At 50.6% G+C, this 244370-nt stretch overlaps 14 protein-coding genes across 30 annotated transcripts; 7 read left to right on the forward strand and 7 right to left on the reverse strand.

Annotated features, from left to right (window-relative positions):
• Positions 1-4871: 4871 nt before the first annotated feature.
• NONO (non-POU domain containing octamer binding) lies at positions 4872-18772 on the reverse strand. 4 transcript variants are annotated; one of them, XM_082289143.1, is made up of 11 exons: positions 18641-18772; positions 18338-18461; positions 15496-15689; positions 14205-14506; positions 12068-12163; positions 10983-11179; positions 10067-10151; positions 8901-9003; positions 7519-7561; positions 7109-7218; positions 4872-5909 (listed from the first exon to the last, which is right to left on the reverse strand). In XM_082289143.1, exons 2-11 carry the CDS (start codon positions 18450-18452, stop codon positions 5772-5774), a joined length of 1383 nt encoding a protein of 460 aa, XP_082145269.1. In that variant the 5' UTR covers positions 18453-18461; positions 18641-18772; the 3' UTR covers positions 4872-5771. The 4 variants fall into 4 exon arrangements, with proteins under 4 accessions (XP_082145269.1, XP_082145268.1, XP_082145267.1 ...); XM_082289142.1 differs by having other exon boundaries at positions 15496-15716; XM_082289141.1 differs by having other exon boundaries at positions 18293-18461.
• Positions 18773-20063: 1291 nt separating this feature from the next.
• Positions 20064-52527, forward strand: ZMYM3 (zinc finger MYM-type containing 3). 2 transcript variants are annotated; one of them, XM_082289257.1, is made up of 23 exons: positions 20064-20108; positions 30100-30999; positions 31675-31718; positions 32115-32187; positions 32976-33267; positions 33700-33877; positions 34237-34449; positions 35048-35198; positions 35737-35852; positions 39135-39221; positions 39559-39709; positions 44712-44770; positions 45320-45488; positions 46070-46185; positions 46340-46514; positions 47080-47226; positions 47979-48082; positions 48484-48652; positions 48774-48925; positions 49376-49490; positions 50390-50644; positions 50730-50847; positions 51260-52527. In XM_082289257.1, exons 2-23 carry the CDS (start codon positions 30114-30116, stop codon positions 51456-51458), a joined length of 3969 nt encoding a protein of 1322 aa, XP_082145383.1. In that variant the 5' UTR covers positions 20064-20108; positions 30100-30113; the 3' UTR covers positions 51459-52527. The 2 variants fall into 2 exon arrangements, with proteins under 2 accessions (XP_082145383.1, XP_082145382.1); XM_082289256.1 differs by lacking the exon at positions 20064-20108 and adding an exon at positions 24699-24870.
• A 647-nt stretch (positions 52528-53174) lies between these two features.
• LOC309577559 (gap junction alpha-3 protein-like) lies at positions 53175-54071 on the reverse strand (the record flags this gene model as incomplete). The annotated part of the gene is made up of 1 exon (XM_082289682.1): positions 53175-54071. One exon carries the CDS (start codon positions 54069-54071, stop codon positions 53175-53177), a length of 897 nt encoding a protein of 298 aa, XP_082145808.1.
• Positions 54072-54982: 911 nt separating this feature from the next.
• Positions 54983-55822, reverse strand: GJB1 (gap junction protein beta 1; the record flags this gene model as incomplete). The annotated part of the gene is made up of 1 exon (XM_082289151.1): positions 54983-55822. One exon carries the CDS (start codon positions 55820-55822, stop codon positions 54983-54985), a length of 840 nt encoding a protein of 279 aa, XP_082145277.1.
• A 7253-nt stretch (positions 55823-63075) lies between these two features.
• Positions 63076-82773, reverse strand: NLGN3 (neuroligin 3; the record flags this gene model as incomplete). 4 transcript variants are annotated; one of them, XM_082289656.1, is made up of 7 exons in its annotated part: positions 63076-63913; positions 64341-65130; positions 69061-69246; positions 70948-71097; positions 73765-73824; positions 81145-81204; positions 82296-82773. In XM_082289656.1, 7 exons carry the CDS (start codon positions 82771-82773, stop codon positions 63076-63078), a joined length of 2562 nt encoding a protein of 853 aa, XP_082145782.1. The 4 variants fall into 4 exon arrangements, with proteins under 4 accessions (XP_082145782.1, XP_082145784.1, XP_082145783.1 ...); XM_082289658.1 differs by lacking the exon at positions 81145-81204 and having other exon boundaries at positions 82296-82623; XM_082289657.1 differs by lacking the exons at positions 73765-73824; positions 81145-81204.
• Positions 82774-105116: 22343 nt separating this feature from the next.
• Positions 105117-141338, reverse strand: MED12 (mediator complex subunit 12). Of its 3 annotated transcripts, none has more exons than XM_082289586.1 (44): positions 141205-141338; positions 140762-140866; positions 139765-139956; positions 137924-138083; positions 137176-137351; positions 136786-136896; positions 135974-136228; positions 133961-134107; positions 133574-133673; positions 131473-131609; positions 130577-130708; positions 130060-130186; positions 129214-129443; positions 128704-128784; positions 127658-127831; positions 127270-127414; positions 126248-126366; positions 125953-126096; positions 125055-125218; positions 124789-124920; positions 122783-123010; positions 122438-122582; positions 122037-122157; positions 121259-121360; positions 120428-120541; positions 119991-120154; positions 117094-117273; positions 116859-116930; positions 116414-116574; positions 116162-116323; positions 115966-116077; positions 115635-115724; positions 115097-115206; positions 114468-114603; positions 114033-114194; positions 113124-113501; positions 112639-112789; positions 112245-112450; positions 111735-111812; positions 111315-111532; positions 110579-110735; positions 107807-107983; positions 107560-107641; positions 105117-105544 (listed from the first exon to the last, which is right to left on the reverse strand). In XM_082289586.1, the coding sequence occupies exons 1-44, from the start codon at positions 141301-141303 to the stop codon at positions 105501-105503; spliced, it is 6480 nt and encodes a 2159-aa protein (XP_082145712.1). In that variant the 5' UTR covers positions 141304-141338; the 3' UTR covers positions 105117-105500. The 3 variants fall into 3 exon arrangements, with proteins under 3 accessions (XP_082145712.1, XP_082145711.1, XP_082145710.1); XM_082289585.1 differs by having other exon boundaries at positions 107807-107980; positions 111735-111815; XM_082289584.1 differs by having other exon boundaries at positions 111735-111815.
• A 1108-nt stretch (positions 141339-142446) lies between these two features.
• IL2RG (interleukin 2 receptor subunit gamma) lies at positions 142447-145661 on the forward strand. Its single transcript, XM_082289355.1, has 8 exons — positions 142447-142577; positions 143417-143507; positions 143748-143932; positions 144060-144202; positions 144308-144470; positions 144904-145012; positions 145084-145168; positions 145270-145661. The coding sequence occupies exons 1-8, from the start codon at positions 142490-142492 to the stop codon at positions 145471-145473; spliced, it is 1068 nt and encodes a 355-aa protein (XP_082145481.1). The 5' UTR covers positions 142447-142489; the 3' UTR covers positions 145474-145661.
• Positions 145662-147478: 1817 nt separating this feature from the next.
• Positions 147479-153753, forward strand: LOC309577347 (sestrin-3-like). 2 transcript variants are annotated; one of them, XM_082289300.1, is made up of 9 exons: positions 147479-147632; positions 150380-150583; positions 150787-150969; positions 151091-151327; positions 151413-151524; positions 151731-151867; positions 152243-152433; positions 152743-152887; positions 153442-153753. In XM_082289300.1, the coding sequence occupies exons 1-9, from the start codon at positions 147567-147569 to the stop codon at positions 153529-153531; spliced, it is 1365 nt and encodes a 454-aa protein (XP_082145426.1). In that variant the 5' UTR covers positions 147479-147566; the 3' UTR covers positions 153532-153753. The 2 variants fall into 2 exon arrangements, with proteins under 2 accessions (XP_082145426.1, XP_082145427.1); XM_082289301.1 differs by having other exon boundaries at positions 151749-151867.
• Positions 153754-158008: 4255 nt separating this feature from the next.
• On the reverse strand, positions 158009-179412 carry FOXO4 (forkhead box O4). Its single transcript, XM_082289455.1, has 3 exons — positions 178956-179412; positions 167497-168729; positions 158009-163316 (listed from the first exon to the last, which is right to left on the reverse strand). The coding sequence occupies exons 1-2, from the start codon at positions 179337-179339 to the stop codon at positions 167515-167517; spliced, it is 1599 nt and encodes a 532-aa protein (XP_082145581.1). The 5' UTR covers positions 179340-179412; the 3' UTR covers positions 158009-163316; positions 167497-167514.
• Positions 179413-179896: 484 nt separating this feature from the next.
• SNX12 (sorting nexin 12) lies at positions 179897-185506 on the forward strand. Of its 2 annotated transcripts, none has more exons than XM_082289457.1 (4): positions 179897-180277; positions 182103-182198; positions 183133-183257; positions 183721-185506. In XM_082289457.1, the coding sequence occupies exons 1-4, from the start codon at positions 180116-180118 to the stop codon at positions 183821-183823; spliced, it is 486 nt and encodes a 161-aa protein (XP_082145583.1). In that variant the 5' UTR covers positions 179897-180115; the 3' UTR covers positions 183824-185506. The 2 variants fall into 2 exon arrangements, with proteins under 2 accessions (XP_082145583.1, XP_082145582.1); XM_082289456.1 differs by lacking the exon at positions 179897-180277 and adding an exon at positions 180375-180593.
• Positions 185507-185707: 201 nt separating this feature from the next.
• On the forward strand, positions 185708-189427 carry LOC309577286 (uncharacterized protein). 5 transcript variants are annotated; one of them, XM_082289181.1, is made up of 8 exons: positions 185708-186311; positions 186388-186552; positions 186892-187023; positions 187335-187436; positions 187960-188060; positions 188697-188769; positions 188987-189058; positions 189239-189427. In XM_082289181.1, exons 1-8 carry the CDS (start codon positions 185732-185734, stop codon positions 189292-189294), a joined length of 1281 nt encoding a protein of 426 aa, XP_082145307.1. In that variant the 5' UTR covers positions 185708-185731; the 3' UTR covers positions 189295-189427. The 5 variants fall into 5 exon arrangements, with proteins under 5 accessions (XP_082145307.1, XP_082145306.1, XP_082145308.1 ...); XM_082289180.1 differs by having other exon boundaries at positions 188987-189427; XM_082289182.1 differs by having other exon boundaries at positions 186388-186507; positions 188987-189427.
• A 2556-nt stretch (positions 189428-191983) lies between these two features.
• SLC7A3 (solute carrier family 7 member 3) lies at positions 191984-198271 on the forward strand (the record flags this gene model as incomplete). Its single annotated transcript, XM_082289179.1, has 12 exons — positions 191984-192040; positions 193571-193979; positions 194140-194298; positions 194385-194559; positions 194661-194773; positions 195633-195855; positions 196033-196172; positions 196252-196354; positions 196638-196849; positions 197494-197660; positions 197923-198031; positions 198138-198271. Exons 2-12 carry the CDS (start codon positions 193610-193612, stop codon positions 198269-198271), a joined length of 1905 nt encoding a protein of 634 aa, XP_082145305.1. The 5' UTR covers positions 191984-192040; positions 193571-193609.
• Positions 198272-207678: 9407 nt separating this feature from the next.
• On the reverse strand, positions 207679-210519 carry LOC309577327 (nuclear cap-binding protein subunit 2). 2 transcript variants are annotated; one of them, XR_014226750.1, is made up of 4 exons: positions 210362-210519; positions 209906-210204; positions 209096-209256; positions 207679-208437 (listed from the first exon to the last, which is right to left on the reverse strand). XR_014226750.1 is itself a non-coding variant. In XM_082289266.1 (4 exons), exons 1-4 carry the CDS (start codon positions 210446-210448, stop codon positions 208339-208341), a joined length of 507 nt encoding a protein of 168 aa, XP_082145392.1. In that variant the 5' UTR covers positions 210449-210519; the 3' UTR covers positions 207679-208338. The 2 variants fall into 2 exon arrangements, 1 of the variants encoding a protein (XP_082145392.1); XM_082289266.1 differs by having other exon boundaries at positions 209096-209234; positions 210023-210204.
• A 221-nt stretch (positions 210520-210740) lies between these two features.
• On the forward strand, positions 210741-237596 carry TEX11 (testis expressed 11; the record flags this gene model as incomplete). Its single annotated transcript, XM_082289719.1, has 29 exons — positions 210741-210771; positions 210869-210981; positions 213037-213121; positions 214295-214374; positions 214932-215012; positions 215095-215214; positions 216147-216227; positions 218446-218531; positions 219855-219912; positions 220683-220778; positions 222213-222294; positions 223988-224066; positions 224737-224888; positions 225600-225685; positions 226599-226736; positions 227013-227115; positions 228170-228294; positions 229059-229144; positions 229275-229328; positions 229766-229806; positions 230406-230492; positions 231541-231653; positions 232215-232331; positions 233194-233266; positions 233630-233779; positions 234802-234910; positions 235823-235943; positions 236307-236471; positions 237497-237596. 29 exons carry the CDS (start codon positions 210741-210743, stop codon positions 237566-237568), a joined length of 2784 nt encoding a protein of 927 aa, XP_082145845.1. The 3' UTR covers positions 237569-237596.
• Between the last annotated feature and the right edge of the window lie 6774 nt (positions 237597-244370).

Raw genomic sequence — 244370 nt, forward strand, 5'->3', positions numbered from 1 at the left:
ATACATTAAGCATGCAAGTATTCAGTGAGTTCCTCCTGCAAAACCCACCTGATGCTTTCATGTTATCTTAGGACAAACTATATTGCCCAGCAGAGATTGTGGAAAGGGAGAGGGAAGGACACACACACAGACTCACACCTGACTATCCTCCCTTGTCATCACACCAGGGATGAAAATTGTTCCCTGGAAGATCATTGTCATCACAGAAGAATACAAAATGTTACTCGGGTCCCCTGTACGCACAAGGGGTTTACTCAGACTCCCTGCTCCCCCTTCTGGGACCCAAGAGTTTTCTTCTACAAACAGGAAACCCTCCTGAGATCAAAGGTTTTACTTAGTTCCTATAAGCATCTAAATCAAATATTTTCTTTGTGCTGTTCCTGTTTGCAGGGACAGCTGTTTCCTGGGTGCTGCCCTGACTTCCAGGAGCACACAGCATCTGGGAACCATTTCTGTTCAGGAACCAGGGTCAATATAAGTCCTTGGCACTATCAGACAGTACAAAGAACAAGTCCTGCAGGCAGAAGATGCCCAGGGAGTCTGCTCAGGAGGTGAGCCCACAGGGTCTGCCATGGCTGATGCAACCCTAATCCTGTCCTATGATGTTTGTTTAACCTACATAATCCCTCTACAAAGCCTGAAGAATTTTCTATCATCCCAAGGGCATGTCCAGGGTTCAGAGTTAGGACGAACTGTTGCCAGATTTCTGGAGTTTATCAGGGAGATGACTCCAGATTATTTCACACGGTACTGCTACTTCACCTCCAGCTCAGTTCTGCCACCCCCACCTTGAGATGCCCCAGCCAGCAGCAACATCTGGCTTTCCCTTGTCAGCTCCTTAGCAAGGAGCCAGCCCTGCTGCAGGGGAGGATGTCTATCACTGTCACACCTCTTTATACCTGGGTCACCTGTGTACAAATGTACATCCACCCAAAAGTTGGGAGGGAAACAGGAGGGCACTGGGGAACTTGTCACACCAGCATGAGCCATGTGGCTTCAAAGCACTGTACTGCCTCAGGACACAACTGACCCAACAGTCCCAAAGGTGGGTAAAAAAATGCTGCTGGCATCCAGAGCCTCTGCTTAGGTGAGAAAGACCACTGGGGACCCAAGACGCTGGGCAGAGGCCTGTGACAGGAGAATTTGCCGTCCTGGGGGCTCAGCAGAGCTATAGTGTTTCAGACCTCCCTGTTCTTTCCACGAGCTGTCAGCAAGGCTGCAGCTGTCACTGTCCCCGTGCCAGTGAGAATATGGAGCTCAGGTTACTCTGCACACCTCAGAGGAAACGCTGAGAGGATGATGTGGCTGGCACACATCGCAGAGATAAACAGCAGGTATCCAGGGGGGGACTGTGGCTGAGGCAACTCTGTACTCTGCACCTGAGAAAGGAACTGAGCTCCCAGCTGCCAATTAAAAATAGAGCCTGTTTGCTTTATGCACACTTAATTTCATATACAACAGAACGAGAAAGGAAGTAGAAAAAACAGAATAAATGATTCTCAAACCTAGCTTAATGTGTTTGCCCTTGAACAATCAGGGTCAGTGTAAAACAGCCCTGCAAGGTCCTGGGGAGAACATGCTGGATACCTCCAGGGAAACAAACCCAGCTCATCCCTGACCCTTCAGCCATTCAGGATGCCCTGTGGAGCTGGGGTAGCAGCAAGGCACTGCATTTCTAAAGCACAGAGTAATTCCTCCATACAAAAGGCTGGTTAGGTGAAGGGAAATCCCTGACAAACACAGTAATGATATGTATGCAGCAGGCAGGATGTTTTATTTATTTGGGAAATAAAATCTTTCTCAGCAGAACATGTGCTAAGCAATTCTACAGCAGTTCTGCCTGGCCACTACTCAGATAACACTGCTAAGGAGTTACATAGCACCTGTCCAAGGGGCCTGAACTGCTTGTACTCAACAGTTCAGAGAACAGGTTTGAAAAAGACCAGAAAAATACCAGAAACTGGAGTATGGGCAATCTTCATCCCTCCAGTCAAGACCATTGTTCTTCTGCAGCTTGGGTTATTACAGGACTATTGCTGCAACACTTCAGTCTCATTGAACAATTACAACTTCAAACTGGAACCAGCTACCCCAGCTGACAACGATTTTCTCCCTGTAGTTCAGACAGTGTCTTGCTCCAGAGATAATTCAGTTTCCTTGGAGCTGAGCTGCTCCTTCAGGAGTTCATTCACTCTGAAAGCACATGCAATATTCCTCATCAAAAAGTGCACTTTAGTTCTCAGTTGGAACCAGTCTGAAGAGAAGAGTTCAGACTACTTCTAAGACTTAGTTGTGTGTCACTAGCTGGCATCCTGAACCAAAATCTGCTGGCTGAAATACCCTGAACTGGCACTGGTGTGGGGTTTTAGCAGCTCTCTCTTCGAGGGTTCTGTTGCCTTAAAGCAAGGTCACTCTGAGCTCAGTTAGAGCAGAGTGACCAAACTGTAGGGAGGGAAAGTGCCCCAAAACCAGCATTGTGCCCAGCTGAGCTCCTTGCTTTCTTACTCTGCTTTTGCTTATGTCTGGCACTAGGTACCCAAGTCACAACCAAGAGAAGAGAGAACGATGGCTCCTTACAGCAAGGCCATAGAAAATCACATCTTCCTTCTTTATGCCCCCAAAGGTAGCTCACTCACTGGACAAGTAGTTTAGTGCATGCCATCACTTGCAGCTTTCTACGATAAATTACAGCTGCTTGTGAGAGGCACTGTGCCAGGAAAACAAAATGAAATGTTTGTCTACTGCTTTGATATGACAAAATTATCTACATACCAGCTGGATTTTTCAGATTTATCTTTGAATCTTCCAAATGCAGTTGCTATTGTTAAAGAGGAAGCTGCATAAAGCACAAGTTATAACTTCTGAAGTCCACAAATGATGGGGGTTTAAGGCTAAGAGCAAAGTGGTAAATTGCTCATCAGTCCTTGGTGTGATATGAACTGATACTGGAGAACTGCATCTTAAACCAGCTGATCAAATATGACAGCAAAAGGCAAGGGTTTCTCTTCAGTAGAGTCGAAATATTTCATCAGTCTGCAATTACATAACAGCCAGCACTCTGGAAAGGGATGCAGAGGGAAGCATTCCCTTCTGCACAGTGGCTGAATCTCAGCACATCACCACAGTCCTGTGAACAGCCCAGCCTCAGGAGCTGCACTCACCACCTGGAACAGGCAGTGCACATACCAACACCAAACCCCAAAGTGCTTCAGCAGAGCAAGGAATTGCTCAGCTGTAAATGCTTCTGCTCTACAGTCAGTCTGTCCTTGACACATGCCTCTGAAAATCTCAGTAAAGGTTTGCTTTACAATTTCCTTACCCAGTTGCAGGTTTTCAGCCTCCTCCTTTAAAGCAAATTAAGAATAGTTACCTCTAGCATTCACACCAGAATTTAGTTTTCTTCCTTTGCTGCCACTGGCTCTTTAATTTAGATATTTAAAATCTTGTTAGATGGGCTTTGAGCAGTGCTAAATTCCTCCTTCCCCATGATTTCACACACCCTTTTCTCCCAGGAAAAGGCAGTAACCAGACCCATCCTTAGCTTATGCTTGCTCAGGATTGAGGCAGCAGCAGGGTGATGGTGAACATCTGAGCTCTGCTGTTTCCCTAGGACAGCAATTCCTCCTTGGACTGCTCACTAACACACAAGCCAGCTGAGCAACACACAGGTGAAGGAGGTAATACACCTGGGTGCAACTTCATGGTTTCTTCTCCTGGTATTTCACACTTCAGAATTAAACAATGTACTTACCCAACAGCTGTGGCACTACTGAGTATCTGCCAGCCTCATTCCAGACACAAGTGGCAAGAAGAGATCCATCCTCTCCAAAGGGCAACAGAAAAGCTGATCAGCAATCTCACTTATTTGAGATTTTGCAATAGCGAGCTGTCCTAGCAAATGAGCCAGGTGAAAACCACCACCAATCTCTTCATAGCTCACAGTCAAGCTGATAACCACCACTAGATACTGTATCACCTCAGCAAACCAGCTGCAGATGCTTTCAAATGTGGAGAACAAATTAAGAAAGAGCATTGGCTGCAGCCTCTCTTCCATACATCTTATCATCCAATTCCAGGTTAATTAAAAGCCATCCAAAGACAGGGTAAACTCCAGAAGTGATTATCTCATCTTCCCCTACTTAAAGAGTACCTACAGAACTAAACCCCAATTTAAGGTTCTTGCTTTGGTAACATTAGGCATCGCAAAATGTTTTCATCTTCCCTATGAATTCACAATTCTTCAAGGCACCTCCTTATGCTTTTAGGCTGTAACACTTTCTCCTCCCTCCCTTTCCCACCTAAATTTATTTCTAAGTGTCCCCCTTTGCGGTCTCAACTCTAGAGACTCAGTGTGAGAACACAAGTCACAGAAGGCTCCTGTCCCTACAGACTCCTTTATGTATTACACCAGATAAAGCATTCCTGTTGCCATCAATGGTCACCAGTGAGCCCTCTCCTTCCTATCCCAGCACAGGAGTTCTGGGAACATCCCAGCCAGAGGCATCAGCAGCACAGAGCAGAGACAGACAACTCTGTACTCTGCACCTGAGACAGGAACTGAGCTCCAGGCTCCCAGCAACACACGGACAAGTTTTGCACCTCGCCTCTCTGCATCCACAACAGACACGTCCCAGGTGTGTCAGCAGCTCCTTTTCTATATTCTAACCTGATGAAGCTGAAGGTCGCATTCCAACACACAAATAAAACTCATTCTGTGAGAAGGAAAACTGTTAGAAAATTCTCAGGGGTTGAACACCCTCTTTACAGAGCTATGCAAGAACAACTTTCATGCCATAACCTGAAGCTTCATTAAATTCAATCCACATGTAGACATTTGTACTAAAGAAACAGAAGAGACAAAACACCAGATAAAAAAGGCTTAAAATCCACTTTAATAATGCATTCCTGTAACATTCCTCAGACAAACTCAAACTTTTTAGTGGGACAATTACAGTTTGTGTTCAAACAGTTTACACTAAATGAAAAATCTTGTAGTACTTCTACACAAAAGACAGGCAAGGTTAGGATTATACAAACATTTGTTTCAGTTAAATCTTCAGCATGAGATACAGTATCTTTATCCAATAGATTGTACTTTACTACCAGTAAAAATAAAAGAGATACAACACGTTATCAAAAAAATCCATCCGAACAAGAACCTCCCAGCCATACAGGCTGCACGACTGTCAACTACTTCAAAGAAACAAATGGTCCAGGTAAAAAGAGTAGCTAACAAGTTAGGAGGAAAAAATAATAATAAAAAAAAAGAATAAGAAACAAACAGAATCTCCCCCAATTCACTACATGACGGATCATTTGGAGCTATATAAATTTACAAAATCATGGGAGCTGCAAAGTACCCAAACGCTGCCCTAGCTCTCCAGAGACTTCCCTATGCTCTTAAGCAAGGTACACTACACTAAAAAAATGCCAAGACATACTGAAATTTTATCTAATTTAGTCTCATGATTTCAGCTACAAATAGGAAACCTGGAATAGTCAAGGCATTAGGGTCCTTGCAAGATTTTACCGTTACTGAACCACGGCAGCCTCCCAGAATCCATTTTTCACTTTGAAATTAGGAATGCACCACATGTAATTTTCTAAAACCTTTACCAGTCAGACTGCACTCCCCTTGTCCTAGAGTGGCTTTACCAAAACAGGCCCTAATTAACTATCTTTAAAATGTCCCCCCTCCCCCCCCAAGTTGAACCCTGTGTGGCCTGCCAAAATTTCTTTCTTTGGGGCATACAGGGGATAGCTTAATCCTGTTAGTATCTGCGACGCTTGTTAGGGCCAAAATCCCCCCCTGGATTTCCTCTGTTGAAGGCAGGCGGGTTCCCTCCCATCGCTCCAAGGCCTTCCATGGCTCCACCCTGGCCGAAGCGGTCTGGAGGTGGTGGTGGAGTCTTGGAATGAGGACAAATGCAGAAGGCACAGGGAGAAAAACAAGGAAGAACAAAGGGCAGTTAAAAGCCATTTGAGTTGATTCAAATTCTACCAGGATTCCACAATTCCAGCTGACCTCACTGCAAGCCTTCACCCCACCAAAAACATCCCCACAGTCCCAAACGTGGACTGACAGGACCATTGCAAACAAAGTCCCTTTCCCCACACAACCTGCAGTCAGACATACTGGGACAGTGTGCACCACCTCACAGACTAGGGCCCTGCTGAGCAGCAGGTGAGCCATCTGAACTCCCTTTTCCACTCCTGGCTTCATCTTCCCCCTTAATTTCTATGTGTAGTGCACATTCCCTTAACATCAGCTGCTTTGCTGTCCCTACCACTTAGGTACAGAAGCTTTTAGACAAATAAAACTGTTCTTTATGACAAAAAAAAATCTGCATCATAGCAGTCATGAGACAGAGCAAGAAGTCTTGAGTAGGAAGGTTTGCAGGAAAACTGTTTATTAGACCAGATCATAAAAAACACTGAAGGAAGATGAACTTTAAGGACAAAATTTACTATGACTGCTGCTCTTTGCTGCTGACTACAAGTGCTGTCACTGTGGGAGGACCAATCCTCTGTATGACAGAGGAATGACAGATGCCACAAAAGCCACAGTCTATTGCAAAGCCCTGCAGTAAACTTCAAAACTAAATCAAAAATAAAAATTTTAAAAAGTTAAATAAATAAGCATAACCTCCGTTTATTCTTTGTCTTGACCTCCTAAGCAAATTAGCTGAACTCATTCTAGCCTATGAGCACAGGAGAGAACTGTTTTCAGAACTGGTGATGAACAGAACACTCCTGAAAGCTTGGCTTTATGCCTGCAAAAATCTACTCACAAAAACCTCAATTTAACAAAGTGCTTCCCATTAGGTCATTTAAAAATAACCATATATTATTGCTAAGATCTTTCTAACAAGCATTTTAGCACTAGCTGTCTTGGAAGTAAATTAAGCAGTTACTAGACTTGGCTCAATCTCCTGAAAATTATCAGCTAGTAATAAGGCAAGATTAATCACTAAAGATTTCAGCAGGAGTGAAGCAACAGGTTTGGGTAGATAAAGAAGCTTCAACTTCACCAGCTAGTGCTTAATACTGGAAACAACATAATCTGCATTTGAAAGGTGTGCACAAAAAGCAGATGGAGATACATTACCATTCCCATGGCTCCATCAGGGATCATAGCTCCAGGACCAGCAGCAGGAGGTGCAGGAGCTGGGACATTGGTACCACCCATAGCTCCTCTATTGTTCATGCCAATGGTACCTGGAAAAGAAAAGTGAGGAATAGTCCTGGCACACACACACAGTGACTGGGGTCTGCCCCATGCAGGGACAGAGTCCCAGTCTTTATTAACCAGCTTTGCACTATGAGGTCAAGACAAACTGATCCTGCTTTACAGCATGTTATGTTTCCTGTCACATGAATACTTCCTCTTACTAGCCTGGGAGATTAGTTTGACTGAGTTTCTAAATAAGAAGCCAATAAAATGAGATCACTGAAAAAAAAAGTGCAGATTTTGTAAGAGAGGAAATGAACATGCACAGGAACAAAGAATACTCTTACCTCCCATACCCATCTGTCCCATTCGCATGTCTGGTGGCTCCCTCTGGAAAGACAGACACTCATTTCAACTGATAATCAGGCTTTAAAAAAAAGGCAATTATACAAATTCAATGAGTTCTGAGGATTTACTACTGAACAATGTGTAGAAAGTAATTCCCAGGATAAATCTCAAAGACAGGAGCGACCTTCACATGATAGCTGCTGAATGAACAGGTCTTATTTAAAATACCTCATTCTAAAAGATTGTTTTTCAGAACTATAATAAAACATCCAGCAGCAAAGCTGCACATGCAGACTTTACCAAAGATACCTTTATGGAAAGAAGTGCTGAGCAGTAGTGACACATTAGATAGAATTAGTTTTGCTACTCCCTCAGCATAGCTAAGAAGCTTTTCCTGTTGAAAGAAATGCAAGCTTACATAAAGACATGGTACTGGGTCACTTGCATTAAAATATCATTTAGTGAGTTCAATTTCTCTTTTATTAACCAAGCATCAGGAACACCTATCACAGATCTCTCTCACTGCAAAACCAGGAGCACCTCCTCAGCTCACTGAGGGCACTACTTTTTTCACAGTGGTAACTGAAGACAGATTTCACTTCATCTGTAGTCTCAGTGCCATTATTTATCATACAAAGGCAGTATTATTTAGAGGAATCAGGATTTCTGCTACACAAGGAGAATATTCCCACACTTGGCTCAGCCATGCTTTTGGCCCTTTTGGTTTGACATATATTTAGCTATTTTGCCTAGGGGCCAGGTTTTCACTAGTAAGCACTAAACACTTGCCCCCCTCAACTGCATCAATGCCATTACACCACCTGAACAGCCCCACAGCTGCCTCCACAATAGAAGGTGGCTGGGACTGGAAACAGATTGCAAGGCATTTCTCTATAGAACCAGAGATATTGTTATTAAAAGGCAGGTTACACTACAAAAAAAAATACTTGACCAACTGACTTTTAAGTACAAGCATACACCGTGCCTGCAGCAATGCCTCAAGTTGGGGTAATTTTATCATGACTAAGACAGACTGCAGGCTAGGGATATAGCCAGTCATATAATCACAACAGGGTTCTGCTGCAGTGCTTCAGGACAGTGTGTGTGTTGCTGTCAGAATAAAACTAGTCAGCATACATTTTCCTGTACAGCAAGACAGCTACAGAGAGTCCTACCTGAAGAGCAGTGGAACAGAACCCGGGGATTTATAGTTTCCAGGCTAAACTGTATTAAGATTGGAGGGAGTCAATAATTTAGGGTAGAATGCACTACTCATGTACAGTCCTCCAACCAAGTTAAAAATCCACAGACAGCTGTGCTGTGGAAGGGAAAAATCTACTGTAAGTGTACAGATGTAATGGAAATGTAGAAGCACTCGTACCGCATCAGCAAAATTCCCTTTAAAGCCTTCCTGCTGGCGTCTCATCATCTCCTCTTGCTGCCTTCTCATTTCCTCTTCACGGCGCCTGCGTTCCTCCTCTTGCCTGTAAAAAAAGGTCCAAGGATAATCAGCACAACATACACCAACCACCTGCATCACTGTGTTGCAGTGCTGCCTCATGGATCTTGATTGGAAACTTTACACTTCAAACTTTCAGTTTTGAGGAGCTCATTGTAGAAAAAAAAAAAAACACGAGACACTTGTGTGCATGTGTCTCATGAGGAGCAGCTGAGGGAGCTGGAGGGGCTCAGCCTGGAGAAAAGGAGGCTCTAGGGGGACCTTATCACTCTCTACAACGCCTGAAAGGAGGGTGGAGCCAGGTGGGAATCAGTCTCTTCTCCCAGGTAACAAGTGACAGGATGAGAGGAAATGGCCTCAAGTTGCACCAGGCAAAGTTTAGATTTGCTATCAGGGAAAATTTCTTCACCAAAAGGGTTACAAAGCATTGGCACAGGCTGCCCAGAAAGTGGTGGAGTCACCATCCCTGGAAGGATTTAAAGGATGTGTAGATGTGGTGCTTAGGGACACGGTGGGCTTGGCAGTGCTAGATCTACAGCTGGACTCACTGATCTTAGAAGTATTTTCCAACCTAAATGATTCTATGTACACAGCAGCTCCCAAATGCATGCTGACTACATGCAATATCAAGCTTCAAGCCTGACAGCTCTCAAGCCCCTTCTATTACACAAATAGTCTGGTAATCCTCCTGGAGCTTCTCAAAATTACCCCAAGACCAGGAACTGGTACAATGGAGAGAAAAATCTCTGAGACTAAGTTACCCCTCAAATGAAAATAGAGATGATGGAATGGGATTTCCCAATCTGCAGCGCTGAAGCCACTAACTCACAGCAGAGATTTTGATTTTTCTATCTGCCTCATTAAAGGAGCTTAAATGAGAGACAAAACTGTGAAGAAGCAAATACTAATCAATGGAAGAAACTCCTAACTCTTCCATCTTAAACCAGCTGTGCCCTATGAACAAGAAGGCCCAAAGTAACAGCCACACTTTAGGTAATAATTAAATTGTCACAATGAACAATTAGGTGCAGTGAAGAGGTGTTTTATTCCACTATGGATTCACAGCATTTCACAACCTGCCCCCTTACCTGAGTTCTAACTGTTTACGTTTTTGTACTTCTTGGTTATGCAATTCCTCCATTCTCCTCAGCTCCTCCTGGCGTCTCATTAAATCTGTGTAAGACAACAGCAAAAAACACAATCAAACTCGTCTCCCATGCCACTGCCTATGAATTCCTGAATGAGAACCTTAACACACAAGAGAAGAAGGCTGGAATAGTGAAAATAGTGGGGGGAAAAAACCAACACAAAACTCAAAAAAAACCCCTTCACCAATACAGTAACATCTCTCCATGTTAGGTCCAACAGGATTCAGTGCCAGGTCCTGCTCCTGGGTCACAACAAGCCCCTGCAGCTCCAGCCTGGGGCAGAGGGGCTGGAAAGTGTCCAGTGGGAAAGGCCCTGGGGGTGCTGGTCAACAGCAGCTGAACATGAGCCAGGTGTGCCCAGGTGGGCAAGAGGCCAGTGGCACCTGGCCTGTCCCAGCCATGGTGTGACCAGCAGCACCAGGACAGTGACCGTCCCCCTGACTGGGTACTGGTGAGGCCACTCCTCAAATCCTGTGTCCAGCTCTGGGCCACTCACAACAAGAAAGACATCGAGGGGCTGGAAAATGTCCAGAGAAGGGAATGGAGCTGGGGAAGAGTCTGGAGCATGTCTGATGGGGAGCAGCTGAGGAGCTGGGGGGGCTCAGCCTGGAGAAAAGGAGGCTCAAGGAGACTTTATTGCTCTCCAAGTACCTTAAAAGAGGTTAATGGTTGGACTTACTGATCTTTTCCACCTAAATGATTCTATGATTCCATTCATTTGCTGCTACCATGCTTGATTACAAGACAAGCAGCCACGATGGCTCACCTTCAGTGGTCTCTAGCCAGTCTACTGAGCCACCCACTCCTGGATGGTGCAGGGCCCTGTTCCCATCCGGTATTTATCTCTGACTGGTACCTTGCCGCATGAGCATCACTTGGTGCTCATGGCGAGCTGCTTCCATTTCCATTTCCAGCTTCTCTCGAGCTTCCTTGATGTTGCGATCTACTTGTTCCTGCTGCTGCTTCTCCATCTCTATCAAAGCCTTCCAACGCATGGCATATTCATATTCAAAGCTGCCAGGCTGCGCAAACCGAGGAGGCTGCTCACGCTCCCTGTCAAACAATGAAGAGCTAGTGAATGCTTCAGGAGAGCAAGGAGGAACCAAGAAAACTCCATTTGTGTGTCAAATGCAATAGCAGGCCCTTTTAACAGTTAGCTGTGCCTGAGACATCAGTTTGTCTGCTCCTCAGGAATCATCTCATTCCTGCATGGAAGCTGTCCTCCTCCATAACAAGCAATGACACTGCTTTCATAAGACACCAAGAGATTCTGGGTAAGGAGATTCAGAAATACCCTTGAAAGCAACAGCCTTTGCTCTTGCTGCACATCTTATGGACAGATGCACTCCAGAAACAAACAATGCCCAAATGTGCATGTTATTTTCACGCTGCACCTGTAGCACAGGACTATTCTTAATTCAGTCACCCACATCCTGAAGCTCTCACCTTCCTTACTTGAAAAATTCATGAGCTCACATGGTTTGCTAATGCCAACTGCTCAGATCACAGGATTCCCACTTACACTGGGAAGCCTTCTAAAACTCTGGTCTTATATCTGGATAGCTCTACAACCTCCTAATGCTAGTCACATAATTCCTTAAGTTTCTATTGTGGGTTCAAGTGTTTCCTACATAGACTTTCTGTAATACTTCCCAGGGAATCTCATATCATCTGTGTTATCTCAAATTGACCTTATTTTTTATTCCAAGAACTGAAATGGACTATACAAAATATGTGAAGGCTACCAGTCTTATCCAGGAGTGTGGATTCAAAATGACTGTTTTCTTTCAGCCAATCATGGCAAGAGAACAGTGAATGGAATTCTCCTTCCAAAGTCAGGCCACATTTACTGAGAAAAGGATGACCTGATGAGCCACCCTTCTAAGACTGAGGCACTAGCCCACAGGCACTCTCATCTCCTGTTGCATGCCAGGCACATACTTGTGATATTGCTGGTTTTTGATGACTAGCTTCTCTGGTAGACCCTCCTCATCATCATACTGATCCATGGGCTCCACAGTGACAGGCCGAGGGAATCTGTAAAGAAAAGGTGAGGTGCTCTCAAGAAAATTCAAGAACATGCTTGCAGTTGTGGAAAGCATGTGTATTAAGTCTGAACTTACACTGCTTTTAGCACTGCTCAAAGAAACTCAGAGCAGCTGCGGATCTCAACCAACGTGAAACCAGAAATCACTTTGAACACTCTTTTTTTCTAGAATAGGAGTGGAACTGTTGATCAAAATCTATGTTTAATCTAAACCAAAATTGTACTGAATTGCAGCTACTGGTTCAAATTAACAGCTTAACTGGAATCTGACATGCTCCAGTAGGATCTACCCAGCACGAAGTCTTGTCTCTAGAGTGGCACAAGTCCATCTGTGCCTTTTTAAGGCCATCTAAAGCAGAGTCACTACACCACTCCTCACTGGAGGCTGCAGGCTGTACCATCCAGTCATACTCTCCTGGTGAGGCCACCATGTGCTACTGTTGCTTGGCAACTGTGCTCTAGGAAGGTCCACTGGGCCCCTGTCTGAATTTCCAGCCCCCAGGGAATCCACTGGTGCAGTTCACAACAGACACTGCAGATGTGTCCTTCTGTCTTCCTGGTTTCTGCTTGCAGAAGAAAGTATTGACCTGGTCTCTGAATCAGCTCTCCACCACAGCACTGACACTGCTCATCCCCAGCACAAAGCAGCACTCCAGCTTCCCGTGAGCTCCTCAGTCCCATGTGCCAGGACTGGGGAAATGAAGAGATGATCCTGTTGTGCCAAGTGGCAATGGGTACCCAGGCTCCAGCAGCAAGGCAGGATATGGAAAGCTAAAATCCCTTTTCTCAGCTGAAGATCCACAATACAGCTTTTTGCTTTGATGTGACATATTCCATTATTAATAATCTTATTTTCTAACATGAACCAATTCAAATGGTTTATCTAACTTTCCTGTCTTGAACTAGGACAAACCAGAACAAGTTTAATCAAAACCAAACCATAACTAGAAAGGAACAACAGACTTATTTGTGGTCCTAGGTACCAGAACCTAATGTACTGACAGCTATAGAGATTGAATGTTAACCTAAGTTATACATTGCTAGTGATTAGTTTTGCATGATCACTTCTAAAAATCTGTTTTCATGGTTCTTTCAGGTACAGACTTCTGAATCAGCAAAAGCTCTCTAGCAGTAATCCTCCTGTAAAGCACTACCCACTATGCTGGTAACCTCAAGGAGTCACAGGGAGAAAAACAGGTGTTAAAAAAGAAATAAGCAAAACCTGCTTTTTGAAACTGAATGTGCTTGTGTACAGCTGTGCCATTACATATCCACAGGAGGTGTGAAGCACAAAACTTAAAAAATTACTTTAAAAATGAGCAATATAGCCCCATTTCAGGAAGTGTTCTAGTCACAAATTCTAGAAGCATAATACAAAATATACAGTAATTTTTTTTCCAAGAGATCAGAAATGGCTCCCTCTTAACAGAGCAACAAACTGCTCCGTGGAATGCAACTGGAATTGGGTATTTGCTTGAGCAAGTTCACATAATTATGAAAGAACATGCTTTTCTGCCTTATTACATTGAAGCACAGGGGAAACAGTTTATAATGCTGAAAACTCTAAACAATCCAATCTATCTGAGCAGCCTCTCCAACAGATCCCATGCCCACAGTGGCATTCCACCCCAGCAACGCATGCTGCCAAGCAGAATCCCATCCCAAGACTCTCCCCTTTAGTGACCCACAGTGTACAATTAAAACACTTGAGCTTCGTTTCAAAACAAGTTATATGGATGGCCTCTGAAACAGGTCCTGCTCTTAAAGGCTGCTTTAATTGACCTAAAGTTGTTTTATGGAGAAAGAGTTTATTTGGAAGTTTTATGCACTTACCCCACTAGCAGCTTCCCAGAAGAAAGTTTTCAGACCTGAGCTTCAGCACAGACTGTCTCTTGTTGGAACAAAGCTAAATAAAGTTCTCCCCAGGCCAATCCCGTACCACCTCATGCCCCATCTGTCCCACTGTGGTGTTAAGAACCAGCCACCCAACCTGCACATGCCAGCAGAGCACCTCTCCCCATCTGCACTTACGTAGTTAGCAGGAAAGACCCATCACTACATCTATCCAGCGCTTTCCTAGCGGCAGGCTTCCCTGAGAACTCCACAATGCCTTTCCCAGAGGATCGTCCTCTGTCATCCACAATAACCACAGCCCTTTCCACCTGGCCAAACACTGAGAAGGCTTCCTCCAGGAGCTCGTTGGACACAAACTGAGGCAGGTTCCTGACTGTCAGTGAGGCGCTGTGGCAGGCAAAGCGCACTCGGAGCTGCTTCCCACGGAGAGGCATGTTGTCCAGTTCCACCTTGGCAATCTCTGCCAGAGTGCGAGTTTCCTGCAGATAAAAACAACCACCATTAAAACTCCCAGTGAGGTACGGAATTAAACACAAGCTTATTTCTCCGTAACATGTACTTCTGAGAGAAATAAATGATTCTCCCACAGCTTGGTAAGAAGTGTGCCAAAAAACCACAGCTATTCCTTATCATCAGTGACTGAACAGGCAGAGCTTGGGGGTGGGGAGGGTGAGAAATATGTAACAAATGCGTAAGTTTAGTCCAACAGCCAGTATGAACAAGGCAAACAAATTGTCATTATCACACATAATTATATTAAGGCTACAAAGCACCTTTTTTTAAAAATTAAATACATTTAAAAAATAATCAAGATTCAATGATTAACCAAGTCTGATAAGGAAATGCTGATGGTATGACAACCTATGAAAGACCTTCTATGCCATTTTCACACCTTTCCACTCATTTAAGTCACTACCAAGCAGTTGCACTACGTGAAAACAGCCCAGACATGGGCGTGGGAACCTCATCCGCTCACCTTGGGGCTCTCAGAAAGGTGGTGCATGACCCACAGAAATCTGAGAACCACTCTATGGTGGTAGCTACCTCCCTTCCACACACACTTCAACGTGACCATCTGAAGATCCCCTACCTCAAGAGCATTATTCACTCCAGGAATACTGCATGACAAACTACGCCCATAGGAATTCTGTACTCCAGAAATGGAGAAGTTCACTTTGTCTATAATAGCATTATATTCCTGTGGGGTTTTTTCTGCTTTCTACCAGCTGATTTCAGAATAAATTCATCAGATCTCTCATAACTCCAGCCACAAGCTGCCTAAATTCACATTTCTTTTCATAACAAGCTCTAGACAAACCATTTGGAAGCTAATCCCATATTCCAGTTACTAAGATTATCAGCAGGTTTAATCAGCAAGACATCTGAACACCTACTACTTTCAATTAGCAGTACTGCTCCAGTGTGAGCCATCACCACAAAAACTCCCCAAAGGTGCCAAGTCACTCACCAGCCTGATAAAACCAAAGCCTTTGTCCTTGTGTATGAAGACTTCCCCTGCCTTGCCATACTTCTCAAACAACTTTCTCATCTCTTCCTCTGTAATATCTGGGGGCAGATTCCCCACAAAGAGGCGGCTTCTTTGGGTGAAGGTCTTTTCACCGGGTTTCCGGAAATTCTTCAGGTCAATAGTCAGGCCTTCATCTGAGGGGAATAAGGTACACAGCTGCTCTACAGTTGGGGGGATAAATTTTATTAGGTTTCATCACAGTGACCACAGAGACACAGGATAATACAGGTAACACCACCCGTTCACCTTGGTTTTAAACCTCTCCAGCCATCTCTCCAGCCACAAGGGGGATTTATTTCAGAATGGCCCCACAGTTTTTTTTTTAAAGAAAACTGAACCTCATTGCTCATTAATACCAGCAAATGACAGTTTAGAACGGGAGAAAACAACACACTGCAGCTTGAAATAACATGAGATATTTCACTCAAACTTTCTGAGAACTGGTCAGGATAACCGGCCCAGAAAAAAATCAACTGTAGTAACAATACAGGATGTTGCTATTACAACACAAAGAATTACAGAAAAGCCATAGTTTAGCCAGAAAACAGATTTTTGCTCAAAAATACTCCAAAACAACTCCAGGTATCTAGAAAAATATGAAAATAAGAGGAAGTTTTGTTCAGACAGATAACATTTCAGATAGCTGTCATTCTATGACATGGGTTTCAGGGTATGGAGTTCTAAGCTGAAGAGAAGGCTGGAATAGTGAAAATAGTGGGGGAAAAAACCAACCCAAAACTCAAAAAAAACCCCCTACCCCAAAAACCAGCCATATAGGTGAAACCTCATAAAAATTACAAGATCAATTACAAAAAAAAAAAAAAGTCTATTCAGTAAATTATCCTAGAAGAGATTTATGAAGTTGGAAAAGCCCAAGGTTAAAATGTTTTCTGAGATATCCAACAGCAATAAACACAAACAGTAACATTCTCAAATCCCCACATGCATATACAATCTTTAACCCTTAATTCAGCAAGAGTCCAGCATGATCCTGAAAGCTCTGTTATGTGCCAGACACAGGGGTGGATTTAGCATCACTTTATCTTCCTGTGCCCCGTTTTTCTTAAACACACATGGAACTTCACCACACAGGACTATAGGGCACAGAAAGCAACTCCTCTGCTTTGCAGAGGACACAAGTCATGGTCACACATATGAAATAAACTGTGAACATAAATGGCTTGATTCCAGCTACAGAGCAGGACACTGAATGAGAAAGACTGTCTATGCAAAGACAATGCATGCAAGACTCTGCAAGGACAACCCCTTTATAAGAGTAAGCACAGCTCCATAGCTAACACTAAATAACCAGACTCAGAGAAGAGAAGAGTACCTAGAGAAGAGTAGTGAGAGTAAGTTATCTACTTCACACAGCAAAAGGAGCAGGAGTGAAATGTTTTGCCTTGTTCACAGCATTACCGTATTTGGGGATCAATTGCAAGGCCTGTGGATACAACAGGAGGTACTTGAATAGAGTTACACTCAGTGGTACGCAGAGTACCACTGTTCTGCCTCAGGAGATCCATGCAAAGGAGTGAGACACAGTCACTCACGACAAGCTGATCCCTGTGGGAATTCCCCAGTACAGCTGTACTGTTATTGTTTTCAACCTGACTGGAAACGACTGCTCTGCCACCCTTGTCTGTTATTGTCTGGGAACTGATAAAGAGCCTGTTCAACTCGACCACCTAATAAAAACATCCAGGACATTTACCAGCCCAGTATCTTTGACACAAAAAAAACCCACTCGGAGGAATCACACAAAGTGCATAGGTGACTTCCATATGTTTTTGTTCTGAACGGCCAAAGTATCCAAACTTAAAAAAAGAATCCACATCTAATAAAACTAAAGCACTTTTTCCCTCCCAAAAATGCTAACGGCGGTGAGACATCGCCGTACTTCTAAACTATCAAGTTAGATCAGTTCGGGCCCCTGAAGCTATTAACGTGTCCCGTCCCAGCTCACAAGCACCCGCTTTGGAGCGCCAGTCCACACAGACCAGGAAAACCCGGAAACCCGCTGAGGCAGAACGGCTTTAATCAACGTCAACTGGCGCTTGAATACTAAGTAAAGCCGGGTTTCTCCTGGTTCCTCATTAATAAAAAATTGAGTCTTAGGAGTGCCTGCACATCGCTGTAATAACGTTCTCACTACAACAATCTTTACCGACAGCAAACTTACTTCTCTAGTAATCTAGTAACTGCTCTTAAGCTTAAGTTTCCAGTTTCCTAAGGAAACCTGCATTGAGAAGCCATCTGTTATGCCCGAAGAAAAAACAGGAACCCGACAATGAAAGACAGACCTTGTTATATTCGCAGCGCTTACAGACACACTGTCAAAAACGCAATGACTTCCAAATTGTAAGTAGTCTTTTCCTAAGATTTTGAGACAAGGAACCTCTATATCACTGCCCAGGTTTTGGAAACTCAAGAAACTTATGAACGCAAAAAACGCAACGAACAAACGCCACGGGAGCCGCGTGTACCTTCCAGCGGACTGAGCAAAACCAAAAGAAAACCCTCAAGTACAACCCAGGCGCAATTAAAACCGTGGTTTCCAACAGGGGGAAGAAGCTGATATAGGAGGAGATGCTGCAGCCTGCTTGAGGACCTAAGGATTTATTGTTTAAACTCGGAAAACCGGGTTCCTTTTGTTCCTGCCGAGACCTGTTGCACCCCGAGGGCCGCAGCTACCCCGAGGTTTCCCGCTGCACCGAAGCGGTCGCTCAGCGCCTACCCAGAGCGGGGCCGGGCGGGCCCCCACGACGGGCCCGGGACTCACTCTGGCTGTTGGCCTGCTGCCCGTTCGCGGGGATGGACGGCGGCGGGTGCTGCTGGTGCTGCTTGCGCGGAGCGTGGTTCTGCTTCTCCATGTTGAACCCCTTGTTGCCCTGCATCTTCCCCACCTAAAAGCAACACGCGCACGGTCGGGAAGCGGCCCGGAGCTCGGTCCCGGGTAGCTCCCGCCGGCCCCGCGTGCAGGGGCGGGGCGGGCCGCGCAGGCCGCGCCGGGCCCCAGCACGGCCCCAGCGGCGATGGAGCGGAGCGGGGCCGAGCCACGACCCTGCCGCCCCCACGGCCTCACCTGGCGGCAACACCGGACCGGGACACGGACACCGGGACAGGCACCGGCCCCGGACACAGACACCGGGACGGAGACGGGCACCGGGACCGCGGCGGCCCTGAGAGGAGAGCGCGCGGCCGGAACTCGCGCACCCTAACACGGTGCCCCTCTCCCTGAGCGCCTATTGGCCGCTCGGCGCCCGCCGCCGCTCCGCTAACTGGGCAAGCCCGCCGTCACTCACAGGGGCCGCCGTGGCGGGGCGGGACTAGCCGGCCGTGCACAGATCCGATTGGCCAACAGAGGGGCTGCGCGCGCTGCCAATCACGGCGGCGGGCACCAAGCTTGGGTGAGAGGCGAGTGGGGGACAAAGGGAGAGCCGCGAGCCGCCCCGCGCGCGCCGCGCAGGCGTGCTGCGGGCGCGCGGGGGCCGCGCGCTTTTAAAGGGCCAGCGGCGGCGCCGAGCGCGTGCCGCCCCGCCGCGCCCCGCGACGTGCGCCCGGGATGGCACCGGGGCAGTCCCGGCGGTGGGTTCTCCACCCCGGCCAGTGAGCACCGCGGCCTGGGCAGCGCTGGGGGCGCCGGTGTGTGCCGCTTTGATCTCCTCCAGGTGTCCTCCAGCCCTGTGCCCGCTCCTTGCCCCGTCCAGCCGCGGGCTCCCCCTCGTCCTCTGGACCCCGCTGCGGACGAGAAGGCGGCTCGGCAGAAAGGTCCCGCCCTGCCCCTGGGAACACACCGGGCGCTCTGGAAGCGCGGCCGTATCCTGCCCCGGGCAGGTTTCGCTTCACCGATTTGCAATGAACCCTCCCGCTTCCCGCCGCCTCACCGGTGCAGGTGCCGCGGCCCCGCGGCCAGCGCGCTCCCCGGGTGCGGGAGCCCCGGGAGGCTCACAGCCCGCGCGGAGCGCCCGCTTTCCCGCAGCTCCGCGGCCCGCTCCCGGCTGTGCCCCCGGGTTCCAGCCCACGCTCAGCCCCGGCACCCCTGTGTGCCCGCAGGCTCGGAAGCCGCCGGTTCCCGGGGGCGGGAGCGATGGAAGAGCCCCCCAGTGGAGCGGGGCGGCCAAGAGCTGGATGCTGCCCCGCTGAGATGGAGGGGGCCCGGGTCCTGCCGGCCCGGGAGCCGCCGGGGATGGGGGTCCAAGCCTGGTGGGGCGGAGCAGCGCCGGGGGCACGGATGGAGGCGGGAAGGGGTAGGGGTGCCGCGGGCGGCAAGGCCGGGTGGGCGCTGTCGTGGCTGGCGAAGGGCACCCCGGGCTATGTGCAGCGCTGCGGGAGCGCAGCCCGGGGCACCGGACGGGGATCCCGGGTGAAAGCGGCGCCGGGAGTGGGGGCCGCCGGCCCAGGCGGTCCCTCCCGGGGGCGGTGCCGCGTCCCGGGCCCCCGCAGAAGCCCCGCCCGGCCGCGCTGTCACTCACCGCCCCGGGGAGACGCTCCAGCTTCGGGGAGGCGGTGGCGGCGCCCGGGCTCGTCCGGGTGGGTCCCCCCGCGTGCAGGTAGAGGTCGTGGCGGCGCGGCCGGGCCGGGCCCCCCAGGACGGCAGCGAGGCCGGGGCCGGGAGAGGCGGCAGCGAGAGGGTTAAAGGGGGGGCGGGGAGCGGGGTGGCGAGCCCATTCCGTGCGATCCGCTCCGTGCTTTGCGGGTGGCCGCGCGGGCACCGGCGGGAACCGGGGCGCCCCGTTCCGGCCCCCGCCCCCCGCCATGCTCCCCCCCCGCACCTCGCCGTGCCCCGCCAGACCGCGGCCGCCGCCCGCCCCCGGCTCCGTGCTGCCCGCCCTCCTGGACCCGCTCCGCCAAGCGGATCCGCCCCAGGTTTTCCAGCCGCCCGACGCGGTCCGGGCTGTCGCGCCGATCCCGCGCTCGAGGCTCCGCTCCGCGTTTCTGCGGCAGCCGCCCGTGAGCGAGTCTCGCGAGCCCAGGCCCCACTGCGGCCAATGGAAGCGCGTCCCTCGCTCCGCGCAGCCAATAAGGAGCCGCCGCCGCCCCCCCGTCGGGTTGCAGCGCGGTGAGGGCTCCGAGCGGCGCCTCCATTTAAAGGGGCCGCGACCCGAATCCGGGTTCTGGGTAGAGCGGGCGGCGCAGCACCGGGAGAGCCAGGTACAAGCGGCGGCGGCCGCGGGCGCGCCCCGGCGGCGTCCCGGGAAGCGCGGATGAGGCCGCGGGGCGGTCGCGGGGCCCCGCGAGGAGGGGGCGGGGCGGGCGCGTGCGGCGCGGGTACCGGGGGTGGGGGGAGGGTGAGCCCCCCGGGGAGTGGGGTGGGGTGGGGGGTGCGCGCGCCTTGCTGGAGGGGGCGTGGCCGGCGCCCCACGAGGGGGCGTGGCCGGTGCCGCTCGCCCCCTCCCCGTGGCGGCCGCTTGGGGGCGCCCTGCGGCGGGTCCCGGCTGGGCGGGGGTGGGGGGGGAGCCCTGTGCGACCCTCGCCTCTTGGGAGCGGGGTGTGGGCTACGGGTCCCCCCGGCATGGATGGGGAGTCCCAGCCTGACCCCCTACCCCGGTGCAGCTCCAGTCCAGTGGAGACTCCAATGCGACCTTCGCTCCGGTGCGGGGGAGGCGGTGGTCTCTGGACTCGTCCAGGTATGGCTGGGGATCGCACTTGCCTGGTCCCCATCCCCGCCTCTGTCCTATGGAGACCCCCATGCGGCCCTCGCTCTGGAGGGGGGTGGTCTCTGGAGTCATCCGGGATGGATGGGGAGCCCCCATCTGACCCCCATCCCCGACCCGGTACAGAGTGCACCCCGTGCCCCCTGCAGTGGGGGGGATGGCCCGTGCGACCCTCGCCCCTTTTGGGGAGCGGTCTGGGCTCTGGGTCCCCCCACTGTGGCTGGGGAGCCCACCAGCCTGACCCCCATTCCCACCCCGCTCCCATAGAGACCCCAGTGAGACCCTTGTCCCCGTTGCGGGAGGTGGTCTCTGGGTTCCCCTGCGATGGATGGGGAGCCCCAGCCTGGCCCCTCTCCCGGGTGTGGGTTGGCATAGGAAGGCACCGTGGGCAGCCCTTGTGGGGGGCGGTGGCTGGATGTGCCTCCCAGCCACATCAGTGCCTGGGCACAGGCTGGGCCCAGGGTTCGTGGCTCCTGGGAGCCCCTGGAGCGCCCAGCCCAGCGGGGCCTGTCCTTGCTGCGGGGCCGTGCTGAGCAGTGGCAGCAAACAGCCCTGGCACCCTCTGCCCCAAAGCTCTGCCCTGGCACATGCCCAGGCTTGGCTCTCCCTGTGTCCCCAGGGGCTCGGCCTTTATGGTATTGTCACCACGTGCAGGGGCAAAGTCTGTGGGGCTCAGCAGCTGCTGCTCTGTGATCTGGCCAGTCCTTCTGACAGCCTTCCCCCTGTGTGGGGGGGGGGTCTGGAGCCTCCTCAGGGCCTGGTGGGTGTATGTATCCCTGGACACCATGTGCTGCTCTTGAGGATCTGGCCCCATGAGAGAAAGGTGCAGCCCCATGGGGCTGAAGCTGCCTTGGGCTGCTGCGGGAGGCCCCACTCTGTGGAAGCCTCCCCATGTGGGCAGTGTAGCTGTGGCCAACAAGGTGTCCTGGGGAGCACCAAGTACCTCCTGTGTGGTTTGTAGAGGTGGAAGCAGGCCTGGCGAGGCAGGGAGCTGGCTGTGGTGTGTGCCTGGCATGGGAAAAGGCCCTGGCAGTCAGATATGCTTGTGTGGGCAGAGGCAGCACTGGATGTGGTCTGTGTCAGGTGATGGTGGAGGATAGGATTTTTGACTGAGTGCTGAGGGATGGTTCCTGGAGTCTCTTTTGATGAGGATGAGAGCTGCTTCATTTGTGCTCTCCTCTTCTCCTGCTGTGCTTCCAGCTATGGCTTTTGTTTTAGGCTATAACTTCTTTCCCTTTCATTGCAGCTGCAATCCCCAAGAAAACTTTTAATCTGCATTTTCTTACCTAACCCTGCCTATCCTGGGATCAAAGCTGGTGATAAGAGCATAGCCCTGTTGTTATTGTGAGCTCAGCCTTATTAAAGTAATATCCACAGTGTACAGAGCTGTAACAACTAACCTGAACCTCACAGCTCTGTGGTGCATATTTGCACAACCTCTTTTCTCTCTGCACCTGCTCACATCCCTCTCTCTGTGAGTGCCTTTTCTTTGGAGGATGACAGTAACAACAGATTCTTCCACATCTTTGGCAGCCAGAGCAAGGGCCCAGGCCGAGCCCATGGCCTCACTTCGGGAGCAAAGCCCCTTGTGTGATATCTTTATGGATGTCTTGTGGTCACTGATGCTGGGGTGTACAACTCTGATGGACACAGACGGAAGCCTTGGTGCAGGAGGGTTATGGTGAAAGCAATCCAATGGAAGTATGGAATAGGCTGCAGCTGTGACAATGCATTTGTTAGCTTAGCAAAGGCAGCACCAGCAGGGTTTCATTGGATTTGTGTTTTAGTCTCAGTATCGTGTTTTGTTAACTTCTTCCTCTGCTGATGGTACACATCAGGAAATGGCAGTGTTTGAAACCATCCTCACCAGTCCTGCTGGTCGTGGGCTCTGGTGGTGTCTCCTGGCCACTTGCTTTGAGTGTGCTCTGCTGGCCCAGCCCTGGGCAGCCCAAAGGGAAAGGAGTTGCTCTCTAGACGGGGTGAGATACTGCTCTGTTCAACACAGCATTACCCAGGGCCAGTTTGAACAGCTGCACGTGAGGTGAGGTCTCCCAGCGCTGAGATCCCTTCCCAGCACTTTGGTGGCAGGCACCTTGCAGAGGGATCTGGGACTGTCAGTGAGGCAGAGGAGACAACTCACATTGTGTTTCCAGTATTTTGGCTCTGCAAGGCCTCTTAAGGAAAATGAGATGTTTTGCCCTCAAAGATACATCCTCTCAGAGACTCTGCCCTTTTGTCTTCTCTCTCTTCGCTGTGCAGTACGGTTTATTCACAGAACCACAGACAGATTTGGGTTGTACGGGACCTCTAGAAGTTTCTGGTCCAACTGACCTCCTGCTTGCAGCAGAGCTGACTTGAGGCCTTGTTCAGGGCTTTGTCCAGTTGGGTTTTGAGGACCTCCAGGGAGTCCGTGGCCTGTTCCCAGACTGCAGCACTCCTCTGGAGAGTCACCTGCTGTCCATGCAGCTGTCCTCTCCATTTGTCTGTAGCTGCTTGTGGGACGTGCCAGAACTTTGTCAGGTGTTCTGATGCCTTCCTGCAGCATTTGGGCAACAGGTAGAGAGATGTGATGACCATCTGTTTTTTACCACTTCCAGGTCTTTTACTTTTTTTAATCATTGTCTTAATATCATTAAGGCACTTTGGATACACACTGCTCAAGCATGCTGTACCACACTTTTTGTTGTGCTTCTGATAGTACTTCCAAAGCTTTTTTACCCACTCACCCCCTTCCCATGTGTTTAACACTATTTTGGCTGTACAAACACCAGGAGAATTTTCTCTTGGACTTGAGTGGAGTTGGTTCTTGAAGCTGAATTGCTCTCAAGATAGCATTGCTGCTAAGGGTGAACTTAGACTTGTTACTCCTTTCTGTGTTGCAAAGCTTTGGCACTTAGTGCTTGGGGAGGATCCTGGTCTTACAAGATGTGGGGGGATCCAAGCTATTTCAAAGTGCTGCCAGGATGGCATTCTGGATGGATGAGGATGCTCCTGTTGGCTGTCTTAGCATTTACTGCTCTGGTTAGCAGCAGATGATGCCGAGATTGAGGAATGTTGTCAGTTATATTTGAAGTGTTGCAGGGAGTCTCCTGGTAAACCTAATTCCAGGCAGTTCTGTGAGATTTCTGAAAATTGTCCTCCTTGCACTTTCTTGAAACTGAGGTGAAGTTTCTGGAATGCAAGCTCAAAATCCAGTTTGGTCATTCCTGCCTTTGAGGAATTTACAGGAGACTCGTGGTTGTGTTTTGCAGCACCAGCTGCTCAGTGCTGAAGGATTTAGGCTTTCTGGGTTCAGGGTGACTGTGATACTCCATTTGAGGCCTGCAGCCCTGAGCTTGGGCTCTCACTGTAGAAAAATCTAGTGGTGATCTCTCCTGGGTTTGGGACTATCAAGAAACAATTGCTGGAGTCTTGATGCTGCTGGTGATGTTCTGGAAAGGCCCTTTTTTGCCCTGTGTACCAGTTCCTGTTTTGTAGACAGTCCCAGTCACACGTGAAGACTGGCCTGAAGGGGATGTGGTGAAAGATGCTGCAGTTTTCACTGATTGAGAACCAATAATACATTTGGAGGTGAGACAACGTTCACCAAACCCTCCCTGCAAAGCACAAGCTGAAGGACTTGACCAGTGGCATCTGCAGGAGCTGTAGCTGACTTGGAGTGAGTCACTGCATGTAAAACCTCAGAATCACAGAGGGCTTACAGATCCCATGGTCAGTTGTATAATCATGTGTTTATGAGCTTGTCTGACTTTGATTTCCAGCTTTTTGCGTCCTTGTGTGCATTTGTCTGTATCTCCAAGGAGTTGTCTGCTGTAGATCTTCTTACCTTGTGTTTTTTTTTGAGATGGGTCATGTCTCCCCATTTCTTTTCAGTGAACAAAGTAAGTTTAGCACTGGAGGGTGTTTTCTAAACCATGGCTGATTCATAAAACAGTGGGATTCTTGTGTCACTCTGTCAGATTTTTTTAATTTGAAACATCTCAACTCTTCCAATAACTGTTATCAAGTGTACCCAAGAATGAGACAGTAATGGTCTAACATGGTCCTGTGTGCAAGTAGCACTGTACTGCATGTCACCAAGTGGGCTTTGTGCTCTTTGGAGACTGAGTTTGCAGCTCAGATAGCTGCCTCTCCAAAAACACTAGTAAGTAACAAAATCCTTTCTGCTCCTTTCTGGAGAATTTTGGCTGGACTGAAACCTGGTCCGTGGCAGTGTGCTTAGTTTACTGGTGATTCTTTGTAAATTCATTTGAGTTGAAATGAGTTAACCAGTATGTAATAAAGGTTTGCAGTGCTTGAATTTAGAAAGCTATCAGCTGCCCAGATAAACTGAGATAAGTCACAGCAGAGAAGTTGGCTTTTGCTGTACTCACCACTCGAAGTATAGTATTGTTAATGAGGATACATTGACTGAAACCATGCTGGTAGGACATGATATTACTTCCTTAATGTTTTATTGATTGGACGCTGTTGTTTTTGTTGAGAAATTCTAGGTTGGGTGTTACTGTTTATTCAAAAATTTGGCACAAAACACTAGAAGCTTCATTCCAGAACTCTGCTCAGGTCTTACAGGCCTTGTAGATGAGAAGCGCCTAAAATGTTGATTTAAGTGTCTTTTGTAGTTACTAGTTAATTATTTTCATATTTCAGATGATCTCTAATAGTGAAGAAGATAATTCTTCAGCCTTCAAAAGTATTGAAAATCTGAATCCACGTCCATGAACAAAAGTCCAGGACAGATACCCAAGCAGTTGGTGTTCCTTTGCTAGAGGAAAGCAGTAACTGCATGGCTGTGGGATTTTTTTGTGGGCTGTAAAGACTTCTGAGATGTTCATTTCATTGGGAGAGAGTAACAGCAGCATTTTTTCTTGCTGTCTGTTTTTAATTAAATGTTTGATGGTATATCCTCATTTCTGTAGGTGGGCCACATATTCCCCTCCTAATGGTTACCTGAGTTACAGCACCACTGATGTCTTTAATAAGCTGGATAAAGTCCCAGGTAGTCAACTTGGATGTGCTGACGTGTCCTGGCAGAGATGTTGCACTTTGAGCTTCCAGATCTGAGAGAAGATCCCACGTTCCCCCTCTTTGGCAGAAAGGGCTGGGCAGGTCTGGTAGCCACAGGCACTGGGTTTGGCAGTCAGTGTCGTGTTCTGTGCCAGTCCAGCACACCTGGGGAGGACCTTCAGCTGTCCCATCACTCCTCTGGAAACGCTTGCACGCTACCTGGGAAGCATTCTGCTGCAGGCTGTTGTGGAAGAGGCTTTGCTCCTTCAATTTGTTCTTTCCAAGAATATATCTGTTACTGAATACTCCAGGGAGTACTTATTCCTAAGTAAGGAGTTTCCAAATGGAGCAGTCGTGTCTGCTGTGAAGTGCGGGATTTCAGCACACCACCTCCTCTTGCTTTGGCCAAGTCATGTTGCAGTGTACTCTTCTTGCTGTCAGTTATGTGGCTGGAAAAGAGGAAGATTTCAAGCAGACCAGTGACCAAACCCTAGTGACTGAGCTGTGCATTTGCTGGTCCTGGAATAAGAGAGGCCATGACTTGTGGTGGATCATTTCAGCATCTGCCAGAAACAATAAGCTATTCTGCTTCTGCTGTAGAAAGTGAGAAAAGACTTTACCAGAGATAAAGTGCATGCTCTGTTTGCAGCTTAACTCACTGTGAAGCTTAGCAGAAGGCCCAGACGAATCTGACTGCCTGGGGCAAACAGAAGTAGAGCTTCTTACCTTGCTGCAGCTGAGCAGCTCTAATTTCTTTAGGTTGAGTTTGATTTCAGAGCAACCCACAGAACTGGAAAATACCATTCTTTCCTGTTTTGAGAGCTGCCTTCCTCATCCTTATCAGCTGGTAGTTGAAAGCCACTATAAAGAATTCATTGTCAGGGACATTCCGTGCTTTCCCACTCAGACTGTTTGTCAGCATCACCTTGGGTCCAGCCTCAACTCTTAACTCCATCAGCTTTTCCACATTCTTCTAAATACATCAAGAGTTGGCGTTCATCTGCTCTGTATCACCTTGGAGCTCTGCTGCAGGGGTTGAAAATAAACAAAAGAAAAATACTTTTGAAAACAAAATGTTAAGACGCAGAACTTAAAACCACTGGAATTTTAGGAGGTCCAAAGTATAAACTGGTTCAAAGTGGGATTAGGCAGATTCACAGAGGATTTGCCCAGTACAGACTCTTAACAGGGACATTGTCAGTGCAGCTCAAGCCAAGTGGTTCTTCAGCAGCTGAGTCCTTGATTGGAGGATGTGCTGAAGAGGAACATCCTGTTAGTTGTGTTTCTTACACTCTCTCACCAGGTATCCATTCTTGGTGTGAATAGGAACAGGATATTTGAGTACATGGTCCTTTTGCAGCAGTCCTTAGCTTTGCACATCCTAAGAAGAGGTTTTGGTTCCTTCAGCAGAACGTGTGAGCTTTTCTGCTGGGAGGATTCAGACAGAGCTGATGAGAGGGGACAGGACCCTCGAGCACAGGGGCTGAGCGCTGTGCTTCCAGTCAGAGCATGCGAGCAAGTGCTCTTACTGCAGCCTTGCCTCTGCAGAAAGGCCTGTCCCAGCCACATCCCAGTAGTTTGGAGTTGCCTTAATCTGCAGAATACTTGTTCTCTCTAGGACTTTTCTGTTGGTCAAGGACGTTGCCATTAAGTCAGAGTTTTGTCTTGCATTGTGATGCCCAAAGTTTGAAAGCAGTGTTAAGGTGTACACTGTTAAACCAGATGCCTTTGGTCCACTTGTAGAGCACATGAGTTGCACAACAAGTTCATAGATTGTTGCTTGCATTATCCTCTGAGAGGGAATGCCCAAATGGATTTCTAATGCTCCAATATTTCCAGGGTCTATTTCTACCAAGCAAAGACTAGGCCAGCTGAAAGTGGCAAATACTTTAGGAGTATCACCTTAGAGGTTTATGGCAGACTTGGTGCAAAGTGTCTGAGGTGATTCTGAGGGGCATGTTACCTCTGTTAAATAAACCTATAAATAAATTTCCTTCTTTATCTGGATGCCTTGAGGTTTTTTTGCTTATTATTGTAGGGTCTGCTGTCTGTCTCTGAATCTGGGTGGGGGATATCTTTGAGCAGGAGACATTGTTCATATTCTGAGCAGCAGGAAAAAAAAACTGTGTTTATCATCTTGGGAGGGTTCTCATCTGCTTCAAATCCTTGGGACCTTTCTTTCAGATGTCTTTGTTTCTATTTCACTTTGTTCTTATTTCTGTCAGCCACACTAAAGCATGTATTAGATCCTGTATTGCTCTGGAATTGGCTTATTCTAAAGTTTTGTCTCATCTTGTAACTAAAGTGAACAGAAACGCCAAAGTCCTGAGGGGTGGAGCTTGCTGAGCATTTCTAAAGATTACATTTGCTTCAGTTTCTGTTTGTGATTGTGGGAACAGTGCTTTATCTGCCACCAGGAAACAGAAAACATTACTGTGTATTTCGATAAAATAAGGAGGCAGTGGCTTTGAAATCCAGTTGTTGGGTATGATTTCCTTAAATTCCTGCTTGAATAAGTTTCAGAAGTTGGGTACATTCTCTGTCCAAGTATGTTCTGTTTACTTCTGAGCAAACCATTTGTGAGTGAGAACTTGGTTGTCCTTTCAGAGGGAAGGATATAAAAAAAGAATTAAGCAGCCATCATCAGTGAAACTATTTCAGGCTTCCTCCTTCACTGATGTATATGAGTTATGCCCACTGTAAGCCCAAATAGACAAGAGTACTGAGTCTTCTCATTCAGAGATTAAAACAGTGCTAAATTTAGAATCTGAATTACTCTGATGGGGAGGGATAGGTTGTTGCCACAGCATTTGATTCTAGTGCCTTTTTTTGTAGTGTCTGCTTAGAGCCTGTTTGGGGACATGATGTTACTTCAAGTCTTACACTGCCTTACCACTTGCAGACTCCAGGTCCTGCTCCCTTTCCCTCTTTGGGTTTGTCAGCCATTATTTCCTTGTGTGGATTTAATTCAGTTTTAGACCACATTACTTGCCTCATCACAAAGTCTTGACCTTTCTGTCTTATGATAATGTCGACCATGAGGAGCTGGGCTGTAACTTTACCTCTGAGGTTGGCTGTCTGCATCACACCTTCCTATTCAAGTGTACTATTTGTGCCCTGCAAAGTCACACTGGTCTTTTTTCCTGACTCTGCACTGCATGCTTGTGTCTACCTTACTACTTGTTCTTCTTATGACTGCTTTTAATGTCAGAGCTTTACCACCTTTCTTCTTGCCACTCTCCAGAACTCCTCCTAGTTCTAACTTAAGCTTTTGTTCGTTCCATGTCTGAATATTAGCCCACGTAGTTATGGGGCTATGCAGTAGCTGTAGTTACACTACAACATTGTTTATATCTGTCTTCTTACAAGATTAATGCATCTTGTCATCCTGTGTCTTGTTAAGACTCAGACTTCAGGGCTTCAAAGGAGTTATTTCTACCTCTGTGTTCAAGAGAAAAAAGGTATTTTAAAAATTAAAGATGTGTTAGCTCCGTAAGAACAGATCAGGAGAAAGGACAGACCAGATTATTTGGATAGGGAAGAAGGCAGGGAGGAAGAGCCTCCTGAATTGGTGCTCAAGTCATTTCTCATACCCCACTGTGTTATTTAGCATAAGCCAGTCTCTTCGCTGTGCTGTGGTGAGGTGTGTGAGGGCTGTAGAGTTCCCAAAGGTCTGTTGTACCGAACTACTGTACACTGCTGCTGACTTTTGTACCCTCACAAGGAGAGGTGGTTGACCTGCTGGTGTCTGGTATCCTGGTTATGGCCTGGCAGCATTCCTGGGCCTTGTTTTACTCCAGCAGTGCTCAGAAGAGTGGGCAGTTCATGTTCTGTGTTAGACTGCTTTTCATTAACTTGCAAGTCTCTCTCTCATTTCCAGTTCCCATCTTCTAAATGGATTCCAGCGAATTTTCAGGATCTTTGGACCCCCTGTCCTTGCCTGACAAACCACTCATTGGTGATCTCCCTGCTGACATGGAGTTTGGTGAAGATCTCCTGGGCTCCCAAACAGCTTCTACCCAGGAAGCTTCAGTTCTTCAACCCCCTGGCTGGGATCAATCCAAGCAAATGACTACAGACGAGGACTTGGACCTTGTAATGAAAGCAGACAGCCTGTCTGAGCTAAATAAATCAAATGACCATGTTCTAGATAAACCTGTTGTATTGGATATGCTGGAGAAACCTGATGTCTTAGATGACTTGGGTAAAACTTCTGACTTGGTGGAACTAGGTAAACCAGAGGCTCTGGATGGGCTGTGTAAGGCACAACCTTCCCAGGGCATGGAACGTGGACCGGCAGACTCCTCTGCCCTGTCTAGAGAAGCCCTTGGTCCAGAAACAGGGAAAGAAGGGGAGGATGCACCAAAAAATTGTTCTGGGGATGTAAAGGAAGATGGTGCTGCTGCTATTCCTGCACTGTCTGGTGACAATGCCCCTGAATCACCCCAACAACCCATCTCTGACTCCAGGAACCTCAGCAGTGCCTCAGCCACGGAAGAAACCACAGCACAGTCCTCGAGTCCCACAATGCCCCCCCCACCCCAACTCAGTCTTAAACAAACAAAAAAGATGAAGTTGAAGGCACCAAGGAAAAGCTCACCTGTGCAGAGGGAAGGGCTGGCAGGGGAGGCAGAGGTGGAACTGAGCCCAGACAACAGAACTGCAGCTTTGCCCCCTGAGCCTGTGGAGGAAAGCCGGGCAGAGGAAGGGGATGCTAATGGGAAGAACTCACTTAAAGAAAACAGTGTACTCAAAGCACAGGAAGCCTTACCACCAACAGGTAAGTTGTTTGCTCAGCAGAACTTGGCTTCCTTTTGCTCAGGAGGTCATCCAGCTACACACTGTTGAAGCTGGAGTCTGCTTTACCCTCCAGCTCATCCTCTGCTGTGGAAATAGCCAGCTCTTCTGATGGTCTAGATTTGGGTAAAGCCTCTTGTGTAAAGGGGCTAATGTTCTGGTGTGCACAAGCTCCAGCTCCGTCTTTCATGGCTTTAACTGATTTTTGGTGCTTGTGGAAGCAAGGAGCTTCCCCAGTAAAGCTGTGGCTGCACATCAGCTTAACTCACACTCTTCATCTCTGGAGTCTTTGCTGGAACTGAAGGTCACCAGCAAGTGTTTCCAAGAGGTGAAGTACCTCTGCCCAGGCTGGCCATCCCCAGGAGGTGCTTAGTCTTGGTCAGAAGCAGTTGGAGGTAACTGCCCACCCAGCCTGCCTCCCCTATGCAGGGAGGTGTCCCCCTTACAGGCTCCTCCCAAGCCGCGTGTTTGGGTCTGCAACTACAGGTGGTGGGTTTAGGAGCCTTCCACCACCAGAACTGTACTTGGTAGCCAGAGCAGGCTGAGGCTTCATGTGCTGACTGACCCAAAGGGTGACTGCGTTTGGAGAACACCTGTGCTGCTCTCTTGGAGAAAAACAAGATGCTAGATGCAAGCTTCTTCTGTGCTTCTGTTCCAGGAGAAAGCCTGTCTGGGAAGGGAAGCGAGCTGCCAGCTGAGAAGGTGAGGATAATGCAGTCAAGTACGTATGGTACAGGAGCATAGAGCGTGGCTGGCTGTTGTCAGACTCTGTGAGGGATACTGGCTGTCTTGTCACCCCTCTGGAAAGGAGTTTGCATGACTCTTGTGACAGAATGATCCCTGTGCACTGCCACTATGCTGTAATGTGGCTGCAGTGTGTCCCTGCTATCCCCAGCTGAAATGTTGTTCTCATAAGTCTACTTCCCTGTCTCCTCTGTCTTGCCAACTCTGATCAGGTATCCATGGAGTTTTATCTGTTTTCAGCCTAGGTATTGGGAAGCCAAATCCCAGAAGTTGGAACTTCACCATAATCTGGGATATTTATGCATGGTTGTCCTAGCTGATAGTTAGCCTAACTATTTTCTGAATGTCTTCTAGGAGCAGAAAAGAAGCGAACGACCTAGAAGATCAGAAACTGCCAGGCCTGAAACTGTGAACTCCTCTGAGAGCAGTGAGTAACTGGGGTTGGCCAATGCCTGTTTTCAGCCAGAGGGAATGGCCCAGCTCCATTGTGGGCAGGTGGTTTATGGTGTGAGTACAGTGGGAACTCTGGAACCTTTGTGCAGACTTCCCTTCTACACAGGACAAGTCCTTTGAGCCCACAAATCCTGGGGTACGTTCCTTGCTTTCTCAGGGCACTTAGGTCAAAGCAGGGAGTGTTGTATTTTTACAGTGGTGTGTGGGCACCAAGCACTAAGTAGCAGGATGAGACTCGGGGGTGTTCCCAGGAAATCCATCTTCCATCTCCTCACCCAGGAGCTTTCTTCCTTTCTCTGTATGACAGCTGGCTGTCTGAAGGAAGGTTGCATCTTGGGGATTTTCCTGGAGAAGTACACAAAGTCTCTGTTCTTTTGAGATATTCCCTGCCATTCTCTAGTATTTGTGTGTTGCTCCTTTATTGCCTGCCTGCGCTAGAATGTGATGATCAGCTTGTTTCCTTTTAGATCTAACAGTTCTTATAGGATAGAAGTTCACACTCTGGGCTTCTGCTCAACCTTGGCATATCATGACTTCCTAGAGAGGAATTGTATTTAAGCCTGGTTTGTTTAAAGACCTCTTGATTCATCTCCCGTTACAACAGAATTTCTTTTAAGGGTCCCTTTATCATTCCACCCAGACAAGAACAAAGTACATAGAGGGACTCTAGAAAGGTGACTCAGAAAATCCCAGCGTGTGTCTCATGGCAGAGTTTCTCACTTCCTAATGAGGGGTTTTTGATCTTCCTCTGCTGCTTTGCAGTTCCGGTCTCTGACGAGGACTCTGATGCAATGGTGGATGATCCCAACGACGAGGATTTCGTTCCTTTCCGTACCCGGCGCTCCACTCGGATGTCCCTGCGCACTCAGATGGCCCAGCGAGCCGCCCGCTCCACCTTCACCAAGATGACGTGTGCCAACTGCCGGACCCCGCTGCAGAAGGGCCAGACTGCCTACCAGCGAAAAGGGCTTCCTCAGCTCTTCTGCTCCAGCTCCTGTCTCACCACCTTCTCAAAAAAACCACCCGGCAAGAAGATATGCACCTTCTGCAAAAAGTGCGTGTTCATTCCCCTTTCCTCTGTGCTCCCATGCTTGTGACCCCACTCACCTGCTCCACAGCACTCCCTGCCAGTCCCCTTCCTATGGCCCTTGTTCACCCACATTACTCCTGCCCACTTCCAGCTGCTGCCCCATGTCTTCTTTCACACACTACCTATCCCATGCTCCCTACACTCCCTTCACATTCATGCTATTCCCTGCCTGTCCCTGGACTTAGTGCCCCATATTCCAGCCTCCCCTCAAAACAACCTCCTGCATGCTCTGTCTTCAGACACCACTCCTCTGGGCCAGGACAGAAGCTGCTGTGAGACAGTTCTTGCCAGCTTTTTGGGACACCAGAAAGTCCTGTGCATTGCAGTGAGCCATCCTGTCTCTCTGTGGCAGGACTCATATGTCCCTGCACTAACCCATCCTCTCCTGATCCCCAGGGAGATCTGGAACACCAAGGACTCTGTGGTTGCCCAGATTGGTTCAGGTGGCTCTTTCCATGAGTTCTGCACCTCTGTCTGCCTTTCCCTCTACGAGGCCCAGCAGCACAGACCAGCACCTCAGTCTGCAGATCCCTCGGACACCAGCCGCTGCAGTGTTTGCCACAAACCTGGCGAGGTAAACAAATCCCTTGTTCTTCCCATGCCCTGGATGAAGTGCTTAGGACCCGCAGCACTTAGTCTTGGTCAAGACCAGGGCATTTTCCTGTGATGTGAGGCCTCAGCCCCTGAGCTGGCTTGGGCTCACTCCCAAGCTTCTCCTTGCCCTGAGGCTCACTGCTTCCTGCCACTCTGCTCTCCTGGTTACTCCGCTGACTTTTGGTGAGGGAGGCCACCCTGAGTCCACACCAGCTTCCAGTATGGCACTTCCCAGAGTTTTAGTGCCTGTTATCCCAAGGGCTGTGCTTGTAGTGATACAGCTGCACTGGAAGGAGGCCCGTGGTGGTTTGGGGAATGACAGCAGTGATGTCTCTGCAGATCCAGCACGAGGTCAGCAATGGGAACATGGTTCACCGCATCTGCAGTGACGCCTGCTTCACCAAGTTCCGGGCCACCAAGGGGCTGAAAACGAACTGCTGTGACAGCTGTGGACTTTATATCTACAACAAGGGCTTGCCCCTGGAGTACCTCTTCCATGAAGGCCAGCAAAAACGCTTTTGCAACTCTGCATGTCTCAACAGTTACAAGAAGGTGTGTGGAGGCTGCTGCCTGGGGTGGCTGGGGCTGGTCTCTGTGGGCATGCAGCAACTTTGTTTGGTGTGGCACAGGGCATTTTATTAAATAGCAGGTGACTTGAATCCCTTTGGTCTATTGCAACAAAGCAGTTAAAAAGATTGCTGTGGGGAAACTTTGAAGCGGGCAAACAGAATTGATTAAATCTGCATGGGGCCCACCATGGACCCAGGCATGGGTCCGAAAGTCAGTGAGCTGATGGTAGAGTGACACTGGTATATGCACTTAGCGTGGACTGGCTTTTGGATGTCTCCCCAAAGCTGGGCTGGATATGTTCCTCTGTCACCTGAGCAGTCTTCACTTAACTGTCTTGGAAGGGATTGCCAAACTCTGTATTCCTGCCAGGCTAGCCTTGAAATGGGAAGTTGAAGTGCCAAAGGCAGCTTTTTTTGCTACCACCAACTAAATCTGCAGACTGTGAGCCTATCCCTGGCACAAGGTGGTCACTGCAGGAGAGCAGTCCTGTGGTGAATACAGCAGTGGTGTGGGATGTGATAGTTGAACCTTGCCAGCTGTGATGGCCTCCTGGAAGCTCTGTTGTGCTCTGTGTTTGCAGAAGAACACTCGGGTCTACCCCTGCATGTGGTGCAAGACGCTGTGCAAGAACTTTGACATGCTGCCCAACGTGGATCGCAGTGGCAAGATGGGCCTGTTCTGCTCCATTTGCTGTACTACCTCCCACAAAGTGAAGCAGTCAGGCTTAGTTGGTAAGAGCACCTGTGTAGAGGGAATCATCACCGCTCCACTCTTAATTCCTTCCTTGGTATTGTTTATTGCTTGTGGATGGGACTGAAAAGAAGGTAAAAGCCTGGGGAAGAGTCCAGTGAGACAAGTGGAAGTGCAGAGGGAGGAACCCTTGCAGCATGTAGACATCTTAATACAGAGGGTAGTGTACATTGCTGTTCTTGAGAATGCAGGGAGCAGTTGTAGTGCTGGGCTGTGCTGGCATTGCCCTTTCCATTACATGGAGTACTGGGGTGTCCAGGAATGGGACAAGTATTGCAGCCTATTTTGTCCAAATTCCTATAGAGCCAGGGTCGCTTCCTTGAACCACTCTGCTCTCCATCTGTTTAACATTTCTGTCCTAGCAGAATCTGGTGCTCTTAGTTTCCTGGTGTTCTTGTCCTTTGCTTTTTGATAATAACTTGACAGACTGAGGATGAGTGAGTAGCTTGCATGCCATCCTCAGAAACCAGTCCCACATCCTGTGCTGCTGCCCTCACCAATTCCTGTCTGTTTCATCAGGTCCCCCTAGACCCTGCAGCTTCTGCAGAAAGAGTTTATCTGAACCCTGCTATTACAACAAGACAGACCGGGTTGTCTACCAGTTCTGCAGCCCCAGCTGCTGGACCAAATTCCAGGTACTGAAATATTCTTCATGATGGGCTGGGCCATGGAGCTCATGCCTCTTTTCACACTTAGCAGAGGCTCCACCTTCCTGGAGCTCCTCAGGGAGGGTTCCTAAGAAAGTCTCTTGAGGAGTTGCAGTGACTGTAATTGCTCAAATCTGTCTTGGCCCTATCTCCCCCATCCTCCATTGGGATAAGGCGGGCTATAATTCACTCCTGTCTATCAGGTTATGCCCAGCAGGAGGGCAGTGCAGAGCTGTGCTGCATGAGTGGTTTGAGATAGAGTGGCCTTATGAGAGCACAAGCAAAAGCACAAGTAAGCCAGCAAAGCACAGTGCACACCTGATAGCTGGGTGGAAAGGGGCAGAGCTGCCCTCTCAGCCAGGTGTCACCGAGAAACATAAGTCTTCCAGGATGTGTTGTCTAAAAATTTACAAGTAACAGGCCTGGATACCTCTTGTTTAATAATCCTCAAAGGCTTGACTGGTGATTTTTAATCTTCTGATGTTAAGTTTCAGTGTATGTGAGATGTCTGTGGTATTCATAGGCAACTTCAAGAATATTAGTTTTGTACAGTTGTCAAAGAACAAAGTAGCAGCCAGGAAGACATGAGAAACTTAGGCCAGGACGTGTCTTGGGCAACTGAGAAAACATAGAGAATCTAGAGGTAAGAGTTAGTTACTAGCAGTTGCAGCATTTTGTTTTGGGATTTGGTTTTTGGGGGGGGGGGGGGTGAGTGGGTGGGGGGCATTTGGTTGGTTGGGGTTTTTTGGTGGGTTTCTTTTTGTTTGTTTGTTTGGGTTTTTTATGAATTCTTGATGTAATCCTTCACTGAGGTCACAAATAGTGTGGGTAGTGTAGCTGTAGAGCTTTTAGAGTTGTAGACTTCATAAGACTAGAATCACAGAACAGTTAGGGTTGAAAGGGACCTTTAGATGTCATCTGGTCCAACCTCCCTTGCAGTGAGCAGGGACATCTTCAACTAGATCAGGTTGCTCAGAGCCCTGTCCAATCTGACCTTGAATATTTCCAGGGTTAGGGCACCTACCACCTCTCTGGGCAACCTGTGCCAGTGTTTCATCATCCTCATTGAAAAAGACTTCTTTATAGCTAATCTAAATATGCTCTCTTTTAAACGAAAACTATTACCCCTTGTCCTGTTGCAGCAGACTGCTAAAATGTGTGTCCCCATCTTGCTTATAAGCCCCCTTTAAGTATTGAAAGGCCACAATAAGGTCTCCCCAGAGCCTTCTGTTCTCCAAGCTGAATAAACCCAACTCTCAGCCTTTCTTGATAGGAGAACTGTTCCAACACTCTGGTCATTTTTGTGGTCCTCCTCTGGACTCACTCCGACAGGTCCTTGTCCTTCCTGTGCTGGGGACCCCAGAGCTGGAGGCAGCACTGCAGGTGGGGTCTCACCAGAGTGGAGCAGAGAGGCAGAATCCCCTCCCTTGGCCCTTGACCAAGCACAACTCAGCTTGGTATCATCTGAAAACTTGTTGAGGGTGCTCTTGATCCGCTGTGTCCTTGATGAAGATGTTAAACAATCCTGGTCCCAGGACAGGCCCCTGAGGGTCACCACTTGTCACTGATCTCCATCTGGACATTGAACCTTTGGCCACTACCTTCTGGATGCAACCATCTAACCAAATTCCTCATCCACCAAACGGTCCAGCCAGCAGCTGTAGTGTTTTTCCAGAAGGATGAAGGAGAGAGAAGGATGTTGTGGGGAACTGTGCCAAAGGCTTTACAAAAGTTCAGAGAGATGACACCCGTAGCTCTTTACTTCTCCACTGATGTGGTCACTGCCTTGAGGAAGACAACTAAGTTGGTCAGACAGGACTTGCCCTGGTGCAACTGTGCTGGCTATGTGGTCACCTCCTGTCCTCCATGTGCCTCAGCACAGCTTCTAGAAGGATCTGTTCCATGATCTTCCTAGGCACAGCAGAGTTCAGTGATTTCCAGGGTCCTCCTTTCTACCCATTTTAGAAATAGTTGCACTGTTTCCCCTTTTCCCATGGGGACTTCATTAATTCACCTAACTTGAATTATTGCCATATAAAATCAGCATTCCAAACATATGAGTAAGCCCATGCATCACGTGGCTTAGGAACTGTCTTGCTGGCAGATCTCAGAACACACTTGTCAAAGAAAAAACACTGAAGAGAATGTTTCAAGATGGCTTGACATCAGTGGGAATCAATATTAAGCCCAAGGACTTCAACATCTTCATCGATCATTTGGCAATAAAGTCAAAGTAAGCATGATGAAATTTAGCAGATGAAACAAAAACTGGTGAAGTATTAGCCCATGCTGCATTCAGGGCAGTCACAGAAAGCAAAGCAATTGGATTGATTGACAAGGCTGGTTCCTCTTAATGTTTGCTTAAACACAGTTTCAGTGCAAGATCCTGTGTCAGCCTTACTCAAGTAGTGTGGGGATGCAAATCCTGGAAAAGTAAGGATTTTGAAAAGGCCGTGGAATTACAGCAGATAAACTATTCAGTATGAGCATCTGAGTTTACAGCCACATGGGGAAGGAATAATTTATTGCAAGTTGAAGCAAGCGAACACAGACTTAATGTTTGAGGGCCAGGGAGGAAAAGAGCTACCTAGAATGATGCACAGATAGGAAGGATGTTCTCCAATGTCCACTTCATTTTCAATGTTGAAGAAAAATTGGAAGTATTCTGACAAAAAACCAGAAATTAAAATTGGGCTTTAAAAATGCTTGTACTGAGGTACTTGCAGAGTGTTGTATCTGAGGTTATCAGAAAGAAAACCAGGAATGACTCTATTAATAAATATATCCTTGTGAATAAGACACCAAATACTAAATGCATTGTGGACAGCACACCAAATGCTGCTTAATCTAGCAGATTAATCTAGCAGAAAATGGGATGAGAGGCTCCTTGAATTCTTAAGTTGTGTTATCTTGAAAATAGAAACCAGACAACTGTGCTTCAAGAACTTTTAGAGAAATCCTCAGAATATGTAGCAGAGCCCCCATCTCTTAAGTTTTCAAATGCAGCGGCGTGGCAGCTTGAAAGCTTGCCTTCCTGAGAAGAGCTGGACCCAGCACACTGGAAGCAAAGTGAAACTGCTCTCAAGAATCAGCTCTCCAGTGTCTTGAGCCATGATGTGATGGACTGACTGAGCCCCCACAGTGGCAGCAGGTCCGAGGGGGCCAGGCAGGCTGCAGGCCATGGAGGAGGTGGCAGTGGTGGCAGTGTGAGGCAGGTGCCTGCTGCCCTCCAACTTCTCTCCCCCCATGAGTTGTCTCTGTCTCCTGCAGCGCACCAGCCCGGAAGGTGGGATCCACCTCAACTGCCATTACTGTCACAATCTTTTCAGCGGGAAGCCGGAGATCCTAGACTGGCAGGTGAGGACTTCTCCTGGGGGGATGTTGAGGTGAAGGCCAACACTGCTGAGAACCTCTGGGGTACTTCTTCTCCCTGCTCTAGGCAGAGCTCCTCCTGTGCCAGTCCTCTGAATGCCTTAGCTGCAGAGATGTGCCTGGAGACCGTGCTGAGTGCTGCACTCCTGATGTTCAGCAGGATGTCAGAAGGGCAGGAGGAGACCACTCCTGCCAAATCCTGTGCCAGGAGAGCTGGGGACTTGACTCAGCCCTGTAGTCTTTCTTCTGCTTCCCTGAGAAGTGTGGGAACTTCCTGCCGGCCTGGCTGACCTGGCTGACCTGGCTGTGGTCTGTTTGGCAGGACAAGGTGTATCAGTTCTGCTGCAAGGACTGCTGTGAGGACTTCAAGCGGCTGCGTGGGGTGGTGTCTCAGTGTGAACACTGCAAACAGGAGAAGCTGCTGCATGAGAAGATCCGTTTCTCCGGAGTGGAGAAGAACTTCTGCAGTGAAGGTACTTGGGGAAGGCATGGGAGAGGCAGAGCCCCCATGCCAGCCCATGCTGGGGGAGGAGAAGAGAGCATGGAGAGGAACAGAGGGGAGATTGTCTTAACCAGGCCCTGGGGCAAGAGCCTTGCCATGCAGTGAAGGGAGGACTGTTGTGGGGATGGCTTGCTGTCCAGCCAGGCCCTAGGGCAAGATCTTTACCGTTCATTGTGTCCTTGGGGAGGGCCTTCTCACAGCTTTTCTCTCTCTGGGGGCTGGGGAGACAGCAGGTGGCAGCTCCGCTCCTCCTGTCATCATGCACTTCTACGCTCTTGCGTCTGGGCTGGCCTGACCTGGCCTTGCCCTGCCTGCTGGGTTCCTGCACACAGGAGGTTGGAGTCAGACTCTTCCTAGAAGCATGGAGGTGAGAGATGGCAAGTCCCCGTGAGGTCCCATCTTATCCCAGCCCCAGGGGCCAGTGCTGGATTGTTCCCTACAGTGTGTTGCGTGTGCTCTGTTGTCTCCGCAGACCTGGATTCTGGTCATGTTTGGGTCAGGGAGGCCCCCAGTTCATCCTGGGAAGGTTTCACTCCTATTGTTTCTCCGCAGGGTGTGTGCTTCTTTACAAACAGGATTTCACCAAGAACCTGGGCCTGTGCTGCATCACCTGCACCTACTGTTCTCAGACCTGCCAGCGGGCGGTCACCGAGCAGCTGGAGGGCAGCACCTGGGACTTCTGTAGTGAAGACTGCAAAAGCAAATACTTGCTCTGGTACTTCAAGGTCAGTATTGGCACTGGCAGCTTGTGCTAAGTGCTGTGGTGGGCACAGCACCCAGATAAGTGGGCATTGCACTGAGGAAGTTCGCACTGCTGGAGTCTGGCTGGCACTGCTGCGGAGAACCTGGCACTGCTGGAGTCCTGCCTGGCAATGACGGGACACTGCTACGGGGAAGCTCACGTAGCTGGAGTCCCCAGCTGATCCTGCCAGACAGAGCACTGCACTGAGGAAGCTCACAGTGCTGGATCCGCGGCCAGTGCTGCTGTGAGAAGTTCGCACCGCTGGAGTCCCTGGCTGGCACTGGCAGGGCACTGCTGTGGGGAAGCTCACAGCACCTTGCGATGTGCACCTTTCACTGGAGAGTTGTGTTGCACTCGGAGGGGGTGTGGTTAGTTACTCGTTGTTTCTCTCCTGCTGATGCGGGCTTTAGGCAGCTCGGTGCCATGCCTGCAAGCGTCAGGGGAAGCTGCTGGAAACCATCCACTGGCGGGGGCAAATCAAACACTTCTGCAACCAGCAGTGTCTGCTGCGATTTTACAATCAACAGAACCAGCCCAACCTGGACACGCAGAAGGGGCCCGAGAGCCTGCTGAACAGTGAGTAGGAAGGAGGGAGGGGACCTGCATAGCTCAGTCTGAGAGACACAGGGAAGACTCAACAGCAGGGGGTGGAAGCTGCCTGCCCGGGACTGGAGGAGACGCTAGGGAACAATCCTGCACTGGCCCTTGGGGGGGAAAGGACGGAGTGGGACCTAATGGGCTTCTCCATCTCTAACATCTATGGTTCTATGACACACAGGGCCCAGACTGGAGGAGCCGGTGCCAGCGTGCTGCCTGTAGCTCACACTCTTAGCGAGGATACTCAGGGATTTAACATCCTCAAGTTGCCAGCGGAGAGCTCGATTTACAGGGTTAGGGGACAGCGTGGTTTGGCATGACAATCCACCTGCAGCCCCACACCACCTCCGAGCTGTGACCTTCTCAGATCTCATAAACTAATCTGGATTGGGCCAGGTCAGTGCTTGGATGGGAAACATTCAAGGACAAAGAAGGGTGCTGCAGGAAGTGGTGCTGGTGATGCTGTAGGTGGGCTCTCCTTCAGCCAGAGCTGAACCTAGAACGGTCTTGAGGGAGCACTGAGCTGCTGGAGGCACTGTGTCTTGCGATGTTAGATTGGAGTCCTACCACTTACCCAAAGTTCACTGCAGCTTTGGGGAGTTGCCAACCCTGTGTCCCAGATAACCCCATTCTGCATCCATGGAGTTCCAGCTGGAGAGGAGATTTTCGCTGCCTGTTGCCCCATTTCCTATCATTAACTTGAGCCAATTCCTTATGGAAGATTGCAAAGTGCTTTGGGATCCCTCAGGATGGAAGGTGCTCGTAGTGACAGTGACAAGACACCGCTTGGCCCTCGGACATCTGCAGTCTCATTCTGCTTGGTCTTTCGTAGGCCACGATCTCCTGGGTGACCTGGGGGATGTAGTTAAAGTGCCTGCAGCTTACGGTGGGACTTGCTTCAGTGCATCAAGCTTCAAGACATACCTGCATTGCAGGTTCAGGGCTTTGCTGCCCTCCCTGGGATTTCATGAGGTGGAAAACCCTGACTAGAGTGTGCCAAGGAGGGGAAACCTGGACAAGGACCTTCGCATAAGAGACCTCATCCTCCATCTCCAGACTCTTGAGTTCCTTACTGTAGTGTGCTGATCATAGGACAGGGGAAGCCCTGGATGTCATTGCTGCTCAGGTTACAAAGCAGAGCTGCTCTGCCAGAAGCAGCAAGTTCTCCCAGCTAGGGGAAGCCCAACCTGCCTTCCAAGAGCCACACTCCACAACAGGCTGTGTGAGGTGCAGTTCAAGTGGCAGTACACTGGAGTGACCTGGATAAGGAACTTCTGGTTTTTGCTGGCTCCGGGGTGCCCATGGGAATTCTGCTTGATGGTTCACAGTGTTCTGCTGCCCAAGGAGGAGGAGGTGTGTGACGTGCTGGTTCCTGTAGCTCACCAAGTGATTCTGCGGCCCTAGCCATGCTGTTCCATTTGTCCTCTGCTTGTCAAGGCATGTCATTTGTGAGAGACGAGTAACACTGCTTTTGGGACACAGGCACAGTGGGCAAGCTCTGCCTGCAGGGGGAAGCATGTTTCACACAGTTTAGCCGTTGTCGCCTTGGAGCCCTGGACCACAAGACTGAGAAGTACATTCTCCACCACCACCAACCACGAGAGCTTCAGGCCTCCTCTGCCACATCCCTGGAAGTCCCCCAGAACTGTGCTGCTTGGTATGTGGGGCATCACCCTTGGTGCCACAGCTGCATCTCTGTGCAACCTGTAAGGACTAAAGGGAGCCAAGGAAAAGCCCTTCATCAGTCATCAGTGCTCATCTGAGCACGAGTTCCAGGCTACCCCAGTAGTTGCTGTGCTGGTGGTACTGGGTCCTCTGTATGCTCTGGCACACCAGGCCCCTGCCGGATGTGGGATAGCTGTGGACATCCTTGCCCCAGGATTGTGGCATACTGCCGAGTTTGCAAAGGAAGGATGCTGGAGCCAGGACCCACTTAAACAGAGAGCTTTCCAGCCCACTGTGCTGTGCAGGGGATTTTGGGAGGAGCAGCTTCTATCTGGTGTCCTGTGGACCTGACAGCTGTGTTGGCAGCTCACAAGGGACTACCTGGATTTCAGGCCCATCTTGGACAGAGCTGCTTATTCTTGCTTATTCTCTTGAAAACAGTGATTGCCTAAAACCATTAATTCCTGTGATCCAGTGGCTGCTACCAGTCTGATGATCCTGAGAGTTCTTGTAGCTGATCATATAAGTAGACGTTCCTTTGCTGGGAACAGTTTGTGTAGTGTGGGATTGAGGAGCTTCTGCTTCAAAACTGTGCCCAAAGACTTCAAGAGGAGCTGGCTCTGCACTGGGCTGTCCAGCTGTAGAGGGTAGAAGTCACAGTTGTGGCAGGCAATGCCTTGACAGCTCCTTGTTGGTGTTGGGATGAGAGTAAAGAGCAAGCTGCAGCTTTTCTGGAAGCTTGGACACATAGCACATGGCAGGAGAATCTTGTTTTCTTTCATCCCAAATCATTGGCCAGTGGGGCAATCATGTTTGCTTTAGATACTTCTGCAGCAGAAATTCTGCTTGTATGCCATAGCTTGTCTTTTCTCATTCAAGCCATTGGTGTTTCCTACCTGGATCTGCTTCCCATCCACTTTGGGTTGTCAGGGTGAGTTCTTGGCCCCTGAGACTATTGCAGATGCTATGGCTGAATGCTCAGCTGCAGACTAGGGATCTTCCTCTGACTGGAATTTATCTGTTGCCCCCTGTGGTGGTCAGCAAATGGAGCCTGTTGGGCCTCAAATTGTGCAAGAATTATCCTGCATTTCCTTGGGTCACAGGAAGTCTTCACAGTGTGAATGTCCCTGTGTTGGACCTTTAGGCATCTGTGTCTTTCCTGAAGGACCTGTCTGTGTACAGGAGTTGTGAATGGACCCGCCACTGCCTTTGGTTGCTGGGACCTGCTGCTGTCCTTGCAGGGCTCTCCTTCGTGCATAGCCCACGGGTAGAAGGCAATTCTTTTTGCCAGCCACGTGGGTAACCAGGGCTCACTGGAGACTGATATGAAGGTGCTCTGTTAGCTCACCAGCCTTTGAGATGGGTGCAGGTTTTCTGCAGAGCACGATCCAAGGCAGGGTGATACTGTCACCGCCTGCGACCAGTGTCTGCCACATGCGCCTCTTACCTGCAGGTGATCCTCTCTTTCCTTAGGGGAATGGACTGCATCCCTAGGGCTGGGGCAAAGCTGTCTCTCTGCTTTCTGGGATATCTCATAACGCTGCTACTAGCTCTGTCACCTTCTTCCTAGGGATCTCGAAGCACTTTGCCAAGATATTTGTTGCAGGGATATGGAGGCACAGGGAGGGGCCATGGCTCGGTACAGCAAGCCAGTAGGCAGAGCTGGGATTAGAGCCCTGGATTCCTCTCTCTACAAGGGGCTGGGATTTCTCCTGACCTGCTGTGATGGGGAAGGGGTGGACTGCAAGGGAGCACAAAATGACATGGGAACAACTTGCTTTTGGAGTTGTAGTGTCTTCTGAGGTGTTAGGGCTAGAGATTGTGGAAACATTAACTGTTCCTGGAGTGGCCAGGAGCAGTTTCTGGGGAGCCTGTCCCTGCTCTCTGGCTGCTTGCACCTCCAGTCCCAGCAGTGGGACATGTTGGCCCAGGAGCTCTTGAACTTAAGAGTTGTTGCTTTCTCTTACAGGTCAGACTTCAGAGCCAAAACCAGCTGTCCCTTCCCCACAGAAGGCAGAAACTAACATGGTAAGACCCATTGGAGGCAGGAGTTTGCAAGACAAAGGGGCTGTCCCCAAGGAGAGGACAGTTCTGCCATTGCTCAGGGAGATTTCATTCTTCTACAACCAGTGCATTTTGAGATGTCTGGGTAGTGGGAGATGAAAAGAACTCCTAGGAAGGCAGCGTCAACATATCTTCTGCAAGGGGGAAGAATAACTGTTCCTCAGGAATCAATGACGAACTCCAGAATAGCCTGACACTGTGGCACTGGCTCTTCTTTGCACAGTGCTTTCCTGTGCCTTGGTATAGTTGCTGTCCCACTGTTCCCCTCTATCCCATGGGACAGGAGCCACCATTGCCAGACTCCTGACACAGCAGAGGCAGCACACAGGCTTGATGCCTGCCAGGCACGTCTTGGCAGTCCTTCATCACAGCCTGACCATGGGAGTGCCTATCTGCTGGGGACTTCCAGGCTCCAGGAAGTGCTTTGGGAGTCATTCTGTCTGTACCTGTAGTAGGGAAGAGATTGTGTTGCCTTAGGTGGACACCAACCTCCTGCTTTCTGCATTTCCCCAGCTGTCAGCAAAGGCCTCCTCAGCCCAAACGTCTCCAGCTGTGCCGCCTCCCGCCCCACCTCTGGTTCCAGCCACCCCTCGGAAAAACAAAGCTGCCATGTGTAAACCACTGATGCAGAACCGGGGTGTCTCCTGCAAGTTTGAAATGAAGTCCAAAGGATGTCAGACAGGTAGGAAAACAAGACTTAACTGTAGGATTGCAGGGGCATTTTGGAAAGGCAAGTGGCACGTCCCTGCTCCAGACTACCTGCGAATCCAGCCTGAAATGCTGCACACAGTGGCTGGGTGTTTGGCACTGTTCTGAGGAGTCTCTGTGCAGTTGTAGGGCACACATGGCAGGGCTGGGGGTAGGGAGCCTGTTTCCATCAGCAGCAAAAGGAGAGATGTAGAGACCTCTGTAGTGTGATCCCACCTCTTGTGGTACAACTCCTGTTCCTCTGGAGATCATTAGCTTGTGTGAGGGCTGTCTGCTAAACAGGTTCCACTCTAGTTCCTGTTGGGCATGTGTGTGTGGTCTGCAGCATATGCAAGGTGACTAGACCTCTTAGCAGGGCTGTGTAAGAGTAGGATTTGTACTTCTGGCTAAGGCAAGCCTCTCTTGTTGCTGGGCTTGACTTTCTGCTATTCCAGCTCTACCCTTGAGTCTGGAAGGGCTGTGGTGCTGAATGGCTGGGGGCATGGCAGCATGCAGCAGGGCTGGGTGGAGGAACTTCTGGGATTAAGGTCACTGATATATTTTTGCTCTTGTCAGAGGCTGACTGGAAGCCCCAGCTGGTCGTGTTGCCAATCCCCGTCCCGATCTTCGTGCCTGTGCCTATGCATATGTACTGCCAGAAAGTACCTGTGCCTTTCTCCATGCCTGTCCCGGTAAGCAACAGCTCCACCTGCTCGTGTTCTCCTACTATCTTGATCCTGCCTTGCTGCACCCTCCCTGCTTCTCTGTTCATGCTCTTCTCCTGCCTCTGCTTTTATGTCAATCTACTGACTGTCAGTTTTCTGCATGGTGTGCTGCTGTCCACAGGTGCCTGTGCCAATGTTCCTGCCCACCACACTGGAGAGCACAGAGAAGATTGTGGAGACCATTGAGGAGCTGAAGGTGAAGATCCCCTCCAATCCCCTAGAGGCTGACATCCTGGCCATGGCTGAGATGATTGCAGAGGCTGAGGAACTGGACAAGGCCTCCTCGGACCTGTGTGGTAGGTTCTGCCATGGCTTGGTCTGGTCCAACAGCTGGGATCAAGGGAGGTTTGCCAGCTCTTGGAGCTAAAACACCTGCCAGGTTTGTGGCTCTTCCAAAGCTTTTGAAAAGGAAGCAGGGAAGAGCAAGTCCTCAACTTCTGCTGAGGAGGTATCAGAAAGGAAGAGCTGCAGCAAGGAGCAGCATCTGCCACTGTCCCTTTTTGGAGTGCCAGTTTTGTGGCACATGTGCAGCTCTCTTAGTTTATTCAGGTGGCTGTTCAGATTCTTCCCTAAAGCAGCTTCTGATTCACAAAACTAGCAGCCCTGGTCTTGCAGGTCTTTTTACTTTACTTTTACTGCATTCCTACAAATCACAGTGATGGGGGTTGTAGCTGGGGAGACAACAACCTTGCAATGTCTTGCTGTCCAGGGAAAGCTGGACAGCCCGGGTGTCGTGAGGCTGCTCTGAGCACAGGGCTGTGCTGCATGCAGGGACCCCAACTTCATTTTTCATCTGTTACAGGGAAAACAGACGTAAGACTTTCCAGAAGGCTGGGTTTATGATGAACTTTTTCATTGCAGATCTGGTGAGTAACCAGAGTGCAGAGGGTCTCCTGGAGGACTGTGATCTGTTTGGACCAGCAAGGGACGATGTGTTGGCTATGGCTGTCAAGATGGCAAATGTCCTCGATGAGCCGGGCCAGGACCTGGAGGCTGACTTCCCTAAGAGTAAGAGCTGGGTGAAGCAGGCATGCAGGACTGCTTGTGCTGAGGGTCCTCCCACTGCCCTCAGCTGTGTGCACTTACCTCTCCATGGCCTCTGACTGACCAGGTGTGACAGTCCTGCAGTGACTGCTTGCAGCAGGGGTGGGGAGACCACCACTTCTGAAGGAGTGTGTGTTTGTCTAGACTAAACTTACCTTTGTGAGCATAAGACCCAGAGAAGAGGGAATGAGAAGCTGATTTTAACAGCACAAAGAGCAGGGCAGCAGCAGTGGTGTGTTTATGAATGATGATTCCACAGGATCCAGCAAGGCGAGAAACCTGGACAAGGCATGGCATCCTGAGAAATGGTAGAATTGCTGAGTGTCCATTAACAGAAGGTGGAAAGAGAGGCAGGGACTGGCAGGAGCACAGCAATGCTGAGGCAGGATGCTAGCAGCAAACAACAGAATTGAGGTGCCTGTGCCAGGCTGTCCACAGTGCTGGCCTAGCACAAGGGAATGAGGAATATTCCTCAGGTTTAAAAAATAAACAAAAAACTGTCAGAGAGGAAAATATGGGTTTCTGGTTATTCTGAGAAAGCTTAGCATTGTCTGCCAGAGCCATATTTCCTTTGTTGGACTGTGGCTAAAAGTTTGTGCCAGGCAGTGGTAGAGGATGTGAAGTGTTCCCTCTTCATTTTGCTGTAAAAATCAGGCCAGCACAGGGGGCAGGATGAGAAATTTCAGCTGAGCTCTTCTGCCTGTGTTTCCTTTCAGACCCTCTAGACATCAACCCCAGTGTGGATTTCCTCTTTGACTGTGGGCTGGTGGGACCAGATGATGTGTCCACAGAGCAAGATCTGCCTCGAGCTGTCCGGAAGGTGAGTTCTCTGTGGGTACTGCCTGCTTAAAGCTCTTGGGCTTTGGAGTGGGAGCTGCCACCTGGGATGTACAAGGTGAAGTGTGCCAGTCTTCTGTGTACTGGGGAGGTTGTGCCCTCTCCCTTCAAGGCACGGTTGGCTTTCAGGCCACTCCTTGAATGAAAATAGTTGCTTGTCACTTCAGAGGAGCTTTGAATGCTACAAGTCATGTGACACCTGGTCTCTTTTCCTGCCTGTGAGCCTCGTAACTAATGAGCCTTGTTGGTTTGGCTGTCAGCAGTAGGGTGCTCTGCTGCCATGGCACTCTGTAGGGAGCTGACAGTCAGCAGGTGTGAGGGGTGGCCAGGACTCCTACATCTGTCCCAGGTAGGTGGCCAGTCTCACAGAACACCTCTCTGCAGGGGCAGAAGCGCCTGGTGCTCTCTGAAAGCTGTTCCCGGGACTCGATGAGCAGCCAGCCCAGCTGTACAGTCCTCAACTACTCGTATGGTGTGAATGCCTGGAAGTCCTGGGTACAGGCCAAGTATGCAGGGGGAGAGACCAGCAAGGCAGAGGAGCTACGCTTTGGCCGTAAGTGCCTTGTCTGGATGCAGTGGAGTGGCAGAAACCTCCCAGAAGCTGGACCTCAGGGTGTTGAGGTGCTCCTGACCTTGTAGGCTGTTGTCTGAGGCTGCTGTGCTTGTCTCTGCAGCCAAGCCCATGAGGATCAAGGAAGACATCTTGGCCTGCTCAGCAGCTGAGCTCAACTACGGCCTGGCCCAGTTTGTCAAGGAGATAACCAGGCCCAATGGGGAGCGCTATGAACCGGACAGCATCTATTACCTCTGCCTTGGCATCCAGCAGGTGAGGGAGGCCTTGCTGCCCTCAATTTGTCTACAGCCAGACTTGGTGGTCAGATCTGGTGAGGGGAGCTTGTACCCTTCATTCTGCCTTCTGGGAACCCAGAGAGGCTGTCTGCACTCCTTCAGTGCCTCAGCCCAGGACAGCCGCCCACCTTGTTTGGTCTTTGTTCCCAAGCCCAGAGGGTAGGGTGGCAACTATTCTCCAGCCTTGCACCCTTCTTGCACATATCTGAGGAGGGCTGGGGGATTTCCCCAAACTCATGTTCTTCTTCAGCACCAAGTCTGCTTTGTCATGCCCCAGGGTTTTCCTTGCAGCTCTCAGAAGTGTCTGCCCAGCAGCTCTGGTGGTGCAAGGAGGGGTACTCTGCATGTGTGCCCTGGGCTCTCTGGGGAGGGTTTGCATTCCAGGTGCTGCTGTGTTTCTCTTGACTGTGTGTTCTGTCCTTTCTAGTACCTGCTCGAGAACAATCGTATGGTGAATATATTTACAGACCTTTACTACCTGACCTTCGTGCAGGAGCTGAACAAGTCCCTGAGTGGCTGGCAACCCACAATCTTACCAAATAGTATGTGTCTTCAGAGTACCTTCAGTCACCAGATATATCCAGTTTGTGCTTGTAGCCTTGGATCCTCTGGCCTGATTGTGCTCCCTGAGCCTCAGCCTTGGCATAGGCAGCGCATTCCTGCTGTGTCTTAAGGTCATACTGACCCAAACCCACTGCAGAGCCAGCGTGGCTTACGCTTGAGCAGCTTCTGTGGCCCACAGTCAGGGTAGCTGGGAGCAGGGCACATGTGTTTTGTATCCTGGGACAATTTGAATCTTTAGAACACTTCACACTGCTGTTTCCACCCTTTGGCAAGGAGGATGCCAAGCCAGGGGGCACACTGGTGGATGTCTTTGTGTTCCCAGCACAGGGATGAGCCCTGCACACTGTGCTAGGCCTTGGCCAAGGTTGCTGTGCTGCTGCCTTGTGAATGGACTAACTTAGAGCTCTGCAGAGGCTTTTCATGATGCTGTGATCTGGGCTGCCTTGCCTGCTGTGTCTTGTTGGTAGTTAGTTCACAGATCCAGCCTCACCTCTGCAGATTGGCTATCCCAGTCAAAGCCATTTGACTCCAGACCTGTGTATCTAGGCAGGAACTGGCCAGATCTCTCCTGCCTGCTGCTTTTCCTTAATTGCTCACTGAGTGTGGTGGAGCACTGACCTGGCATTCACTTTTTGGCCAGTTACAGAGACGAGCAGTTAGGATTGATTTGGGTTCTCGCCTGTGGTTTGGCTGTGATCTGGAGAGGCTCATGGCTGGGCAGAGCTCTAGCTCTGCTGATGGCTCTGTAGAAGTAAGCTTGTGAAAAAAGAGATGCTGTGAAGCATCAGTCTTTTGCAGTGAGCTTTCCTGGGCAGGCTGAAGGGATTACCACGAGGCCACTGCTGATGTGACCTGGTTCTCCCTCTGTGTGTTGCAGACACAGTTTTCTCCCGTGTCGAGGAGGAGCACCTCTGGGAGTGCAAACAGCTGGGTGTTTACTCACCCTTCGTGCTTCTCAACACCCTCATGTTCTTCAACACTAAGTTCTTCGGGCTGCAGACAGCAGAGGAGCACATGCAGCTCTCCTTCACCAACGTGGTGCGCCAGTCCCGCAAGTGCACCACGGCCCGTGGCATGACAAAGGTGGTGAGCATCCGCTACTACGCTCCTGCCAAGCAGAAGAAAAGCCGAGGTGGGTCTGGGGGGAACATCTCTGTTCTTCCCCCTGTGTCCCCCATCAGGATCCAGCCATGATCCAGCTCTCTCCCCCTCTGCAGATGGCGGCTCTGGAAAACGGAAGCGTGAGGAGGAGGTACCGATGCTGGAGCAGCGGGAGAACAGGATGAATCCCCTCCGATGCCCAGTCAAGTTTTATGAGTTTTATCTCTCCAAATGGTGAGGCTTTCTCTGGAGAAGAGGCATGTGCCATTTTGGGGCCACTTCTCAGTTTTGATGGGACCCTGTGGAGTGACTGCTGCTCTCCAGACATTTGTACATGAGCATGCAGTCTTGCCCAGGCTCTGTGCTGCTTGACTAGACCATGTTTGAGAGAATGCTTCTCTCTGGCCTCTTCCACTTCTTACCCTTCTCCAGACTGACAGGAATGTGCAGTAGGAGTCCAGTGCTTGGGTGCTTAGGGGCTTTGGCCTTGAACAAGGAGCTGCAAGCTCAGTTTGTCTCCTTATTCTACTGAATGATGAGAGGCTGTGATGAGCTGTGAGCGCCCCTTGCTAAACCTGACATAAGACCAGGCTGTCTGAGCCCCTGAAGCTGATAACGCAGGTCTCACCCTCCTCTCTCTCCACAGTCCCGAGAGCCTGCGGAACCGCAATGATGTGTTCTACCTGCAGCCCGAGCGGTCGTGCATTGCCGAGTCCCCGCTCTGGTACTCGGTGATTCCCATGGACCGCAGCATGCTGGAGAGCATGCTGAACCGCATCCTGGCCGTCAGGGAGATCTACGAGGAGCACAGTCGGCTCAGCAGCATGGAGGATGACATGGACTAAGGGCGAGGTGCTGCTGGACTGGCTGCTCTCCAGCCCTGGACACCTCCTCTTGCTGCTTCCCATTGCAGGGCGGGGGCTATGCAGCATAGGAGGGGATGGTGCTGCAGCAGTGCTGTCCCTGCATCATTACCAGACTTGGACCTCCCATCCTGCTCGTTTCAGGCATCCCCTACGTACATGGCCCCCACACTCAGCTCTGTCTGCAGTTTTGGCTGCTGGGTGAGCCATCTTCCCCAGGGCCAGTTCCCATGGCACAGGAGTGGCGGAGTCCCTGGGCAGCTCCCCTTGCCCAGCACTGTCTCTCCCCTACCCCCAGCCCTGCGAGTACCCCTCTGTCCTGGTGCCCCAAGGCAGGAGTTGCACAGGACCAGTGCACCATCAGACCAGCGGCCCCTGAAGCTTTTACTTCCCTCTTCCTTTAGCATTCCCTCACAAAGCTGGAGGTATCAAGGCAGGAACAGTAGCTCTGCTGCTGGGGCAGGACTGTCTTTTTGAACCAGTGGCCATGGGCTACAGGCAGCCTGAGAGCTGTTGGGTTAGGGGGAGAGCTCTTGTCTCAGGGTGGGAGAGATTTGGGTTGGTTGCAGGGAGGGGATGGAGCTCATGCCGGAACCTGTGGGCAGAGATCTGGCCTTGCCACAGGGACACCTCCCTTGTGTGCAGCCAGGATGCCTCCCTCTCTTTGGTCAATGTTTCTGAGTCTGCTGAAAACTGATGGAGACGGGTCTGGAGCAGTGCTACCCCTTCTCCCCACTGTTCCCTGTTCTGGTGTAAGGACCCTCCCCTGTGCAAGGTACTGTCAGTGGGAACCTCTACTCCAGCCAGGGGCTTAGGCATTTGCTGGCAGAAGCAGAGAGCCCTGCCTGGCCTCCCCCTCCCTCCCACAGCCACAGGCTGCCAGTGCCCTGCCCCAGGCAAGTCTGGCTCCAGTTGTGCCACTCCCTGCTGCCTCCTGCCCCTTCTCGTGTTCTGGTTGGTTTTCTTGAGCTGTACATGGGTCTCCTGTTGAGCCTGTATATATTGTTCTGGGCCCTGGCCTGGGGCCATCTGTTCTCTGTGTCCATGTGGAGAGTGAGCTGCTCACCAGTCTTGTTGTAGTGATGCCAGGGCGGTAGGACTAACCCTGTGTCTCTGGAAACCATTCATTTCAAATAAAGATGTGGAAAACTTTGGCAGCCCCTGGTTTTTCCCCCTGGGCAGGGTGAGCTTTGTAGAACAGGGCCAGTGGCTGAGTGCTGCTGTGCACCTTGCTCCTGTCCATCCCAGCCTGTGCTCCTGCACTTCTGGCAGGAGCCAGACCTTGCCTGGCCCCTGCTGTGCTGCCAGCTCTGGCATGGGGCGATGGCCCCTGCCCCAGTACCCAGTGGTGCCAGCATGGCATGCCCTGCCTGCCCCTGCCCTGTGCCCTGCCCACAGGGCTGCAGCCCCACCCAACCCAGCAGTGGCCCTGCCCTGGCCATGCAGTGTGGCCGTAGGACGGAGCACTTGGAGAACAATACCCCAGTGCCCGCGAGCAGAGCAGGAGTCAAGTGTGGTGCAGTAAGTGTTTATTTTCTCTCCCTTCCCAGCTCTGCTCTCAGCCCTGTGCTGAGCAGTGTCCCCAGCTCTCATGCTGGCCATGGGGTCCATGCCTTGGGCCTGGCAGAGACTGGAGACTTAACCACCACTGTGACCACCCATGCATTGCCCATCCCTGACCATCCCAGCAGGCCACATTCACACTGCCAGGTCTGCCGTTCGCATGTCCCTGTGGGACCCACCAGCCACCCCTAGCCATGCACCTGCCTTCTTCAGTGGTGCCAGGCCATGGGGGGGTCTGCCAGCAGCCAGGGGGCTGCCACCCCTGGGCAAGGTGACATAGGTGCCGCCGGGCCCTACAGGGCCACCAGGAGTGGTTAGGATGCGGGACTTGGGGCCTGGCCCCCGCCGGCACTTGGTGAGACCCAGGTGGTAGATCTCCACCAGGTTGAGCAGCAGGGACACACAGGCCACCCCCAGCATGAAGAGGATGAAGATGGTCTTCTCAGTGGGCCGGGAGATGTAGCAGTTGACTGTGTTGGGGCAGGGCCAGCGGCTGCAGGTGTAGAGGGGCTTCAGCTGGAACCCATACAAGGCGTACTGGCCCACAATGAAGCCCACTTCCAGGAGAGCCTTGAAGACAATGTTGCAGATGTATGTCCTCAGGATGGCCCCCTGCATGCACACCCGTGCCCTCGTGTCCCCTGCAGGGAGCTGGGGCTGCCTGGGGCGCTGCCGCCTGGCCCCGCTGCCAGCCCGTGCTGCTGCTTGCTGCTGTGCCTTCTCCTCCAGATGCACCAGGTGCAGGATGTGGCCCAGATACACAAGGCTGGGGGTGGAGACAAAGATGATCTGCAGGACCCAGAAGCGGAGGTGGGAGATGGGGAAGGTGCTGTCATAGCAGGCATTTTGGCAGCCAGGCTGCTGCGTGTCACAGGAGAAGCCAGACAGCTCATCACCCCAGACCCGCTCCGCGGCTGCCCCCAGCACCAGGATGCGGAAGACGAAGAGGACGGTGAGCCAGACTTTCCCCACCACTGTGGAATGCTCCTGGGCATTCTCCAGCAGCCGGCCCAGCAGGCTCCAGTCCCCCATGGCATGTGCTGTGGTGCCCTGCAAAACAGCCACCCTCCAGACACAGCCGCCCCACGACCCACCAGAATGCCACCCCACTCCCTGGTTGGGCAGGTGTGCACAGACCAACCCAAGGCTGTCCCTGGAGTGTCCCTGTCCTGTGTCCCAGGGACCCCCTAACCTGTCACAAGGAGGGCAGGGGGAGCAAAGGCCTCCAGCAGAGAGCTGGGAGCACCATGGGGAACAACCGCAGTGGCGATCCGGCATGGGGACCTCTCACCGTAGATGGTGCGTGGGGCAGAGCCCAGTGCTCCTGCGCCGTCTGCTCCTGTCAGTGGGGTGATGGGGGATGCTGCAAGGCCCCTTCCCCGCTGGTCCCCAGCTCCTCTGTGGGGTGTGGACAGGTCTGCCTGGTTCCGTCTGTCCGGTCACCCAACAGCGGGCGTGGGGTTATCGGGGCATGAGGCAGCTGCGTGCCCCATTGGCTTTCATTGTGACTGGCACATGAAACAGCCACTGGGGAAACTTTTTCCCTCTATTTTTGGTCTGGGCACTTTTCTAATTATATTCGGGGCTGCAGGGGCTGGTGCTGGGAGAGTGCAAGCCCTTGGACACTGATCAATGCCACCCAGGGGTCATCAGTCCCTGCTGGCTGCCAGGGCAACACAGCCCCAGCTCAGCCCTGGCACTGCAACCCACCAGGGCTTGGGTGCAGGGGTGGACACCCCACACTGACACCACAGCTCCTGGCATGTCCCGGCTGGAGCAGAAAGGAAGGAGGCAGCACCTGAGAATGGATATTTAATGGCCCGAGCTGCTCTCCTGGCCATCTAGGAGAGCCAGACTGGCACCTGGGGGATGCTATCCTTGGGACAGGGACAGTAATAGGCCCATGGGGCGACTGTGGGGCCAGGGCCCCTGCAGTGGTGGTCCTAGCAGGCAGAACAGCGGTCACCCTTCTCCTGCAGCCCAGAGTTGCGGCGCAGCATGTCCTTGAGGGAACCGTCCTGCTCTGTCAGCAGCTGGTTGATCTCATTCTGCTTGTACTCAGAGGAATGCTTGTGCCCATAGAAGGAGCCCTTCCCCGACGAGGGGTTGGAGTTGTGCTGGCTTCGGCGGGCACAGGCCCGCACCACCAGGTAGATCAGCTCTGCCATGTTGAGGACAATGCAGACACTGGAGGTGACCAGCATGAAGACAGTGAAGATGGTCTTCTCGGTGGGCCGGGAGATGAAGCAGTCGACAGTGTTGGGGCAGGGGTAAGCCTCGCACTTGACCAGCCGCATCATCTGGTAGCCCGGGTAGAGCATGTAGAAGATGTACATGAACACGGCCTCGAAGAGCAGCCTGAAGACCACGCTGCAGACATATGTCCACCACAGCGACCCCGCTATGCGCATCTTGTGCTTCTTAACCTCTTCCATGTGCTTGGCATCCGCATGCCCTGTTAGAACCAGCAGCTTCTTCTCCTGGTGCTGCTGGTAGGCCACGTGCATGGCGACGAGAAGGGCTGGTGTGGTGACGAGGATGAGCTGCAGGGCCCACAGACGGATGTGGGAGATGGGGAAGAAGTGGTCATAGCAGACGCTGTTGCAGCCAGGCTGCTGGGTGTTGCAGGTGAAGGCGGATTTCTCATCCCCCCAGACACTCTCGGCTGCCACCACTAACACCATTATCCGGAAGATGAAGATGACAGAGAGCCAGATGCGCCCGATGGCAGTGGAGTGGCGGTTCACCCCGCTCAGCACCGTGTAGAGGCCGGCCCAGTTCATTGTTTCTCACGTCTGCAGGAGAGAGCGGTGAGAGATGGTGTTAGGAACAAGGACACATGGCTGAGAGCCAGCAGGTCCTGGCTCCTCCAGTGGCAGCAGCCCCAGGAGGGACCTGGAAGCAACTGGGTGGCAGCCCTGGCGGGTGGAGAGCAGGATGGACAGACAGGAGGATGGAGAGACAGGAGGACAGCAGCATGGCTCCTGCTCCTGACATGGCTCAAGGCAGCATTTTGGCCAGAGCAGGTAGGAGCCTGGCTGCCCCAGCAATGCCAGATGCTCCAGTCCTGCCACCCCACACAGGCACAGGGATCCTAACCCACAGTTGCCACAGAGAATGGGGGTGAAGCTCCCACACCTCCGCAGGGACCCCCAGTACCCAGTGCTGACCTCTTCGGCTAGAAACGGACCCAAGGAGCTTCATGGGCTTCACTGCATCAACACCTCCCTTTCTTTGTTCTCCCAAAATCTGCAGGAGCAGGGCCAGGGAGCCCTGAGCTGGGGGGCTCCCCTCGTGCAGCCCTTCACTGCCATCCTCCCAGAGCCATCCTTGCTCGGGGAACACGGGACGAACCCACCCCCAAGCACAGACCCCCGCCCCACCAGAGCCACCCACTGGCACTGAGCAGCCCGGGGAGCTGCTTCCCACCCCCGCATGAGTCTGGGTGGCTGCGACCAGACACCGCCCAGTGTGGAGGGTCCTGGCGACGCGTACCTGCCAGTGAGGAAGGGTCTTCTCAAGCTGCCCCCAGTGGCCCCTCTAAGGTCTCATGCCTCCCGCAGGAGAGCTCTGCTCCGCCTGCCCTCGTCTCTCTCTGCCACTGCCCTGCACTGGAAGTCATATGCTGCTTTATAAACTATTTACATACAATGGGGCCTTTATCGGCCCCTGAACAACACACTTTAGCATTCAGATCTAACGCCCTGACTTCCGCCCACCCTGGCCAAACAAAGTGCCTGTGTGCTGCATTCCCGCTGCTCGGCCCTGCACCCGCTCCCACCTCCCCACCACGCCCCGCACCGGCCACGGCCGCAGCCCCGCCAGCCGCGGAGTGCCCGTGGCTCTGCCCGGCGGGACCCACGCCACAGACATCGCCGTGCCGGACAGGCCAGCCAGGGTGTCTGCAGGTCCCTTCCCCAGGAAGCACGGCCGAGCCCAGCTGCGTGCCCATGCCGCATGGACGGGGCAGGGCACTGGAGCAGGGGTCTGGCACGGAGCACTCGGTGGGCTGCCGTGGGGCCGGGTGGCACTGGGTACCGCTGCTGTGAGTCCTGCCGTGCCCTCAAGGCTCTGGTACCAGCAGCAACGTCTGTGAGGGCACTGGAGCTGCCCCGCGTGTGCCCCGTCCCGTTGGGGACATGGGAGAAAGTCCGGGCGACTGACGCTGGCTGGGGCTACCCTCACGGCGGGGGCAGCGCTTCTCGCCCGAGACGGACTCACTGACGCTGCCCTGCTGCTGGGACATGCTGGTGGGGACAACAATCCCTGTGCTCGCACACCCTCCGTGCCCCTCAGGGCTGGTATCCTAGACACACCGTGCTCCATCCCTGCAGGGATGGCGCCATGTCCCTTGGGTTTTGTCCCCAGCCTCACGTGGGGAGCAGCATATCCAGTAAACCCTACCAGCTGGGCGCCTTTAGGTTGGCAGGGCAATTAATGCCGTCCCAAATTCTACCTCCCCCCCTTAGCCCAAGGTGCGAGCACCCGGAGCTGTGCAAACGGCAGCGGCCAAAGACCGTCCAGGAAAGCTGTGAGGACGCAGCATGTGCCCACACTGTTCCTCTCCCCACTCCCGCCATGAAGGCCAGCACTGCCGGCTCTACTCTCCCTGGCCCATGGCCGAGCCCTGCTGTGGACCCCACTCTGGCCCCCCTGGTGCTCCCCAGCTGAGGGACACGCGGCCACCCCCGCAATGGTGCTGTGCCCTCCAGGTTCTCACCTCAACACCAGGAAAATCAATGCTCTTTGGGATTGCAGCAGTCTCAGCCTCCAACGCAGCACCCTGGACTTTATACTGCCCCGCGGGCACGTCACCCACCCCCTCCCAAACAGCCTTGCTCCTTCCACGACTCGTCAAGTAAACACCGCAGGTGTGTCCACCCTGGCTCACACCCACCCGCATCCCCCACCGCAGCTGAGCATCCCCCGGGGCCAGCCCCGGGGCTACTGCAGCACTGAGGCAGGGCCAGCCCCCTCCCGATGGTCCCCGGGGAGATTTCTGGCCGCCGTGGCCCCACTCCCCTGCTGCGAGCATCCTCCCCGCTGCATTCCCTGCAAGCCAGGCACATGCCCCGTGGCGGAGCCCTGCTCCCCACCTGGGGGATGACTTTGGATACCCTCAGCTCCTGGAGCACATTGATCTGCTGCTGCAGGTTGCCGTCTGGTCCCTGGGGAGCAACCAGTACCCAGATTCAATGTGTAAAAAGTGCAGCCGGGAAAAGGCAAACAGCCTTGTCAACGATTAACTCGGCTGGCCCGCTTCAAGGTCCCGCCGCCCAGCACCCCGTGTGGGACGTGGCGACCCTGCCGCTCATCCTGGGCCCCTGGGCTGGACTGCAGGAGCCCGCGCGCCGTCCCTTGCATGAGGGTGACAGTGGTGTCGCAGGAGGACGGCAGGGTGGCACGGTGGAGCTGTTCAGGGCGGCTAGGGGTGCCCCCGCAGCGGGGCGGGGGGAGGGCGGCGGTGGGCAGTGAGATACCGGCGGTGGCCGGTGGTGCAGGGCGGGCTGGGGCCATCGGGGCCACAGTCTCCGTCTCCGATAAGCCGCCGCCCCCTGAGTCAGCAGCGCTCGGCGGGGAGCGGGAGCGGCGGCAGCGCCCTGGTCCCGCACCCTGGAAGGGTTCTGGGGGTTAGCCGGGGGCAGACTGGGGGACACTACGGGAAAGGGGCTAGTGGGGCCAGGCTGGCGGGATCAGGCTGTGTGGGGGGCACTGGGGGGGATCCCGAGGAGGGCAGACTGGTGGGCACTGGGGTGGGCTAAGTGGGACGAAGCACAAAGGGAGGTTGGCGCGGGGAGAGGGGGCCCTGAGAGCCGGTCTAGGGGTTTCACTGGAGGGCTCTGGGGGCCAGGCGGGGAGTCACTGGGGACTACTGGGAGCCAGGATAGGGGCGACCGGGGGTCGCTGGGAGCCAGGCGAGGGGTCAGTGGGGGTGGTCGCCGGCCGTGGCACCAGGTGGCGCTGCGGGGCCGGGCCGGGGGCGGCGGGGCCGCACCTGCCCGCGGCAGCACCCGGCGGGCTCAGCGTGGGAACGCAGCTAAAACAGAGTAAAAACAGAAAAAAACAAACAGGAAAGAGGAGGAGGAACCCGGGGCGTTGCTGTCCAGCACGGTGCCCGCCCGATGTCTTGGCAGGGAGGTGGTGAGAGGACCAGAGGCCCCGGGGCTGGGCGGGAGGGTGGCAGCCCCTTCGCCTGTTTGCAGTAGGTTGAACTGCAAAAGCCATCGGCCAAGGACAGGCTGTACTCAACAGCCATGGCCGGCGCTGCCTCCAGTACTCAGAAAACTGCTCCGCCCGCCACCACGTGGGCCAGAAGCGGGCTCTTTGTTAATGACGCTAATTGTGAAGTTAATTGGTGTCTGAAGTTGCAGCGAAGAGGTCAAAGATGTGGGCATGTCTAACGCAGATAAGCTGATGAGATGGGCAGGACTGAGCCAGCATCCGGATGGCGGGACTGGGGTGACGCAGATGCTTGGCACCCTGCTGGGGTCAGAGAACTTGCAGCCCAGCAGTCTGTATCGAAACGATGGAGGAAATCAAGCTTGAACCATCACTGAAACATCTCCACTGTCAGGAGGACTGTGGAGAAGGCTTCCAGAGTCCCCTTTCCCCAGCCATCCCGCCCCAGGCAGGGTTGGCCCTGTGAATGCCTCAGCCTCGTCACTGGATGACCACTGCAGTGCAGGGGCCGCTGGGCTTCCAGGCTTGCACTGACAGCAGCACAGGCATCCCTGGATCCCGGCTGCTGTTCTCAGAGAGACAAAACCCTCTGGTCTGAGTCAACTGCCAGGAAGGTCATTGGCAGTGGGTGAGCACAGAAATCCTTTGTGCTGCTGCAGCACAGGGCAGAGGGGGTTGCAGCATAAGACTTAACAGCTTGTCCTGCCTGCCTGTGAGTCTGCTCTCCTGTGTCCTGGGTGCATCAGAGGTGTGGGGAACAGGACCAGGGCACTGTCCCAGTGATGCTACTGTGAAGAGCAGCATCCTTGCCCTCCTGCTGGCTGTGAATCCTCAAGCAGCCAGAGGCCATCCACAGGTCACTCACTCCCTCCCATGCCAGGGACACCTGGCAGTTGAGTTCCCTTATGATTCTCTTTGCCAACAGCCCTAAACGTGTCCCCTGAAGCAGAGGATGTCCCACAGTTGTCACGCAAATGTTAACTGTTCATACCCTCTGGGATATAGTGTCCCTTGAGCTTTGCCAGGTCTCCAAAGAAAAGCTATTGATGGTCAAGGACACCCTGGACAGATGGCCGCCTCAGGAGTTTTGCGAAGGCAGTAGCATAATAGCAGTGGGTTGTCTGTCACCAGCTTGCCTTGGGGTCCTAACTGGGTTGGCCATGCTGGCACATGTGGCAGCATGCAGCTGGGGCTGTGCAAGGATGAGGAGAGGGGACAGAAGGGCAGAGCAAGTCCATAATCTGGGGCAAAAAGGCATCACGCCTTCAAAAGGGCACTAGGCACCCTGTGGGATGCCACAATGGGCAGCAGCAGAGCTTTTAGGGGAGTCCGGCACAAGGTCTGGAGCACAGTGCTGAACAGGATGACATGTGCCCGTGGCACTGGAGCTGCAAAGGTCCCCAGGGAGAGCAGGGCAAAGCCCCGCACTCAGCCTCCTGCACAGCCTGTCCCCCTGTCTGCCCCGGCTCCCCTGGCTCGGGGCCTCGGCCCTGGCTCCAGTGTCTGCACGCTGCCTGGAGGCAATTCAGCCCCCCCACTCCGTGCCTGGTTTCCATGGCAACTCCAGTTGAAATTACATTAAACAGAAATGAAACCAGCAGCTTTTCTGTTTGGCAAGTAGGGGGAGGGGAGCTCATCTGGGAAAGGCTGGGGAAGGGGTTCGAAGTTGGGAGGAAGGGGGCTGTGGGACAGATGAATTCCCACATGGGGTCCCAGCGTTGGGGGCAGCAGCGCTGGAGGGATGTGGGGACACCCCCCACGATGGCACTTGGCGTTGGCAGTCCTGGATGGTATGGTGCCAGCTCACGTGTGCTGCACCGGGGTCCTCCTGCTGCCTCTGTGGGGTGGGTGCCAGGGACATGAGGACCAGCACAGGACACCCCACCCAGCCAGGTAGTCCCCGGGCCCTGCATGCTCCAAGAAGAGGCGAGACACACCGCTATTAAAAATATCACTTCTGTTTTATTTGGAATTTGTTACTCTGCGCGGGTGACAGGGTATAAATACATTCTCCAACGAGCATCCTCACCCTCAGCCCTGCGCGGGGTGGGGGCCGGGGCAGGGTGCAGGGCCGTTGTTGTACTGGCCCCGGGCAGTAGGGCCAGCAGGGCCATCGATGCGCTGGCCCCAGGCAGTAGGGCCAGCCGGCACCGGTGCGTCACGGCCGCCAGCATGGGCAGCGTCTGCCAGCCGGACCGTCTTGCACAGGGACGAGATATGGTGTCCCCAAAAGGACCTGTCCCTTTCTCCTGCCTCCCCAGTCCCCAGGTGCTACTGCTCACCATGGGGGGCTGGGACTGGGGAACCCCACATGGGATCCCCTGCAGCTCCTTCTCCATGCCCGACCACACCAAAGCCACTCAGCCTGAGCCACGTGTGGCTCAGTGGCCACAACAGCCCAGCAGATGCCCCAGCCCCAGCACAGGTGCTCCCAGCCCCACACAGGCTGCATCACCCCAAGAGTCCCTGCCCAGGCGTCTGTTCCAGCTGCATGTCCCGGATGCCGGAGCTGGGGTCACCCCACGATGGGGTAAAGGCCCCAGTGGAAACAACCTAGGAGGCAGAGTTGATGTTGGTGAGCAGCTCACCCTGCTCCTGTCACCCCACTCCTGCCAAAGGCTGCAAACCACTGGCTCTGCTTTCGGGCAACGGCATGGGCAGGGAGGGCACAGCACGGCCCTGGGGCAGTGGTGAAAGGATGTGGGATGCTCCTGGGGGAGCAGGGCAGGGTGGGGAGCATGAGGGGCTGTCCTGGGCTCATGGGAGTGAACAGACAGTGCTTGGAGCAGGTGATGCCCACACAGGGCAGTGGGTGGCACTGGCCAGTGGTGGCAGTGAGGGACCGGGGCGGGGGTGCTCGCAGGCAGGCCATTGGATAGGCTTTTTGGCTGAGATACGTGGGCACGGGTGACAGAGGAGGGAGAATATCAAAAAATACAAAAGAGCGCGGCCCCACAGTGCAGGAGGCACTGCCCTGCCCGGTGCCCACCCACGGCAGGCGGGCGCCACGGGGGGCCGGCACCGTGCGCACACGCTGGCTTCTAACTGGCTTTTTATTTTATATCAAGAACACTTGGTTTTAAAATCTTTACAAAGGACAAAACGCGGCGACTCCGTTAGTGTGTAAAGAACTAAAGATCTGCTTAAAAAACGTCTCTGCAAAGAGAAATGACTGACACAAAAGAGATTCTCTGCAGCGCAAAGAGGGGCAGAGGTGCCAAGTCTCCAGCCCAGGGCCCCACTCCCAGGGTCCCTGAGCCCCGGCACCAGCCCCAGTGCCCGCACCCAGCACAAGGCCAGGTCCCTGGACCCTGCCCATTCCCTCTGCCTATAGCACCAAGGCCTGGGGCCACTTCTCAGCACAGTGAAGGAGCCTCTTCCAGGGCTGCCAAGATGCCTGGGGATGTCTGGGCACTGGCTGAGAGGGATGCCCAGTCCCACTCCTCATCAGTCCCAGGGTGCTCAGTGCGCTCAGCACTGGGGATGTGATCGTCCCACTGGGAGGCACAGCCACGGCACTGGGAGCCCCGTGGCCACTGACAGTGGGGTACCCCTGCCCACCTGCACGGGTGGGTTGTGCAGGGTTACACCGTGTCCCTCCTGCACCCCACTGGCGTCCCGGGGCAACCCACGGGGCCCTGAGGCCAGGAGAGTCAAAGCACTTCTCAAAAGTTAGATAGGAACAAAAGAAAGCGCTGGGGCCACTCCGGGACCCCACAGGTCTCTGGGCTGGGAGCTGCACCGTCCGTGGGCGCTGCCCCTCCGTCCGGGGGCTCTGTGGGCCCCGCCGGTCCCTCTGCCAGTGTCTGCTGCGTGTGTGTGCGTGCGTGCATGCGTGTGCGCCGGCGGCGGGCAGCTATACCCTGGTGGTGGAGTGTGAGTGCGGAAGCCCCGTGCTGTTGAAGCCGGCGGTGAAGGTGTTGTAGGGGTGCAGGGTCTGCAGCCCCACCAGCGAGTTGGGGATCATGGTGATGGTGTTGGGGGTCATAAGCGGGATGTCGTCCGGAGAGCGGCGCAAGGTGAGGGTGTAGTCGGGCAGAGCGGCCAGGCGCAGGGTGTCGTGGGATGGCACAGCTTCGCACTCGTGGTGCCCCTGGCTCACCTGCAAGGAGGGCATCTCCTCATCAGTCGCGTGGGCGATGTCGTTGGAGGCGCCGCGCTGGGGGCTGGGCTGCCGGTGCGTGTCCTGCCGGCGCTTGTCCTTGCGGTAGTAGAGGGCGGCGAAGGCCAGCACGTTGAGGAAGAGGAGCGAGGCGCCCACGGCAATGGTGACGCTCAGTTCAGTGGAGTAGTCGCGGGGGCTCTCGAGCAGCGTGCCTGCCTCTTGCTCTGGGCTCCACTTCTCCTTCCCGTTCTCGCCGTTGTAGGCAGGCGAGATGGCGGGGCGCTTGGTGGTCCAGATCTTGCTGTTGGGCCGGCGGGTGATGTGGGAGTTCTGCGTGGTGTCGGGTGGTGGCACTTTGGTGGTGGTGGAGGTGTAGTGGAACATATCGTGCAGGTTGTACAGGTGAGGAACCAGGTGCTTCCAGAAAGCCACCTTGGTGGCCCGGTAGTGGTCACGTACCCGTGGCTTCAGCCCAATGTGCAGGTACAGCTGGTCACGGGGGTTGTACTTGGACCAGGCCACCTCCTCAAACCGGTTGGCCTTGGTGTGGATGAACTTGGTGTCCTGGGGGACAGGCTTGTTGGGATCCCTGTGAAACACAGGCAGAACAGAACTAGCACTGGGAAAAGCCAAAGAAGCAAAGAGGGAGAGCTGGATGCAGAGATGGAACGTGAGGGGACCTTTGCCAGTGGTGTCACAGGGTGGGCTGGCAAAAGGTCCTGCATGACTGGGTAGCACCTGAACCCTGGCTCAAGTCTCACCCATGATAATCAGGGCCAACCAGCCTCCCCGTCCCTGTGGCTTGGCTGGGTCCTGTCCCAGGGGCCGGCCATGATCTAAGCTTCTTGCTTTGTGGTTGATGCCATGGCCCCAGTGAAGGTGCAGCACATGGACCTCTGGGCACAGGGGTCTGTGTCCCACACCAGGCATGACAACCCCCCCACCACAGCACAGCCCCAGGGAGTACAGCTGCAGTGAGTGCAGACCCCCGAGGCACAGCACCCATCCCCACTCACCCTGTCTTGGCAAAGTTGGTCCAGTAGGTCATCACCACGGCGCTGAGCATGACATCGTTCTTGGAGAAGTTGCAGGGAAAGAGGTCAGTGGGGCCAATCATGGGGATCCCAAACACGTAAGGCACCTCATCCCCGTGGGCTGCATCGGACCATGCAGGCTTCATCAGGCTCTGGCAGTGGTGGTAGAAGGCGTAGAAGTAGGTGGGGGAGCCATAGCGGGCGTGCAGGTCAGCTGTCACCACCGACGGCTCTACCCACTGGTGGTCAGTGAAGAGGGCCACCAGAGTCTTGCGACGTGTCTCGGGGTTGTCCCGGTCGGCCCAGTCCGTGTACATGAACTTGATGGTCTCCCTCAAGGTGTCCTTGCCCTCAGGGTAGCCATACAGGTTGTCTACAAAGTTGGAGACTGAGTAGTCAAAGTCACTGCCTGAGACGCCATCCTCAGGGTCCACCACACCCTCCACGAACTTCAGCCCTTCACCCTGGTTGACCCCCAGCATGATATCATAGTTGAGGAACTCGCCCTGCTCCATCAGGATCTCTGGGTCATCCGGGATCACATCCCCGTCAATGACTGGCCCGAAGGCCACATGGTAGCGAGCTGGCTGGATGTCTTGCTCTACCAGCTCCTTGGCACTCTTCTGCCTCAGGCAGTCCACCATGTCCACGGTGTCCAGCACATTGCAGCCCACCTTGTCAGCCAGCATGCTGGTGTACTTCACCGGCTGGTAGTTCACCGCCCAGCTGGAGAGCGCAGAGCCGCTCTGGATGATGGCTCTCTGGAAGAGACCTGCAATACAGGCAAGGAGTGGAGGAAGCTCTCAGCAGGGTTCCAACATCCCAGTGCTGCAGTGCAGGATGCAGCATGGAGAAGGCATTGATGCTCTTGTACCCCTTCAAGGACCCAGCACTCCAGCTCACACCTGGCCTTGTCCCCGCGCTGTGCTGCCTGCTGAGCCAGGCTCACACAGGGAGCTCAGCTTAGGGCTGCTGTGGGGATGGCAGGGTGACAGCAAGGGGGTGCTCCTGGAAGCAACCAAGGGCTGCTGTGCTCCCTGAGGATCCCATTGCAGGGTATGGCCTAGCATCCCTCTGTCCCGGTGAGGGGAGAAGAGGGGCCATGGTTGCATCACAGCCTGGCCTTGCCAAGCAGCCCGTGCTACGGCAGGCACCCCAAGGATATGTTACCTGAGCCCCTGAGGGGCACACGCTGCCCCTGGCTCAGCACCGTCCTCCAGCCCAGGTTGGCACCTGCTGGAGCAGCCAGGCTGCGGGCTGGCAGCAGTGGGAGGGTTAATGCCTGCTTGGGGACACTTAACCCTGCCGTGTCCCACCCCACCGCTTTGTCAGAGTCCCCCTCAACCCCCTCCCTGCTGCTTCCTGCCCAGCTGGGGCTGCTCAGTGCCAATCCGGCCCTGCAGGAGCACGCTGCCAGATGCACAAAGAGGGCCTTTCTGCCACCAGGAACACAGAGGGAGTGGACTTTCGCCCTGGAAAACGAGGCCACAAAGGCCCTGGCCCAGGCGGAGAAATGCGTGGCTTCGCTCCAGTCCCATGTCAATGGTGCTTGTGCTCAGAATACAAAGGGTGGTGAGGAAGCAGAGCCTCTGGGCCATGAAAGGCAGCCAGTCTGGGGTGCACCCAGGGGTCCCTGCTCTCTGACCAGCCTGCTTTGCGCCCCGAGTGCTGCCTGCACCCCTGCCAGACCTCAGCACTTGCTCGCCTCAAGGGACTGTTCCAGGTGATCCCTGAGTGGTGCTGGCACAGCAGTGTGATGGCCATGGGGCTGCCCCTGGCACCCTGAAATGCAGAGAACCCCTGTGCAACCAAGGCTGTGCCACTCTGCAGGGAGGGAGAGCAGCACCTTCCCGCAACAGAAGTGTTCAGAGGCTCCTGGCTCCCAGCCACCATGTCCATAGCTCTTGTCTGCACGCACAGTCCTCACTCTGCCAAGTACCTGACGTACAGTCCCATGCACTGGGACAAAGAGAAGTCACAAGCTCTGTTTGTCACCTCCCGGTGCCCTAGAAAGCCATACCCAGCCTACAGGCTGGAGACTGGCCATGGGTTTGCTTGCTCTGCACCATCATCCACGTGCCAAGGAGCCAGGATGGGGTTTCCTGACTCCCTGGAGATGCTGTCCCAACGGCAGCTATTGCACCCTGCCAGCAGCATCACTTCCCAGACAGACTCACCAGGCTGGGCTGTGGCCCTGCCCACCACTGCCTGGGGAAGTACTGGGCAGCTGATGTCACTAACAGCTGGGCATGTCCCTGATGGAGCCCCTTTGCCATGCTTCTGCATGGCCACGTCCTGATCCAGGAGGACCCAGGACTCTGTGAGAGCCCAGACTCGTCATGTCCTCCCTCTCCATGCCAGCACCTGACTGAAGCCTGACAAGCATCCCAGGGAGGCATCAGCACCCTGCACTCCACACTGGTCCTCTCCAGCCTGCTGAGGCCCAGGCAAGAAGATGAAGCTCTGCCCTTCCTTCCTGGTCCCTTCCAAGGTGAGGGTCCCAACACACCCTGCCTCCTACAGGACTGGCTGCCACAGCACAGTGGAATCAAGTGGTGGGGCCAGGGCTCTTCCAGAAGGTGGTTGGTCCTGCAGGCTGCCACCAGCTGCTGCCAGCTCCTGATTTCCTCTTTGCTTTGCCCAGTAGCTGAGTCTGGAAATGCTTCTGGGGGTGTCTGGGCCAAGTCCTGCTCAAAGCAGGGTGCTGGGTGCCTTGTCCAACTGAGATCTGGAGGGCCGGCAGCAAAGGGCAGAAGCCCCCATGGAACAGGGGATGGAGCAAATGAAGTTCATGAAGTTTGGCTGGCAGAGACTGCTCCTGCCCTGGTATTGCTGGCTGGGGAAGAGCACTTTGGTCATTGATGAGGAATCCACCTGCCTACAAGGCCTGAGGCTGGCAGGGAGCTATGGATTTCCCAAGCAGCCAGACACAACATGAGCTGTACCAAGCCTCCAGTGTCTGCCTCTTGCAGCACCTGGCAGAGCAGGCACAAATCAGCAGCTTCATTAATAGCTTGTGATCACTAGAAGTTTTATTTTGATGCAATAAAAACAAACCCACCTCATCTGCAGGCTCCAACTTAGCACTGCTCCCACGCCGTGTTCCAGAACCAGCTACCCATCCCTGGGGATATGGGTGCTCTGGCACAGGGAATTTTCTGAGGTCATATTACGGCCATTTGGCTTTATGAGACACTGGCTGAAGCACTGTGCACTCCCCTCCCGCCTCACAGTATTTACAGCCAGCAGCAGCTCCCCTGCCAAAGCAGCGAGGGTGCTGGGCACCCAGCACTGCTGAGATGCAGGGGGGCCACACCAGAGGCACTGGGCCTGGATGGGGCAGCGAAGGATTTGTCATGCAGGTGCAGAGCTTAGTGGCAGAAAGTGTAGCATCACCTGAAAAGTGCTATACTGGCAGGACTATTTTTCATGGCTGAAAAGTCACAAGGAGCAGCCCCTCCAATCCACCCTCAGCCTCTCTCCATGCTGCTCCATTCTGGACCCCTGCAAGGGGCTGGGGCCACCTGGAGAGCCAAGCACACACTCTTGCACTCCTGTGATGGAAAGGAGCACCCTAAGAAGCATTGAGAATGCAATACACATAGTGTTCCCTCCCCAGCCTTTCACACTCAATATAAGCAGAGAAAACACTTTTTCTTTCAGCAGGAGCTTTCAGCCTGTAAAAGACACCCCATCATCAGCCATCAGCCATCAGCCCTGCTGAGGTTCTGGAGGTCTCTGTTCCTGTGTGATTCCCAGGCTGTTGAGCAGGGCAGCAACTCTTCACATCAGCTTCGAGTGCAATTTGCTGTGTGTCTCTGCAGAGACACACAGCAAATTGTGTCTACTGCTCACACATGTCCCTTTCTCCTCAGCATCACACCTGGGGACACAGCACTGGAAGATGGCTCCACCCTCATATAATGCCCATGAGCAGGTCCCTGGCAAGCTGCTCCCCTGGGGACCATATCCACTTCAGGCTTTTCTCCTATAATTTCCTTTAGGAAGTTTATCAAAAACACCTCTAATCTCACAGTTAATTTTTTCCCCCTCAGTACTTGATGTAAATGTATTTGTCAGTGGTTTACATGCATTTGCTCTTATTCCAATACAATCTTTTAGCATAAATAATTACCTTCTTTATTTAGAGTAAACACTCTGCTATATTTACAGATATTAATCATATTACTTCCACCTGTGTTTTGCTAGTTGCAGCACTTCCAGCTCTCCCAGTCTCACAACACAGGGCCCTCCATCCCTCCCAGGCTCAGGTCTGTCTTCCCCTCTATTCCAGTATGAATACCTTTCCTAGCACTGAGATCCTTGTTCCCAGTGCCCTGCATGATGCCCTACACCGCTTCACACGTGCACTTGGAAAACCTGAGCACCAGGGCAGGACACCAAAGGAGGGGTCCCCACCTCTCCCCATGCCAAGGTGCTGGCCCTGGGCTGCAGCCTTGTGCACAGGGAGCACCCACTCCATCCCTGGCTCCCACATGCTCTGCCACTGGCCTCTTTCTGCCCATGATGAGAAGGTTTTGCTTCCCAGTCCTGGTCCAGGCTCTCACCAGTGAGTGATTAGAAAGCAGGCCTGACTTTGTTAGGCTGGGCAGTGGGTCCCAGGTGGGCTCCCTTCCTTGGCTTAGCATCAGCAGGGCGTTTGCTCACAGCTGCAGCATGCTCAGGCACGGCTGACACCTACCTTCAGAGTGGTGGGAGAGGGTGAGCAGGCTGACACAGGAGGCACCGATGCCGGAGCCGAAGACAGTGATCCGCAAGGGATCTCCCCCAAAGAAGGCGATGTTCTCGCTGACCCAGCGCAGCGCCTGGATCTGGTCCAGCAGCCCGTAATTGCCCTTGGCAGCCTGGTCCCCCGTGCTCAGGAACCCTGGGGGCCAAGGGGAGCCCAGTTAGGGATGAGGAAACAGGGAAAGTCCTGATCTCCCACCCCACTTCCCCAGACCTAGGGCAGCTTCTGTGGGACCCTATCCCACCAAGAGACCCCGCTACCAAGAGAGTTTTGTGAGTTCTAAGCTGGAGCAGGGACACCATCGAGCTCCAGCCACCCTCTGCACAGCACAGAGGGGTGAAAGGCTGAGAGAGGAGCTGCAAACATCGGGGAGCCTCTTTGGCCAACAACAAGCAGTGACAGGGTAATTTGCACAAAGCTCTGTCCTACCCATACCACCACCTGTGCTAAGAACAGCTCAAGACATCTCACACAAGCTCCAAGGGAAGCTGAGAAAGCATCAGTGGCTGCAGGCAGGGTGAGTGTGTGCACAGCCAATGCTTTCCATGGACTAGCGTGGACTGGGGGAGGCTCTATAAATGTAAGGAGGTGGGCTGGGCAGAGAGGAACCGACTGCAGCTTAAAATACAAAGGCTTTCAGTGAGGAAGAAGGTGAGAAGTGCTTTCAATAGCACAGGAAACACCCAAGATAAGTTATCACACTTTCGTTTGCTTTGACTTTAAGCAGGAAGCCAAAACCATGGGCCTGAGGTAAAATCCAGGCAGGTAACCCCAGCACACAGGGAGCGGCCCCAGGGCTGTGCTGGCACTTGGAGGTGGTCTGACTGGGTGTGGTGCACCACCTCAATGGAAATGATGAAGGCACCACTTAAGTCTAATGTCATATTGTGACTCATGTGTCTTAACTTGGAACCTATCCATCTTAAAGGCCCGACTTTTAGTATTAAAAGGCCTTGAACAGGTTTATTTTTGTGTAACTATCATCTTCCACAAGAAACTATGGGCTCTGGAGGCCATTAGAGGGATGTGCTGCCCCAGGTACCAGGCGGGAGCCTAGCTGCCAAGGGAGAGCACCATGCTAGGCTGGATGGCTAGGAAGAGAGCCAGCCGGGCCAGCAGCTTGGCTGGAAAGGAGCTTTTCCCAAACCTCTACACCCTTTGTTCTCATGCTGCTAAGGGAAGCAGCAGTGGTGTTCCAAACAAGCCTCCTGTGTCTCAGCCCCTGGGGGTCTCTGCTGCTGCAGGCAGCGGACTGCACTGCCTTTTGACCCTCTGTCCTCATTTTGCCTCTCTAAGTCACCAGTGCTTGTGGAAACAGGACTGCCACCCTTCTCTGCATGGCACCCGACACCCTTCTGTGGTCCCCTCTGCAGACAGCCACGTCGTGGTGGGTCGCTGAGGGGGTCCCAGCAGCACAACTGGCTTGGAGGCAGCCTGTGCCCAGGGAGGGAGAGCTGCCAGGTCCCCAGGACAGCCAGGCAGTATCTGCTGGCACCTCACTGCTCTGAGCCCTCTCAGGAGGAGATGCTGGGTAAACACATTTATTATTCATTTAACCACAAACCAATATTTGCTTTCAGTTGAGCCAGTTTGTGTAAATGAGCCGGGGGGGGCTGGTGCCAGGACCCAGACTAGACTGCGACCGCGTGCTGGGGGCTCTGCCACGTGGCACCCGCTCGGCTGCCAGGGCGGAAGGCAGGGGCAGTGCCCACAGCGCATCCTGCCGGGCCCCACGCCCCCCTCCACCCCCTTTCCGGCTGGTCCAAGTCCGGTCAGACACAAGGGTTGTCCCACTGCCCGGCTGTGCTGACGGCACAGCCCACGGCAGCCAGCTCATACCGAGCACTCCAACGCGGTAGTTCAGGGTGATGACAATCACGTTCCCATAGCTGGCCAGGATGCTGCCGTCTATCATGTTCCCTGTGCCCTCCATGTACGAGCCACCATGGATATACACCATCACCGGCTTGGCCCCGCTGTCCCGGATGTCTGGAAGGAGAGGTGGTTAAACACAGGACCCCACTGATGGCCGCAGCACCCTGCCCGACAGGCAGACCAAGTACAAGGGCAATGCCAGCTGCCAGGACCAGGGAGGGGGCTTAGGAGCCAAAGCCAGAGCTCTCCTGGGGGCCACAGCATGAAACCCCAAAGCCAAACACCACTGAACCAACCCTGCCAGCCCCTCTCCGGGAGGTGGCTATCGCTGCACTGTCCCCACACTGCTGTCCCCTCGGGGGTCTGAGCACGTGAGGGAGGGACGCTGGCTGGACCCCACTGCTCTTCCCCAGAGATGGGCTCTGGCATTGTGTGGGAGCCAGATCAGGTCTGCTGTGGGTGGGAGTTGCAGAGTCCAGCCCCGGGATGCAGCCCCATGTCCTGTCTTTGGCTGGACCCAAGCACTCCGTGAGTCCTGGAAGCTGGCATTGTGGAGGGGGGCAGGGATGGGGGTGTGCAGGACCTAGAAGGTGGGGGGGCCACTGATGTGTGCTCCAGTACCTTACTCTCCCACTCCGCCTTCCCATTCCCCTGGGAAGGCAGAGACCTGCCTGTCTGGATGTAAACCCATGGCACCCCAGTGCCCAGACACAGACATGGTGATGAGCAGACAGTGTATGGACGTGTGCATGTCAGGGAGGTGAGCACGGCATCTGGACGAGGACAGGGCATGAGGCATGGAGTGAGGATGGGGAATGGGACCCCGAGGACCGGGGAGGAAGGACTGTGGGAGCCTAGGGGACAGGGAGCAGCCACGCTCCCTCTCTCGACTTCTCCTGTCCAGGGGACATCCTGCCCCTTCTGCCCCACAGGCTGCTGATCCCTCATGGAACCATGGCCACCCACAAGGGAATAACACCCATACTTGGGCTGCTGGTGCATCTTGCCCGTGTCACACAGACAAGGCAGTTGCACCCATCACGGAGACATCGCCAGGTCCCACATGCCTGCGCTGCCCAGCCCTGTCCTGGGCTGGCGATCCAGCACCGATGGACTTTGTCCTCCCTCGTGCTCACTCACACCCAGCACCTTGCTTGAGTGGGCTGGCTGTGCCTGCTTGGCCTCAGCTGCCCCAGGCAGCTGCTGCTCCCTGCCTGCCTCCCTCAGCAGTGCAGCACAGTCCCCCTCACAGCCCACCGGGGCTGGGGCTCCTGGGGCACAGCCACACCAGTGCCAGTGCCCGACTGGGCTGTTCACGCTCCCTCACACCCACCTAACCCCCGCCCATGTCCACTCCTCCCTGTGGCTTGCCCATCGCAGGGGGCTGTAGACCAGGCTGATGAGTATCTGTGGCCATTCTCACCTCCAGCTGTGGCCCACGGCATGGCTAAAGGTGGCCTCCCATAGAAAAAACCTCTTCCCTCCAGCAGAATGAGGCTATGCCAAACCCAAAACCTGTGCTGGCTCTTTACCTACTGCCAGGATGTAGCCAGACAAATGCACAGACGAGGGGAGCAAAAAGTGCTTGCAGCTCCTCCAGGACAGACATCGCCTGTGTGGCAGAGCTACATCAGGACAATTCTCTCCAGGGCCGCCTGTTTGAAATGTGAGGGGCAGGAACATCAGTGCCTGTGCCTATGTCTTCCCTTCATCCTGCTCCCACTCACTGACATACAAAGGGAACTCCTCTCAGGAGAATGGCAACAATGTACAGAGATGTACCAGGAAATAAACAGCTCCGAATTGCTGCAGCACATTTAGGTGTGTGTGGATTTAGCAGAGTCGAGTCACTTAGGCTGAACGCCAGTTTACGCCCTGGTACAAGAGATCCTGGGGCACAGGTTAGCCGGAGTAAACAACAGGGTTTTAGTACTGCCAAGCACAAAGTTTTTCACCTATTTCCCAGATCTTAAATGCCATCTGCCAGGCCTTGCTCAAGCTGCCCTGGGCCTTCCGCACACCATGAGGTTTTACTGTCCTCAGCACATTAGGGCTGCACCCTGGCCAACCCTTCCTCCTACCTCCTCACCACATCTCTGCAGCCAAACACGCCGACTCCATAACCTGCAGACAAACCACCCTGTTTTACTAAAAATCGCCCGTTCTGCAGCTTGCTTAGCCCTGGCAAGCATCTAGAATCACATCTGCTTGAAAGCCCACTTGCTCTGTCTTGGCTGGTGCTTGCAAGAAAGAGCTCACTTCTCTTGGATGAGGAAGGAGAGAAGTTAACAGAAACCAAGTGAACCCTGCATCTCCTGTGCATGGCAAGATACCCTTTGGATGCCAAGTGTTCAGGCTGCTGGCACAGCCACGGCAGGGCCAGGCAAGGGTGGATGGGGAGGTTGCTGGCTCCCAGATGCATGTCACCAACTCTGAAGGGATGAGGCTGGAGGTGGGATGTGACCGGGCTCAGGGTGAAATGGGCCCAGGTGCCCGAGGGCTTCTCTCCTCCCAAGCTGCCATGCTTCCTCCCTGCCCTCGCTCAAAATGAGCGGGAGCAAACTTCTCCTAAAGCGGAAAAACCCCATGAGCTTTCCCCCCCATCAGGAGGAAGGGAAGGTCCTGGGTGCCCTGCACAGCCGGCCAGCCTGCCCCCCACCCCGCGCAGCTGCCTGGCACGGCAGACAGACACACACAGGGCTCCCTGGGGGTGGCAGCGGATGGCGGGCACACGGAGCTGCTTTGCGTGTCATGCAGTGGCAGCCTCGAGCACAGAAATACCTTCGTCTTCATCACCGTCATTATCCGCTAAGTCCTCGCCCTGTTTCTTAGCGCTGGCTCCTAGGGACCAAACACGAGGAGACAGAACAAAAAGGAAAACAAAAGGAAATAAAAACAAAACAACAACAATAAAAAAAAAAGAAAGAAAAAAAAACACAACAAAAAAAAAAAGAGAATTCAAAAATAGCATGATAGCAGAGACAGTGGGGCCACGGCTGTGCCCCACAGCACTGCTGGCTACTCACACTGCACCTCTCCCAGAGCCAGGGCAGTGTAGGGCACGGGCAGGACTGCCCCAGGAGTTGTGCCAGGATGCCACTTCACCTGGGCCCTTTCCCAGATCCTCCCTGGGGAGGGCTGGGGTGCCAGGGAAGACGCGAGTGGGGCTGTGGCAGCATCAGCGCTGGCGGTGGATGAGTCTCTCAAAGCACTTGCCGATCCTCCTGCATCCCAGCCTGGCCCCCGCCTGCTCACACACCCTCAGCTCCAGGCAAGGCTCCCTCTCCCAGCACCCAGCTGTGAACAGGAGCCCTGCTCCCAGCTCTGCTGCCCCTGGGGACAACTGTCCTCTGCAGAGCTCACACCAAGGGTTACCTTGCATGGCCACTGACCACCAGGCAGGGTCCTGCCCATCACCCCCACATGGTGTGTGGCCCCTTGTTGTGCCTGGCCACAGACCACTGGTGCCACTGCACCAGACCACCACAGCATACAAGGGTCCCTCGTGACAGATGCTGCCCTGAGGTGCCTGGCTCCATCCTGCACCAACTCCCCTCTTACAAGACTAGCTCCACGTTTCACTGAGGATTGCGAAGGCACCAATCAGCTTGACCTGACCAGGTCAAGGCAGAATCCTACACGTGCTGGTTTCTGTGACATCCTGAATGCCTTACAGTTGTTCCGTGTCCCTTCACCAACCTGCAGTGCTGGGGCATGGGCCAGCCCAGCAGCCCCAGCGGGCACTGTGAAATGCTGCTGTGCATAGCTTGCAGTGAGCCTGGCACTTCCTGAACTGCAGCCAGCAGGAGCCAGGAGAGGTGGCCTGTGGGCTGGCAAGGGAGCAGGGGTGTTGAAAAACCTGTGCCAAAACCCCACTCCTGCAAAGGACTGCATGCCAATGTGGACACAAAGGCAAGTGGTGCCTTCCCTGTGCCCTGGAGCTCTGAATTTCAGGGAGAAGCTGAGTGTTCTCATCCCCTTAGAGCTGCAGACCAGTGCCTGCAAGTCCTCTGCCCCCAAATGCCTGCAACAAAAAGCTCCCTAGGTGATGGTGACCTCTGGGGAGACAGCAGCGTTTCCCCCAGGCAGGACTTATCCACACAGTGCCTGCACTGCCCCGTGACTTTCCCCTGAGATGAGGGGCTCTGACACCCTGCCAGGCACCCGGCTGATCCCAGGGCCCATTGCCACACAAGGCCCCCAGCAAAGCTCTCACGAGCAAGGGGCAAGCCTGTGGCTGCATGGAACTACAGGACTAAATGCACAAAACTGGTCAGAAAGACAAAACTGGGGAGCCGTGCTCACTGTCAGTCTGGGAGTGGCATTCTGCAGGTGACACGGGAGGTGGATAACAGAGATGGCAGCATGGAGTGGGACGGGATTGGAATTTAAAAGGAATCTGCCATGGGGGAGGAAGAGATCTGAAATTGCTGTGAGGCAGCTCCATCAGGGTGAGAGGCTTGCAGAATGACCTTAAGCAGCCGTGACCTGCTGGAGAAAGTCTGGAGGAGCAGTAACCAGAAACCTAGAAAAATCCAGCAGGCATGAAAAGTTTGCAGAAGGCTGGGTCACACAAATCCTGGGAGCAGAGGCATGATGGGAGCTACAGCAGCATCCCAACACATGAAAGGCTACTGTGAGGTGGTGAGGTGGAAGAGCAAGTCCCTCTCAGGCAGCCCTGGGGCTACAGGAGGCAGGATGAGAAGAAAAACCTTCCTGGCAGCAAAGCACTCGAAGAGGTGGCTTGGGGAGGTGTTTAAGACCAGGTGGGACATGCTGCCAGAAAGAGGTGAGGTAGAGCTGCTCCCACTCAGGGCAGGAATGGATCAGCAGTCTCCTGTGCCGTCCTGATTTTCTCCAACGCAGGGTTTACCTCCTGACCTACCCCTGCCATGCTCCAGCCCCGCCTCCTCCCCTCCTGCTTCACCACCCAGCCATCCTCTGAGCATCTCACATCATTCTCCTCTTCTCACCCAGCACCGCCCCCATCCCTGTCAACTCTTGCCCCAACACCTCAGCCCCAGCATCCCCCCCTTCCTGCTGCGTCCTTCCCACACTCCCTCCCCAGCCCATCCCGCAGCCACTCAGGCCCTTTGCAGGAGGCTGCAAGCTTGACCTACTGTGTCTTCATTAGGAAGAGCTGAAAGCCCAGAAAGCACTTAAATGATGAAGTACTCATGCAATATTTGCTAACCAGTGCTATGCACCAACCTCTTGGTACTTCTAAGGGATAGGGATTTTTCTCTAATGAAGACCACAGCCAGCAAGCCTTCATCCACACCATGCTTCAGAGTTGGGAAGCTGACCACAGGCAGCTGGAGATCATTTTCCACTGCCAAAGGCCCCGGTGCTGTTAAAACCCTGGGACTGGCCAGGCTGCAGCCTCCAGCCTGGTCTCCTTCAGGGGACAAAATCTCTGTGCAGATGAGAATGGAGGAAACAGCTATGAGAACTTGTCAGGTTGTAAAAAAGGGCAGTGGACAGCATCTCTGGGACCTGAGCAACTGTCTTGGCTGAGCAGGGAGGGATCCAGATGGAGACTGCTTCTGCAGAGCTTAGGGACAGCTGGGACAAGCCTAAAGCAACCTGAGCTTCAGGCACTGCAGAAGAGATGGTAGAAAGCAGCACTTGGGAAGCTAAGCAAAGCAGGAGTGCAGTGATGCAGGCTAGGGGGAAGGGGAACAGCAGTGGCATGTGTGTGTGGCAGATGCAAAGCACAAGCCTCACCCATCAGCAGGAAGGCGCCAGGGTGGTTACGGCCAACACAGACTGTTGTGACCAAGTGGGCTTTTTCCCTCTTGCTGCATTGTTCACCTCCAGCATAACCCACCAACGCCCCACAGCTCATGAGGGCAATCACAGCTTCACTTCCCTCACCCAGTAACACCTTCCACTGGCTACTGCCACGTTCAGGGACACCCAGCCCAGGAGATCTTTCTCTGCACTAACAAAGGTCACCATGCAGAGCCCTGCAGCACCCACTCTCAGGGGTATGGTGATGCCTTAGGTTTTAACTTTCATGTTTTTCAAATCCTGCACTGCCTAGTGTGTAACACTGAAGTTTCTTGTAGCCCTTTAACTTCTGCTCTCTCACGCTTAGACATAACAAAGCCTCTCCAGGCCTGCTCTCCAAGGACACTCAGAACATCCTAGGCCCAGAATGTGTAAACCAAAGCCTCTAAAAGGGGGGCAAGCTTGGGAAAACTGCATCATTAACTGAAGCTTTAATTGGAGAATTAACCCTGATATGCAAATGAACCAAACTTTAAAAAGTGTGAAGAACTCATGACCTGTCGTCCACCTTGGGGTCCATCTTGGCAGTGGCCTCTGGCTCCCCAGGGGTACCTTTGAAGGCCTTTCAAATAAATATCAACATTTATTCCCTTATTCTTGTCTAGTCTCTGTTTTTAGGTGGCTGCTTCAGGCATCAATGGGCTTAAGCCTGTGGATTCACAGCTGGAAAAACTAAAAGGGCTCATGGCTCTTATTCTCCTTACCCATCAAAAACACCCTCCACTAACTCGGGAGGTGAATGTCTGTTGTGCCACTTCACTTTAAGCTGACTGCAAAGTGACATTGTTCGGGCCGATAGGAAGGATGCATACATTCTTATCTAGGCTCTAGGAAGATTTAAGTTCAAGTTTAGTAAAAAAATAAAATCACTTTCCCTGAAACAGGGGCATCCATGCTGGATTTATGCTATCTTAAGTAAACCATACCAACAGCACTGACACCACTGCAAACAGAGATAAAGGAGGGTAAGGAGCCTCAGTCCTTGGAGCCTTCATTCTCAGCATGGTGTGGATAAGAGAAGAGCAGCAGCCTGAGATGACACCTTTACAGATCCAAATGTCTGTTCAGGGTGCCCATAGGCAGCTCCAGCACCCTCTCCTCAGTGCGAGCTCCCTGGGGCACCCACTCCTGCAAAGCAGCCACGATGCTGCAGGGAGCTGGAGCCTCTGATGGCTACATGCACCCAAAGGTCCACCTGCTGCTGGCCACACCATCTCAGCTGCTTCTCTGGGAGTGGCAAGGAACAGGACCAAGACCGGGGCAGCTGTTGAACCTGTTGCTGCACAACCCCACACACAGGGAGAGTCAGATGGGACCCGTGTCTGAGAGCCCTTCCAGACATCAGACCTTGCTCCAGGACTGCAGCACACCTTGGTGCTGCCCTGCCCCTCCCTGTCCTGGAATAATGCAGAGGAGTTATCTCCATCCCTGAGTGGACTCTGTAAAAGCACTGCATCCTCTCACGCTCTGCTGCCTCTGAGAGCACAAACACCGACCCTCACCTTTGCAAATCGCTCCCCGAAGTGGAAGCAGAGCACCAGGGCGGTGGTCTGCCCACAGCCAGCTCTGCAAAGCAGCAGGCTCTGAGGGGGCTGGGAAGAAGCTTCCAGCAAGAGAGCACTGCAGAATTTGTGCAGCTGTAGGGAAGCTTCAGCTGGTACTTGGACAAGTCAGCTTCTTGGAGAGCAGTGGAGAAGACACGCTTTTCCCGCAGAGCTGCCGAAGTGCTTCCTGAGCCCAGGAGCTGCTGGGAGCTCCGGCCACCCTCACACAGCAGAGGAAGATGCTGGCCTGCACATTTGTCTCTGCAATATTGCAGACTCCTCACAGTCCCAGCCAGAGAGATTTGGGCATTTGCTAATGAAAAACCAGGAAGAGCTGCTAAGTGCAGGGCAACCACATTTTTCCCCTCCAAAAATGACATCCACCTCCTCATGCCCTGCAGCAAGGCTTGCCCAGGCTGGTGATGAAGGGAAGGAAAAATCATCCTGGCGTCTATCACAGCCAGAAACAGGCTGGAAGTGTTGGCAGCACAAAGCATGGGGCAGAGCTGCATTTTGCACATAGGTACTGTACTCTCAGTGTGTGTGTCTCAGTGTGTACATGGTCTTTGGGTGGGCAGCACTATTTTTGCAGCTGAGCCTCAGTGTTGTCAGCTCCCCTGGCACCATGCATGGCTAGTTGCTCTCAAAGCACTGCTGCCCTATATTGCTCCCAGAGAAGGGACCAATGTGTAGAGGAGGCTGGCATTTAGAAAATTTCCATATAGGAAATTACTGTGGTTAACTGGGCAGGGAAACAGGGATGTTTTTCTGTCCCAGAGATAAACAAGCACAACTGATAAATGCTCAACACTTCGTCTGCTCTGAAATACACTGAGCTTAGGGGTGGCAGAAGTCATGAAAACTCCAGTAAGGTGGGAGCTGAGGCATTTTTGACCACCAAAATACTGTTCTGTGAGAGGAGAACTTATCACTGCTCGTTTATGGCCTTAGAAATAGTAATCATGATTATTCCAGAATGAATCAATGTTCCAATGTTCAACCTGAGGAAATCAGCACTGCAGGTACATTACCCTCTCCCCAGGCATTACTAACCCAGGATACATGATGAGGGGTGGGGGAGCTTCTGTGTTTCATCACAAGTGACTCAATTAATTCAAGCCAACAGCTACCAGAGGCTGGCCAGAGCTGGAAGGAAGTGCCAGCGTCTGGGTGCTTTAATTCCTGGCATGCCACACCTGGATGTCCAAATGGCTGGGACTGGGGACCTGCTGGTCCATGAGTCAACAGAGCCCAGTGGGGGAAAAGGGAATGCCCCCCACCAGATTCCCTGGGAGGTGACCAGAGGCAACTGCAGATGGGCTGCAAAGAAACCCTGCCTGTGAGCAGAGCCAGTGGGAAGGGAAACCCAGGAGATGAGCACACCCAAGGTGTTTTGTCATGCCTTATATCATCCCCTTCTCCAGCAGTAACCTGGAGCCTGCTTCCCTGGCCCTGGATATAGGGCTGGGGGTGGTGGGGGTCTGCCAGCCCTGGCAGCCGGTAGGAGGGCCGGGAGAGGAAGCGCTTTGAAGTGGCTGGTGATCACTGGCACAGCCGGCTCCGGAGGCAGCGTGCAGAGACTCCCTAATGCGCCAGCCCTTTCAGGGGCAGCCTTGGCACTCAGAGAGATGGCGTGTGAATAGCCAGGACAGCAACAGGAAAAGCAAAGCAAAGAAACCAAACAACAGAACTGGGGGAAACGGCTGGAAGGAAAGCGCTCCCCAAACCTCCAAGCCCAGCTGCACTGGCCCCGCCAAACCCAGGGGTGCAGGGAGACAGAGGCTGGGATGCAGGGACCCTGCTGCTGCAGGACGCCCAGGACAGCAGTCTGTGCAGGCCAGATGCCCTGTACTGAGCCTTTCAGAAGAGCTTGGCTGCCTGACCATCCACACGTTCATCTTTGGGATGCACAGAGCAGCCAGCTCTCCCTGCCTGCAAGGGGGCTGTGTGGAGGGACGGGTGAGGCATTGTGTCTGACATGGGGCTGAGCCAGCTCCCATTTGTACATCTCTACTCCCTTGCCCATGTCACTGGTTGGGAATACAGGATCATTTAGGGGCAATGGGGGAAGGTCAGTGGAGGCAAGGCAAAGCAGAGATGTGTCTGAACTGGAGGTGCTTGGCTGCCCATGGGGCAGGTAGGGCTCAGGGAGGCTGCTGTGCCATAGGCTGGAGACCAAACCCTTACTGGCAGGACTGGCACTGGCATGGGGATGTGGGCACTGGGGAACAGCCTTGGCAGGCACAAGGGTCAGGGCAGAATCTGCAGCATTTACACAGCCAGGAGAGGCTTTATGCTTTTAACCAAGGAGCTCTGGATGCAAAATGATCAGGGATGCAATGGGGGAAAAGCTCAGCCCGGGATGGACTGCAGTCCCCCCTCACACAGCTCCTTCCCTGAGGAGGTCTGTACACCCCCAGTGGGGTAACCCAACCTAAGGGATGGAGGCATTTAAGTGCTACCTGCCATCAGAGGCTACCCCTCATGCCCTGGGACTGGGAGGCTGTCGGTGCCAGTGGGATGAAGGTGGGAGTGCAGGCTCAGCCCAGGAGAAGCTGTTCTGAAAGGCCTGGAGCAACACGAGCATCCTCATGACCTGACCCCAGACCTGTGCTCCCAGCTGGCTGGAGCATCCGTGGGGCTCCTCCCAGTGGGAAGCAGGGGGTGGCAGGGTGGGCTGCTTGGAGGGTCCGCAGTCCGGGTGGCAGCACAGAGAGGTGCCGGAGGAGTGCTGCAGGCCAGGGGCCAGCCAGGCACCCTCTCACTCTCTCACTCTCTCTCTCTTTCCTCTCTGTGCCTCTCTGCCGGTCGGCTTGCTACATACCTCCTTTCCTACATATTTTCTTGTTGGGCTTTCGGGTGCATTCCTTGGAAATCCGTTTTACTGTAAAATGAATAAAAGACTACAAAATAACAGGAGGCTCCACTGATGGGAGTGGGCATGCAATCACAACCACGCTGCTACCCTCCCACCGCCCCCGGGACCGCGGGAGGTGGGGAGGGAGCGTCGCCATGGGAGGAAAACTCTGGGCCAGCCGTGCTGGGCGGGAAGGAAGGCATGATGCATTCCGTGGGCCCCAGAGACAGAGGAGTGGAGCCAGCCAGCCTGGGAGAAGCCACTGGCCCGCCAGGCTGCTCTGCTGTGTGCAGCAGACCCGCTGCGGGTCCCTTCCGGCCCGCTGAAAATCCCTGGGGGCTCCCGTTGCGGTGAGGCTGGGGCGGGCGTGCGGGCAGGCGCTGCCTCCTCTGCCCTCTACTTACAGTTCAGGTGGGATCCCCTACAAAGGAAAAGGTTAGACAAGGAGGCACCCAGCGCCGCTCAGCCTCACCCCAACAGGACCACGCCCCGTGGGCCCCCAGCACCCCAGGCTCATCGCTCTGCCGCTGTCCCACCGGCAGACGGAGGAGCAGCCAAGCGATGTGTCTGCCAGTGCACCCCAACCTCCCATCCGTACCAGGGCCCGGAAAAGGGCTCTGTGGTCCCTTTCTTGCCGGAGCATCTTCCCAGGGAGAGGCAGAGAGTGTTCCTCCCAGCCGCAGCCCACGCCCACAACTAGCGCATGGACCTGGGGAGGGTGGGAAGCAGGGAGGAAGGACGAACTCGAACCAACTCAAGACAGAACCTGGCACTCGGCGCCTGTGGGGAGCACAAATCAGCTTGTCACTCTGTGGATCTGCGGTCAGAGAGTCGGATTCAGATTTAGCAATACAAGAGAGGAACCCGTGACGATGCCATGGAGGTGGAGGGGTGGGACGGGAAGGCGTGGAGGAGCAGGAGCACGCGAGACAGAGATGGGAGCTGAGGGCAAGAGAGCAAGCTGCGTGGCCAGAGAAAGCTTTCCACAAACAGACAGCATGCTGCAGGGTCCACAACCACATGCTTCAAACACAACACCCAGGTGAGACCAACCACTGCTGGGGAGGGGTGGAGTGACCCCCCCTCACTCTCCTGCGGTCACCCCAGTGGGGACTCACCATCCTCCGTGGGGATGTAGATATTGAGGTACAGACAGTCCTCGTTGGGGTCCTGGATGTACGTGGCCACGATATCCAAATTGGAGGTAAACCAGATGGGCAGCATGATCTCAGGAACGGCGTTGTGGATGTTCTGGGGGCAGACTGGTGAGAAGTGGGTAGCGTTCCTGATGCCTGACCAGGATGGTGGTGGCTCAGGGGGCATGAATCTCTTCTCCCCGATGGGGGGAGCGGCATAAGGAACCCCCAGGTACTGGTCCACGGGCCCCAGGATCTCACTGGGCAATGGCACGCGCACCCCTCGTAACTTCCCATAGTGCGTGTTGACAGTGGGCGAGTAGACCTGGCTCTCCATCTGCACAACCATCGAGGCAAAGCTCAGGACCCAGAGGGTGAGACGCAGGTCCCAGCTGGCCACCAGCTCAGGCACTTGGAGAACAGGGGGGAAGAGAGGGCTTCTCCAGAATATCAGCCACATTGTCCGGGAGGAAAAGCACCAACATCCAGGCCTGAAGCTCCTGGGGCGAGGTCTCAGAGCAACCCCATCACACCAAGCCTCCGATTTGCCCACCAGGAACAGACAGAGCAGAAGAGACAGGAGTCAGGAGTGCGCAGCCCAGCCACACCTTCTGCTGGGTGAGTCGGGAGCACGGACGCAGGGAGATGTGGCACCAGCTCCTCACAGCCTCCCAGCTGCCTGCTGCTGCCTGCCTGCCAGTGGCCCAGCCTGGAGGTGACTGCTGATACTGTGGAGAGATGGAGGGAATTAACAGCAGACTTGCTCTGGAAGAGTCGAAGACCTGCAGCGCAGAAGGAGCCAGGATCTCTGGCTGAGCCTCCCACCCATGGGTGCTCATTGGCTCTGCCACCACCCAGGCAGGTGGCTCTGGGAGCAGGCAAAAGCGGGCAGAAGAAGCAGAGCCTGTGCAGACACACAGACTGTCTGCCCATGCCTGCAGAGCCTGTCCCCAGCGCTCAGGGGCTACCCAGAGTATGGGTGTCAAGATAAGCAGACAGCACTATGTCCCTCCCCATCAGGAGCCTGTTGGACACCACTGGTGCCAAGCACAGCCCCTGCACAAGACCCCACTGGCATCTCTCCTCCCCTGGCTGAGCAGGAGCCGCCTGAGTTCCCACACCACGCAGCCTGTGCCCCTTGCCCTGGGCTTCATCACAGCACTGCTCCCCTGTTCGGGTGCCACCACCCCTCATATACCAGCAAACTAGACCCACACGTCCTAGCCAGGCACCCATCTCGCCCACCAACACAGTGCCCATCAGCTTTCCCCCTCCACTGGCCAAAGCAGTGAGACCCCAGGCAGGGCCCGGGCGCTGGGCGGGCAGAAGGGGAACAGCCACAGCGCTTGCGGGCATCTGCCCTCCCTCCCCACCCGCTCCCTGTCCCGGCAAGCTCGGGGAGGCAGAGCTGCGCTCCCACGTCCCCGCCCGGGCTGGCAGCATCAGGAGGAGCAGCTGTGGCAGCCCCCGTGGGCCCGCGGGGAAGGGAGGGCACTGCAGATGGGGACCCGCGGATGTGTGTCAGCGAGCAGAGCTCCTGTGCCAGGGAGCCCTCGCTGGAGGCTGCGTGGATTCTCAGTGCTCTGCCCTTCACCTTCCCGCACCGCCTGTCGCATTTAGGGCTTATGTAAGTGCCCCCCGCCTCGGCTCCCCCCGCCAGCACCGCTGCTCCCGGGGCACCCGGGCACGGGGAGCCGCGGGAGCTGCACCCGCCCGATGCTCCCCTCACCCCGGCCGGGCGAGCGCAGCATCAGCCGCCGGCTGGCTCCGCTCCTCGGCGGGCGGATCTTCAGCCGGGTCCCCGCGAAAAGGCGGTGGTGGCTCAGAGGATGCTCACTCGTCTTGTCTCAGCCACATGTCCTCCCCCTGGGAGAGACGGCAGCGCTGGTGAGGCACCTCCGGTTTGCCCCAGGGCATCCTTACGTGCCCACCCGGTACATCCCTCCCAAGCTCAGAGGGGAGCAGAGTTGCCTTGAAATTATTGGAGCACAAAATAAGGGCTGTATGCAGATGGGAGTTTGCAGCTCTGGTGGAGGTTTAGTTGGGCAGGGATTCCACAAATAGAGAACACCTCATCCAATGAGGAAAATCCGCAGGGAAAAAACCCACCACCACCAAAAAAACCCCGCAAACCCTCCCAGACAGATAAACAGAAACCCACAAAAAAAACCCCACCCAAACAGAACACAACCAAAAATGCCCACAGAAGGTGTCTCAAATCTGTACTGCACATGTGCAGGCAACTCACTGCTGGTCATTAAGGAAATGGGTCCATGCTGTGCCTGCCCTCCTGATATGCCCAAAGAACTTGGCAGGCTCAGAAATCAGGGTAACACAGTAAATAGAAACACTCATCTCAGAAAATCGTGGTACTGCACTTGGCCCACCCAAACCGTGAGGCCTTGCAGGGCTGGGCATGCAGGCACCTCTCCAGAGCCTGCATCCCCATCCAAGGGAATGCAGGTAATGCCAAACAAGGAGGGCAGCACATCTCTGTACATCACTCCACCTCCTCCTGCCCCACCAGGCAGCGACAGAAACACACCAGCGGGAGCACGACACCGTTGCGTTATCCCCCAAACAGATGCCAAAGCCTGAGAAATAAAAGCTGAGTCAAGGGCCAGAAAAACAGCTGAGGCACTCAGAGACCCCAAGCTCAGATCTGCCCACCACTGCTGGAGCTGCCTCTGCAGCACAGTGCCTTGGCTGCCCTGTTCTGCCTGCAGCTCTGGAAGAAAACTATCATTCATCTCATATTCCTTGCCACAATGCTCCTCCTTCAGCAGAGAACTGACCTTTGCCTAACAGCAACGTCCCAGGGGTGCAGTGCTGGCCCGGGAGCCCCCAAAGCTGTATTCCCAAGCAGGATCTCAAAGATGCTTCAGACCCACCACTCTGCCTGACACTGCTGGAAGGCAAACTGCCCAGTGCAAATCTTCTGCTCAGGTTCCTTCAGGTACCGCAGGTTAGGATAAAGCTAATTATTAATGACTGTCATATCTAATTTGTATGGCTGGAAGCTACAGCCAGCTTCCAGTCTTTATGATAGTGCATACAGTGCTCCCTGCAGAGCCATTTCAACCGATCCGTCATCATTTTCTGTCTTCAGGAGCACCACAGCCCTGCCAGCAGTGGTTCACCAGCTGATTTCCCAGCTCCAGAGCTTCCTCATGGCTGCAGCCACATGCTGCCATGGGCACTGCTGCTCCACCAACTCCTCCAGGCAAGCAATTTCATGGCACCAGGCAGTGCCACTACACAGCTGCCCAGCTGGGCTGCACACACCAGTCACAGGGCTGAATTCACAACCCACTTTGCATCCACGGAGCTTCCACACGCCTACTGTAACCATCCTGTCCTGACACAATGAGGAATCTCTTTTCACAAAACACAGCCAAAAAACAGCTTCTTGCTACAGCTCCTCAGAATTACGCTGTGATGATATTCCTCTGGGTTTTTGTTTAATCCTCATCCAGCTCTGAAAAAACATGGGAATCTGAAGACAAAAAACCATAAGCTAAGATAGAATTAAGCACACATTCTTAACTTAAACAAAATGATGCTACAGGACTTAAAACTGTCTCCAATAACGAGTTTTACAAAGCACGAGGCACAGAGGTGAGTTCTGTTAGTGATAGCCAAATATGTCCAGATATGGAGATGCACAGTCAAGGCCCAGCAGCCCTAATGTTACCCTGGAGAGCCACAATGCCTTGACACTCAAATACAGCTCACAGTATTTTAACATTTGTAATTCCACATTTGGTTCCATCATTTTTTAAAGACTCTTTGCCTCCATCTGCCCATGTCCGCACAGCACAGAATAAAGGCACCCAAACAATCTCAGTGACATGCTTCTAAGCCTTCCTATGTTTGGATTTTTTTCAATTACATACCCAAAAAATGACACAAGCCCTATATCTGAAATTCCCTGGGTTTCAAATGCCTGATTTGGGATAATTACAATACCCCTGTAACACATCTTATACCCTCATATTGCTGTTCTGTGCTCTGTGCTTTCTGATGTAACTTCATGTTAACATAACATTTAGGATGGGAATTTAGCCTTAATTTAATGCTGACAGACTGACATAAAAACCCCAGCTTAATCCTTTTCACTGTGGCTTGTTGCATGTGCCTTGCATTGCTGCCTGCTGCCTCAACAGCTCTTAAGCTTCTTGGTCTTTCAAAGCATGAGAAAGAACTGAGAGACCTGAGAAAGGACATTTCGTTCAGGGAAGCAATTCCCTTCACATCCCATGGGAGGTGGGAGCAAAACTTTCCCAGTTTTGCCGCCTACAGCGCTCTCACTCTTCCCTCCAGCAGGGAAGCCAAACGTGTCCCCCAGCAAAGATGGGCTGCTGCCTGCCTGCAGCCCCGCGCCAGGAGCCGTGCCTGCCAACTCGAAATGAAACCGGGCTGGGCTGGGCAGGCACAGCCAAACTGGGAATGCTCAGACAAGCACGCAGTGAGAAACTGGGAGGATAAAGACACCGCAGGCATCCCAGGTCACTCTGCCAGGGCGCTGGTGGGTGAGCAGAGGAAGTGAGGCTGCTAGCTGTTGGGGATGTTATTCATGTGCTTTGGAAAACAAATGCTCTATAGGTATTTCCACGGCCACACTGTCTGCCAGGCGGCTTCCTCCTCAACAAAGAGACTCTCTCCATGGAAACCTGGGCGGGTGGGATCCTCTGGAAGCCTCTCTTGCAGATTCATATTCAGGCATCTCAACACCAGCCAGACAAGCCGGATCCACACCTCCTCTGGCAGACAGCCGAGGAGATGCGAGCAGACAGCCTGCTCTCGTATTGGACCCTTCATCAGGGCCCAGCCTCCTGCCCTGGAGCACCAACCCCAAGCTCATCACACTGATGTTGTGCCTCTATGTCCCATGAGGTTCAGAGCCAGGACAGATGGAGATGTCAAAGCACCCAGCTGGCACAGATGGATGATGGATGATGGATGGATCTCCTTCCAACAGCAAGCAGACAGGATGTCCCATTGCACCCTCCAGCCACTGTGCCTTGTGCAGCTGTGCTCACCATTTGACCCCATTGTACCTTGCTGAGGGCCAGCCCATGCACCTCAGAACAAACACGCACCCAGCAAGCAGCACGAGAAACCCCTGCCTTCTCTTCTCCAGGTGAGCTCCAAACTTTTCCACCAGCCTGTGCTCCAGGAGCTCAGGCTGGTGCTCAGCTCTTAGCAAGCAGCACCTGCTAGACCCATCTTCTCTCCTCCACTGGGCAGTAATCCCAGCTTTCACCCAGCCCCATCCCACCTGGCCTACAACACTGCAGAAACCCCACAGAAAACCCTGGGGAGCACAATTGGACTGATGTGCTTGTGTCCCTGTGTCCCAGCAGCCCCTCAAGAGCGTCCCTATGCCTGCAGGTCTCAGCCCAGGTTACCCATCCATGCCACAGGCAGATGTTTCCTGGTCCCACAGCACTGTGGGGGCATTTCCCAGGTCCATCACAGAGCTGGTGAACAGTGATAGATGGTTCACAGTTACCCTGAAAAGGACATGTAGGGTTTCAGAAAGGTCTGCCCTGCTGCTGCTGCTCTGTGTTCCCATGAATGACCTAAACAACAGAACAGAGTATATTTCAAAATCTGCATGTGACACCCCAGCACTTTAGAGGCCAGGATGGGAATTTGACATGCTCCTGACAGACTGGAAAAAGGGCTGAGAGATGATGGGCAGGACTGTAAGTCACTGGGATGTAAAAAATCGCACAAACAGGCCACAGAAGAAAAGACAGCAGCAGTTCTGCCACAAGGGTCATGAGGGCTACAGGTGAGTACAAGCTGAATGGGAGCCAGCATATCATTGCCACAAAAAAAAGGCAACTACAGGAGGATGTGTGAAAGGTCAGCTTACACATGAAGTAATTACTCTACTCTCAGCTTGTAAAGACACACCAAGTTATTATACTGTTGTCCAGAGAACCAGTTCATGCCCCAAAAGATTTGGACTAACTGAGAGAGGCCATGGGAGACCAGCAAGATCACCAAAAAGCCTTGGAGAAAAGTCTGGAAGATGGGGATTAGTCTAGACAAGACAAGTCACAGGGCACAGTTTTATAACATGCAAAGGCCACTGCAAAAAAAGTTCAGAACACTCTGCCCTTTTGTGCTAGGTAGGAGACACATTCATATAACGAAAGAAAAGTGTACCCCAGGAGAAGTTAAAGCACTCCATGACTATCTGCAAAGGGTGCTACGTGGCAGATGGATGGACCAAGTGACCCCCAGCATCCCTTCCAGCCCAGTCTCTTACACTTCTCATTACACTGGCTGGCAGCTCTGCCCCTGCCCTCATTCATCCAGCATTTGTCACCATCTGGGTATACACATCCACCTTGGCCATGAACCCTCCAGCATTTAGGGTGCAGAGCAGAGCACTTAGGAGGCTTCCCAGTGCCATGGAGCCCAAAACACCTGTTCTCCACTCTGCAGAGGCCTCTCCCAGAGTCCAGCATTCCCCACCTCACGCTCCTCCTGAGGCACATCTGCAGCCCCCCCAATATCAGGCACCACAGCCACTCTAATGGGACAGAAGGAAAACCCCACAAACCTCACCCTCGCTTGCATCAAGTGCAAGATACATCCCTGTGCCTTGCCTTTCCTAGCTCCTATCCACACTACCACCAATATTTAAAGCAAGCTGGATGTCAGAAGCCTATGAGACACTCCACTGAACATCCTTTGCCCTGGGGAGAGGATGAGGGACCACGTGAGAAGTGTCAGTTAAGTTCCTCAACGCTGCAAGAACATATGTGGGACAGAAGCTCTTTGACAACTCCCAGACACATGCCAAGATCCTCGAGAGCTTCCATTCATAACAGAAGAATGTTACTCAAAATCCCTAGAAACAGACAATTTCAAGAGCCACTTCTGCTGTGGTGCCAAAGGCCTCCCTCTGCAATATGGCCTGTCACCATTTGCTCCATGGCCTTTAATGAGTTCTTCATGAAGGAGCCAAGCCCGCCTTGGGAAGGATACCAGGGGCAAAGCAGACCTTTCCTTTGCCCACATTTCAGCCTTTCCAGACATTTTTGGTGTTGAATGCCAGCACACTGTTTTATTCCCGGCTCCAGAAGACACGCTACCCAGCAGGTGATACAACCTGGATCATTTCCAACTCTTGTTTAGCATCAAGAGCTCCAAAAATGCAGGAGGTTTCTCAGTGTCACTGAGCTGTGACTGGTGATGCTGCTAAAGGACAGCCCACGAGCACTCCAGCAGGAACAGCGTTGGGGTCGGCACCCAATAGTGCTGATGCAAGAAGAAGGTGACCACTATAGAGGATCCAAGGACAACTGTGCTTGAAAGCCTGGAGTCTTTTGGAGTGGGCTACATGCTCACCTTGAGTTAGTCCAGATTTTGACTGACCTTCCCACTCACTGCTTCCCGGGAGCCTGGTGGAAAGGCGAGAGAGGGCCACGTGGCACAGCCAGCAGCTGCTGTGTGAGCAGCAGGCTCTGCCAGGACAGGAAGAGGGCAGTGGCAGCAGCCTCTCGGTGGACTGGCGGGTTCCCACACAGCTCAGGGATAGCTGTTGGAAGCAGGCTATTTATTGCCACGCTCTGGATAGAAATAATCTGGATTATCTCACGTTCTGGCTTTCCTGACCCCAGCACGAAGACACAGTGGCAGCTTTTCTCTCCCTTACCTTGCTATTTGCAGTTTCAATGTACAAACACTCGCCTGCAGGGGCAGAGGTTAACGAGAAGCACTGTCCGAGCACAGCTGAACCCACACTCGCTACACGGCAGCGAAGGAAGCGCCTGCCTCAGCCCGGAGGATCTCAGAGCCGGCAACATGTGCATGTGGCACCGCTCTGTCCCGCTCAGGAGGGACGGGCGGAGCCGGGCTGGTTCCCGGAGCCCCGTGTGAGGTCGAGAGCTCCCCGCACCCCGCGGGAGCTGTCCCGTCAGCACCGCCCGCGAACCGCAGCTCCGGGACCGGGGCAGCCCCGAGGCTCCCGACGGCTTCCTGAGGAGAGGGAGGTGCTGAGCTCTTCTCCCTGGGATCCAGCGATAGCGCATGAGGGAACGGTTCAAAGCTGTGCCAGGGGAGGTTTACACTGGGCGTTAGGAAGCCTTTGCTTAGCCAGAGGGTGGTCAAACTCTGGAACAGGCTTCCTACAGAGGTGGTCGATGCTTCAAGCCTGTCAGTGTTTAAGACGCGTTTGGACAACGCCCTTAACCACATGCCTTAATTTTAGGTCAGCCCTGAATGGGCCAGGCAGTTGGACTGGATGATCACTGTAGGTCCCTTCCAACCAAAATTATTCTATTCTATTCTATTTCTATTCTATTCTATTCTATTCTATTCTATTCTATTCTATTCTATTCTATTCTATCCTTCACAAATACATGTTAGAATTACTCCACCTCTGGCTTCGTGCAGGCAGGTGACTGACAATGCAAAAGTGCATCCACAGACCCCTGGAATTTCCAGACGAGTACTCAGGGAGTGAGCTGACAGACAATCTGCTTTCAGCAAGCCCTTGGCACCAGCACAAAGTTCATGCCAAGACAACTTGCTCACTCTCCCACACATCACAAACAAGCACCAGGCACCTACTCCAAGGCAATATAATCTCTCTCAAATCTGTGATCAACACTCCACAGCTAGCAGCCCAAGTGCAAATCTCACCCAGCAAAGAGAGAGCTGGCTCCAGCAGCAGCATTCCCCTCACTTCCTTCTCCAGCTTCAGGAAGCCGCACATTGACATTATTCCACCTGCTCACCACCATCCCCCTCACATCTGCCAGAGCGATGCCTCCTGTGTCCACTCCCAAATAACTGCCCTGGAAACTACCATGGCTAACAGGGACCATTTTTAAGGTTAACATGGATCATTATGACTGAACCGTGTTAGGGAACAATTACACAAACACAAGGCTCTTATCAATAAGCTTCTGAAAGTCCAAGTCCAAACACATTCATATTTCTTACGTTAGCAAAAGCACGTTTGAAGTCCAATAAAGAAAGGAGACTTAGGTGACCCAAAGAGGCTGGCTCAACCACACCCCCATTTCTGAAATGCCTGAAACTAAGAGGCAAGTATGAAACCAAGTTGCTGATGCAATGTCCTTCCCCAAAACTCTCTCATACCTCAGCCTCTCAAGCTCCTTTCTGGGCACCCAGCCATGCAAAGGACATGAAGCTCCTACAACCAATGGGCCATGGGCAATTTGCACAAAGCTCTGTCCTACCCATACCACCACCTGTGCTAAGAACAGCTCGAGACATCTCACACAAGCTCCAAGGGAAGCTGAGAAAGCATCAGTGGCTGCAGGCAGGGTGAGTGTGTGCACAGCCAATGCTTTCCATGGACTAGCGTGGACTGGGGGAGGCTCTATAAATGTAAGGAGGTGGGCTGGGCAGAGAGGAACCGACTGCAGCTTAAAATACATGGACTTCCTGCAAATGTGATTAGGGAGGGTGGGCAACAAAATCCAAGAGTGTTCTGAATGGGAACAGCTACACCCGAAATAAGTTGTCAATGTTTCATTTTTACTGACTCAAAGCAGGAAGCCAAAACCACTTAATCAAGGGTTGAAATCCAGACGGTGGCTTTGGAGCCTCTGGTTTCAGCAGCAGAGCCAGTAAAGGCCTGTTTCTTTTACCGACATCTGCCCCAACCACCTATGTCTGCCTAACATCACTCCACTCTTTATCAGCTCAAAAAGGTTTTGCAGGGCAGAATTGTAAAATAGATCATGGAAGTAATCTGGGCTAAAGGTAATAACATCCAGGACAAAGAACAAAGATGAAGAAAATAGCTGGAGACAAGCAGGAACTAACTTTTGCACAGAAGCTGAAACATGACACAGTAAGTTTTCTTGCGCAGAGATAAGGTTACAAGTTATCTGGCAGTGTATAAGCACCATCTTTTTGCACCACTTGTTACCGCCTTGTCTTGTACCATGAGACCAAGCCAGTGGAGCAAGGTGGCTCTATGGGGAGAGCACATCCCCATGCAAGGGGGGGGGGTGTGGGCCATCCCTTGAGGGTGACAATGCAGGAAGCAGTGTGCTCCCTCAGGATGCAAGAAAGCCCAAGCATTGCAGTCCAGCACCAAATTGTTTCCTCACTGCTGGGTCTTTGCTCAGGAAAGCTGTCCTAGCAGGTGTTTGAGCTCACTGTCCACACCACCTCCACCTTGTTACAATAGTCTCTGCTGCCAGGTGAAACACCAGACAGGCTCTGCACAGACCCAGGGATGCCAGGCTGTGCCACCCCATGCTCCCGAGTTTCCCGCAGCTGGGAGAGCTGCGGGTCCTGTCCTGTGCCAGAGAGATGCCTCAGCTGAACTCCAGCCCATCGCCCTACTGTGTGCCCCAGTCCCCACTGGACTCAAGATGCTGAGCTTTATGTTAGTGCGAGCGGCCCTCACCAAAGACCAGATGTGATTTTCTGACCATATTGCAAATGCCTCTTTGAGCCTAATGGCATCAGCAGCGGCCCGCTGCTCCATGACACTGCAGCTCGCCTGGGGGCACAGTTAGTGCCAGCTCTGCCGTGGCCGGCCTGGGAGATCACGCTCCCCTCCTCACAGCACTGGACTCTTCATCTACAACAGAGGGCTGCTCTCTGCAAAGCAGGGAGTGGGATACCCAGACATGGACTGGGGCCGGAGATGGGGAGCAGTGACCACTGGTAGCAACGCACAGGTAGGGCAGAGCAGGAGTTAGCGCAAGCTGCATTTGCTAACGCTGTCATGCATATTCCCTCTGCTCCCACCGGCAAGCAGGTTTCGCTGGAAACATCAGAAAGATCCAAATGCGGGGGTGGGAAAATGCCATTGTTGCTGGAAGCACCATGGACTCCTCCATCCACACCACCACCCTGCAAGCTGCTGGTGGCAGAGGGCACCGGGTCCCGTTCCCTCCCATCTGCACCGCGCTCCTCGCCCCCACGGGGCAGGGGACACCATCCCAGGGCAGCACCTCCTGGCAGGGCTCCTGCGGGAGCCGGGGCCGCACACCCAGAGCCAACATGACACAGCGTCAAGCAGCCACATCCTGCAGCAGCCACCGCTCCTCCAGGGTGACGTCAGCCTCCGCAAGAGCTGGCAGGCAGGACATGCTGTGCATGCCGGCCGCGCTGCTCCCAGACACCGCCTGGCTCCGGCGCACACTGTGGCCTGTGTCCCTCACCAGCTACGACTGATCTACAAATTGAATTTCACACTTGCACGCTCCAGAATAAGGCACAGGTGCTCGAGAAGCCACCCTCCCCCTCTCCACATCTGCCTTCCCGCTCGCCCCACCCCGCTGCTGAGCGCCGGGATAATGGCTGGCGGCTGTGGAGGAGCTCCTGGGCAAAGCCCCGACAGGTACAGGCGGCATCGGCTCACGGCAGAGCTGCCACGCTCGGGGCGACATCAGGGCGAGGGGAGCCCTGGGACCCTGGCACAAGGGCCACCCACGTGTGCTGCTGGCACGACACAGCGTCCAAACCCGCCCATCTGCAGCTGAATGAGATAAAAGCCCATCCCAGAGTTATTGGTTTCCCCAGAAACTCCACAGGCTTTCCCAGGAATTCTGGAAACGCACAGATTTGGTATGTGCTCCAGTAAGCCACCGAAAGAGTTGGTACAGTTATCACAGCCAGAGAGCACCATTAGCACGGGTTGTGTGCACAGCTGGCAGCCCGGACAGATGTGGTCACCTCAGAAGGACCTCGGACAGCCCAAGTGGATGGTGCAGCCCAAGCCCAGGACAGCCTCTACCCAACCAAGAGGAGCAGCTTCCTTAAGCAGAGGAGCCTGCCCTCAACAAGGCCACCAGGTGCTCACACTGCCAAACCAAAACCAAAGCTGGTGTGACTAAGCAGAAGACCATGGAACCACCCTGGACCGGACAGTCAGCCTGCAGCCACAGCAGCTCCACGAGGTCTTGCTCATGCAGCCAGGGCTCACTAGAGACTGTAGGTCAGGCAAGCCAGCAGCTAGAAAGGAAACCCATTCAAATTTAATCCAAAATGTATTTTCTATTTTCCCTTGTAAATTTATCCTCCCATATTTTCTATCTTCAAGCACAAAAAAGCAGAAAGCCTAAAACCTCTGGCAAAAAAAAATCCTTTAATGTGTTTTACTGCAAATACCACCTCGTGTTAAGAAATAAGCTGGACTGGAGCAAATCAGGCACCCTGGGGATGCCCTGTCTCTCCAGAGGGAGCAGACCAGAACGAAGCAGGACATACAGGCATGCTGCAAGGACCAACAATGCCAAGGAAAGTCAAGTTCAAGTGCCAAGACAGCTCTCATGCTCACTGCTGCTCCTCAGAGGTCCCTGAACACTGCTCTGCCTCAGCAGATGCCCACTTGGAAGCGTCGCTCCTGGCGGACACAGAAGGAGGTTTTTGTTGCAGAGTAGGCAACCAATTGGCTCCTCTCAAAGTCATGAGCATGAAAGTACAGCAGCTCCCTGCCCAAATCTGCAACCTCAGATTCTCATCCAGAGACCCAGTGGCAACAGAGACCGAAAAGACAAGACAGAAACAGAGATTTCTCGAGGCACAGGACAGCTGCTATACAAGGGAGATCGTTGGTTTGTGGTTGCAAGAACAGCCTTGTGCTGGATGGACACTTCCCTCAGTCCTCCAGGAATTCATAAGGATAAAAACCAGCATCCTCTTCATGAGCAACAACCTCACTTGACCTCATCCTGCTGCCTGCCAGCCAAAACCCACTGGGGACCACTGGGTCCCCAGCTCATCCCTGCATCCTCCTCTCCAAGTCCATTTCTCCCACAAGAAGCCAACGGCTCCCAAGCCAAGGCTCACGTTTCCCTGTTGTCCTTGCATGTCTGTGGACTGCTCAGGAGTTGGGGAATAGCCTTTTGGCATCCCACATTTGCCAAGGTAAGGCTGAACTGGACCCTCACTGGTAGCAGGACATGAGTCTTTTCTCATTTGAGGATAAAACCAGGAACAAAACTGACACTGATGTTTCCTGATGTGTGTGAGAACAGGCAGAGACAGGGGATTGGAGGAGGGGGAGATGAAGATCAGATCCCTGGTGATCCCACGGTGCCTATCACATGCAGCAAGTACCAGGGAATTGGGACAGCTCTAAGATGAGACTCCAGCCCTGCTGCCAGCGTGTCCCTGTGCCCAGAGGAAGCAGAGCTGTCAGGGAACACAGCAGGAAGGGATATTGCCGTTCATTTTCAAACCAACTGAATTAGTACCTGATCAGTATACAAAAGCCTGTCAGAGGTCTCCAGCAAAGGGTCCTGTGAAGCCCAGGCTTGGTGCTTAGCACAGGTCTTGTATCTCCCAGCAGGTGCACCTCCATCATGTGGGGAAATCATCCCACACTCTCAGTGAGGAAGCAGGACTGAGCATGTACCTGTCACCCTGTGCCAAGCTAAGTAACACAGCTGGATGGAGATAAACCCATCCTTCCTTACCAGAGCCCAGAGCTCCCTCCTGGCTCCACACTCTCTGGTGGGCAGAACGTTATGAAAATAACAGAGCAGACCAAAAGTCCTCCTTGCTCTGTGTACTTGCAAGCAGTCAGAAGCACAAGCAATTCAGAGCTCAGCAGCTGCCCAAGTCAGAGGTGGATCTCAGTGTGTTTATTGGTTGTGGGGGAACCCTCTTGTCCTTCTTGAAATCATCCCATTTCTCCTGAAACTAAGGCAAGGTTTTGTTGTTCATGACACCTTGTCCTGAGGACTTCTGTGATTTGATAGCACATCTGCAAGAGGCAATGCCCCTCCTCCTGTTTGGCACCTCCTGATAGCTTAATTTGATGTGACCTTGTACTTGTATGAAAATAAACAATGAACAGTTAACCTCTATCACTTCTCTCCTGGCCTCCTGTAGACACATCTTATCCATCTTCTGTTGTTTCTTTCCCAGTCTGAAGAACCCTGCCTTATTTAGCCCTTTTTTTTGCAGAGAGGCCACCAGACCTCTGACCAACTCCGCTGCAACTTCCAGGCATTTGACTCCACAATGATCTCAACACCCACACATCTCTCCTGAGCTCTCCGTGGGCAGCTCTAGAGACAGAGACACAGAGCAACCCCTGTCCCCTTCTCCTCCATCACTGTCCCATGAGTCCTCAAGTTGCTCAGTGGTGCCTGGAGTTATGTGAGGGCAGAGGAAAGACAAGAACACAGTTGGACTCACACACTCACCTTCACAACTCCTTTAGCACTGGGTGCCAGCATCAGAACATGGATGAAGCCACCTCCATGAGGAGTGCCATGCAGACATTCTGGCCACGCTACAGACTTGGGCTTCTTCTCCCACTCCTTTAGAGCAGCACCAAACCACTGCTTGATGAAGGCCAAGCCCCTGCAGCCCCTGATCACCACAAAAGGGCATTCTCAGCAGTCTCCTCCGCAAGCCCATCTCAGAAACCTCCTGACCAAACTTTTCCCAAACATCCTTGTCCTCAGCAGCCCAGGCCCAGACCCAAACAAGGCTCGTGCACCATACAAGCCCTGTAACATGTTCTCTCTGCAACCTTTCCCAAACTTTGCCACCTGTTTTGCTGGCACAGCCAGAGCAACTGGCCACCAGACAAAGTTTCAGCTCTGCTTGCCAGACACCTTACAGGATATGCTCTCACTGAGATGCAGTTTGAAAATAACAGATGTTACTCCACTGTTCTGCATTTTTCAGTGTCAGGAACAAGGCTTCTTTACCAACAATCCTCTGAGCTCCTCGTCAAGGTGGTCTCATCCCAAACAGCGCTCCTCAGCACAAAATCTTGCTCGCAGACAGCCACTGGCACGTGCTGTCCCTCCTGCCAGGCAGACAACATGGCAAAAGGAATATACTGCAAGAGCAGAGTTTCCACACACAAACTTCAAGACTAAGCAGGAACACAGGTTTCATAATGGACTGCAATACCACATGACTACTGAGCCCAGACAAGCCAAACTTCACATAACCTCCCATCCAGGCAAAACTTCCAGGAGCTACACAAACCAGACAGGACCCGGCAGCTGCAGCCAGAAGCACCCATGTCTTTGCACTGCTCCCTCTTCATCCCCCTTTCCTCTCAGTCAGACTCGCTCCAGGGTCTGAATGATGTGGGTTCAAACTGGCAGCTCTGGCAATTGCAGGACCATTTATTCATTCGCCTCACACCCACAGCAGAATCCTGCTGAGGCCAGCAGCACACAGTGCTGGTCACAGCCTGCTCCCTGCCCCCAGCTCCGGGGAGCATCACGGTAGGAGACCACCAGAGCATTCAGTCCCCCATCCAGCACCATCCAGCTCAGCTCAGTCCTCAGACCCAGCTCTCCTCGAGTTCCCTGGTACCAGGATCCAACCTGCCTCCTCCTGCTGACGTACCTTGTGCTGGCTGTGACCACCTCCCCTCAGTGCCGACCCAGGAGCCACAACGCCCTTGGCTGCCTTTCAAAGCACTGTCAGTGGCAGCCAATAACCACAGACCACCAGCAGAGGAATCTCTGTCTGGGATCCCACAGGGAGCCAGCAACTCCCATCCCAGTGGCACTGGGAGTTCTAAGGAGAGAGCCAAGCTGTCCCTGCCCCATCCCTCTGCACTTGGTGCACAGGATGGCAGATACCAGCCTCTCTGTGCTCTGCTCTGAGATTCCACAGGCTCCTCTGCAGCTCCACAACTTGTTGCATACACGCTCCATGTTCCCATCCTCACCACTTCCCACCATCCTTCCACCCTTCTACTGTTACTGAATCCATCCAGCTGCCACTAGTGCAGCATGGACACTTCCACACTGCTCTGTCTGAGGCCATAGTAGCTCCTGGACAGCCAAGAGAGCTTCCTTTCTCCCCTGTCTGCTGCAAAGAAACAGCTTCTAGAAGGAAGGATACAGGAAGATGGCAGCAAATTGCTTGGGAGGCAGCAGACTCGCTGTGGCTGGGGGTGTTTAGGAGCTGGCTGAGCTGATGCTGTTTGGGAATTGTTTAGATGGAGCTCAGAGACTTGACTTCGACATCCCTTTCTTATCAGCTGTCCTAAAATACCTCCTCCTTTAACACAAAGGCCAGTATGGACCTGCCAGAGGATTTTGGCAATCACTGTCTCCTTGCTCTTGCTCACGGACTATATGTGATCCTGATCAAAAGACACCTGGAACAAATCCCTGTCTGTGCTGGATGCGAGCACCCAGAGCAGACCCCACAGAGAGTCAGGACAGACACAGCCACCACATCTGGAGCCTCAGCACAGTGCTCTGCCAATTCTCACGCTGCCTTCTGAAGATTTGGCAGGCTCCTGTCCCTGGGCAGCCTGCTCAGTAGCTCTGCTCATGACTCCCAGGTTCTGGCTGCCCTCACCACCCCAATCTCGAGCACCTTCCCTCCAGCCCTTTGGGACAAAAGCCTCTACACGGGGTCTGGAAAAGAGACAGCCCCAGATGAAAAGTGCAGGGCAACCCCCTTGGCATGGGCTCAACCTTCCTCTCCAACAAGGCTGCCCTAGATGCCCACTGCTGTTGAGTGTGGGCAATCGGAGGCTTCAAGAAGCAGCACCACGCAGACCCTGCCAAGATGGGCACTGCAGCTCCCATTTCCTCAGCACAGCACTGTGCAGGGCCCTCACACCCATGTCCGAGGGCTGCCCTGCACCTTGGCAGCTTCTGCTTGTGCTCTGGAGGTTGAGAGCTGCATGTTTGCAGGTGTCCAACCAAACTCCACATCCCGACTGCACACGTAACCATGGCAACTGCACATGCGAGTGGCAAAGCCTCGAGCCCGGCTAACTGCAAATGCAAATGAAGCAAACACATGAACAGTGCTAAAAGTGTGACCTCTAAATGTCAGCCTTTAACCGTTTTGCAGACACCAGCTCTGGTGGCGGCCGCCTGCAGCCTGCAGAGCAGGAAGAGGTCTGGTTCCAGTGGGGACCTCTGGGTGCCCAGCCCTGCACCAGGCATTGGCATGGGTGCTTGGGTGCACCCCTGGCACAGGCATTTCCCAGAGCTGAGTGACTCCTGCCTTGGCAACCAGCAGCTCCCTCTCTGAAGACACATCCACTCCTTACCCAACTGGCAGATGCTCCCAATTCCACAGAGCACCCTGGTTTGCAGAGGAAGGAAGGTCCCACCAGGCTGACACAAAGCATGGCCAGCACAGGGGCTCATGGGGAGCTGGCCCTGCCATCACCTGGGGCCAAGCCAGCAGCAGCATCAGATGAGGCACTCTCAAAGGATGGAAGGAAAATCCCAGCCTTTCAGGGATGTCATGTCAGAGCCACCTCCCTAAGGGAGGTCTGTGGCCTTGGGAAAGGCTGCCAGTAGAGGCAGAAGGAGGTGTCACCATTTGGGAGAGTGTGGTCCAGGAACTGACTGGCTGGACAAAGGCCTCAGGTCCCTCATCATTCCTACCCCTTGCTGCTGACAGCACTGGCTACAGACAGACCCCAGCACTGACCACCACCCACCACGTCTGTCCTGCTCCATGGCTTCGAGCACGATGAAGTCAAGCTCAGGTGAACGGTGCCAGCTCCAGCCACAGTGCACAGCACTGGGGCCACAACACCTGCACCCACCAGCCCACTCAGGGACGGATGGATAGATGGATGAACGGATATCTGGCCCACTGCCACACTCAGGGATGAGCACAGACAGCTGTCTGACAGCAAGCCTGCCTCCAACTCGGTCCCTGGCCCGAGAGAGAAATAGGGAATGTCCTTTCACTCCAGGAGCCCAGTGGCTAATGTCATTCCTAATGCTATGCCAAGTAAACTGAGCCAAGGGGATCTCCTGCCTGCCCTTGACCCAGGGATGCTCACAACAGCAGCCTCATGCCTGTCAGCACGAGGAACATCCTTGCACCCCAAATAACCCACCTCCCAGGACCTACACCAGTACCCCCAGTACGTACACCACACCACAGACACCCCACAGCCCCGGGGAGGATCCCAATCCCTGGAGTGAGAGCGCTCCAGCCCGGAGAGCCCTTGCTCCCTGCTCTGTGCTGGGTCTGACGGGCCGGGCCGAGCGGGACCGGGCAGCCCGGCGGATGCGGGGCGGGGGCCGGGATGCGGGGCGGGGGCCGGGATGCGGGCCGCGCAGCTGAGGCGGGCGCACAATCCCCCTTTCAGCACGTCGCCATGGCAACCCGCCGGCTCGCCGCGGCCGCTCATCCGGCCCCGTTAACCCTCGCCGTTACCCGCCGCCGCCGCGCTCGGCCCCACCCGTTAACCCCCGCCCCGCCGCGCTCCGCTCCGACGCCCGACTCCGGGACCGCGACCCGAACCGGGACCACCCCCCGCCCCGAGAGCCCCACGGCCGGCGCGGCGGTCACCCCCAGCCTCGCGCCGCGGGGCCGGTCCGGTCCCGTCCGGCCGCCCTCCCCATCACGAGCCGCCGCGGGCCGGGCCGTGCCGGTCCGTGCGGGGCGGGGCGGGGCGGGCGCACTCACCGTCGGGGGCGGCGGCGCGGCTGGGCCATGCCGGTGGCGGCGGCGGCTGCCCCGCGCTCCGCTCAGTCCGGCCCGACCCCGCACCGGGAGCGCGCGGCGCGTGCACGGCGGAGGCGGGCTGGGGAGGGGCCGTCCCGCAGCACCCCTTCGCTGCCGCCGCGCTGCCCGGCACCGCCGCCCGGCACCGGTACCGGGACCGCCCTGACCGGACATCCCACGGCCCCGCCGCTGCTCCGGCCGGGCCCGGTACCGCACGCCCCGGCACCTGCACCGCCCTGGTCGCTGCGCCGAGGGGATGCCGCACCCGCCGAGCGCCGCGCAGTCCGGTACCGCACCCTCCGGGTACCGGCACCAGCCGCACCTGCGCCCCGGTATCCCCCAGGACCCCCAAGCCTGCCCTGCTCAGGGCGCCGGCACTGCCCTGCTATCGGCCCTGGGCGGAGGGGGTCACCCCCACCTTCCCGACCGGGACACCTGCACAGCCTGGGGCACCCCGCACCACCCCAGTAAACGACCTCATCTGTGGGGGCATTCTGGCACGGCCCCGGGCATCCTGCGCTGTCCTGTGCATACAGAATCCTGCCCCACTGCAGCCCGTGTCTGCCCCGGTGACTTTGCATGGGTCCATTTCCACCTTCGCACAGCTCGGGCCGTGCTGCCCCGGCACACCCCACAGCAGCTGGAGAACCCTTCAGCCCCGGCACATCTCCCCACGGCCGGGAGAGCAGTCCCCGCCCCTCGTACTGCTCCGCAGTGCCCAGCAGGTCTAGGGAGGATTCAGCAGGTACTCAGTATGGGGTGCCCCGTCCCAGCCTCAGCCTTGGCGCCCGGCCCAGCCCAGTCCTGCACGCACCGGGCTGCAGGCTCAGCAGCCACAGCCCCGTAGGCTCCCAGCAGCACCGTGCAGCAGACCCAGCACCTCTGTCATTCCCCTTCCCAGCATGGGGGTAGTTTCCCCTCCCACTCATGGCCTCCTGGCAAGAGCCGCCTCTCTTACAGCCTGCCACTGCCCATAGCAATGTTTCAGTCTTGACTGATGGGATTACAGAAATCATTTGAAACAGGGAATGGATTTGGGTCTTGATGGATGTATCTGATTGCTGCCTCCCTCTGCCATTGCCAAGGTAGCATCAGCTGCTATGCCTCCACAGAGCAGGCACCGTTTCCTGTTTAAGATGTTTGCATGGCAGCATCTGAAGGGCAGCAATTTATTTCGAGTCTTCCACACACCCCTGGCACCTGCACTGAATCTGTGAATGCTCAGTGGCAGGGAGATCCCTGCACCCCAGTGTGGGTTGTGCTTCACCTGCTCCAGCGCCTTCCAGCTGCTGCTGCAGAGCAGGTCAGAGCTTTCCTGCTTCTCCTGCCCTGCTACCTCTCCCAGGGACTGCTTATGAGTGGTCAGAAGCTGGACTGATTTTGTTGCTAGCCTGTTATACACAGGGTGTATATAGGGTATACCAATATAGCTCACCCTATTTTTATATATAGATATATATATATAAAATATATATAGGGTGAGCTGCAAGATGCCACCCACTATGCGGTTGAGCAGGCAACATGGTCCAGCACTGCCTGAGATGGATGCACAGCCCTGCCCTGTGCCCAGCAGAGTTCACTGGCTCCGAGAAGCAACTTAAAGGGGGTCCTGGACTGATGCTGTGCTGCCCTGAGGCAGGCAGGGCTTCAGGCATAGCTCCCTGGGTCCCACTGCCCAGCAAAACCAGTCCAGGATGGGGTCATGATGCACGGCTGCAGTGGTGCCTTGTGGCCCACTCCCCACCACGAGCACAGCAGGAGAGTTGGGTACTCACACAGCTGCTCCACGCCCAGCTTCAGCTGCTTGACTGAGCAGTGATCGATTTTCTTGCACAACACCAGCTCTGACAGGGCCTGACAAGCCACCTTTGCCCGGGGTATGGTTCATGGGGACCCTCTAGGCCAGGCTGCTGGGTGCGGTGGGTGTGTAGGGCAGAGGCTGCTTCAGCCCGTCCATCCACCCCAAGGCATCAAGATTTGTTGCAACCTCGGGCTTCTCCTCAGATATTGGGCACAGCCCGTTTGGCATTGCCTTCAGGGAGCCCAGCACCAAACAGGCACGCTCCCACACCACTCCCGGCCTGAACTGGTGGCCGCAGTAGGGCAGCTGTGTGCATTACTCAATGGGCAGTGTGTATTAAAATGCCCCCGGTTGCCTCTGGCTCTGTCATAAGCAGCGTTTAGCCACGGCTCGGAGAAGGAGCAGAAGGGCTGGAAGCTGTCAGACCTGCTTAGAACGGCCGCGGCTCAGCGCTAATGTGCAGCACAGCAGCTGCAAGGCACGCAGCCAGGCCAGGCAGAGCACAGCTCCCCAGACAGCCCTGTGCTGTGAACCAGGTCTTGCACTGGTCCCCACGTTCCCCCAAAAACCTCCCGCAGCCACTAGAAACCTCTGGGCAGACACCGAGGGTTGTGTGGGATCTTGAACACAGTGGCAGCCTTGCGTCTGTCACCACAACAGAGCTGTGGAGTGCTGCTCATCCCACACAGACCGGGCCTGCCAAGCAGCTGACACAGCTGGGGGAAGCCTTTTGCCAGAGGAAGAGCAGGGCCCTGTTGCTGGGCCATGCAATAAAAGGTCCCGTAGCAGCAGGCACCCGGCCACAGGAGGTGACAAGTCATCCCCTTTCTCCCAGGAAGGCAAGGTGGCTCCTGGGGTGCTTTCACCAGATCCCCCATCAGCGCACACAGTAGGAGGCCGGCACCCGGCTCGGTGTTCTCGCACTGCAGCGCTCCCGTCTCGCCACAGCTGCCGTGCCAGGGACACCCCACCGGCCACCACGGCTATGCCGCCTCCGGCCACGCCGCTCCGGCTGCTGCAGAGCCGCCCCCCTCCCACCTCCGGCGCGGCAGCGATGCACAAGGAGCATCCAAGATGCCGCTTGGCGCAGGCTCAGCTGCCTCCCAGGGCCCGCAGAGGAGGGGGCTGTCGGCCATGACCGTACACAGCAGGAAGAGGGGCATGGTGTGGGCAGAGACAGTGCCCAGTGTCGCGGGGCCCTGTCCGCACCCCCGGCAGGAGGAGAGGAACAGAGTCCTCCTGCCGCAGCCACGAGTCCCTTCGAGCAGGGGCCGCCGGACACAGCCCTGGCTAGGAGCAGGGCTTCCACCTGTGGGGTCACCGAGCACGGGCTGCCGGCAAGCACGGCCCCTGGCACAGAGCACCGTGGGGGCAGGAGATGGGGAATGCAACAGCCAGCTCAGGGCTGTGCCCCAGCCTGATCCTCATGGAAGGGGACAAGGAGGGATGCACAGAGGAATCAGCCAGCTGCAGAGATCCGTCCTCACGAACAACTGAGTCCCCTCTCTCAGGCCTGGCCAGCAGCACATGGCAAGAGCCTGGCACAGGTGCCAGGTGTCTGGGGACAATCAGGGTAGAGGACGGTGTAGTGCCAGCAAGCCCCGCAGCTGCCTCAGAGAGCAGCTCCACATGTGCTCCCAGGGAGGAAAGGGCTCAGCTCCAGCTCTTGGGACAGCAGACACAGGCCCATGAACCAGGACAAGGGGCACTGCCTTGGGGCACTGCCATCCCTCACAGCTCCCTGAGCTTGCCTTCATGCTGTGGCCCACCCTCCAGAACTGTTGATCTGCCCTCAGATGAAGATCAGGTGCAGCTCATTGCTGAGTCCTTGTGGCCTCACCCTATCCCACACAGATGGGACAGAAAGGAAGACACTGGTCAAGAAAAGCTACCACAGGGACCACAGGTCGAACTCCTGAGGAAAAACCCAAGGTGCTGGTGGCTTCCAGGTTGAACAGACAGCAGGAGCAGCAAGCACCAAGACCACACCTCATGCCAGCAGGCTGCACTAACCAGGGCAGGAGTTCAGAATGCACATTACCCATGCAGAGAAAGCACCATGGCTGTCAGGAAGGAGCTAACAGAGGAGCTTTGGTGCTTATCAGCCAAACCGTGCTGTGATGAGAAGCAAGAAGCAGCACTGTGAGCGCACTCAGTCTGCAGCTCCTCCTAGACTGCAGAGGGAAGGAGCTTGAGCATCTCTGTAACTGCTGTGGTGGGGAAAGCTGGGTTTGTTAGAGCTCAGAGTTACCCTGCAATAGAAGTGCCTCTGTTTTATACTGGTGTCCTGGTGGAACATACAACAGGACTACCAGTAAAGCTCTTAATCAACATATAAATCCTACAAAGCTTGCACAAACCTTTGCAAGTATGTGAACACCAGCTTATGAAATAAACAGGGAAGAAGAGCTCTCCTTCCCAAACAAAATTGTTTAGCCTTCACAAAAGCCGAAAATGCAGACATTAGTTCTATTGAGGAAGAGATGAAGACCATGTGTGGAGGGTGCTGCTGGGCTGTACTGGGAGGAGTGCTGAGGAGGAAAGGCAGGCTCTGAATACACACTCAGTTTGCAAAGTAAGCTCTCTGTATTCATCCGAGAATGTCTGCAGTATGGAGTTCATCTGGTATAAATAAAGTACAAAATTTTACAATGTCTTAATCATTATTTTAACAAAAATACTAAAAACTGAGTAAAAACTGAAAACAAAGTGGGAAGGGAGACTATCAGCCACAAGGGATCTCCATAAACATTTGTAGAAATTGGATAGTAAAAACACTTTCTCTGTACAATAAAATGCTCCTCCTGGCATCTCCCTGTGAGACAGACAGCAGCAGCACTGGGGGCACAAGGACAGAGGCTGGGGGCTGCCCCAGAGCATGGGTCAGGCTGAAGAGGCTGTATCCATCCACAGTGATGTCTCCCTCCTCAATCAGGCTGAAGTGCCACAGGTCAGTAGCGTCCAAATGGGTTGTTGTTCTGCTGTGTCTGTGTATCTGTTGAGGTCAAGACAGAGTTACACAGTCACAAGGTCTAGTTCAGAAAAGAGATTCCCTTCCCCATGTCACCAGTGCAGTATGAGGAGTGTCACAGGCCATGAGAAGGAAAATAAAACCATTATGGTACTCCCTGTGCTGCAGATCTCCCTGAGCCTTCAGGCAGCAGCACAGCCAGGATCCCATATTCTTTTAGGAAGAGAGAGATAGGTGCCAGTCCTGATCCTGAAATTTCCAGGGAAAATCTCTCCATCCCTCATGGTGGAATTGGAGAACCGTAACAAAGCCCTGAAAGGCGGCAAGTAGCTGGGAGGATGAGTTTATGAATTAATTATTTCTGATTTTGAAAGAAAATCAGCCCTATAAAACAGCACAACTCCTGCAGCCATGCAAGCTGCTGAGCTAGCTAGTGTCGCTCATCCTAAGGCACTTCCAAAAACCGAAGGTTTCAGAGAAAATTTCCCTGGCTTCCTGTCAGTATCTCTGTACCGGCCCAAAGGACTTCCAGATGGCACAAAGGCAGGAAACATGGTAAAGTTACATTCAAGAACCTCATGAACTTCCAAACTGCTGGGACTGATGTTTTGTGATTTACAATGCTCACAGTATATTTGAGTACTGTCTGATACATAAAATTCTGTAGGATTTTTCCTGAAACAACATCAGCATGTGTGACCCTAAGCCACTAAGTAAACAGAGATGAGTGTAACCTGGCTGGCCTGCTGCCTTCTCAACTCTTCTGGACATCAGGGACCCTCTGAAGCCTCCTAAGGCAACCTATCCTGGGCCCAAAACACCCTTGTCCCCCTCCTGCAGGCTGGTCTTGGTTTAATTCCTGCTTTCCACTTCATACCTGACACTACAAATAAGAACTTCAGATGCTTCCAGGGAAAGCTGATGCAAACCCAAGGAGGCAGCATGGAAGCTGAATGCTGACACAAGGCTGCATTGGATCCACACATCTCTTCCAGATACAACAGCTCCATTTGCTCTACAGAAAGGCTACAAAAATATGGCTGTTCTACTATATTCAGATTCTTGTACAAGGTCTTCCTATACTCGAATGTCCCAGCTGAGATTCTTTGGCAGAGACTCATCATTTGTGAATCAGGCTAGTGGGAAGCTTAGCACATTAAAACCTGGTTTGGGGAGGTTTTTGGTCACAAAGACTAAGAATTTTCCATCAGGGAACAAGTAAAAGCACAGTTTCCAAGTCCCCCACTCCACACATTACCACATCTGGCACAGTCTCACACTCAGTGCAAACCAAAAAAAACCCCATATCAACTGTGCTGTCCATTTCTGAGTATTTCCATAGCATTTCTGCCATTTTTACAGCAGAAAAGCCAGTAAGGTGACAGAAGACAATGACAGCAGGCAATTCAGAAGGGAACAGCATAGACTCTGCATTCTGTATTGTGACCCTCCAGCCAGTAATTCAATACAGATTATAGGAATACAGTGCCAGACTGAACAAAATCTATGCTGTTACCCCATCTGTGACGGAAGCCCACAGACCACTACACACAGAGCAAGTGTGCAGCTACACTTCTCAGAGTACCCCTCCTGCCTCCAAGAAGTCTTGTCTGCCTCACAACACAACCACAGTGTCTCTGGGTCATCCACCAAGTGATTGCTCCAGGATTACTGCCTTCCTGTGCCCCTCAGAGGTCACCTGGAGCATAGAAAACACCCCCAGATGATTTTAAAGCTGCACACTGGATCCTTTCAGGAAAGCTGTGTGGCAGTCCCTACAAAGGCTCAGCTCCCTTGTCCCTCTGCAGGCAGCAGGAGGAAGGTCTGGAAGGTTGCTCACAAGCTGGCAAGCACTGCCCTCCCTGCTGCTGTGCCCCCTTGGGCTGGTAGCTCTAAGTCCTGATGCCACCTCCCTGCCAGCATAATTTATGTCCTCAGACAGACAATCTGGCTTGGCCTTGCTTCTCTACACCAGAGTACCTGCAATAGAAAACAGCAGGGAGGAGACTAGAAACAGGATCAAGAACACTCAGGCTTACTGGAAAGCTGCTGTTGAAGCTGTCGAACCAGAGCAGCTGTTTGCTGCTGCTGCTGTGTCTGCTGAAGGCCCTGGCGCTGGAACTGTAAAGAGAGAAACACAGTTACAACCACACCGCCTGCCTGGCAGCCTCAGCATTCACACAGGTCCTGGGAAGCTCAGGCAGGGAGAAAAGGGGGGATGCAGGTGGAGCACTGCTGGATTTGTGCTTGACTATCACATCCCCATGCCTCCAAGGGAACACTCACAATGGGCTGCTGAGGGGGAAGAGCCTGCATCCCCAGCCCCGGGGGCTGGCCCTGCGCCTGTGGCTGAGGCACTGTGGACACCTGGGGCTGCTGCTGGGGCTGGGGCTGCGGTGGCTGGGGCTGCTGCTGCTGCTGTTGCTGCTGCTGTTGTTGCTGCTGCTGCTGTTGCTGCTGCTGCTGTGAAGACAAAAGAGAAGGGACCATCAGGGAACTGTCAGGACAACGCACACAGCACCGGGGCAGGGCAAAGGCTTAAGGAGGAATGATGTTCCATGCAGTAAAACACCCTCGTATGCCATTTTCCTTACAGGTACCTAAATCACTCACATTTCACCAGGATTCCACCCCAGGCTGAGAAATGGCAAGAAATACAGGGACAGCAACAAAGTTTTCTGCAAGATGAGGTATTGACAGATGACAGGAAGAGAACTCTGAGTCTACTGGAAAAAAGGTTGGCTGGTTCATCTCCTGCCTCCTAGTTAAGATCAGCAATAATGAATAATGAGTATTTGCCTGACTCATCCTCAGATTCTTTTCAGAGGTAGCAACAGAGCTCCTATAATCTCCTTACACAATCCACTTCAGGTCAGCTACTCCTACTACTGGAGTTTTCCCTAATCTCTACCCTGAATCTCACATGTTGTGTTTTAAGGCCATTTCTGGTCCTACAGCCTAGGGATAAGAGATAAGGGGTTTTTTTGCTTTCTTTTTAAGATAAAAAATTTGGAGACTTATCTGTCCTGTTGTCTTTGTCTCTCTAATGCAACACACCCAACTATTTCAGACTTTCCTTCTCATTCACGTCCCCCAACTCTTCAATCTATCTTGCTGTCCTTCCCTGCCACTCATGACAGCTGGTGTTATACTTCAATAAAAGGATGTGGATAAAACTGGATTCAGTGCTCAAAACCAAATGTTTACAGAATTAGTTACGCTGAAAAGAATATTCAGTGTGTTGGGAGTCAGAACATACCCAGGAATCTCAAGTTTTTTTTCATTTCTCCTAATTTCCAGACAATTCTCCCATCTGTCAATGCAGTTTTTAACTCCCTAGATCAAAAAAAAAAAAAAAAGAATTCCTAGCAGAAATAAAAAAATACTAATGCTACCATAACAAACTCAACATGGTGATGATAGGTACAGTTCCAATCACTGGCTCAAAAGGACAAGGTTCAAACCTTGAACAGACTCAGAAAACAAACAAAAATACAATCAGGAGAAGGAACAGTATCTTATGAAAGAAGGTTAGAAAAACCTGACCTTTGGAAGCTGCAAGTGCTCCCTGGGAACGTACATTGGGCAAATAACAGTGAGAAAGAACAGCCAGTAAACAGGACACAGTGGACAATAATAATTCATACAAGAACCAGTCATGAACACATTGGATCAAGGATTCAAGACAAAGGAAGTGAGTTTCTAGAACAGCCTTCCAACTTAAACCAGTTTGGTCACAGGTTCCTGACATGGATGCTACGACCCAGGTACACAAGAAAACAGATGACTGACTAGATGAGCCAGGATACCAATTTCATGTCCTACTTTCTTGCAGCAGCTGTCTACCAACCCACATAAAACAAACCAAAAGGCCACCCATCCTTTCCACAAGCCACTGCATCATGAAAGTCAGCTCTAGCACCAGGCACCTGGCATGCTTCTGGTAACACAGCAGGAGTCACACTAATGGAGTATCTGGGGCACTCCACCTTTGTGGGTTTTTTAAGCAACCAAGCAAAGTCAGCTAAAAGCTGAAGGTGTACATGAAGTTACTGAGCTAGGAGAAGTGTTAGCAATTTGTCTGAGGCATGTTCTTCTAAATATGAGTGATGGAAAATGCTAAAAGAAACTTAAAGTGAATAGTCAGGGGGTGCTACTTATCAAAAGGACTAAAAGCTGCTGACCATGCCAGAGGCAGTTCTCTTGTTCAGTGCAAGGCAGCAATTCTCAGATACTGCTGACTGCAGCTCTCTGCAGGAACCACTGTCTCGCTCAGGCCACTCTCTGAACACAAAGACTCAGCACTCTGTGCCATGTAAAGTCTCCCCATATTCCACAGGTTTGCTAGGCCTTGTCGTAAGGTATTGGATTCACCAATTAAACCATCTGTGTTTCTCTGTCAATTCAATACATTTATGTAATTCCTAGAAATGTATCTGTATTTCACGTAATTATTTAATATTCATAAGATCATAATGCAAATCCATGGAATGCTCATGTCTGTTACTTATGTCTTGTGATCTTCTTTGAACCTAGAGCGCTGGGTCTAACAGTTGCCTTTGGAACCGTTTTTCACCATCTGCTGCAAGAAATGGAGTATGTGGACTGATTCACGCCAGATTTTTTGCCATTGGAAACTGCAACCAATACTTATCTTGATCTTGAGAAATGCAGATAAGCCCCTCAAGATGACCTTGAACAACTTTCATGCTCTTTTGAGGACGGGGCTTTTCACTTTGTTTCTAGCTCCTGGCACACCTGTACAACAGCTAACCTTCTGCACAATTTACTGGCTCAGCTGGAGCAGGAAGAGGTGGGACACAGGCCAGAGAACTGAACAGATTTTTAGCTCATGCTGGGTGACTGGCACAAGGCAGTGCAGCAGGAATCTCCATCATAGGAGTGGCCAGCTCTAAGGAAGGGAGAACTGCCTAGCAAAGTACCAGAGACAGCCTCCAACAGAGTGACATCCTTCCTGACACAGAGGGGCACAGGTAAGCAGCACTGGGCAAGCCTCCTCCAGCTGCAGCAGCCTTCCTCCTGTCAGCAACCACTTACCCTCAGCATCTGTTGCTGCTGCTGCTGCCTCAGGTACTGCTGCTGCTGTTGGTCAGGAAGTATCTGGCTGGGTCGGATTCCTGAGGGGACTCCCTGTGGACCCAAATGGTTCATTCCACTCATCATGGGGGTCTGCTGTATTGACTGATGAGGAAACCTGCAAGAGAAAAGGACAAGATCATGGAGTAAAGGATTCACAGGCAAACAGCTTCTTTAATCCAAACACAACTTCTGCCACCAATGAGACAGCTCCCTGCAATCCATGCTGTGTCTGCAGAAAGGTGAGGGACTCAAGGGCATCTCAAGGGTTTAATACAACCTGTTTTTCTAGAAGCCCTAAGTAAGTCATCATCCCACTGCTCTGCATGGCTTTCCTGCTGGATTTATGCCTGCTCAGGAACAATGGAAATCTCAGATTTAGCCCTTTGATGGTGATCTGCTGGCTAGATTTAAAACCAGAACTATGACTTTCTCAGGTAATTTTTCCTCATGCTTTTCTATGCCATCTTTCTCCGGTTGGTAACACAGTTTCCTGCCTACAACTAGCATTTCCAAATTTCATCCTATCTCTCTGTTTCTTCCGTGGACTGAAAGCTGGATAAAGATGTTCCTCTGAGGAAGCAAAGGACAGCACGGAGAATGGGGTTTGCACAGTTTGCTGTTAGAATTGTGTGAGCAGAGCAGGGAAACCCTTAATAAAATACAGCTTATTAACATCCCATAGGGCAGGAGGTACCTCTGTGTGTTGCCCAAGGTGTGCCCATAGCCAGGGGCCTGCTGGTGCACGTAGCCGCTTGGTCTCTGCTGCATCTGTCTAACAGGATCCACTAGAGCAGGATTAGAGCTGGGGTGGGAATTCTGATAGGGCTGACCAGAATAGGTAGGAGGTACCATTGTGCCTGACTGGGAGGGGTGCTGCTGAAGGCCTATGTGGGAGACGTAAGGAGTGTAACCCTGAAATGAAACAAAAAGGTCTTTTTTAGTCATGGGGTGAAAAGGAACACAGAACACAGGACATCAGCCTCCTGTAAATACCGTCACAGGGAAGCTCATCAGGGAGAAGAGCCAAGAGCTTTCAGGGCTCAGCAGCAAGAACAAAGCTGCAGCCCTGTGCTGGAGCCAGATTTTAGCCCTACCTGCAGTCACTGCCACTTACCTGGGAGGGCTGCAGTGCTCCATAAGACGGGGTTGGAGCCATTTGGCGCACGGGCTGCTGGCCCATTATGCCCTGGCCCTGCTGGAAGGCAAGAGAGAAATGCTTTTTCCAACATCTCCAAAGGGCAGGAACACTGCTGCTCTCTTCTCAGCAGCTCCCACTAAATCAGACAAGTGGCTTCACTGCTTAACCTACGATGCTGCTGCACAGCAGGCACACGCTCATGACTTCTGCCTCACCCTGACCTGGGACAAACAGGCCACTAAAAAACCTGCCACCGCCAGCCAGAACATGCCCCTCTCATTCCCCAGTGGCCACCCCATGACAGCCTCCTCCTGTTAGTGACATGGGCCCACAAAGCAGGTGGCACCACAGGAACAGACACAAGAAACAGCATCTTTCTGGAGCAGATACAGAGCTGGGCAGCTCTGGCTAAAAGGGACAGCACTGAACAGCCTGGCCATGCTATACTGTGGAGTCAGCAACAGCAAGAGCACAGCTCTGACTTACCAACTTTGCTTGCAGCTGCTGCCGCAGTATCTGTCCCTGGGACACTGGAGGCTGCTGCCTGTACACTGCTGGCTTGTAGGAGGGGTCAATGCCCATCATGCTCCCCATCCCTGGAGGCAGCACACCACTGTAGGGAGGGCGACTCTGAACCAGTTTTCCCAGTGGCATGCGTACCGGTCTGTAGGATGTATCCAGGCGAGGGCCACCTGCAAGAGGAAGAGGAACAGGCAGACCAGTCACAGGCTACTGCTGCACCTCATAGCTCCACAATGACTGCTCATCACTGTACCTAGACATGACAAGCAAAAGGAGAAAGTGTAGGGACCCGCACAGGGCCATCTCACAGAAAAGGTTCCCAAAGAGCTGTAACATGTTGGCTCTCCTGTGCACCTACCTGCTGGAAGAGGCTGATTCTGGGCATAGAGACCCACTGGTGACTGTCCATATGCCAGCCTCGACATGGTGCTTCCTGACTGGTGGTGCAAGAGATCTGTAGGCATACCAACTCCATATGAAACCCCTCGGCTAGGGCCCAACACAAAGTCCTGTGAAGACAAAGCGATAAGAAAGATCAACGTGCTCTGGGAATTCATGAATGGAGGAAGAGTATTAAAGGGTTGAAAAGCCCACAGGAGGAAGCCAACGATGTTATCTGAGCTGGGCAGACTCCTTTCCTCCCATCAGGGATTAAGAAAATGTTTGCCTTGCCCCAAGCTGAAAGAAAGAGCAGGATAAAGCTCCAGTACTCCCAGCTGAGAGGAAACACATCACATCTTCACCAGAACACCACTCTCAGGCTCCTCAGGAAGACTCTAGGGAGTGTTCTGTGACTAAGAGTGGAGGACATGGGACACCCACAGCTGCTGGACACTCCATTACCTCAGTTTTGCTGGCAGATTGGTTGCGTTTCTTAGTTTTGCTCTGTTTCTTCTTGCGTTCTTCAGTGGAGGCAGCAGGATTGGAGCTTGTTTTATCAGCCTTGGCTGGTTCTGCAGTTTTCTTCTCTGGCTCTAAAGCCACAGGTGTAGGAGGCTCTTCCTCTTCAGGGGGCAGTGGCAAGGGCTCCAGGTAGTAACTGCGGGGCTTGGGTTTCAGGTGTGTGTGATACAGAAGAAGCCTCTGCTGCTCCTCAAACCTGGACACCTTGCGATCCACCCGGACTGTCCCAAACCATCCCCAGGAGAGAGGGGCTGAGTGCTTTAAGCCCTCAAAAAGATCCCAAGGGGAAATCTTCTGCTTTGTAGAGACTTGCAAACCCTTTAAAGCAAAAGAGATAAGAACCTTCAAGTCCCTGTTGTTGCTCCTATGAGGGCACAGGAAACTCTGTGCTTTCTTCAGGCTCTACTCCAGATGTCTCAGTAAACAGACTGAGCCCTTGCTAATGGTCCTTACTCTTCCAGGTGGCAAAGCAGTGATTTCTAAAGGCCTTCATCAACAACTGTCTAGTCTCTTTCATCCCAGTCTCCTCACACTGGCTCTGCCCAGTAACTTATGTGACAGGGATTATGTGTTTCTCTTACACTTCATATAACCATAAATACAACCCCCAAATATAGTTAACATCTCAGGTCACAGCAGCATGCTATCACCAAGCATTAACACCCCAGCGTTGCCCTTTCTGGACATGGTTATGTGCCAGCTTGTCTGCGTGCAGCAGCCACTTAAAGCTCATCAGGGAATGAGGCACTGCATACAGATGCCTCCCAAGCTGTGCAGACTTAAGGCATCAGAGGACAAGGTGACACCTGCACTCAGGAGCTGTGATACAGACAAAAATGCTTCACTTACCTCCTTCTTGAAGATGGAATCAAAACCAGCTATTTTATTGCCTTTAGTGTCAATGAGGGATCCCTGAGGTTCACAGGTGATGACATCTCGGGTCTGCTTGGGAAGTGGCAGTAGCTGTCGCACCTTCTCCAGGCTGTCAGACTGACGGTCCCCCAGCTCTTTCTGTACAAGTGCAACAGAGAGGACTTGAAGACTTTTTCAGGAAAAACCATCCAAAGCCCACCTATGCCTCTTCTGGTATTGGCCTCCATCCCTGCATTACCTCTCACCTTTGCACCCTTCAGTCCTACAGAGTCATAGGGGCCACCCTCACTACTTCAACTAAACAGCAGCAACAGGACAGGTACTGTTCACGAGACACAGGTAAATCTGCATAGCTGGACAACCACAACACAGCACACTCTGGGTCCCCAGACAGAGCCTGGTGTCCCTCACCCTGAGTTTCTTGACAAGATTCATATACGCCCGCTTGTTCTCCTCCATGCTGCCCTGAGAGATGCTGGACATATCAGCAGCCAGGGTGCCGTTGATGAGAACACTCAGCATGTCCAGCACGGTGGTAAAGAGCTCACTGTTGGTCAGAGCAGAAAGGTCAGTCACCTGAAAAGCTGATAAAAAGCCTCTGCCATCATTGCAACACCAAACACTATTAGATTGTCAAGACTTCCGCCCACACTTAGAAGTGTCAGTCTTCAGAATAACCTCCCACACTAATCCTCCTTTTCCTTATACACCACACTTGAGTTTTACTCCCACTTGAGTTAGGTGCAGTATTACAGATTAAGACTGGACTCCTCTGTATCCATTCAGCACCTCTAAAAAGCAGACTCAGCTCTCCCCTGCATATCTCTCTGCATCTGCAAAGCCAAGTTTGTTCTGAATATGGCAGAGTGCACTTGGCTATCAGGACCTAAGTTGTAGCCTGCTATTACTCCGAAGTCTCTTTCAGCTGTCACTTCTGACAGATCATCTAGAGAAACAGCCAGCTCACATGAGAAACAGGGCCATGCTAACAACTGCCTCCCTTGAGAAGTGTATACACCACAAGTCAGCCAGAAAGTTACTTGTTTGACTGCATGTCCACAGTGCCACTGCTGATAATGTCCAGGAGAAGCACGGCCCATTCAGTTGTCTGTTGTGTGCTGCGTTGGACTGTGTCGAACATTCCCCCCACCTGGCAGAGAAAGGGAGTTTAGTCACAAGGACACCAAGAAACACTGAGATTTTGAAGTGAGAAAGGAGCTTAAACCAGAGCTTGAAGGAGCTTATCTCCTACTGAGAGCTGAAGGAGACTGCTGTCAGCAGCCAAACCTCAGATGCAAATAGTAGTGCTGTGGGCTGCAAAATCATTCAAAGGGGAAGGCATATCTACAGAAAAGAGACCAAGTCTTTGGATTTCATCCTGGTGAAACAGAGCAAGGGAGTTTATTTATGCACCCTGTCCCACTCAGGGCTCAAGACCTAGAAGCAGCACAAGTGTCTCTCCTACTTCCTTGCCTCAGGACATATATAGACCCTCTAGTGTGTTCTTGTTCCAAAGGAAAAAAAAGGCAGACAACTCCTCAGCCCAGATGGTTAAGCTCTTTTTCTGCAACTGCTCACCAAATTCAGCCGCAGTTTCAAGGCCTCATGCATCAGCTGCTTGGCTTTGCAGTCATCTTGGTACTGATCTTCTCGCCAATTTGTAACAATCTAAGAAATACAGAAGAAAGGACAGACCTCACCAGCTGTATGCTGAAGCTTGGAGAGAGCAGCTTGTACCACTCACTGTCTGGTGACTCAGAAATGGTCAGCTCAAGCTCCCTATGCCAAACAGGGTACGACAGGCAACATCCTGAGGCCGTGCTCAAGAGCCTGTCTGCTGGAGGGGCGAGTCCCTGAGGAAAGTGAGGGGAGAAGCAAGACACCTACAGGGGAGAAACAAGACCCCTACCTGCTGGACCTGACTGTACAGAGAGGTGAGGAGGCCTTCCCGCTGCTCATCCTGTCCTTTCAAGCATGTCAGCACCAGTGACAGAAACGGCTGCTGGCTCAGGAGGGACATACTGTGAGAGAACAGAGAAGGAGTTATACTGCCAGGCTGGGGGATCAGCACAGCAAGCACTGCCTGCCCTTCCCCCTGGACTCACCTCTTCTGCTTCTGGCGGTCCCGCTCCTTACGGGATGATGACCCTAAATGTTGTCCTTTCTCCAGTTCTTCTCCAGCAGCTTTCAGCACATGGCCCTGCACTGATGTTGGAAGCTTGGCAATCAGAGGGGCCACCAGCCACACTCCAGATCTCTCCAGGGAGCTGTGGCAACACAGGAGAAGAAAATGTTTACAATGCAATTTAAGATTTAGACTTGTCTACAAGGGAGCTGCACGCTGGCTCTACACCTACCTGAGGATGGGTTTGGATTTGTTGCTGGCAGGTGCAGCACTTGTTGAGCTACTGATATTGTTGACTCCATTACCAGTACAGCTAGCAGAGCTGGTCTCTGCTGACTGCTGAAATACCTCAATGGTGGCCTTGGCTATATTTTCTAACAAGGAGTTCATCTCCTGTAGGTAGGGAAGAAAAAGACAGTTAAATCCTTCTGAGAGCACTTACTGCTTGCAGATTTCAACTCAGTACAAAGCCAGTTTGCCAGCTTCCCCATGGCTGCTGCTCTTGGGGTCTCAGACTCATTGCTTTTTTCTCATGCTTGGCTTTCACAGGCCTGACTCCCTCATTGTTTACTTCCTCCCTATCCCCCCTTCTGCCAGGCCACCTCCCCACAACAGCCACAACTCACAAACAGCCACTTCACTCTCCCTTGTATGATCCCCTCTGAGCAGAAACTCACATTGCTTGCTGTCTGTTTAATCATGAGCTGCAGCTCCAGCGAGGACTGCCTCATGGTCCACTGGTCCAAATTCTGTAATGCACACACACACATACTTCATGTAATTCCTTATCTCAGTTCAGACTACACCAACCCACATCCTCAGGTCCAACCATAACGAGTGACACACTCCTCAGAGGGGTGCATTTACATGAGGCAACTACTAGGACACTCCGATTCTGCCAGGAGCCTGCACCTGCAAGATGCGTTTAATTCTCTGTCGCTGAGGATTTTCTCCCTCTTCATTGTCCAGGAGCCGGTGTGGATAACAAATCAGCTGCATCAGCCTCTGGGCTTGTGTGCTGCTCAGGACAGGATCCTGCAAGTCATTGCTGTCTTCACAGAGGGACTTCAGACATCGTTCTCCTACCCACTCCTGCAAGACGAAGGCAGAGTCAGCACAGTCAAACTGATGTCTGATTCCAAGCCAACGCCCCTGCTTTCAGTTTCAGAGAGATGCATGGAACACATCAAAATCATAAAAGCCTTATTAGTATGCAGTTATGCCTGATAATCATTTCTCTTCATGAACTGTACTATCCTGATTCAGCAGGCATCAGGCACAGCACAGCAATCGGAACAGAGGAAACAAACTTTGACAAGTCAGCAGTAATGAAACACAGTAGTTGCTCTTTCTTTTGAGAAAATATTGGTGTGATTTAACAGTACACAGTCACTACCATGTCCAGGCTCCATCAACACTGCCACTTGGGCTCAGAAGATCAGAAGGGATCACTTAAAATTGCTTGATCTATTTCCAGCACAACAAAGCTCTGGAGCTCTCCTAAATTAGGTAACTCAGGGTTGCAGCTAGCACTAAACCAGAACATGTCTTGGGGAAAAGCACACCCCTTAATTCTCGTATAGTCATGGAAAACACACTGCCATACTTAGTAAAAACCAATTACTTTACATCTCAAACTCTGGAAAGGAAAATAACTGACTGGATACAAGCCACATGTCATGAGAAGGCAGACAGAAAACTATTACTGTCAGCCTCTCAATTTCAGTTGATGCTCCCTAAATGTATGATAATAATAAGGGCAGCAGCTTCCAAACATGAGGTAGGTACTTCACTCCATTTACAGTTAACTGGCAGCATTTGTTAGTGCAGAAATTTTTCATATTTAAAATTAGGCAAATTCATTAAATTAAAATCAACAGAGGACTGCTATATAAGCACTTCTGCATCTGCAGAGCAAGCCTGATCAGAGAATTGTTCCACTGAGAAGTGACAACAAAAGAAGAGATGAGGATCCAGTTCATTATGCACAGGTGCTGATGCTAAGCCTAGAAAGCTGGAAAGGCCCTTCAGCAGTGGGCAGCACTCTAAGCACTGAAGCACAAAGACTGCAAAGGTCAAAACTCTAGTTTGAAATCCTCGTGAAACCACAGCCTAGATCGCTATCTTCATTCCAGATGATGTTTACACTTTGCCAATACATGAGATTTAGTGACCTCTCCAATGCCTATTACATTTCCCCTCTTCAGTGTTGCTACATCATCATCATCTCTTGATTATAATCTCTTTCTTGCCTAGGTAATACACATATCCTTGGAAAGACTTCTTTTATCACTTGCTCAGCTTCTTACAAGAACTCAGACATCGTTTCCAATCCACTTTATTGGTATAAACAAGAAAGAAAGATGTGCTAGAGGGAAGGAATGCCATCCAGAGGGACCTGAACAGGTTTAAGAGGTGGCCATTGGAACAGGTTGCCCAGAGAACCTGTGGATGCCCCATTCCTGGGAGTGTTTAAGACCAAGTTGGATGGGGCCCTGAGCAACCTGGTATAGTGAACATGGTCCTGCCCATGACCTTTAAGGCCTTTAACCCTTTAAGGTCCATTCCAACCCAAACCATTCTGAGTCTATGAAGAAACATTTACATTAATTATAATCTGCTCCTTTTCCCCACCCCTTCACAATGAAATCTATTATAAAATACATACCTGAAGCTGAGATTGAGAAATCACAACCTACAATTTAAGGCATTGATAGTGCAAGTTGACTGCTCACAGTGGAGGTGCTAATATTAAATACAGAATTTTATCAGCCCTTTACAGCTGCAGGAAGCCAGTCTGGTGGTAACTCATGGGTATCTACTGGAATGCTCACTCCTACATAAGCAATGCTGCCAACAACTAGTATGAGCTGTGATACCTGGCACTGCTACTCCCTGCTGTGCACAAACACTTTTACTTACTTCAAGTCCTGCCTATATAGACTTTGATCAGCAAGGGAAAATCTACTTCTGTAAATGCTACAGTTAGGTTTCAGTGACATCAAGAATGTTGAATTTATACTTAAAAACAGGTGGTTCCAATTCTTTTTTGGTAAGCTGGTAACATTGCTATGCAATGAGCCAATTAATAAACAATAGCATGAGGACAACACACAGCACTGATGGTCGGTTTACACATTAGTAATGTAAAATACAGGTTTCAGATTGTAACACCACATCTTTCCTGCTGAGAGAATAAACTTATAACCAAGGCTAAGGATACCCTTCAACATCCATTTTCATACAGCATGGTTACATCCACTCCACTCTGCAACCTTGTTAGCCAGGTCAGTGTCAACTTTCCTCAAAGGAAAAGAAATACCAGCGCTGTCAGATTAGGCTAAGCAAAAGGCTTTTGTTGTCATTGTTTTAATTAACTAAACAGAGCAATGCAAAGCCCAGGGATACATTAACAGCCTTAGCTGCAAGAAACACTTAAGCTGCATTCTGAAAGACACCATTTATCATTTCAATAAACTGTCTTTATCGTGCTGATCTTCTCTGCCTTCAGCACACATCTCAGGATACCACTCCCAGCACTCCCCCTCCTTGGACAGGAGCCCTGCACTACTGCCAAAGCAAAGGGAAGGCAGTCCCTGCATACTGCAACACCTAATTCTTGAGTACTGCTTGTCTCTGTGTTTTGCTAACAGTGAGCAATCCTCAGTATTGTCACATGACAGAAACACTGCAGGTTCTTCACTGATCTTTCAAAGAAATACCTGCCAAACCCAACCTGAAGAAAGGCATATGGGATATATATGTCTGAAGAAGGGATAAGGACAAACTTAAAGATGGGACAGACTCACCTGTTGACATATACTCCTCAGTACATATTTGGCATAAATATCCAAGCTAGCTGTTTCTACAGTTACTACCCGACCACCAGCCTTCCTGGTGCCCAGCTCATCATCCATGAGATCATCAACACCTCCAGGGTGGGAAAAGCCAGAACCTTTCAGTTCTGCATCTCCTAAAAGGAAAGCACAAGTGTCACATAATCAACAACTGTAACCACAAAGCCTTACTCAAAAAACGTCTTGAGATTCTGTAAGCTCTCCCTGGGATCAGTAATCTCTCTCTGCAGAAAAGAGACTCAAAGAATGTTTACAGCTACACACAAGCCACATATTCACCAGAACACATCTCCTCTGGCCTTCTGTACAGCCAACACATACAATATAGTGCCTTTCTCCCACTCCCATGAAAAACATGCTTATGGGCTCAGGCTAACACAGGTACACACCCAGAACAAAGACAGCCTTCAGCACTGCAAAGACTGCTCCATCCACAATGCGATTCTGGGAAGCTGCCAGTAAGTGACGGTCACAGGAAGAGCGAATTCCCACAGTGGGTTTGTCTGCAAAGAGGACAAAGGGGAAAGGCAATACTCAGCAAGAGAGAAAGGCACGGGCTCCAGAGCTGCCTGAATTATGTGCCAGCAAGTACCATAAAATTCAGCTCAGAGAATCCCGAGGCCAGTTCCTTTCCTAACTCTAACATGGCGTCCATTTAATTAAGTTTCAAGAAACATAATGTCAATCACATTGTGACAACTGAACCATGAAATCCAAATGGGGTGCAGAGCTTGTGTCATGAACTCCAAGCTCCAGCAGTACCCTAGACCTAGAATACAGACTGGATTTAGAAATCTGAGCTATCAGGATACTGGTGAGAAGCCAAGAACAGAGCTTCCTGGAATGTTTCCATCATCACACAGAAAAGGAGTGCTGTAAAACAGCAGCTTCTGGCACCAAGTTAAGAGGCTATACAAAGCTCAAGACATAAAAGAAGAAGTGATCATTACTCTAATGGTTTAGTGACAGCAAGGCCACCTCTACTGGCTGGTTTCCTGCCTCCAAGAACCTTCTCCCCAATGCCTAGCTACCATGGAGTGACATAAATGGAAGGATACTGCTCTTTGTCCTACGAAGAAAGCAGTGCATCAGGCTTTGCCTGCTTTATTCAAAGCAAGCAGGTTATGATCTCTATCCAAAAGGTCTTGTATCTCTCTTCTTGAGGTGCAGGAGCCTCAGTACTTTCACAATAAAGAAAAGCTCTAGGTTCATTCACTTACTGCCGTCTTGCTGGCATGGGTTCAGCTGTGGAGTCTTAAACAGATGGAGTAAAATCCGGCAGGTCAGACGTGCTCCTGGTTCTGAGTCCTGTTCACTGCAGGCTATGTAAAGAAAACAGACAACTGAGATTTCTTAAGCACCAGGACAGCTGACTCTCAATCCAAAAGCTATTCACAGTGCACTGCCCTGGAGCAGCCAACCAAGAAGCTGCAGCAGCCTTATTGTATTTACAAATATGGAGCATGTGCAGCAATTAACATGCAAGCGAGCAAATCCATCAGTATTATCCCCAGTGACATTCACTGCATTCTGCTTGCTCCATCTTTCCAACTTCAACCTGTCAAGAGTCTGAATGTTGTAATCCCCAGAGCAGAGATAGGAAGGCTGGTGGCAGAGTAAGGCAGTGGCACAGGTGCTGTAAGCCCAGCTGGCTGCTCTAGCCAAAACGCTAAGCTGAACAGTATTATCAGTGGGAGGCATACTGCTGGAGTTCAGAGCTGAGTACAGTGGTCACACAGTGAGGCTGGTAACATCTCTCCATGCTTATTTCAGCTTGCACATAAACTCGAGAGAGCAGGGCAGTGAAAAACCTTAGCATAACCAGTTTTTGGCAGAAATCAAAAGGCCAGAATTTCTCTAAAGCATCATATTTGGTTATTAAGTATAAAAGACGTATTGGAGGCATGTTTCACAGCTATGGGGTTCACCAAGTATCCATTAAGCACGGGCCTTTGGGTCAGAACTGAGTCAGACAGGTTTGTGCAGGGATGCACTTACCAGCATTGAGGAGTGAGGGGATAGCAGCACAGCGAATCAGGTCCTCCAGCAGCAAGCACTGCCGGGCAATGAGAATGGCAACAAAGGTGGCCAAGGAATCATGGAAAGATAAGTCACTGACCTGAAAGAGAGGAGATCAGCCAGTGATCCAAACAGCCTCTACCTCATTCCCTCTGTCAGCAATTCCTATGAGCTGGGGGGCAGAAGGGCCCATAACCCCTGTTCAACGTCCATGGTCTGCCCAGGCTGCAACAAACACCAGCGGCAGCCCCTGGTGTTCAAAGCCTTTTCCCTGCCCTCAGAAGACAAGGCCTCCATCCCTTGTTCACTTTTGCCTTCCCCCAAGGGATCCCTCCACTCCTGCTTCAATTCCTTTTCCCCTTTTGAATGTTTGCACTTGCATCAACATTGCAGAGGAGATCATTGAAGCCACAGGTCCCATTATTGGAGGAACAGCACAAAGCTTTGAGCACACCCAGCCACTCGGCACTTAGAGACTTGCAGTAGCCAGTTAGCTCAGCACACAGGATAGCAATGTCGTTCACCCTGTTAAATAAATAATGAAAAAAGCAGAGGGTCAGCTTTGCTACTCATGCATGCCATCAGGTCAGCGATTTTCTAAGGGACCCCAGCCTTGGCTCTTCCTTCTTCATACCCCAAGACAGCCAAGATACGGCTACTGGCTTCCTTACCCTCACCTAAAGAATTTACTTTCTCAGTAGAACCATGAAAGCTCTGTCTCTCACCTGTCTGGATCGTGGTGTCCCACACACACGTGCATTAGTGCATTACAGACGAAACTGTAGCGGTTGGCTGGGTTCTCATTGAGGCTCTTGCCCAGGTTGGTGTACGTAAAGTTATGTGCAGATGGATTTTCAATAGTGTCAATCATGAACTCTGGTTCCCACAGCATGTTGGAGTCAGATGGCTCAACATTGCAATAGATTGTGTTCTTCACCTTGGAGCAGAAGTCACTAAACAGGACAGAAAAGAGATTAGGAACACAAAACCCTAAGTGGTCACTGAACTCTGGTGAGCAAAGACAAACCCTCTCTGGGCAAGAACATGTTGAAACTCAAGATCACTGTGTACCAATAAAGACATTTGGTTTTTTCTATTTATTCCTTTCTGTGCTTGCATTCTAAGACATGTTAAACATTCCGTTTATTTCCACATCAACCAGAACTTTACAAAATTTCTATCAGTACTCCTCTTCTATGGGGAGGAGATTCAGCTCCTCATAAGTAATTCCAAACCTCTAGTAATTTATCCACTCACCCTCCTTTGGGCCTAAATCTACTACATGCTTTTTGGAGTTTGCTGCCCCAAACCACAAGGCACAGCTGTACCATGACATGAACAGGGGTCTAATGATGCTGTTTGTTCTGTTCTCCATTAGTTTCCAAACAATACTTAATATTTAATTTGCTTTCTGACTGCTACTGTACCCTATAATGACATTTTCAATTATGTATCTGTTACAGCTCAAAGACCCTTTATTCCACCAGTAGAATATATCCACCACCACATAGAATTTAGAAAGGAACAAAGACAATCCTATGTGCATTTTTCTATGTTTAACAACACTGAATTTCATCTGTCTGTTTATCACCTGGTCACCATCAATGGTGACCAATTACTACAAAAACATGCAGCCAACTTCTATTATATGCTAAGTGACAGCTATATGAAAAGTTTTGATATCACCACTCACACTTCTAAGGCATAAAACAGCACAAGAATTAGCAGAGTGCTTTGGAACTCCTCAGTCACTCCTTGTTTCAATCTCTAACTTACTGTTTGCCTGCTAGGGATTATTCCCTTTTATCTGTGGCCACTTACTTAAAAGTTTTGCTGAGCAGCTTTTGGGAATTCAGTTAGACTAGTATCAGGTTTCTCATTTCTGTATGTATGACAACTCCTTCAAAGAACTCCACTATGACAAACTATGACAACAGCAATCCCTCCTGCTCTCAATTCAGTCCAGAGAGAGACTTCCAATGCTCTCTGTAGCTGGGAGTTTGGCCAGCTGATATCAAGACAAAAGCCATTCTCACAGCCCCTCACTGGGGGGTAACACCAAGGCTCAGATGGTCCCACAACACACCTGCACTGGAAACACTAATAGGGAGCAGGGGCTGAGAGAGAAGACAAAGTGAAGCACTGTACTGCAAAACAGGGCTGTCAGGAGAATTACACCTTCACAGGATCAGGTAAGCACAAAGCCTGGGAAATATGTGGACTCCATCTCTGGGTGGCTATGGAAGCTAGTGGAGGGACAGTTCCCAAGATAAGAACTGCAAAGGACAGAAGGTCGCAGCATAAACTAATCCCATGGGACAGAACCTGGGGGCAACATCAGCACAGCAGAACCCAAACAGCCAACAGGAGCAGAAAAAGGAGTGCAAAGTAGCACAGGAACAAACCCAGAACCAAGCAGAGCAGGTTCAGAAACAGCTCAAGGAGTATTAGGGAGCAGAGAACCACCTTTAAGATGAACTGCTCAGTCATCAGTTTAGCAGGAACAAAATTATCTACATCTATCCTGCAGGAGTGGGGTAGGTACAGACCTGTGGAGGTACAGAGGACTACTGAGGTAATTTACCAAAAGATGATGATTTAAGAGTCAAGATTATCCACTGAATCATTGAGAGGCTCTTGAGCAATCCCATCAGACAAGATCAAAAGCAAAGTTTAAGTCAAGGTGCTACAGTGAGCAGTACCCATTGCATCTCAGCTGCATCAGACTCACCTAAATAGCTCCCCAAATTTACTTTTGAGGTGACTGCAGGAGGTATACAGGTCGTAGAGATAGGCCAGGATACAGCGCTCTGCTGAGGAGCCATCCGAGCGGTTCATGCCATGTTTCACCACCCCACACAGACTGCAGAGAGACAAAAGAAGTGAGCTGAACCCTGAGTAGCTGCCTTTTGGGTAGGATATAGATGTCCCTGCCCCTTATGAACCCCCAGAACACACACTGCTTCCTTACACACTGTGAGAGGGAGATGCCCTTACCCTTCGAAGACCTGAGCCATCTGGTCCTGGTTCAGGATAAGGCAGGAGTGGTAGTGCCGCAGCACAGCCACGATGCACAGGCACAAGCTGGTGGTATAGCTGCCAACAAGGTCGGAGGATTTCAACAGCAGTTCTGCCTCCACCACGCTCAGTTCATTCAGCAACTGCACCCAATGACAGAAAAACCCTTCAACAGCCACAGGGGTAAGGTATGGTCAGAAAGGGAGGAGGCACACCAAACCCACAGCCTATAGGACCTGCCAGGAAAGGCACTGCCAGGCACTTTCTGCTTAGGGATGTACCCCAGAACAGTTGGCACAATGTCTCAGGCAGTACAAGGGGCTGTCAGGGCTTGGTATCAGAGGGTGACTGGGACAGGCAGTATCAAGCAGCTTGTTTGGTAGTTCTATCCTGCATAAATCTCACTCTGATATCCTTTCCAGGCTAGGCTTCAAGAGACACCTGGTACAGGCTGAAGAAACAGCAACAGGATTTTAGCAGGATCCAGAAGGCAGCTTGAGCTGCCATGTGCCAAGGATCTTTCCAGGGGAGCAAGTTAGGCAAGGTGCCAGGGACAGACAACCCCCTTCTCATTTAGAACAAGGCCCTGCTGCAACCAGGGACAGATATGCAATGCAAGTCCTTTGGAGACAAGCCCAAATCCTTTGGAAGAATAATCCTGAGAACAGAACATGCAAGACTATCTGCCACACACAACCTATTCCTAACAGCTGCAGCCCAGAAGCATCACAATGACCATATAATCTGACCACCTTCATGACACAGGTCAGAGGGTCACCAGTGATGACCAGAGCAGGCCAACTATCACAGCACAGATCTGCTGCCTCTCAGGTGGACAAATCCCTCCCCAGGAAGCACCAGAGCACACTGCCCTTACCTGGATGGCGAAGTCGATAAGACCACTGATATTGAGTGAATACTCCATCAAGTCAAATATGAACTGCACGTGCTGTACCAGAGGCAGGTGGTATGACATTCCCAAAGCAAAGCTGGTGATCTGTTCCAAGACATTACGAGATACCTGCAAGTGCAAGATAACACACAGTCTATCTCCCCTTTTAGAAGTCCCTCAGCAGGCTCACCTCCTTTTTTCTGTCCAGGAAGCTGCTCTCAGTAACACAAAGGGATACAGTCAGGGCCCAAGAAGGACAGCAGTTTTGAAATTTTCATACCTGAGATGTGACTTGGTGCTGATCAAAGTGAGAAAGGTGCTGGAACTTTGCAAAGATATCTTCAGCTGTTGGGAAGGCTTCTGGCTTGCTTTTTTTCCTCTTCTGGCCTTCCTCCCCACCTACCAAAGTTGAAAATATCAGAAAACAGTATTAGGCTTGATTAAACATCAGCCATCAGCTTCTGACAGTTCCCCAGCAAGATCAGCCCCTGTCATGAAGCATAGGCAAAAGGCCTGAGTCCTAGACCTTAAGTTGATAAGGACTATCTTGAATTGAAAAAAAACCCCAAACATTAAGGAATTCCTAACCTAAGAATGACAGTACGGCTGACATCTAGTTTATCCCAAATGAAAGTACTACTTGGAATATCCTTCTGTTTTGATTTAGAGATATACCTATTCCCTGATGAGAACAGGCATTCTGGACTGGAGATGCTCAGCCACAGAAGTTTCTTTGTCAGAGTACTCCACCTCTTAAAGCATCATCTTTCTACCACATTTTAAGCTGCCTTTCAGGCATCAGACAAAGAAAGAAAAATTGTAGCCAGATTCTCAGCTGTGGGACATCAGAGGCTTTCCGCTGATTTTGACCCAGCTATCCAAATTTCCTATCCTGTGCATTTAGCACGTGCCTGAAGTGTAACAGCATATGTTCAGCAAAGTCTTTGTCAAACATGCATTGGCAAAGTATCTTCTGCTTCTTGTGCAAGGATCTAAATGCAAGAATAAATAAAATAAAATCTGAAAAGCCAAAGTTTTGGCCAGGGTCTCACTCTCAGCCTTGTATGGCTCAATTCTCTTCTGAAGACAAGTTAATTAAACAGACATTGCCAGCAGGAAACCAACTGTCTTACTTGCTGGTTTGTTTGAAAACAGAGCACCACTCCAGACTCATTCTCTAGTACCTCTTACCAGACAGTGTAGATTGTGTAAAATCCTTTCACTGTGAGACTCCAGACAAGGGAGTCAGCCAACTGGAAAGATGCTCTAACTTCAGAAAGGAGTGTCTCAAGCTCTACTAACCTGTCTCTGCAGTGCTCTTTCTGTTTAAGACTTTTAGAATGTCTTTAGTTATTTTCTTGATTGTATGCCGAGCATCATCCCGTTGTTTTCCAACCCCAAAAAGAACTACCAGCCTTTGGTTACACTCATGACTGCATGACTCCTCCTGGGGAACCAAAAGAGACAACTGCATTAGCAACTACAAGGCTGAATGCTTTAATCTTGCTTCACATCTGGATCTCTGAAAGGAAAATAAAACCTTCATCTCAGAAGCTTTGCTGGGAGTAAGCAAGGAGCCATTCAGAAAAGCAGGACTGCTCCTTACTCAGCCACAGCAGGGAGATACAGCAGCCTCATGACCAGTGCACAAGGCAAGCAACAGGGGAGCAGTTAGGAGCAAGTCTCGTACCTGAGGAATAGGGAAGTGTGTTGCATACTGGATGTGCCGAGGCTGGTCATACAGGGATGCTAGCATTCCTTCCACAGACTTATCCTTCAGCAGAGTCTTTGCTTCCTTTTCAGGATCTGGCTTTTCAGGGGAAGGGCTGGCTTTAGATTCACAATGCATTGGTGGAGAAAACATCTGGGGAGACATAAGAACAAGAAAATGTAGTTAGGGACCATGGTCATGCAACAGTAAAGATTGCTGAAGGAATGTACATCTGCTCAGGCTTAAAAAGGAGCAGGAACAGGAAGGGTTGGAAAAACAGCCAGTTCTTAAGGCAATAATCAAGGTAATGTGCTAGGAGACTACTCCTACTTTTGCTTCTGGTCCATGTTGTATATTAAGTTAAACACAACAGGAAATAACACAATAGGAGTAATAAATGCATGGCTTAGATTTTTGGAAACAACCCCTTCCACAGAAGGAGTGAGGATCCTGGGAAAGCATATAGCTTTGCATCACACTTGCCTGACATGTACCTTGAAAGGTCAGAAATGGCTGGATAGATGTAGGTACTCAGGCATTTTTCAAGCACCACAAATTAATTTTACTACTAAGTGCTTTAAAGTGTTCTGTTACCATGAGCTATGGCCACAGATATGAAGAACTGTAAACCTGAAGAAGTACTGAAGGCCACACAGTAGGATGAAAGCAGACTAGTGTCTTCTCCCAGGATCAAGAAAACCTCTCCAACTGGTCACTCCCAATCTGGTGCCATCATGGTCATTCATTTCCCATCCACTTCCAAGCAGCCCACTTCCTACCCTGCCCAAACACTGGGCTGGCAGTAGCCAGAGCACAAGAGGTCCCAGGAATGACTGGGACTCCCTCTACTCTGAATGAACACCAACCTACATAAATAGGTTATAAGGGCCTTTTACAGTGTCAACTGCCTTACAACCCAGCCACTTCCAGCAGATACACAAAAGCAAGGCACATGCTGCTCCTGGGCTCCCTACAACACCCTGACCCTACTTACTGAGTAACAGGTAGGAGATGCTGGAACGTACCGAAAAGTCTGTCTTTTCCATGTCATCAAAGAGCATGCTGGGGTTGTGGTCAATGTCCATGGGCTCTGAAAGACCTGTGTCCTGGGAACAGACAGAGCAGCTTTACATCTCAGTGATGCATCAGGGAACAAGAAAATGTTTGTTGACTACAGCATTGATGTCCATGTTGGACAGCGACAGCAATATGCCACCACACCCATAGTACCTGGCAAGCTGGAGCCTGATACACCTCAAATATCACGGACAGGCCTCACAGAGCACCTCATTATATGCTGCTCTGTTTCAAGCCATGCAAGATTTTCCTATCTATCCTTCTGCAATCTGCAGGTCCTTTCCAGTCACTTAGAACACAACCTTAAATTGAAATGCTAAGGAAAGGTTGGGGGAAGGAAGAGCAGGAAACCGGGGTACATCTTCCAGCAGGTAATAGCAAGGAGGCTGCAAAGCTAGTAAAAACAGGCAAGCACAACACAGAGATGTACAGGAGGGCCATGGTGCTCATGCTCTCACCTCCAGCTTGATGCCACTGCTTCCCTCTGTCTCCTTCCTGTCATGTTCCTCAGCAGGGTCATCAAAGGGTGAGGGAGGGCGAGGCCCATGAGAATCCATGGCAAGATCACCCCGGGAGATGAGCGTGCACATGTAGATGTTGTGGGAGAAGACATCATGTCGGATTAGCTCACAGAACAGCAGCACCAGATTAAAGAACTCCACCTTCTCATTTTCCTTCCCTGGATCAGCTGAAAGGACAATACAGACAGTCAGGGCTATCAGAGCAGTTCTGCACCACTGTAAGCAACACCAGCCACCTAACCTAGGGCAAGAGAAGGCATTTCCTGACATGTCAACACAGTGACTGACACACAGTTCTGAGATTACAGGAGGGACTAAAAGCAGAAAGTCCCGTTTCAAAAATTAGCAATTAAGTCAAAAGCTCTCCAGTGTCACAGCCCAGAGGCACTGGACTTTAGCCTGGAAGTGCTATTCCTGGGTGTACAAACAGCTGCCTGCATCATTCAGACCTGTTACCCTATCACCCTTAATCTGTTTGCAGAACTTCCACTGAGACCCAGAGCTCTGTAAACAGTTAAAAACCTCCCTCTAGTTCTCAGCCTGAAACAATTCCTGATTAAGCTAAACTCATCTATCCTTGGTCAATGCTCTGTTAACAGAAGTGCCTCTGCATAATCTGTCATCTGGCCCTACAAGCTGCTTTTCCTTCCTCTCCAAGGTAAGCTCTGAATTGCAATGAAGCCAGTTAGAGAATTTAGACCAATATCTACACACAAGAGAACTGCAAGTTCGCAAGAGAGGGAAAGATAAAAACTGGGAGACCACAAGTTCTTATTTACATACTTAGCATAGGAGCTTGAGTGTCAAGGAATTGCATAAGGACATCCTGAAAGACAGGAGCGCTGGCTGCTGAGAGAGAGCCTGAGGAGATGGAGCCCTTCTCATCCACGACTTCAGAATCCCCACACCTCTGCAGAAACAGAAAAAGTACCAACTGCTGACACAGAGGAGAAACTTCCTATCCGTAAATCTCAGAAAAATTCTCTTGAAGACTTCTTTTTTTATCTTGCTCTTATAAACAAGCCACCACACAGGTTTCTGTAAGCTACTTCAGTCTCCAAGTATGTCAGCGCTTCCGCACTGCAATCAGCTGTCCTCAAATGTATCCAAGAAATGGGATAGGCACCATCCCACAGGCTCATTTATGACCTACATTGGGTCAGATGGAGCAAATGCCATAATTAGCAGCACCAGTGACAAGAGGCACTGTGCTGATCAGCCTTTGCCTGTCGGTGTAATCTGAATTAGGTAACCTCTGCTCTCCTTTAGTGCTCCCAGCCTTCCAGGAATAAGGACCTACCTCAGCCTCGATCTCTGCTTGACGCTTTTCCAGGAGTTTGGCCACGACCATGGCCCTGTGGCGCCCAGACCGTTTGTAGCTGACAGCCCATTCACACAGCAAGGCCACCACTGCATCATCATCTGGGGAGATCTGGGGGGATATAAGCACTGCAGTGAGAACCTGAGCCAAGCAGAAAAGGGAAGCAGATATAACAGTGGGTCTGCTCCCCATGGAACAGAGCCTGAAGACTACTACGTTCCCCTCCTCCTAACAGGGAGGACAGATGTCAAGCTAGAGCCCTCCTGCTTTGACTCCATTTTGCAACATGAGTTCCACAGCCCCTGACAAATCTCCAGACTGACTCTGCTCCAGAAAATCATCTCTCTTCCAGCAGCACATCTATAGAGTGCTAATCACAGCACTAAGTACAACACAACTTCTCGACACCCTCATGTGAAGTATACAAACAGCCAGTCCTGCAGCTCACTTCCAGGAACCAATGCAGCAGTGGATGCACTGTGGCCCTACACATCATAAATACATCACCTCCCAGGCTAAGAGGAACCTGAACTGTGAGCTCCCAAGAATAAGCAGCCAGCCCAAAATACAACCAGGCTAGTACTGACACAACAAGTCCTTAGCACCAATCTGATATGCAGACTGATATCTTTCATCAGTGAATTCTCTCAAGCTTACACGTATTTGTTGGACTTTCTAGAGCACAGAATCCCCCTTCTCATTTTAGTATTTCCCTAACAAGGCTGCATGAAATCCTTTTCAATGGAGATCATGTCTCTTGGCCAAAGGCCACTACCTAGTCAGCTCTCTGCAGACACAGAACAGTAACAAGTGGGATATAAACAAGAACACAGCCACATCCAAGACCAGGGCCCAGCAGCAAAGTCCCAGAGCACCTCATGACTGTCTTTGGTCGGACCCAGCCCAAATATCCTGTTATACAAGGAATCCAAAGAGTTGCTGAAGTCAGATCTTTCAAAGCTGTGACTGTCCAGAACTTCTAAGGTATGCAAGACACGGCCAATAGTGAAACCTAGAAGAGAACAGAGAAGAGAAATGTGTATTTGGCACCTGGTACAACAGACTCTAGAGCAACACTAGATGTGTTGTCAAGGTCAGCCAAGGTTAGAAAGGCCTACACCTCATATCAAGACCAGTTCCACAAGGAAAAAAAAGATGGGTTGTAGCTGTAGGTGATTCTCTTCTAAGAGGAACAGAGTGTTTGGGCCCTTTATCCAAACGCCAGATGCACCCTTCTCTAAGGGTAAAGTCTGATGCATTCCTGGGGCCCAAGTTATGGACACTGAAATCATGAAACTTCCTAGCCTGGTACAGCCCTCAGACTGTACCAGTTCCTGGTCTCCCACACAGGAGGAGATGAAGTTGCAAGCGTAGTCCAAAGATAATCAAAAGGGACTTCTGGACCTTGGGACCGACCATTAGCAAGGGATTCTGGAACACGGGTTACTTTCTCTTCTATCCTTCCAGTTACAGACAATGACATTGGAAGAAACAGATGGGCCCAGTCTATTAACACATGGCTCCATGGCTGGTGTCACTGCAAAAAATATTGAGGTTTTCTGGCAATGGGAGGGCCTACACAGCACCAGGCACACTGGACTGTTCAGTGTATGAGAAACTGGTTGGACAGTCACAACCAGAGGGTAGTGGTCAAAGCCTCAGAGTCCCAAAGGACATCAGTGATGAGTGGTGACATAGACAAAGATCAAGTGCACCCTCAGCAAGTCTGTAAATGACACCAAGCTGAGTGGCTTGGTTGATACTCCTGAAGGATGGATGACATCCAGAGGGACCTGGACAAGCTTGAGCAGTGACCCATGGGAATCCCACGAGGTTCAACAAGGCCAAGTACAAAGTGCTGCACCCAGGGCAGGGCAACCCCAGTATCAATCCAGGATGGATTGAACAGCTGGAGAGCAGCCCTGCAGAGAAGGACTTGGGGGTGCTGGTGGAGGAGAGGCTGGACATGAGCTGGCAACATGAGCTCACAGCCCAGAAAGCCAAGTGTGTCCTGGGCTGCAGCAAAAGCCCTGTGGGCAGCAGGGGAGGGAGGGGATTCTACCCCTCTGCTCCACTCTGGTGAGACCCCACCTGCAGTGCTGCCTCCAGCTCTGGGGTCCCCAGCACAGGAAGGACATGGACCTGTTGGAGTGAGTCCAGAGGAGGCCATCAAGTTGATTAGAGGGATGCAATGCCTCTCCTAGGAGGAAAGGCTGGAAGAGTTGGGATTGTTCAGCCTGAAGAAAAGGCTCTAGGGTGACCTAACTGTTGCCTTTCACACTAAAGAGGGTTTACAAGAAAGCTTGAGAGAAACTTTGTACAAGGGCAGGATAAAGGGGAATGGCTTAATATTGAAAGAGGATAGACTGAGACTGGATGTTAGGAAGAAATTCTCCCCTCTGAGCGTGGTAAAGCAGTGGGACAGGTTGCCCAGAGAAATTGTGGATGCTCCATTCCTGGAAGTGTTCAAGGCCAGGCTGGATAGGCCCTCAGCAACCAGATCTAGGGGAAGGTGTCCCTGCCCATAGCAGGGAAATTGAGACTACTTCATTTTTAAGGTCCCTTCCAACCCAAACTATCCATGATTCTATGAGAAGTTTCTGTGAGCTCATTGCTTGGGCTCATTGCCCAAGGAAATCTGTACCAGTCAGGCAAGGGTTCACCCATCTTAATATCCTGACCTTCACTGTGGCAAACAGCAGATTTTAGGGGGAAGCATCAGAGCATGGCACATAGACAAGAGTATAGTTCCCTGGTACATATTTCCAGCTTCCAGTAACAGAAACTCCCTCTATAACTGGAGAAATGGATCCTTATAAGATTTTGCACTGGAAAGAAAAAGAGCCATGTCTTACTGCTGACAGTAAATATAAACAGTAGTAAATAGGAAAAAATCAAAAAGAATAGCCAGACAGGGATTTTATCAGAGTAGCACATGGATCAGGGGGAGAGAAACTTTAGCCTACAGCAAGTTACCTGCTGTGGTTTCTTGGCACTTGTCAAATGACCAGCGAACCTCCACAGCCTGGCCACGTTCTTTAATCTGCTGCTCAATTTCACGCAGCTTTGCCCGAACCTAGAAACAATAGACTTGTGTAAACATACAAAAGGATGCCTTAGAAGTCCTGTGAACAAAATTATTAGAAAACAGAGACATTGACAGCAATTCTACTTAAGGTTAGATTTTGCCCATCTTCCAAGGACATGACTGTCTGGCTTATAGCAGAATGAGAGCACTTAATTCCTTGGGAGTGAGACAGCACCTCCAGATCTGCTTATCACACAACATGAAAAGAAAATTCTGAAAGAGCTAACAGCTGTAATCCCAAACCACAAGAGCTCCCTTTTCTGAAGGCTGCTTACCTGCTGTGTAAAGGCTGAATTCCCCCCTGGCATGGGCAAGTTGGATGGGGCTATAGGCAGGTGGTCCAATGGAGAGCCAGTCTTTATCCTGCTATCAGTCAAGGAATAATGCCACACAAGGGCACTCGGGCAACACAAAATTATACTCTGCAACAGATAGAAAAGTCGGTATCACTGAGCAAATTAAGGTCAAAACATTAAGTTACGTGACTTTCTACAGAACTAACCACTACTTCATCCTATTGCCCAAGCATTCATTATCCTGTATACAACATATTTACTATTTGGATGGGGTTTTCTTTGTTCTAAGCTCTGAAAGACCCTTTGGATCATGGTCCAATGCTTCAATGCACAATCCAGCCCTCATGGTCCAGAATCAGTGTTTACATTATTGACTTACAACTCTCATCAGGAGTAAAGTCTGAGAAGAAATAGCAGGTAACAGACCCAAACTAATTATACCATACTGTTTGACAACCACAAGTGTGATTATTATAGTAACAATACCATGCTATATGCATTCTCATTCTTTTATGATCTTGTACACTCACATAAACACAGACAAAACATCACTGAACAACTCCTGTAATATTCCCCTATACCTTCTGGCTCACAAAGCTGCTTTAGACACTCAAACTAAGGAATCTGCTTATCTTGAGAACATTTCAACAAAGGTTAATTATGTGCACTCTTAGAAATGCAGCTGTTTCCACTGAGACATACTAAAGATCAGACCATCATTAACCAACGTTAACTTTTTAAGCAGGTTGTGCTCGAACTCCAAATCAGCCAAACCTCTGCGGTGTATATGCTCATCTGTTTTCTCTAGAGTAAGCTCCTCAAACACAATTTTTACATTAAAGACATGTTTTATCACATAGAAAATAGAAATAAAAACCCTTCAAACTTCAACAGAAAGCAAACAAAGCCAAAGACTTAGTAAGAATGTAAAGGGGTTATTTATAACCCTACATTGCTCTCTAACCCTTGCAGAATGTCCTTACTTCTAGCCAACTGTACTACAGGAATTTTCTTTATATCTTTCTCTTTTTCCCTGAGAGCTGGCTGGCTGCTTCTTGATCCTGTCAGGGCTCCTTCATCTCAAGTTTCTCTCTTGAGCAGCAGGTACCCAAGCTTTGTGCTCTCTTCCTCTCCAACTCCTGCTCCATCCTGCACTGGATGGAACCTTCCTGTCTGGAACCTTCTCTGCTTTAACAAGTCTTTTCTTCCCTGGAAGGAACTATCTCCACTCCTTCTGCATGGACCCACCTGAACTAGTCACTCTCCTCTTGAAGGAGAAAAACACAATCATGAACGAATGCACACACTGAACAGAACTCGCTTATCTTTTTCTGACACAAGGACAGTAAGGACTGAATCCCAGTGTCATAACAGCACCTGTTCTTCAAACATAACATCTATCAATAAGGCTTTGGCAAACTTGCCCTTTTACTGCAATGTAAGGTTTAATCAATCCCACCTATAAAGAATATGAGTTTAGAGTAGTTTTCAAAGCCTGCTGCCATTCCTAAACCACTAAATTCTTCCATAAAATGGGAGGGGCTGTTTCTTGTGTGTGCTGTTCAGTTGTGGGCTTTTTTCTTTTTCTGTGGGAACTTTTTTCCTGATGCGGGAATGTTTGTTTTTAAGAGTGGCCAAAATTACAAAGCACTTTCATTTCTGGCATAATTTCCTTTCCTGGATGACAACCTGCTATGGACATACACAATGGGAAGTAACCCTTTCTTTCCCATCCCTTCTTTTGTAAAGCTTTCCCAGCCATGCAAGGCACCTGTGAGTAGAGCAAAATGCTCTATTCCAGCCCATTTTTCTTATGCAAGTCAGTCAAGGGCACTGCAACAGCACTGATGTCTGACACAAGCTCTGTAACACATCAGCAAGGATGGTTTGATACTTAGGAAGCTGCTGACTCAGACTGTAACAATTTTTCAGTGATGGCACACAGTGTAAATTGTCCCTGTTGACCCCAGAATCACCATCACTTAAACCTACCTGAAGGATGCAGCTGAGCCCATACACCACTGGCCGGTGCTGGGGGCACAGTAACAAGTCACTGAAAGGGCTGGGAGGAGGATTCCCTGCAGCTGGCTGAGGGGTGGGAGTTGAAGGAAGAGCATTCCCTGCCTGGGCAGATAGGATGTGTGGTGGGTGCCCACCAGCACCATCCAGCTGCATAGCAAGCCTGCGGGTGCAGAAGTAGGCCAGACGTCTGGACAGGTATGCAGACTGCACAAACTCTCCAGAGTACTGCAGGGAAGATGGAAGGAGGGGAAAACATCCTTGTCACAAGAAACACAAGAAAAAAACACCAACCTTCTCAAAGTACTACAGTGCGTGACACTGCCTTGAAGAGGCAGTCCTTTTTACAGAGAGCTCCTTAGCATCATGGATCACCCCCTGGCTACTAAGCATCAGAAGAACCCTTGAAATGCTCTCTGGCAATGACTTCACATATAAAAATGTACCCACACCCAGCCTTCCCAGAGCTTCAAAGGTGTGCCTAGAATCTGTTGTAACAGAAAGAAAGAAAAAAGCAGTTTCCAGGTACTGGTGCACAATCAGTAGAACTATCACAGCTGTGACACAGGCAAGGATTATCAAGTCCAGTGCAGGAAAAAAGGGTAAAGGAAATAAAAACCAGAAGAGAGCAGGACTAGAAGGACATCCTTGCAAGAGCTAAGAAGGATGCTCAGAGGGACACTCCTTAGGGTTACTGGTACAAAATAACTCATTAATCACTTAGGCAGTAGGAAGGGGACAGCCAAAGCACTCTTCTAAAGCAAGCGGAGTGCCTTTCTTCTCACCCGCAGCAGCAAAGGAAGGAGCATTTTCAGAAATTCATCTTCTCCTGACCGTATCTTCTCAAAGCACTCGAGGACCCATGTCAGGAATTCATGCCGGTCCAGCATGCCATCCTGCACACAGATAAAAGCAGACCAAATGGACAGAAGTTGAAGTAACCTCCACTTAGATAAGGCAGAGCAGCAGCAGCTTGCTTTCCAACAGTGGAAATAACTCTGGAAGTTTTCACAGTTCTGTGCTACCCTTGTCCTATTACTGAGTTCAAAACTGCATATAGTTCTAGTGGTCTATTCACAGAAAGATGGTATTTTGCAGAAATAAATCCTTTGGCATCCACTCCTCTCACCCTCCTCTGCTATGCACCCACCCAGCAGCCTCTGCCAGTCCCTCACCTGGAACATGAACATAGCCAGTTTCTCATTGTAGTCCCACTGCTTCAAAGCCTGTTCCACCTCTTGGGGCATTGGTCCTGATGGTGAACCACAGCCTTGCCCTGGCAACTGTCTGTAGAACTCTGCAATTTTCTGCAGCTGCTCTGACAGGTACTTGGTGATGATCTGCGTCCATTCTGGAGAAAACAGGTTAGCAGTAAGCACTGTGGCAACCAGGAGCAGGAAAGAACCAGGATGGTGCATAAGTGGAAACCCAAAGAAATGAGAACACAGCCAGGGAACTCTCCTAGACCACAGCAATCTGGAGCAGACCAGGATGCAAAGGATGTAGGATCTAGTAATGCTTAATGAAACTGGAAACACAGACAGGGAGCAACATACCAAAATTCTCTGGGAAATACACATACTCACTTGGAAAGCAGCTAATCTGTCATCACTAAATTGTAAATTTAAAGTCTTTGTATGGTAAGAAAAAAATAGGTTAGGCAGCAAAGGAGCTCAGTAGAACTTAATAGGGAGAAAGAAAAGTAAGGCTCCCAGAAAGTATTTATGGCCACTAAGATTTAATTTTCAGTATACTCTCACAGGTGGGCCTGTTGTTCAGACAGTTACGCATGTCAGAACCCAAGGATTTATCAGCAGGAAACAAGTTTGTATGGATTTCCAGGCTACCTCCTACTAATCAAGAGCAGGCTAAGAAGGAAACATCTGTGATGGACAAACCCAGTGCTTCACACAAAGTGCTTACCAATGAAGGGATCAATGACATGACGCTTTTTCACCTTCGTTTCCGTGATGGCAGCATAATAGGCACAAGTCATTTTGATAAGCCACGCTGCTCTCATTACTGGAACAGTGTATTTTGCCAAATAACCAAAGACTTCTTCCTTCTTGCTAAAGATGGGCACCTGTAACAGAATTGAGAGGGAGAATTGAACCAAGCACTTAGAATAGGAACTGAAGCAGCTAAAGTAGCTATACCTGCTGTAGGCGTGGAGAATGTCAAAAGTGAACAGAGCAACACAGCACCTCTACCTCAAAAAACCTGCTGCCAAAATTCACCCGTGGTCAGAAAGCAACAGTACCAGAGCTGCATTTCAGTATAAACAGACACAAAACAAAGTGAAAGACGACAGAAAATGTAATTACATCACTCTAAATCCACACCCTGAATCCTGCAAACATCTTGGAGGTTATCCTCCAGAGAGCACATAAAGAACTATGAAAGATACAGACTAAGGACTGAGTCAGTAACGAAGTATCTGACATAAAAAGTGAAGACAAGATGTTTCATTTTGTATACAAAACAAGTGGTTACAGAAGTCTCAGAATATCATGAATACCTAACAGGAGACTGTGAGAAACAGAGAACTGAGTACCATAGTAGGAAGGAATTTACTAGCCCAAGATTCAAAATTCAAGAAACAACATAGGAGGAAATAATCAGACTGCAGGACTATAAACCAGGAAGCAATAACACATTGAAGGAAAAGGTACAGCTGTGGGGCTCATTTCCACACAATACTCTGGAGAGCAAAAGTATGTGTGTTTTCACAGAGGAATGAAAAAAAATTCACAAAAACAGGCCCATTTGGCAGGTATCTTCAAATCCCTGAACTACTGACAGTTCATTGACCTGTTATGTTTCCTACATTCTTCCCAATTGAGGCCAATTTCCAAGTGGCCTCAAAGTCAGACCACTTGGCTACTGACAGTCGCTCTTTCACATCTATGTCCATGAAAATTGATGCAGCTCATTGCAAAAAAACAGGGGAAAACCCTGAAAAGTTGAAGCCTTCACCATGACCTCAGGAAACTGACAGCGCAAAGAAGGACTAAGTTTATAAAGAATAAGATTCTGGGAAAATCTGATTACTTTATTTTCCCCCCCAGGAGTGACTCAGACCATTTCGCAACTGGAAGTTATGTTTTTCCACAATGCACACCAGATTCCTGAGTACCTTGTTTGTAGGCCTCCCTTGAGAGAGAGTTATCTCCCTTGCTATCAGGCCTGATAAAATGCCAGAGTAAGACCCTTCTTTCATACCCTACAGAATTCACAGCTATAAGGAAAATACCTACCCCTAGACTCCAGGGCATTAAAATACTGTAGGCCTGGCCAAGACCAAGTGTTAGCACACATACTCTCCTCTGCCAAAAAGCAGGAACACCTCACTGAAACAGAAGTCTGGGAAGTCATTTAGGTGATTATTTTCAGTAATTCTCACTATGACTTTTGAGGACTTGAAAAACCCTCCACAACAGAAATGTCCTAATCTAAACAACAGACCAAATGCAATAGTGGCAGCTCTTCTGAAAAACAAAGGAACTTTAAAATAAATCAGTCATGTCGTACAAGCCAGAAGGCAAAGCTGAACACACCTCCAAAGAATAGACAAGAGACGAGTTCTCTAAGTGTGGATGACTGCAGTCAGGGCACTACAAATCCTACATCCACTCTTCAAGCTGAAAGCTTCACAAGATGTATAGACAAGAAACTTTCCAAACAGTAAAAACCTTCAGAAAACCTCCAGAAACAAACACCGATTAAACTCTCCGCCCTGCCAGGCTGCCTCTCCTGTAACATACCTTCTTAGCAAGGTGAGTGAGGGGCTTAGTTCCAGCCAGATCTGTGAACCAGTTGTTTATGGCACTCTGAGAACGTGCTGTCACCAGCCAAAAGTTATCCTTCTGATTGACTTGGGGTTTCCGTCTCCCTGTGTCAGGCAGGGTGTTGCACCGCAGCTTTTCTGCAATAATACTGCTAAAATTTGAGCTGATCTGGAGGAGAAGAAAAAAAAAAGATTAATTAAATGTCAAAGGTCAAGACCTGTTCAGTGTACTTAAAGTCTCATTTACCTTTCCTACTAGAAATCTCACCAGTATCAACTTTGAAACACAAAGAACTGCCAATAACTCCTTGTTGTACTTGCAGAGATGAATGCTTTTAGATAACTCATACAAAACCAAGCAGGGACTCAAGCTGAGATGGACGCAACTCTTTACAAATACTTGTCAAACCAGACAGAAGGCTCCTCAGACAGAAGTCAGCCAAAGAAAACAAATATACTGTGCTTACTGATTGCCTTCCAACCCAGGTCATTACTAGTTGTTTTGTCAGGAAGTCAACATCTTGATTTCAGACACTGGAAAAATGGAGTTGAAGCCTATTATATAACACCCATTTTAAAACTTCCAGATGTTTCAAGAAATCGTACTTTTCTTTTACCATGGCCATCATGTAACCAAACCAATAAGAAGCTTCCCTCTCCTAGTATGATAGCCCTCTTCTTTAATTGCAGAATATAAGGAGTCCTAGATGCTGGCTTAACGAAGGCTGCAGACACAGACCTGACCCTAAAACGCACTCAGCAAGAGAAGAACCTCCTCTCTCAGAGGTGGGACACAGCTCTAAACGAATGCAGAACTTGGATTCTACAGAAACAGAGGGTCAAGTCTTAAAAACACCCAGAATAAAGGGAAAGATCTAGTTCTCGACACAGGGAAGGAACGAGACCCAGGACTGTCCAGGATCCAGCAGCCTGCCCTGCCAAACCCGCCCCTCGACTGTCGGGACACCTCTCACCTTCGCCGGGTTGAAATTGACATTTTTGGCACTGCCGTGCTCGTCCCCAGAGACCGCCGGCTGGTTATTGAAGCCTTGCTTGACATTCAGCGCAGTCAGCTCATCCTGCGGGGGAAGGACTGTCAGCAGGGCCCGGCACGGCCCCTCCGCTCCCACCGCCGCAGCCTCTGTCCCCGCCGCGGGGGCTGAAGGAGGCGAGGCCCGGCTGCTCCCCCGACCTCCCCCAGCCGCCGCTGCCAGGCACCGCCCAGGGCAGCGCTGGGACACCGCGACCGCGACTCCCCCGGCCCGGCCAGCGCCCCTCAACCTCGGGGGACCCAGCGGGACGGAGCTCCCTAGCCCAGCTCCCGATCCCCGCGCCGCTAACCCGGCGCTTCCTCAGCTCCGATCCCGGCACGGCGGTCTTGCACCCCGGGTTCCCCCAACACGCCCGGCCCCCGCACCTCCTTCTGCTTGGGGTCCTGCGGGTACACGTCGGGCGGGCCGAGGCGCGGGCGCTTGAGCGGGCGGTGCTCGTAGCTGAGGACGCCGAAGGCCGCCATGGCGGGGCGGCCGGGCCACAACAAGGGCCGCCGGGGCCGCCCGCGCCTGCGCGCTGCGCGCTGCGCCGGGGCAGCTGGGCGCCGCCGAAGCCGGTCCGAAGGAGAACGGAGAGTCCCGAGAGTCGCCGGAGAGGCCCGGGTGTTGCCGAAGAGTGCCGAAAATTAACGGAGATACCCGAGCACTGCTGAGGCTGGACCGACGAAAGACGAAGAGCACCGAGCGCAGCCGGAGATATCCGAGAATGGACGGAGAGACTCGAGCGTCCCCGAAGCAGGGACGAGGGAGGACAAAAAGACCTGAGCACCGCAGGAGAGTCCCGAGCAGTGCCGAGAGGGCCCGAGCCCACGCCGAGCGAAGACGGAAAGTGTCGAGAGGGACGGGGCAGCCCGAAAGGCGCGCGCGCGACCCCCGGCGGAGGCACCGCGCCAGTGGCGTGTCCTGTCAGGGTCACGTGACACACCCGCCACTACAGTCGCCCCCAGCCCCGGCTGGACCCCGGCCCCGACACCGGGGCACCCCCGGGACCCCGGCCACCAACACCCCCGCTGCGGCCATCACCGCACCGACACCAGCCCCCGCGGACACCGGCCGTACTGTCACACACACAGAGCCCCGCTGCGACTCTTTCCCTGTAGCCGCTCCCTCCAACTGCCTCAGTGCCTCCCAGTGATGCTCTCAGGGATCCAGGCGGGCTGGGCGTTGGGATCCCCATCCCAGCCATGCTCCTGGGGCAGCCCAGTGGCGGTGATCCCTACAGCACGGCAGTGTGAGCCATGGGAACACGACAGGATGAACTGGGGGGGTCCAAAAGGTGTGAGGTGTGGGACCTGAGCAGGAAGGGTGATGCAGTCCCGGTGGGATGAGCCTTGGGGTGCCAGTGGGATGAGCTGTGGGGTCCCAGTGGGTTAGCTGTGGGATCCCAGTGGGATGAGCCATGGGGTCCCAGTGGGTTAGCTGTGGGATCCCAGTGGGATGAGCCATGGGGCCCCACTGGGATGAGCCACGGGGCCCCACTGGAGCGAGCTGTGGTCCCCGTAAGGTGGCCCATGGGGCAGCACATAGGGTGGGCCCCTGGTTCAGGCAGTGCTGTGGGGCAGGAAGCAGTGTGGGGCAGGAAGCAGTGTGGTGCGGAAGCCAGCAGCCCTGCGTGAGGCTGTTCGCACGCGTCCCTGCTCAGGCCCCCCCATGGCGGTTCCTGGCACCTTCCTCATGCCTCTCCTCCTTCTCCTCTGTGGGCCAGGTCCCTATCCTGCTGCTGCCCAAAGCCATCCAGGTAAGGCGGCACATGGGAAGGCCACGGGCCCCTTTTGCGGGTGGGGGCTGGGGGATGGAGCTCCCCAGTGATGGCGGGCGAGGAGGACAGGATGTGGGGCTGCGTGGGCTGGTGCACTGTTGTGGCACACACCAGGGACCCTGCAACCCCCCGATGTGCCCCAGGACCTGCGGCACCTATATGGGCCCTCGCAGTGGGGCTGCCAGGAGGGTCAGGCTGTACCAGGGAGCCCTACTGGGGGGTGTCCTTGCTGCCACTGAAGTGCTGGAGCATTTCTGACCCCACCAGCCCCCTGGCTACTAGTCCTGCAGCAGTCCTGCCCCATCACTACTGGCAGATCCTCTCGGTCCATGCTATGTGTGGGTGCTGGCCAGCATGGTCAGTGGATTTGTTCCAGCTGCCTTTTCCTTCCTGGTCACCTCGGTAGTGCTGCACACAGGAAGGGGATGGGAGACAGAGGCTTCTCTTTCCAGCTGGCACTCTCATTCCAGCATCTGTTTTCTGAGAAAAAAACCCACTCCTTGGCTGGCTGTCAGTAAAACAACAGCTTTCTGTGGAAATGCAGCCCCTCTGTATCCCCGGACCTCCTGGGCTGGCTGGAAGATGTCCTCCATCTCCATGTGTGGAAACAGCCCTTTGCTCCGTTGTGTTACATTACAACCCGGGAACGCTTGGCTGGGGCTTTCTCCTGCAGTGCTGGCTGATGACTTTGGTTCCTGTGGAGGGAGGCTCATAGGGATATGCAGGGACCTGGCGTGTGCCATGTGTCTCCGGTGCACCCCTGGGCCCTGGCACAGCCACCCACCACTACAATGCCCAGCAGTGTCTGTTGCTTGCAGGGGTGGAGTGTGTCCTCTTCAACGAGGAGTACATGACCTGCAAGTGGGGGACCAGAGAGACACTCAGGGTCAACTACTCCCTCTACTACCGGTAGGTGCCTCTGCCCCATGGCCAGTCCTACAGGAGGATGTCCAGTGGTGGGTCCTTGCACAGGGGGACTACTGCCAGCATTGCTGGTCCTGGCATCAGGCTGCTCCTCCACCCTGAGCCCAGGGTGGGGCTGGCTCTGTCTCCAGGGCAAGCAGGATGGGATGTGCTGGGGACAGGGGTCCCAGTGAGGGCTGGGGCATGCAAGGCTTTGGGGAGTCCTGGTAACCTACTGTGACACAGGTACAAGAACGCATCTGACAAGGTGGAGTGCAAGCATTACCTGCAGGACCATGGTGTCAGGGTCGGCTGCTACTTCAAGCGGAACGAGCTCATCCAGTTCCAGTCTTTCCATGTTTTCATCAATGCCAGCATTGACGGCAAGACCCTGGAGATCCCCAGCAAGCGCATGTTGCTGCAGGACCTGGGTACAGAGGGAACCCCTCTCCTCTGCAGAGCTGTGGGTCCTCAGAGCTGCCCTATCACCTCCCAGCTGGCGACAGGGCCACTGGTACATGGGGCCAGCCTTCACTGGGTGTCACCTGTCCCTTGCAGTGAAACCAGAGGCGCCCGTCAACCTGACCGTCCGCAACATGAGCAACAATCAGCTGCAGCTGACCTGGGCCACCCCGTACCCCAAAGCCAAGTGCCTGGAGCATGCTGTCAAGTACAAGAGCAACAAGGACACCAGCTGGACGGTGAGAGCCCTGGGCACAGCACTCTTGTGGCTGTGCCTGGGGGTGACCTGTGCACCAGCCTCCAAGGTGGTCCCAGCCAGCAGCATGTGGCTCATGTCTCTGCAGGAGCTCTCGGTGAATGGAGATGTCTTCTCCTTGCCCAGCGTGGACTATGAGAAGTACTACACCTTCTACGTGCGCAGCAAGATCAACAAATACTGTGGCAGCACCCAGTTCTGGAGTGAGTGGAGCGCTCCTGTCTTCTGGGGCAGCAAGTCCACCAGCAAGGGTATGTTCTGAGGGCTGCAGTGGGATAGGATGGACTGGAGCATGGCAGGGCTCAGCAGGCAAGGGATGGCCAAGCAAGTAGAGAATGGCCAGAGGCAGCAGCTCAGGTGCAAGACCCATCCAGGCATGTGGGGTGCAGGCAGCAGCATCCTTTGTACTTCTGGAAGCAAAACACACCCCACCAGTGGGACCTGCTGACTTTTGCCAGGGGCTTCTTAGCATTGGATGGCATGGCTGAGCCAGGACAGGGTTACCAGCTAGTTATGGTGATAGGATGTCAGGGGCTGGGGACAGGCCCCTTGTCCATCCTCTGTTCCCAGCTGAGCCCTGCCGTGAGCAATGCCGTGGCCACCCACGAAGGGCCGCCTGCAGGCCCACCCCACTGCTGTGGGGCTGTGCTGCCTAGGGGTCAGTGTCACCCTGGCTTTTTCCAGGCACAGTGGAGGAACAGCTGCACTGGTTCAAGATCCACACGATCTTGGTCCCCATTGCCTCCTGCCTGCTCCTGCTGGTCCTTGTCATCCTCTTGATGCGCATAGAAAGGTGAGTGTGGGGAGCTGATTGGGGGCGGCAGCACTGGGACTCTTCCCCTCTGACACACCTCTCCTGCACAGGGTATGGGTCATCCTGATGCCCCGAATTCCCAACCCCAGCAAGAATTTTGATGAGCTGTTCATCACCCACAATGGCAACTTCCAGGTAAGGTGGTGCAAACAGCCCTGCCCTGGGTTCACCCCTGCTGCGTGGGGTTGGGGCTGGGCTGTGTGGCAGCTCCTCTCACCCTGCTCTGCTCCCTGGAGGAATGGGCTGGAGTCCCCAAAGATGTCGTGGAGAGCTTCAAGCCCAACTACAGTGAGAACATCTGCTATGTGACGGAGCTGCCACCCAAGGACAGCCATGAGCCCCTCTGGGACAGCAGCAACCACACACCACCTCCAATGCCTGGGCCCCCAGCCGCCCCCAGCGAGCACAGCCCCTACCAGAAGAGCTACGGGAGAGTGTGACACACTCCTGCAGCCCGGCACCCCCCTGCTCCACAGCTTTGCTGCCCAAACCTTACCGCTCCACAAGCCCTGCTCCCCGCTCCTGCCATGCCTCTGCCAAATGCCCTGCATCGCCAGTCTTGCTTCCTGCCAAGCCCCCTTCCCTGCTCCAAGGTGCCCACAAGCACACCCAGGGATGTGTCCTGCTGAATGGGCAGCTGCAGCTGAGCAGACAGGGGCCACTGGCCAACTGATGGGGACAGACGGGATAAGGAGTCCCAGGGAGGCAAAGTGTGGAAAAATAATGGAAGATAGGCAAGGAAGATTGCAAACATGCTCAAGTGCCTTGCAGCTGATGTAGAAAAACACATATAACATACTCATCGTTGTTTAGTTTTGTGTGCTCAGTAAGTAGAACTCCTGTGTTTAGATAACACAGGCCTGTGATAGACTTAGTGGCACCTTATTTAACATGCTTGAAATTCCTGCCCTGCTGTGGGAAAGATCAAATCACAGTGGTAAACCACAACTGCACAATTCCTTGATAAACAAGCAAAAACACCAGGTTGGGTGATCCTCTAGGGTGGAACAAGATCCACAGTGCCTGCATCCCTGCTTGTGTGCCTCTGCCTGTGTGCTGCTTGGGGGATCCTCCAGTTGGTGAGGTAATAAAAATAAATTTCCTCTTTGCCTTTCATCCATGGTTTTGTGGTTGTTCCTGTGTCCTGCCTGTGCTGGCTCAGACAGCAAGCCACTGTGTCATCCTGGCAGTTCCCCCAAGGCCTCGCTGCTCCTTTGCCTGTGTCCCCAGTTCCCAGTGGCAATAAAGCTCTGCCCACCAGGGGTTTGCCCAGGCTAGTCCTGCAGGGTCTGGGGAAAGTACCAGTGAAGCCCCAGCTCCTGAACACCTCTGACCTCTCACACATGGTGAGGCAGGGCCCAGCCCCACTGTCCCAGGCTCACAGAGGCAGCATGTTCATCAATCAACATCAAGCACATGGATGAGTCCCCTCCTGGCTGTCTCACAGGGCTCCCTGTGCACTGGGGCCATGTGCTATGACCTCGCTGGGCAGTGGGCTCTGCTCTGGGCTCTCCAACCACTTCTAGAGCCATCTGCAGCCCCAAGCCACTGCTGCTGTCCCTGCAGATGACCAGACCTTTCTGGGCAACACTGACTGCAGCACTCTGCAGCTGCTCTTGAATCCCAGATTCAATTATGTTGGAGAAGACATTGGAGATCATTGAGTCCAACCTCTGTCTGAACACCATGTCAACCAGACCATGGCACTGAGTGACACCTCCAGTCTTTCCTTAAACACCTCCAGGGACAGTGACTCCACCACCTACCTGGACAGTCTAATCCAATGTCTAATCACCCTTTCCGGGAAGAAATTCCTCCTGATGTCCAACCTCAACCTCCCTTGGCAGAGGGACAAAAGACCACACCCTCCCATCCTATCGCTGCTTGCTTGGGAGAAGAGTTGGACCCTCAGCCGGGCCCTGAGACAGCCTGGCCCTCGGACAGCTGGACCGTGAGACAGCTGGGCCCTCGGACAGCTGGGTGCTGGCACAGCCGGGCACTGGCACAGCCAGACCCTGAGACAGCCGGACCCTCGGACAGCCGGGCGCTGGCACAGCCGGGCCCTTGCACAGCCTGGCCCTCGGACAGCCTGGTCCTCGGACAGCCTGGCCCTCAGACAGCCGGGCGCTGGCACAGCCTGGCCCTCGGACAGCCGGGCCCTCGGACAGCCAGGCCCTGAGACAGCCTGGCCTTGGCACAGCCGGGCCCAGGACGCGGATCCCCGGCCCGGATCCCCTCAGCGTCCCGCGGTACCCGGGAGAGGCGGCAGCGCCCCCCAGCGGCGGGGGCACGCCAGGCCCCGCCCCTGCCCGGGGTGGGCGGGGCCTCCTTGCCTGACACCGGTAACTTTCCAGCCCTGCCCACGTGGGACGGCGGCGGCCGCCCCCTGGCGGCGGCGATTGGCGCAGGCGGGCCCGCCCCCCGTGCCTGCCGCGGTGCCGGCTCTGCGCTGCCGGCGGCCGCACCGGGCGGGGGCACCGGCACCGGGCACCGGGACTGCGCTCGGCTTCGCACGGCACGGCACGGGCTCACCATGATCGTGTGTCCCCAGAGCGTGGAGCACCCCCGAGGAAGCCGATGCCAACGGCTACCGGGGCAGGTAGGACCCGCCCCGCCGCCACCACCGGAGCCCGTATCGGAGCACCGGGCTTCGCCCTGCTCGCCGCCACCGGGCCGGCACGGCTGCGGCAGCAGCAGGCCGGGACATTCCCGCTGCCCGCTGGCGGTGCGCGGGGCCGCCGAGGCTGCGCTCTGACGATGTCGCGCCCGGTGGCTTGGTCTTGGTCCTGGTCCTGCTCCCGGTGCTGGTGCCGGTGCCGGTGCGGCGGCGCCGTCCCCGTCCCCTTTGTGCGGGATGCGGGAGGCGCCGTGGCTCCATCACTGCCAATCAAACTTGTTTTTCTCTCTCCGCCTGCACTGCCCGCGCCGCTCACCGGGGGCGCTGCCGCCGCCGCCGCCCGCACAATGGGGCCCCGGGTACCGGCCCCGGGTACCGGCCGCCGGCACCGCCGTAGGGGCCCCTGCCGCGGGCACTCGTACTTCCCCCCTCCTCTCGAAAACCCGGGCACAGGGGCCGGGCGAGAGGTGCCGCCGCGGCACCGTCTCCAGCGAGCGTTACCGGAGGAGCCACCGGTACCGACGGAGCAGCGGTCTCGCCGGGCGAAGGGATGGAGCCCCGGCCGGGCGGGGAGCGCGGCGGGGTCCGCCGGCCCCTCTCCCGCGCATCCCGGCGCTGTTCGGGCTCCTTCAGCCTCCTGCCTTCTTTATGTGCTCACGGCTGCCGGCCAGGAGCACCGGGGCACCGTTTTCCCGGCGGCTCCGCCGGGCGGGGAGGGGGCGAGGTTGGTGGTGGGTACGCAGTCGAGGTGCCTGTTAAGAGTTCAGGGGGCTCGGACACACTAAAATTCCCCTGGGGAGGGAGGCGATGCTCCCACAGCCCGGGAGTGCGAGTGGATGCAGGGGAGGAGGAGAAGGGCTGTGGCCGAGGAGGGTGAGGAAGGTGGCACTGGGGGCAATGCGAGAGGATGGGGAGGCAGAACTGAGGGAATGTGGCAGGTGGTGCCGGTAGGAGACATCCTGGGCTGAGCGGGTGCTTTTGGGAGTGGGCAGGATAGCCTGGCCAGGGGCTGAGAGCCAAGAAGGTGGCTGTTCTGCACCTTCATCCCCCCCCTTCCTTAATCCTCTCCTTCCAAGACATGCCTGCCTGGTTTCTGCTTGGTTGCTTGCTCCATCATCACCTGGACAAGCAGAGTGAGGAGCGCTGGCAGCACCAAAGGCTGAGCCATGGGCTGGTTGCACAGCTCCTTACTGGGGACCACCTTTCCCTGGAGGGAGCGGAAGGGCCGCTGGCTCCTCCACCTCAGCCCACCAGGAGGAGAATACCAGTGGCTCTAGCCCTTTGGGTGTCCTTAGGGCACCTCATTTCCCCAGGCAGAGGGACTTTGTAGGGGGCTTTTGCAGATCACTTCTGTCTTTCATCTTCTCCGGTGGAACAGAGAAGCTGGTGCTTTTCATCTCTTTCCATTTTAATTTGAGTTTTGGGGTTTTGTGGACCTCTTTTACCAGAGGAAGTGAAGAGGACACTCCAAATGTCATCGAGTAAATCTCTTGACACCCGAGCGATGGTGTTTCCACCAGAAGTGCAGGACTGTGGAAAGTAGCCAGAGCTGCTTCCTGCACTGGCTGTGTGGGTGAATCTGCTCTGTGCTGCCACACAGCTCATCCCTGCTCTGTCTCCCCCTCACCCTGGGGTGTTCTGCCATGCATCCTGTGGCTTTAGTGGTTTGCAGAAGTGCTCCTGGTTTTCTGCTATGCCACCATTGTTGCCATGCTCCAGTCACCAGCCTTTGGGTGACTGCACTGGAGAGACAGGTGGAAGGAACAACACAGTGGTGTCAGCAGGGCCAGAATTTCCCAGGAGAGATTTCAGTTCAAGCCTGGGAGAAGAGATGCATCCTTTGTACCCAAGGATGCTGCCTGTGCTCCCACATGTGAGCAGGAGCTGTGACTTTCTGTGTGACAAGGGTTAGCACCTGCTCTACCCATACCTCGGGGTGGGCAGGCTGCAGGTGCAGACCCTGCTGTCGGGTGGGAATTGTGGCAACACGGTTGTTGGAGCACAGCAGCTGCCTGGGCACCTTTCCAACATCCCTGCCCTCTGTTCCCACCACCCTCTTGGGAGGGGCTGGAGCTGTGCTCGACTGGGGCCCTGGTGCAAGGCTGGGGTGGGCATTGCTGGGGGTGTGTGGGCCCCTCTTGCTGAGTTGCCCATCTGTGTTTTCTCCGGTGGGTACACCGAGTAACAGCTGTGCCCTGTGCTGCAGGACCGACTCCCATGCTGCCTGCAACATGTGGGGAGCTCTTCTGTGTGCTCCTGACCACATGGAAGGTACCCAGGACATGGTTTGCCTCTTGGCTTGCCAGGAAAGGAGCCTGGGAGCCCCTCTGCTGTCTCCACAGCTCTCTCCCATCTTGGTACTGGGCAGGAGGGCTTCATGCTGGCGGTAAGGCAGATGGGCTGCTCCATTCTGGAATGTATTTTGTGTCGTGTTTCTCCTGATCCGGCCTTGCACCACTACAAGAAACATCATTCCTAGTTTGCCCTTTGCTTCCTCTCACCACGCAATGCCTCCTCCCAGACAGAGACCAACCTGTGTGTCTTGCTACCTGTCCTCCCGCTACCTGTGGCACTTAGCAGTGCTCTGCCTAATAGCCAAGACTACCCCTGTAGCAGCACCAAGCTGGAAGAGGGGATCTCTGCCCCTTGCAGAGCCCAGGCTTGGCTGGGGCGTACTGCTGCAGTGGGGGCTGTTCCAGGGAGAGCTAAGCAGAGCGTGTGTCTTGCAGGTAGTGAAGATGTCCAACAGCGACCCTGACTGCCCCCAGTTCCTCTTTGTGAAGGTGCTGGCGAGCCGGGGGCGGCTGGAGGCGGTGACCCAGCAGATGGGCTACCACCCACAGTACCTTGACAGCTTCCTCAAGACGCAGCACTACCTGATGCACATGGATGGCCCACTGCCCTTTGACTGCCGGCACTACATCGCCATCATGGTGAGCCCTGCTGGGAGCTGCCAGAGGGGACAGGGGGCTTTGCTCAGCCCTGTGAGGCTCTCCTCAACCTCCAACAGACAGCCTATGCCCCGGGCTTCTCATCAGGGGTCAAAATCATGATGTCCTGGAGGCTGAGTGAGAGGTGGGCGTGGATGCCTGTCCTTCTGGGGCAGGGCATGGATGCTGATGTGCTGCTCTTGCAGGCAGCCGCCCGGCACCAGTGCCGGTACCTGGTGAACCTGCATGTGCTGCAGTTCCTGCGGGCAGGGGGTGACCCCCAGTGGCTGCGCGGCCTCGAATTCATCCCCCCCAAACTCCGCAACCTCAACGAGATCAACAAGATCCTGGCACACCGGCCATGGCTCATCACCAAGGAGCACATTGAGGTACTGGGAAGGGCTATCAGCCAGGGACCAGGATGGCAGTGGGGACAGCAGCATCCACAGGGGCTGCCAGCACCCTGCCCACCTGCCTGTGTCACATTGCTGGTCTGTCCGTGTTCTGCAGAAGCTGCTGAAGATCAGTGAGTGGAGCTGGTCGCTGGCAGAGCTGGTGCATGCTGTCGTCCTCCTGGCACACTGCCATGCGCTCGCCAGCTTTGTCTTCGGCTGTGGCTGTGAGCAGGATGAGGGGCTGGGCGGCCCAGGCTTGCTGAAGCCATTGTCACTTGGGAACCAGTGCTTCTGCGAGGCCACCGCTGGTAACAGCTGCAGCCAGGAGCTGCTGCGCATCAACCGCAAGCGGGTGAGTCCCCCGAGGGTGGGTCTGCAGGGGATGGGGGGGTGTCGCTGGGACCACTGCCCTCACCCCCAAGCCTGTGTCTGTGCAGTCCCTGGACTCCTGCATGGAGCTGGATTCCCTCCGGGAACGCATGCAGCGGATCCATGTGGAGACTGAGGGCAGGGATGAGATGAGGCTGCTGCAGCAGGACCGAGAGGAAGGTGAGGGGCAGAGAGCAGAGGGTGTGCAGGGTGGGAGTTCATATGGCACACCTGGGTGTTTGTTGCTCCTCCATGCCTTACGTTTTCCATGATGTGTGGTTCAGAGGGCCTCATGGAATGCATGCTGGGGCACAGCAAGGGCTGGCTTTTGATGCTTGATGTGGCTGGGAACAGGGCAGCTGAGCACTGCTCTGACCCGTCTGCAGGGCTCTCCCCTTTTGCAGATACTGATGGGGAAGTCACCGGTGCTACCAACCTTGCATGCTACATGCAGGACCCTGACTTTGGCTACCAGGACTTTGCCCGGCGTGACGAGGATCAGACGCAGGTATTCAGAGTCCAGGTAAGGCTCCGGCTCTCTTGGTGGGCAGCGGCCCAAGCTGCTGCCTCTCCACTCCACTCCTCTCCTCTCTCTTCCTCATGGGCAGTAAACAGTTGCAGAGTTGCCCATACAGACTGTTCCTGCCCCACTAGGGTTGGGAAGAGGGAGATGACTTCTGTCCCCAAGGGTTGATGATTTTTTTCACGTGGCCCTCATGGAGGCAAGGGTCAAAATCATTCAAAAGCTGCCTGATAAGGGATGCTGTGGTTTGGGCAAAGCCACCCCCAGAGCATATTCACTGAATTCTGCTGCTTCTTGAGTCACCAGCCCTTCTTCCTGGGAACATGCTCCAAGCTCCTTTTTGCTATTGCAAAATGCTCTTCCTGTGCTCAACAGGATTACTCCTGGGAAGACCATGGCTTCTCACTGGTCAACCGGCTCTACTCTGACATTGGGCATCTCCTGGATGAGAAGTTTAGGATGGTGGATGGTCTGCAAAGCAGTGCCATGGCCAAGCGGCAGGGCTGTGAACCCTCTGTTTTCAAGCGGGGCATCTGGAACTACATCCACTGCATGTTTGGCATTAGGTAAGGAAGCCAACCTCATGGTCCAGGGGAGAAAACTGAGCTGACCCAGGTGGGAGGGAGGGTAGGGGGGCATTCGGTCTGTCATGCAGATGAGCATGGAGAAGGGACAGAGGTGAATCACCTGCCTGGATGTTGGGACAGGCAGGGAAGAAATACTGAGCTGGTCTGGCCAGGGCAGGGGAGCTTTGGGGACAGGGTTTCAGTGCCTGGTGGCTGTTGCCATGTGTCCCCCTGCCCTGTGGCTATGCCATGTCCCAGGCAGACCACAGGCAAGGTGCTGGCTGTGACTCGCCCCTGTGCTTCCCACAGGTACGATGATTATGACTATGCAGAAGTGAATCAGCTCCTGGAGCGAATGCTCAAAGTTTACATTAAAACTGTAACCTGCTACCCAGAGAAGACAAACTCAGAAATGTTTGACAGGTTCTGGAAGCAGTTCAAGCACAGTGAAAAGGTGGGATAGCTGGCCCCTGGCTCTGACTGGCTGCGGTGGAGCTGGGAGTGGGCAGGGGCTGCAATCTGGGGTGCTTTGGGGGGTGTATGGGAGATCTTTGAGCCACCAAACCAGTCTGAGGCAGGTGAAGTGGAATGGAAACTGGCTCTTTGTAAGGAGTTGGGCTTAGTGTGGCATGGGGCTGCCCACTGTGATGAGCCCAAGGGGCACCAGCAGCACAGGCATCTCCAACGTCATTACCCCAGTGGTGAGTGCTTTCTGGTGAACCCTCTGTCGAGCTGTAACTCACAGGAGCGGCTGCTGTGGGTGTCAGGGACTCTGCTGCTGCCAGCCTGGAATGCTGGTGCCAAGTATGCAGGGGACTCCCTGGCACGCAGCTCTGGGAAGCAGCCACAGCCTACAGGACTGGGAGGAGAAGGAAAGGGGAGCTGCCTGAGCTGGAAAAATTGGTGGCATTTTGATGACAAAAGACTCACTTGCCCAGGTGGACAGTTGCTTGCACCGCTGAGCACAGCACACTTCAGCTGCCTGAGCCTCTCTTGCTGTTCCCCCAGGTGCACGTGAACCTGCTGATCCTGGAAGCCCGGATGCAGGCAGAGCTGCTGTACGCGTTGCAGGCCATCACCCAGTACATGATCTCCTAGATGGTGGGAGCTGCGCTGCGGCAGGGCCGGGCAGCCTCCTCTCTCCCTGAACTCGTGCGGGACCTGTCATGCTGGGACCGACAGCGAGGGATTTCTTGATTTAGTTTACTTGACTGTCTTGTTCCTTTTTGTTGGTTCCCCCCCCCCCCCCGCCTTGTGGGGGTCACTGAGTGGCCCTGTTACGTGCAATTACCAAACTGTGAGGCAAGTCCGTGCTGCTGAGATGCTGGAGACTTGAAGATGTCCAAGGAGGACTGCCAAAAACGTGGGGGGAGAGGGAAGTGGGAGGGGATTGGGGCCAGATTAGAGGGATGCTCCTTGCCTGGGTGCTGTGGGAGTCTCAGTGGTGCAGGGAGGGCAGAGGGGAGAACTGGCTTCCTTCCCTGTGCTGCAGTGGCTGCTCTGCTTGCAAAGCCACCCTTGGGCACCTGTCCTCGTCGGGGTGGTGTCTCATTTGGGAACAGTGCAGGCAGCTTGTGGGTGTGTTGCAATGTTCTGAGTTGCAGGGTTAGGCAGCAAGAAGCACTGGCTCCTAGCAAGGGCCCTTCCCCAGTCCAGGACAGCAAGGGGATGCACTTGCTGCCTACGTGTCATGTCATTTAGGTCTACGTGCCAAACCCTTCTGGGATGGACAAGAGATGACCCAGCGAACTCCAAACTGTGAAGCTCTTGCTGGCAGAGCATCCTCATGCTTTGCTTTCTCCGACAGCGGGGTGAGAAGGTCTTTGACAGTGTGCAGGCACTGGAGGTTTCTGCAGGGGACTTTGGCAGTCCTAAGCCCCTCCTCTGCTTCCCATCAGCAGAGGGGCAGGAGGAACAAGGGAGGCTTGTTAATGTGTTTGAGTTAATACGGTTTCTATCTTCTTACCACCATGAGAGGGCTGAGGTCCTGTGCCCAGTCACTTGCTTAACAGCATGGTGGAGGAGCCTGTGGTCAGCACAGGTAAGCTACAGGAAGCTTCTCCTTGAATGTGGGTTGGGGGCACTGCTGGGACTGCCCCATTTCAACAGAGGCAGCCTGTCCACCAGCCTTGCCCTCTGCCTGGGGGGCAGAAACTGCACCATCATTCCCCCCATCTCCCTGGGCTGCTCCCTGCCTGTGCCACAACCCCTGGCTGGAGAAGTACAAGGGCACCAGCACAGGCTCCAGAGAGCAGCCACAAAAGGGGAATGAAGCCACCCGTTGTAAGTGGGAGCCTGAAGCAAGGGCAGCTGTCGAGTCAGCCAGCACACACTGCTTCAGTCGACCTGTTTACTGCGTAAATGTACGGGGAGAAAACCTTGTGTATGGAAGCTACAGAAAAAGCCTATTTTTGCTATAAATATATTATGTTTGACATGGATGTGTGCTTTATTTCTGCCCGATGGTGGGAGTGGGATCCAAACTTGTGTGGCTGCTCTGAAGACAGGACAGCAATGCCTGGCTGACCACAGCTCTGAGATGGCCCAAGTGCCAGGAAACCCATTCTCAGCCACGTTGGGGTCATGCACTGACAGCTCTGGTCCATGGCCAGCTGGCTACACCTATCCTGTTCAGCTCAGCTATGTCCTCCTCCTCTTGCTCAGATGAGCAACTGCTGCAGCACTGTTTGATAGGAAAAGAGGGAAGTTTTTCAAGGGGCTGTGGTGCTCCAGTAAGGAGGAGTGGAGTGTGCCAAAGGAAGGAGCAGGTTAGTACCTGGTCACAGGTGGCCAAGGTGTGGGCGCTGCTTCTGCAGCTGAGGAAGAAGCATTTTGCTCACACTCCTAAACAGCTGCTCATGGAGCAAATCCAGGAACCAGGACCAACTCTTTCCTGATCCATGCTGCTGCTGCTTTCCCTCTGCTGGGGCTAGGCCAGCTTGTACTGGGCCAAGCTGGTGCCTAGGCAGTAAAATGCCAGGACAACTGGTGCTGGGCAGTACCAGCTGAGTCAGTACTGGTGCTGGAACAGTGGCACCAGTGCAAGGACGATTGGTGCTGGGACAGCTGCCACCAGGCTTGGCTAGACAGTGCTGGGACTGACACTGCTATACTATCATTTAGTCCCAGCGAGGGCTGGACAGGGATCAGGCAGCTGGGTGTACTCCTCGCTGTCAGGGGGTAGCACTGGTTAACCATAGCAGCCTCGCTGCCTGCCAGCCAGCTTGCCAGTCTCCCTGCTGTCCCTGCAACAGCAGCTCTGGCCCCTGCAGGGCTGGGATGAGCCACAGCAGCCAGTTCCCCACAGGGCTCACCGCTCCCAAAACCGGCAGCGTGCCTGCAGCGCCGGGCAGCCCAGGGCTGGCTCCCACAGCCTGCTGCCAGCAGCAGCATCCTCACCTCCCACTGCCACCCAGTGCTGGCCAGGAAAGGGACAAGGCAGTGACAGCACAGCTCGGGCTGGGGGTGAGGGGCTGCCTGTCCCAGGTGCTGCGACACTGGCTCCCTTTTACCTCATCTCTACATCTGCACTAAGGGCTGGCCTTGCAGGGACTGGGGCAGCAGCTACACACTCTAGCTCACAGACAAACACCAGCCACGCCAGTAAGATGAAGGGCTCCATGCTCTGTCAACCCTGACTAGAAACAAGCAGAGCTGCTGCCAAGGCCAGGAGAGACTGCAGGCAGTCACACACCGCATGCAACAAGTCTGGCAACTTCAACGCCTGGGTCCCTGTCCTGGTGCCCCTTGCATCCTTCATGTGCTTAGGCGAGGATATTCTTCCCTATTGCTCTGTGGCTGAAGAACTGACAGAACACAGGGTACCTCACCTTTGCAAGAACCTTCCAGGATATCCTGCATGTGGGAGCTGGAATACTGTGACTGTACCGGGGATTACCGAGGAGAGGATGCAGGCACACGCCCAGAGCAGTAACTGAGTTTCTTGCAATGCCTGTAGCAGAAGTGCTGGCAGGTGCAGCCAGGACTGCTTTTGTAACAACTGAGCCATTCCCAAGCTGCATGGTGGGAGGAATGGTGTGTCCTAGCCCATGGACAACACCAAGTCACACTGCAGCAATTGTACTGCCACAGCTCCTACAACCCACCCATTCAAAGTCAGGCCTCTGGCTGGTGCTCCTACCACAGCTGTGAAGGGGAAATAATAGCACACAGGAGCTGAGGAGAGCTCAGAAGGCAGCGTGCACCCACCATCTCCCTGTGCCCCACCCCTCCTTCCTCGCACACCAGCTCCACCACAAAGGACACAAGCAGTAGGGCAGCAGCCTTCCCCACTGCGCGTCCACACATGGGCCCAGTACTGGTGGCACGCAGGTGTTCATCAACCAGCAGGGGTTGGAGGCAAAGCAGGACTGTGGCCAGAAACCCAGCTGAGCAGAAAAACTGTTTTTGTACTGGCTTCGTGTACAGATGCTCTGCAGGCAACTGCTCCATAAGCCAAAGTACTTATGGTGACAACCTGGGAGAGCTATGAGGTCTCCAAGACTGAAAGAAAAGTGCAAACACAGTGCACTGAACCCACAGAACACAGCAGAACTCTTGGTGACTACTGAAGACAGTGTCACATCCATCAAAAGTAACCCTGAGCCAAGGCATTCAGGTCCCATTTTGTTCTCCCTGGCAATACTTAAATGGCACAGGCCAATGCTCAAATAGGTGTAAAAAGTGTTAATGGCTACTGGGCAAATGCATGGTCCCCGCTGTGTGGCAAGTTTTGAACACATCCCCTTTGATCCAATATACTGCAAAATCTTCAGCATTTTATGTCTCCAACAGCACCCATCATTATGTGCCTGCAAGAAGCCCCAAGTACCCAAGGAACAGATGAGAGGCAGACAGCTCCCCTAAGGATGTCCTCCTAATTCCCCATTTTTGTAAATCGGATTAAATCTTGAAGCAGGACCCTTAAGACCCCCTGAGAGCTATTTAGTTATTCACATTAACTGTAGTGAAGAACAGAATTTAAAAACAATATATTGAGTATCCAAGGCTTTGAATGCATATTTCCTGGCTGTACACATATTGTGTAATTTCACAAATTAGTCTTTAGCCCCAGCAGTTAGAACATCCCCAACTTGCCCTCCGTGTGTCTAACCAGGCCAGTGGAATCCATACTCTACACTCCTTCCCTTGTTTTTCTCTGATCTCCTTACCTGCCACCACTGCTGCTGACACAAAAAGATATTTGAATGTAGCTATACAAAACAGAGTCACCTTCGGCACTCAGGTCTAGAAAGGCAAGGAATGAAGGGGCTAAAACAACTCCAGACTAGTCCTGCAGGATTTAAAACTCCCCAGGGTCAGTTTTAGGGCTTGGCACCCCATAGGTCCCCATGCACTGCCAGCAAGTTGTAGCAAGGGGCTCTACACACTGCAGGGCACACCAGAGACTTTGTGGGTGGTCATGCAGCAACCCTTCTGCCTCTGGCCACCTAAGGGGCATTCCACTGGGGGAGTGCCCCAACAGGTGAGGATGGCAGAGGAAAGAAGACAAGGGCAAGGAAAAATAGCTGGCCCTTGCCATGAGAACAGAACAAACTGGATGAGACACAAAGCAGAGGATTACAGGTTTTTATTTTTCAAACATTTCCCCCTAGTCTAGCACAGTCTACAGTCTTGCTAGCACAGATGGTAACAAAGCCTGTAATGGTTCAGAAGTTACACTGCTACAGAGAGCAAACAAAAGCAGAGGTTTATTTTCTAAAAAAAATTTATTGTGAGAAATGGGTGGAAGAGTGCATAGGGCATGTGGTGGAAACTATGTCAGGTAGTGGTGCCTGCCCTGTGTGCAGCAGACATCTGTGCTAGCAATGCAGAAACCTTTCCTGGGATCACACCAGGTGAAGACTCCACTGTGCTGGAAGCACCATTTCACAGAACCACCCCCACTGCCATAGGAAGGCGGCTCCTTTCAGGAGAAGTAACCTATCTTCTATGTAGCCAAACCTCTCAAGACACCCTGGGGAACCCCACACCACCAGTCCCACACTGCCCTTCTGAAAAGCAACCAGGGCTCTGTTTTTGTGTCCCAGAACATCCCCTTCTACCACACATCGTAACACTGCCTCAGCCAAAGAACCTAAGTGCAACACTGGCAGCTCTTACACCTTCAGCTTCTGCTGCCTCTTCTCCCTGCTTTACACCACAGTATTAGGAGTGATTTTGATTCCATCAGATCCTGCTTTCCATCAGCTACAGACACGTCAGGGTGCAGGGAAAGACATAAAGGCTAGTGAAGAGAGGGGATCCCTTTCCTGCAGGCCAAGCAAGTGTGGTGATGGGTTAGCACATACTCCGAGCTTTCACACAGACAGATCTTTCAGGCTTCAGAAGTCACCTCTTGCTTGCTTTTCCCCACATTAATTAGAAAATGTTTTTCATTAGACATGCAACTGAGGGAAGCCCTAAGCTATTCCCTGTTCATGCTCATGTCCCAAAGTTGATTGATTTTCTTTGGGGTTTTTTGTTTGTTGTTTTTTTTTTTTAATAATGGATCCAAACTTTCACATTTTGGTGACAGTCCAGGACACCACTCCCAAGGCACTCCCACCCATGGCACCAGACACAGGTTACTCAATCCTGGAGCAAGCCTAGCCCCAGAGCATTTGAGTGTGGCTATAAATAAGCAACTAAGTAAGAAAATTAACAAATTATCATCTACATAAAAGCTTTCTAGGCATTTCCTTTGGAAAAGCTGATTAGTGCTACTTGCTTCTATTATGACTCTTGTTTATGAATACACCCAAGCTCTGGAATGCTTCATTCCTCTCATCAGGATGATTTGACTGCTGTTTTTAAAGCAGCACAGAGACTACACGTTTTAGACATACCAGCAAGGAAAATTAAGGGCTCCAAGAAGCTTTCAATTTTCCAAGCTCGCACATGAAGCTGGAAGTATATGCTTGGAAGTAAAATATGCTTAAATTATAAAGAAAGTTCAAGCAATTTGCTAAACCCAAGTGTAAATAAAAGCAACAAGTCTGCCTCCTACCAAGATCCATGGGCCTAGTTACCTGAATCCTTTGTGGCCCTGAACTGCATGGTGGCTTCAATGCTGCGTAAGATGTCATTTGATCCTCTGAAGATGGAGAAACTTGTTGCCTGAGCTCAGTGAGGACAAGGAACACAGCATAAAGTAATGCTTCATGCCAAGAGTCCCCTGCCCACTCCCCTCAGGCACTTATCCAGGAGCATCACTCCCCATGTCACTGGCCCCTTCCCGTCTCACCCCACTCACAGCTGCTCTCAAAATCCCAGCCCAATCCTTCAATAGAGCAAAAACTAGCCCGAAGTATGGGGCCCGTGGTGCTAATGCAGCATGAAGAGCCACCAAGACATTATCTGGGCTCCAGCAGCAGCAAGTAGCAAATGCTTTGGGCAAGAATACAGAAAAATGGACAAGTATTGAGCAACCCCCTGCCAGGTACAGCCTTTCCACAAGCAGCAGTTTAGGAACTTTAGAGTCTCCTGTGTCCTATGAGGAAATATCCCAGGCCAAAAAATGTCAAGGTTTATGATAATGAAGTGTCTGTAGAACTCCCAAATTCTCTGCATCCCTGCCCTCTGTGCCCACAATACAAGCCATCCTGCTAAACATACAAAAAAGAAGGTAAGTTGCTTGCTTGAGCCTGCAACATTACATTCATCATTTATTGAGCACTCCACAAGTCTTCCAAACACCATTCTCAGCACTAGTGCACTCTCAAGCTTCTTCAACCACTGACAGCTCCTGCTGTATTAAGGAGACAAAAAGCACCTGCACAGACTACTGCAAGGCAGAAATGTCACTGGCAGGAACCTGGTACAGCAGGACTCCAGCCAGAGGTGCTCCTATCTCCAGTGCTGTCTTCAGAAGTACAGCCTGGGAATATGGAAAAAAAAAAGAGGTATGCACTGTACTCCTTACTCAAAGGACAGGGGCTTTTCTGAGCTCACACTGTAGGGCACTAACCATGATGAGCCCTGGTACTGCACCTCCTTCAGCAGGAACAGGTCAAGGACATGCACCAGCTGAGCTTGTGTCAGATCTCCCTGGGGTGCTACCTGAGTGTTCAGGGCCAGGCTCCCTGCAGACAGAGATCAGGCCAGCTCCCCGGTGCCGTCACAGTTGAGGGACACTTCGTAACAGCCTGAAGGCAGCACTTCTTTCCCACAGACCAACCCAGCCAGAAACAGCTCACCACGGATTTCTGGTCTGAAGCACTGGTTACTAGAAGTGTCTTTTCTATTGCTTTGGGTTCCATTTTCATGGGAAATGAGCCAGAGACTCACATTTAACATGACCACACATACTGGTGTCTTGTCCTTTGATATATGGCTGTGAATCACGGGCAGCCATTCAACTTGCTCTGTACATCATTGGATCAAGTTTCCTTCAGGACCCAAGCTAACAAGGTAGCATATTATGTGCCAAATAACATAAATCTTTCCAGTCTGTTCACTGCAGCTCAGAATGGCTGATTCTTACATGTGGCACGTGCCATCAGGTGTTTGTGGAAAGGGTATCTATCCACTTGTGTAATGAACTAACTCCAGTGAGAATGTTCATCCATGCCTCAAGTCTGCAAACCCCGGGATCCCATTGTAGGAGCCACCTTTTTGTTTGTTACAATGAGGTGTGGCCAGACATGTAGATTCTGGGTAAATCTGAAACATCACTGGGAGGTCTGCCATGAAGGCAGCCTTCAAAGCAAAGGTTATCAAACTATGCAAAGGCTTTGATGGCACAGCATGCTGTAGATAAGACTTTTGAAGACTCCTTGTTAGAGGTAACCAGGCAATCACTCCTGTTCCAATCTGCACTCAAATGAAAATGAAAACAGAGCAGACAAGCTGGTAGAACAGTATGGCTCATTGCACTGCATGATACAAACTTTCTGAACTGAAGCCACCTTCAAAAAGGACTGGAGAGTCTTTCTGCCAGACCAAGCTTACCAGAATACCATGAAAGCACCATGTCTCCCACAGATCCTGCCACTGCAAACACCAGAACAGTGACAGGAACATGCCACTAATGCTCTGAACTTATCTTCTGACCCCTAATTTCTGTCTTGCAAAAATACAGAGACAGAGCAGGATCCCAGGTGGACTTCTGAGGGTGAGCCTACAGGCTTCAAGTTCCCCAGCAGTAGCAGAAACATCAGCAAGAAAACAAAAACCCTCAGAAACCAAAAAAGTGAGCTACCAAATACAACTGATCATGCCCTCCACAAGGGCTACGCAGAGTGTCAGCAGATCTAGCACGATCCAGTCCACACCATCTCCTTCGAAGACCAGGCAATCTGTCCCGTGGATCAGCTGCAGGCCAGCTACTTACGGGATTAGCTGAGAACAGCGCTGTTAATGATTAGCATTCCCTCCATTGTGCTCTTGGCTTGGCAGGAATGCCCAGCCTGAGCAGCTGCGGCTGAATGCCCTGCCAGGCACCTTCCCTCTGCCTCTTCTGGGGAGAGCAGCCATTCCCCAGTTACACTGCAGTGTCCTTCCCACTTTTCCAACAACACTTTCAGCTTCTTGGCCCAAAATGCCTTAGGCCTGCCCCCTCCCACACTGTAGTGTTATCTGGTATGAAGGGGACAGATGCAGCAAATGTGTTTTGTTTCTTTTTATCCAATAATCTCATTTTTCAATTAAAATATATAATATATATTTAAAAAGGTTTAGAAAAGCTTCTATGTAATTTGCACCTACTTTTACATATAGATTACAATAATGTACAACTCTTCCCCACAGTGGTTTGAAACCACAGGGACCTGCCAATTCCTTCCCCTCAATCATATACATCATCAAACATCAAATGTGTTTGTTCCTAATACAGCTCTGAAAAAGAGACTGTCACTGTTGCCTTCTCAGACAGAGAGAGGCGTAATAGGGACACACATTACATTGGCTTCATATTCACTGTAGAAAGTTCCCAGATTAGTAAAAAAATATTTCATCTATAGAAAATGCCCTTCTGAAAAGCAACCAGGGCTCTGTTAAGGCCACACCCAGGCTTTCCATTTTGCTGCTGTAGCAAGACAGATCAAAAACAAACCCAAAACAATGTTTTTATGTCCCAGAAAGCAGCTACTAGCACCTGTGCTTATTTTACAGCAGCCTGGTGTATCAGGAAAGTGCTGAGAACAGCATAGGGACTTCTCAAAACATGCTTCTGATTCAATGGGGCTCAGTTGGCACAGTGAAAAACTCAGTGTCCTCCTGTTCCACCCAGGGGGACAACAGGAAGCCTTCTATACCACAACAACCACCCTTCCCTGCAGAACGATGATGGATGCTCCAGCGATGGGCACACTGAAACCAACCCCTGAAACAGCACACCCTTCTCCCACAGGGCTTCTACCAACAAGCTCCCTCCAATTCCTCTGCCAGTCTGTGGGATACCAAGTGCACATCTGGTGGCTTCATCAGAAAGTCCAACTACTTTGCCCCATGAGGCAAGCCAAGCGAGAGCAGAGCCAGCCCTCCACCAGTCCGAGGCACTGGGAGACTTTCTGCCATAGCAGAGAGAGGACAGCCAGTGAGAGATTCCTCCAGCAAACCCAACTCATCACACGGGAAAACACTATTGCCTGGCACAGAGTCTTCTGGCCGAGGTTTTTACCAGGGCTCCTCTTTGGACATGGGCTTCTCCAGATGGTCCAAGGCAGGGTCAGGTTTGTAGGAAGAGCCATGGCACATAACAGGATTATTATTTTTAAACTCTTCCTGTTGCAGCCAGATGCAGGTTGCCCCTTCTTCCCAGATGGGCAGCCCCTTCTGCCCAAGGCATTATGTGCAGGGAAACTGAATCCAACATGCTCCATTCTCTTCTCTGCTGGGGTGGGAAGTGAAGTCAGAACCCAATGTTCAAAACCTGAAGGACACTAGGAAGAAGAAAAATAGAGTGACTGGTTAGAGCTCAGCTTCAGTGGGAATCCTGGATGCATAGATAAGGAGTTAATTACTACCAATCTGCCCCTACAGAACAAACAGACTACAAGACACCTCAATCAACAGAGTCAAGTGGAGGACGCAATTAATTGCTCAGCTCCAAGCTTCAGAGTACGACTGAGACAGACAGAAAGGTCAGAAGTAAGTATTCCTCCTGTAAGCTGACAGCACCAACAAGGCTCTGCAAGATAAGAAAGTTTAAAGAAGGACTTGGCTAACACCGGAGGCATTGAAGGTAAGCAGCAAGGAAGAGGAAAATTACTCTTCATCTTAAACAACCACAAGTATCAATTGCTAGGGAAAAGACTGAAAATCAGATTTTCAGAGATCACACACAAACTGTTTATGTTCACCCACTTAAAGAAATCCTGTCTCTACCTTCCAACTAATTAAACATTTTTAGATATCTCAATGCCCCAGAAGTCCAAAGATCTCATCTCAGGTCTTCTGCCTCGCCTCAATAAAGCTGTCACAACTCGTTCAAACAAGCCCTGGAATAAGTCTAAGCAGACTTAGGACACTGACATAAAACCACCACTGTAGGTCTATGATCCACTTTTAAAGGCAAAATAGCGAGATAAATGTAGGGCATCCCATCAGCTGCATTCAGTAACAGTGAGCATGAAACAGACTTGTGGAAAGGAAAAAAAAAAAACCCACAAGAGGGAATCAGCCCCAAACAAGACAGAAAGTTAAAACAGAAGCGAGAGCAATAGGCTGCTTTTGGAAATTACAAGTTTATGAGGGTTGTATTTATTTATGTTCTGTCAAACAAAAATCCAATGTTTGGAGCAAAGGGAATTAAATAGAGCAAGAAAAGCACGAATCCAGACCAAACTGGGCAAGGGATAAATAGTTCTCCAGACTCTTAAGCTATAGGGAGTCTAACTGAACAACTAACAATAATTAACTAATATCCACCAAAACAGTGGATGAATTTTACACTCACTGATGAGACACAAACTACAGCACTTTACAAAAAAGGCAATTCTATTTCTATTTCTATGCTGACTGTCTTCCTCTGTGGCTAACAGCTCAGTCTGTGGGTGCTGCATCGCTGCTGGGCAAAGTTTCATGTTTGTTTCAATGGATGATCTCTAATCTTCATGCAAACAAACACAGGCAGGGTTCAAACAGACTCCTGGTGAAGCTGTGGACAAGCTCTTTGGCATTTAACTTGCAAGAAGAGCACAAAATCACGGGAGCTTTGAGCACCATGAGTAACACCAACTATCTCATATCTTCCTAAGTGCTGCAGATAAGACTAAGGACTCTTTCCTGAAGATCTCCTCTTGCCTACAAAGACAAATATTTCCCCAGTTCAATTTTGTTCTGGCTGCTCAAATCAGACTGTGATCACTGTGATTAACTGATAAACAGTTTTTGCTCAGCATTATACCCATAACTGACCCAGAAGGCTGTGAGTTAAGCCCACAGGAACTACTCAGGACAACTTTACGTTAGTGATCACTCAAGAGTAGCTTTTGCCAATGTGAATTTAAGATGGAGAAAAACATAGTAATAGAAAGGATATGAAAGGACAAAGGCCTGCCACACCAGAGCAATATTTAGCTTTCCCTGAACAGTGATTTCCAAACAGGGATCCTAGGAACTCACTGCAGTAAGGAAGAACCTCCACAGTCTTGACCTCCTCACAGACACTGACGTCTGCAGCTCACTTGGTTTTGGAACTCGTTAATTTGAGAAAACATTCTGCTTTCTTTTACCAGGAACACTCCTATTTCTCTCCACAAGTGCCCTGCTCTCCCTTTGCTAGAAACCTGATCCACCTCTCTGTCTTGGCAGCCTTTTGCACAATAGTTGCTCTCCTTTGGGGGAAAAAGCTCCCCCTCATCCCACTCCATGGACTCACACAGGCAAAACAGAAAAGCTTTGCAAAACTCAGAAAAGGCAAACATAATCTAAGGACAGAATAAAAGGCTTGAAGCAAAGCACACTGACAGGGTGTGGCCTCTCCTCCCGGGGCAGCACTGCTGTGACCAGAGCACAGACAGGCACGTGGGACCTACGCTTTCTGCTCAAACACAATAGTGGTTCAGAACTTGTTCCAGATCTCACTCCTTCATGTCCAGCAGATTTCCCAGAAAGTATCACCTCAACTTCATGTGTGGAACAAAGCAAATCCAAGGGTTTTAACATCAGTAGCTCTGTTTGGATTAAGCAATTCACACAGAATATAATGTGGAACAAGAACATAACTGTGCTTTTAAGAACTCGGGTTCTCCCTCTTAAGCACTTGATTATATCCACATCTTCAACAGTACTAGACCCTACCCTTTGATAAATAACTCCTCAGATTCTCTGCTTTACACTCTTAAAAAAATAACCTCTACTTGGTATGCTGTAAACAGAGGTCTTGTCTACCTGGCCCAGGAGTGCAGGACAGCTTGTGCATGTTTTGAAAACACTTCTGTGAAAAATTTCCTCCCTGAAAAGTCCAAAAATATAATGGCCTGCCCTACCATGGCATAAAAACAAAAAAAACCCAAATCCTAATAAATAAACAAAACCCACAACACAAAAGCTCAGAACAATATCCAGTGGAAACACTGCTCAAGAAGCCCCAGCCTCTGTCACTAACTTGCAAAGTCCTAACACAGAAGGAATACCATTGTTTTGTCAACCAAATTTGTCTTTGAAATCAAAACTGAGTTTCTGTATTTCACCTGAAGATATTCAATTTAAGACACTCAGTAATTCAGCAAATGCACAGTTAGCAAACACACATCCCTATAAAAAGCCCCATAAGGAAACAGGAAAGTTTGAATGATCCTCCTCTCCCTACAATAAAGAGATCTGTTAGGTACAGACAGAAGAACACTACCAAGAATTGAAATCCTAAGCAGTGGGATGTGACTTGGAATAAGAGGGACTTGAATTGTGATTAAAATGTCAATATATAGTGGTGCATCAATATGTTCACACGGTTTAAGTAACACCAGCTCACAAGACAGCATTTTACTCTGTCTACACCCAAGACACTTGTCGAGAATGGCTGCACTGACAGGGGTCACTCAGTCCAAACCACCTCCAAGTGACTCAGGTGCCTAGGAAAGAGTATTGAGGTCAGGTAGGTGATAATTTCTGTCCCCATGATTTTGAAGCTCAAAGGCTTCCCACAACTGAAGCAGTATCTGCAATTTGCCCTTACTTCTGCCTGCACAGCTGGACAGTACTAGCAGTTAAATTTGTAACACTAACAAATACCGTATCTACCTCCTAAAAAGGAAATATTCTTGGCAAGGCTTCCACTTTCCAACCAATATCCAGCCTATGCTCCAGTCTGTCCATTTTCCATCAGCTAACTGAGTTCCAAGTGTGAAGCAGGCCTTCAGCTCCAATTCCCTAACTCTTCTACTGCCTCTGGTTTAAGTATTTCAAATCAGGGTGTCACACCCTCAAAAAATAAGATCTTTTTAAGTCTTGTCTTCCTTCCATCTCCATCCTTCTTCCTTCCATCTCCATCCACACTGAAGATTCCTGTTTCCCATTCCAATAATGGGAAGCAATTCAGTAGTTAATGCTGGTGAACCAGGTTACCTGACTTTTCAGCTCTATTCCAGGTTAAGGGCAGGGCAGAAGGTGTGATAAGAGTGACTGTGACCTGCTACACACAGACCAAAGCAGACAGTCATGACATGGACATGCTTTGCTACTACACATACTAGAGAATTCTGCAAGAACAATAATAACCTGGATAGAAACACAGCATGTGCTTGGCTCAGTTCAACCATTCTGTACATATTGGTGGATGTCTTTATTCATGGAATCAGCACATGCTCTCATGTCAGCTGTAGAGCTGTAGGCACTGCCTGATGTCCTGTGATGGAGTCATCTTGGGTGACAGGAGACAGCAAGATTTTCATTCCAGTTGCTGCTATATTTCATAAAGTAGTTGACTACCTGGTAAATGAAATCCACCGACTTTTACACAGCTTTTTCTCCTCCTAAAAGGGAATATGACTCTTCCAAAAGCTTTTTACTAACCTTTCAAAGAGGTTCCTTTAACTGTTGCAGAGTTGGGCACAGGAACCATCCCAGACAGGGCTGTTTCCTCTGTTGAGCTGTAGCATTTTACATAACTACACCTACCTTTTTGTGCTCCTGAAGTTAACTTGGTACCCAGGTATGGTTGGAGGCCTGTGAGGTGCTGGGATAGCTGGGAGTAGGCAGAATAGGTTCAAAATTGAAGTCCAGTCCTCCATCCATGAGTTCACTGTTGATTATGTAATCCATATCACATTCAAGGTTCTCCATATACATGTCAATGTCCAGGTCAGTGGGCAGCCTGTCCTGGTTCAATCCCAAGGGAGCAGGGCTGGCAGATGAAAGGAGCACTGGACTGCCCAGCTGGACTGACTGGGCAGTTGTTGCAGAAACTGGAGCCTTCAAACTGGTGATGCTGGCGGTGTTTTGAGGAGATGTCACTATGGGAAGCGTTGATGGCAAAACACTGGCACCGACTGGTTCTGCCTGCTGCTCTGCAGGCTTTCCTCGTGGATTGCCTGAGCTCATCTTACTCTGGGCAGCTTGTCCACCCAGAAGCAGAAGAGTTCGGCTGCTCATCCTGTTACCAGTCTGTGGGAGAACTGGATCCACCTGAGTCATCATAACATCCCTTGGAGGCGGAGAGCCTGGTGTCAGAAGAGCTTCCAAGGTCTGAGGGGCAGAGAAATGGCTGACAGAACTTTGCAGTGAAATATCAACAGGGTTAAACAGGGAGTTGCCAAAAGTCTGACCAGCTGCATTTGGGCTCTGCAAAGAAAAGCTGGAATCTCTCTGGATCTGACCACTCGAGGCAGATTGCTGGGTAGATAGCACAGATGAGCTGGGAGACATCAAATTTAACCCATCGATGAGCTCAAGCTCCTCAGTCACAGTTGGTGGAACATTGCTGGATGCACTGGAGTACACAAGAGAAGGAAGCAGCTCTTCGTCATGGAGGTCATCCTGCTCTGTCAGGATCGGAGAAAGCCTGGCACTAATGGTGCTTGCATTGGAACTGGTTCGAGGCCGGAAGGTGTTCCACACATCAGAGTCCTCATTGCTTCTTGAGGACGGGCTCCCAGGCCACTTAGGAAATTGGGAGCCAGGACTGTCAGCAGAGGATTCTGGTGCAGACTGGAGAGGAGGCTTCTTCCTGGATGCTTTACCTCTGACTTTTGCAAGTTTGCTGCTGTTGTCCATGGAGGCAGCTCTTCTCCTTGGTGCTTTTCCACTTTTGCCACCCTCAGGATTGAGCATCCACCAAGAGCTCTTCCCTGTGGCTTCATTATGGACTTTAATAAACTTGCTGTGCAGGGACAGGTTATGTCGAATAGAGTTCTGAAAAAAAAAAGAAATAAAACCCACAAAATGTGAGGACCTGACAGTTGACACACCTCCCACCTAGAAACCTCACAAGCTTAAACGCATTCAGACAGTATCCAGAGAAGAAAGTTATAACAAAAACCTGCTATTTCTGTCTGAACATGCTTTGCAGCACTAGCAAGCAGTGCCATGTTTCACTGCAATATCAAGGGTGAAACTACCATGACACCTAGCAGCTTTCAGCTAGCAAAATACTAACACAAAAGAACTTTAAAGATGCTACAAAATCTGCAAAACATTAGGCGTATCACAGAGCAAGTAAGCAAGTTCTCAAATACAACCTGCAATTTCAACACAAGCCTACCTGAATTTGAGCCATTGCTGTTCCCACCCTTTTGTCACCCTCTTTAACCAGCATAAGCCTGGCTAGATTTTTTCATATTTATATGGCCAGTTTTCAGTTAGAGTCAAGCAGGGCATAACAGTGAAGCCAACAGACTGGGTGAAGAGAAATGGCAGAGCGCTTCTATTCAGTGCACCCACTAACATCTCCACCCCAAAACCGGAGAAATGAGGGCACAACTCTGAGGAACAAGAGTCCTAGAATCCTGGAGACTGCCAGGCTCCCTCTGCAAGGAGGCTGTGTGCTTTCCTTGGTGCATGTTCCTGACAGGGTAAGATGTTCACTGGATACTGCACTCCCACACAGCACATGCCAGTTTTAGCCTCTCCCATCTTTCTGCTGGGTCAGACACACGTTCCTTGCCTCTCCCAGCTCCCTCCTTTTGGTTTAGCTTTGCTGAAAACTGCAGGTTAACATGTCTGTACACCATCATCAAACTCAGTTTTCATCCTGCAACTGATAAACTCGCCAGTACTTTAGAATCAGGAAGCAACCATCTCATTGTTTGAACAGATCCTCCATAAACTCCCCTTGAGGCCTATGCATTTATTTGATATCTGCACTTAATTTGTTCAGATGGCTAAATTACAGATTATTAAAAGGTGCTGTGCTGGAAGCACAACAGTGGTCCATGAGCAACATCTTTTTAATATAACCTAGAAGTTATATAACAACTTTCAGCTTTCATGCATACTCTCTTAATTCTGAACAAATTAACTGTGCTTTTATCATCTTTTTCCACCAACTCTCAACACAGTTCTTTCCTGCCTGCTGCTTTCCCTCTCCCCACCCTTTTCCTCTCGGAAAAGCCCTCACCATGCTAATTTTGGCCACCTCACCAAAAGTACTATCCTAGAAAAAAGCAGAGATAAACAATACAGGCAAAGTGGAAAGTTTTCATGGAGAGAGCAGGAGATCTGAGACTCATCCTGGCTTAGCTCTTGTTTTAACCTTTGGCTGTTGAGGATTTGGAGAAGACTGGCTGCTTGCTGCAACCGGCATCAAAGAATACACATGTTCTTAATTGGAGAATGACTGCAGAGCCATAGCCTGATCGAATATGTGTCAGTCAATGCTCTCACACAGTTTTATTATTTGAGCTGTTCACAGTAATAGCTGTACAATACTCCTGCCTGGCATCTTCCCTAAACAAAGCTTTCCTTTCCTTCACGTGTTGAAACAAGTAATTCAGACTGGTGCACTGTCTCCTGCAAGGCTGCTGCTTTTATTTCCAAATAATTCCACCCCTTTTCCCAAGTAAATGTGCATAACTTTGAATGCACATTGCTTCAGCAATAAAACCATTAGATTGTCACTAATTCTTTATTTATTCTCCTGAAAGTAACCTGTGAACTCATTATGGCATCCTGGGTATCATAAGAGACAATCTGAGTAACTAAGTTTTGGCTGAAAAGCAGCTTGAAATAAGACATCTTGGAATAAGACTGGGATTCACATGAGCACAGTGAAGCCTGGTACCTTTTATGAAACAGTCACAAAGTGATTTTACATGTTACTGCTGAACTGACATAATGGCTAAGCTGTAGAAACAGATAATTGCTGTACCACTCCTTCCTTCCTCATCTTCAAACTCTCATCCTTCCGTAACACAAGCATCTGTGACCCTATAAGCCAGTTCAGAGAGCAAACCAAACTGAAAAGCAGCCTTACCCTTCCTTGAAAACTACTTTTCCTGCCTCTTTTATCTCTGCTTTTTGAACTACCTCACTGTGGGGGTCAAGCACTGAAAACTAAACAAGAGAACAGAACGTGTAGTTGGAGGCAGAGGGAAAAAAAGCTGAATAGTTCTTTCAACAGGGTTAACTGTTATCTAAACTGCAATGCCTAAGCTATCGCTTTTGCACCTCTCCTGCAGACTGTGGGAGGCAGCTCACCACTGCACCGCAGTGCCCTGAGCCCTAACTCACCTGCAGGACCAAGCTTGCCACAAGCTGCAGGCTCGAGCCCAGGGTGTCCCAAACTCCAACTGAACCCACGCACCCACCAGCCTGGGTGCTGTGGGACAGCACCAGAATGCACCTGCTAGAGTGGTTCAATACACCTAACACATGGAGGGCACCCTCAAATCTCACTGAGGAAGCCAGGGACAGATGAATTATGCTAAAATAATCACAGACCTGACAGAAGAGGAAATGACAGAGTTCAGTCACCCGGGCAACCCTGACATATTTCCTTTCTCGATGTTAAGCAACCCACACCAGAAACATACAGATGACATTAACTTTTTAGATGCTCAACTTCAGCAGTGTGGGAGGCTCCCAGTTGGTCTAAGCATCTGCAAAACACACAAGATCTTGATTTAGATCTTGACACAAAAATCTGCAACTCTTTGATCATAAAGAAGCATGACCTGAAGGAAGAGGTGCAGGCAGGAATCCTTCAAATCCTTAGGAACATCTTCAACCATTAGGTAGGGGAGGTTATTGCTATTTATTTAGGTCTCTTATAGTGGTACTTATGGCTGCATGTTAAGCATTGCCATAAAAAAATGCCAGCCTGTGTCTGTAAATCCGTCACAGATCAAAGATGATTCCTGCAAACCACATTCAGACAAAACCAGTCTGAAATTAAGGACAGACAGTATGCAAAAAAAATCAAGTTCGGCTAGAGATATTTATTGTACACTGAAGGGTGGACCCTTCCCTAGGTCACAACCACTGTGTGTTCAAACTAGGATATATGGACTAGCCACAGAAGTGTGGCTAGCAGCTTATGCAAACTATTCTCTAAATCTTAGTTACCAGAACATTAAGTCTTCTTCTTTGATAAAATCTCCTAGCCACAGTTAAAAGACAGCAACACTTCTCACCATCAAACCAGGCCTGCCCCTACACCTACATTAGTGCTGCTATGGATCCTGCCCAGTACCAAACAGTGCTTTGGTCTCAGGTCAGGGAATTAGCCACAGGAGCTGGTAGCACAACCAAGCCTTCTGGGCAACTGCCACAGATACCATGGAAAATGCTCAGGTGAAGTAAATACAGAAGACTGAAGGTCAGTGACAACCTTTCCAGGGGCCTATATACCTTTGTAGGTACAGCTGAGGTTACCTACCATAAAACTGAGGTTTACAGGAGCAGAAGGAGGCTCTTGTGCCCTGCCCAGCAGAGCTCATCCATGCACCAGTGGTGCATGGCCTGCCCTAGCAGAGCACTTGGGGCCAAGCACAAGCTATGCTCAGAAAGACAAGACACAGCAGCTATCCTTCCAGGAGACACAGTGGCTTCTTTCCTTTCCTGGCCATTCTCCCAGGAAACATCAAGCTTAAACTACAAACCACAGAGGCATCAGATTTCTTAACAAAAAGTCTTTCTAAAGGATGAGTGACAGAAAAAGAAAAAAAAGAAGAAGAAAATATATGCAATCACTGCAGCTGCCTGTAATACACTCTCACTGCCTTGGAGGCATACAAAGAACTTGCTCTCATCCCAGTGCAGGCCCATGTTCCAGGCCTGTAATTGTGCCGAATTATCATTTACCATGGCATTCTTGGGAGGTTGCAAAGGGAGAGAACGCTCCGCCTGCTGTATTTGTCAGTGCCTGTCTCAGCCACTTGGCTCCAAAGGCTTCAGGAAAACGTCTTCCTTGTAGAGATTTTGCACCAGCAAGTAAACAACTGCTCCAGAGCCAGGGAGTTGAAACACTTCCCCTGCAATCCCCTTCCAGAAGGCACACACGAGCACAGACGTCAAGCTCAGCAGACGGGGATCTCTATCTTAGGAAGAACATTTTCCTTTCTGTAATCTTTCAGTGGGAGGCCAGAAGAAGATGATCACAGCTCTCTAAAAAGCAGGGACTGAGGTGGTTTACAAGACAGGCAGGCATACACAACAAAAGCTGTTCGGGATTAGATAGAGCAAAGAAACTTGTTGGAACAAGTAATACCAGCAGTCCAGGAAAAGCCTTCTCTGAGGACTGCCTGGAAAATTGAGCTGTGCTGCAAGTAATAATCATTCAGCAAAGCAGCTTTCCAGAAAAAAACTAGCAGGGAGCAGGGAAGACAGCAAAATCTTCAGGTAATTTGACTGGCATTGCATGAAGCAGATGAATGTTCACCAAAAGACGAGCTTTCCCTGACTTTTAAGGGGAACAACAACACTCAACAAGGCTTCAAATGAAAAAAACCAAAACAACTCATACTTCATACTTTTTCAGGACATTACAACAAGAAGGGCCTATTAGTGTCACTTTAAGGAGGGCTGAGTGTATGTTGCTCCAACGTGATGGTGGGCCCTCTTCAGAGCTGAGTACGCATCAGTTTTCTTCCACCTAAAATACAGGACACCTGGTGACCCCACATTTGCACTACCGTCCTACTTCTATGCACTGCCACCAGCCTTATTTTCCACACCCAGCACTCTGCCATTCTCCCATCCACAACACCCTGCCATGCCCAGCTGCCTTCCTCCCTCCTCACCTAGGCCAGACTACATGCTGTGGCCAGACCATTTAAGGACTAATGGGATTAAAAGGTAAAATACTCTGTTAAGAGAAAGATGATGGACAACACTCACTTGTGTTTGCCAGGTTTCCATGCTGGACTCCTCAGTATAGCATCTGAACAACCCTCATTCAGCTTCTGTTCATTATTTTCCCCCTGCTTTAAGGAAACTCAGGCTATCAGCAGCTGGGACAGAGAACATCTCCCTGCAGCCAGGACTAAGCACATCACTAATACCACATGAATGCATTTGGGCCACATGAGGTAATGGCAAGAGTCCAGCAGTTTCTACCCACCCTCAGCTACACTGGAATCAAACAGCCAGAACGATCCTCCCTCCCCTTTGCAAGGCAGCAACTTCCAAGAAACCAAAATAAACCAAAACTAACAGAGAGCAGCACCTACAACACCATTAAAGAGTAAGTGGACTTAAATGAAGTACCAGCGATGACAGCAATGACATCACTATTCCAATTCAGTTTAGAACATGTACTTCTTCATTTTTAATGTCAGAAGATTTAATGGGGAATTGTATCCTTTCAGGCATGTGAACTTAGGAAAAAACACTACAGGCTTTCTCAACACAGTCACAGAAAGTAGCATTTCTTCACAGACTGAGGTCAGTGGCTCTGTGCAGCAGAGAAACCCCCCGACTCCACACTGTGCCTCACCTATGCACAAACCTGCACCAGGCTGAAGGTTGGGCAGAATTACACTTTGCTCAGAGCCAAGATGCGGAGCTGAAGTTTTATGTTCCCTTTTGGTTTATGGCATCCATTCAGTTTTGCCTCAGTGAAGGCAAATATTCTGAATATCTTTTCAAATCACTGCAGCCTTTCAGTACCTAAAGGGGGCCTACAAGGAATCAGGAGAGGAACTGTTAACAAGAGCACACAGAGTGATAGGACAAGGGGGCTTCAAACTGAGAGTAGGTTTAGATTGGATGTTAAGAAATTCTTCCCTGTGAGGGTGGTGAGGCCCTGGCACAGGTTGCCCAGAGAAGCTGTGGCTGCCCCACTCTGGAAGTGCTCAAGGCCAGGCTGGATGTGGCTTGAAGCAAACCTGGTCTATTACAAGGCATCCCTGCCCACAGCAGGGAGGTAGAATGAGATGATCTTTAAGGTCTCTTCCAACCCAAACCATTCTGTAATCCTGTATCTTGAAATTATCATTACCAAAAGTCAAAGTAAACCCAGCACTGCCACCAAATGTTCCCATCCAGGTAAAGGGTTTCTTAGTGAAATTAAAGAAAGTTCTCCTAATAGTGATTTGGCCCCTTACCTGTACAAGTTAAGAAGCTAAGGTTTTGACCAATCTGAGTTAAAAAAAAAAACCCTTAAAGGATACAGGGACACTCCAGCGGCTATAAAGAAACAGCTAATGTGCCTATTTTAGGAACTTATCATTGCTTATTTGCAGATCTGACTACAGAAATAAACAATACATTTTTCAACTTTACCAAAATGAGTGTTCACATAATTTTGTATCCACTGAACTGGAATTTATTTGCAAGGCATAAAGACAGCCTGGTAGAATCTACCAGCCACAGCACAGCAGAAATAGTCCAGAGGATGGACAGGCTTGCTTTTGTCTGCTGGCCTATTCTCTTTCACGGAGGAGCTTCAGAGTGCCACAGGATGAGCAGCTGCTCCAACCTGAGGGAGCTCTGCACGTGCTCTGCCAGATCAGGTATCACAGCTCTGCGAGAGGCTGGGGACCTTCAGAGCCAGCACTAAAGCACTGAAAGCCAGTGAAGTGACTCTATGACCGAGCCCTCAGCCAGGGCTCCTGATCCATCTGGTCAACAGTTATTATCAGCTACATGCAATATGCACATAACACAGCTGGAACGGAAGGTTTTTCAGGAAAATGCTGCCCACTCTAACAAAGATTAAGAGCTAGACAAGTTTCCAGATGGATGACACCTTCTGTTTTAGACAAATGGAACACTTGGTAGTTCTTAATTTGCAATACAGCTCCTTGAGCTGTTGCACATATATACAGACATAGGTACATGTATGAGGGTACATATGTTGTGTATGTGTATATCCATGCAAACATTTGAAGTGAATGGGGAGTACCAGGATGCAGAGGTGTGGCATCAGTTTCCCATAACTAACACAATAGTGCAGAATCTTTTGCTCTTTATGTTGCATACATAGGAGACACGTGATTTTTGTTTCAGTGACATACTTTTGGAGGGTGAAAAGGACAGCTTTAGAGTTTATTCTGTTCCTACAAAGGAAATGACAAGAGCTTTGGGGGAATACACAGTTTGTTTCACTAAGAAAGATGAGTCCTTCATATTGTTCCTCACTGTGCCGAATTTGCTCATAGTCATGGATGTAACAACCAGTGCAAACTGCTTCTGCAGGGTTTATCCACTTCTTTACTCAAAACCCTTAACACAAGTAATCTCAAAACCAAAAGGAATTATATCCTGCAGAGCACAAAGGGAAGGATTATGAAGAAGCCCCACAACACAACCCTGCAAGGACACTTCTGCCTTGCAGGCTGGTTAATTCTTAACTTCAGTTGAATTCCTGAAGGGAAAGGAGAGACTGCACACACAGCAAATTTGTCCTTTACAAGGTGCTTGAAGCACTTCAAGAACAGCAGACACCATCTTCCTCGAAAACACAGCTTCTTCCGGAATTCATGGAGGTTACACCCTGGCAGTCTGTAACAGCTGCACTTCCCCCAATTGTACAGTGGAGAAGGACAGCTCTAAATTAATTATGAAACAACAATGAGTTTATGGGGTTTATATTAACTAAAGTAGATTAAGAGTTTTTAAAGACACGTTGCTTTTAATTACTTACTCAAAATACTCTATTAAACTGCACTACATACAAATAGAATGTATTATCAGTTTGGCTCATCTAAATGAGACACAAATGCCAGAACTCTAGAGTTGTACCACCATCTTAACAGGAATGAAAATGCTACAACTACCTTTAACAGCAGCTTCACATTTATTTCCTTCATCCAGAATCATTCACCTCAAAATTGAGAAATCACTGAAGCTAAGACAACTCAAGAAGTTTTTCTTTTATTTTACAGAATAAAAAGAAAAAAAACAAAACATGCAAGCAGAGCTTCATAGCTCTAAAAATAACAAGGAAGAATAAAACAAAAAAACCAGACAAGTCCACTCCTCAAGTGAAGACATGCCTTTTGTTTATCCAGCTTGTCTTAAATATGCACCTATTAATTTTACTTTAAGTCCACAAAAGTCAACTTGAACTGACTTGACCGACTACATCTGTAAAACTGTAAATGTCTGACCTCCCTTCACCCAAGGCATCTGAATGCAAACAGACTAAGGTCAGTAAAACAAACAAAACCTCTTGCAAACCTATGTAACTATGTGTTAATAGAAAGAAAGACTAGAAGTAAGTTCTATGGTCACACATCCTGCCAAGCTCTGCCAACAGGATTTTGAGTGAGAAGGAAAGAAAACATACTGTATTTCTATCATGGTTTTCTGTTTGTTGGTTAAAGTCAAAAGCTTTAAAGTGCCCTAATCATAAGACAGGCTGATTCCCACCACAGTTGTTCTGCCCGCCCTCATCTTTCTTGGCAAGAAGTTTCTTTTTCTTCTCTGTCTAAAGCCAGAATTAGTCTGTTCCCAGGCTGAAAAAACAGAAACAAACTTCACACTAAAAAGTCAATCACAGAAAAGCTACGACAGCATCTGAGCAGGAATCTCTCACTCGCGTGTGTGCCCAAATTCTCACAGTGAACTTCTGGAATTTAAATCTACCTACACGTGTCCCAAAAGTCACACATGATTAAAACACAGTAAAACCGAAGACTGATGGTCCCTTTACACGTGAATGGATGTAACTAAGGAACAGCTGTACTGAATCAGGCCAGAAGTGTACTTATTCCAGCATCCAGTCCAGCAGGACACTTCACTATATTCCACCTTCACCGTGGTATTGGGGGAACATTTTGGAAGCCACACTGAACTTTAATCTGAAGCACTACTACCAGACAGATACACAGACATATTCCTGACAAGAAAATACACCAGTTCTGTCAAATTAACATGACTGCATGCAGGAGCAGTAGGACAAGGAGGGCAGCCCTAGCCTGAGGAAACAAGAATTACCTTCCAGTAAGAACACCAAAACCCAAGTGCTGTCCCAAATCTGAACTTAATAAGCAGGATTCAACCTACACACAGGAGTAACAGAAAATAACCCATATTAGTTAAACTAAATGCACTCTCTAGGAACTGCCAGTGAGTGATAAATGGGAAAGGTTAAAAGTTTTGTATTGATGTCTGCCAGCCTAAGCTGTGACAGCTGCTTCCCTCTCACCATGTCTCTACCCTCTCGAGCAAACGTTTGCACTCACACCACCACGTGGTGTGCCACTTCAGAGAGCTGAGCCAGCTGAAAGCCAACCTACCAGAAACAGACGTTTATTTATTTATTTGTCTGAAATTAACTCTCTGTCCTCACCTACTTCTCAGTCAGACAAGCAGAGAACATGTGGCTGTAGTCACAGTAGCCCCAAACCGTGCTGGCTGAACCTCCTGCAGAACTGCAGCGTGGATGAACTGCTAATAAATACTGCAAACAAGAGTGTAATTCCAGTCTGTAGTGAGAGCAACAGATCACACTCCTTAGAATCCAGTCTCCATGGCATCCACCCTGATACATTAGGACAGGCTGAGGGGCTATTTTGCAAGCCAGCTCTCACATTTCCCTTTCTCTTTGTTGGAGTTCTTTAGACTAAAGGGAATACGAGGTCTCCACATGCAGAGGACTGAAACATCTTGAGCTCTCTTAACGGAGCTCTGCACACACCTCTTTCCAGAGCGAGAGGAGAAGACACGGCTAAGCCTTTAGAGCAGAATACAGCTTTTCCAAACTCCAGCAGAGTACCCCCAGCACTGTCCCGGGACACAGCACCCTTTTCCAAGGGACCCTTTAGAAAGCCAAGCACGCCTGCTGTGACACAGTTATTTATACCGAGCCTTAGCAGAGTCACGTGACAAAGAACTGCGGCCTTGAGATTAAAAACCCTTCAAGCGAGGCTTTATCGTGCACGGCAACTCGGACATAGCCTGTTAGATGACTCTCCCTTCTCTCCTGGAAAAGTTTCTAAACGCAAAGAGCAGCCTCGCAGGACCATGCCATAACCATCACCAGCAGCTGCTCTAGATGCACGCAGCCGAAGCTGGGGCTGGGTCTGAGAAGACCCAGGAGCTCTCAGCAGAGCTAAAGCCCAGGCTCTGCAGCGTGGGTACCACGCGTTGGCACCGCCGCCGTGCCTGCAGACGAGCAGCAGATGAGGACGGAGCGGGGCCGGCCCGGCCCCGGCACACAAGGCCTGTCCGTCCCGCCCCGGCCAGTCACGCACCTTCCAGCCAGCGGAGCTGTTGCTGTCACCCTTGTCCTTGAAGTAGGGGACGGAGCGCACCATCCACTCGTAGATCTGCGCCAGCGTGAGCCGCTTCTCGGGGGCGCTCTCGATAGCCTGGCTGATGAGCTCGGCGTAGGACTGGTTGCCCCAGGCATTGCGCCGGGAGCCGCCCTTCCGCGCTGCCGCGCCGCCCGCCCGCGCCCCCTCGGCCCGGCCGGGCCCCGCCGCCGCGCCGCCTGCGCCCTCCTCCGCCGCGCCAGCCGCGCCGCCCGTCTCCGCCTCGGGCCGCGGCAGCGGCCAGGTGCAGGAGCGCGGGCGGCTCTGCGGCTCAAAGTCAGGGTCGATGTCCGGCGACGCCGCAGCCCCACCCGGCTCCGCCATGGGCACCGCCTCAGCCCCGCCGAGAGTGCCGGGCCCGCCACCCCTTTGTGCGCCCCGGGCCCGCCGCCGCGCCGCTCTGTTTACCACGGAGCAGCGCCACTCCCCGCGCCTGCGCACGCGGGGCACGCCGGGAGAGGTAGTCCCGCCGGGCCGGTAGCGAGCAGCCTGGCACAGCCGTCGGACTACGGTACCCAGCGCCCCCCGCGGCGGAAGGCGGGGCGTGCCCCGCAACGGGGGAGCGTGGCAGGCGGTGCGTTGGTGTGACTACAGCTTCCAGCGGGCACCGCGGCGGCTACGCTTACATAACCCGCCGGGCCCGGTGCGGGCCTAATGCCCCCGCGATGGCAGAGCGATGATGGCGGCATGCTGGTGGCAGCCCCGAGGCTTCTGCGGCTCATCCACCCGCCTCAGAGCGCGCCGCGGCACTCCGGGTCGGGCCGGGAGCGCCGCTCCCTCCGCCATCCCGTCACGGATGGGAGCCCATTTCCGGGACACGCCCTGGCGTAAGGCATGATGGGTCTGCGTCCCGTTCTGTCCGTCAGAGCCGCGGCAACCAGGTTCCGGGGCCTCAGACTCCCCGCGCTGTACAGCGCCCGAGGCTGGCTATACCCCAGACGCTGATTGGCGCACTCCCTGTGCGCGTATCTTGGCCCCTAGCCTCTGTTTCCAGCCGAGCGCCCAGTGCGGCCGCCTCAGCTTCGGGCTCTGCCCCGTCCCGCGGGGGCCCGGCCGGGGCAGCTCAGGCGACGCGGAGCAACGCCGGGAACAAGCCTGCCATGCAGGCTCCGGGGCGGGCCAAGCGAGCCCCGCGGGCTGAATACCCGCTGCGCTTATGCAGGAGTCGGCCGCGCGGCGGCGCTGTCAGAGAGGCAGCTGACCGGCCCCGAACCCTGGATAACTACCGCTTTATGCAGACGCTGCGCGGGCGCCGTGCTGCGGTGCGCGGGTGGGGTGGCGGCCGATGGGCCCCAAACCCTGGATAACTGTCGGTTTATGTAGGCGGCGGGCGAGCGCCGTGCGGCTATGCGCGGGAGGGGAGGGCTGCGGCAGCGGGCGGGGCGGGCCGGGCGGGGCGGCGGCGGCACCACCATGTCGGAGGCGGCGGTGGCGGACACCCGGCGCCTCAACGCGAAGCCGCAGGACCTCACGGACGCGTACGGGCCGCCCAGCAACTTCCTCGAGATCGACATCTTCAACCCACAGACCGTGGGCATGGGCCGCGCCAGATACACTAGCTACGAGCTCCGCATGCGGGTGCGGCCCCCGTCGGGCCTGCGGGGCTGGGCTGCCCGGTGTGCGGGTGTGCGGCCCGGGGAGGGGCGGCAGCGCTCGGGACGCGGTGGCCGAGGGAAGGCGGACGGGTAGGGCCGCGGTGGTGCCGCTGTTCAGCAGCGGGGAGCGGAGGAGGCGAAGCCCCGGGCAGTGCTGGGCTGGGGCGCTCCGGTGCTCAAGGTCAGAGCTGATGGGTTCGCCGGGGCGCTCGGCATCCAGCGGGGGCTGGTGCGGACAGGGACAGGGACGTGCTGCCTCAGCAGGCTCCTGCGGCCGTCCCCTCCCTAGAGCCCCGCTGGGTGGTTGCTGAGCAGGGCATGGCTGCACGTAGCTGGTTATCTCGAGCAGGGGAGAGCTGGGTAGCAGTATCTTGGGACCTGCTCAAACTGCAGGCTGGCTGCTTTACCAAGAGCCCATGACCCAGGAGTGTGCATAGCAGGCTGAGCAGGGTTCTCTTCCCTGGGCCTTAAACGAGCTGAACTGGGAACCCCTTCACAGCTCTGTGTCTGATAGATGGGGAAAGTAAAATTAAGCTTCCCATAAAACAAGCTCCCTTCAGTATGTGTTGTGATGCTGGTTTGACTTGCTTATAGCGTGATTTAACTGCTCAGTCTCCACTGCCTTTCAGAAGAATTGGTGTTTGTTTTTTTCTGCTCCGGTGCTTGGCTCCCATCAGCCTGCAGATGGCAATGGGAACCTCTTAGTCCCACTGAAACCAGCGGAGATGCTCTGAAAGCAGCTGGGTTTATTTCACAGAAAACACCTAAGAAAACAGTTTATTTCATGTAAGAAAACAGTTAATCATGTTGCAGTAATATATGAGTGCTGCCCATCAGAAGGTTTTGCTACTTCAGTTCCAGGAATGATTCAGGCTGTGTTGATGGGGTAAAGGTGAAGTTAATGCAGCTGTCAGTTGTTGGACTCCAGTGGCAGGGGAAAAAGGGGAGGAATTGCTGCACATTTCTCCAGTGACACAAGATGGGCATGAAAAGCCTGTTGGGGTAGGTGATCTGTTTTGGGAGAAACTGTAGATGAGGTCTGGCCTTGAACAGTTGTTGGGGCAAGATTTCCTTTGGTGGTTCTTCAGTGGAGATGCCAGTGTCAGGTCAGATGTTCTTTTGCTCTGCAGGCTGCTGCGAAGCTCTCTTGTAGATCACTTAAAAATGGAGTAAACTTGGGCGGGGGGGGAATCATTCTCCTAACAATCATATTGTCAGCACTGGTTCCCAGTGTGTGCCCCTGGGAAGGGGGCATGTTCCTGAAATAGTCAGTCAAGGGAGAGGGAATGGCTAGCACTGAGTAGAATGGCTTGCTTGGATCTGAAGGGTTTTGGGGTTTGTGCTGTCCTGGATAAGGAAGCTGAGTGTTCCCATCATGCCTCCTTCTCAGGGGGTTTGATTTTCTCATTGCAGCTTCAGGTTTCAGTTACATGTTGAAATATTGTGTGGCTTCCAGAGCAACCTGCAAATGAACTGCTTTGCTTTTTTACAGACAAACCTCCCCATCTTCAAATTGAAGGAGTCATGTGTGAGGAGACGATACAGTGACTTTGAGTGGCTGAAGAATGAGCTGGAACGAGACAGTAAGGTGAGGCCTGGCTCAGACCTCCCTATTCCTTAAGCCAGGACATGGGAACAGTTGCAGGAATAATCTTGAGATGCCCAGAAGTGAGGTTGTGATGGTGGGTGTTGCACCTCAGACACTTAAATCCAGGGGTTAAATTGAGATTCCTTTACTCTGGTTTGGTGCAAGGAGAAATCCCAACCAGATATTCTCAAGAGGTCACAAATGCACAAAAGTTTACTGGAAAAAATAAAGGAAATTAAGGAATTTTGGCCAAGGAGTAAATACACTTACAAAACACTTACTATAACATTAGTTAGAATTAATTTAGTATTAACTTAGCATAAACTTATCTCATTTAACTTAGAAACCTTTAAAACCTTAAGATGCTATGTTACCCAAAAAGTTCCATGAAAAGAGAATTAGAAGGAGAAGAAAGAGAGAGACAGAAAAGGTACAGAAAAACACACATAGAGCTACCAACTCCTCGGGTTCCAGCGTCGGCAAGATGAAAACTCCTGGAGAAGGCAGGGTCCAGACAAGTAGGTCCCTTATGGGGGCTTTCAAGCCCCAGGGCCTTTGTGGCCCTCTAGACTCCCCCCTCCTCCCCCCCAAGTGACTTCTGGTCACTTGGCTACTCAGGGGCTGGGTTAGCACTGCCCATGGGTGTGTGATTGATGAACAGCTCTGCCAGGGCTGGGATGCTGGCTCTGGGTTGGGGGGTGGAGCATTTCACTGTCTCGCCTTCGCAAGACCTGATCTGCCCCTCCCATGAAATACACACAGGCATTTGCCAAGCATCCCAAAATGTTTCGAGACATGCAACTTATCCAGTCTCTGACAGTGGGCACCTTCTGGGGCTCTGTCCATGTGATGGCACTGGAGATGAGCATCAAACAGCAAAGGATATCTGCTTGCAGGTGGCCATTCTGCTCACGGGCTGATTCTGTGCTTTCAGATTGTAGTGCCACCGCTGCCTGGAAAAGCTTTGAAACGACAGCTTCCCTTCCGGGGAGATGAAGGCATCTTTGAGGAGTCTTTCATCGAGGAGCGGAGACAGGGCCTAGAACAGTTTATTAACAAGTAAGCTTGATGTCCTGGCTTTGCTGTTTACTGTGTGCTGCTTCTTTAGCTGTTCCTGGGCTGTGGGTTGACTGTGAGAAAGTCCTGCATCTTGACCTGCTGCTGGCAGGTGCCAGTGCTGGAGGGTGGTGGCTGCAGCCACGTAATGAAACTGGAACTGGAGCAAGTCCTGCCCTGAGTGAGTGGGGGTTGTGCTTTGTGCTCTCTCCTGAGAGTGTAGTAAGTATTAGCAGAACAGCTGTGCTACAGGGACTCACCAACACAGCACTGTTGGTTCAGAGCGTGACATGGAAGGGAACAGCCTGTGCCCAAGCAGCTCTTACTGGTCCTGTTGCAGACTGATGCATGACCTTGGGCTGAGCGCGGTGTGCTGCGCTGGCTGCCTGACTCCCTCCTACAGACATCAGAGGCGTGGGGGTCTTGGAGGCAGCTGTGCTAACCTCCATGTATGATTTTCTTCCAGAATTGCTGGACACCCACTGGCACAGAATGAGCGCTGCTTACATATGTTCCTGCAAGAGGAGACTATTGATAGGAATTACGTCCCAGGGAAAGTGCGCCAGTAGGAGCACCTGGCACTGTCTTCCTCCATTCCACCCTCCCTCCTGCAAAAATGACATTTATTTTTACACTAAATCTGTCTTCTCTGAACCAGCTTTTCCTCTCTTGAACCTCCCAGTTTGTTCAGTATTTTCCTCTTTTTTAACTGGCAGCAGTTTGTTCTACTGGGCTGTGGTCATGGCCTAAAGGTGTGAAGATTTATGCAAGTGAGTGCGTTGTCCCGCGTCTAGGGGCAGATGTGGATAGGTGTGGAGCAGGAACTTGCTAATGGTGTTCTGGTGTAGGAGCTGCCTCTCTCCCTGTACAGGAAGGTATGAGATGACCTTCACTCCCCTGTCTGTGCAGCCCCAAGCATCTCTGCAGGAGACTTTGAAGAATAGCAGTTGTCATGTTGGTCAGTGATTATATCAGGTATTAGAGTTTTAGTAAGGTTTATCCAAACCAGTGAGTAGGTGCCTGGGTGTGTCAGTCTCTCATCCACCCCATTCACCCTGCATGAAACCCCCATTCTTCACTGTCTGGAAGTGCTGAGACCCAACACCTACTCAAACCCCGCTATCAGCCTCCTGCATTACAGACCTGTTTGGTGTATTTGTGCCCCCTCCTTTCTAAGGTGCTGCTGGCAGCTCGAGGGGTTTCCATCCCATGTGCTCTCATGATGCTCTGTGTGGGCCATTTGGCACGTGGAAGATGGGGTAGTCTGGGCTGTAGCCATGTGTGCTGGGATGCATTGGCCCAGAGTTTAAGAAACACCACAGCCTGCCCTGCCATGGGCCATGTGTGCTGGTGTTGCCTGCAGCACCCTGCTCGGCTGAGCCTGGTGACCTTATCTGGGGCCCTGGCTGCTGGGAGGAGCAGACGGTCTGGCTGAGGAGGAGCAAGAGAAAGATGGTGGGAGCAGTTGTAGGATACATCCATGATGGCTGCCACAGGAGGAGTCCAGCAGTGGGGCCCAGATTGAAGCCACCGCTCCAGAAAAGGACAGCAGAAAATGGTCAGTCAGTCTTAGGTTAGACATTTTCTTAAAGAGCAGGAGAAGTAGCAATGGCTCTTTGTGTGTTCTTCCCTGTTCTGCAGTGAGCTGGGCAGTCACTTGAAGTGAGAACGCACGACTGGTCAGGGAAGTGTTCAGAGCTTGAGGGGACAATGAGGCTGTGACTTGCTGCAGCAGAAATGTCCTTTGGAGGCTCCCGCAGCTGCCACAGCTGTGATGAGTGAGGTTGGGCCTCAGTTCGGGGGCTCCTCGGATCAAGGCTGGCTGGTTTATAAGTGTGGTCACTTTGTTGTGGCACAGCCGAGCCTTTCTTGGAGCACGGGCCTGCAGTGGATGCCCTCCTGTTCCTGCCAGACACGTTCCCCGAGGCCTTCCCAACGTCTCCTCTGTTTTCTGGTGAGGAACTGGCACTGCTGGGCGAGAGGTGGCTCTTGGGGGAAAGTCGCTGAAAGCGCGAGGGAACTGCTCCGGGGGCTGGCTCAGCCCGGAAAGGGCCGTGGGGCAGCGTGGAGCCTGGTGCCGGTGGGGGCGGCCGTGGCCTCGGAGGGGCTCGGTCCCCGCCTCCTGCTGCCGCCGGTCGCGCTCGGGGCGGTTCCTTCTTCTGCCCTGCGCGGGGCTGCCATCCATCCAGCTGTCTGCACCCTGTCCAGTGTAACGTCCCGGTGCCGTTCGCATTAAACCACTGTGAAGCCAATTGTCTGCCTGGTTCTGGGGGCTACCGGCACGGGGGAACAGCCGGGAGAGAGGGGGAGGGAGAGCTGCCGGGAGAGAGCGGACACCGGCGGGGCGGGGCGGGGGCCGGGAAAGGACGGACACGAGCGGGGCGGGAGAACGGCCGGAACAGAGCGGGCACCGGCGGGGCGGAGGCAGGCGGGGCTCCCTGGTTTTCCCTGGTTCTCCCCGGCGGTGCCGAGGCGCGATGTGGCGGCCGGAGCCGCAGGCCGGCTCCGGCTCGCCGGGCTGCCCTGACCTGCTGCAGCACGTCCAGGCGCTGCGCTCGCCGCCCTCCCCGCTTTACCTCAGCTTCTTCGAGGAGGAGTGTCGCGCCATCGCCGCCCGCTTGCGCCTCGGGTCGGCCGCGGAGCCCTCGCCGGGCCCGAGGGAGGTCAGCGCGCTGCAGCCCGAGCCCGCCGGACCCGTCACCTCCACGCCGCTGTCCGGCCCGAGCCACGGGCGGGTTCTGGACTTGAGCGCGGGCGACTGCGAGGCCGCTGCTGCTCCTAGCCCGGGCCCGGCCCGAAAGCAGCTCGGGTGCCTCCCGCAGCCCACGGCCACTGGTGGCCCCGGCGGCTGCCCCGCTCGCCCTCCCGTCCAGTCCCGGCGGGCGCGGCGCGGTGCCGGACAGGCCTTCGGCGGCCTCCCCGGCAGTCCTGGCCGCACCCCGGGCCGCGGCCGCTCCCGGCTCGCTCTCCCCCGCGCACGGGCCTCGCTGGGGCTGCAGCTCCCCGCGGCCGGCACGGGGCGCGGCGCCTGGGAAACGCGGCTCCTCCAGCCCCCAGGTAAGCGGGGCCGCTGCGGGGAGCCCGGCGCGGCCACCGCCCGCCCGGCGCTGCAGAACCCTCTCTCTTCCCCCAGGGACCAGGCCGAAGCTGACGTCTCCTGCCAGGACCAGGCTTCAGCATGCCAGCGGGGCTTCGCAGCAGGCACAGCCTTCCAAGCTTCCCACACCCGCCCCCCGGGACAGAGAGCTGAAAAGTAATTCTGCACCTGCCAGTTGCTTCAGGCGAAGCAGGGAAGCGCGTAGGTTAGGGTGCTGCATCTAGAAGGGAGAAGGGGAAGGGCTTGAGCTGCAGCCTGGCTGGGGAGAGAACACGGGGAGTGGGGAGTCCATGGCAGCGGCACAGGTAGGAGCCTAGGAAATAGTCTTATACCCCAAGGGATGTGTTAACACTGACCTCCCCCCAGTGTAGGCTGGCAGCCTGTTGGCTTTGGAGCCTTCACTTCATGGCATTGTGGGGTCACGGGGTACTGGTGCCTGTAGCCCTGGGGCAGGCAGCCTGGCTGAGCCCCGGGCTGCGTAAGGAGGGTGCGATGGAGCTGCTTGGGAATAGCAGCCTCTGTGCTCACTGTCCACTACAGCTGCTGTCAAGGCTGGGAGTCGTAAACAGCCGTCTTCAAGGCTCTCTGCAGCAATTGCTACCGTGGCTTCCCGTTCCTCGCCGCGGCCTCCGGGAAAAGTGGTTTCGTCCAAGCGTTTTTGCCTCAGTAAAGGTGAGCCTTAGCAGAAGCCTCAGAGGCTGCAGAGTCATGAGAGAGGGGAGCTGCTGCCATGGGAAGAACATTCAGGTCTTGGCTGCAGGGTCAAAACTGATCCTGGCAAAAGGACTGAGGGGGGACTGCATGTGCTTGGGTTCAGAGGAGGGGAGGTGAAGGCCTTCCCTCTTTTGCTGGAGAGGCATCCAGCAAAGAGCCTGAACAAATTCTCAAGCTCATTCATAGGAGAGGGAGTGGCCGTGGTCAGTTAGGGAGCTCTCTTAGCAGGAGTTGATGCTCTTTATTTTCCTTTCCTGGGTCTCGCTTAGGATCAACTATGCAGGAGCTGGTGTGCAATAGGACCCAAGAGCTGAAGGAAAATGGTGAGAGCAAAGAAGGGTTGGTTGCAGCTGGAACTGTCTTGGGAACAGGTGAGCAGTATGGAGGTGTAGATTCTTGCCTTGTGTTGGGAGGAGTGTGGAGAAGCATGGGCAGCTGCTTGTTGGGCAGCGCTACTCCCCAGCTGAGCCCTGGTTGACCAGGAGTGCTGAGGGTGCTCCAGCCGGTGCTGCAGGCAGGGGGTGCTGCCTTCCCAGAAACTGCAGCTGGGTAGCCTGCGGTCCTGAGCTCTACAGAGAGAGGGGAAGTGAGGAGGCTGTCCCCACTCTGCTGGGACAGCCCTGTCCTATCCTGCCCGGGGCAGCTGCCTGCCCTCCCTGTGAGAGCAGACTTCTAGCAGGAGGCCAGAGCTGCTGGGAGTGAGGCCACGCAGGAACACTTTCACAAAGCACCCGTACAGGCCAAGCCAGCACCAACTGTTGGGCTGCAAGTGCTGGGAGGCTTTCTGACTCTCTTGGACAGGTTCTGCCCTTCCCTGGTCTGGAGCAGCTCTGAGGCCAGGTTGAAAAGCAGCCGAGGATGGCAGGTTTCTAGTGCTGACACCTCTCTTCACAGGTAAGACTGACCAGACGTGGGTGTGTGCGGAGTCCTCTTTGTCCCATGAGTTGGCCCCTGGCCTGACTTCAGGGTGTGAAGATGCAGTTCCTGCTGAGCAGGTAAGAGCCAGCTGTTTTCTGCCACCATAGAGCACTGTTCAGCCTCTGGCTTGGGCCAGCTATGCCAGAGGTGGGAGATGATCAGACCTGGAGCTGCCAGTTTCCTGGCTGGCACCTGAGCTGTTTTAGCCTTTCCCTGGGGTTTATACAAGACCATGTGCATTTTTTTCATGGCTTTACCACCTCTCCATGCTCAGGGGACTGCAAGCTTCTGTCCAGTTAGATTTTCTAAGGGCCTTTTGAAACATGCGAACCTTCTGTGGCTTGCATCGTCACTTTTATATGTCCTGACATGTAGGACATAGCCCCAGGATGGAGTGAGCAGAGCCTGCAGCAAGATGAAGCTCCAAGTTAGGAAATCTTCTACCTGAAAAATAAACTTGTGCAGTTTTCGGGCTCTTCACTCTGTGGCTGCAGCCAGCCAAAGGCATTCTTGTTTCCCATGGGTGCTGGCAGATGCTTGCTACAGTGGCTCCTTCACCAAGCACTGCTGCTGTGATGGATGTGCCCTGGCAGTGGCCCCCAGGGTGCTGGGCTTGGAGTGTTGCATGGGCTGCAGTGCTCTTCCAAAGGATGGGCTGTGCTGCAGTGGGGGTGACCAATCCCTGCATCACACTTACACCCTGCTCTTTCCAGTCTGCAGGTGATCCGCTGTCCCGGGAACTGGAGCATGTGAAGAAAGAGCTGGCGCGAGTGAAGGGTGAGCTTGGTACGTGGAGCTGGCTGTTCTGAGGACTGCAGGACACCTGCAATCCAGGTGACATTCCCTGTGCTTGTACCTGGAGCCCAGGGCCTGCAGCTCCATGGGAATGGGGCTGGCTTCTTGTTTAGGGGGTAGAGCAGGATATCAGCTGCTGCCCTGGAGAGTCTGGGGGTGAGGTATTTAGGATGGGCTGAGCACGCACCTTCTTGCCTCCTATCTGCAGCTGACAAGACTGCCCAGTGTGAAGCCTATCAGCAGACAATCTTCTCCTTGCAGGCTCAGCTCAGAGCAGCAGGTATGTTCCCTCACTGTGGTGAGCCCTCACCTCTGAGCAGGCTGCAGGGAGGCTCCAGTGATCCCTTGCTGCTATAACTGAGGGCTGCCAGGTGGAAGGGATACAGCTCATGGCATTTCCCAGGGGTCAGGTGCTGAGTGCCAGAAGCACTACTGCTTTGATGTTGCTGTTGCTTCCTAGGAATCTGTCTGAAAGATGGAGCAGTGTTCGATAGTGGTGACCTGGGGAGAGACTGACAGCTGAGACATGGGGACAGACAACAGCCATTGTCCAGCTGCATGAGCCTCTGGGCCAGTGATATATGTGGAGCTCTTGAATGAATTAATTTTCTAACTCCTTGTATTTAAAATAAAAGTGTCTTTTGCAGTGGTGCTTGCTGTCTGCTTGAGTAGAGGTAGTGCCCAGTGCTGCCCACTGATCTCCAAAGTACTGGGCAATCAGGGCAGGTCTGTTCTTGGCTGTGGCTGGTTTTGCTCAGCCAGAGACTTGAGGTCTCTTACAAGGAGGAGCTGGGTGCTGGTGGATGGATGAACAGTGTGGCTCTGGGGAAGCATTTCTGGTGCTTCCAGGTGGGATGCTTGGATGTGAGGTGGTGATGGGCAGCTGTAGAGACAGGTTTCTTCCTTAGACCACCTTCACACTGGATGTGGGAAAAGGCAATGCTGGCTGATGGCACATTAGGCTTCTGTAGCCTTTGGCTATTAATGACTGTTTTAATATTGGTGACTGGGGGCAGGTGGTGGGGAAGCAGCACTTGGGACTCAGTCCCTCACTGTTCCTGCATGCTGGCGCTGGGAGCCCTGCTGCACTGCCTTCTCTCTGCGGTAGGTTGATGCAGGCACCTTCTTCCACTGCCTTGTGTCTGGGTGAGGCACTGGAGAGTCCTGCTGTTTGGTGCTGGCAGTGCCCTGAGGTTGGGCTGGGAAGGCTGGCCTGTTTTTGCTCCTCTGTTATTTCTGGGTGGTGTTCCTGACTGCCTTGGAATGCACATTCACAGGCAGCCCACACCCGTTCCTGGGGCAGCTGCCCTAGACTGTGTGCTGGGGTGGCTGCACAGGGAAGCTCTGTGCCCTGCTTTGCACTTGGTTGCTGGGGCAGCTCCAGTGCCAGCACAATCCACAGCAGAGAGCCCTAACATGGTCTGTGAGGGCTTCCCTGTACATGCATGGTGAAGGTAACTACTTGGTGCAGGTACTAAGGGAACTGGCTAGAAAAGGTGCCCTGCTAGATTTATTATTTGTAAACAGGCACTCGTGGGTGAAGCTGGACTCGATGGTCTTTATGGGTCCCTTCCAATCTGAAGTAGTGCTTCAGTTGTGGAAGGTGGTGGGGGCATCCAAGGACTGATGTGGATCTGTTTCTTCAGGGCTTCTGGCCCCCTTTATGGGCAGGAGCCATCTCCTACCCTCCTTTGATGCTGGCTACATGTGCCTTGCCACTGTTTGCCTTCCTGCCGCTCTTGTTGGGACGTGCACTTGGCTCATTCTGTGCCTCAGCCTGCTCCCAGCCCTTGGCCTGTGCTGCTGGATCAGGGCCCTGAAAGGGAGTGGAGAGCACTAAGACTGGGAGGTGAGGATGGGACACTGGGAAGACACATATGGAGCTGCATGTGAGGTCAGGGAGCTGGAGACATGTTCTGGTGTCCTGGTGCTGCTCTCTTTGGGACACTGCTTCCCAACGCCTGATGTTGCAAGGAGGTTTCTGGTAATAGGCAAATCATGTCATATGCCCCCTCACTGTTTTGGGTACCCTGTATCTGCTTATCTGGGACAGGGTGACCCTGCTGTGCCTGTGGTGCTGCCTACCCTGTCCGAGAACACCCTTGGCAATGGTGCTGCCCAGCTGGCTCCTTGCCTTACAGCTGACAGCCCTGGAAGGAGAGGGAAGTTGAGTAGTAACAGCCATGCTGCCTGCCGCCTGCATCCTGACCTTACATCTTCGTGGGGTCAGGGTAGGGGCGTTGCATAACCGCAGTTCGCCGATTCTGGGAAGCGGGGGCAGAGCCTTCGTCACTGCCTGTTAGAAGCATGAGTTGGTGTTTCTGTCACCGAATCTCCCCAGCGTGTGCCCCCCCTCCGGGGGGGGTAGCTGCCTAGCGCTCCTACCTGCTGTGCTCCCCTCCGCTCCGCAGGCAACCCGAAAGCCTTTTGCCTCGATGGTGGCGCCAGAGCAGGGTGTTGCCAGTGATGCCGGCGAGGGGCTGGCTCACCTCGCTGTGCGCTGCCACTTTGAATGGGCCCTCACGACACGCGAGCACTGGATTGCATCAGGCGCGGCCTGCTCAGACACGGGTGCCAGCCTGCGTGCTGGAGACGAGGGTGCTGGCCCCCGCCTCTCTCCTGGCTGCCGAACGGCTCTCTCAAGACTGGCGTTTCCCATGACTTAGGGCTGCCTGTTGCTCCCAGAACTGAGGAGGCTGTAGCGGAGCACACGCAGGTGAGGACAGAGTCGCCCTACACGCCCCGGTCTGAGCTCTGCTCGCAGCGCCCGCAGCAGGGCTGGCCTCACCTCCTCGCCTCGCTCGCAAGCCGGGGCGGGGCAAGGCCGGGACAGGCTCTGTCCCCATGGCGCATCTGGACTCGGGGGACCCTCAGCCACCCCCTCCGTGGCCTTTCCCGAGGGAGCAAGGTGTTTTGCCGTGTCTCGGAGTTGCCACTCGCAGCAGCCGCAATCCCGGCTGGCCCCGGTGCCACTGGTTACTCGAATTTACCTTTTCTAAGAACAGCGGCGGAACCCGGCATTGGTGCGGCTGGGAGAGGGCGGGCTCCCTACTCGTCATTTCGCGCTCGTCTGTTCCCGCTCTCCCGCCCCTGGCCGGGGGCGGTTCTAGATGGGGAGAACGTATATTTCCGCCTCCTATACGCAGTACTCCATCGCCGCGCGAGTCCCTCTCCACGCTCTCGGCGGCGGCGGCGGCGAACAGAACTGAGTTCACCTGAAGGGAGTCGCACCGGAGCCAGCCGAGCCCTACCGAGACTGCTGGTGAGTGGTGGTGGGCGCTGCCGCCGGACCGGCAGGGTTTGGCGCAACCGGTGGCGCGGTTGCATCAGCTGCCTCTCGCCAGCACGTGGCCGCGGCTCCCCGCTCGGCTTGTGCCATAACCCAGGGCACCGCCGCACTCCCCGGCGGGACGGCGCCTGGCTGGCGCTCCTCGGGACCGGAGATGCCCCCGCGGGGGCTGGGGTGGAGGTCCCGAGCTAACGGCGTCCGGCGCCTACCCCGGGTCACGGCGGGATCCGATGGCTGCCGGGTTGCCGTGGGCACTGGCGTGGGGCGGGAGAGTCCAGCTGCCGCCAGGCACGCTGCTTCTAGTATTCCGCTGGGGAGCCGGAGTCGGGTACTGGAAATCCTTGGAACAATTGAGCAGCGCAGCTAGGCTCGTCCAGGTAGTCGTTGAGGGGGGGTGCAAGTGCTGGGGGCTTGTTCCCTTGAAACCTGGCCCAGAGGCTGCCTGGACTGGGACCACTCCTTGGGGCCAAGGCCGAATGTGACACGTGCTAGCTCGAGAGGAGGTTTATCAAGAAGCAGGATGGTTTGTTGGTTATGGGAAAGCAGCCGGGTTCGTGGCTGCCACTGTGATCCTGATAATCCTGCTTTATGGAAAAGAGTCACAAAGTTATCCTTGTGTATTTATGCTGATCTATGTAGTGTGGTGTGCTGTCCTGGGCACGTGGAATGGAGTGTGCTGCCTTTCCCAATGAAGGGAGAAGCCAGCAGGGAGAGGACACTGGTGGGTGGGTGCTTCAGGGCAGAGGTGCCAGCCACCGCCATGGGCATTGGGAGCCCCTTTCCTTGCTGCTCCTCTGTGCTAGATGCCTGCTTCACAGGTTGCTCATCTTCAGAGCTTTTTGGGGAATAGGTGGCTGCTGTGAGCAAATGGATTAGGGATGTCACACATTCAGGGTGATTACAGTCTGCAGAGCTTGCAGATTGCTCAGCAAGCACTGTTAGCAGGCAAAGGGTTTGCACCAGGGGTCCGTGCCGTGGTGTTTGTCTGGTTATGCATCCCTATAGAGAAGGTGGTGCAGATACTGAAAGCAAAACAGGACTCTGCATCCAGTGAGTCAGCCTGCTGCAATCCTGTGCCCCAGTGCTGCTGTGCATACCCATGTGTCATGCTGGAGGGATGTGCATAGCAGTCAAGTTTGGGCTGAAGGGGTTCCAAATTGCCAAGCCTGGGAAACAGTGGGCAAGCTCTGGGACATGCCTATGGGCTCCATGGTTGAGACCACAAAGGGCTTGAGCAATGACCATTTCCCACCATGGACCGACTGGGTTCATCCCTGGCTCACTGTCCTGGTGCAGAGGCTGTGCAGGCAGGGTATGTGCAGCCCCACAGTGCCTTGGAGGGTGCCACAACTGCGGTCTCTGGCCAACCGGTGTGGCAGGGGTGTGGTGCCGATGGGTGAGCTGGGAGCAGCCTCCTGTGGGCATCATTGCCTGCATTTCCCCTTGCAGTGTCAGTCCTGCTGCCTGAAGGACACTGAGCTTCACATTTCTCTTCTCTTGCAGGGCTTTTGGCCATCTGAGCTTCACCAAGGAGAGGGCAAGATGTTGGGGGAAAAAATGACCAGTTTTGGGAAGAAGCTGATCCGCCGGCGCATGGTGGACCTGAGCTCCAATGACACACATTTTGCTCGCTGCCTCACCACATTGGACCTTGTATCTCTTGGTGTGGGCAGCACGCTAGGGGCTGGTGTGTATGTGCTGGCCGGGGAGGTAGCCAAGGAGATGGCTGGTCCCTCAATCATCCTCTGCTTCCTGGTGGCTGCTTTCTCATCAGTACTGGCTGGACTCTGCTATGCAGAGTTTGGGGCCCGTGTCCCCAAGGCCGGCTCTGCCTACCTCTACAGCTACGTTACTGTTGGTGAGATCTGGGCTTTTATAGCCGGGTGGAACCTCATTCTCTCCTATGTCATAGGTACGAGGCCAGGCAGCATGGGGGGTTTCTGGGGGCAGCGTGCAGTGCTGTGGGGGCAGGGTGTGGCATGGGATCAGCAGGGAGGTGGGCGCTCAGGTGTGGGTGGCTGGTGCCAGTCTGCCCTGGGCTTGGACTAATGCACAGATCTGCCATCGACCAGGTACGGCCAGTGTGGCTCGAGCCTGGAGTGCAGCATTTGACAACATCATTGGCAACCACATCTCCACCTTCTTCGCCAACAAGACCACAATGCACCTGCCAGGAGTGCTGGCTGAGCGTCCAGACTTCTTTGCTGTAATCCTGATTTTGCTGCTTACTTGTGAGTGTGCAGGAGGGGCTCTATGGTACCATGGGTGATAGCATGGGAGCCTGATGGGTCCCCACTCACCTGTGTTGTCCCCACAGTATTGCTGGCCTTTGGTGTCAGCGAATCTGCCCTCGTGAACAAAATCTTCACGGCGGTGAACCTGTTGGTGCTGAGCTTTGTCATCATTGCTGGCTTCATCAAGGGAGACATCAAGAACTGGCAGCTTTCAGAGAACTGTGTCAACTGCTCGCAGTCAGACTCACCAGATGACATGTAAGTAGAGCAACAGTGCCAGGCCAGGGTCTGGCAGAGGGCAGGCATAGGCCTTGCTGTCCCTGCACCCTATGGCAACTGCTCTCCTCCCTTTTTTCCAGGAAAAAAGCTTTTGGCTCTGGTGGGTTTTTCCCCTTTGGACTGGAAGGGACCCTGACTGGTGCTGCCACCTGTTTCTATGCCTTCGTGGGCTTTGACTGCATTGCCACCACAGGTACTGCCTTGGGTGAGGGTGGTGTGGGCATCTCCCCTGCACAGCCAGCAGCCGGCTGGGAGCTGATGGGGAGGATGCTTCGTGGTGTGGGAAAACAGCTGTTCTCACCTCTCCTGGGAGGTTTCCCTGTGGAGTCTGTGTCTTCCGCTGGGCCAGACAAAAGGGCTCAGAGCCTGCCCTGCTGCAGGAGAAGTGGCTCATTATACCAGCATGGTGGGAGCAGGGCTGCACCCTGCCTGTGCAGGCAGCTCCCGGAGCAGCAGGGAGCCTTTTGACTGCTGAGTCGAGGCTGTGACAGTGGGAATTGCTGGTGCCTCCTAGTTATTTCCCAGCCTCAAGCAGCCTTTTTCTAAATGACTGAGTTCATGCAAAACTGCTGCTTCCTGGAGCACAGGCAGTTCTCTGAATTTCCTCTCATTACCCCAGAAATCTACTTAGTGGGTGGCTGGTACAGGCTGTTCTGCCTGACCTCCCTGCCTTGGCCACCCTGCCCCCAGGGGCTGCCCAGCAGCTTCCTCCTTTCCTGCTGCCAAGCCCCTTGCTGGGAGCGTGGTGCAGCACACCTTTGCAAAACCGAGGTGCACAGAGGACCTCCATTCAACAAGCTCTGTAGGGAGAGGGAGCTGCCAGTCGGGGGGAAGGGCTGGCATGGCAAGAGGGGCTGTAAGCCCAGGCAGCTTCATCCCTTCTGCCGGTGCAGCAGCATGGCCAGGAACCCCTCCACTCCCAACAGCCCCTGTTTGCTGCTCCCCAGTCCTGTGCTGCCATGGAAAGTCCCTACTCTGGCTCATCCCCTGGGGGTACTTGCCCTATGCTGTGTGGTGGAGTGGGGCACATGTGGCTTCTTGTGTCTGCACAGGGGAGGAAGCCAGGAACCCACAGCGCTCGATCCCCATTGGCATCATTGCGTCCCTCTTCATCTGCTTTGTGTTTTATTGCGGGGTCTCTGCATCCCTGACTCTCATGGTGCCCTACTTCCTCCTGGACAAGAACAGCCCTCTGCCTGAGGCCTTCAAGGCGGTAGGCTGGGAGCCCGCCCGCTACGCCGTTGCTGTTGGGTCACTCTGTGCCCTCTCCACCAGGTAGGACTGGCTCTATTGCTGGCACTGCTTGGCACAGCACAGGGACCAGCAGCATTCATCCCGGCTGGGCTGGGGATTTGCTCTCTCCAGCTGCTATCCTGCTCCTGGCACAGAGCCGGTCCCTTCCCCTTCTGGGTGGTAGATGTGGACAGCTTGCCTAATCTCTCTCCATGGCAGCTTGCTGGGCTCCATGTTTCCCATGCCCCGAGTGATCCATGCCATGGCAGAGGACGGGCTGCTCTTCAGGTTCCTCTCCCAGATCCACGGTCGCACAAAGACCCCTCTGATAGCCACCATCATCTCAGGGTTCTTTGCAGGTAAAGTTCCTGGCCACTTCCTCACACCCAGCCCTATGGTGGTGTGGAGCTGTGCTCATGCTGTGTGTCCTCATTGCAGCGGTGTTGGCCTTCCTGCTTGACCTGAAGGACCTGGTGGACCTCATGTCGATCGGCACACTGCTGGCCTACTCCCTGGTGGCGGTGTGCGTGCTCATCCTCCGGTAGGTGACTCCTCGTGTTTGGTGGTGACCAGGGTGGATGTTCCTTGTGTCGTCCTGGGGGCTTGTAGCCACAGCTTTTTTCCGGGGGCATGCAGCCTGGGGAAGTGTCAAGCCCTCAAGATGGAGGCTGCTGACCAGAGCCTGTGTGTGTCTCTGGGCATATCTTTGGAGCGGCTGTCGTGGGGTCGCTGCTGGAGCAGCAGGGATATGAGGGTGCTGCCCACTGTTCCCTTGGGCTAGGAAGTTCCTTGGGCTCTGCTGCAAGCTTGTCTTACCTGCTCAGGTACCAGCCCAGACAGCCGAACTCCCCGCAGGCCATGGAAATGCTGGAGCTGAATGGGAACGAGGAGGAGAGAGTGACCATGAACCCGACCATCACTGCTGCCAGTGCCCAGCACAAAGAGACGTTTTCCCTGGCGATGCTGTTCAACCCACCTGGGGATGCCCCCACTGTGCTCTCAGGGCGCATTGTTTATTTCTGTGTGGCGGTCATTGGTGAGTGAGAGGGAACTGGTGGCTGAGGTCCACTCCTGCCAGGGGCTGGAGTGTTTTGGCACATCTCTGCAGAGCTGGGAAGGGATGGAGAGAATGCCAGGCAGAGGAGAGGAGCCAGGCAGCACAGGTTGCCAGCCGCTGTTGGCAGTGCCAGCAGGCTCTGAATCCTGAACAGGGTGCCAGGTGCGGGGTACAGCTGTGGTTTGGGGTGCACAGACGTTGTTGGAGGACATGGGTGCTGAGCCAGGGATGTGCAGGTGGCCATGGGAGATCCCTGTGATAAGCCTGACCCATGCTGGCCACCAGCAAGGGCAGTACCCAGCCCCTTGAGAGTGCTTGGGCTCGGCCAGCGAGGTTTGATCTGTCTATCAATGGCTCCGTTGTACAGCCAGAATGGGGTGGCTCAGCCATGGTCTGGGTAAGTGTCAGAGCTGGGTCCAAGCCCAGCCATGTGCAGGCTCCCTGTAGCTTGCTGGTCTGGGAAGTGCCTCCAGCAAAGCACTTTCTGGAGGCTTTGGGATGGCTGTTAGAGACAGCTGGACCCAACCAAGAGGAGTGGGTGCCTCAGCCCAGCTGTTGGTGAGGCTCAGGACCCCAGGGAGGCCATGTGCTGTGCAGCCCCCTGACTACCTCCTCTCTTGCAGCCGCACTGATCACAGTCATCTGCGTGGTCCTGACCCTCAGTATGGCCGCGCTGAAGGATGCCAACGTGGGCTGTGTTATGGCTCTGGTGCTGCTCCTCGTGGCTCTGCTCATTCTCACCATCATCATTTGGAGGCAGCCGCAGAGCAACGCCCGGTTAAACTTCAAAGTGAGTGCAGCCCCCTGCATCTTGGTGATGGACTCCGTCAGGACCTGGGCATTGCAGGGTGTGCCAGGGCTTGCTGCCAGGCAGTCACCAGGAAAGCCCAGGGCCCTGAAACCTGTCTCTCTGAGGTGCAATCCCCAGTGTGGAAGTGCCCGGGTGCTCTGGGCTGTGGCAGGGAGGTGGTCCCTCCGCTGGCTGGTAGCATCCTCGAGCCCAGCCTAGTTCCTCAAGGCACAGCTGACACAGCACTTCTTGTCCCTTGCAGGTACCTTTCCTACCACTCCTGCCAATCTTCAGCATCTTTATTAACATCCTGCTGATGGTACAGCTGAGTGCCGGCACCTGGGCGCGGTTTGCCGTCTGTACGGTTGGGGGTAGGTGTCATGCAGTGGGGAGTGCAGTGCCCACAGGTCTCTCCTGGGGGTCTGTTAGTGCTGACAGCCCAGCATTGCACATTTCATTATGGAAACTGTCCTGCAGGTTTTGTTATTTACTTCACCTACGGGATTTGGAACAGTGTGGAAGGGAAAAACGCAGAAGGAGCCTGTGCCGCAGTAGAAAAGCCTCTGCAGCAGCCTGGACTGGACCTCAGCCCTGGGGCTGCTGCAGTCTGAGGGGCTGAGCACCAGCACTCCATGGACCTCTTTGCCACTTCTGTTCAAGATCATGATCCACAGAGTACATGCATCCCCTCTCCTGTAGAGACTGAGTCCCACAGTGAAGTACTAAGGCCTGAACAACAGGCCCTGAGCCAAAGCTGACCTAGGATGAACATTGCGACCAAATGTATGTTTCTACTCATTAACGAGGTATTGTTATATATGTCTATTTATTGGCAAAACGTGTTCACCTTTCCATATCTAGAAACAGGATAAGGCCACATCTGGCCTAATTAGGAGGGTGTAGGATCAAGGACAACTCCCTTGGATCTTCCTTGAGCCCTGGCCAGGCTTTGGGAGAAGTCTAGCAGGAAAATGAAATTAGAAATTATGTCAGCTTGTTTGTTGAGCAGTGTAAAAACTGGGCCCCTGTCAGAGCAAAGTGGGGGAGCCTCGTGGCTGCAAAGGGGGAGGCACTGCAGGAGTTCCCAGTTCCAGGCGTGGTTCTCCAGTCCTTGGCTGGGACAGCTTCCCCCCACAGCTGATGCCTCTCGCACTTGGATGATTTATTTTATTGGGTAAGTGGTGATGTATCTTTCTTAATCACTGTGGGCATTCTCTCCTAGTAATGATTAGCATTGCTCAGCTTATCCCTTTGTAACTCTTTGCTAATGGTTAGGTGCATTGCTTAGCTTATCCTTTCGTGATTTTTTGCAGTTTTACATCATAGTAAATGCCACTGTTCCTTAAGTTGGTGTCTGTGTCTCTGACCCTACCCACCAGCAAAACAAAATTGGCATTATCAGCTGGGTCAGAACAAACTGTTGCTTTTTAAATCTAAATGTAAGAAATCAGTCCTGTCCAAAATTCCCAGATGAGAAGACCTTCCTTATAGTTCACTGGCCCTCAAGTGGGCTAAGGTTGGAGGACCATGTGAGCAATGGGGAAGTCAATTAAAAGAAGCTGAACTGCTGGATGTATTGAAATGCATCCAAAAATCACATACTGAGAAAGGAAAAGAACTTGTGGGTTTGGGAAGGCCAGGATGGATTTTGTTAACAGTATTTCACACAAAACACCAACAAAAGGAGCAGTTGTTGAAATGCACTAACATGGTGACAGATGTGAGAGTTGCAGAATCAAATTGTAATGCTAAAGTGCCAAAATAAGCCGCTTGCTGATAAGTTGGACAGTTACCAGACTGTAGCCGAGAAGGCTGCAGTTAGAGTAGCTGAGTATAAGGAAAGGAGGGGGGCAAGCAAATCACAAGGAAATGCATGGAGTGATTGCAGAGGCAGGTGGATCCCAATAAATGGAATGGAGATAGTTGGGATTCTGTGGATTCTGATGAGATTGGTTCCCCAGATGAATTTGTAGATGTGAGACCAGCATGGAGATGAAAGGTGGAATTAGATGCTAATGGTCAGCAGGTCAGGAGGGATACTCATAAAAGATTATACTCAGCATGAAGTAAATGAAATATTTGAACAGTTTAAGCAAAGATATGGGGAACCCCTCTTCGATGGTGTGCTTGCATGACCAGGGAGCATCAGGGATAACCCTAGACTCAGGGGGCTCTAAGCAGCTTTTAGTTTTGAGCTTGGATTCTTTTGTGCAGGATCCATTTCGGAATAAAATTCACGAGAGTAAATACCCTACAGAAAAGGATTGGCCAGGATCTGAAAGTCAGAGGTAAACTTTGCGATATTGTGTACCATGAGGTGCACGAGAACCTCTTGGGATTTTTTTATTTGTAGATAACGTTACTGAAAATGTAAGTAGTCACTCCAATACTTGTGCCTGTAACTTTATTACAATAATAGGATTTTAGTTATTTATTTTTAGTTTATATTTTTTAAATGAAGTTTTTTACCTCCTGTTACATCCTGTCAATTTTTGGAATCTAACTCTACCCTGATTCAAGACTTGCAGCCTACTCCCATTGCTATGAACTGGTAAAGGAGCTGTTACAGCACACAGACCTGAGGCACTTGCTGAAGCAAGCATAAGAGAATGGACAAAAGACTTTGATTGTCCATCATGGCATGGCAGAAATACATCGTGTGATGGAGCAGGCAAAGAAAGGCAGAGGACACTGATGGTGGGACAGTCTCTCTGGATGGGTGCCTACAGCTACCAGAATTCTCAACCAAGTGCTTCACCCTGTTGTCATTTTATTGATGCTAATCCTTTTGATTTTTGTTCTAATAATTGCATTGTATGTTAAGGTGTGGGTGATTATGAAACAATTAGCTTACCAACTACCTCCACTGATAGTAGACAATCCATGTGGTGCCAAAGCATGAAATATTCTCAAGCTCTATTTGGATATTGTGAAGCTTGAGTGACTATAGTCACAGGGTGTATTATGTGGGAAGATGACTGGGAACTCTGTGGACAGGGAACTGGGGGGTACAGTTAGAGGAAACTGAGGAGTTATAACAGTATGGAAATTATAGGGTATGTATTAATTACACTGTTCCTTAAGTTGGTGTCTGTGTCTCTGACCCTACCCACTGGCAAAACAGGACTACAGAGCTGGCTTCCCTTCCCCTCACATGGAAGTCCCCTGGCTGGATGGGAACACTGGTGGCCCAGGGTTGATCTCTGCCCTCCTCCAGTCCTGCAGAGGTGCAGTGACACCAGCACAGCCCTCCCACCATGAAAGTTGCTTTTCCTGTGCACAGGAGGCCCCAAGTGATGGTGCAGCTGTACTCCTTCCATCTGTCATGTGGCTGTGTTCACCACCTCCTCCCTGCTTTCCAGGTGTCAGACAGGTACATGGCAGCCATGGCTGGAGCTCTGCAGGAGGGCTCAGTATGACTTGTTCTGGTACTCGTGGCACTGCCAGCAGACTGGTGCTGCCCTGACCATGCTGTTTGGTGTAAACATCTTGCTCAAGTGTCTCTGAGATGTCCTCAGTGTTGCTATACTTGTGTCCAACCTCATCTGCCTTTCTATAATTTTAAAGCCAGTTTTTAAATCTATTAAATTAAAGGGTTTTTAAGTGCTTTTTTCTATTGGTCTTGCTGCATCTTGTGTTAATGCCCTGTGGTCATGGGCCCCAGGGCAGGGTCCTACAGGCCACTGGGCTGGGTGCCAGGCTGGTGCCAGTGCAGAGCTGCTTGGTCCCAGCCAGCTGTGCTGGGTGACATCCCTGCCCAAAACGTGCCAGATGGAGCCACCAGTCCTCGTGTGTCCCCTGGGACAGTGAGCCTGTGAGCCAGGAGCTGACACAGTGCTTCAAACCAGCTCCAGCCAGTGCTGCTGGTACCTGGGGGCCAGGATAAGCAGTCTGTCATGGTCCTGCCTTGCAGGCCCTGTGTTGGGAGGGATTGTGTCACTAGATGCCAGAGCAGTGGATACAGTAAAGGAAATGATGATAACTTGGAAATGATACCTCCTGGAGGGGCCAGCAATGGTCTGCAGAGGATGCCTGACCAGAAGCTGAGCTGCATCCCTGTGAGAAGATGATGATTGTCCAGATTTTGGTCTGGTCTAAATCAGACTTGACATTATCATCCAAAATAAACTAATTTAAGGCAGATGGGCCCTGCTTGGTTTTGGCATCTCACTGTTTATTGGCCGTGGTGCAGGGTCACTGCACAGTCAGCAGCGAGGGACCCTCACCATCAGCTCTGCTTGGCCCCTGGGCTGGAGCTTTGAGCCCTTCCCCTGGGTTGTGCCTGCAGTGAAAGGGGCTGTGGCTCCTGCTCTGGCCCCAGTCCAGGCACTGACTGGCCCAGTGTCCTGGGCTAGGGTGCCCTGCCAGAGCCTCAGGCTCCAGCCCCTGGGCACAGGTGACTCCTCAGGTGCTCCCAGCCCTCCTAGTTGTGCTGGTGCCTCTGTGTACCATGCTGGTTACACCACCCCACTGTGTGGGAATGTTCTGGCCAGGGGCAGTGTGTGGGTCCCTGCTGAGCCCTGAGCCTGCAGTTGTCCCCGTACACCCAGTTTTGAGTGCTGTTACCCAAGGCTCGGGGGCAATGGGCTTGTGAAACAGCTGCAGCTGTTTTCCCCTGGCTTGGCATTGCTGCTTTGTTTGTGCCTGTGTCCTCCATACGCGTGTGCACATCCATGCCCATGTCTGTTTGTGGATCTGTTTGTGCCCGTGGGCACATCCGTGCCTGGTTACAGGCCATCCCACTGAGCTCTGCCATCCCATCCCAGGCATCCATTGGGACTGGCAGAGCTCTGGACGTGGAGTAGGGTTCTGGAAGCTCTGGACAGCTCCCACCATGGCAGCTCAGCAGGGAAAGCAGCTGTCTGGCAGCCAGCAGTCCATGGTCATGTGGTGGGTTGGGGAGTCAGTACCACACAGCCGTGGGCGCAGCAGCCCTGTTTGCCCCCAGGGCCTGGGCCAGGCATCCTGCCCTTGGCTGCCAGCCTGTGGAGGCTGCCCCAGCTCTGCACACCCACTCTGGGGGGTCCTTGCCTCCCTCTCCATGCAGGCTAGCAGGGCTGCCAGGGATGGCACCACATCTTCTGCTGGGCAGCACCTCTGCCTTTCCCAGGCCGTGCTGGTGTCACTGCACATCTTAGCACATCAGTTGGTGGGTGAACAACACCCAGCCAGAGCCTCAGTGTGTGTTGTCTACACAAACCATCTGCTCCCAGTGCTGAATCCGATAGCAGCCCAGGGCTCCATCCTGCAGAGAGGGGCTGGGAGAGAAGCGTGTTCCTGGTGAAGCCTGTCAGGTGCTGGGGGCTGTAGGGTGGGCTTCCCCTCCTGTACCAGTTTGGAAGGGGCCATTTGTGGTTTGAGAAAATCAGCAAAAAGCAGAGCTTGGCTTTGCTGTTGGGAGGCCTGTGATAACCCACCCTTGCAGGAAAGGAAGCATCCAGCCCCAACACAGCTGCGTGAGGTTTGCCCTGACAGTTGGGGCATTTCCTCCCAAGGCTTGATTTGTGATTTCCTTGTTGCTATTCCCCCCTGGATTGAAAGAGGAGCTGGAAGGTGAGCAGGCAGGTGGTTGGGATGGCATTACAGTGGAGGCCTGGCTGTGGCCACTGGCTGGTGACAGTGTGCTCTGGGGTCATGCCAGGGAGGCAGTGCTGGTGGTTTGGGGTGTTGAGAGTGCGGAGAGTGGGTGGCTCTCAGCCTCCCTCCCCATCTGGCTCCACCACATCCCGTGGCATTCATAACTTCATATCCAGCTGCTTTTGCGGGACATGGGGCTTCCCTGATGGAGCCTTTGGAGCACCTCTCTGGGCACCAGCTCCTTGCCACCTCTAGGGGGGCTGCCAAGAGGCCATGAGTGTGGCCATGCAGGCTGGGGGCAGGATGGAGATGGGGGGCTGTGCTGCTGAGCCTTTGGAGGGAGAGCTGCAGCTGCAGAGCCTGCCCCTGCACTGTTCCCTGGCCAGAACAGGCCCTGGCAAGGGGAGATGTAGCAGCAGATTAAATTTTGATCTGCTTGGAAATTAAAATCGGCTGGCAAGTCTGCTCTGCTCTGTAACACCAAATACTTCAATGTGAGGAGTTAATGTGCCACCTTCTTCCCTGTAAAACCAGTGAGCACCATCAGATCCCCTTTCTTGCTGGTGGAGCAGAGCTGTGTTGGCTGCTGAGTGGGACATATCCATCTGCAGGGCCTGAGTCTTGGAATCTAGGGAATCGACTCCAGGCAGATGGAGTCACTGGTGTAACAGAGCGAACTGATACCAGCTCCTGATATTTCTGCAGCAGCACTGGGTTGTGCTGTAAGCCCCCACAGTCCAGAAGAGCTCCAGAAGATCAAAGCTGGTGATGAGTGAGATTCTTATCACTCCTTACTCACCTGGCTCCAGGCAGGCCCCAACCCTTCTGTTCTCTGTGGTGAGCTTAAACACATATGACCCAGGAGCTGTGAGGAGCCTGTGTGCATCCAGTAATCCTCTTGGCCCTGAGCTGTGGCAGGCAGCCAAGCTCTCTAATCACACAGGCTTAATGTTCGCCTCACTTTGCCTTTGCAGGTCTGGCATGATGACTTGCTGCCAGGTGGTTGCTCTTCTCTTGCTCTCCTGTCTTCCTAGTGCTGCAGCTACTGCTCTGGTTCCCGCTCTTTTCCCCCAATCCACACTGCAAGTAGCCAAAGTATCTCCTGTACCAGTCTGTCCTGGAGCTGACAACATGGTGTGATGATGCCTGCACCCCGTAGGATGTCACCCTGGTGCCTCAGAGGAGTACCTCTCCGATGAGACAGTTGTATCCCAATGGCACCCACACCCTCACTATGGTGGAAGCAAGCCTGTGAGTGAGTGGAGAGGAGATGGCAGAGGCAGCACAGGCAGTGCAAGTGGCACATTTATGGTGCAGACGGGTAGTTTTCCATCAGTGTGGCTACCTTCTGGCGAACTACCCCTTCTCTGTCACCATCAGGATGTCCACAGGCTGCACAGGTGTGCTGGTTTCCCTAATTCATACACAACAGATTTCTTTGCTAATCATAGTTTATGGCTGTTACACCCCCCTGTCCTCCTTAAGCTTTCCCATTTTCCTGCTGTGTTTACCCAGGCAGTGATTCCATTTCTAATTCATATTCTCCACATAGGATCTCACACTGATGGACCTTTGCAAGGCTGGACGGATGACTGGTTGTATTTTTCATTCTTAAGGTGATGTCCTGTTCCATTTCACTGCCTCTCAGGGGCAGCCTGCATCACAGGCTGGTCAATGCTGTCATTGCATAAACCCACTGAAGAATAAACATGCAGTTCCTTCCAGACCTGTGACAGTTGTCCGGGCACAGCAACCTGACTTGCAAAACAAACAGGTAGGAGACATTTTGACAAACTAAATCTAACACCCCTCCTACCTCAGTTATCAAGACTTCGGGGTACTGTGAATGTTAAACTAATTTATCTGCCTGGTCTGCAGATGGGTGTGCAACCGTTTCTATCATCCTGGATGAGATCATGCATTAAAAATCATGACACATTACTGGGCAGGGAGCAGCTGCTATTGTTTACATAATACAAACCACATTTACAGACAGAATTTAACTTGTTCAATGGAATTACCCGTCCCAGCTGAGAGGTTCTTGGGGACAGATCAAAAAGTGTTTACATCTCTTATGGTCTCTTGTTTGGACTTAAGAACAGGCTAGCATGTGCCAGCCGTGCTCTTCTTAAAATAGGAACAAACAAAAGGAAGGGAATACTTGGCTCCTTCCTCTCTGAAGTGGCCACCGAGCATTTGTTATGTTTTATAGGCTACTCCAGTTGTGGGACAGGTGACAGGACAGGGAAAGTTCTCCTAGAACTGCTGATGTGAAACCAAAGGACTGGTCTGATTCAGAGCAGCTGTATGCTTCATGAGCAACTTGTTTCTGACATCAGCCATGAGGTACTGCATAGCAGGAGAGGAAAAGCCAGCATCAAGACAGAAGTGCAGAGAAACATGGTGAGACTTGTGCACCCTCCTAGTGCCCATCTCTGTGTTTGCAAGTGACAGCAGCTTTAAGACACCAACAGATGTGTCCCCCCCCTCCGGTTCGTGTCATAGAGAAAGTGGCTCTGACACACAAACTCCAATTGGTGTGGCACTCACTGTTGGAGTGAGCTGACCTTGGCTGGATACCAGGTGCCCACCAAGCCACTCATGTCACTCTCCTCTTCAGGGGTATCCCTACTATAGCAGGGTGCTTGGAACTAGCTGGTCTTTAAGGTCTCTTCCAACCCAACCACTCTGTGATTCTGTGATTCGTCCAGGTTACTCAATGGTGAAGGTTCACAAGCTAACAATAACCTGGAAAATGCACTTTCTGCAAAGCCTAGGAAAGCTAGTGTCTCCTTCTAGTTAGCTGATGGAGATATAGTTGGTATCTTAATCACATCCATAGGCACATGTTGACATCCATCTTATTTTGTCCCCAAGAACTGAATAGCTGTTGGGCTTCCCTATCTTCCTGCTGACTTTGGGCCCTGTTATCCCAGCATCGGAGCAGCCAGTCAGGATTCCACATACCTGTAATCTTTCCACGTCTCTAAATTCTGATGAGGTCAGACTGGGTGGTTTCCGCTTCTTGTCTGAATTCCCTCACTCCTTCCTGCATTTTCTTTTCTGAAGGACCAGCTTCTTGATTGAACCCTTCTTCTCCCTCCTCCCTTAATAATTGATGATATAGACCCACTGACTTCCATGTCCACTGGGTTGTTTTCACACCTGGGGCAATTGTAGTTGTTGTTTGGGTTCTATCTCTACTATCCCCCCATATGGAGTTTGTCCCCAGTTTCAGTCAAGTTATTCTCAGAGGTGGCTTGGGTCCCTGACTTAACTACAGCTCTCTGGCAGCCCTGAATTGTGGCTCAGCAGGCACATGCCAAGCCCCAGTACAGTGCCAGAAGCTGCTGGTTTTCACTGGGGTAGGCACCCTCTGTCAGTTGGCACGTCTGTTTGCCAGCGTTACTTGCCTGTTCAGGTGTAGACCCAGGCCATGGGAGGTGATAACCAGCCCAGGCACTTGCCCAAATCCTTCCACATACTCTGCCACCCACGGACCAGCCGCCTCAGGGCACATTTCAGTACTGACTCGCCCAAAAATTGTCTTCTCTTACACCAGGATGACACCAGATTACAAAGACCCCATAATATGCCAACAGTGTTAATTAGCAGTATTAAACAGCTCACGTAAGAGTGAGCAGGAACAATAAAGCCACCCACACCAGGTGGGAGTGGGAAATGAGACCCTCTTCACCAGGCAGCTCCCCCAGCAGAGCAAGGCCAGCAGCGCCTGGGCAAAGCACAGAGCCGTGGTTTGTACCAGCATGTTCCCAAAGCCCAGCAAAGAGCAAAGCAATGCAGCCAACAAACTCTGACCTGACAGGAGCTGCCTGCTTAGTAACTACTATGGCTAAAGCACACTTAGCACAGAACTGCCACTGTCTCACACCCCACGCTGGGCACCGAACAGGACTGTGGTGGGCTGACCCTGCCTGGACACAGGTACCCACCAAGCTGCTCTCTCACTCCCCTCCTCAGTGGGAGGGGCCAGGCAGAAAGGAAGATGGGAACGGAATGTGTGGGCCAAGATAAAGACAGTTTAATAAAGCAAAAGCAAGGCTGCATGCGGAAGCAAAGGAAAACTAAATATTTATTCTCTACTTCCGACCACCAGGAGATGCCCGGCCACCTCCTGGGAAGCAGGACTTCAGTACACGGAGCAGCTGCTCCAGAAGACAGATGTTATAATAAGGAATGCCCCCCATCTCCTTTCTCTTAGCTATTTTTGCTGAGCAGATGCCATATGGTCTGGAATATCCCAAGATCTTGTCCCCGCCCCAGCCTGCTGGTGAGGTGGGATCGTTAGAGACAGCCTTGAAGCTGTGGGAACATTGTTCAGCAATAGCCAAAACACTGGTGTGTTATCAACACCTTCCTAGCTACCAATACAAAACACAGCTCTATGAGGGCTGCTAGGGGTAAAATTAGTTTCATCTCAGCCAGACCCAACACAACTGTTTATTTAAAAAAATTAACAGAAACTTTTAAGAAAATCACACCGAACAGCGAGGATCTGAAAAGCCAGGCAGCACTGGGGGCATCATAAAGAGAAATGCTCTGCAGGCCCTGACTAACCCAAGGGCTAGATGTGCAGACAAGCACCTCCAAGTGGATGGTAAGACCTTATCCACTTCTCTCATTCAAACAGTGATACCGTTTATTAAGCAAGTGAGGTTAGAAATCTCTTGTGTATCCCCACTAGGTGCCCAGGCACCTGGAGGGCTCCAGTGGTGGTAAGCCTTTAAAAAAAGTTCCATTTGAAAGCAACCACGGCTGCAGTTGCAGCTTGGAGGAAGCCACCTGCTTAAGTGCAACAAGAACAGTGTGTCATAGCATAAGGTGTGTGTGACATGCTGCATTTCCTCTTGCCCAGAATCCTACAGAGCTGTCCATTTTTTTTCCCTTGTTGCCCTGTATCAGCACAGAACATCCTCTCTAGCTCAGAAAGAAGGGAGAATGAACACATGTATATCCACAGTCTAAGGAGGGTCACCTTCTGCTGGAACTTGGATCTCACTCCATACTCCGATCCCAAATGCGAGAACAGGGCTAGCTCTGGAAGGACAGAGCCCTCTACGAGCTAGGACCCATGAGGCAATTAATAGATTGCAGGCTGGTGATTTGCCTTCTGCATCTGAATGATCTTGCCAAAGCCACCTCTTCCCACATCGTAGTCTGTCCGGTATTCATCTCGCACCTGGGGCACAACAACAACACACGTATTAGTAGCACGCACTGCCTGTCTCCTCCTAGACTTCAGAGTCATCATCTCCTCCTTGTTCAGTTGGTGGGGAACTCAAATTCAGATTAGATGCACTTCAACTTGTTTGAGATCTCTTCAATTAATCCACCAAAAAGGTGGTAATGGTGGTGAAAATGACAAGTAAGAATATATCTGATGGTTGAAATTTTTTCAGGTAATAAGCAAAGAAGACCCCAAAATATTTTCATTTAGCTTTTCAGTCCATCTTTCTGAATTGCCAAGCTTGGCCTCCAGAACATTTTATCCCATTCAAACATCATCTTTGCCCTTGGGGAAACTGCTGTGTTATGAGTTGGCCTGGCAGCTACACTGTTTCCCTCTACTCAAATTCTGGATCATTTCAAGGGTACTAGCTTGGATTAGAGAACATTCTGCTTGCATTGCAGGAAATTTGGAGTCCTAGACAGAAATGGCTTTAAGTTCTATTTCCATCTTTTAACACCAGGTATCAATTACTGATACAACCTGGGAGTGACTAAACTTCATTATCGGGTCTTTACAGCCTGCACATTGTTCTCCATGAGACAAAACCAGCAAATAAGCAGAGAGTCTTACAGGATCAAATTCAGGGATGAACTGGCATTGCCTTTACCTGTCCTCCAGTCTTTCCTCTCCCATACTGTCGCCCCTCCTTAAACCCTGCATCCCAGTCCGTGCGGATGATGCGGTCGTCCAGGCGCGTGCCGTTGATAAACCGCATGGCGTGCTCAGCATCTGCTCTCGTGTAGTACCTGAGGCACTCTGTAAGGACAACTAAGCGTGCTGTTTAGCTGGGTACAGGGGAAAAAAAAAGGGGAACTATTGTATTTGGGAAGCAGAACTCCCCCCCCCCCCCCGCCTTCCAGCCTTTTCTACTCTTCCCGTTCTTCCCTATGGGATCAAAAACTGCACTCGTGTAAATCCAAGCTAAAACCAGCTAATGATCAGAAAGGATTCTGTACTTTAATGTTAGTACCTGCACAGACAAGATAATGGAACAAAGACATTAAAACCTTGCTAAGGGCAAGAAATCAGTAATATGCCTTTCTGTACTATGTAAAACTTGACTGAAATAGAACAAAAGGAACAGGCTTCACAGGAGAGCTTTGCACAGACAGCTCCTGGCACAACCTGTATGAGCGTGTATCCTCTGCTTAAAAATGCCCCCATAGCTTATCCTGCTACTTCCTCCAGGTGTGCAGTTGATGTGAGAAAGTAAACATGTGCTCTGGACATGGAAGACATCAGGCTGATGACTGTAACAGTTCTCATTTTGGCCCTAAAATCATTAAAGAAATTAATGAATTAAAGCTCTCTGCCATGTCCAGAAAGTACAGCTCTGGTGGCACTTGTCACATGTGGCACCACTGTACAACCAGTCTCAGGATGTGGAGAAGAAGGTGCAAGGGTGGACGGGATGTACCTGGTAGGAAGCACTTGGCTATCACCTTTCCAGCAGCAGTACAGATACATTTGCTGTGCAGAAGAACTAAAGGTGCCAACCACACGCGTGCTGACAGAAGGGAACCAGAAAGGATACTCTACAAAGCAGAAGCCACAGGGGGTTTTCTTGATCTTGTCCAGACCCATGACAATCCTCTTGACATCTCCGCACTTGGAGAAGAGCTCCTGGATCTGCTCCTCGGTGGTGTAGAAGGACAGATTCCCGACATACAGCGTGGAGGAAATCTTCAGGGATTTCTCCTGCAGCTGCCTGCTACCCTGCGAGCACAGAGGCGCACGGCCCGGGGTCAGCGCGTTCTCCGTCCCGCTCCCACCGCTCCGTGCCCTCCCGCTGCCCGGCTCCTCGCACGGCCTTGCCCCGGCCTCAGCCCTCCCCGCCCCGGCCGGGCCTCGCCACCCGCCGCGCGGGGCGCACCCGGAAGTGCTGGTCCCGGTACTGGCTGATCTCGCAGTACGAGTCGCTGTTGAGCCCGCTCAGCGTGGTGTGCAGCAGCCCCGACATCGCGCCCGCCCGGGCCCCGCTCCCGGGCCCCGCTGCCGGGATCCTTCCAGAAGCGCCGCGCACCGGACGCGGCGACCGGCGCCTGAGGACCGCCGCTCCGCCGCGCCGCGCGATTGGCCGAGCCGGCTGTCACTCGGGGCGAGGGGCGGGGCGGGACCGCCGGGCAGCCAATCGGCGGCGCGGGAGCCCGCCGGGAGCGCCGGGTCGGGGCAGGGTGCGCGGCGCGCACGCGCAGTGCGGAGGTGCTGCTCCCGCGGTTCCGCGCCCTTCGCGGAGCTCCCTGTGAGGGGCCATGGCGGGGCCGCGGGTGGCGGCCGTGGAAGGTGCCGCGGGCCGCGGGCTCTCCGTTCCCGATAAGCGCTGCCGGTGGCGGCTGTTGTTGGGCTCTGTGTCACGGCCCGTTGTCCTCCTGTCTTACAGCGCTGGTGCGGGAGCTGTTGAGGGAAGAGGCGGCGTCCCGCATTGCCGCCCTCACCGAGGAGCTGTTCCAGGCGGCGGAGGGCATCTCTGAAGAGGATGGGACGGCGGCGGAGGGAGAGCCCCCCGCTCCCAGCCCGTCTGAAGAAATGGGGGGTGCATGTGCTTCATACACCACAGCCCTGGCCCAGGTTGGTGCTGCAGCTCCGTAAATACCAGCTGCTGCTGCTTCCCATCCTTTGCGGTGAAGCACGTGTAGCACTACTGAAACGTTAAAGAAAACAGTTCCTTTCTTCGTCGTTTACCCCAATAGAGTGAAAGTCCAAAATAAAGTGGGAAATGGTGTTCTTAAAAGTCAGTGCGAAATGATGATCGTGAATGTAAATGTGTGTCACTGACTGCTCTTCATGAGACCCCACCTGGATACTGTGTCCAGATCCGGGGCCATCAACATCAGAAGGATGCAGACTTGCTGGAGGAAGCCGTGAAGGTGATTTAAGGGCAGGAGCACCTTTCCTGGCAAAGACAGACTGAGTTCAGCCAGAAGACAAAGCTCTGGGGAGACCTTCTAGTGCCTAAAGGAGTTCTGAGAGAGCTGGAGAGGGACTTAGGACAAGGGCGTGAAGTGACAGGGCAAGGGAAAATGGCTTCACATTGAAAGGAGGTTGATTTAGATTAGATATTGGTAAGACTGTAAGGGTGGGGACACACTGACACATGTTGCCCAGAGAAGCTGTGGCTGCCCCATCCCTGGAAGTATTCAAGGCCAGGTTGGATGTGGATTGGAGCAGCCTGGGATAGCAGAAAGGTATTCATGCCCGTGGCAGGGGGTTGGAACTGGGTGGTCTTTAAGGTCACTTCCAACCCAAACCATTCTATGATAATAATGAGAAAAGTTACTGGTGATGTTAAGGTATTTATTATTTCAAATTACTAGTAGTATCTAGGTGTAATTTCAAGTAAAAATGGAAATAGAGAGCACTGATGCATTAAGAGTTTGGTACTGGATCAGAGGAGCGGTCCTTCTCATCCTATCTGTGGATTCCATAGTGACAGCAGATACCTGAGGAAGAAAACAAGCAAGCATGTAATTTTAACTGCCTGGTAAACCCAGTATGCAATATTATGTTGGAAGTACTCATTTTCAGTCCTTATAAAAGTTAATCAGGTGGTTGTTTATAATGTTTGTTTTTTCCTTCTGTTTATTTCTCCTAGAGGAGTACTTAGAAAGTAGTAAACATCTACTTTAAAAGTCCTTTTTCAAAAAGAAATCTGGTGAGTAATACATGAATCTGAAATAAGAAAAAAGACCAGCTGAGATATTGTTCAACTTTTTCCTCCAAAATTATATTTTCAAGAGACATTTAATTAGCAGTTATCAGCTAAGGCACACTGATTTTGGAAGTCCTAAATTTGCAACAAGGAGAAAGATAGGTTAGCAAGTGTCATAACAGAAAGTGTGATTAGTACAGTATGTAAAGAAATACAAGAGCATAAAAGTGCTATCCTTCAGTTCTTCCTGAATCAGTTGGGCTAAACTATTTTTGAAGAAAGGAGAAAACATTAATTTGTAATCTGGCCACTTCAGTAAGAGAGGCTATGAACTCTCTCCTAGATAGGCAAGAGTGTATTTGTAGGCAAGATCTATCATGGAAAGTGGAATAAAGTGATGGAAAATGCAGCCCCTCAGGGTGGGTTGCTAAAGCAGCTTATTGCCTTTATGTAGTGCCTTATCTTTTTAACAAGAGTATATAGTCAGTAGCCTTTGTTCTTTGTTTGCTAATATCAGAAGTTTCCCAGTGCAGGTATTTAAAGCAATTAAGCTACTTAGTGTTCTTTTTGATGTGCAAAAGAGGTGAAGCCTTACTACAGGTACATTCTCAAATGTGGTAAGATTCTTTTCCAGCCCCTTCAGATTTTAGCTGAAGAAATGCCACGTGGTCCATTCAGAGTGCCTGTTTTCAGGTCACTCTCCAACATGTCCCTGTGGGATCTTGTGAGAATTTTATGGAAAACTCACACCTTTGACTCTGGTGTAAAAGGGAGTTGCATAAAGATCAGAAGGGGCCCTTCCTGTGAAACACGTGAAAGATGCTTCTTTTTCCAGTAGTAAATTTCAATGGGATCCACATCCAGGACAAAATTAAACAGAATTGAATTCTCCTCTTCAGGTTGAAGAGAGTGCAGTCAGCTTGTGGAACTGGACTGTGACCAAACACACGGGTGCTGTTATTGGTGATGAGCAAAGAGCCAAACGTACGTATGTTCTGTACCTTCCTAAATGTGTTCCTTGTGCTGTAGCATGGGAATCAAACACTCTCTGCTGACAGGTACATAACTAGTGCTGTAGATTTGTTTGGATCTTTGCAGGTAATGGGTAGAAAGAGAAGAATGTACAGCAGGGCTTGTATAAACAGTTCAAGAAGAAGCATCCTGGTGTAACAGTTATCTTGTGACACAGAATCGGTGTAGGCATTCTTATCACTCCTCCTTTTCATGCCAGAACATCAGTAAAGAGGTGATGTCACCAAAGGAGTTGTAATTTGCCTTCTGATACTGTGCTTCTAACCTAAAAATGTGTGGAAATAACATAGATGTAAATTTTAGAGTGTTGGCCACTTAATTTATATCAAGTGAGATAGTTACATTAGAAAAACAATCTCATCCATGTTTACATACAGAAACATTCGAAGTCCTCTTTTTACTGACATGCTTTAACCAGGTGCACAGCTGGTGGGTTCTCTTGGGCCAGGAGGAGGGCTGGGAGAAAGCAGAAGTGGTCTTTTCCCTCAGTGTGTTCTTTCTGTGGTTCTGTGGGATTGCAGTGTCAGGCCTACATTCCTGTCTTGAGGGATTGTAGTCAAAATTATGCATCATCTGCATCATATAAATTATATCAGGTAAAGGGAAAAGGGTAAGTTGACACAAAATAGAGTGTGATGTTCTCAGATCATAGCTGAAGGGCCAGGGAGAGGCTGTTTTAAATACATTAAGTGGTGTCTTTTCCATCCCTGATGTCTAAGGAAGGCCTGAAAATATTTTTGCTTTTTACTTTGAAACTGTAAAGATTATTAAACTTCATTTCCTTATTTTGCTGAAGGCTATTTTGGGGCTCTCAAGACATGTTACTGTTAGCACCTGCAATGTAATTAAGTCTTTGAATAATATGTATTTTACTTAAACTCTCTCTAAATTGTTTAATAGGTATTTTAATGAGAATATATTACTTTTTTTCTTACTGCCTGAAAAGCAATTTAAAGCATCTTGGCTAAAATTCAGATTGCTTTAACTCCTGAAGCTTTCAGATTTTTCTCTTGTGATTTAAAATGCTGAACAGTCTTTCAGATATGGCAGGGCCTGACTTTCTTAAAGAAAAAAAAAGAAGTAGAGAAAAGGAAACTTCTGAATGCCTGCACTGTTCTTTTGCAGTACGGTTTGTTGCCTGCAGACTGATTTGCCTTTGTGAAGGCAGCGATCCTCCGGAGGGAACTATACGAAGACAGATTTTGGTAAGGCTAATTTTGGGTGAGTAATGAAATGCAGTTGATCCCCCAGGGAAGTCTTCAAATCTTATTACATTTTCTTTGGAAAGGGAGTAAAATACGTGTCTAGTTCTGGATAGCTGGTGATTTGGCAGGAGTATTGCTGACTCTCTCTTCTCATCACTTAAGGAAAGATAAGACTGATGATCCCATTTTTTCCCTTTTAAGAAAAAATACATGATGAAGTGGGACCTGTATTTTACAGGGATACCTTGCTGAGCCATTGGAGTTAGGAATGTCTAGACAGTGTGGTCAGCATCACATCTTCTCATAGGGTAAAATAGGAGCAGCACATTCATTTATTTCAGAATCTTATAATACTGTCTAGTAGGCCACCATAAGTCTTATGCTGCATCTGAGTGTTCAGGGCTTCATTCAGAAGTGAGAGTTGCTGGTCAGAAATTGCAGAGCTGAAATACCCTTGTACTGTGTTAGATAAGTGCAACAATGAGATGAGATCTTATGTTGCCTTTCTTGAAAGTGACTGTATTTTCACAAAAGATTTACCCCGTTTCCTCCTTCAGATGTCTATGAAAACTGGGAAAGGATGGATAGATATTGGAAAAGCTGGTCTTGCAGATGGTTTTCTAGAGAATGCCATGAATGTAAGCTGTTTTCCAGTTTTGATTTATTACATACACATCTATTTGTAAGTTCCATGGGTGATGCCTGCACTTTGTTTTCCAGAGTGTAGAAAAGCTGTATGCAAAGTTACGGAAGGGCAGCGAGGGTGAAGCAGATATTCAAGTGCACAGAGCTGATGTGGAGAAGAGCCTTTTCAAAGTACTCTCTTACCAAGCTGAATCTGTATGTGTTCTCAGTTTTCCTTATAAGTCACTAGGGGTATAGAGGGAAACTCTGACCCAGTTGTTAGATACCGGAATGCTTGGCATTGAGGACTTGCTGAGGGATAGGTTTCCTTCACTTAGATGTAAGATAGCAGATCTCGTGTTTGCATTCAGCGTTGCAATCATTTAATGATTTTTAATTTCCCTCATTTATCACCGTCATTTTTGCAGTGGTGTTTATATCTTCTAGTTCAGATTTGTTGCTTTATGATTTGGCTAGCATGGCTGTTTATAAAATAAACAGCTTCCTGTATGAATCATAAATGGGTCAGTTCCAACAGTGTCCTGTGCTTTACTGGAGACCAAGACAAATAACTGTGATTTAAAGTATGTAATTTAGAAATTCTAAGTTTTCAGAGGAATTGTTTTGCCTGACTGAAGTGTCTGAGAACTCTTATCAATCCTACAGAGTATTATGGACATAGGAGTTCAAATACAAAGAATGTAATTTCCTGCATTTGTTGATCACACAGCTGACCTCAGTATCTAGAGGGGAACTGTTATCTCCAAAATTCTCAGGAGCTACTCTAAACAGGACAAAGCAATGGCCAATATTTTTTAATTTGATCGTGGAGACAAAAGGAGAGGTGGTATAAATTTTGCTGAAATGTTGTATCGTCTTAACATGTGAATAATCTTGTCCCACATCTCTGGCCTTTGCACACTACCTGAGGACTGCAGTGATTTTCTGGATGTCTTTATCATCTGGCAATATGTAGAAATATACAGAATTATTTTAGCACTGTAAGGGCAGATCTCTAATCCCAAACCTAGCTTTATTGCATGTGAAAAACCCGAGTCCTGTTCTATTTTAAAGAGTCAGGTTTCTAGTGAATTTTAAAGACTGATTGCACACTAACAGTTTGTTGGCATGCTCTGCTGCTTCCTCAGGCAGTTGCTCAAGGGGATTTTCAGAAAGCAGTGATGTGCATGCAGCGCTGCAAAGATATGCTGATGAATTTGCCAAAAGAAGTAAGTGAAATCATCCCTTCTTTATCATTGCAAACTTTGAGAACCTACTTTCCTCTTTGTATATTAAGAGATTACATATGCCATATGAAATTTTGAAAAGTACTCTGAACTGAAGATCTCTTCTGTGGTTGGTTGCCTCTTTGAGATCTTGTTGCTAAAAATTTTGCATGGAAACAGCAGAGTTTTTTTTCAAAGTGCACTCTTTTCTTGTTTCTCTTAGATTAGCATTTGAAATAGAACGATAAACTCTTCCTAAACAATGAGAAGACAACTCATCAAGCAAGGCAAAAAGATTTCGAAATTGAATATATCACCTACTCTCTAGAGATCCAGCTGCATTTTACATCTTGATCTTGTATATTGCATCTTGTACCCATGTGAACATTTGGGGATGGTTGGGACGAGATAAGAGCTGAGTTACAAAGTTTTTGATATGCAAGTCTAAGACTACCTTCAGTACTAATCTTCATGGAACTGTAGAGCTATGAGTGGAGGCTTACCATTGCACTAAATGGTGGTTTTTGTAGTTCTTATGTTGCAGAGAAAACAAACTATCATATGCAGATTAGCTTTTTGTTTGCAGAGATAAAAGTCTGTTATTTTTATATCAGAATAAACTTCCCAACATTTATTTTCATTTGCTTACGTGTTTTCCCAGTATTTAGGAAACATTTTGGTCCTTTCTCTCTGGTACAGGTAATAAAATTCAAAGGGGCAGATGCAAATTCTGAAAGGAAAATATGGGAAATATGATTGGAGTTTATTTAGGTTTTTAACCAATTAAACTCCCAACTGATTTTACATTGCTTTTTGTGATCTGCAGGCCTTGTTCAAGTGCATTTGAGTGACTAAGTTAGTTGCAGGGGTCTAGCTTTGATTTGAATCATAAGAGCAGAGCTTTTTGAAAATGTTCACTGGGATCTTTGCATTCCTGTTCCTCATTTAATTCTAAATTAATTTCATTCTTTCTGTTTGAACTCCTTCATTAAATAATATTAAACTGCTTGTGATGAAAGCTCTTCACAAACCAGGAGCACTGATGCAGACAAGGTAAAGGCTTCTGGTCATGAGAGAGTGATACAATTTACTTCTGATTTAAAGAGTGGCATTTAAAAAACAAGGAAAAAGGAAAGAGCTACTGATTGCTGAGTGAATTCAAGACTTTTGGACTGCTGGGTATCTCTCAATCCTAAACTCTTCCAGGCTCCCATTGTACCAAAGAGTCCCTGGAGAGTATCACAAGGAGATTGTTGTGTTGTGTGATACCAGAAATCAGCTGGAGAGGATTGTAGGTCATTGATAGTCTATGGACTAGTGCTCACAACAGGAAACTTTCTCTTCTGGAAAGAAAACCTTCACAAATGAACCTGTGAAAAATAAGGCTTCACATCTGAGAGTGATCTTTTTTGTGTTTGTGCATATACCTAGTCTGTGCTTTTGCCTCTGGATTGCAAAAAAACCCCAAAACAACTGAAGCAAGACGTGCTGCCTTTCTCATTTTTGTCTGAGAATTTGGAATCTGCAGTCAATTGCCAAAAGCATCATTTATATTTGGGAAAAAAAGATACTGCAGAGGCAAAATGGATGTAAATATTGGCAGCCTGCTAGCATATAAAATGACTTTTTTGTCTCTTCTTTGGATGGCATATGACAGCTGCAAACCATTTCAAAAGAAAGGCAAGTTGTTATGAGCAGATGTTGTCAGGGCTGGCTGATAAAGCTCTGAATAACCAAGCATTCAAAAGCAGTTTCCTCCTAAAACTTGTAATCCTTTTTTAACCCCAAAGAGACATGCTGTGAAGAAGCCTATCATGGAACAGGTAGAGTCCTCTTCACTTAATTATGTAAAACTTCTTTGTTACTTAAAAAAAAAGAGGTTATAGTATTACAGTTTTTCCTCTCAATTTTTAATTTTTATTGTATAATTTACACAGTTCTAGTGCTTTCAGTGTGATTTATTGAGGAACTCTGTGTTCCTCCTGTGTTTCAAGAATCCTGCTGTTTTTTGTGTCCTGGACTGGTTAATGATACTTCCCTTTTCCACTGAATTAATGATTCAGTTTTAGTCATCTTCAGTATCCCCTTGCAAAAGGCCAGGAGTGATAACAGTGGGTATATCTTGAAAGCAAAATGCATTTTAAGGAATCTGAGACTGGAGTGCTACAGATCTAATGATGTTTTACAAGAACATTATAGAAGCAGGAATCTTTTATTGCAGACCTGTTACCTGTCAATCCTCTGTTACAATTTTGGAGTGGAAACGTATGAATGGAAGAGGTATGAGCAGAGCTCCTTCTGGCTCAGGTAATGTGCAAAAACCAAATAAAACAACCCCCTTCTTTTGAGATACAAAAATGTGTTTGAAGGAGAGGGGGGAGCAAGGGAAAGTAGAGGCCTCATTAAAAATGTGAGAATACAAGATTTTAGCTGAACCAAATTAGCTGAGCAGATACTTTTTGATGGTTGTACACTATTGCCTAAAATCTGTGTCTCTTTCCCACATGTATTTTCGTGCCATTAGAATGAAAGTCACCTTCCAATGGTTCTTGCCAATTCTCTCCCTAGCACTTCCTCCAAAGAGATTAGTTTTCTGAAGAGTTCTTGACTGATGAAAGGCACAAACATCAAGGTGAAAAAGGAATGGTTAGAGACTGTTTGGGTAGGATCCAAATAACTATTGTGGTACTATTAAGGGTGAGAAAATGTAGACTATGAGGAAGAGTATCCTCATGCCATGGTCATGGCCTCAGTGCAGAAAATTTGTGTTTATGTCTTCTTGTTCTTTTAAATAATTAGAAGAAAATGAAGGGCAACAGATCAAATTCAAAATCATTATGATCATATATGTTGTCAAAGAGGATTTGTAGAAATGCTTAGGATTAGTTACAGATGGTGCTTTGTTGATTATTTTATATTTTATTATTGTGGAAAATGAAATACCGAGCCCTGATGACAGAATTTTAGGGGGAAATAAAGCTTTGCAAAGTGCAAATAATAATCTGGAGAAAGAGTGTGGCTCCATCTAGTGGGGTAAGATTTCCCTGGTCTAAGAATATATTAGCTTAGAAAACAAGAGCCCAGTTACTGTTTTTCTTTTTAACAGTTCTTCATTCACAGCATTTGTAATCAAATCTGGTTTTGTGGAATTATCACTGTGTTTTCTCCTGGGTAGTTCTTTGTTCTGCCATTTAACTTTTAGAAGAAGAATGGGGAATCACAAGTTCCAGGTTCTGTCTCTGCTATTGATGTGCTGTGATCTAGAGAACAGTCATGTATAGATTTTGTGTATTACTGTATTATATGTCAGGTGAGATTGGAAACACTTGCTTCTTCAAAATCTCTATAGTTAAAATTGATAAAACCTAATGAAATGTTTGGATAGAAGATGTTACAGGATGTACTGCAACAGGTTGAAGAAAGGGATTGAGTACAATTTTTAATGTAAGGGCAGAAAGAAACCAAAACTTTCTGTTCTCTAGTAAAAGTGACTACTGAGATTAGTTTGTGTGATTTATGCGGTTTCTAACTGCTTAGGAAGTGGGAAAGGATAGGAACTTTGCATGTATCAGAATACTAAATTTATCTCTGTCATCCTGTTTAATTCTAACTTTCATTTATCACTGATAGCCAGAGTTATGACATTGGGAAGATGGACATGAAATATTCTGTTGGCAAAGAAATGCAGGTAAGAAATAGAGAAATTTCTATTTACAAATTGGAGGATTTTGTTGAACTGACTCCAGTGTATTATCAGCCTCTTCTGTGCAACCCTGCCCTGTGATGTCTTGGTCTCCTTTTCAGTAGTCTGCTATGAAGTTTGGCAGAGTTTCAAGTTCAGTTGTTATGAGCATCAGTCACTGATGAGCGCCTATAAATCACATTTGATTCTACTATTTCACAGAAATCAAAGTGTAGAAAGTAAGGCTGAAGTAGATCCTGAAAGGCCATCTCTTCTTTCATTCCCCTTCTCTTTGAATACATGATCAGCTACAGCTGTGTCATTTCTGATAGATGTTTCTCTGTCTCATTCAGAAGTCTGTTTATTCTTTTAATTCCAACTGCGGATATGAAGATTTTAATCTCTTCCTCTTTATGTAAATAATTTATATATTTGAAGTCCATCATCATGTTGGTCTTTGTCCTGTTTTTTTTGTTCGTTTTCCTCTGTGAAGTGTTTACCTCCTGTTATTTCAATTTCTTCTTTCATTTTTTTTCCCAGTTATCTGATTTTCCTTGCTACCCTTCTGCTTTTCTCTGAATTCTAGTAGATTTGTGTCCTGTGTGTACTGCATTGCTTCGAGCCTGGATATGTTTCAGAAATGAGCAATCACTTTATATGTCTGATACCAGGCAGGCATTTTTTTGACTCAAAGAGCTTTTATTTTTCAGGACCTTAGAATTTAAGTCTTTTGTGCTCATCTGTATGTTCATTTGTGGCTATTTTTTTGTTTCCAGGCTAAAGTGCTGCGATTGTTAGCCACGACCTATTTTGAGTGGGATTGCAGTCTGTACCTGGACAAGGCATTGAAAGCCATAAGCTTGGCAAATCAGGTAGTAATTTTTGCTCTATTTATAGATTGCAATAGATGAAACTCAAGCATTTATTGACATAATAATATGGATCACATTAATCACTGGTGTGTTACCCCTGACAACCGATTGAGGTGCGTGTGCTTTATGTTTTCATGCTCCTAAGGATGTTTTGGTGTTCCCAGCTTTTTTTTTTTTTTTGTGTAGAAAAATACTCTTTTGCTTGTAGAAGTAGAGTTGTCCTCCTGCGTGCTATCTGTGAGTAGTAAGGTCCTTTGATGATGGTGTGACTAAAATTTCTCTGACATGTGAGTTGATACAGGCAGGCAGCTGGGACAACCACAAACCCACAGCTAAAACACAAAGAGTAAAATTATTTCCATTACCTCATTATCTGGGGGATCCCCAAAGCAACACCCGGGCAGAGGCACGTGAGCAGACCTAAAGAATGAGGTGTATAAACATACCAACCACCCTGAAGGAAGTTCATATACCTCTAAGCAGTCATTACAGAGAGGTCTCTTGATCCTGCACCATCTGTTTCCCATACAAAGACTTGAATTAATTTTGTTGTTCTGTCTTTTCCGGTTAGTGTGGAGTAAATGAAATCTGAAAAATTCCTATTTCTCTTCGGTTGATCATTTAAAAAAATCCATTTTCTGTTTTGTATAAAACAAGTTTTAAGTATAAAATTTTGTTTTAAATGGAAGCTGAAATTCAGTTTCTGCATGCTGCCTGAATTTACAGACAGATCATGATGCATATGCTCATGAGCTCAGGATAAAAGGCAGTGTATAGTCATGCAAATGATGTGCTACTACAGTATCTAAGCCTTTTGTCCTCTTTGTTGTTTACTTTTGCAAAGCTTTTTGAGGCAGAAAGTGTTTTTATCATAATTTTTGATAATGCACATTTTGATATTGTGTGAGGTTATGGAAACCCAGAAGAAAATGTTTATTCTAGAACCTGAAATATGCACTTAGTGAGAGCTTTAGTATACAGTCTTCATTATTTACAATTGCTCCCACTGTTGTTGCCCCCTAAATTTCTTTTTATAAACTACTTTGAATCTGCTCATATTAATTTTAGATTAATCCAGCCAATTCACACATAGAAAAGCAGGAAATGTTTCTATCATTCAGTAATGTTCAGCTTCTATTTAAAAGTATCAAAAATGGGCCACAGCAAAATGAGAATTTTACATCTTTTGCTTTCATTATCCTTGTGGTCCTTTGGCAGTGTAAGAACAAATAATAAAGATACACATTGCATTTGGGAAGAAATTATTGCATAAGTTGCCTACCACTTGTTTCAGTCATTAAAATGGAACTGAAGATTACGGTGGGGAATATGTGATTTCTTAATATTTGTTTGTATTATGAATGTGCTGCACTCTCACAGGATCTGTGTTCTACAAAGAGCTGTCCAGCTAATGTATTGCTATTCATTGTGCAGGAGAATTTGCATCCAGCAGGGTTTTTCTTGAAAGTTAAAATCCTTCTTAAAAGTGGAGCATCAGATGAAGATATCAACTCAGGTATCACAGCTCTCTCTAGGTTTCATAGTGAGGTCATATTACTCCATATCCAAGGAGACTGCCTGTGTTGTACATAGAAAAACAATCATTTCTTGTGTTTTTGGCAGAATCTGCATTAACTAAATGTCATTTTAGTTTTGAAGTGTGAGACATTGTACTCAGTGTTCATAGAGGAGTTATCCAGATGCTAATTTAAATAGCCTTGCTGCAAATAGGGTAGGGGGAAGACTCTGAAGGCTGTTTAGAATGAAGACAGTGAAAATACAGCAGTGTAAAGCTACAGTTTATTTAGACATATGCATTAGGTTACTCAGTGAAGGTGCATTGACTCTTACACAGCCAGCACAGAACAAAGGCTGGTGAAGCATTGCTGTTCTCTGTGTGGGATTTTGCAGATTTTGACTGACAGATATCACGTGCTGATCAGTGTGTTGTTATAAAGCTGTATTACAAGATAATAAATAAACTCTTTTCTCCTTATTCCTCACATTTATCACTTAAACAGAACTGATTCTGCTATGAAATGAGAGGATAAGAAAGTTTTTGGGGAGACTTTAACAGAGAAAGGATAATGAATGTGTCAGAGAAATTGATTTTCATAAATAATGAAATCTTAAGGAAGAGAGGCTTTGTACTCTTTGTGGGTGGAAAGCATCAGATGTGTAATGAATAATTCGAGAAATGTAGGATGTGATGAGGAATTTCTTGCAGAGGGCTGAGTGATTTGAATGCTGCCAGACTAGCAGAAATGGTAACTCCACATTGCTCCTGGGGAATTTCAGCCAGATTTCAAGCAGCCAGTTATTTGAAACTTACAGTTTCAAATAAACATACAGTAGCTGACTTGTGTTCTGCAGTTTGAATTGTGAAACCATAGAGTTGCCTATCAAAACACACTCAGCTATTATTTAATAACACTAAGCCTCCAGTCAGTTTTTCAAGCAAGTGTACTAATGAATGGATGTATCTTTTCTTGTATGGCTGGCAGAAAAGTGTTGTGTCCATGAACTGCAATTCTCTGTCTTTGGAGTGAAGATTCCTGCTAAGTTTTAAGCGTTTCACTAAAATCTTATGTTGTGCACTTTTATCAGCTGCCTTAGAAATGCTTCTTTTAACAACTGTTACAGTCTTGTCCCTGTGTATTCCTTCTCTGATCTCATGCAAGCTACAAATGTATCTATGTTGTTATTAACAGTTCAGCACAAAGTAACAATTTAAAAACTTTATCTGAGTGGTATAAAACTGATACCTGCTTATCACCCACAGCTGATGCTGAGGGCGTTATGCTGAAGTAGTTCCCATTGCAATATGATACCTCACACAGCCTGAGCACCAACCTCGGTGTTAGGTTGTTCCTGTTGGATAAGGATGAGACATTTTGATAGAAGGCAGCTTGAGGCAAAAGATTGTTCTACTAATGCCTATGCTGTTCCTGTTTAAAGAGGCAGAGGACTAGAATTCCAGGGCTATCAGTATGTCACCTTTCTGTAGTACTGCATTAGCTGTACAGTGAAAGGAAAGTCAAAACACAATAGACATTCTTCCTTTTGTTGTAGATCTATTATATGGCAGCTGGTATTTTTTTTCAGTTTTGTTTCTGTCTTTCAAAGAAGCTGTAAGAGATAAGTGGTAAATTGAGCAATTAAGTGTCTAAGTTGATTATATAATCTCAAGTGCTTTGTGTTCTGTCTAGCTCTTGCAGAATTCATGCACCTTGAGATGTCTTTAGACTTCTGTTTGAATACTGCCAAGCTGCTGCTGGAGCATGGAAGGTATGAAAGCATCACTAAGTGGGGTAAACACAATTTTGTTCTTTGCTTTATAAGCAAAGAACATCTATTATACAATGATACTTTATTTCAAATAAAAGCTCACGGAGGTGAGGTAAATGGTTTTGAGAGGGAGCCTGTCTTCTATAGCAAGGAGATACTGATTATGGCAGCAACAGAACAGGGTGTGAAATAAGTGTAGTGGCAATATGCAGTGCTATAGCCCTACTTTGGAGTGATTATGATTCCTTATGTAGTTTTAATATATGTCTGGAATCATCAGACTGACATCTTTCTTTTAACCAACCATCAGAATGACTTCGGAGTCCTAGAATCATTCTTGGGAAAAACAGTAGAAGAATAACAAGTTACTGCAAAATAAATTGAGGCATGACATTTTGCCCTGTTAAGTGCTCTGTCATGATTATATATGTATATGCTTGTATCTTGAAGCAAATGTGAAGAATAAACTCTTATGAATACAGTGGAACAAGCATGTGGTAAGAGGAAGCTGCCATTGAATAGATGAACTGTAACAAATTCATACCTTGATTCGTTCTGTCGGTGTGATTGAATGACAAACATGCTGTATGGTGTGAATATGTTAATCTCTAGAATGGAAAATTAACAGCTCTTCTGGTGCAGCCTCTTAAAAACGCATCTCTGTGAATAGGGAATCAGTTGGTTTTGATTTTCTGAAATCTGTTCCTGAACGATTTGAATCTTCACCTGACCTTGGAAAAATTACCCTGCTCCACATCGAGTTCCTGTTGAAGAATAAGAGGGAGCTGCTCGCTAAGCAAAAGATTGAAGAAGTTATTATAGGTCTGTATCCATCTTTTACTGCTGTTTACTGAAAGCTGGATGTAGCTGGCTAAGGTCTTGCATTCTAATTTTCACTTTTTTTGCTTATTCTCATATTTCTTTCTCTGTGTCTGTTTTCCATTATGTTTCTTTTACTTGGCAACTCTCAACTTCCATATTGAATGACAGTCATGATCAAGCTCAGGGTTAAATTCATTTGCTAGAGCAATTCCTCCTTCTTAGTGTAGACTGTGTGTGACTGATACATGTGGGATTAGAAACATTAACCAGGAGTTCTGTGTAATGTTAATGCTTTGTCCATCCAGCCCAATTTATTTTTCTTTGTCAGTATAAGACAGGTTGCATATCCTTGTTGGAGCAGCTGGATAACAATTTGTTTTTCAGGTCTGTTGGACCTGTAGCACTTGCAGTACTTTTTGACTATCAGATCTGCTGTAAAACAAATCCTATTTCATGTTGCATCTAGCTAGGAGCAAGAGCTACATTTACATTGTTCAGGCATGAAAATATTTTTCTCTTACCCGCTGGGTTTTTTTGGGTTTTGGTTGGTTGATTGGTTGGCTTGTTTTTTTTTTCCATAAACAGGATATGAAACTCTGGCTCCTAGCTGAAGCTATTGCTGTGTCCCTGTTTTTTGTTGCAGGCTATGGGATAGTTCTTAGATGCTTCTCAGTGTGCTTTGTAAAGTGATGATTTGCAGTATCTTTTCAGGTCATTATACTGGGAAACAGCTGCTGCCTGAAGCCTTGAATCAGCTGCACATCATCTTGTGGGACAGAGCTGCCAAACGTTATGAGGTTTGGGACCAAATAGTAGTGTTCTCATTTATGTCAGTGAAAATGAAAATCTTTTCCTGACCTCTTTGATATGTCTATTTTTGGTTAGAGTGCAAACTGTTACTAAGAGCCTTGTTCCAGCTGGCACTAGTTTTATTTTCATCCATCTGGGTGCTGTTTTCAGTTATAAAATCCAGTTTCAGGTAGCCTCATCTTAAGGCTTGTGCATGGGAACAGTTAATGCCAGAATTCCTGTTCCAGCTGGTGCCTACATGGCTATGGGGCCTGAAGAGATTCATCCAAGAGTACTCAAAGAACTGGCAGGTGTGAGGCCTCTGAATGATTTTTGAATGATCTTGGGAATCTGGAGAGGTCCCAGTTGGCTGCAAGCTGGCAAAAGTTATCCCAATTTTCAAGAAGGGCAAGAAGGATAACCCTGGAAACTACAGGCCTGTCAGTCTCACTTCAGTGCCTGGTAAAATTATGGAGCTTATTCTGGGAGTTATTGAAAAACACCTGAAGGACAATGCAGTCCTTGGTCAGAGCCAGCACTAGTCCATGAGGGGGAAGTCCTGCTTGTCAAACTTGATTTCCTTTTGGGACAAGGTCACCCACCTCATTGATCAGCTGAAGCCAGTTGATGTCACCTCTTTGGATTTCAGTTCAGCTTTGCATACTGTCTCTCAAAGTGTCCTGGGTAAATTAGAGGGCTGGGCACTTACCAACTGTATGAAATCTAACAAAGGCAAGTGCTGGATTCTGCACCTGGCACAACCTGAAGGTTACACTGGAATATACTTGACTATCTAAATCTTTCATTTGCTGTGCTGTGACCTTTTTGAGAAAAAAAAAAAAATTGGGAAGACATAGGCAGTTTAATCATCCAAATATGGTCATGTTTTTGGGGGTTTTGTTTTGTTTTTATATTTTCTAGGAGAAAAGCTATTCTGAAGCCCTTCACTGGTACAATTATTCAGTCAGCTTTTATACACCTGGGCAGATAGATCAGAACTTGGCTAAGCTGCAGAGGAACATGGCTTCTTGCTATCTTCATCTGAAACAACTTGACAAGGTATATTTAATGCATATATAGACATACTTATGTATTTATTTGCATTGCTTTTATTTTTGAGGAATTTGCTCTTTCATTTCTGGTCAGCCTTTGGTGCTGTCTTCTGGTCTCACCACTTTTGTTTCAAGGGCAGACGTTGCCCTGTCAAACATCTTGAGTTATTCTATAAGTAACCATTAACATTTTGTGTATCTTTTTATCTCTCTTCTATTGCAAATTATATACTAATTTCAAGGTGATGTTTTACTGATTTCCTTTAATCTCTTCTGTGAATAGGCTAAAGAGGCAGTTAAACAAGCAGAGAGGTGTGATCCAAACAGCATCTTTACTAAATTCAGTGTCTATAAGATTGCAGTGGTGGAGAACGATACTGATAAAGGTAGAACTTGAAAGTTAAAGGGTCCACTACAAGGAGCAGAAGTGCCAAATATATTAAAAAATACTAAGCAGCTTTGGACTGTTCATCTTGGGAAAGACACAGTAGAGGGTAGCTAGAAAAAGGGTCTCTAAAGTCATTGAAAATGTCAGGCTGTAGATTTAAGTTGTGAAAGTGGGATTTTTTTTTTTGCACACAGTATATAATATGCTGAGTCCATTGCTGTATTTGATTTTGTTTGGGTGGAGCCTGTGGCTGAGGAGGATAATCTTCCCTTGGGCAGAAGCTGTAGTAGCATCCCAGGGTGAGAATCACTCTATGCTTTTTTGTATGCATATACAATATGAACCTTAAGGGAACCATTATTGCTGCTCTTAATTTCTCTGGACAAATGGAGCCTGAAGTTACCAAAAAATGCATGAATTATTGAGATGACTTAGAGAATGTTGTATCTTTGTAGCCTCTTTCTTCTTTATAATGAGTTCTGCTGTTTCATATTTTAATGAGGATCTTAGCTCAAGTAATGAAAATTGAGAAATACAGTCTATAGTTACTTAGAATACAGAGTAATGTGCAGAGCTTATTTTCCAATGAGTTCTTTGCCATTTAATTATTCTCAATACAACTTTTATTGACAGCATAATTTGCTCACATAATATAGAGTGGGAAACACAGCACAGTGTGAACATAAAAGCAGTGCCACCCTTAGCATAAGCCAAGATGTGGGAGCTTGGAATGATGCCCAGACAATGTATTAGAGAAAGTATTCTGTCTTTGGTAACAAACAGTTACTTAGCAGAACAAAATTAAGGATGTGAGATGAGCATCATTTGTATGGCATCTTTGTTTCCTTAGATTAGTAGCCTGGAAAGCATTTTGGCACCTCCCTAGGCAGAAATGCATATCTGGGGAGAAGTGCTGGTATTGTCAGGTTTTCTTGTCTTGGCTTTTCATTAAAAAAACCCTTACAACCTTTCATAAATCATTGAAACAGTAGAATTTTCCACCTTCCAATTGCTTCTATAAAAATGTTGTTTTTTCCCTCTGTCTCTTTCAGCTGTGGAAGCTGTTATTGAAATGGGGAAGCTAGCAGAAAAGCCATCAGAACATGAAGGCAAGCTGGGAGTGGATAAAAATACAGGCAGCAACCTCTTGAGTTTAGCTGCCCAAATTGCTTTAGAGGTAGAGCAGATAATGTTGTCTTTACTTTCCTTTATTGATATAAGTAGGACAGCTGTAACATCTTTAACCTAGCCTAGTTTTAATGTTTCTCTGTATTTCATGGATTTCTTAGTATTTCATGCTTCCACAACAAAGGTCTTGCTCAAATGTGTTGGGTAATGGAAAGTAGAAATTAATTTCATGTAGAAATAAGCAGTATCTTTTAAAATTTTGACAGGAAAATAAAGATTTCTGAGTTATGAATGTTGGCATCTGGATATTACATTGTGTATTTCTGTAAAATTCTCCTTAGCAAAAAGTTACGTCTTCTTCTGCCTCTGGGATTTGATCTTTGGTGTGAGAGGGGGAACCTGTGTATAAAATACACATAAATCAATGATGAAAGTCCTTTGTCCCTCTTGCTTGCCTCTTGGTTGGTGGCCTGAGCGATGTCTGAACTGGCTGATTGCATTTCAGGCTATTAGGGCTTTGTTCCTAGCCCTGTGAGGCATGAAAGCCTTACCAACCTGTACTAGTCCTGCTCTTACCACAGGCTCTTTGTGCAGGGAATCATATGATCTCTCCTTAGAGCTTTCTCTGCACTCTCAGGCAATTCTGTGCGTAGTCCTTTGTTCATTTTCCTGCTACTAGACTGCACAGACTTGGAATATGTGGTTGCTTTGGGGTTTGTTTTTGTTTGGGTTTTTGTTGTTGTTTTGGTTTGGGGTTTTTTGTGGTAACTGAGGTAGTGCAGTATATACAAAACATGTTTTAATTCTTTTCAGAATGACCAACAAATTGTGGCTATCAAGGCTTTGGAGTATTTGTCTGAACATTTACAAGACTGCCGACAACTGTTTGCAGCCCTAAAGTAAGAATTCAATATAATTATAAGAACAAGCATAAAGAAGAAAAGTGGGATTCTTTCAGGAAAATTAGGGCAAAGTACACCATTGAAAAAAAAATCTTGTTTCTTCATTGCTTATTTTTCTCATATTTAGATGTTTGGTCCGTCTGATGTTGTCAAAAGTCATGGCAGAAAATGCAGAGAAAAGGTGGGTCTGCTTGAAAAACCATTTTCTCATGGTGGATATGTTGTTCAAATTGTGTCATGTTTTCTTTCTGGGCTTTTTTTCTTGCAGAGTAATCAAGAGATTATTTTTTATGCTAGTAAAAGTCCACCCAGATGACTTCCTAGCTTGACCTAATGGCATCACATAGGAACATGTTTTCGACTTGTATAAAATTTTCTTTAAATATTTGTTCTTTGCCTTCTTCTTTTATTAATGCATATACCTGTTAGGTATTTTTAATAGAGGTTGTGAGTGAAGCAGTCTCTGTAACTTTGACTCTTGTGGGATATCTCTGAGAAGTTCTGAGTGAGAAGAGTGGATCTATCCGTAACTGGGAAAATATATTCCAACATAAATAATGCGTTCTGTTGAAAAAAAATTAATCAATTTTCTAAAACTAAATTTTTTCTCCATTCTAGAGATGAAGATATCAACTCAATACTGACTTACTTGAACTTGGGTATGTTTTTATTTTATTTGCATTTTCTGGAGTTCTTCTGTACGTGAACATTTTATGATATGATTAGATCCATACCAATGAAATATTTAGACTCCTTATTTCAGTCCAGGCTCTCAAATTCCCAGTGAAATCAATGAAAGCAAAAGCTGGAGAGTCAATAGTATTGTGAAGTTGGATCTCAGTGCTACAGGTCTTTGCTATCAAAAACTTGCAGTACTGCTGAAGTAGAATAGATTTAAGAGTAGAATTAAATCAATAAAAGATTCCTAGAAGGAAGGCCTCAAACTTGTAATTAAATTTAAACCCCCTTCTTGTGAAATTAAGTAAAACTCCTATGCTTTAAACTTCAGTGTCAGTAAACTTAGAAGAGGCAGTACTTGTTGGCATCTTCTCTAAAATGCTGTTTGAGAGCACCTTTTGTTGTTTTTTATAGGGCTTTCTCCTGAAGAATATTAGATTTAAGTTGTGAGAATAAGTCTTCATCAGGAATTACATGGGACTTTTGGAAACATCTGTTTTGTGGTGTAGGGATTAGACTTGGAAATGTTTTTATTCTGCTGTGAAAGTGGTACTTTTGTATTGAATTATGTTTTCTGCAGCTCACAAGAAACTTGCTGAGTCTTTCACAGAAGAAGAATTTACAGGGGACATGAGGATCCTTGAAGCTCACTGGTTTAGGAAAGTTGGTAGGTTACACTCTCAAAATCTAAACTGAATCTCCTCTGTCTTTTTTAGTCCTTTTAAATCAGCAGCCCTGGAGTTTGCCTTGAACTACAGACTGTGAAATCTAAACAGCAAATATTATCACAGATAAAGTGGTTTCTAGTGGGAAATGCAGCTCCCATGGGGCTGCCCTAAGCATTCTGCATAGTGTTGTCTCTGGATCCTCATTTTGTAGTCTTTGTTACACTGTTTTGCTAAAGGATTAGTTCATTTGCTGTCTATAAATAAAAATATATGCGTAGGGTAACAGGTTGAACCAATTTTTCAGATTCATGCTTCTGTCAGAGCATACAGGAGAGAAACAGGTGCAGTCAATATCAGAAGACATCTGCTTTTGCACACATCCTCACAGTGTAACCGTGCTCCAGTAAAGAGTAGCAAGGGAGGGGGAGGAGAAGCAGCAGAGGTCAAATACAGTGACATGAGAATGAATGGATTCATGACCTTTCAAAGGCAGCATTCTCACTCACAGGATAAACAATTCAGAGATTACAAAAACATGTCCTATAGAATAAATTAATGTGAAAGTTGCTGTAGAATCTAAACATTTAATTGGGTCAAGCTCTCATACATAAATAATTTATTTGCCTTTAGATGCTCATCCATTTAGCACTCAGAATTGTGTGCTTAATTGCCACTTACTTGACCTTTCTGGGGTAAAATGAAGAATGGTTCAAGATGTTGTAGGGTTTTTTTTTCCTTTTTCTATTTTGTTTGTCTTGGGAATACTGTTCAACACTTCCACTCATATTCTAGCTTTGTTAACTAATATAAGAAAATGCTTGTCCCAGCTCATGCTTTTGAGGGCAGGGTGTGTGCTAGAAAGGGTTCTTGTTTGTGATGAAATCATCAAGGCAAAATTTGAAAGCATGAATAAGCTATTTTAATAAATCACTAGGAACAGTATTTCTTGCTGTTGTTAAATGAGCTGTTGATGACATTGATTCAGAAATAGAATTGTGGAACGTGAACTGCTTATTGCTAGAGATTAGATGGGCACACATATAGCAGTGCAGATTTTTATTCTATTCTCTGTCTTTATGTCTTCGTTAGCTTGGAACTTAGCTGTACAGTTCAAGGACAGCCCTGAAAAGATGAGGGATTTTTTTGTACTGTCTTTCAAGGTATTTACTCTTGCAAACAGTGTGTCTAATTGAGGAATATTTTCATCTGTCTAGTTCTTTTAGAAGTCACATCCATGGTTTGGGTATCTCCATGGAGACATGCTTGTATGCTCTGAAGATGGAGCATTTTTGTCACAAGGAGATTGACTTGTAAAACAAAATGTGTGCATTATTGTCATACTTTACATTCTGTTTCTTAAGGATGTAATAAACTTAAGACTTCAACGAGAAGTTTCTAAAATAAATGGATTCTGATGTTTGGAAACTGTATCATTAATAAAAACATGTTAAGTACTTGAGTCCTAATCTTTATGCAGAACTTCTACCAACACTGTCAGTTTTGTATATGTTTGTAGAGAGCGGGCTCCAACTCAGCTTTACACTTTATATTTAAACGATCCTTTTGCGTAATTGTACAAGTAAAATTACAATATGAATATATATACTACTCATGACTGGTTCCTGCAAGTGTCATAGAGGAGGGTCAGCAATTATCTGTTCACAAGCAAATTGCATGATATGGGTGAAATTCTCATTACTTTTTCCTATTTTTGGTGTCAGTTGTCCCAGTTTTGTCCCTCTGACAAAGCTGTTCTGATTGCTCAGAAGACATGCCTGTTAATGGCAGCTGCAGTTGATCTGGAAATGGGGAGACAACAAGCAACACCTTCAGAACAGGTAAGGCAAAGCCTGTTAACTATTTCTGAATGTACCAGTGTGGCATTTTCTTCCTTTTGATTTTGAAGTCTTAGCTTTTTTACTCAGAATGGGATATTGGGAGTGTAAGCAAGGGAATATTTCATAGTTACTTAGAATTGATGCACCTTTCCAGAAAATTGTAAATGTTGGATTTCTGTAAATTAAGTTCTGTTGACTTCAGTGTATTTGAATGGGTTTGTATCAGCAAAGGGTCATGGCAATATCTTCTCTTAGAGGAATTTCAATCTACAATAGATATGTTGTAAGGAGTCTGCTGCTAAATGTGGGTTAGTCAGAAAGACAATTACTGCTGTTGCTGAAAGTAGTTACCACTGTGGTTGTGATAAAGCTCACCATTTTTTTTTTGTTTGTTTTTATGCATATATCTATTTATGGTGGGGGGGGAGGAAGAGGGCATTGTGCTTACTGTGGTAAGAAGATTAAGGAAAACACACAGTGGTTGTGAAGGAACTACAGAAGTCTGGTATAGAGCGATTGTAGAAAATTCTGTGGAGGGCAATGCACAGCAATTTGTGTTGTGGCATTAAGTGGTTTGTCAGTCTCAATAGCACTATTTTGTGCTTGGGAGCTAAAACAGTTATGTCCCATAGGAACATGGATGGTTCTTTCTGGGCCAATGAAATGTTCAGTGGGAAGTGGCTTTGTCTGCGATGTGGAGGTCTTTGGAAAAGAGAAAAAAAAACCCCAAAACCCACTAACTGATATAGGTGATTTACTAACTGGGCTGATTCTTAATTTTTTTTATAGTTAGTTCTGACATAATTATTCCTTTTGCTTTTAAAACTATGACCAAAATAACTTACTTAATTCTGTTAAATAGACGGAGCTTTTTAGTCAGGCCCTTCAACGTCTTCAGACATGCAAGGAGATATGGAAGGTTCTGAAATTAACAGGTAAGCTACAAAGTGTGTGTTTTCAGCACATGTAACTCTTAGTCACAATATTAATGAAAAATACAGAGCATGTGGAATTGCTGTCTCAGATGGAGATTATTGGAGCAGATAGATGTTATGATAAAAGCTGAGGTGTTAAGTGACTGTTAGCCTGGCAGATTCACGGTTCACTTTTTTGGTAGGATATAGGTAGAAAAATTCCATTAGGTATTCCTTGAATGGCAAATTCACTTGCTCTACTGTTAAGTCTGAGTGCCTTGATGGTTTTCCTGCCTCTTGGAAGCAAAATTTATACCTTATAGTACACCCTGTGGCTTTGAGAAAATTCATCATTATGTACAGGTGATCCTGTCTCTTTTGTAGGAGATTTTGCTAAAGACCCAACAGACACATTGTTGCTGCTTTATGAATTTGAAGCAAGATCCAAACTGAATGATCCAACACTTCACAATCTTATGGAATTGGTTTGGGAGCAACCACAAATAGAGATCAAGACACTTGAAATCATTGCATGTAAGGACTTTATAGATCTTCCAAGTCACATGCAAAAAAAAAGCTTTCATTTCTCTTTCCTGTTCTTTTGAGGTGACTAGGATTATCATGTATTGTACAACATGCAGAAAATGGATCTAACCATATATATTTTGTCCTGGAGCAAAGATGCTTAGGATCTCAGCAACATTAGAAAAGCTGTGTTTTGAAATACCAGATGACATAGATGATGAACCAGAAAATTGCCATATCCTTCCATTTCTAGATCCTGAGACACTCATGTATCTTGTGAGTCTGGAAAGGATTTTTCAGATAAACTTTTACAAGCTCCAGACTGGCAAAGGCCAGAGAATGACCCTCACTGATTCATGCCCCAGTGCAGAAGTTTTGGGCTGTGGACTTTGGATAGATACTTTCAGTATATTTAAGCCACTAAGATAACGTTAAGTTTCAACTTAAAGTTTGTATAGTCAGTTTGTAAATAGCACTTCTCTACACTGTGCCATATTTTCATCACAAAGTCCTAGCCATGAAAATATGCTTGAGAATCTAGAGCAGGATCCAAGAAAGATGAGGAGCATTTAGAATTACCGAGTCTTTGGAGGGTGTCCTGTAGGATTGCATAAACACCTTCTGTTCTCCTTGCCCTGAGGGAATATGCTCCAGTGCCTGGAGACACCATTCTGAAATCCTGCTCCTGCATAAGGTTTCCATCTGGATTTTCGTGTTCAAGGGGAGAAACAAAACTCTTTAGACAGGGCCCCCCACCACAATATTTTTGTATTACTGCACTGGAGATAAACAGCAGTGAATTATGAAGCTTTCTGTGCTTCTGCCTCATCCTCGTTGATGATGTGCTTGGTAAGAAAAAGGGAGAGAAGCACTAGCTTGTAACCAACCCAGGCATTAAGCAAATCTCTTTTCAGTTGTTTTTCACAAGGGATCTGGCAACATGCTGTAGTTTATTTTAGTGACCTATGAGATTGAAGTCTGACTTCAGTAATTTATCTTTTTATTCTTCTCTATTTTCTTTTACTTTGAAGCATTAGCAATGGAATCTCCAGCGCGGTATCCTGTACTGTGTAAGAAAGCTCTCAAGAGTGCACTAAACCTTCACAGAAAGCAGGCTGTCATTGATGCTGTGAAATTTAGGTTAGTATTATCACGTAGCTTTGCCATGAGCCTGTGACTGGAAAGGCTGACAGGGAATAAAGCCTGCAATTTGAAAAAAAAAAGTGGATTTTAGTTTAAATTCAAGGTTCCACTTCTTGCTGGCCAACCAATGTACTTGTCTAATAATAGATATTTTAACTGCAGTTTGTTTACTTGGCTTATTTTCTGGCACAGCCTTGTTTCCAATAAATTAATCAATTGAGGAAGGAAAATGAAAATTGGATCCAGAAGAGGTCTCTGGTTGTTTCTTGTGAGGAAGGTGTTCATTTCAAATTGTTGCTCTGCAGTAGTGAGCTGGATATTTCCAAGACAATGAGGAGAAATTAAGGGTTGAGAAGAAAGCCATGAGCTGTAAGGTAGTGATCCAATGCCATAGTACATACATGATTTATTTAGCATATTTATGTGTTACTTATCCTTTCCAAGTTCCTTGAAGTAAGCACTTGGCAAAGGCAACTGTTGATATTGCCTTTCTCACTTCACACTGAGAAGGAGCTGTTTTCAGAATCCTGTATTTGCTACTGATTTTCTGAGGATGCTGCCTACGTAGCTCTTGTTGGTGAAGTTAGAAAAGGTACTTTTTTCTTGCTGTCATGTGTAGCACCCTAGGAAATACTGTGGTTTTCCTTCTGTGTTACTGTAGAGACCAGCAATGAAGATAATTAAGTACTAATTGCTCTTGGCTCTGTTTTTGCATAGTTTGTATGAATAAGATCTGATATATGAAAATACATGTTTCTGCTACAGGAATATGAGTGTAGTAAGCACCAAGGAAGACATGTCTGTCTGACAATCATAGAGGCATAACTCAGTGTGCTCCTGATACTAAAAACCAACTGTTTGTGCATGTGGTATTTAATGTTTCCTCTTTTGCTCTCTTTCAATCCTCAGTAAATGCTTACACAGTTTGATTAACATTTCTTTGCCAACTGGATTAACAGACCTGGATACCTGTGTGCTGCAGGAGGTGTGGGATTACTTTGAAGATGCTCTGAGTGTAGTCAGCAGCACAGTAAGTTGAACAGGAAACCAAAAGACTGGGAGATGATCCTGAGCACATTTGAAAAAAATTCTCATTAGACTGAGAATCATTAGTAAAATGAACATTTCATAGTGTTATATGTGGAGCTGCTAAGACTTCTTCAATAAAAGATACACTGAAATGACCTCCAGAGAAATGTCTCTTGGATAATTAGGACTGTATTACAAATTTCCTTGGATTTTGTAAGGGCTTTTTCTCCCTTTGCTTAGGAGGAAAAAACCCAACAGTTTTCCCACACTAAAACTAAACTCTAAAACACTCTTGACTTGTCAGTTTTAAAGTGAAGATTCTATTTTCTGATGAACTGCTGCTGCTGCTTGTTTGCTACCTCAGGATGCTTACCCAGAGATGGAAATCCTTTGGTTGATGACAAGAGCCTGGAATACAGGAATATTTCAGTACACTGTTGGTAAATACAAGGAAGCTGAGCAGTGGTGTGGATTGGGAATGCGTTTCCTCAATCACTTAGGATCTCTGAAGAAAAGCTATGAAGGCCATGTAAGTGTACACAGGGGGATACGAGGATATGGGATTGGATGTCTGCCCTGAATTTGAGGTGTGGATCTGGGTGAAGAAACCACAGCTGATGATTTTTAGAGTTTCAGGAGAATCGTGGTACCTAAATATTTTGGGGGGAGCCTGATACTAAAAGATTTTTTCAAAGTGAGGCCAGAAAAGTTTTGATAGCCAATAAAAAGAATAATGTAGCATTCTTTTACTGGAAGGATGATGCAAATGGGTGACTGGAAATAAACTTCTGACTGTTTGTGGCCACGGGAGAGCCCTGGATCTTTGCCCACTTTAACTAAAGCCAAGGTGCTGTACCAGTTTACTTAAATCAGCTGTTACATGAATACTTCCAGGCTTGGTTTCTAGTATAATCTAATGTCTTACAAACAGGGTTTAAGATGGTGTGAAGAAAATCACTAAAGCTCACCTTATCAGGTGTAGCTTAGCCACTTCCTATGAGGGAGAAATTTCCAGGCTAGTACCTTTGTAGGTGACACTTTGCAATGGCACTTTTTCTTACTCTGTCACAAGCTTCTTTCTGCAGCTTTTGGCTGCTGTTCCTCTCTAGATTGCAACCCAGTGCAGTGTGGCTGGTGTCACCATTCATTCTCTTGTGCACAAGCTGAGCAATCAAGGGCTTGGCTGTAACTCTTACACCATTGAAAATCCATCAGTTAAGACAATAAGTGCTGACAATAAGAAGTCTCTTCCACCCTCAATTCCCAGTGTCTGTGATTTGGTGAATAGGTTTATGTATGGATATAAGACTCAGATATAAACTATGCTTTATAACTGTGTAAATAAAACTGCTTATGTTAGGTTGCACCGATCTGTTTTTTTCTAAACCATGGTATTTAAACCTGGGCCAAAAATCTTTACATCAGTCTGAAATTTTAGGTTTAGAAGCTGGTGGTAGTCTCCCACCTATTCCCTTGGTTCTGTTCTCTTTCACTTAGTTAAATGATACATTTTTATCCATCCTTGTTGACAACTATGGTGCTCGTATTCTCCAGATGGTTGGCCTCTATAGTGAGGTTCTGGACAAGCTGGACAGAGCAAAAGGATTTATTCCAAATGAAGAATAATGACAGCCACAACTACAAAAAAGGAAAGCACCCTCTCTTGGAAATGTTCTGCTGAATGAGAGGCTGTTAGCTCTGGGAAGGCACAGGGTCATGGGAGCAGTGGAAAAGAAACCAGGATCTCCTTCTTGTTCGCAAAGAGGTTATGTACTTTTTAGGAAGTGTTTGTTCAATAAATGTAATTGTTTTCCTCTAGGGAATAATTTTCATTCTCTGGAGCTATTTAACAGTTAGAAATAAATATTTAACTTTTTCATGAGATGCCTCTGCTGTTGTGTAACAGGTTGGTTTAAATATCTGATTTTAGTAGTAAATGGCAGTGAGCACGATAAAAGTCTTTAAAAAGTATTCTATCTCTTCTGGTTGTCATAGCTGCCTTGCTGCATAAATATTTATCAGATTGTTTAGTTTCCAGTCCATTTCAGTGTGGACAAGAATTCAGAGCTGTTCTCTGGTTTCACAGTCAGTTGGAATAGAAAAATCAGCACTGCTGAGCTCAGGGAAGAAGCTGCAGCTGTCACTGGTGGTGCTGTGAGGGCTGCACTCCTCCCTTCCAGCTCACTGAACCCTGGGCCAGGCAGGTGCTCAGCAGGTCAGCCTGACCACGTGTCTGGGACTTGGCTATGGGAAACCTGGGACTGAGCCAGTGAGGAATCCTGTCTGTGTGAGTGTGGGGTGTGCAGAGAGCCAAATGAGGACCCCCCTGGGTCACTGGAGCTGCCACTGCAAAGGGGCTTTGGTCCCAGCAGTGACAGTCTGGGGTGCTGCACGTGTGACCCTGGGAGGGGCATCTGAAGGGTGACACAGGGGTGTTCCTTAACAGGAGGATGGCTCTGTTTAGTGTAAATTCTCTATTTAATGGTGAACTTAAATCAGTTCACCAGATGTAGCTGGAGTCTCTGTGAGACACTTCTTTCAGATCTCTAATGCACAATGTGCTGCATGTTTCACTAAGAAGTACCTTTGAATCCATAAAAATCCAGGTCTCAAATGCCACAGAAAATTCATCTGGAGTCACAGTTTTGGAGATCCATGCTGCATCACAGCAGTGGGGGACTGTGAACGAAGCCACAAACTCAAAGGTATCCATCCTGCCTGCAGCATCTCCTTGGAGCCTGCAGGGCTGGCTTTAATTATTGCTCAGTTCTGACTTGCACACACACATAAACAGGTAAAGGTGTCACACTGCACCTGATGAGAAAGGTCACGTTTGCCCAGCAAATGCAAGGAGATAATTACATACAGCCATAGAAGGCTGCAAGCACTGAATGTGGGTTTGCCTACAGCTAGAATGGTTTGAATTTTTTCCTTGGAGATACTAATTTTGATTTCTTTTATGTTACAGACAGCACTGAAGAGCCCAGATCAGATAAGTTACAGACTCTGCTTATAGTACTCATCTCTTCCTGCACATTTTTACACAGTACATTTTATTCCAGGCTTAGTATTTACCAAAGAGTTTAAGTAGAGCAAGAATTCCTCTCCTAGTTGAATCAGACTATAATTAACTGTGTTTCCAGTGGCCATTCCCAGTAGGTAGTTTGTGGGCAGTCAGACCTTTGCAGGTGTTTGCTGGTGCAGATGCAGGCTGGTTCAGGTTATTTTACTAGGCTAAATGCTGCTTTACAGTTCAGTAGCCCATCGAGGGTGTCTGTGGTTTATAAATCTTTTTAAACCAGCAGCAGCTTCTGTAAAAAAAAAAAAAAATAGTGCTGTGCATTCCTCCCCCAGTCTTACCTTTTCATTGATCCCTGTTTTTTTTCAGCTCAGAGATCTTGTGTGCTCATCCCTGTGAGCACAGATGGCTCCAGAGGGTGGTATTGCAGCAGTAGTTTCCTATTTACACATCATTGTGGATGCTCCAGGGTGTGCTGGACACTGGTTCTGTACTGCAGAGTCCTCCCTGCTTCTGAGAACATGAATGGATCCTCTAGGGCAGCAAGTCACAAATTTGCCTCCTTTCTCCAGCCTGTGCTTTATGCCCTTTTTTTACCCCCTAATCTGATAACTTCTTGACCGTTTGGGGAGGAGCAACAGAGCAGAGGCAGAAGGGAATTGCAGTGTGAACTGGAGGATGGGTCCAGGGAGAGGGTGATTCTAAACCAACCATCTGGGATTGATGGGATTGTGGCTGCAGGGAGCCTGCCCTGGGAAAAACATCCTTGCTGAGAAGAGTCCTGGAATGGGCAGAGGAGATACCAGCTCAGCTGCTGTGCCCCGGAGCCCCTTCTACCCCCTCTCACCCAGAGGCACCTGCAGCAGGAGCAGGGCCTCTCCAGCAGCTTTCCACTGAGGGTGCCTCTCCCACCAGACAGTGTGGGAAGAGCTGTGCTCCCACTGTTGTGGCTGCATTGAGCATTTGGGAGAGGCAGGAAAAAAAGAGGGGCCAGCCTGGCCACTAACACTTAGAAGTGGCCACAGTAATCAGAAATCAAGGTAATTGGAAGAGGGCTGAAGCTCATTAGAGGCTTGGGCAGAAGCTTTTGTCAAGTAGTGCACTGGAACGAGGGAGGAAATACCACAGCCACCCCTGTGCTGAGTCAAGTGTGGCCCCAATCAGGTATTGCAAGTCCCATAAGTGCATCCATGTGCTTGTACCATTCAGAGATGCTGCACTGACTGACCCAAACAATGTGTAATGTTTTTCCTTAGGGTTAAAACCCCTAAAAGTAAACAAATGACCCTCATTTTGGAGGCAAGGGATATAAATAAACACTGAAGGTCAAGGTGTACCCAGGGATTCTTGAAGAGACACTTTTGACCTGGTGATGACTTTACCTGCTTCACAGTAGATGCTTCAGTGCCATGAATCCTGCTGTGACAGCCTGAGAAAGGCAGAGAACAGCAGTTCTGGAAAACTGTGCTGCCAAGCATCATTAGCAACAATGGGCGTATCTAAGACAGCTCCATCAACGGGGAGAAAATTTTGGATGAAATTATAATTGCATTTCTTTAAAGCCCCTCTTCCAGTAGCCTCACAGATTCTGTGCTCCTCTGCTTTGCTAAGACAGTTAATTACCCAGAGCTGCAGACAGAAGCACAGACATGTTTCTCTGTAGCACAAGCAGCTTACAGCCTGATTTTCTAGAAGCGTCTTAGGGCAGATTAGTTTCATTCCTGTTGCAGGTAGCTGTAGCAGGACATCTCGGCAGAGAAAACCAGCACCTGCATTTCACAGTTAGACAGGACCATTATCAGGACAATGCTCCGCTCTTATTTGGGCCAGGACTTTGCTCATGTCCTGCTTGGCAGAGCAACTTGTCCTTAGCCAGGAAAATGGGCTGTTACAGCTTTAGCAGAGCAAGTTCCTTCTTCATGCCACCATCGTTCTCTTCACATGCTGGTTTCTCTTCCAGAGGTTGTTCCGCCTTACAGGCATGACAGGGTTTATTTGAGAACTTAACCCCGTGTTCCTCTCCTCCCTGGAACCTGAATGTTTCCCTGCCCCAGCAGATCCGATGCCACACGAGCTCAGGACACATTTTGGTGACTGTTTCTGTGCTGCTTCATCACTCCAAATCTGTCATTATGCAAGCAGTTTGATTTTTGAGTGGTAATTCTAGCATCAGATCTGCTTAGCAACTGCTTAGTCTTCTGGTGTTTTGTGGACAACCACTACCACCAACAGGCTGTTGATCTGATCAGTTAAAGGAGTTCCTAAATGGTTTTTAATTTGTCCAGTGAGCTTCACAAACTGAGCAGTCAGAAAACTGTATGTCCATGCTCAGTTGGTACAACATCCTTGTTCCCCTGAAGTCTCAATTTGCTTCTTTTCTGTGCAGTTTGAAAGTAAAAAGAAATTTAGTATTTAAAAACCTGTCAGCTCAGCTAAATGACAAAGCAGATTCAGGCACAGAAGTACTGTGACACTCCTTTAACCACATTTTCTTCCAGGGAATACTCCTTTTCAGGAGTAGTAAAAATTATACTAGTTGTCTTTACAACTTCTCTCTGATATTTAAACTGCATGTTAAAACCATAAAAAGAAGCTCTATATTAGCTGGACTATGTATTTTCTTTGCTGTCTTTATGTCCAATACAAGAACAATTATGTAGCAGCACACAAACCCTATTATTTGTAAAGCAACCTCCCCACACTTCAAGTCATGATCCAAAATACATTTATGGTGTCGTGTCATCAGGCCAGACTTAACCTGGGTTAAAACAAACCAACCAAAAGCACTTTTCAGTGGTTGAATTACAGCTCTAAATAAGCCCACTTCCTTTCTTTTATTTTCTCTTTTATTTTCAATTTTTTTTTTAGATTTCCTTTTTCCACTAGGCAAGCTCTCAGGCACCACCTTTTATACCAAAAAAGGCAATTTTTTCCCCCCAAACCACTGTCAACATTTCAATTTGCCATAGAGAGACCACATCAAGAGTTGCCAAGATCAGCACCAAAAAAACCAGATCTGGTACACAATGAAGGACTCTACAAGAAGGTCTCAAAGACAAGAGTTCTTTGCAACTCTCTTGTTTATTAAAAATATATGTCTCCTTGGAAGAAACACTGTTAACCAACTACTGTTGTCATGATCGATTCGATACTGTCAGCTATGCCATGGAGTACATCATCTTTTTCTCCACGTGACTTGATAAAGGGAGACAGGCTATTAGGAAAAAACAGAAAAAAGAAAAAAAAAAAAAGACAAAAAAAGATAGGAATGTGTGACTAGCACCTTAAGGACTTTTGTTTCACTTACTCCACTTCTTCAGGGACCGACATTTATAGCAGCTGGAGCAGGACCAGCGGGGCAGGGGGCTGGATGCCCGACAGGAATCCATTGCCAAAGTTCTGTGTGCTCCTTTAGGGTCGGTCCCACTGAGAGCAGAATCCTTCTGCCCTCCACCGTGCTCAGGGCTGCAGTGCTCTGTCCTGGCCCTAGAAGCTGCTCGGTCCCTGCAGGGCTCCTTGGGACGCAGGACGGGCAAAGGAGGCTTCTCCCCAGGCAGCACACGGACAGTCCTACAGCAGCTCTGGCTCACCCTGACAGCCGTGGCCTGTGTGCTGGGCACTGACTGATGCACTGAGAACCATCACCCTGGGGAGAGGGGACCACAGCTCGTCCCTGCCAAACAGGGGGAGGAGAAGACTTACCTGCTCGTGCTTGGATAGTGCCCTCCTGTGCTGTGGCTGTGTGGCACTGTCTGAGGAACAGCATTCACCAGCTCTTTGTAAGGTGGGAGCACTCGTACCTGAACTCTGGGTACCCAGCACGCACTCCTCAAAGGCCACATGAGTGTCCCCCAGCTCCACACAAGGGTCTGTTCCCACACTGGAGCCCCACTCAAGCACAGAAGCCAGTGTCCTCAAAGACAGACATGTCTCAGCTTAGGGCCAAGTGTCTCGGTGCCAACAGCTGCCTCCCTTGAAAAATGCCAGTGCCCAGTGCATGGGGCAGCTCTGCAGCCCCTGCCCCACAGCCTGCGAGCTGGGGCACCACTTCAGGGCTCTGGGGTGGCCTTGAGAGAGGCAGCAGAGCTTCAGCAACAGGATTCACACAGAGATGTCAGAGACAGAGCCAGGCAAGGTGGCCACGCTGTCCCCTGCTCCTGTGGCTCCTGGAGCGACAGGCGAGGTCCTGCTGTGCTGAGGGATGGCCCTGCCCCTGGGAGAGCCAGCCCTGGCACCCACACACAGCAGAGCCGGGAATTCGGCACGGAGCAGGGAAGAGAGGAAGTTTTTCAATTCTGTTACTGATCTGGAAAATGTGAGTGTCCATCCAAGGCACAGCTGGGGGCTTTTCCTGCCAGTGGCCAATGCAGAAGGGAATGCCAGTGTGCTGCCACAAGCCAGAATGGGTCATTCCACCTGCACCCAGAGGTGCAGGGCCAGTCCAACATCCCAGGTTTTTCACAGCAACGCAGGACAGTGAGTACATTTGTTCCATGTGGCCAGTAAAATATTTCTTAACTAAACACCACAGATCTAGATTCTATTTACAATAGAGCCAGCTTAAAAAATAAGTTAAAAAACTGGTTTTTATACCCATTCAGTTCATCATTAACAAGAGAAAAATGGAATAATAATAATAATAATAATAATAACTATAATTAAAAAAGCCAACACAACAACACAATATGGTTTTGGTTTAAAATCAGCTTAAAAAAATAGAACCAAAAGGAAACCTCTCATGCAAACACATAAGGTGGTGTGTAAAACAATGTGCAATTTAATATGTAGTATCATCCATTCTCTTGCTCGCAGCCTCCTGCTCAGTCTCTGTCTCCCAGCCTCTCTCAGGCCAGCTGCTGCTCCTTGCTCTGGTCCCTCCTGCAGGGGCAGTACCAGTCTCTGCCCTGTCTCAGACCCAGGGTGGCTGCAGGGAACTGGCCTGGACGGGAGAAGTTTCCAAAGCACCTGGTACCGTTTTGAGCTCTTCCTGCCCAAGTGGACTCCCTACGCCGAGTGGTTGGGACAGAGGAACTGAGAGAACCTTGCAATAATACAATACCTTTTCAGAGAGGTCCCTCAGATTTCCTAGTCCACATACATATATATATATATAATATATATATAATATCTCTCTCTATATTATATATAAATTACATATACAGATAAATAAAATGCTTTCTGCTGCCCACCTGTCGCACTGTTCAGAGCTGCTAGACAGTCACACTTGGAAAAATGCCCCTGGAGCTCTGATACCAGCTCAAGTGTTCAGAGTCCATTGTTTCACTTGTTTTTCTTACATTAGTCCTTAGCTGCCTCCTCCCATCTTGATTCTTTGTTTAGTTAATAATAATAATAATATAATAATAATAATAATAATAATAAAAAAACGACCTTGAATGGGTTCTCATC

Source organism: Coloeus monedula (genome assembly GCF_965178545.1).
Source record: "Coloeus monedula genome assembly, chromosome: 12".
Lineage (NCBI taxonomy): Eukaryota > Metazoa > Chordata > Aves > Passeriformes > Corvidae > Coloeus > Coloeus monedula.

What these genes read in the sequence shown, in the direction of transcription:
- NONO (XM_082289140.1), bottom strand. Translation starts at nt 18,452, where the DNA reads ATGCAGGGCAACAAGGGGTTCAACATGGAGAAGCAGAACCACGCTCCG. An exon ending in GCTTTGGTTTTATCAGGCTG is followed by an intron (nt 14,507 to 15,495) that starts GTGAGTGACTTG and finishes TTTTATCTGCAG; the next exon opens with GAAACTCGCACTCTGGCAGA. An exon ending in CTGATGGAGCCATGGGAATG is followed by an intron (nt 5,910 to 7,108) that starts GTAATGTATCTC and finishes CCTCATTCCAAG; the next exon opens with ACTCCACCACCACCTCCAGA.
- ZMYM3 (XM_082289257.1), top strand. Translation starts at nt 30,114, where the DNA reads ATGGATTCCAGCGAATTTTCAGGATCTTTGGACCCCCTGTCCTTGCCT. An exon ending in AGAGGAGCTACGCTTTGGCC is followed by an intron (nt 48,653 to 48,773) that starts GTAAGTGCCTTG and finishes TTGTCTCTGCAG; the next exon opens with CCAAGCCCATGAGGATCAAG. An exon ending in CAAGCAGAAGAAAAGCCGAG is followed by an intron (nt 50,645 to 50,729) that starts GTGGGTCTGGGG and finishes CCCCCTCTGCAG; the next exon opens with ATGGCGGCTCTGGAAAACGG.
- MED12 (XM_082289584.1), bottom strand. Translation starts at nt 141,303, where the DNA reads ATGGCGGCCTTCGGCGTCCTCAGCTACGAGCACCGCCCGCTCAAGCGC. An exon ending in ATTCAGCCTTTACACAGCAG is followed by an intron (nt 133,674 to 133,960) that starts GTAAGCAGCCTT and finishes TATTGTTTCTAG; the next exon opens with GTTCGGGCAAAGCTGCGTGA. An exon ending in GAATTAAACGCATCTTGCAG is followed by an intron (nt 116,931 to 117,093) that starts GTGCAGGCTCCT and finishes TGTGCATTACAG; the next exon opens with AATTTGGACCAGTGGACCAT.
- IL2RG (XM_082289355.1), top strand. Translation starts at nt 142,490, where the DNA reads ATGGCGGTTCCTGGCACCTTCCTCATGCCTCTCCTCCTTCTCCTCTGT. An exon ending in CATGTTGCTGCAGGACCTGG is followed by an intron (nt 143,933 to 144,059) that starts GTACAGAGGGAA and finishes TGTCCCTTGCAG; the next exon opens with TGAAACCAGAGGCGCCCGTC. An exon ending in ACAAGGACACCAGCTGGACG is followed by an intron (nt 144,203 to 144,307) that starts GTGAGAGCCCTG and finishes ATGTCTCTGCAG; the next exon opens with GAGCTCTCGGTGAATGGAGA.
- LOC309577347 (XM_082289300.1), top strand. Translation starts at nt 147,567, where the DNA reads ATGATCGTGTGTCCCCAGAGCGTGGAGCACCCCCGAGGAAGCCGATGC. An exon ending in GCCAACGGCTACCGGGGCAG is followed by an intron (nt 147,633 to 150,379) that starts GTAGGACCCGCC and finishes TGTGTCTTGCAG; the next exon opens with GTAGTGAAGATGTCCAACAG. An exon ending in GGCACTACATCGCCATCATG is followed by an intron (nt 150,584 to 150,786) that starts GTGAGCCCTGCT and finishes CTGCTCTTGCAG; the next exon opens with GCAGCCGCCCGGCACCAGTG.
- FOXO4 (XM_082289455.1), bottom strand. Translation starts at nt 179,339, where the DNA reads ATGGCGGAGCCGGGTGGGGCTGCGGCGTCGCCGGACATCGACCCTGAC. An exon ending in ACAGCTCCGCTGGCTGGAAG is followed by an intron (nt 168,730 to 178,955) that starts GTGCGTGACTGG and finishes TTTTTTTTTCAG; the next exon opens with AACTCTATTCGACATAACCT.
- SNX12 (XM_082289456.1), top strand. Translation starts at nt 180,429, where the DNA reads ATGTCGGAGGCGGCGGTGGCGGACACCCGGCGCCTCAACGCGAAGCCG. An exon ending in GCTACGAGCTCCGCATGCGG is followed by an intron (nt 180,594 to 182,102) that starts GTGCGGCCCCCG and finishes GCTTTTTTACAG; the next exon opens with ACAAACCTCCCCATCTTCAA. An exon ending in CTAGAACAGTTTATTAACAA is followed by an intron (nt 183,258 to 183,720) that starts GTAAGCTTGATG and finishes ATTTTCTTCCAG; the next exon opens with AATTGCTGGACACCCACTGG.
- LOC309577286 (XM_082289180.1), top strand. Translation starts at nt 185,732, where the DNA reads ATGTGGCGGCCGGAGCCGCAGGCCGGCTCCGGCTCGCCGGGCTGCCCT. An exon ending in GCGTTTTTGCCTCAGTAAAG is followed by an intron (nt 187,024 to 187,334) that starts GTGAGCCTTAGC and finishes GGTCTCGCTTAG; the next exon opens with GATCAACTATGCAGGAGCTG. An exon ending in TGGAACTGTCTTGGGAACAG is followed by an intron (nt 187,437 to 187,959) that starts GTGAGCAGTATG and finishes CTCTCTTCACAG; the next exon opens with GTAAGACTGACCAGACGTGG.
- LOC309577327 (XM_082289266.1), bottom strand. Translation starts at nt 210,448, where the DNA reads ATGTCGGGGCTGCTGCACACCACGCTGAGCGGGCTCAACAGCGACTCG. An exon ending in ACCGGGACCAGCACTTCCGG is followed by an intron (nt 210,205 to 210,361) that starts GTGCGCCCCGCG and finishes CTGTGCTCGCAG; the next exon opens with GGTAGCAGGCAGCTGCAGGA. An exon ending in GAGGAAAGACTGGAGGACAG is followed by an intron (nt 208,438 to 209,095) that starts GTAAAGGCAATG and finishes GTTGTGCCCCAG; the next exon opens with GTGCGAGATGAATACCGGAC.